We start from the raw sequence: 239,751 nt of genomic DNA on the forward strand, positions 1-239,751 counted from the left end.
ACTGAGACTTTTACAATAAACAATCTTTATGAGGGCTGCTAAAATTCACCTCCAGGGTTCTACAATCTCACAGATTTATAGGAAACTAATCTTCTTTACAGTATTACACTCTGAGAAATCCACTTTTAGCACAGAAGCAACCACTGACTTATATTCCTTCTGCTTGCTTTTTTATAAATGAATTCATCTGCAGCGACAAATCTCCACAGAAATGTTATGTATGCACATGATATGTGCTGGTGTGTTTTAGGAAAGTGATACAGAGTTCAGAAATTATAGGATAAGAAGAAAGATAACTCCACAACTAATTCTTCAATGTAGAAGACCATGCACAAGAACTGCTGATGGACTCCAGCCTTAAGGAATTCCTTTCCATCCCACATTTGGCATCAAGTTCTTGCTGATTTCTGTACTCAGACATATTTTCCTTCAGGGAAAATACATTATGGTAAGAACACTGCCCATGATTTTATAATATGCATTTATGAAATTAATTGTCTCTCAAGGCATCTGTTAATCTGGGCAAAACAGAAATATTAGTCCTGAGTCCTACTAGAATGGGTCACCGCACTTAATGTTTAAGGAAATAACATATCCTTTAGTTGTGATCAACGAGGGCTTTCTGGTACTGCAGCAGGCAATTTGCAGTGTGCACTGAAACACTTCTAGTATGTTCATTGCCCACATCTTTTCTCTCCTCTGCCTATTAGATTCCTTCTCAATGACACAAGGGCAGACCTACTGTGATAGACATCTAGCATAAACGAGCATAGATCCATTCAGCTAGACTTGTTTTATTTATAGAAGAGCAATTGGGGGAGTACATGATACGGAAATCAGAAGGTAGCTGGAGGAAGAAGTTGATTAGTGGCACGTCCATACTTGGTAGGATGAGAAGTAGAAATTGAGGAAAGTGTGGCTTAGGTTACATATTAGAACTTCATTCTGTAATCACATGGGCAAATGAGCACCAGAATAGATGTATCCAGGCAGCTTATCTGGTCGCTGTCATTGGGAAGGTGTGATTTGGGCAGGGTTGGCCTGGCTTTGGGACACAAGGATGAAATTGTCTCTCCAGGGCTTGCCAATTTACAAAGAGGATTTTAGGAAAGTCACAGATACACCAGGTTACAAGAGGCAAGATCCGGTGGACATTCATACATTTTTGAAAGGCAAGAGAGACTAGTTTAGTGCTTCCATGTAGAAACTGACTTTGTTGGTTTCCACTTTCCATTTTAAGTACTTCTGACTGAACATGTTGGCAAAATGCATAATGTCACATCATAATACAAAGGACACAGAAAGCAAGGAAGCAAGCTAGATTAGATCCTTCAATCCTTCCTCCTCCACTACAAGTGTCAATAATTCAGCACACAGGAAAGGAAATCCTTGATTTTAAACACTATCTTAACAGCAAAAATCCTTTTAGACTTTCTCCAGTCTTAAGCACCACTTCACATATTCTGCTTACATGAGAAACCTCATCTTCAAAAGACAACAGAAATGTAATATTTCAGAGATAGCAGATTGAAGAATTCAGAATGATCATTCATTGCACAACAGCAACTGGTACCACAGCTGAAGGTCTGAGATACAACACTGCATGTAACCAATACATACCTATAAATAAGATTCCTGTGACTTAACTAATTGAAAATGCAATAAACACAAAATTAAGTGCTCTTTGGAACGTCAGAAATTCACTGTACTCTTTCTCCTGTGCTACTTGATGAAAACTTGAGGCAATTTTGTTTTGTAAGTACACAGCCAAATTCATGTTCCAACAAAGATATACCACAGATTGCAGTCGTGTTGCACTAGCATCTCCAAAAGCATAACCCATGATGTTTAAACTAAAAGTGCTGAACCAGAACTCTAGAAATATGTAATGTTTCAAGCAGGAGCCGCAGACAGGAACAATAATTGCTTACCAAACACAAATACCCTGTAGGGTTAAAAGAACACCAGGGACCCATGTACAAGTGACACAGAGAAAAGATTGTCTCAAGGTACTTCACACCAGGAGCACAGCTGTGGAATTTCTCTGGCAGGCACTGTCACAGCTAATAATGCGATCCTTTCTAACACACACCTTTGTGGCAGTTGTAATTTGTTAAAACTCACAATCTGTCACTTCACTCCGAGAAAAGGAGGATAAAGCAGGCCTGTGTTCTGTTTGCCTGCTCATACCTCAGCTCACCAGCACTTTTTACATTTTATAGCATTTCCACAGGTCTTAAGGGTCAGGCAAAGAAGTGTGTCATTTCTGTTCCTTGCACACTCACAACTACACGAAGGGCAGGAGCGCAGGCACACTAGGGAAAACAGCACTTGTGAGATTTCACATCAGCAAATTCAGAAATACAGCAATTACAATTCATGTACACTGATACACCGCTGGCACCATTTAAATGAACTCTGTGTTTCTGAAATGCCAACTGTAAAAAACGCCTGATATTTAATTTCGTTGGATATACTGCATCTGGTGTTTATGGCTTAGAGCTGCTGCCAGAGAGCCCCAGGAGCTTCGGTCTGGGAGCCAAGCCAGTGTCTACCAACTTAGTTGGACTACTGTGGATACACAAAGATCCAATATTCCTCTGATTTAAAGCTTTCAGACAGATTTTGAGAGATTTTTGTTTTATTTATAGCTAGTATGCGTGGAGAGAAATAAAACGGTCATGTAATATGCTGTGCAATTATGGTCTTATTTCAAAGCACTGAGAATTGGAAATCCAGTTATTTCTACCTCAAACATTCAGGCAGGGATAGACACACAGGCACGCAGGCAAAACAACAAACTAATGGAATGAAAATGCTGAAAACAGTTTCATCTCAAAGGCTAGATACTTACAGATGGTCATTATAACTGTTGCAGTCACGTAACAGTTAAATGTTTTTCCTTCTTCTACTGTTTACTGCACACATTGGTACATGGTGTACTACGTAGCTCTGACCTGTCCTGGTGTTCTGATCCATCAAGTTTTAATGTTCTCTTGCTTGAAAGGAGAGCAGGCGCTCTCCAACCCATTCTACAGAAAATCATAAGTTTGTTCATAAAGCGGATAAAAAACTTGCTCCTTAGTGTAAAAAATAAACAGAGCTAGTAAAAACAAAGACTACATTCCATCTTTGCAGAATGTTTTATGCATCTGCACAGACAAAAAAAAAAATATTAAACAAAAACGTGCACAATTTTGTTCCACAGAGATGTGTAAGATCCTTGGCCATCTGCTGAAAATGTAAGGCTGCCAAATATCACAGATTCACACCTTGAATCTGGAAATTGAGTTCACATGGCAAACCCATGCACTTCTTGTGGTGTCTGCATTCCACCAGTTTTACACTTCAGTGACTGCTAAGCTGGACTGCTCCATGGCTTTTGAAAGAGCAGAACCCCATCCTACAAAGCCCCACTGACTACTCTAGAGTTGCTAGTAGGGTGTATGCTTGACGTAATTTTAGAAATGGGCAATGTAAGAAGATCAGAGTGCATGATCATGGCCTCTGCTTAAAGCCACTGGCAACAGGGAAGGAATGGCACTGTGCAGTTCTGGGGGAAAAAAAATGATTTTTGAAAAAGTAATCAAAAGGAAAATCTTTAAAGATTCACTGAAAACATCCCACAGATAAATCATCTTGCCACTGTTTTGAGAGTTTTATGGTGAGGTTTGCAAGGCAGTGCAGAAGTCACCCTTATAGTTGTTTGAGTCTGGACCTCTATAGTTGTTGAATCTAAAACTCTTCAGTTGCTCACCAGGTAGTTAACTAATTAGCAGGCATCCACTTCCAGATTTTTATCAATGAAACTGTGGTTTCAGTGTGACCTCCCATCTCAAAGCTCTGGAGTCCACATCCAGCTACACATACCTCTGCGATTGCAGCTTATATTGCTTTTCTCCCCCTGAAAGCAGGCTACGTACGTTATTAAGAGCCTTTCTCCCCAGTAGGAATCAGCCCCGCACTGCGCTTCGCCCCGGCCCCTCAGGCGGAGCTCCACGCCTGCACCGCGCATGCGCGCTCCCGCCGCCTTCACAGCAGCAGCGGCATGTCGCTGCCCGAGCCCTTGCGGCGCCGGCTGGGCTCCTTCAGCCGCACCATTTTCACCGACAGCCGCCGCGCCGGCCCGCAGCAGCACAGCGAGCGCGCAGGTAAGCGCGGCCGCCCGCCCGCAACAAAAATGGCGGCGGGGGCGGCCGGGGCGGGGGAGCGGAGCCCTTCCCAGGAACCAAGATGGCGGCGCCAGCGGTCACCTGGCGGCCGCCGGGATTTGGTTTGAAGGCACAGGGCGTGCCGGGTAAAGTCCATCGCTAGCGGCCGCCTCACCAACGGAATTAAAAGCATACGTGGTTTGAGAGAACACCGAGAGCAAGCAAGCACTGAGCTGCTGCTTGGAGCTCAGCAGCCCTCACAGCAGCACAGGCGGTGACGCGTGGGGTGTAGCCAGAAACTCCAGCTGCATCGTGCCAGCTTTCTCCTCCTTCCAAATCTATAAGGACAGTCCATGAGGACATAATCCATACACATAAGGACTGAGAGGATTTTCCTTTGTCCTGTTGCCAGGGAAACCTGCAAACAGCTCACAGTTGGTTTTTTTAATATATATATTTTTTTGCAGTGACAGGAACTATGGAAATAAACTGTCTGCATAGGCAGGTTGTGTTCATGGAGGTTAACGTGAATTTCAACTGATAAATCCATTTCAGGGTGATTAAAGTCATTCCAAGACAGGAGCACTCATTAACTTCACAGTCACGCCATCGTAGCTTCACTGCTAGCATCCACATCAATTCCTCATTCATTTATCAAACAATACAGATGTTTTGTAGGCTCCCAAAACAGCTTCTCTTTCAGCCATTTCAGCTTCCTTCTGTGAAAATTCTACCTTAACCTATTGAAAGCAATGGTGAAATGTAATCATGAATTTCTTTAAGATCAGGATTTCAAATCTAAAGTTGACACATGCATACATTAAGGAGTTGCATCATATTTGCCAGTGCTGTGCAGTCTGGCATTCTGCTGCATTTTTGCTATCCTAGAAAATAAGCACAAGTTTGACTTGGATAAAGAGATGAATTATAACTTGCATGTATTCCTAAACATTCATTCAAAACACAATTTTAAAACTTGAGGAGAAATTACCAATGCTTCAACCTTTAACATACCTCAATGTCTTCATCATCACAATTCACATTAGAACTCTTGGCTTCTCCTTTTTTAAGTATGGGAACAAAGCATTGCAATTTCATCCAATACATATTATATTTAGAGAAGAAACAGCGTTACTTGTAATTGGATGGTCTTGTTGAAAGATGAAAACAGAGCCTTAGAGTCTTTGGAGTTGTAAGGGACCTTTAAAGGTCATCTAGTCCAGCCCCCCTACAACAAACAGCTAGATCAGGTTGCTTAGAGCCTGGTCCAACATGTTTTAAAACTGTATCTCAGTGCCCTCCCAAATCTATAGACTGATTTGTTAGGACAGCTGAAACAAATTTAGATAGATAGTAAAATTGTTTCTGAAGTACCTATAGATTTTCATTCCTTTGTAGATGTAGTAAAGTGTTGATGCTTAAAAATGAGATTATTAAAAATAGATACTGGTTTTCTTGCACTTTCTATTTCAGTTTAATCAATTCCTGCCCCTCACACCCTGTCCTTAAGGTCTCTCCCAGTTCTACTTCCAAATACTCCTCCCCTCCCAACTAGTCTAGTAGCTACCCTGAATAAATACTTCTGCATCTGGCATAAAGACTTCTGGAACAGACTACCAGGCTGCATGTGGCTGAACTGGAAACAGGAATGCCAGACTGAAATGGAACAAAAACAGGTATGGAAATGGCTGGAAGATACAGAAAGAGACGGCAGTGTCAGAAGAGAGGTGGTTCTGAGTCTGGAAGAAAAAACATCTGGCTGTTAGACTAAGTTCCTACTGAATATCATCACTGTGACAGATGGGGGAATAAGACTTGAATACAAAGCAGGTCACAATATTTTCTAAACCTGCTTAGATGGTACCAAGTGAAGATGCATCTACAGACTTCACTTGAGCAAAATGTGAAAAGTAGGACTGTTGGTAATTGAAATAAATCTGTTGTAATACAAACTCATTAGTCGATATGGCAATAAATGATTCATTAAAAATGAACCATTCAATTGGAATGCCCTTTTAATTTTTTCCTTGTTTTCAGTTTGATCTTTAAAAATCTATGATTAAATTCTACACATAGATTTTATTATTATTAAATTCTACACATAGAATTTAAAGCCTGCAGAGTTCAGTGTTTGCTGTTTTCTACATTGTATGGACACATTTTGTTCTTACCAGTCCTTAAAGGATGAGTTTTATCTTGACACACATTTGAATTTCTTAAATCAAGAACTAAAACAATTACAGGTTTCTTGCAATGTTACTTTTACCCATTTTTATTTAAAGACTGGGAAAACAGGAATGGGCATTACAAACCTAGAATCTAGTAGTAAGTCCCTGCTCAGGAAGGTCATCTGAAAAATGAAGATAATCCAATATGTACACATCTAAACTCTGACCATCCTCTTAAGAGCAGCAATAAAATTAGCACTTCCTATTTCTGCAGTATCAGTATACAGCACTACTTGGGCTAAGCCCATCAGTCAGATTATTCGCTGTCTGGTAGTTTATGGCTTACTCCACAGGCACTCAACTTGAATTTATGACTACGTGATAAAAATTCTGTATCATGTGAACTGGAAGTTGTATTAGATTGTAGGAAATAATGTAGGCTAAGATTTTTCATCTATCCTATACTTCTAACATTTAATTGGACTGAGAAGTGTTAATGCCCCACTTGAAGCTAAGAAGAAGCACGAACTTTCAGTTTGTCAGCTACTGAAGGAAAGTATGTAACAAACTAAGAGTGATAAAGACTCCTCTTTATCTACAGATAATGAAATAGTTTCCAGTTTGCCACTGCAGATGTCCCTCTATTTCAACGTTTACTTTTTCCCATTTTGGTGGCTCAGCACAGTTGTTATGCTCCAGCTGAAGGTGAGTCCTGAAGGAAAGTAATGATTTGTAAGTGTAAGTTTTCTTATCAAAACCCCCCAGGACAGAGATAAAGCTCACTGAAGTCAAAGTTTAGTAGGTTTGTTTGGGGAATCCTTAAAACTGAAGGCTCGAGAGTATTTGAAAGTTGATGCGATGCTGTCAATTTATAGTAGCATGCAGTGTGTTCATTTAACTTCAGATTGCATGTTATGAAGAAGCATGGCAGAAGCTTTTACTCTTTTTTCCCCCTCTAGTATCCAGTCTTATCAGATTACTACAAATTCATCCTGGTCACAATCATGATCCTGACTTCTCTAATAGAGGTCATTCGACTCTACCTAGGATACATGGGCAACCTGCAGGAGAAGGTATGTTACCACATGTATATTTTAATTTGTGGAGGAGAGCTCTTTATGAGTTCATCTGAGAGATTTATGTTGAGTAGATGGTTATTTCTGAGTTACAGTGTTCACCTTCTATTACCTTGGCATCAGCTTCTATTAATTTTAGTAATTTTTAATTTATTTCTCCCTCAGAGGTGACCACTCCCACTCCTTCAAAGTGTTTTTTTTTTTTTTTAAAGATACAATTTTTGTTTATTTTTGTTATGGAATTTGTTATATTATATGGGAATACTAAACTGTTTCAGTTTGTCATTTCTCATTATGTCCTGGCTTTTGGAAGATTAGTTTTTAAAAAGTTGTTTTTTCCACAAACTTTTGTTTGCTTCCCCTCCATCTCTAACTGCCCATTTTCAGATGGTGATGTCTCCCTCTTACAGGTCCCTGAGCTGGCTGGGTTTTGGCTCCTGACTCTCCTTCTACAGTTACCTGTAATTCTCTTCTTGCTATTTAATGAAGGCCTGAAAATTCAGCCACTGGAAAGATCAGTTAATATTATCTTTGCCCTCTTCCTCGCCTTTCAAGTTATTGCAGCCTTTGTCACCTTGAAAAGAATGGTAAACAAACTGGCAACTCACTTCCACCTTAATGAATTTGACAGGCTAGAGGAGCATCCCATGCACCATCTTTATGGCCTGAGCAAAAAAGAGAATGTACTTCCCATGGCTGGTATGGGTCCACACTGAGGAGCTTCATACAAGTTCAGGCTGGGGATCTAGCACTTAAGGCCTGAGAAGCTAACAGAGGCAGGCCTTATGGTGCCACAAGTTCAGTTCCATTTCGTTGGATCATCATCTATATTTCTACTTCAGAGACATTAAAAAATAGATTGTTAAGTGCCAACGTTAAACCTCAGAGTTGAGCTCCACGCTGCAAGAAAAATTGAAGCCAATGACACAAGTCGCTGAGTGGACCAATTCATTTGCACACTGTTACTGAGTAAAGTACCTACAGCATAGGTTTGGTGGGTTTTATGTCTTAAAAAGTCATGTGCCATTTCTAAAGAACAGAAGTCTATTTTCCTAACTGTTTGCACAGACTTATTTTGTTTACAATAAATCCTTTTTGTATATTTGTATTTACATCAGTGTTCTGTCTATTCTTACAGATGCTGTAGATACTTAGTTAAGCAAAAGCAAGAATCTTGAGTCCTAAAAAGAACAGTAGGGGTGCCAGTGATGAGAGACTGCAGTTTGAGGTGGTCTTCCAGAGAACTCCAGCACTAAGAATTCCTTACTAATAAACTAGGGAGGAGTTTTGAAAGTATTATGTTGCTGAAACCTCCTGCACTCCTCCTCTTTGGCTTAGCTGGAGTTTTAACTATCAAGCCCTTCAAAATGAATGGTGCAATATCCTCAGAGGGTTCTATAAGTCAGATGTAGCAAAATTATAGACATCAAAAAATTGGTTTCTGTCCCTGAAGGCAGAGCATGTTTCTTGCAAACCACCATATATGCCGTGGTTAATCGTAGAATCACCAAGGTTGGAAAAGACCTACAAGATCATCCAGTCCAACCGTCCACCTATCACCAATAGTTCTCTCTAAAACCACATCCCTCAACACAATATCTAAATGTTCCTCTCATTTCTGTTTGTACTGATGTCTGGACCATCTTTTTCAGTTTCAGTAATCACTGAATGCTCATTTTTTCCTGACAAGGTGGGATGAAGATATAAACTACATTTTTCATCTGAATTCTTTGGGTTTTCAGTAGGGCAAAAGTAACCAATTTTCAGAGTTGGCACAAACATCCAGACTGCTTGAAGGTGAAGAAGTAAAAAGGGCAGAGTATACTTAAAGCTGTCGTGTAGTTAAAGCCTATAGAACTTCTAGTGAAAAAGGTTATGCTTTGTTTTGTGCCAAAACTATTTGTTTCAATGCATGAGCTCATTCTATTGAATTTCCTTTTCTTGTTTCGTTATTGTAGACTATATATTATCAAGGCACATTCCCCTTTGTTTTTAAACAAACTAGAACCAAATTGGCAACAGAAGATAACGACATAATGGGTCCTGAAAGCCCAAACAGAAGCATCAAAAAACTTGGAGCTTGTTTCCCTATGAACTGTAGATACTGACTCCAGTCTGCCCTTCTCTGTAGAGGATAGAGTGCAGACCCCCAAGGAGCTGTTAGAGTGTCCTGGAAATGCTGAAATATAAACCAGACCAAGACATAAAACTTCAGCGACACACTTGATAAATCCAAATGTCTGTACTCAGGTTTCATAGCAGACCTGATAGTCTTTTCTTTTTTTAAATGTCATTACCAGCTTAAACATTTAACCGTGAAGCCAGCCTGCCACTACATAAAAGCTCACATTCAGAGTCTACAGCAGCAATTTTTCCATGAATTTCCCACTCCCACTATCCGGAGGTGGAAGAAGAAAATTACAGCAGCACTCAAGAAGACAAAGCAGTGAATGAGGACTTGCAATGAGCCTTCCCCTCCAGGTGCTAAATTTCACAGAAACTGGTGAGTCTTAATATAAGCAGTAAATATACTAGTTACTTGTAGCAAAGCCAGGTTTCAGACATGGGAAAAAAGCAAGTTCCAGAAACTTAGAATAAGCGTATTGAAAAAAAGAGACATACATGAGGAGGATAAGAGAAAGAATTCTACAGAAGGTGCTTACACACTAAGTAGAAATCAGAAGAGAAAGAGAGGAACTTTCTGTGCACCAAGAATAGAAACAATGAGGGCATTTATGTCTTGAAGAAAAATAAGAAAGCTCAATTTATTTTTAATGGAGAAGATTAAAAATAATTGCAAGAACAAATTGGAAGCAGTGACAAGTACAGGAGAACTTCAGAGGAGTGTTGCAGGAAATCTAAGAGTCCTTCACAAATAGTCTCCTTTCAGTTAGTCAGGTAATTATGCACAGGTACGTTACCCCCTAACAGGAAGCACGTGTTTGCAGTGCAAACCATTCCCAACTAGAATGTGAGCACTTAAAATGCAGCAAAGCAGGTTGTTGAAGAGCTAGGGTTCTCAGTGTTTTTTCCTCCTCTACAGAGAGAAGGAAGCTTAAGAACATTGGAAACTGTGATGTAAGTTCACTGTGAAGCCGAATAGCATCTAGACAGTTTTGAAAGTAAGCTGTACAATAGCACCTTTTTGTCACATTACCATTTGCACAGAGAACCACTGTGGTTTTCTTTTAATAATCCCGATAACCATTGGCAGGTTCCCCTTCACAAACAAGATCTTTGTATGGCACAAGTCTTTGAAGAGCTAAACCCTGCATTGATATTACTTCAGCAAGTTTACTGTTGGGAAAGGTCAACAGACAGTTTGAAAGGAAATTTGTACTGACATACTTCCTTTAACTGAAGATGAAGTACCAGCATATTGCCTTCAAATTCTATTTTTAGATTACTGATCAATTTGAAGATGGATTCTTTTTATTCAAGGGCATCGTTGCTGAGAGTCAGCATGTGTTCCTTGTCAGAAATGGACATTGTAAAAGGATTGTTATTATTTTTTTAAAGAGTAGGCTGGATTTCTGAGAATGGAAATTAAATTTGGAAGAAACTTCACTTATGTACCTTGCTTAGGTAGATCTGATAAGGCAGACATGAGATAAGGGACAGATTTGATAAAAACAGAGTTTATGGAAGAAAGGGTGCAGCATTGACCTTTCCATAATTCACTCCAATCATACATTTCACTCTTGCCTTTGTCTCTTATGAACAGAATGGAGTTAGCTTTAATCTTTAAATTAATAGCTGGTAGAGTTGGCACCATTACACAGACTGTTAAGATAGTCAATAGTAATATTTGATGGCTGGGTAGGGCTTAAGACATTATTTATTCTGAAAAACAAATGTTGCTTCTCTAGGGCAAAGATCAGAAAGCAGCAATTAAAAAGGACTTTGTTCAGTGCTTCAGGTAAAGCAAAGATAATAAAGAGGTTTTCTATAGGAGGCAGGTAAATCAGTATATAAGGATCAATTGATAAGGCCATGAAATACACTAACGATAAACTGGTTCAAGAAGTGTAACACTGTGGAGAAAATGAATATGCTGATGATAGATGCCACTGAAAGAGCAGAGAATTTATTAAAAGGAAATCAATGTGCTGAGTTACTGTCTTGAAATCTTACAGGGTTCAGGGGAAACGTCATTCCACAAGCTAAGCAGGAGCTTACAGGACACAAATCCATGTTCATTAAATGAACACAACTTATGCTTGTTATGAAAAACACCTTGTAATTCAGATGATCCAAAGTTTGGAAGTAATAGAGATACCATATTTGGGAAGCATATACTAGCCAAGAAACAGAAGCACAACAGGGAAACCTTAGAGAAAAGCAGAACAAATGTGACAAGACAGCTACAAAAATGACCAAGCTAAGATCTATGGCTTTCCAGGTGAATGGAGGAAGTATTAGTGACTTCCGTCGAGCATCCAGTGCTAGGGAAGGAGTTCCTGTGGTCTATGAAAGAAGCCATTGTTGTTCTTTAAGGGATAGAAAAGGCCCTTCTTATTCACATTTTAACAGCCGTGCCATTTCCGAGTCAAAAATGCAAGCAAAAAATGTTTGAACCCTGCTTAATTACGTGTCTCAGTTTACTCAAAGCTGAATTCATTAAGGTGAGAAGAACATTGGATGTACTCGTACCCAGTCACTCATACTGCAAAATGCTAGGGGGATTTATTTCATATAACTTCACACAGAGAAAGCTTGTGTCAGGCTGGGGCTTTGAACAGCCCACCCTTTTCCACACAACTACTGCTACCCAGTTGCTTAAAGAGGAAACTGCAACTTGTGACTGATATGGATCACTCTGGACTGACAGTGTGGTCCATCTCCCGTGGATACCCCATCCCTGTGGACATTCAGTACCAGGATGGGTGGGATCCAGGGCAACCTGACCAAGTTCATGATCTAGTGGCTGGCAACCTCACCCATGAATTTTATTTTTTTTTTAACTAAGAGAAATAAGGAAGTCTCATGCTTGTAGCCATTGAAGTACCACTATCCCAGGCCTGAAAACATACGTATGTATAATCTCCAAACAGAAAAAAAAAAATCTCTCCATCTCTATACAAGATACACAGAATTGTAGTAAGAATAAAAGCAAGGAAATGAGCACGTCCCACTAATAAACGCATGAACTCTTAACCAGTAATAGGAATTACTAAATAATCAAAGAAGCAACATCATCATGATTGTCCTGACTCCCTGCTCCTGGGTGCGTGGCAGGAACTGACAATAATAAACTATACTTCTTGGCATGCTTTCTTAGGAGAGAAGAATCAGCTGTAATTTATGCCCCAGGAAAGCAGGTTGAAGTCACCCATAAGGACAGGAGCAGCCGATGTAGAAATAACCCTGCCTTCCTTGGTGCTGCCATCCAGGCTGGGTGGCCTATAGCAGACTCCCACAGTGTCATCCACTTAATTTGCTTGTCCCTTAAATACCTATCCAGAGGCTCTCAACCCAACATTGACTACCCATCTGCCTTTGTGTGCGATCACCTGTCAGACTTAGCAAGCACAGTGCAGCTGCAGATTTCCTACAACTAAGGGATGAAGGGGGAAATAGGAAGCCCTAAAAGCCATGAAAGTAGAAAACAGTGAATCACAAAAATACCGATAAAGCAGCAGCAAAAGGATTAGTCAGGCTGGCTGCAGTCAGCAAGATGAAACGTGACACAGTAAAAACTCAGTTATTGCATTAAGATCATTCTAGGATACAGAAGATTGAAATGAAGGAGAGCTCTGGATTATTTTGTTATTGAACATTGATATATATTTCAGAAACACTGAGCACGAAATATACAGTTACAAGGGGAGTTTGAGAAATAAAAATAACTGAGGAATAGTCTGCGAGGAATTGTTTAGGATGTTCTGAATAATTTTGTCCTAACCATCACCTGCAACACGTTTGGCTATGTTCCATGTTTCCCAGTATAGTTTTTAATTGTACTGCTAAAGGACTGATGCTGGCCCAGAAAGGCAAGGGAGGAGCAGAACAGCCACTACTTGCTCTTCTGCCAGCGAGTTCCCACCCGCCTTGCCGAGTGCTCATTGCTCCCAACCCAAAGCCACTCCCCAGCACAGTGAAGCTTTGGGACTGGAGATGCTCCTCCGCTGCCCTTGGCACACATGCAAACACTGACGCTGCTGCCCTGTCAATAGGAATATTAACTGGTATTAAAACTCTGACAAAAAAGATGGACTCTCGGGGGGATCCGAGAAAGGGTTTGTTTGTGTTTTTAATTTCACTGTATGGCCAGCTGCCACTGTTGTAGGCTGCTGAGGCTCTCTTGCTGGCAGTTAATCAGGCAGCCAGCAGCTTGCATGTTTTAACGCTGGCTTGCAGCCAGTTGCCAATATTTTAGCCCTGTGCGGTCACCAGCTGTGATGGGAGCTGAAGCAGGACACCTCTGTATCAAACTTACTTTGATGCTACCACTGCAAAAACAGAGCAAGCATGTGCAGCTGAGGAGGTGCATCATCCCACCTGAGTGAGAAATCAGATGCATTTCTCCCAACCACCTTGACACTGCTGACTGCCAGGTTTACAGCTGAACATCATGACCAGCGCAGAAAGGCTAGCCTCCTTCGAACATCTCTGTCAGGTAAAAGTTCTGCCCATCACCCACCTGAATAAGTGATTAAATAACAAATAATTTCCTCTTTTTCACTGTTAGAGGATCAGTAAGTTTAGATAAACCGCACAGCATTTGGAGTCGCCTCGCTTCTGAACTGGTAAATAAGTATCAGTGCAGATCTGAAAGCTGATGGACCATTCTCCTTCAAACACTGAAGGACTTTCAGGCCAGCCCTGCTTGCCACATGCCTGCCATAATCCAGTATTTCCCATCATGCACCATCAGATCATCATCCCACGTGAAAAAAATATTCATGACACAGCATTCCCTATGTTCATATAGGAATTAAGCAGTTTTCCAGGCACACGTGGTTCATCCCTACAGAAAACCCTGTGCTGTTCATCTGCAGAACAGACACCTAAAGCCGGTCCAGTGCCTCAGCTTGGGTGCATATGCCAACACAGACAGCTCTGCAGTGACAGAACTGTTAGCACCCATCTAATACGTATCACTGATACCCCACAGGCCATCTAACACCTAGTTTGCTCCTGCTCTCAGTTCTGTATGGTTTTGATACGTTAAACATGCAAACAGTGCTTTTCAAAGCTGTATTGTGAGTAATTCATATGGTCTCGTTTTTTCTGCTGCTACATCAGTATGCTTTGAAAACTAATGAATATTGAAGCATTGGCTTCACTGTCAGCAGCACTCACTTACATGGATGCCGTTGCCTGGAACTTTTCAGAAGAAAAACAATTGTTGGAAATACCTTCAATCCTGTTTTCTGCCAGCAGAGGGGCAGGCCAGCATTTTCTTCTGCTAGAAATTCCTGTTGTGCAATCTGAGGCTCATTATCCTTGCTGATAGCTTCCTCATCCCTTACAGGGCATCAAGAAGCTGTGGTAGGAGAGCAATCACTCAGAGTTTCAGTGGACTGGGTTTTATTTTCTCCAGAGCATGAAGAGGTAGTGACACTGCAAAATGTGCTGTAGCCCCACTGCGGGGCAAGGGGACATACACGAGTTGAACATCAAAATCCTCAAATAACACTGCACGTTGTCACAGTGATTATGTGGTTTCAGTCTAAGACCAAAATCCCACTACACTTAACACTATCACTACCACATTTTTACTGTACTGTATGTTCATGTACAGCCAAACCTTAAGAGAAGCACTTAGACTCAATATTTTAGAAAACCTCTTAAATAAGTTTAAGCTGTTGCACTTATTAAGCACTCAGCCACATGCAGATGTTCTTCTGCTTTGTTCTCCATCCCTGCTGCCCCTTCTGCCTCTGAGCAAACCTAGAGCACTACATAACCCCCTAAAACAGCTGAAAACATCCAAACCTATGATTACACAGGTCCACAGACAATTAGTGCAAGCCAGGCCAACAAGAACTGGGGGAAAAATTAGATCTCAAATACCCACAGCAATTCAAGCTGCAATTAGTTTGAATACTTTCAAGGGCAGGTCTAAAACACACATACCAGCACAAATATTTTGGTGATCTCAGTCAAGAGACTCCTCCTCTCCCTCTCCAGGGCTGTAAACAAGGTTAGGTCACAGGAGAAACATCTTGAACTCAAGTACCCTACCAGGAGAACGCGCTCTTCCTTGCGGCTTTAACTATTAAAGCTTTAAAAAGCCGAAGTATTTAAAAACAAAATTGGGATAAAAGCAGGATGCTTTGCAGGAGATTTTTTTTAATCTAACTACAAAAACGTAGTGTGTCATCCTGAGGTTGCTCAGCTCACAGAGCCATATTGGTAGGGCAGTATTTGAGAGGATCATAAAATCTTTTGAGACGGAAGGGACCCTTAAAGGCCACCTAACCCAACTCCCCTGCAATGAACAGGGACACCCACAGCTCCACCAGTGCTCAGACCTGGGGACAAAGTGGCACATGGTGGCACTGTCTGCATGTTGCCCACGTGCCCTGCAGCACCCAGCACCAGTGGCTGCACAAGAATTTGGTGGAAGAGCTATAATTTCATCCCTGCACCAATAATTATGTGCGTTTCACACAGCCTAGCAGATGTCATAGGGTACAATAGATGCTGCAAAGAATACTCATATATTAAGCAATTTATAGCATAATAATTAACAGCTAATCAAACAAGTGAAGATGCTCTGGGAACAGTCCCAACTCACAGTGTGCACTGCTTCCTTCCAGGAAAAGTCCCTGTTTAGACAGCACTCTTCAACACTGCAAAGCAAGCTGCTTTGCTCCATCCCAGCACATCCTTTGCTTGCACATACACACCTGCAGCTAATAACCAGGTAGGTGGCAACAGTGTTAATGAAGAAATCAAACTCTCATGTGCTGTATTGTGATAGCCACAGAGCGGGGTGGGGAGCACCTCTTGTTCTTGCAGACGTAGGAGAGAGAACGGGCTTTTAGAAACATAGCAGAAGGGCACCATCTTTTTGCAGCTGAGCAGGCTTCATTACTCTATACTGCCTGGTTAAATTAAGCAGGCACATCTACACTCAGCGCATCCACACACATTGTGGCACAACAGTGTTCAGCTGCATGTTGTAGCTTTCCTCCATCATCACCACCCACCCACAAGCCCACACCACTCTGTAGCTTGATTGAAAGCTCTCAGCCCCACTACAGATGCAAAGCTGTAATGTTTCCACAGATAAAACAACATCCTTGTTCCCTTTTTTGTCAATTTGGCCACCTTCCTACTTCCAGGGTCTGGCTGTAGGTGCCAGTCTTGACCCCACCAGCCTCCTGTGGTTTGCTCTGCTACATAAAGAAACCTTTTCCCAACTCACAAGAGCTGAGGCCTGAAGAAGTGTCCTACGTTCACTGTCCATGCTAAGTCACACTGGAGCACACAGAACTTACTCTCAGCTACACTTGCTGCCAGTGAACTCCACCACCCTATTACACGTGATTAAAAAAGAGTATTTCTATGATGAGTTTAAGGTTTGCTTTTTCAGTTTATTTTTCATCCCTCATTCCTGCAGCATGAGAGAAGCCAGTCTGATGTATATTATTACTCCCATGGCCTGTTGCTTCTTTCCTCTTTATGTCACACAGATCCCAAAACTGTCCGTCCAGGGGCCTCCCCAAACCTTAATCATTTCAATCACCCTCCCAGTCCCACGATGGGCTGCATTTTTTGAAAAACAGCAATATTGCTGTTTCTCTTGTGTTTCACCCTTTGGTTTTGTTTCTGCCTTCTGCAGTGCAAGCAGAGATTATGCACTGAGAGCCTGTGGTGTAGGGAGCTGGAACCTTTCCACACACAGCTCAGCCTCTGTGCCCAAGCATTGCATTGGTTCTCATTGTTTTTCTTGCTTTCACTGAGGTGCCAGCCGTTGCCACCGCAGCACCAAGCAGATCTCTCCTTGCTGGCTTTTCAGGTCAGGCAGATGATGGGGGATAGGGTGAAGGATGTTCCATCAGGAAGTGCCTCTGTGTCTTCTCCCCCAACTCTCCGATTCACAGCTGAGCTCCGCAGCTAGATGAGGCCTTCCCCTGCCTGCTTCAAAGCTTGAAGTGTTTCAGAAGAAGGAGTTCAACTGGGGCTCAGTGACTCTTGTTAATGAAAAAAATCAGCTGACATTCCCCATTGCTCCCCCCGGGACTCCTCCACGCTTCCAAGTTAATCACAGGCTTTCCCAAACCTCTACACACTCTGCAATAGATCACCAATAATGCATGAGGGAATGGTTCCTACTGCAAAAAAAAATTGAGCCTCACAGCCTATAAATCCACTGAGCATGTCGTTTCATATGGCCCAGGGCTGCACAGAGAGATGACAAATCCATTTTGGATGGCAGAAGCAGAATAGCTTCCAGTCAATCCCAGCCTGCAATGCAAGAATTCAGATTTACAGACCCAGCAGATTTACTTTTTGCCTCATTTTATTGTCTCTTAATTCACTCCACTGCAGATGAGGAAGATTTTGGCAGAACAGGCGCCTTTTGCAGCACACAGACATGTCCATCCTGGTGCCTCCTGTCTTGCCCCATGCCTCGGGGTTCCCACACAGCCCCAGTATGAGCTTAGGGGGAAGCACCAGCTCTGCCCACAGGTTTATGACCGCTGTGGTGCAGCGCAGTATCACCAAGGACACATATCCCAGCTGGAGAAGGGCTGAGACATTAAGAGCACGATGATAATTTCATGTAGCTGCCAGAAGTCCCAGCTGTGCTCTGCAGTAACATAACTCTTTGCAATCTGCTTATTAACTGTGCAGCTACTGCAGACAGGGCTGGGAATAGCACAGCCTGGATTTCTTTTTTAAACAATTCACATTCACTACATCATAGATATATGCAACAATAAAAAAGAAAAGCAGGGGGTACACCATCCCCTTCAGCAGAAATACCAAGGAGTGTGACCAGGAACAATCTCGTACATTACATTATTGATGTGTCCGGCACAAGGAGGTTTTCTCCCTGGGTTTCCCCACCATGCAGATGGAGGAACATAGGCACCTGCACACCCAACCTGAAGGGGTCCTTAGCAGAGCTGAGAGGGGAAGAGAAGGTTCTCTGCCAAATCTTGCCTTGGCCCTGCTTTGGTACAGGATGAATTGCAAGGGGAGAGGTCCAACACAAGGCTACAGAGAGGGCAGGAAAGACAGATCTGCATCTTTCCCAGCTTTTACTGCCCAATTTCTCAGAGGGCTGAGAAAGTTTGTTTCCCACAAGCAAGGACAATATTATTTTTTCCCCTGCTGCGTTCTTAGACCTCAGCAGGGAATGCAAGCACATGCTGTGCAAATACAGACACGTTGATGATTTCCTTCTTTATGATGGAAAATTACACACACTTATCTGCCTCCCAGGGAGATGCTAGCATCCAATTCTCTGCTATTCACAACATACTTAGCTTTCACTGAGTGTTTTCTACACATGCTTTGCTGATTACCCATATGTACAGCAAAGGAAGCAACAAGCATAACATCCCTGAGAACTGCTTGCATCTCTGGTGCTCTGGGTTCAGTTAACAACAAGTAAAGTGCTGAAGTCAGCTGGGGAATTTCATTCTGCAAGCAGGGGTCCCACCAACAGCACATAACACAGATAAGACTGTGATTAGAGCATGCATCCTTCAGTCCTCACCTCTGCAGAGCATCTCATAGAAAGTGAGTCTACAAATTCAAAGATTCAGCTGCATCGAGGGCTCCCACAGCTGTGCCCTACACCTGGCAGCCCCAGCTCTGGGCCAGCAGAGTCGGGTATTTAGTAGCCGACAGTGCCCTCCAGTGGGACATTCGCTGCCATGCCACTCACGCACCTCAAAGGGAAGTAAAAGATGCTCAAATCACTTCTTAGAAACCCAGACATGGAAAGATATAGAAGCTAGAAGCCCAGGAATGAAGATACAACTGCACCTTAGTGCCAGCCGGGAGGGTGTGGTGATGGTGTGCTTTGCAGCTGGCATCTCAGCGATCAGGAGTCACGTATGCATGAACTGTGAAGTCAGAGCCTGGCATGTTCCTCAACCAGGCTGCAAAAGGCTGAGGATCCTGACATGGCCACAGCCACAGGGCTCTGCCTGGTGGGCAGAGGAAAGCAGGCATACCTGAAAACAGGTGCAAAGCTAATCTTTAATTTCCCAGATTAAGCACTGAAACATCATTTATTTTCTTTAAAAAAAGAAAGAAAAAGTATTTAATTACTGTATGCTGACAGTTCTGCACAAATCTCAAGCATGGTAAGGGGGAAGAGGATACACAGAGCGTTTGCTTCCAAAGGGGAGCAAGCATTTTAAAAATAGTGACAAAACAAGAAAGGCTTGGAGAAGAGTGGTGATCTATAAAACACACAAGGAGGGCCTACACAGCCAGCACTGACTGTACAGGTAACAAGGGCTGTCCTAGAGCGGGGGAGACTGCTCCAAGAAGACCCTGTAGGCCTGGCCAGGGTGGGCACGAGCCCCCCACAGCCACTCAGGCGGCCTGGCTCGCAGCTTCAGCTGGAAGGGGTCAAGGCGCAGGCAGTCCTCCAGGTCCTGCAGCTCCATCACTGGTGGCTCCTCCACAGCCCGTTCTGGTGACTCCTCAGGCCCCAGGGCCCTGCGCAGACGCCATCTCCTCCATTTTGCCCAGCACAGTGCTCCGGCAGCCACCAGCAGCGCCAGGCTGGCTGTGATGGATGCCCCCACCAGGATGTCAGCATGGCGGAGCAGGAAGCCCAACCCTGTCAGAGAAGGGCCAGGGCCTGAGCTGGGGTTGGCAGAGCACCCCCTCCCAAATCACCATCCCAAAGAAATGCTTAGATCAAGGGCCAGCCCACAGGAAATGGAGGTCCCCCAGCAGAGCCATCACTGAATTCGCATGGAACTACATGGAGGCTCGGTAACCTGCTGCCATTCTCCTCCAGGCACACAGAGATAAATATGCATTTATAAAACATTAACATAATGCTACACCTAAGCAGTCCAAGTAGGTTTTGACAGCATAACACATTAATGAATTTGAAGCTGAGAGACAAACAAATGAAAAATGCAAATCAGGCTTCCAGCTTACATTCAGCTTTCAGGAGCTTGTGGGAGGGGATGTGCCCAATTACACTAAACAAGCAGCAGTATTTTAACCTGATGCAGTTAACTGATGCAGGCCACCCCTTAGATGCCCATCTAGGCTCACCTCTGAAAGTTGATTCCTTTAGAGCCTGCACAGGACAAGGAGAAGACCATTTCTCCTCCAAGTACAAGGCTCATCTCCTGACCTAGATACCTGTCCCCAGCTTCAGAAAGGACCATGTTGGCCTCCAACCCACACATATCTGAGCACAAACCCTGGAGAGCTCCTGAAGCCAGAGCAGAAAGTGCTTGGTTTTTTGTTTGTTCCCCACCAAATCCCCACCCGCCCCTTCCACCCCCCCCAAAAAAAAAAAAAAAAACGCAACAAAAAAACCAAACAAGAACAGCTATCTGGCAATTGCCTTGCAAAGACAAATCTTCCCCCCTCCTAAAGCCATAGTGCCAGTTGCAGAGCTATTTTTAATCATGATAGCAAAGACATGGCTGTTTGGATACCACTTAAATCTGTGCACGGCAAGGACTGATACATTGGAGCACTTTGGTGAGCCAGCAGCTACTGAGGATTCTGTGTAAGAGACTATCATACACGCAGTGTTTGTACTAACTCCGCATATGTGATCATACACCCTTCCTGAGTACCATCACCATGAGACGTGCAGAAGAACAAGAGCATTACAGTGTCATCTACCTGACTGAGGAGTACGGATGCACAGAGTACCAGACTTGGTGGGAGAATGGTCCTCATAGCCCTTCTTGCAGTGGCACAGGTAGGTGCCCACACCATTGAAGCACTCTGCCTCCTTCCCACACAGGCTGACGCCCAAACTGCACTCATTCACATCTGATGGGAAACAGGAGCCAAGTCACATCAGGTTCAGTATGAAAGGGCCCTGCTACCAGCTCAGGACACCCACCTTCCACCAGCAGTGACATGAGCTGCAGCTTCTCTGCTTCCACTGAAGTACTGAGGAGCTCTCCCAGCTGGGAGCGCAGCAACAGAGACATATTTCTCTCCTCTGGCTTCAGGTGCAGCCAGAAGGTGAGCAGCAGGCTGGCATGGCTCGTCCTGCGGACAGGAAGAGCCCAGAGTGAGGCAGGAGGAAGGCACTGTGGACAGGCACAGCTGCAACAGCCCCTTCAGTCCCTCCACTTATTAGTAGGAGGTCACAGTGCTACAAGCTCTTGACAAGAGACAGCTTTACTAGAAGAGAAAGAAGCCAATATCCAAGGTGCACCACAGGTGATAAAGGTGCCTACTAAGAAGGTGGCATACCAGCAACAGTACCTTTTGACTTCCTTTAGCTTTATTTCATTGACTCTGTTGGCAGAGAGTTTCAGGTTCTGCTGGATCTGCAGGGCAAGTGAGCAGTGCTCATCTGACATTTGCTGACATGGCTGCACCCACCAAACCACTTCTTTCCACAGTCCTCCCTCCCATCCTGCTCTTCCCTTTACCTGACCACTCAGGACATATTAGATATCCCATAACCCTGCGTTGGGAGCCTTTTCTCTAGGAGACTGCTAATGTCTCCTGCCTGCTTAGCTTCAGATCAGCTCCTCCAAGCACATAATTCAGAAAGAGCAATAGAGCCCAGATAAGTAGATAGATGAGAGAGAGTGGATGGGCTGGGTGCTATCCATTGTGTGAGCAGCAGCGTTACAGAGCAGGCAGCAGGGTGAGCTCTATGCCCACTGCAGGCTGCATCCCAGAAAGCAAGCACGTAAGTCTCTCCCCTCCTGGACTTGCTGTTCAAGCTGCCCTATTTCTAGAGGCAAGTTAAAACCCTCGACTGGTCACATCCCCGTTTCCTTTCTGCACCTAAACACCACCACTGTGAGCAGGCATCCTGCAGGACATCAGCATTAGGCCTTGGATTTTTACCAGCTCTAATGCTGGCTCATCATGTGACATTAATAGAAAATCCCAGGGATGAAGAACACAACCTGATCTCTAACAGTTGAGCTTTTAGGATGTAGCATTTGCCTTTCCTTCCCATCCATCCCCATGCCCAGGCTTACATGGCTCCTCATAGATTCTAGGAGATCCCTTCTGAGCTCACCACCACCAGGAGTGATCCAGTCCTTGTGTTTGATTTCAGTCATTACTTCAAACAGCACATCTATCGAAAAAGAAAAAGAAAAAGCTCTGAGCAAGTGTAAGTCCACAAACAGGCTTCAAGTGAGCTAGTCCAGGATGTCAACAACAGCAGAACTGCTACACAAGGATATCCTGTCAAGTGACATGTGAGTGTTTCCAGGGGTTGTGTATCAGGCAGAAGAAGTTATTGACAAAAGCAGAGAAAAATTTCAGCTAATGTGCAGTGTTGAATCCTGGAATTGATCTCTGAACAGAGTATACAAAGCATTAATGCACATTCAATTGCATTCAAACTTCCTCAGCAGTTATCTTCCTAGAAAGTACCACCATAATTGGTGAGAGAGGAGGACTTGTAGGCTCTCACCCATCAGCATAGGCAAACAGCTGGCTAAATCCAGGCTGGGTCAGACTTGCCAGGATCTGTTGTTTAAAACCTGTTTATCCATCAATCTCTCTCCTGTTCAAAGATCAGCACCATTCTGTATTGATTTCCTTTGCAAGCCATTGCTGTGGCTTGCTCTATCATACAAACCCAACTCCACACTTACTTTCTGACACCCTCTTAAGCAGGTTTTCCTTCTCCTTAGTCTGAAAAGCAAAGCTCAGAAACTAGATATTCATGAGACACTTACATGCATGTATTTGAGTAAGGATAGAAGCATGTGAACTCAGGTTTCTCCAGTGTAAGTGGAAAAATAATGGCTTTGCACAGCACCAGCCAGCACTCTGAGGTTAGGGCTGCGCTTTAAGACATGCTGAGGTCTTTGTATCATTTACCTCCAGGATGGTGCAGGGATTGCAGTGCTGTACTGTTGTCCAGAGATGCCAGAACAGAAGCCAGATCTGTCAGAGCAAGGAAGAGAGTCAGGCTGCTGATCTCTGTGTCTTGACAAAGGGCAAAACAAAAGTTAGGTGCGTGCCACTTCACAAGAAGAGTACCAGCAGTGTTTAACACCAAGATGGGCATACACAGCTTGATTCTGGTGTAAGTTGTGATGGAAAGACCTCTCCTCCACACCTAACTCAGAGCCCTGGGATCAGGAGCCAGTCTCTCTGTTAAGAGGAGCATCGTCTCATAGATACCCATGAAATAACATGTAACCCTATGCTCTCTCCACATCCATTTTCATGTTTGTGGGAGGATGTGGGTGCCAACTGAAGGAAACAGCAGTATCTACAAATAAAACCTCCGTAGAACTCTGCTTCTCTAGAAATCAGCATTGAACTACATTGAGCACCAGTTCAGCCACAACTCAGAAAACTTACCATAGAGATCTTCTTGCCCTTCCCCTGGTGACAGCACATTTCCAGCAGGCACACCTTTGTCACCCCGGGGCATCACCTCTGAGGCAAGGACATCAGCTGAGTAGTGTGAGGTTGTGGTGACCATAGCAGACACCAGCTCTACATCTCCCTCTGCATCCTCCACAGCAGGCAGCTCAGCTTCAGGCCCAGCACCTCCTCCTGATGGAGCCTCTAACACATCCTCATTGGGTTCCCTCCCCTCAGTGCCACCATACGTAAGGCTTCTTTCCATCTCTGTTTCACTTTGCAGCTCACTATGTTCACCCAGGTCAGCACCAAGCCAAGCATCTTCCACAAGATTGCGGAAATGTTGACCCTTGTCCTCTAAGCTTGCCACCTCAGACTGGATCTCACCTGCAGCAGGTGGAGTGGATGGGCTCTGGGAAGCTCTCAGCATGGGCAGCAAACCTTGTGTTATCCAGCTCTCTTCTTTAGATGGTTCTTGGGGAGCTACAGCACCATCTGAAGAACCCACAGCTTCATGGTCTCCAAATACATAATACTGCCCTTCAAAATGTTTGTATTTGCTCCTTAGGGGACCACTTCTTGACATCAACAACACATAGACTGCAGTAGCTTGCGCAGCAAAGATCAAAGTACCTTGGCTGTGACAGGCATACATGACCTTTGTTTCCACAAGTGAGAGGACCCCTTGGAAAACAATCTTGTCCCGGTTCTTACCACAGCCTTCACTGCCCTGGAACCCCTGAATGTAGATTACAATGTGTTTCTGGGAGCCTGCCCAGATGGTCCAGTTGCACCAGACGTTGGCTTGGATGTCACCATACTGTGGGAGGTAGAACACCCCAGACCCATTCTGAAAGATGACATGGCAGCTCCTGACAGGGAAGTACTTCATCACCCAGGGCAGTCCCAGTTCTGGCAAATCACGAACAGAGGAAGAAACACAATCACTGGTCAGTGTAAACACCAGGACATTGATACCCTGTTCCAAATCCCATACTCCTGCAGAATCCCTGAGGTTTCAACCTCAAGTCATCCCTCCACTCTGGGATTGGAGCTGAGCCTAGGGACCCGGCTGCTCTGCCAGTCTCCAGGGGCTGGAACTGAGAGTTTTTGTTCCCAGAAGAGGTTTGGCTGAGACAACCTCACTGTTTGAAGTTCACCCCTCCCCAGCAGCCATGGTCACACTTGCCAGGCTGGGACTGCTGGTAAGAGACACCCCCACCCATTACTTTGCCTTCAGAAGATGGCTCACACCAAGACATGAAGTACTCAGAGACCTACCAGCATGCTCCCATGGCTGTCCTGGCATCTCCATGTATCTGAATACAGGACCATTGGTAGGCTCCCGGAGTTCTTGTCCTCTTGGCACTGTTTGTCCCTGCTGGACTGCTGGAGGATCAGAGTGGGCAGCATGCAAGGAGGAATTTCTCTGCTCTTCCTCTTCCACACCCACCTGGAGACTTCCCATGGTTTTCTGCATTTTAACTCCCCCAAGGAGTGAGACAGAAGCCATTTTGACACTAGTGGCCATACTTGGTTGCAGCAGAGATTGCATCACCCCAGAGCCACGACTCAGGGGGTCCTTGGCCTGAGAAGATCCTACACCAGGCCCTGGGATGGATGCTGGAGAGGGGCCTGCAGCCAGCACACGCACAGGAGCTGGGGTTTCTCGTTGGTGGCCACCTTCTTCCAGCACCTTTTCTCTCATCCCAGGGCCAAGGAACACAGCTGCAGCCGTTTCAGAGGCTGCTGATGGATGGTAAGGAGGCAATGGTGAGGCCATCTCCTGTCCTCCTGGTGCGATGCCTGCCCTTCTCCTAAGGTTAACAGGATCCAAACCTAAAGCTGCCAGTGGAGAGGGGACTGCCCTGGAGATGGACTGTTCTCCTGAGGGAAGAAGTCCTTCAGGGGCAATGCTGGCAGAGCCAAAGCCCACAGAAAAAAGGTTGGAGTGAGAGAACACTGGTGCAGGGATTGTTTTCATTCTGCTCATGGAAGCAAGCTCTGAACCTGTTGGTCCAGGGGACACCACCAGCTGCATCTGTGTGGTTGTGTCACCCTGCTGGCAGCAGCTCTTTGTGTCAGATGAGGATGCAGGAGTTTTCTCAGCAGCTGGATAGCTGTATGCTTGGGTACTTGTGGGGAGGCCCCCTGGGTGCACAGGGACTCCTTGCAGGACAGGATGGCTCTGGTCACGTGAGTGGGGATGCTCCTGTGGGATGTCCCATGGTGGTGTGGGACATGGCACTGCTTTCTCCTCAACAACACCCCTGGAACTTTCCAGGAGGGAAATATCCATGAGCTCCATATGTTGGAGGTTGGTAGTCCACAGGCTGGGTTGAGTCACAGGCAAATCCCCCAGACTGCTTAGCTCTCTCTCAGGCAGCAGCTGTGAGAGGTCCCCATTTACAACATCATATGAGCTGCTCAGGCTGGGCATCAGGCTGCTTGCAAGGCCAACAGCATCACCGCTTGTTGCTCTGTCAGCTGGAATGTTCAGCTGGGCATGGCTTCTGTCCTTCCTTAAGCCATGCCCCTGGGACACAGTGGTACTGATACTCTCCTGTCTTCCCCTTCTGCCAGGAGAGAAAGCTTGTGAATCAGCATCCAAGTCCACGTGACTTGTGCGCGCTGGGTTAATGGTAAACTGGAGGTCTCCCAGATATTCCAGCCTCAGGGTGGGGTGCACAGACTGCCTGCTCTCCCAGCTCATGGCTGTGGGCTGCAATGAAGGCTCCACCATCTGCAAGGCTCCGAACAAAGGTGTTTCCAAAAGCTTGCTTGAAAATCCATGTGTATAACCCAAACCTGGAGCAACATCTCCACTGGTGGTACAGCTCAGCAACTGGGCACCCTCAGCTATGCCTTCCTCTTCTTGGCAGAGCCTTGGCCCTGGCTGTGACTCAGGCCCTGACACACCACTGGCAGTTGGCACGCCCAGGAGCCATGTCTTCACACCTTGATATGGGACAGGCTTAACTGAACTTGCTATTGGCATCAAGGTCGCAGAGCCTCCAAGGTGGGCTGTCCATCCATGATAGAAAACACTGTCTATTTTAGATGGCTTTGGAGCAAGAGTTTCAGGAATCAAAGCACCTCTGGAGGGAGATTCACCTTCCTGATCCTGGAAGATGTAATACTTGCCTTTAAACTGGATGTCTCTGCAATTTGGCAAGTACCTCTTCAGCAACACAACATGCACAGCCTGAGCAAAGGTGGCAAAAACATACATTTCCCTCTTCCAGCAAGCATAAACTACATCGTTTTCCACCAGTGAAGAAACTCCTTCAAAGAGGATTTTGTCTTTATTTCTGCTGCAATCCTCCTCTGTGATAAAGCCTTGAATATACACTATTATATGCTTTCTGGAGCCTGCCCAGATTGACCAGTTACACCACAAGTTGAATGGGGAATCGCTGAGATACTGTGGAGGAGAAAACTCCCCATACGTGTCCCTGAAGACTCTGTGGCAGCTTCTCATGGGCACATATGCCAATATCCAAGGAAATGCTGACCCTGGAAGACAAGGGACAACCTCAAGTTTCCCTCCTTCCCCACCTGTCAGATAGGGACTAGTCTTTCCTTTCAGAAACTGCCTTCAAGCTTTCCTACCTCCCATTTACTTGAAACTCCATCAGCAGGAGAACACACGGCTGTGCCTGCCTCAGGCCCTGGGGTCAGGAGAAGGAGGCCAAAGGGTGCAGACACCCACACCAAATCTGCCATCCCTCTAAGAAGGACTGTCTCCCCGCATACCTGTTGGCAACTCACCCCAAACATCCTCCCACCAGCACTCACCACTCAGGTGTGGTACCCCTCCACAGGACCTTGGGACAACTGGAAAAGCCCTGGCCACCACACCACCTGCTGCTGATCGCAGGGAGAGCAGTAATGGCTCAGCGATACAGGAACCAGAAGGCAGCTGGTAAATGCTCTCTTTAAACAGTCCATGGAAACACTACTCCACGCTATCTGAACCCAGAGTGCAGAGCACAAGAGCAGCAGGAGCTGGGGATGGATACCCACACACCTGCAGAGATGGCCTGAAGGCTGTGCACACCCTTCTTGCTTCAAGGCTTCAGCCAAGCAAGAAACCCCTCAGCAGGATGAGAAACATTAGCATCCCAGCTTGGTTGGGTGAGTGGGGAAAGTAACAGTATTTTCCAAAAATGCAACCTCCAAGCTAGGGAAGTCAAAAGCCAGCAGTAAGTATGCTCTACAGGAAAACCATTATGGTATGGATTGGGCTTTAATTGCTGCCCAAAGACAGCTTGCTGCAGCCAAATCTCCTGCCTCAGGGCCTTCCTCTCCCAACACTCTGTACCAGCTCCGTCCCCTTTCTCCCATCCCGCGGTCAGCCTGCTCCAGGCTTCCCAAACCAGAGTTTTATGTGCCCAGCAAATTTAGGGCATGCAAAGAGACAAGTGGCTCAGACAGAAAAACATTAGCACGAGAATTAAGCCTTACCTGCTTTGGCATCCTGTCGTTCTGAGCAGGACTTGCATGCCTGTAAAGAAAACCACCTCAGTGCAGACCTGAGCATCAGTATCTGCACTAGCACAGCCTGAGATAGGTGAGGAAGGACTACTGACACCACCCCCTTCATCACCTTATTTTTCCCAGCAGCACTGCCCCCCTTCCCCACCTCCAACAGCAGCAGTGTCACCCAACTGATGCTGTAAGGGCCACAAGCAACATATTACCATTCTCAAAATGGTGAGGGTATCCTCCCATCACTCACCCCCACAGCCTTACAGCCAGGATGCAGCAGCCCTGGTGCAGGTCCCCACACCAAAGACACCAAGAGCAGGAACACCAGAAGGGCCAAAAGCCTCATGGCAGGGGCTCACAACATTAAAACCAGACCCAAACGCCTCCTAAAGTGCCACTTCCTCTCTTAAACAATCCAGAAAGCTTCCCCCAGGTAGAGTAAATGCTCTACCCTCTTGCCAATATATGCACCCATCCACTGCCCAGCCACCCCTGATGGCAATTAGCTCATTAGGAACAAAGGCCAGCTGTGCTTGTTAGCTTCACAGCATCCTTTCTGCCCTCCCTGTTTTGGTGAGCAGGCTCCAACCATCCAAACACATCACAGAATCACAGAACTGTAGGGTTTAGAAGGGACCTCTAGAGATCATCAAGTCCAACCCCCCTGCCAAAGCAGGTTAAAACACATCACACTGAGAACTGGAATTAAAGCATTGCTGATGCTGATGGTGTGACCCTGAAGCAGAGCCCAGCTTGCTTTTTCTTTCCACTCTCCATAAAACAATAAAAAGTAAAACAAATCACTTACTGGGGGAGAGCATCTTGGTGACCAATTGAGTGCTTCTATTACATTTGAACCAGCTCTGGCTGGATGCTGTGATTCCCCCAGCACTCAGTGAAAGGAGGGCTCTTCTCCCTACCTATGCACTGCAAGGCAGGAAGCTGCCAGCCCAGGTGATGGTGTGAGAATTACCAGAAGCCAGCAGCTCTTCCAGCAGCAGTAGCCTAGCTTGTCATTAGGGGTGATGCAGAGAAGGCAATTACGCTGCTTGATGTATGGCTTTGACAGCATACCCTTTAACATATCAATCATAATTCAGTATAAATAATAATAAATCATTTCTTCTATGTTGTCCCAGATTGACAGGTTGTCAGATGTTCAGTGACAAATATATTCTTTTTTTTTTTTAAGCTTTTCTACCCATCGTCACCCCAGGTCTCGGTCCTACAGCAGCTGTTGGCTCACCAGCCCCTAACACCTTGCCACGAGGATTTAATCCACAGTGAGGAGCCCTAGAGGGGCCAAACAGCATGGTAGGGCCCTGTGTGTCGTTTATGTGCTGCTACATTGATATCCGTGACATGCTGGGGTTTGGTTTCTTTGTCTGATTGCTGTTTCTATATTGGTTTTGTCATGTTTGCAAATCTACTCGCATCTACGCTCCTGCAATGTATAAAGCAGCATAACCTTGCTGAGCTCTGGGTAAGTGAATTTAATTTTACCTCCCCCTAGTGATCGTATTGGTGAATGAAGAGAGAGGGAAAACCAAGCTCAGCAAAACTTCTTTATTCACTTCCAAGCAAACAGAACACATACCCAGGGAGCAGTGCAGTGATGTTGAGAGGAGAGATAGGTTCATAGATTCATAGGTTCATTAGGTTGGAAAGGACCTACAAGATCATCTAGTCCAACCATCCTCCTATCACTATCCCTACCCAACTACTAAATCAAATCCCTTAGCACCTCATCTAAACGCTTCTTGAACAGTATGGTAATATATGATAAGAGATGGTCTGTAGGGTCCAGATGTTTGTGCCTACATCCTGTTATTTAGGGAACCTGCTTTAGCTGGGGGTTAGATTAGGTGACCTCCAGAGCTCCCTTCCAATCCCTATGACCCTGTGATCCTGAAAAACAGTGTAAAGATTCCCAATGGTGACCGTAAATTGCATGAGGTGCACTTGGAGCGCCTGGCTCTGCACACAACCAGAGCAGCACTGGCTCTGCAGCTGGCACAATGCTGCCGTGGGTCCATGGCTTTGTGGATAAGACTGGGCTGCTGCCAGCTGGGAGCTCCTGGGGGCTCTGCAGGTGGTTTCCCCAAAGAGACTTCCCTGTCCCCATCACAGGGGCCGGGGTCTGGTCCCACACCGCTCCCTGCAGGGAAAATGGTGCCTGCATTGCTCCGCAGTGTGGGAAAAACAAGTGTAAAAGGAGGAAGAGAGAAGAGGGGGGGGGGTAAGAGGAAGAAGGAAAAAAGAAGAAGGAATTGGAAAAAAACAGGGAGGACATGGAAAAAAAAAAAGAGAAGGAGGAAGAAAAGAAGGGAGAAGAAGGAGGAAGAGGAGCACTGAGCTGCTGCCCTTGTGCCAGGCAGTGTTGCTCAGTGTGCCCAGTTCTGCTCCCATTTGATGATGAAGCACTCCAGACCCTGCAGCGCTCAGCAGTGCCCGAGCAAACCCCACCGCCTCCAGCACCCATTAGCAAGCAACCTCGGAAATCCGGCACCACCGCACCCTTGCCTGTTTCGTGTCTCACAGGTGTTTTCCCATCCCTCACCCACCCAGGCCTGGGACTTCCCACAGATAGAAATACATATTTGCATAAATATTTTTTCAACACATTACTCCCTGACACTATCATGGCAAAAATAAAATAAAATAAAATAAAATATATATATATATATATAAAATAAAACAAAAGGCAGAATTTGGGGGGGTTGATGCAGGAGCACAGTGTCTGCCCCTTGCCACCTTGGTGGACCTGCCCATGATCCCCAACCATGTCAATCCAAGGGACGCCAGCTCTCTTCACCCCTCTCCTCCCTACCCCTATTTTGGCTAAAAAACAAGCAGCAATGACTGTCTGAAACAGGAAAGAAATCCAGAAGGTGACACGGATGGCTCGAGAGCTGCATCATCCCCTGTTTTGGCAAGCGACTGCTAATTGCACCATGTGGGAGTGGCATGCCTGTGGTTGTTTTTCTGACAGTAATTGCTCATGGGGCCACATCCTCCCCAGGCAGAAGGCTCCTTCTGGGGAGAAGCAATAACACCGCAGGAGATGCTGACTGGACCCAGCCATGTTTCCCCTACCACAGCCACGTTCCAAGAGCTGATAATAAGTACTTTCCACTCCTCCGTGGCATGGGGAGGTTGCAGGGAAGTCACAGCTTTGCATCTGTTAGCAACTCGAGAGAAAAAAACCAGGCCACAGGGGCTTTCCCAGCCCAGCAGAAAAATTTAGCTGCATTGCTTTCAGAAGAAGAAGACCTTGAACAGCCCAGTTTGGATCCAGAAAAGAAAATGTTTTTCCAGGCCACCCTCGTATCTCTATTCTGTTGCTGCTTTCCAGTCCAAAAGAAGGGTTGGCCACTTCTCGCAGGTAACAGTGATAGGAAAGAGGGAGTGGCCTCAAGTTATGGCAGGGAGGTCCAGGTTGGATATGAGGAAACATTTCTTCTCCAAAAGAGCGGAGATGCAGTGGCACAGGCTGCCCAGGGAGGTGGTGGGTCACTGTCCCTGGAGGTGTTCAAGAACTGTGGAGATGTGGCACTGAGGGACGTGGTCAGTGGGCATGGCTGGTGTGAGCTGGTGGCTGTATGTGACAATCTCAGTGGTCTTTTCCTATCTTAGAGATTTGTGATCCAGAAAGTACTCACACAGCCCTTAGCACAGGCACCAGGCCCTGCTCAGCCACTTGCTCCAGTTTTCAGGGGCAGGAGGATGCAGGTGGGTGTTGGTGGTGCTTGAAAAGAAATGGTGCTGCAAAGAAATGGCTGAACCAAAGGCCAGGAAGTGGTTTGAGAAGTGGCAAAAAAAGTGAAGATTGAGAACACATTACCCCTTTCTCCTTCGGTGTCTCTCATTGGGTGATTTTGGGAATACCATTAGTTGCAGTACAGAGCTTCTGCTTCCTGCCCTGTCTGTAAGTTTTGGCAGTGAGGAGCAGGGATGGAAAGAGAAATGCAAACAATGAAGAACCATTAAGCCAACAGAACACAAAAACCAACTCTGGGAGACTGCAGTGAGTGCTGCACCTCCTGCACACACCTGCACAGCAGCTGAAAGAAAACTGTGAGCAGCTCCCACTCCTCCAGCAGCACTCAAGCAACCCTGAGCATCTTCAAACAACGCACTGGGATGGATGGTGGAGGGGAATTTTCCCTCCCTTCAGTCTGAGCACCCTGACAACTTAACCACACAGCAGCGTGCAGTTGGTGCTGTTTGGTGCACAGCACAGGGCTGAGTTGTGTCAGATGATCACATGCATTGTGATACAAGAGCTGAATATATCCCACTGGTTTTATAGTGTTGTTGCTCTTTTTTTAACCGTTTTAATTAAAGTATGATAAATTAAGTTCTGTTACTTGCATACATTAATTATATATTTTATGAGAATTATTCCAAAAGTAATGCCTTCTATTTGACAATGGTGGTCCAAGACATCAGAGGCAAATGTTGGTAGGATGGCAGCAGAGGTTGAACCTTACGTTTGTTGCCACGTGAGAGAAGGCAGCAGAGAACAGTACCTGACATGAAAGTGTGTGTGGAGCAAAGGAACTGAATTTCTCCATGAGGAAACGATGGCACCCATTGACATTCATCATTGCTTGCTGAACATTTATGGAGACCCAACAGTGGATGAGGCAGTGAGATGCTGAGTGATGCGTTCCAGCACTGACAACAGCGGATAATTGCTGCTGCCACAGGTTTTGATAAGTGCAGTATGAAGGATCTTGTTCATCACTGGTGAAAGTGCACAGCTAATGGTGACTGCACTGAAAAACAGTGTTTTGTAGCTGAGAAGCTTAAGGAAGGACCATAATCTGGGGAGTTTCATTCAAATGAAGACAACAGTCTTGGTAAATGAGCAGTACCTACATGCAATGGCTTGTTGTGAAAGCGATGGAAATAATTACATTCTGCACAGTTGTTAAGAGTGCTGGTGTTTCTGCCTGTTATGCTACCAGTAATTGCTGGCATTTTGCATGCAAAGAGAGCAAAGTCTTCTGGGCTTGTTCTGGACATACTGACCAACCAGGAACAAGGCCATGGGTCAGTCCAATGGTCCAAGCTCACTGTCTCTGCCTCCACAGTGCCACAAGCAAACAACCAATTAAAAAAAGAGGACAAAGCAAACGTGAAGTATTTGGCCCCCAGTACTTTCCTGCCTTCAGCTCTTGGCAGCCCAGGGGACTTCCTGAGCCAGCTGTGATCTCCACTTAGTGGCACCCACATGCCACACTCCTGAGGCAGGTTCCTTTTTCAAGTACTTGCAGAGTTTCCCCTTGAGCCCATGTAAATTTTAGCACTCAAAGATCATCAAGCAGGTGGTCCCACAGCCCCACTGTCTGCTGTGCAAAAACCCCATTTGTTGGTTTGTTCTCAGCTCTTAATGGCTTCTGTAACAGACCCCACCTCCTGCTTTTCCAGGCCACTCTCAGCACCCCTCTTCTGTCACTGCTTTCCAAATCCAAGCGCTGTCCCTGACACAGCTGTTCCCATAACAGAACCCTGTTCAATGTGGATCCTTATGGTCTGTTTCTGAAGCACTTTCTTTTCTCCCCTACCCTTTTTAGATAAGAAAACTCAAATTGTGCGAACTCAAAAAGATGTGGATGAACTATTGTCTTAGCGTGGCATAAATATGTACCCTGAGCCTTTCCTCATCTCCTTCAGTGTATGATTGGCTTTGACCACTGCCTACAGCAACATGAAGATCTCACTCCAGGTTAAGCCACTTCCCCACTGCTGTTACCTTCCTACCTACCTTCCTTCCTTCAGATCTGCCTGAGTGCTCAGCAATAAAGCTGTTCACCACATCTTCACATCTGTTCAAATAGCACCAGCATACTGGACCTGAATTTCAGAGATTATCTATTTTTCCCCAGAAAACATCAGCCCAGGAAGACGTAATGCAACTGGTAAGAGTTCTGAGGTCTTCTAACTCTTTATCCTCTTTCGTAAATACCAGAGTATATTTTTCCTCCAAAGATGTGTTTATTTTCAAATCTTAACATGAACAAAAATTCCCCAGAGATCAGGCTGGAGTCACACCATGCTATGTATCATCATAAAAGACAAAATCCAGATGCTGGGACAGCCAGAACAGAAGTAAAAAGGAAGAAATGGGGAATTCAAGGAGAAGTAGGTAGGAGGGAAATTTTAAGAAAGCCCCTGCAGTGTTTCTGCACATCAGTTTAACAGCAGGTTTTGGCTCTATGCTGCAGCCTCAGGGTCCAGGTGCAGGAGTGGTCTGAGTACCATGGATCCTGGTTTGTCTCTTTGGAGGCATGGAAGGCAAAGGGCTGAATCATAAAGGTGGGAATTAAGGACTGTTCTAATTATTAACTACCATCAAAAATTTCAGTACAAAACTTCTGTGTAATTAGGTCACTATAAATTACCCTGAGTGAGTGATTCAGATCTTTACATTAACCACCAGCTGCATACAGCATACACCCTAAAAGAGGGAAAATCCACTACAGACCACCTGCAAACAAGCAAAAATAAACGGGGGAAAGGGTATTACTCCTTAAGTGGGGATAGCTTCCAGCAGGCAGCTGCAATTGCAGCACGCAGCACTGCTCAAGAGCTAGGCCTGGAAAACATGGCAAATATAGTCTCAGTGCAGCCAACAGTAGGAAATCAGCTCCAAAGTAAAGACCGAACATGAATGTTTTGGAAGTATTTGAGATGCTTCCATTAGAGATCCAAAAGCAGTTCCTGTAACGCTCTTCATCTCAGAGCACACACTAAGTTCCTACTGCTCCAGTGAGCCCCTCCAGGCTGTCAGGCACAGATGACTGCTTTGATAAGGAAGGGGTGAGCAACAGCATCCACTCAGCCACCAGGGCAGGAGGAGACAGCTGACGAACCATCACCTCATTCTTGGAGTTCCAGATACGGGATTTTCACACAGCATGTCATTACGTCACAAACCTCTTTGCCAGAGCATGCAGAGAAGTTCCAGGAATTCATCTCACCTTTTCGTGAAGATAGCTTTGTTGGCTCGTCACCCAGCACTGTGGTCTAAGCACCACCTCAAGGCTAAAGGCCCCCTGGCTCTCAGAGGCACCCCGTGCTTCTCCTCTCATCCATGATACTTTTTAAGCACTGATGCTTAAAAAGCACATCAACCACTGTCAGTACCTGAAACAGAAGAGATGGCCAATCTGCCTGCGGACAGCTGGAGCATAAACAATCTGAAGCAGCCCAGGTTGCACTTGTGCAGAGAACTGATGACAAATCAAACAGTAAGAGCAAAGCCCCAGACCCACTCCAATAGCAAACCTGTGTGAAAAACAGCACGAACAAACCCAGACCGCGCAGCTCTTCTCTCCTGAAGCTTGCACAATACCCAGGTGCTTTAAAGCAATGATATTCGTCATTATCTTCATCTAATCACCGTTAATATTTTTGGTGAGCAGGCAGGACTGTATCAAAACCACACAGGGTGGACATATGAGAAACAGAACAATTCACTGACCTCTCTGACATTTGTTTTTGCCCGAGAAGCGATCAGCAACGGATGGATTTTCTCATTATTATTATTCTTTAATCATTCGTGTTTCTTGGGCAACGGGCAGACCTAAAACAGAAGCCTGTTTCCTCATGTACCAGAAGGACTGAAAGGAAACAAAAGCAGACAGACTCCTTTGGTTTCAGATCTTCAAAGATATTCCCTCTCGCTTCACACTGTGCGTTAACAATGGGCCTATTTTCGCAATGGGTTATTTGTTCCTTTAGGTCAGCCTGCTATTTCCTACCCGGTTGGTTTTTTTTTTGTGTGTGTTTTTTTTTTACCTGCAAGTCGTTGTACTGCTTGCAGTGGGGATTTCTGCCTCTCCCTTTCCCTGTCCCCAGTTTGTGTGCTCGAATGCAGGACAATAAATGCAAACACAGCAGTGGAAGATTTTGGAAAGAAAGGCAAAGGCTACATGAACACGGTTGTATTTTCTCCAGTAACAACACTGAAGTATAGTTATTTCTATTTCCAAAACTATTTTGGTCTAAAAGTGAGTATTTCTAACCTCCTCTACACACAAGGAGAGCTTTCAGTTTTGTTTTCTGTAAAGAACTGGCAGACGTTGGCTTCTCCCAAAGATCACTGTCCCACCCACCCAAGGGCTCTGTCACTGGCCACGAAGCCACTGATTCACCAAGTTCCTTGAGACTGCTCAGCTCGTGGAAGTCAAAAATCCAACTGCAGAGTGGAAAATCCATCCATTCCAGCAAGTCTGAAGAGTTGTTTCTGTTTCTCAGTTAACTTTGAGGCTTACTGGAGAGTGGAGAACTCTACCAACAGCCATAGCAATGTGGTAGAGAAGAACAAAGACAAGGTAACAACATAGAGACAGAATCATAGAAAGGCCTGGGTTGAAAAGGACCACAAAGATCATCTAGTTTCAGCCCCTCTTGCTGTGGGCAGGTCGCCAACCACTAGAGCAAGCTGCCCGGAGCCACATCCAGCCTTGAAGGCACACAGATGGGGAGCTGTGCAGCAGAGACTGGGGAACCTGATACACGTCACTAGCTGAACAAGCAGAGGTAGGCACGGAGCCTCGGCTGATTAGGGATCTTCCAACATCTGAGGCTGTGCAAATCTCAGTCTTGCTAAATCTTGCCTTTCCGGGCTCAAGAAACTGACTTCTCAATACACCTACATTCAGAACTGAGTCACACCTGCCAGGCCCCTGCGATCGTATCTGTCTTAGTTTCAGTTGGGAAGGAATTGTAACACATACCAGACGCGTTACTCCTGGCCTCAACAGAGCATCTGGGCCATAAACTTACATGCAGAAGTTTTGAGTCTCCCTCCAGTTTTACAGAAAGCAAAGATATTGCACCCCTGCAGCAAGGATGGAGCTGGGCTGGTTATAAACAGACCGTTCATATGCCTAAGTCCTTGGGCTGGAGGGCAGCTTGGAAGAAAAAGAATAAACAACACACAAATACAGAGAACAGGAAAAATTTCAGGTCACATAGACTTGCATTTTTTGTCAGCAGACTAATGTCATTGGGTTAAGCCTTTAGCTAGCTTTTAACTAGGGCTGGAAGCAGACCCTAAAGTCAAAGCTGATGCACTGAGACCAGCTCCATCATTCTTCATTCCCATCCCTTTCCTGAGTGAAGTGCTAGCAGATGTCTCTTTTTCACATAGCATGGTGATCACTGGCTACAATGACACTTCCAGAATGGAGCCTGCTTTGCTAAGTTTGCCCTCCTGCTCCTGTTCTCACCTTCACCCAGCAATGAATCGGGCAACAGCCTTAAGAAGCTTCAGGAAGAACCTGAAGGGAATTGGAAGAGCAACGTTTTGTGCTCACATGGATTGACATCCCTCTTCCCAGGCCATCTCCACACACAGCCTGTAAACGGAATCCGTTAAGAAGCTCCCTGCCCTATTTGCTTGCTAAGTTGGTTTGACGTTATCCTGTGAAATGGAAATAAGACATGAACTCATTTGGGTTGGTGCCCTCGGGCAAAACACAGACACAGCGACAATCTTACACACGAGGCATAATAAGCCGGAAGGGAAAGGACTCGATCTCAGGAGTCAACTGTTTGAAAGCCACATCAGCACATAGTGAAAGCCAGATTGCTCATTACCACAGCGCAAAGTCCCAGATGAAGTATTACCTGCATAAATCCTCACCAAATTGCTTATCTAACACAAAAGTTTCATTAAATTATTATCTGTGTTTCATTCTCTATCTGAAACTCTTCTCAAGTATGGCTTGCTGTGCTTTCAGTGGTACGCTGAAGAACAGAAAGGATTTTCAAGAGCTTTCTTTATCAGCAATCCGGTCAGGTGCAACACTTCACTCAAACTTACATCAAAATAAAGAACACATAACAGGAGCATGTCAGGGAGCGGGATGGAATTCAAATGCGAAGGTATACATGCTCCAAGGCACAGGAAGTTTGTATTCAGAGAAAAAGACAACTTCCTCTAGCAGATCAACATTGTCATCTGTGCATTAACTGTAGCTCACCCACCTTTCTTATCCCAGGGCTTGTTACTTCCTCCTCCAAACCCAACTGGGAAGGCCTGAGCCTTTATACGTAGGAGCTAATGCATTTTAAAGGCTTAACCCAATGCAGTGTGCTTTAACCACTGAAGAACTTCATTTTCCCTGCTGGATTCCAGAAAGACTTCATCCACATTTAAATCTAAAACAGCATTCCAGTTATCACATCCCACTATTCCTGTTATTTCCCTTACAATCAAACTCCCTCACACCTCCTTCACAGGCTCTTCCCCCCCCCCCTTAATGAAATAATCCACAATAAAGATCTCTATATCCCCCAAAACCATTTCTCACTAAGTAATTCCAAACAAGTCATCAGAACATCTGATGATCCATCAGTAAGAATCAATTCCTGCTCAGTTTTCTCAACTCTACATTTGCTTCATAGATAACCAATATATGTCCAAAAAAGTTACTAGTGTTCGCTTCTCTTTTTAAGCAGCCAGGAACCACCAATGCTGCTGCAAAGCAGGAACCTGCCAGCCCCTCAGCAACATATAAGACACAGCATCCTAACACTCTGCTTTCTAAAGGCTTGACATCTTCCATTCCCATAATCTCTTCATTCTTGATAATGTACCCCAGCAGACACACATTGCTCCCTCTTGCTGCAGCCCACTTCCCTGTCTTTGTTCTCCCTTAATTTGCTCATTACTTCACCGACTCCAGATGCTTCAATGAGAACTCTTCCTCCATGGGAGCAGACAGGAGGAGGCTCAACAGCCAAGGACAGTTGCTGGCTTCTCCTCACCTGGAACAAGGAACAGTCAAGTCCAATTCCCCTTCCTTCCTGTTATTTTTGGCCTTTTTAGTCAGCAGGGCTACTTGTTCAGCTTTCTCCTCTTCCGTCTTTCTCCTTTCTTGCATCATCTTGAAGCTGGGCTGATGCCTTCTCTCAGCACTTCTCAGCTAGTATCACTCAGCCTGTTTTTCCTTACTCAGTTGAGTAAGAGGTCTTTTTTTTCACCTCATGGGTACAGAACGGTGTGAAGTAATGACCAACACTGGCGCCCATGAATCCCACCCATCTCACTAACCGGTTAGCATCACACACGCACTCCACCCCATCTTACTCATAATTTAGTTCTTCCTCTCTCCCCTGTCCCTTTGTTTATGCAATCCACTCTTTGATCCTTCCTTAGGATTCATCACCGAACATACGGCTCACCTGCCTGTCCTCAGTATCTCTCTATCCCACGTCTCTGCTCACCCACACCGCCCTCCTCCTCCTCCCTCTTCAGTCAGTGCAGGCTCCTGACCTCTCCCCCTGCATTCTCCATCACCTGAACAACCCCCTTCCCTTGGTCCAAAGTCCTGACAAAAATTCCACTGCAATACTTAGAAAAACAGGGTAGTAAGACCAGAGTAGGAAATAACACACACACACAGAGAAGTCTGCAGCTTTCAGAAAGGTGTCAATTCTCAACAGCAGCAAGGAACCAGTGCCAAAGCTCAGGGCACACCACCAGAGCACAGCCTGTCTGCCCAGGGGCTAACACTGAATACCTACAGAACAGAAAGGTATAAGAGCAGAAAATTCACACCCCCACACAACAATAGCAACAAACCCCAGCAGAACCCCAAAAGGTAGAGGAAGGAGCAGGAAACCAGAAGAGCTTTCTTTACCAAGTTATTTTAAACAAAAATTAAACTGCCAGCTATTAACTCTATTTCCATGAGCCTTTTCAATTGGATAAACCGAATGCACTCAGTGCAGTGCAATTAAGCCAACGCTGCGCCTGAAACGAAGCACTGCCAGAAATATTTAAATCACATTTTATTTTTCAAATTCAAAAATAACAGCTTTATTTAACATTACACATCTCACAGGTTTAAAATACCATGCTCTATTTAAATATCTGAGTGACAACACCATACAAATAAAATGTTACACAAAATATATTTAAGAAAATGTTTTGGTCTTCCATCTGAACAATAAATAGACAGGCACTTCTACATATACAAAGGAAGCAACCACTATTTAGAACAGCTCTCATAAAGCAAGATGTGGAGATACAGAAGAAAATCTGAGATCTGAGAACATGTTGAACTCTACGTGAGACATCATGCAACTTCAAATTTTTATTTCAAAATTCAAACCTGTTAGGAACTGCACCTTCCTACACTTGCTACTGCTTTATAGGAGGTCCAAACCATGCTCTTAGAAGCAATGTGCAATTTCAGTTGCTTGTATCAAATCAACTACCTGATCACTTTTAGTGCCAAAGCGGTTAACAAAGATGGACCAGAGCAGCTTTTCACATAGATATCATGAGTAACAAAGTCAGCATTACCAAATATGTAAGCTCAGGGTGGACAGCAGAACTGCACCTACTGCCCAGCCACAAACAAAACTTGTTCTTCCTTTCCCTTATACAATCAGACCTTTTATGGGGTGTTTCAAACCGTACTGTGTCTTCTTTTGGTTTAAAAAAAAACAACACCAAAACACATCTAATAAAAGAATAAATCCTTCAGACACAGGCACACTTTGCACAGAAGACTATATATAAAGGAGAAAACACCTGTCCAGGGTGTGTAAAGACTGAAAATGATACATTAAAAAATAAGAATCCATAACTAAACTCTCATAAAAGTGTTTTATACTTAAAACAGCATTCCCCCAATTTGTGAGTTTCAAATTTACAGTGGCCTCCACACACCAGCACTACTCAAGGAAAAAGTAAGCATCTGCTACCATCACAGTTAATGAAAGATGCTCTGCTGTGGAAGCAGGGATTGCCTACTACAAAGCATCAGTCGCTGACAGCTCTTGACTTCTATGCCATTTTAGATTTTAGACAGATACTGAAACATGACCACCAGAACAGTGGAAAAAATAGGGCCAAGCCTTTGTGCCATCCTCTCACTATGACCGTCAGTTTTCAGAAGTACATGAAGAAGGGTTTCTCCAGAAAAAAATCTGAAAACAACTATTAAGCAGAGCTTCAATGGTTCACCAAGAAAGGCAGACCCAAACTTGGAAAGCTATTTGGACTTAAGGTATTTATGCACATCGCTTCAGCAATTTAAGTGTGGGTCTTGCAAGCTTGTCCAAATCTTAATCATTTCTTGAGGATTTCTACTATGCACTAACATTAAATTTGTGTAGGAGCAGATGTTATTCCTGTATTTCTCTTCAATATCAAATGTTTTGAAACCTTTGTGTTTTTCCGGAGCAAGCCCAAGCTTCTGAAGGCACATTCCAGTATAAACATCATCAATAGGATACAGGAGTACCTGGTCAGATGCATTATTCAGTCTTAATGCCAGGTCACCGGAGTACAGAAACCCACCTCCTCCTGCATACGGAGGATACGAACCTTCATAAACACTTTCCGGGATGTAGTACTTCAATTTTTTTTCTCTATGAGGTCCAGCATCTTTGATCACATCGCCTACAAATAAGTCTTTGGCTTTGCCCTTCGACAAACTCTTCAAGTAATCCAGGATCTGATGGGTATTCACAAAAACATCATCATCACCCTTAAAAATAAACTGGACATCTGCACAACTGCTGCTCACCCACTTAAGAAACAGTACCTCTTTCAGAGTTAAATTGAAGAAAGTGTCTCTGTAGTTCCAGAGGAGAATGTCTTTGTGAGTTTCGCTCTCAAATTTTACCATGTCAGAAAGGTTAGGAAAATGATCCTCCGGTGGAGTCTGCCCAAGTAAGAACACTCTTCTGACCGTTATATCTCCCGATGTTATCTCCTTGCCCCAGGATTCCCTAATTGCTTGCCTTCTATCAAAATGTGGTATAAGTGACTTAATAGCCAGCAGCAGAAAAGGTTTATGTTTGCACTTGTTTGGCTGATCCATTATTAATGAGTAATTTCTACACCTCAAATAGAGGAGAAAGTCTTTGAATCTTTCTGGCAAACTGGCAAAGTCACTAATCTCTGAAGCCACCCATGGGTCAGGGTCACAGGAAGTGAGATTGCTCGAGTTCAAAATTAAGTTCTCTTCCACAGTCATATTGGAAAGCAGACTCAGAATTGGGTTGTACAGCAGTTCAAGCTTCTGTTGCTGCCTGTTCCAATAAGCTTTGTGAAGAGTAAATTTTCTCCAGAAATTGTCCTGTGGTATAATAACACGGCCTTCTGCATTCTTCTCTTGGCTGCCACTTTTTGAGACTTCCACAATCACATAGATGAAAATGTTTACCATCATCAGAATTCCCAGCAGCTTTAATCTTCTGCGTCCAACACTCATTTCTCATATCTGAAAAGAGAAGAAACAACTGATTTTCAGCGTTCTTTCTATCAAGTTCCTGCTTTCATTAAAATGCAAAGTACTTTCACATTAAGTAGGGCCACAAAGATGATTTGGGGCCTGGAGCATCTTTATGAGGGAAATCCGAGAGCTGGCAATCCTCAGCCTGACAAAGACCGAAAGGGGATCTTACCAATACTTAAAAATACCTAATGGGCGAGAGTCAAACGGATGGGGCCAGGATCTTTATGGTGGTGCCCAAAGAGAGGACAAGGGGCAATGGGCACAAACTGAAACACAGGACCCTGCTTTAACAGGTGGTTGGACTTGATGATCCCCAAAGGTCCCATCTGACTGCCACGATTCTGCAAAGAATGGGTAGGATGGTAACCCTGAGGACACAGTTCACTCACACTCAAAAGTGAAGACTTACCTATCTCTAATACATGCACACCTGCAGCTAGTGACGTTTGGGCTTCCACCAGCAAGCAAGATGTAAACATGTAAAATTTCTACTTCCTACTTCAGGATTTGATACAGCATTTTACAGCATGTCAAGGTTAGCAAGGACTTAATTCTCATTTAAGTCTCCTTGAAACATTTGACTGTTCAGTAATCACAGAATCACTTGGGTTGGAAGGGATCCCAGTGATCATTAAGTTCCAAGCCAAAGGCAGGGCTATCAGCCTCCAGAATCTGAGCCCTTAGTTTGGCAAAGGGGTACAAAAACTTTTTTTTTTTTTTTGCTAGCAAGGTGAGCTTTAAGAGTACAGTGTGAATTGTTCTACAATAAGGCCAGCTCTTTCAAAATTCAGTTTCAAGCTTTTATACTTGTATTCTTCTACCTTCCACCTACAAAAGAAGCAAAGCTGAATTTTCAGGTATACGGTTTGTTTCCATCCATTTCATTCAACTGTTCTGCAGGAGAAAGGCAGACAGAACCACCCAGCTGCACTGCTGATATTCAGAACTCTGCAGACAGAAGATATCACAAACTGACTTTTTTTCCTCCAAGCAGAACAAAAAGAGAATGGCAGCTGAAAGCCAAGTGTAATTACTGCTACAAAAGAAAAAGCAACTGAAGAGACTTTTAAAAAGCAGAGGTTTAATATATATATAAACCTCTTAAATTATATATAAATATAAGTCATATAAATATAACAAATTACGTATATTACATAAAACCTCTGCAAAGAAGCTTTAATTCATCAAAGTGTAAGTGATTAAAGTAAGGCAAGAAAAAAAACAAGTGAAATAACACGAAAACCCAGTTGTAGATGTTAGCTCAGAAGTCACAGAGCAACAGCAGACAGGAAGGTGCACTTGAGAAGTACACCACATACTTACTCTTCATTCAGCAGTTAAAAGTTTTTTTTTAAAAAGAAACACCTCCAGAAAGAAGTGCCTGTTCTTCCTTCATTTGACCTCACATAGCACCTGTATACAGATCTTCACATTATGCTCATGCCAGGTTTAACTTTACTTATCATCCCCCACTCAGCTAACTCTGCTGTTCTAAGTTTAATGTAGTTTTCTTCCATATCTCTAAGACAAAACCGTATCTGTGGCCAGTGTCACCATTTACACTAAATACCTGACCTGTTAGAAGCACTGGCAGCTTCAGCTACAAGCAGATGATCATGTAACAGCCTTCTCCACTCCGTAGTGAAGTACACACTGAATTACAGGCTGGAAAGCAGCAGTCCCGTGCCTCGTGGCACTCCCTGCAGCTCAGCACACGTATTGGTGCTCTCACACCTCATCCTCAGGTAGTTTTATAGCACTCTGCACTGCAACAATAAATGACGTGGTACTTCACCTATGATCTCTGCACTGAGACAGCAGGCTGAGCAGCTCACCCAGTGACTGCAAACACAGGGCTGCCAAGAGCTCAGTCACAGCCTGATTTTCCAGAGTATGTAGCACTAAGCAGCTGATCTGCTCACCACCCCTAGCTACTAAACCACAGCTATTCAACACTTTTGCAATTAATCTCCCAGATGCTAAGATCATTCCCAGTACAGTGACACACCATTGCTAATGCCTACCTCAGTGACTAAACAAGATCTTTCCAACCTCTATGTCATTGTGAGACATGTACAAATTCGTCACCTACAACATCTTCCTCAGTCTTTGTTTTATTCCCACACCTACAGCAAATGGGACAGCAAAACCTCCATTAGTTAGACTTGGTACAAAGTTTCCTAACAAAAATACCAGCCTAGGGAAAATCACAGCAGTTCCACCTACATGTATGATACGTGTTGTCAGTCCCACATCCCAGCACTCCTGGCACCATTTTCAGCCTTGCTTTCTAAAGCTGTATACAACATCACTGATAAAATTTCTGAGCATATAAAGGTAACGTAGCATTAAGTGTCAGTACAAGAAAAAGGAATAAAACCAGCCACCTTTACCTAAAAAAAAACAACAGTGGGATCACATTAAGCCCTTGGAGCACTAGACTGAGCTCTTGAACTAAAAGGAAGTAAAAGACAATCAACAGCCATCCAAAAGGCTATTTAGGCTGTTTCCATCACACACATAAGCCTCCAGTTTAATATTAACCTGAATCATGACACCTTTAGATGGAAGCAGTAAGATGGTGCCAGTTGGGCCACTTCATATCAAGGGAACCGGATTCAGCACAGTATTACAACCCTCATAAAAAAGAGGGAAGAGGAAGTTGCATCTTTAACACTGCAACTGTTCTCTATTCCTCATCTGCTTTGCTGACACAGCTACGAATGAGCGAGGCAGAACAGCAATGGAGATGGTGTGCCCTAAGCAGCTCTCTGTGGAACAGCAGCACGGAGTACACGAGGGCACCCACTGCACACTCACAGCTTACTGGCAGCAACCTGGACAGATCACAAGCACTTTTCCTACTCCAGTAATAGCTTCTTCTATCACCACCTGCACTGCAAAGCTCCCAGCTGTCTTTCCTTTGACTGATGAGAATGGAACATCCACTAGGGACGACAGGAATAAGCTAGAAGTGATCTAGTACTTAAATCTATCCAATGAAACCAGTGTAAAAGCCTCACTGAAGAACTAAATACAGTACAAAGCAGTGCTTTACCTGCATAAAATCCTGCTGGTTTTGCTTTTAAAAACAGAAAAGGTGAGAATGCACAGCTAGTCTGCACAAAAGTAAAACACAAGCACGTGCTATATACTGGTATAGCAAAATGCAGTATGCAGAACCTTAGAAACATAGGTATGGTACAAAATTGTCCAGTTCCAGCTGGGATGGGATACCTACACTGAAAGGTGATCTGACACACAGATTTTCAATGTTTGCTATCCAGATCTGAAGACAACCATTGCAATCTGTTAAGGTTTGTAAGAACTCTTCGCATTTCTGCTTATGCAACTTCCAGCAGTGCAGCGGTACTGACACAACTGCACACAGCAACCATTTGTTTAAGGCCTTTAGAAACATCCACGTGACAAGAAGAAAGGGGTTAATATTAACCGTTCTCTGGGTAAACCAAGGGCCTGCTGCAAAAACAGTACCTGAAAACTATTCTGCCTAAGTAGGTGGAGGGGGCAACAGGACATTTGCCTTCTTCAGCTCTATTCCATTTCAGTCAAACTAAGATACTGACAGAAGGAAATGCATGTGCAGCCATGGGAGGAGCACTGGGATCAAGAGATGGATGGGAAAGCAGAACCTGGGAAGACAAGCAGCATCACTGTGGGACCAGGCAGTGAGCCACTAAGCAAGTGGAACTACAGCAGGAGAAGAAAATGGGTATTACAGAGAAGCCGTGGGCTACAAGAAGAAATTCCAAGCATCCAAAAAAATTAAGTCCATGTAATCTTAATGCAAAAAGGTGAGGAAAAGTGCTCACTGACTGCTTTAAAACAGCATTATTTCATGCCTTATCATAAGAAAATTCCAATAAATATTCCAAGAGCTTGTAAGAAACCTATTCAGAGATTTAGAAGAGTTGGTATAAAATGAGTGTGCGCACTCCATGCACTTCCAGAATCATAAAAGCCACTCCTTGGATGCAATAGTTCAGTAGAACAGGAGGTCACACACCCCCAACAGAAGAGCCAAGCTCAAGGTTGACACCAAGACAGGCTCCTCAGCCGTGTGCTTCACCGCATGAACTCCATGCACCGCAGTTTGGATACTGCAGATGAATTCTGATTAGCCCTGTTACAGCATTCTATTTACTGTAAGCACTTCATAAAGCTGGCACACAGACGGCATGATGACAATTTGCAGCTTTATTTGTTACCCAAGTGCTATTAAAACATTGCAGTGTGAAGTCTCTGAGGTTCAGCTGCGGGAAAAAAAAGAGGCAGATGCTACAAGGAAGTAGCTATAAAAAAGGCCCAGAAGGCAATCCTCTGCCAGACAATGATAAGGAAGCACAACGTTTGTAGTGGGTGTTCACTTGTGCTCAAGATCACAGCTCTCTTAAACAAAACAGTATGCTTTCTAGACATACTGAACATTGGTTTCTTGATTCCAAGGCCAGCCAATTGCTATTGAAGCATTCTTCCTTTATGCTTTTACTTACAAATTATATTCATTGATCTCAAGTCTCAACACGTAAGCTTAAAAGGTGCAGTCAAAGTAAAGCTGTAATTCAGTTTTCTAAAAGCCTTCCACCTTTTTGCAAGCTTCAGCAGAGCTACGGCAGGCTGATCTCAACACAGAACTTCACTCTGTATCTGGTATCCCTTACAGCAGTCGTGCACGCAGCTTCTGGTCATGTTAGCAACAGCAGCACTTACAGTTCTGAAAAAGCATTCAATTTAACACACCATAAGCTACACACATTCCCTCTACCCACTTGTGAGATGAGTCACCAGGTCTTTAACACCTTGTTTCAGTCCACAGGTGACCGGCAAAGGCTTCAGAACATGAAGAGAAGGTTAAGACCCCTGACCTGTTGTTGAAGAAGCCTGGTTTTTTTTCCAGCTTTAAAGAACATGAACACTATTCCTTTTATTACCTACACACAACCGTACCTCAGAACTCCATCCAAGTCTACTCTGACACAATGCAAATGAAGAACACCCTCAGGACTGGCACGCAGTCAGCAGATACTCACATTCTGCTTCTGCAGAAGCGTTTTGCATTGCTGACCACTGAGTAACAGTCAATATTATCTGTGTTCCACAAACACAACAGCACTCCAGCTGGGAGGAAGCTATCCAAACAGCACATTTCACTGAAATTCAGAGCTGTTGATGCTTATTTTAACAATAATTTTCATTAGTTTCAAACACATTTTGAATCATCTTTCGGGACAGCATTTACTTTTGGGAGAAACTCATACGTATTTTAATACCAAAAGTCACAAGTGAAACTTGGGTGTGGAGTTCTGCAACCCAAAAAACAAAAGCAGTCAGGAAGGTGTGCTTGTGTTTGCCCAGAACACAGCTCAAGGCAGAAGGAACCACAAATCATCTCCATTACAGCCAATCTAGCTTTACATTCTATTTCCTTCTGGTTGTCTTCAGCACAGTCACAACATTTTCCTCCCAAAGAAGAAAAAACAAAACCAAACCAACAGCGAAGGAAATCCCAACATCAGTACAGTGAGGCATTTCTTTAGCAACACCTGGTTTGCTGCAGAAGGTACACGAATGTTTTTTGGGCCAGAACTACCTCTGAACTGTGTTTAATTACTGTTACTGAAGCTAATTGCAATTTGTCTATTCCCTCTTTGAACCCATTTACATTTCCAACTGTGTGAACCTCACAGGCAATGAGTTTCTCCATTCTTCTTATGGAAAGTGCTCTGGATGACTTATTTTTCTATTATCAGGCAGAAAGAAAACTCTTTGAAAGTAAAACAGAAAACTTTCAATTATTTTTTCTATCTGTGTTTGCCATGCTACCTATATAGCGAACCTTCACATGCCCTCTGTTCTTTCTTTGCAGGGTGAATACTTGCAGCCTTGTTACTTCTGGAAGCCTTCTGCATCTCTGAAAGGTCTTTATCGTTCCTCCTCAGCCATTTCTATTAAATCATTTAGGATATGGCAATCAAGAAAGCATTTAGTACTGTAAGCTCACAGGAGTTAGTGAAGACTCTTGTTAGAGCCATTTATCCGCAGTACTTAGTGTTAAGAGATATAGTCAGCCTTTCTAGACATAATAGCAGAAGAGAAATAATTCAAAAATAAGCACAGAGTTTGAGAAGTACTGATTTCCCTCAAACATCTCTGCATACTCCCATCAGTTAAGATGCCTTTTCATTTACTGCTGGTAGGCCAGAGCTGAGCAGACCAAAGTCTTCAGTTTGCGTCAGTGATGCTTTCGTGGAAAGCCACTGTTGTCTTGTGACCCATGGAACGTTAGATCACCTCGGTTCAGTTACTTGCACTCGTCAATTATCACTAATCAGCACTCCATTCAGTAGATTAAGTGGATCTGAGGCCTCAACGTTCCCAGTATTACTCACTGAACAAGTTAGTCCCAGACCGTGCCCTATGATTTAAGGAAATGGAATGTACAGTGCACAGAATCACAGATGGTTTATCAGCTTTGTATTACATTTAATATTTATGGCATGGATGAAGGGAGTAAGGTAACTCCTTCCCCAGACAGGCTCTCCCTCTCTTTTCTGAGACAGGAACGAAACCTGGAAAAGTCTTCCTGAACATAGGAATTCACCTGAAACCGACAGCACCAAAGTAGGATTGTTAGGTGGTTGTCTATCTTGTAATGAAGCAAGCATGTCGGTGCCACAGATGTGCTGCCTCTCAGCAAATTACTCTTTTCTACTCCCTCTAACCCTGATCCATGCACTCAGCCAGCTCACAAACGTGACTTCACAGTAGCTACAGCAATAAACTTGGGCCATCTCCAACTCCACCACAGGAGTATCTCACAGTGGCACTCTAGCTTATCAAGTCTGAAACTGGTACGAAAGAACTGAAGCATTAGTTCCTTCCTCTTACATAACTGAAAACACCTCCACCTCCAAACTTCAAGCTTCAGAGCTCCCCTAGTGATAAAACTCTTCATTGTCCCTCCTTTCCCAACAGCCCACCTGAAGCCCTCTCCCTACAGAAGGGCTTTCAGGCAGGCTCTTGCTTTGAAGTAAAAGCTTCTTAGTGTCAAGAAGTTCTAAATTGTCTTCCTCTCCAGATCCCCAAATTGCAACAAAACCTTCTGCAGCAGCATCGGAGCCACTTACAGACTTCAGGAAATAACTGCACCATTCATTCTCTATTCATTCAGCAGCTTACTGTTCAGTCACAGGGAAAGTAAAACAACTTTGGATCCACCTTCTAAAAATAAGGTGAACAAATGTACGCCTGCAAACATGGGTGAAAATCCCTCGCTGCCAACCAAAGTGTTAAAAACAAAAAAAAGGAAGGAAAGGACAACTCTCACAGCTTCCCCACACAGAGATCTCACTCTGCGTGGCAACCAGCCCAGTATGGTGCAGGAACGCTTCCCTCCCACCTCGTGTAGATCATGCACTCAAGACAAGTTACTCCAGTGCTCATGTACAATTCAGTCCAGCAGTAATTTAACAAACCTGGAAAAAAGCCTTTGAGATTTTGTAACGTGGTAACTTTCTGCAACTATCTTCTGCTATCATACAAGGAAAAACCACCACAAACATGAAGGAATGGCCTTCTAACCTCTGGCTGACTTTATCATACACTGAAGCACTCTCACACACCTCGTTTGGTCTTACAGCTCCTGTTTTATGAAGGTGACACTCTGAGAAGCCTGCTTCTACTATGTTTTGTATTATGTTTCCCGGAGTGGATCACATGTAGCCATGAAGGAACAGCCCCCAACAACGTGCAAGGTGGAAACCAACATCGCTCTTGTTTTCGCTAATTCATAAACAATTTCATGAAAAGCACATGAAGGTTATTACACAACCTACAGATCTCAGATACATGAGAGAATGCATCTGCCACCACCTCAGCCACACGTGGCCCAGCCCTGTCACTGGAGCATTTGGTTAGGCTAAACTCAAAACCTAGGACCAGCTCAAAGAACGACCAATGAGTATTTGAATTCTTTCAAGTGTCCCTGCAGGAGACCAAGGTATATGCAATAAACTGCGTATGGGTGTGCAACAGAGATTAAAAAAAAAAAAATTGAATAATCAAGCTGATAACCCAGGGGAAAGTCTTAACTTGCTAAAAAAGCACTGAAGCTTAATCCCGCAGTATTTGAGGGCTTACAGCTGGAGAGCAACGTGTTTTTCCGAAGCCAGTACACAAAAGCCACGTGTTGTTCAGGCTTTAGAGTTATGAACTGTGACGTCAGTTAGGAATAACCCAGAGCTGGCAGCTCCCGATTCACAAACTTCAGTTTTTAAAATGCTCTGAGAAGGCTCTGTGTTGGATGAACAGTAAACCATAAAGAACCCAGAGAGGAGGCTTAACCGGGTGGAAAAAAGAGAAGCAATTCTTGGAAGAAAACTGTCATTCATCACTTCAGCTTCAGGTGGGGTACAGTTCCACAGCAGTTTAAGCAGTGTCAGTCACAGCTGACGTACTCATGTTATTTAATTCTTCCCGTGCTGACTGCACAGCCCCATCTCACCCTTCACCAAAGCGACCTGGCTGCGTCAGTTCAGGGAACTGAAGAGGCTGAAAAAAAGAACCTAACAATAACAGGGCAATTAGCTCCCAGCTGGCTCTGTCAGCAGGTTCACTCACCGCTGTGCCAGATGCCGTACCAGCACAGAAAAGGCAAGCTGAGACCAGAGCAGATCCCATGATGAATCCGCTTTCACGTAACAGCACTGTGCCACTCCTGCTTGTTTCCCCACACGCAGTGAGGCCCCGCTGGCTGGCCAGGCACGTGGCAGCACCAGGGCACCAGAAGCTGCTTCAGGTTCCAAGCTCTGAAGCTTCCCCTGCTGCAGTGAGGCCGTGAGCTCTACCCCTTCCCACTACTCGCACCAATGGGCTGCTACTCACTGGGGGTGGTTAGCTCAACCAGAGCACTGTACTTCCAGAAGTGCTGGAAGGCTGAAGTGGATAACCACTGAACACCTGACCCCGATACTGAGCACCTGGGTCAGCACGAGCTGACAGAGCCAAGGGGGAACACTGCAAGCCCGACTGCTGCACTCAGTGTACTCACAGTCTGTTGGACAGGCACTGTCCTACTTCATACAGTTATGCCGGATTAGTAAAAATGGAAGAGACACAGCCTATGTATTGAATACACAACCACAGCATCCACAAACAAGCCAGATCACCTCCTTGGCATCTCAGCCAGCGTTACCTTAAAGCCAGTAATTACTGCCCCCATAACCATATTCTGACAACCTTTACCTGCACACACAACGCCGATGGTTTAGTCAACAAGGAAAACTGACCCTTAAGCACTATGCTTCACATCTATAACATTACTCCCACCATATCTTCTTGCCTGACAACAGATAAGCCACGCTGCTAAGAACCACATTTTATAACCAAGGATGCTGTAACTTGGTATGCCCAATTAGGTGATTACCTCCAGACCACCCCACTTGAGGGTAAAAAAAGACACCCATTTCAACTCAGCTTCCTGGATTTGCTGTCATTGGAGCCAGCAACTGGGCGATGGGAAACCGTGGTGCTGACAACCTTCCCAGCCATCTCAGGCCATCTCTCCCAGCCCAGGTAAGTGCTACACAATTACTCAACCATGTGTCTAATCAAACCAGATTAATGATGTGAGTGTATCAGTCCAAACTTCTGCCTCTCTACTTGTAATACTAAATTAAATAAATGTTCAAGAACACAAGTATGTGAAAAGATTTTTGTTCTTTGATGATTTGGGTTTCAAGTGTACTAACTAACACAGGGAAGACTGTTTTTACCTTCCTGTGGGATTCATTTATAGTTCAGAAAACAAGTGGAGCTGTAAAGTAGGCAAGTTCATTTTCCTCCTTCAAACTTGCAAAAGAAAAAACAGATCTCATTCCAACCTATCAAGTTCAAGGAAGCAGGAGCAATTTTTCCCCCAGCTGTAAGCAGCTAAAGATGCATATAATACCTCAAGGATTTTGCAAAAGGCCTTTAAGCAGGTTAAGCAATTAACTCCCATTCACTTCAACCTCATTGATGTTAAGAGCAGACCGGCTCATAACCTTGTAAATCCAACCAGGAACTTCTGCATCTGGTACCTGCACAGTAATATCAAGTACCCACTATAACTGACAGTGGTTTAAGTCACCAATTTCAACCTGTTATGCATACCTTTCACTTCTTATTTTTATTCAAAAGCAAACGAATAGGTTTCAGTAACATCACCCCACTTAAAGACCACCTTCTGCTACCACAGACTTTATGTGATTTTAAAAACTCACTGCCCAAGCCATAAGACAGCACAACTTCCCAGTGCAGTCCAACACCCAGCAGCAGCTCTCCTTACACTGAACAGCCTTTCCCAGATTTGCATCACTATGGGAAGGTTAATTCCCAACCCTATCGGTTCCTCAATACAGCCCACAGCACAGCTGCAGACAGCAACCCCGGCACAACAGGAGCACTGCTGCTGCACCTACACCTCCGACGATGTGCTTTCACACGTAGCTGGAGCATCCCGCAGCTTCCTCTGTCAGAAAGCTGGTTCCCAACATAGACCCACGTGTGGCATTGAATGGAGCAGCTGCAGGAGGATAAGCAGAGCAGCAGGCAGGTGTCAGCAGCACCAAGCAGCACCGCAGCATTCCGGCCAGCACGTTACCAACCAGTCTTTATCTCATACAGAAAGAGAAGGACGTTAGTCATTCACACAAAAATCAAGACGACTTGCTTAGTTGGTTTACAATTGAAGTCATTTAATCAACGGCCAAATTTAAGAATTTATTTGCAAAGACGAGCATAACGAGTTAGTTGATGTTTTTCATCACTTGTCATTGTATCTCCCTCAGACAACAAAGCTTTCTTAACCATGATGAAACTGCTTCATCAACTCTCCCTTTAAGTCTCAGCACCACACCCATCACACAGTGGGATTCCTTCCCTTACTTAAATGCTAATTGCTCCTCAAGAGACATCAGCTCAGCCACCCTTCCGCGCAGCTCACCAAAGACATTTAAATGAGGCTGGCTTTTCACTGTGCTTTACGTGATCCGGAGACTTGGGAAGGTTTGCATACCCATTTCTTAAAACCGAGAAGGCCCACGGAAATCAGTGAGAAAGAGAAGTGCCGGATCAAGCTCAATAAACCCACAAAACTTCACGTTCACTCACTTACTTATATTTGCTGGGTTTCAAGCACCAAAGTATCGAAGATTCCACCTTCTCTGAGTCAAGTGCTTCTCTGAATACGTCCTACCACGGTAGAAACATCACATACTAATCCTGCGGCGACTCATGCTCAAAAACATCGTGACCACACCTCCTTCCTACATACCTGCTACTTTTTCGGCTTAAGAGGTTCTCTTACAAACAACCACGAGGGATTAAATGTGGGCGTATCCGAAAAATATATATATATAAAAAGTAAAAGTTTAAATTAGAAAAGTAAATGGATATCCACCCACTTGCTTCAAAACTAGTTACGTACCTCCACCACACGGCAATAGAAAAACATAAATAAATATACGTGCTAGGAAAAAAAACAGCTCAGCTAGAGAGGCAATAGAAGGTCTGTTCTGAGCTTTTGGAAACCGATCAATTCTAGCAGCCTTCCAGAAACAGCAACACGAAAAACAGACACGTTAAACGCCTCAATATTTGAAGGAAATACTTTTTCCCTCCACGCTCTGCGCTTGCTACAAAGATACAGCCATCAAACTAAACAAAACAAGCCGTCAAACCTCTGCTGAAGCAATAGGGATACGTTTGACAACAGCTTTTTTGCTTTTGGCTGGACTTTACTGGCCTATTCTCGGCACTAGGAGGACACATTTCAAGAAGCTTCGCAAGAAGCCTGCCTGCCGGGCTCTAGCATTTAGGGCAAAAAACGCTCCATCTTAAAAACGCGAAAACAAGCGGGATTTCTACGCAGCAGCACTATACAACGCAGACCTGGAACACCATCCCTCGACAATGGACAGAGCTGCTCAGAAGCTGCCCGTCCATCCCCAGGAAGAGGCAGGACGGCTCGCCCCGCTGTGACAGCTGCGCCAGGTGGCAGCACAGCGACGGACCCCGGGGCTCCGGGCACGTCCTTGCAGCCCAGCTCCGACAGCCTCCCTGCTCCAAAGCGAGGAGACGGTCTCCACGTACGGCACAACTTACTCGGGCAGAAAATGAAATCTGCTGGGAACGTGAAAGCGTCCTATCCTCTTCTCGTTCTTCAAAGGCTGAGGAAGCGCTACTTCAGCGCCGATAACGCGTATTTCCTCGGCAGCATCGCTACGCAGGAGCAGCGGGTAACGAAGAAAGAAAGCGAGGAGGTGCTCGCAGGCGGCGGTAACCGATGCAACGACCACGGGCGGAGGGAGCCGGCCGGACAGGGCAGCAGCACCGCCACAACGCGTGACCTTCACGAGTTCCTGCAGCGGCACCTCGCTTTCCTCTTCCGCACCGCGCTCCCGCTCGGTTTAACCATCAACCCCGCGAGCTCCGGCCGAAGGCTTCGTGCAGGCTGCCGAGCGAGCTGCGTCTCGGCCGCGATTAAGCCAGCCGTGCCCTCCCGACGGAGCCTCGGCGTTTCTCCGGCTTCGGCCCCGCAGCTGCGCCGGCACTGCGGTAGCGCAGCGCTCCGGGTCGCGAGGCCTCAAGCCGCCCGCCAGCCCGCACTCCCTCCCCGCAGCGCGGCCCCCGCCCGCACCTCGCCACGCCGCCGCGGGGCTCCGCCGGGGATCGCGCCGCCGCCGCCTCCTCCAGCATGCTTCAGCCCAGCCGCCCGCGGGTGGGGGCCCTCCGCTCCGCTCCGCCCCGCCGGGGGCTCCGCACCTGAGGGCGCCGCCGCCCGCCCCGCTCCGTCCCGGAGAAATCACGGCCGCGATACGCAGCGCCTGTATAGAGGGAGGCGCCTCACTTGTTGCCGCCCGCCTCTGCCGGGGCAACCGCGCGACCCCCCGCGGCTCGCGCACCGCCCCCGCGCAGTGGAGACGGGTGGGGAGCGCGGGGCGGGCTCGGGGTCCCTGCGCCCTCTTCCCCCCCTACCGGTCGTCTCTGTGGTTGTCGGATCGCTGCGGCGCCCTGCGGGCGGGCGGGCGGGAGCAGGGAGAGCACGGCGCCTCCTCGCTGACAACTCCCCCCCCCCGCCCCCAGCCCGTCTCACCGCCGCGCCTACCGCGACCTCCGTCCCCTCGGCGCCATGATCCCCCTCGACACCTCACACCTTTCCTGAAGTAAAAAGCAGTTCCCCCCACCCCGGAAGGGGAGCTAGGTGCCCACGCTGCTGCCCGTCTCAGGAGCCATGTTGTGGGGTGGGAGCGAACGCACCCCCGCCTCACTCGGTTTGCTGACAGGAGGGGTTGAGACTGCAAACCCTGGCTGAGCAGTCCTGTGGAAGTGGAGAAACCTCCAAGCCCCTGGATGTTTGCTGAAACAAAACACAGAGCTGTGCACTGTTACAGCACGGAGCACTGCCATCCATCCTGCCACAGCAAACCCACAGCCCCCAGCACACAGCTGCGGCTCCCGGGGACTGCGAGCCCCACATCTTTTTTCCCCTGTACCGAAAGAAAATGAACGTGTGCCGTTTGATTCCATTTTTGGCAAACAACACGAGTCCCTGAAGCACGTATCCAGCTCCCCATACTTGGTCGGACTCCACAGAAAACCTGTAGGAAGTTTCCTGGAGAAGTCTCTTAGGCTGCTCCAAAATCTTGTCCAGGAGTCTGAAAGTCATCCGTGGTGTGTTCAGAGGGACAGTGGTGCACGTTCCATTTTTTCTTCAAATATTTATAGATGTGCCTTGTGTTTGAGTAAAGCTGACGCTACTGGTGAGGTAGAAGGATTACAGCAGAGGGAGGAATTACCCTAAATCGGCAGGCATTTTTGTCCATTAACTAACACAAGGCTAAAAGGAGAATTAAGCATCTGGCGGTCAGGAGGTTGGCTCCGCTGCCAGGGAGATTTCATAGCAGTATGCTTCAAGATCAATTATTGTAAATAAAGGAAAACAAAAATGAACTTGAACAGTGTGCTGCATAACACTAGGTGCTACGGTGCCTGGAGAAAAACACTGAAGCTGGAAGGTCTGGGCCTTGGACGTGCATTAGTGGCCTGTTGTCTTTGAGGAAGGACATTTCTCCCTCCTCCAGGTCCCACACCTACAGCAGTGCCTGCATCACGCCAACTCAGCTGGTCATGGGGCTGCATTGTGAAACCCTGCAAGGAGGAAGGGTGGTGTAACCCAAACACATTCCCCGACCCAGTTCACAGCCAAGCCTCTTCAATTGGCCAAAGGGGGAGAATGCCTAGAACCAATCTTGCCACCAACACAATATAATGTCATCCCACAGCTTTACTACAATGCTTGTGCTGTGTTTGGGGCAGCTGCACCCTAAATACCTGAGTAGGGGTAAGGCAGGAGCTCTCCTTCCAGTCCCACTCCCCTGAATGCAGGCAGCTCGACCTTCCCCATATCTGCACATCATGCATGCCAAAATATTGGGTTGGCTTCCTACCTTGCACTGCCAATGAGCTGGTCCCAGCAGGAGTAAGAGTGAACTCAGGGCTGTCCTGGGGCTGGGGCTGAAGGGCTTCAGTGCTCCTCAGCAGGCAGCAACTGCATGAGACCTGCGCGTGCTAAACCCAGATCTCCTCTGTCAGTCATCAGGTGTAATAAAGTCTCATTATCACAAAACAATCCTGCTGAACAGTGCTCCCCTCCTCTACGCCCTCCCTTCAGGCTTCATCCCCTTGTCCTACATGCTCTTGCTAGGGCCAGGACACATCCCCAGTTTGGGGTGAGGTGTGCACTGTGGCTAACACAAGCTAACCAACCCCTTGGCAAAGTGAAGGGGAGGGGAAGCCCACGCCAAAGGCAGTCTGCTGTATTTAAACTAGACCCCTTCCTTCCTGCTTTGCTTTCTGCGCCAGCATCATGCTAGGCCCACACCATCACCTGTTGGGTTTTTTTGTTTTTTTTTTTGTTTTGAAGTGTCTTGGTCACTTTCAGATTTATCTTTAGTTGATTTTATCCGTATCTCTTCTTTCCCCCTTTGCAGCAGGCCCTATTGCTTACGGGCACACAACACAGGAGAAAAAACACTGTTGAGAGAAGCATATGGGAACTGCTGAATCACGACCTGAACCACTGATTGATCACCTGAGGTGAGCACCAAGTCAGCCATGGGGGCACAGGTGAAAGTGATATACCTGTGTGATTGGAAGGGGTGGAGCCTGGCTCCACCTCTCCCAAACCCCATTTAAGGGCTGACCACCACCAGGGAAGGTTCTATTCTTGGAGATCCTTCCTATGTGGAGTCCCCTGTGAGCCTTGTCATCCTGAAGGTGAGCCATCTTCTCTTTATCTTCTCTTTTGTATTGTTTCCTATCTATATAGAACTACTCAAAATATACTATTATCTCTACTATTTCTTTGTGGAGTACCATCCTTGGGAGTTATTTACCCTACAAGAAGCCACAAATCCACCTGATCCCACACCATCTTGTGTCATGACCTGACACAGCCTTATCCATTAATTAATGGGAACCAGTTCCTAACAGCACCTAGACATGCTGTTCCCAGGCTTGCTGTCATTGTTGGTGTTGTTGCTTTGAACACACTGTATGCAGCCTAGTAGGGCCTGGCAGGGCAGGAGGATTTTATATACAGCTGTTCAGATCTCCAGTGGAGTGGCAGAGTGATGACTAACCTTATAAAATACACTTTCTAAAGCACTGATGATAGAGTAGACACTAATTACGCCTGCTAGAAGGACTGCTGGGAAGTACAGTCCCATGGCCACCTTCAGCATGCTTGGCTGAGCAAAGCAGGATGTAAAGGACCACATCTGAACACAGTCCCAGTAAGTTGTCTTCTGGATGGCTGACTGTGGTTTGGGTAAAGCTTAACAAAGCTCGGAAAAATTCAGTGTTAAAATTGTTCTGCATGTTTTAGGTCTGCAAAGCTGAGTTTTCTTACGATTCCGATAGTAAATGGCTGCTTTTTTTAATTATTATTATTTCTCCTGAGAAAGAGAGCAAATTCTTTTGATTGCAGCCACTGTCAGTGGCACGTACACACTTAAATTCAGTCAGAATCAGGAATGATATTTTTGCCTACGCATCAAAAACATCACCTTCCTTCACCATCACCATGTAAATTATTCGATGCAGTGCACTGCCCTTGCCAGCAAACTGCAGAGCATCAGGCTGTTCTCACGGGATGGCCACAGTGAAGCAGTACGTGCAGGACACTGGAGTTGTGTCAGTTGGTGACACTAATCCTTAGTGCCTGAGCTTTTCCACAGCAAGTGTGATATTCACAAAAACCAGGAAAGTACGTTTTAAAAGGATTCCACTCTCACTTTTGATCGAGTTTTAAATCAGTTCTATTTTTTTCCAGTCTATTTATTCCTTGCTGTCATAGCAATTGGGTGCACTGCAATAAAAAGTTATTTTGGGGGGCTGCTGCTTTAACAGCTGAGCTATGTACACTGGCCTTTCCTCTATCATTTTCTTGTTAATTAATAATTGGTACATTGCCAGAAGCAAAAGAGAAGTAGGAACAAGTCCCAGGTTACAAAATCATCAAGGTTATCTTGCTCTTCTTGTTTCACTGCAGCAAAGTAAGAGGGAAGGATGTCAGATGCAGCCAGGCAGCGAGCTAGTGCTGCCACTGCGATGTGGAGCCAAGACCCACAAGCTGCCCTCTCAAGGTACCTTCTGCAGCCACACTTGTGAACATGGTCAGTGCCTCCTCCCTGGCAGAAGCTCCCCAAAAGGGAGCAGAACACCTCTCATCAGAAACACTGACTGCCCCCACATGGAGCACCTGTAAGTCCAGCACAGAGCAGGACAGCAATAGTGGAAAGAGACTCATCCCTATTTGCTTTCTGTTATTTGTAAACTGTGGGCAGAGCTATGCCATACTTGCATTGATTCACATTTCCATATAATAATTGCTCCCTGAGCTGCTTGGATTCAAGTAAATGCTCTAGAAGGACACAGCTGCCATTTGTAGGTGAAGACTGCAGGAACTAGTGGTGTTTTCCTCCCAGCGAGGCTCCTCCTGCAGCAGTGTGCTCAATGGGACAAGGAGGAATCTATTTGAAATTCAACCCCTGTGTCAGTAGAAACCAGGCAATAATTATTTTGCAAACAGCAAAGACATGTACAGAACTTTTTTTTCCTGTCCTGGAATTGTGAACATCTTATCCCTCACCTTGCTTTACATCCGAGGCATCCCACAGCATTTTGCAGCAAGCTGAAGAGCTGCAAACCTGAAATCTGCCAAGCAGCATAAGCTTCCTCACTGGTGAGAAAACTTAGGAAAACATGTGCTGGAGCAGCTTCAGCTGAACCTCTTCATTTTGTTTTAATTTTTTTGCACCCATCAGCCCCCAGCTGCAGAAAAACTGCCAGGCCTCACATATAACTTCGATTTTTAAAACATCTTGACTTCGTGCCTCTCCTTGATAACGCTTTGCTGCATGACTTCCCTTGGACTCTGACAGTGCCAGCTTGGGTAACCTAACTCCAGTTAAAATCATTCATTTTGTGGGACGGGTGCTGACATCCAAGCTGCCTGTTCTCTGGGCAGCGTGGAGGCCTGCCAGTAAGCAGAGGCTAAGCCAACACCACGTGCAGGAGGTTTTTCAAGACACTCCCAAAAGTTTGGCAAAGAACTTGCAGCCATGACAGGAGTGATGTTTCACTCAGCCCTTGGCCATGCAGGGCACAGCGGGCGTTTCGTCGCTGGGCTGGGACAGTGAGATGGAGAGAAACTGAGCTGTCCTGAAGCTCCTTTGGAGGTACTTGTCAGGCTTGATCCCTGTACCTCAGACTCACAGCAGCCAGCAGAGACCAGCGGTACTGCTGGGGTACAGGATGTGGTCCCCAGTGCCCTTCATGGGGCTCCCTGAGCTCAGAGTCAAGGTAAGGGGGCACAGCGAGCAGGGGTGTCCAGCTGGGTCAGCCCAGAACCCCCTCGCACCTTTGGTGAGGGTGGTTCAGAGAGAGAGCACAACAAACATGGCTTTTCTTCTGTGGCAGTACGTATGCATACCAGAATTATCAGAAAGCTCTTATCTTGCTACTGTAGAACTCACAGATAAACTTTAGCAACGATAATAACAACAATAAAAAACAAAACAGGGCAAGGGGAAATGAAATAATCCACACATCTCAGTTTAATAGCCAGCCTCACCGTTACAGATTAATGAAAAACAAAGATATAGGGAAGATAAAGGGAAGATGTGCCTAGGGACTGAGATCAGCATTGTCATCACAGTAAATAAAGGGCTTTCTTACAGCTCTGTGGAAAAATCCCTGTGACGTGGATGTGTATAAATAAATAAAACTTTAGAAAGCAGAGCTCAGCGCAGATGAGATCTGGCCACGTCAATTAGTAAACCACTGTCTCATCCATGAAATCACTGCAGGTTTTGTGCTTGATCCCGTACGTGTTTAACCTTTCCCATGTAAACAGTCTTCCGAAGTTAATGGAGCTGTAGTAATTTGCGATGGCTGGGGATTAAGCCAGAGGGTTTAGGCATTCCTGCCGGCTCACATTGCAGCACGCTGTAGTAAGCAGGCTGTAGGACAGCTCGGAGATGTTCCTGCTCCGGCACAAACAGCCGTGGCCGTTGCACCACGTGGCTGGCAGCGCAGCCCTGGCACGAGTGCTGCTGTGTCCGCGGGCAGAGAAATCCAGCTCCAGCCCTGCAGAGGAGCGTGCAGGCATGTTGTACCACAGCAAGGCAAAGCTCCTTTCTTGCTTTCTCTCATTCTCACTGGGGACGTGCCAGTGCTTTCCAGAGGCCATTTCATTACTGTTATGCTGCTTACAAGCATCTTAATTTAAATCACATTATAGATGCACTGAGGCAAAATGATCTATCCACAGCCTAAATAACGAACCGGAGTGAAAACATCCTTGGGCTGTGAGAAGCTAGAACAAGCACTAATTGAAATAACGAACTTACAGAACATTATTTATAAAAAGGAGCCCGGTTGTCAGAGGCTGGAGCATGGGAATGTTTGTTCTCTCCGCAAAGAAAAATTAATTACGTAGCTTTATGTATTCCAGTTGCTTTGGTTGCTCATCTCCTGATGTGCCTAAGGACTCTTTGAAAGGCATTTATGGTTCCCAGCCACTGCTTCTGGATGATGTTTTCTAACCGAGCGCTTGTGCTCGCTGTTGCCTTGCAGGATCTTGCAGTGGGGGGTAATGAGCTTTATGCACCGTGCTCCTCAGCTTTAAAAGAAATGCAGACTTGCCCTGAGGTTCCGCAGTAGCAAATGTATTTCAGAAGATGCTGGGAGGAGGCCGGGGCTCACCAAGGCACCAGATACTTGGTGCAGGGTGCTGGGGTGGCTGCTGTGTCTGGGAGCGCAGGCAGAGCTCGGAGATAGCTGTAATCAAATGCACTCCTCTCTGCACGAGCTTGCTGTCCCCTTTGGCCATGGCTTTAATTTCTTCTGCTGCCAGAGAGATGCCATGAAGACACCAGGAAGGCTCTCATACACTGCTGGAAGATCCGTGGAATGACCACCAAGCCAGCATGGGGCCAGACATCCTCCAGCAAGCACCTCGACCCAGCTTAATACAGAAACATCCATCCCCTTGCATGTGGGCCAGAGGTTAAGCAGGTGAGCGTTTGTGGTATGAGTGCTTACTGTCTTTGCTGGGAACCCTGTGAGAAGTGCTGGAGGGGGAGCTTGGCAGTGCCATGCTGGAGGGAAGGCCACTTCCCAGGTGCTGTGCCACTGTTGCCTAATGGCTGTGGCTGGCACTTTCAGGACAGGAAGAGATGTCCCCATGGCCCTGCCCCTGCATTTCTGCTCCGTCTTCTCATGGCTGCCGTTGCTTTTCATCATGGAGAAACTCGCTTATTGTGTGCTCTGTTGCAAGACAGGAAGCGTGCCATTTATTACAAAAATGCACTGTATAATTTCCTGGTAGTGCTGTATTTGGTCAGGGCTGCCAGCTGGCTGGAAAGCAGAGAAAATATGGCAGAGAAATGACGTCATCAAACTGAAATGAGGACTGTTTCCTCTGGGGCTTTGCTTGCAATTGTGGCTTTGGGGTCTGTGCTATGATTGGTAATTTTCTCCTGAACCACATTTGCAAAACTTTGCTCCTCAAGGGTCCAGGATGCTTGCGAGCACCCAAAAGTGCCATTTATTCAATTATCTGGATTTATGTATTCTCCAGAACTGTCTCATGATGAAAGCTAGTGGCTGAGCGCTGCAATGTCAGCATGGCTGGCTGCTAAGTGAATTAAAATGCAAACTCCAAGTTACCTGTGCTCTCCAAGGAGGTAAGTGACACGGAAATGTCTTTGGATTAACACCTTGTAGCTCCGTGTTTGGCACTGTCCTCTGGCTGTGGAGCAGTACAGCGTTGTGGTGGTCTCCCCAGCAGCCCCAGGCATGCTCTGCTTGCTTCAGTAAAGTGAATAGCTACCTGCAAAATGCTCCAGGGCAGACTCTCCAGGCAGGCTCTCCTGACATTCTTTTGAACCTGTTTTCCTGCAAATTCTTGCATTTCAAGATCCGCTTTGCTGCCACTGAAAGCAAGGAGGAAGGACAAGGTGTTCAGGGTTTTGATCATAGGGAAAGCTTCCTCCAGGGCCCTGTCTCTGCTGAGGACAAGGGCACAAGTGGCTTTCCTCCTCTTTGCAGGTCACTTTCCAGCACCCACTAATCTCCAGACTTACCTCTTAATGGGAGGTTTTCCTTTGCAGCTTGTTTCCTCAGTTCTCAATTTGTTTTCTTTCCTGAGAATGCCCACACAAGGAGGAAGTTGCAGCCAGGACGGTTGGGGTGCAGGGGTTCCCTCAACCCCTCAATTTCTCGGGGTGGCAAAGCTTGTAGCTAGCAGCTGTAGCAGCTCGGCTTCTGTGTTTGCTGAAGAGCACTCTGAGCCCTGGGATATGACAGACTTGGTTCCACAGCAGTGAGTTACCATCTATTTTTCCAGATACAAACCACATGAGAAGTGCCATGTGCAGTCATCAGTGGCTGCTGCAAAGGACTCGGCGCTTCCCTGGCCGGGCTGTCTGAAAAAGGCACAGTCTGTACCCAGCACTGACTGAGTGCCTTTTTGTAAATATTTGGAATAAATGAATATTCAGAATAAACGAACCATTCGAATTCCCCAGAAGGGGAAGAAAACATTTCCACCACCAACGTGGAGCAAGCTGAGTCATCAGGTGGAGCTCCTCGGAGGCTCACATACCCACAGATGTTCAGTCAGTACATAAATGAGGAAGCCTACTCAGGAAGATGGTAAGTGATATTTTATTGATAGATAACAAAGTATATAAAGGACTGGTGTACGGAAATGAAAATCTCTCAAAATGCCCAGAGAAATACAACTCCAGGAATACATGGACCAAGAAAAAAAGAAAACTGTGTTGGAAGGAATCTTTTTGTAACCAGATTGCAAATGCAAGCCTCGCACACCGTGCAGTGCGTGACTTAAGGTGACGGCGCTGGCAGATAATCTGGGGAGCACCAGGTCATAAACAAGTGGCAACTTGGAGGGATTCCCAGAAAACAAGAAGTGATTGACTGAATCCAGCACAGGGCATTTAGCAATGCAAAAGGTGGCATCGAAGGAGGAATGAGATGAAGGCTGCGACAACACGTCCGCCATTCACACAGTAAGCAGCAGCACGTGTTGGGATGACATGCACCTCTGGAGGTGCACATCTGAAGTCAACATATATGATGCCAGAGCTACAGCCACAGCCCCATCCCACTCTTGTTTGCCCTGGGGTGAATCCACCCTGATTTTTGGGAGCCATCACCTATGTTAGTAGGTATCATAAAAACTTCTTTATATCCAGTCTAAGTCTCCTCTCATTTCGTTTGAACCCGTTTCCCCTTGTCCTATCACACAAGCCCTGATACATAGCCTGTCCCCTTTCTCCAGCCCCCCTTTAGATACTGACAGGCCGCTCTCAGGTCTCCCTGGAGCCTTCTCTTCTCCAGGCTGAACAACCCCAGCTCCCTCAGCCTGTCCTTGTAAGGTGTTCCATCCTTGGGATCATTGTTCTATCCCTCTTCTGGACGCACTCCAACAGGTCCATGCCCCTGCTGTACTGAGCCCTCCGCATCTGCACGCAGTGCTCCAGATGAGGTCTCACAGCGCAGAGCAGAGGGGCAGGATCACCCCCCTCATGCCACTGCCCACTGCTTTGGATGCAGCTCAGGATACAATTGGCTTTCTGGGCTGCGAGGGCACAGTGCTGGCTTGTGCCCAGCTGCCATCCAGCAGTATCCCCAGGTCCTTTTTGGAAGGGCTGTGCTCCATCCTTACATCCCCCAGCTTGGACTGATAGCAGGGGTTGCCGTGACCCAGCTGCAACACAACCTTGCACTTGGCTTTGTGTTTAGTACATTCAGTATATTTAGTAGGATCACTGATAGCATTACCTGCTTCCCAACAAAGAGCCAAGGGTATTCTGCTCCTTCACTCAAGGAAGCAAGGCAGAGCTGAATCCAAGGCCTCTTCTCCTCCACCACACTCAGCTGAGAGCAGGCACAGTGCTGCTCAAGGGGGAAATCTGTTCTCCTCGCTCAGTCTGAGAAAGCACAGCATCCTCTGCCTGCCCATGTCAAACCTTGTGAAGCAGAAATGATTTTGCTGCCCAGTGACTCCCACGTCCTTACCAAGGGCTGAGCAGCGTGGTCTCAAAAATATTAAGCTTTTTTTTCTAGTTTTTGCCTGGTGGTTTACAAAGATCCACCAAATAGAAAATGAGGAGGATTTGATTTTAACATCTCACCACTGCTAGGAAAGCATCCAATCATTTCTTCAACGATTTTGTTTTGCCTCAGCCTCCTCACCTCGCCTTGCTTTGCCTGGTTAGCCGTTTCACATATTTATTATTCTTTGTATGAAATAATACTTCCTGACATCTGTTCCCAGTTTGTTTCTCTTTAATTTCCATTTATAGCACATTTTCCTATCCTCTGCCCATGTTGAAATAAAACAATAAGTATGTTTGACATGGTGCAAGTTACTGAAAATCATGATCCTTCCCCGACCTTGACTTTTTTTTTTCTTTCTCTTTTTTTGCATGCACTAAAATGCGGAAAAACATTTAAATGAACATTGAGAGGTGGCAAGTGGAAAGCCAGAAGAACCACTCAGCATTTCACAGCCCTGATTACCAGGGGACTGGTGTGAGGACCAGGCTCAGCAGTCGCTGTCCTGTTCCACTCTAACAAATATCAGCTGCAGCCAAAGGGGGAAAGTGAAATCGGGCTGCGTGCTCCTTCCAGACAGAGGGGAGAACCAGGTGGCTGTGAGGGTCGGGTAGAAGCATGGGAAAGCAAATGTTAATTCCCACTGCAGTGATGCAAATTGGCTTGGGTGATGCCTTACCTCCTGACCAGGCAGATGGGAAAAGGTGCCCTTCCCTTGCTCTGAGAAGAGAGTGTGCTTCCAAGTGCAACCTGGCAACGCTACAAGCAGAAATTCATAGGGAGAGGCAGAGAGTACTTTAGTTACGGCATCTCTACCTTAGTACAAGCAGCCAGCATAATTTCAGCTTAGGAGAACGTTGTTTATGAGCCTAAGAAAGAATCAGTGTAGGCTCTAACCAAATGCATAAGCATGTCTTCCTGTTGGTGACAAATGCAGCACACCAGGGTCATGCCTCATCACTATTCGATGGACTACCAAGCAGTTCTCCTGTAGGAACCATCGTGCTCCTCCACGTCATCCTGCACTGGGAAGCCTGGCTCTCTGTGGCACGGGATAAGTGCTCACAAACTCACACGCTTGAGAACCATTTACTTAATCCTCAGCAGCACAGAGGCTTGTGATTAGGAAAGAGTGTGTTTGTAACCCTTCTCCCTCAACTCTCTGTGCTTCGTCTCCTGGGCTCCAAGCTCGAGGCAGGCAGAGTTTGCGCAGGTAGATTTGTCCTACATAGCCCATGGTTTGGAAGGATAAACACAAATCCCCCTAGTCTGTCTGTTCCTTCTGCTCATTTCTCCCCTGTCACAACTGGCCAATTTACCTTTGCTGTTCAGCCAGCACAGCGTTTACAGCATCTGTAAGAGTAAAAAACTGATGGGTGGGAAAAAAAAAGAGAAAAGCTACTCTAAACTCAAAGGGATGATTATGAAAAGCTTTATGCAAGCAACATCACTGCTGCCTAGGAGAACAGGGCTGGAGGAGGGGCTGGAGAGAGCTTTGCAGCTCAGTTTCACCATGCTTTGTTCTGAGTGTGTAGCACAGTTATAACTGATATGTAAAAATCACTACCTACTTCATGTGCAGGAACAGGCTCTCTGAATAAGGACCCAGGCCATTTGTTTTTTGAGTTATGATCTCTTTATTTTCTGTGAGTCAAGTGGTCTGAGTCAACGCAGTCATGCTCTCCTCTATTTCTGAGAGTTTCTTCAGCATGTGGCTCACCTTGGCCTCGTCGAACTCCAGGCAGAGATACTCAGATTCCTACAAAACAAAATTGCAAGAACAGGAGTTAAGGAAGATGAGAATTTTTCAGGCATACAAGAGGAGGAATAATGCATTCTGCTTTCCTGCTGATTTATATCCTGTATCTTTTTTTCTCCTGGTGAAGAAAAGGAGGTTTTTTCTACCTCCCAGAGGTTTGCAGCCAGTGTACCCAGCAAGAGCAGTGTGTGCTGGAGGCCAGCCTGCTGCTGCCTAAGATGACACACGTTGGCTGAGCTCCACTCGAGCATCCATTTAAACTCACAAGTTAAGCAGTAGCACTGATGCGCTATTCTCTGGTGTAGTTAAAGAGATATATGGGATCTTGTCAAAGGCACAGAAAAAAATATATAAATTCTAATCATTTGGTATTTGTTAGTAAATGCAAATGTGAAAAGGCCTCCCAAGGTGTCCAGGCCTTTGGTCTTATCCACTGGTATGCCTAAAGCCACTAAGTACTTCCTGTGGTGATTCTGCCAGAGAAAATGTTTGAGGCCACAGTGAATGTGACTGTGTAATGGTTTTGAGCACACAGGAGAATGTTACCAGGAAAGAAACGAGGTGACACAAGTCTCTGATCGAACGACGGCCATGCAAGGATTCCTGCCTGACATCAGCCACATGGGGAACTACTGCAGTTCAAAGGACAAATCCAAGCAGTGATTTTGTAGAGATAAAACTACACATTTACACCCATGTTCCATGCTTTAAGAAGGCACACCTGGCAAAATGAAAGCATTGGGCGCTGTAAACACCGCCTGTCCTCAAATACAACTGTATCTGCCCTGATGCTGCTACTCAGGCACGGGGAACTCCCTTCCCACAGCTATATTGGATGTGTTCATCTTCATGAAACGCATATTATTTTGTCTGCCAAGCAATCTGACAGACCAAGTGCAGAGAACAGATTATTAGTGTGAGAGTACTCCTGATTAGTAAAGGTTTCATGGGATTAACAAGAACTTCAATGCCACCTCATTCAGTGAGCATTCAGTGTAGTGTGTAACTGATGCACATCAGGCAGAATACACCAATGACTGTTAGGAAACACCCTGTCCGTGGCGAGCAGTTGTGCTCACGTACAGCGTGCTATTGGAAGCTATCACTCTAGGCCACTCTTTTTCTTAATTATTCATCTCTATAATATTACTCACTACAGTCCACCAACGTTTCATTAACTGTTTGGGATGATAACATTTGGGATCAATGACAACGCAGACAGCAATGGCCTTCACACTTTCTTTATCTCTGATAATGGTTGTTGTCACATACCTTAGTGCTACAGCCCATAGAAAATGCACAGAATGTCTCTGTAAAACATAATTACAGCTGGACAGCACACATTAAAAAATGTCTGGTGAGGAATTTGACAGCTTGCCCCTATATGGCAGTGGGCTTTCTTGTAGATCCCTGTCTGCTTTAGAGTTATGAAAAATACAGGTCACATCTGCCAGAAGATGATGTGTTTGCAAGCTTAGGAGATCGCATGAGAAAGCCAAATGAAACTCTAAAATGTCTCCCTGTATGTTCCTTGGTTAGGAAGCACTGGAAAAGTCCCGTCTCAAGCAATCAGACTGCTAACAACCGGAGGCTCTCGGAAGCATCATGCTGAAACCACATCACATTCCCACGCCGGAGTGAATCACTCTTACTGAAATGACCAGAACAGGGCAGGTCTTTTAGGAAGGACTGATGGCACCACGTGCAGCCCTGGGTCACAATCCTCAGCAGGATGAATCCCATGCCAGACTCATGCTGAAAACTCGGGCTTTCCGGTCACAGCTGCGTACCTCCAGTCATGTGAGCCCCTCTTTGTGAGCAGATTTCCCCAGGCAAGGTCTGCCCATGCAACCCTTAAGATCTGCATCAGCTGCTTTTACAGCTTAATCACAAGGTGAGTGCAGGCAGAACCAAACTCCCAGTTCTGGAGGAGGTGTTTTTTCATGAGCTTAAGGCACAAGTCAGCTTTTTTCCCCACTTAAGGTTGTGTCAGTTAAAAGAAGTAAATTGAGCAAAAGGACACGTGCATTACAGTAAGACTGTGCCTGTTGCCTTATGCAAGTGTAAGCATACTTGTTAAGCACACTTTTGCCTATAAGGCAGCTAAAACTCTGCTGTAAGTACGGAATGATAGCTGTGTAACTACCACACTGTCATGTGGACTAACCTGAAGTGTGAAGAAGGGGGCAGTAAATCAGGCTGCCCAGAGCTGAGTTTTAGATTCACATAACACTCAGTTAGTTTACATAGTCCACAGAGTTCTAAAAATAGGTGAAAAATTAAGAAAAAGAAGGTGGAGCTCTGAAACTCAAAACTCCACATCGCTCCCCTAAGCCGTCCTCCAGGAACAGGACAGATTTGGCATCTCTGCTGTTCCTCAGGAAGAAATAAGGCATCCTGTTTGATAATTTTGAGTGCTATAAAAATGTTCATCCCATGTGGATGCCCTGCAATTAAACAAAACCGAAATGCAACAAGTCATTCATTAAAAGCAAACCCAGAGGCCAACAAACAGGAATGCCGCCAGACTACCTAGCACTAAGCTGACTGCTTTCCTGAAGCCACCAAACACGCAGTGATGGCACTGTGAGCCCCTTCCCTGGATGGGAACTTGTGGAGGTCGATTTTTGTACCTGAAGTATGAAGCGGTGGTGCCTTGAAGCTCTGAAGCACAGTGCAACTGCCTGCAAGCCAGGCAAGTAATACCTCCTGTTTTATTCTGTTGGCCCACAGTGTCAGAGGCGGATGTTGGTGGTATGGCAGTGCTGGTCGAACCTTCCCATCAACCCCCATTATATTTTTATTTACGAAGGCTTTTTTCTTAATGTAAAGAACTGTGGGAGCCACATCTTCAGTACAATGGAAGGTCTTCAGATACGCAGTGAAAGTGATGAGTTTAGAAGTGTGGCCTTTTTTGGGAGGGGCTGAATCCCAACTATTCAGCGATTAGCGATAAAAATCAAAAGTAATTTATTTCTCAGTCAGATATATGAAAGACTGAATTGAAGAAATTCCTGACATAACATTTCCTACAGAAATCAATCTTGCCGGTTTTTAAAGACCTCTTAGTTCCTCAGGGCTCAGCAATAATTAACACGTTCTCTATGTCTACGTGGCACTTCTGAAGGATCTGCCAAGCAGATCTCCTACCTCCTCTGTTAACCAGGGAAGATACCATGCACATGTTGCATAAGGAATTAAGTAAATGCATCACTGGTAAATAAAGACTCTGAAGTCATGATGGTCAAACTTCTAAGCATTTTGTGTTAGCCTGGAGGGGAAGAACAGCAAAGAAAACATCCAAAACACTGAAATGCTCTGTGATGCATCAGGAGACAACTGCGACATGGTGGGGGTGGTGTAGTCGAAAAGAAAGTGTCCAGAAACAGGCAGTGAGGAAACCTAACCAACAAGCAGAAGGGTGGCACTGACCTGACAGCAGTAACAGCACCCAAACTCCACAGGTAAGGAAATTACAAAGCACTGCAGGTCTCTGAGTTCTGTTATAGGTATCACACAGTGTGCCCCAGCTGCGACAGCTCCCTGGCCCTGCCAGGAGATTTTGATTCACTGTACTGGAATTCTTCCGCTGATAAAATATCAGCCTCGACACTTAGAAAGGACCTGTTTAAAGATTGATGTGATAAAGAAATGCAAATCTCAGGGAAAGAAAAAAAAACAACCAACAAAACACAGCAGAAAATCAGTGAACATCAAAACAATTCCAAACAATCCTACGTCACCAGAAAGATAACAGAAAACAAATAAAATCCCAGCCCAACCTGAAATCAGAACTGGAAATGAGACACTTCATAAAATAGTGCAAGGAAGCTTTCTTTTTTAAAGACATGTTCTTAAATCATTTTGCCTGGCAGCTGTGGTACAGAATCCTCCCCTCACCACAGGCTAACTCCTGCCTAACGCTAGTGTCAGAGTTTCCTACTGCACTCTCAGATGGCAACAAACAATCCCTCGTAAACGAATCTCAACGAAGTCATCTCAGTTTTGTCCTTACTATTATTAACTGCTTCCAAACTCCTCTACTGAGAGGCCTCTCCTTGACACCCAGTGCACACAATGTAATTGTGACTCATCTTGGCACTGAGGGTCTGGATGCTTACAAGATATTGGGTTTAGTTGTTTCGGGTGCCATATTATCTCTCCCATGCAAGTATCTGTGGTACCTGCTATCCAAGTGTCCCACCAGAAGTGGTAGAAAAGGGAGCCAGAAATGACCTGCATAATTCAGGCTACAAAAATGTAAAAGATAATGCATGAGTTACTGTGACAGTGTTCTAGAAAGGACAAAGAAATGACCCAGAAAGAGGGGAAATGTTGGGTTTGAACTTATTTTGATTCTGTAAGAATCAAAGTGATAGCACACTGAACTGGGTGATTCATGCTACGAGGAAATATTGTCAGATGTTGATGAGAGTGATTTACTCCCACTGCTTAGATTCTCAGATTAGGAAAACCTGGAGTGTGGAAAAAAGACCAAACCAACCAAACCCGGGCTGCCATGAGCCAAGCTAGCACGATGAAACAGAAGTTGCATCACTATGCATCAACAGAGATCCCACTGCAAACTCTGGAAATTATTTTTAGATCATTAATGTAGGTAATTGCAGACAAACTGGAATGGATGGCAACCCACTGACTTTACAGAACCATGTCTGACAATACTATACTCATTATTTTTAATCAAGTTCAAAACTATTTTTGAAACAAAAGTATAACCTTCAAAAGCACTGTGGGAAAGTGTAATTCTTCTCCACGGTCCTGTATAAAATAATGCAGAAATATTTATTACTGTACCAACCTAATTCCTTTGTGTCATTTCGGTATTAGATGAACTAAGAATCTCTTCAGCTAGTGATTATTACATTATCAAAGAAAAAAAAAGTTTATCATATCATCCTGCAGATTCCTCTTTAATTCTTTTAATGTAACATCAAGCCTGTAATACCACGGATTAAATAGAAAGGATTGCAGCAATTGGAATAATCCCAGGCGCTAAGACCAGTTCTCTGATACTGCACAGCAAGTGTGATGTCACTGCTCTTATGTTAGCAACCCATGGAAATATTCCATTCAGGACTTTAAACCCTAAGTGAAAGACCACTATTTATGGACGCAGAGATGCATGTGGTTTCAGGGCGCTCACGCCTCTTGGAAGCACAGATTTCTTACCAGAAAGCATTAGGGGAAAAATATATATATTAGTGTAACTAATTAGAAGGAAGCTTACTCTGAAGGTCTTTCATATTTCATGTCATAAAGCTTAATACCTTTCTGCAAGGTGCATAGCTTCATATACAGCTGGTGATGCTACCCTGTACTTTACCTGTAAGCCTTCCAACTTCATCTCTCTTTTTTAAATCACTTTGATTTGTGCCTGCTTCCTTTCCTGAACCTCATGCAGTGCCCTCATCCCACTCCCAGGGCATCATCCTGCCACGTGCTCTTCCGACACGAACTCTTCCCAGGGCTCCTTATGCACACTTCCACCTAAAAACATGAAACCGCTGTGTATAAATACAGTCTGATGCAGTCAAACTGTGTCTCGCAGTTAATTATCCCACATTTGTGATTAGCAATCTCACATTTTGCCTCAGTGCTGAGGGAGCACTCAGTCACAAGCACAGATATTGCTCATTCATTATTGACTCAAAGGAGCTGAAACCCTCTGCTGTTTTGGAGAAAACACCACAAACATCTTTTCTGAAAGCACAACACAACAGTCTCGATGCACTGAAGTAATGTGAATGCTGAGCCAATTCATACAGCACCTTGCTGGGGAGGGAGAGGAAAGGTTATACAAGTCACTGCTCTGCTGGTGCTATCATAATTTGTACAAAAATAGATCTGTCCTTGTTGTCAACACAAAAATCTAATTCTCTTTTCCAGATGACTTCCTGAAATGTTATACCTGCAACTTTTTATTCAGGCACCTCTGATCCTTGCTTACCTGGTTCCTCAGTTAGCCTTTACAACACACTCATTTAAGTGAGAAAACGACCGCATAAAATGCCTTTCTAAGCATGCTGGGGTCATAGGTCATCACAGGAGGTAAAAAGGATGCAAACCCTTCAGCTGTCCCTCACTGACAAGTGTCACTTGTGTAAACGCATGGAACGTGCAGCTCTGCGGCCTCCTGCCTGCTCACAGTTCAGGTCTGTTGGCATGAGTAACTGACCATAAAACCACACATTTCATGGGGGATTCCCAGCAACTGCTCCACCTCTGTAGCCAACCAGTAAAGATGCAGAACCCACAATCCATCAGCTGTACTCCCAGTTTGGGATATCTCCTGCCTGAGCTCTTGGAAAATGTCAGCTTTTCTAACAGTGCTCCACGGCGTTTCAGCATGGCTCCAACAAGCCTTCAGTGTAAGCATGCAGTTGGTGAATTTTCCCACTTCTCCCAGAAAACAGGAGCATCTTCCTGGGAAAAGACTGTGAGAGACTCAGCTGGAGCCAGCTCCACCCCTCAGTGAGGGGCTCTGCGGACAGAAACGAGGCAGGAGGCAGCAGGAGGCTGTCTTCTACCTGCACCCTGTGCGTGGGGAGCCCCTGCACCTTGATAACCCATCAGCGTGGGAACGCTGAATTCAGGGGCACTCTGGAATGCGCCCAGTTCGGGTCCAGTTCTCTGGGAGCTGAGCTGAATAAAATGCCCACCAAGAATGCACAAACAAGATTTTGAGGGGCTCCTGAGATGTCTGTGACATCTTTTTTGTGAGGGTACACCTCCCTGACCTTACTGTAAGACTTACCTTAATATTTTCCTTTCCTCTGAAAACACAGTGGCACAATACCTCCTATATGGAAAGATATTCAAGGAGAAACCCTCAGAACACCATTCACCTTGAGTACTGATCCTGGAAACAAACCAATGTGGGGAAGGACTACAGCCTGGCACAGGAAGTACTGACCTTGTAAGCTGGTCAAAGCTGAAGGCCCCTGACACAGGGCTGGGTAACCCTAGCTATAGGCACTGCCATCACTATTGCCTTCGCAAGACAGAAATGGAGTCATGGTGAGAGAACAGAAAGCACTACGCTCTAATGCCTGGTGCAGAGATGAGGACACTAAACCTAACTACCAACATTATTTTGACGTAAAGCACGTCGCTACTGTTCTCTGGCTTTGCCAAATCAAAGCATCTCTGAAAGCAGAGCTGAGCTCAAAGTTCTTTCAGGCCCTGCAACAATAAGCGTGGGATGGTTTACCTTCAGCAGGGCGTTCTTCTCCTGCAGCTTGACTGGCTTGAGATAAATATGAGCAACAGCACACAATTACCACACCTCCTGAGTCCACTGACACTTCCTTGATAACATTGATATACAGCCCTGGGAGGGTCTCCAGCCCAGATATTATGCAGAAGAAATGGCAAAGAGTCAAAATCACCTGTTAAGAACTACATTTGTCTTCCAACTGTTCTTTACACATTCCCATTTCTATTAGTCAAGCTTAAAAAGCATCTACAGAGCATTCATGGAAAGTCTGTGGTCACGTCTGTAAGTCCCTGGTCTAACCCCCATTTAGGAGATGGTACACAGAAGCTTTACGTGGAATCACATTCACTCTTTAACAAACATGGTTGCTAGTCCCCAGTCATCTGAAAAGTGTTAGACTGGAAACTCCTGTAGTCTGACATTTTTCCTTCCTTCGAAAAGAGCTTTCAGGGATCCTATGCAATTCCAGTGCCTGTCATAAGATGAAATCTTAAAGGAAAACATAATGAATTTTATGTTTAACACTGGTATTCACCTTTCTCCATCTGAATGCCCTAGAGCATGCTTATAGGTACCAGGCAGGGCTAAGAGGTTTTAAAAGGAAAACCAATATAGCAACATCCATAAGTTGCACCAAATTGTATAGAGAAGCGTTGGAGACGGCACTAAAAATAAAGCCTTATTAAATTCCTTTTGTACCACTGTGACACTTGAATCAATACACGTATTTAAAAGCTACAGAAATACGCTGTTTCTGGCAGAGCATCAGCTTCTCGTCTTACTTCCCAAAGCCATTTCCCTGCAGCTCATCCCTGCAGCCCCACCTGGGAGCCCTCCCAGTGCCACTGCTCACAAGGGTACCAAAGAACAGAGAGCTCCATCGCTGTGCGTGTGAGCTCTGCTGTGTCAGCTCTCCTCTAACAGCACAGCTCTGTGGCACCACTGCAAAGTTACATACTTCCCTTGGAAAGCGTGTTGTAGGGGACCTTCAGGGGTCAACATCCTCACTTAGGATCACTGTGCTGATCTATATCCTTTTTCTGTCTGTACTTGTTTTCTTGCACAGTATTTTTGATATCGTTTTGTTTTGAACCTAATCATAACACTGGAATATCCATCTACACCTTTCTTTGTGTGCATTTACACCCCAAGTGTGTCTTCACGTTTTTTGTCATCTCACTTAATTGCAACTGAAGAGTGCTGGTCTCAGAAAAAGGGAGCCTGACTTGAAGGAGCTTCCACTCTGACCCTAAATTCAGCTTCCCCAGCTCTCAGAGCTGGAACTGATATTCATTGCATTTTCACATCTTTATTATCCAACACGTGAGTGGTTCAGCATCACAACACTTACCTCTTCAGAATCAAATTCCAACCACTTTGCACTATTGTTTACTGTTTGCTTAAGCACATCAGAAAGTACTGCATTGTAACATCAAACCCTCAGAGCCACCAGGACCTGCTGTTACAGGGCATCACCAAGACTGGAGTTTCCCAACTGTTCATTTAGCTAATTCTTAATCACATCAGGAAATTTCTGCACTTTTAAGTCGACTGTTCATTAAGTGTTAAATTAGTGTCAGCCCTGCTCCTCAGTTACTGCAATATTCCTCAGCAGGAAAACAGGACTGAGCAGTTACTTTCATATCTTTACTGAGGAGTAATTTTCATATCAAATGCATAACCTGCATTTAGAAATACCTCTGTTACCCAAGAATAGTCAGAAGCTGAGTAAAGGAGAGAACCTTTAAGAGGACCCTGGTGCATTCTGGCTGAGAGCACGACCAGCCTGCATAGTTACGAGGCTGGTAGCATCCCCCAAACCAGATCTCTCCTGCGCCCTCACAGCTCTTTAATGTTTTAGTGTTTTTCATGAAGAAAGTTATTTATTCCCAGGGCCTGTTTACTCACATCCATCCCTGCTGTGCTTATAGCAACACAGCGATGCCAGGCATTAATTTCCTCTTGGGCTCATGACTACCTAGAGGGGAAGAACACGAAGGCTGGCGCAGCAGACGCTGGTGCACGCAGCATCACAGCCTGACAGAAACACAGAGCCTCTGCCACAGCACACCGTGAGTCACACAGACCCAGAATGACACACAAATGGGCCACTGAATGGAGAGTGAACCGTCACTCTAATTAGGACAGAAGGGCTCGTCTGAAAGCTCAGAAACAGCATACTGTTGGCCTGAAAATAGGCCTGCACTTCAGCATGCGCTCAGCTGGGTTTTCTGTGATCCTTCCTAAAGCATATATCACAATAATATACTTAGGCTTCTTTGTTCATTTGGTTTTGGTGCTTTCATCTACACTTTTTCCAATGATCTGAAAATAGATTTTATGGGGACAAGAGGGACTACTCAAGAGTTCTGCTGCCACTGCAAACAGGAATACTCAGTGGGACCAAAATAATGACACTTGCTTCTTTTTAATAATTTGAATGTATGAACTTACAAGGAAAAAATAAGCCAAAGTGGAAAAAGAGTGGCTTTATTTCATTTTTTATAACCACTCCGTTTTGTTCATGATTACTTTGGGAATGCAAAGTGCTCTCTCCTAATTCAGCAGGAGAAGCCTCCCACAAGAAGCAGGGGAGCCCATATTAGCTGGGACAGACCTCACACTCAGATTTATCACTGTAACAGCAGCTCCTGCTGAGCACGGCACAAAGCCCACTGAAGATAGTGGGAATCAGCGCTGCTTCGGCGACGTTTGGTTCAAATGCACTGAAATAGTGGCATCTTGTGCAGGGAAGGCAATACTGGGAGAACAGAGCTGAAAAAATGCAGAAGCTACAGACTTGCCCTTTGCTTTCCTTTCTTTTAAACACAGAGTATGTGCTTGCTAATATTTGCTGTGTAACACGTAACTCCTCTTTTCTTTCCCTGTGTGAGAGGAAAAGCAAAGGCTCGCAATGAAAGCTGAAGCTGCAGCTCCAGCCCTGCCGAGCTCAGCGTGGGAGGACACTTGTGCCTGCACAGAATCCCACTGAAGTCAAGCAGCCCAAGGCTCTGCCCACACAGCTCCCTTTGCTCACCTAATATTACAACTCTGCTTTATTGATGCTGCAATTTGCACATTCATCTCTAGGAAGAGACGCAAGCAGGGCTAAAACATGAAACCTGCATTACAGCCAAAGCACCGCACACTGCTGCCTCCTTAGGAAGTCTCTCTCATCAGGACAGCTCAGGACATTGGTTCCCAACGCATTCACAAAACCAGCCCTGTCACAAAGACTGTTCTGATGCCCAGCACCTCACAGCCTTCTTGACAGGCATTACGTTGAACCATCTTTTTTTAGAAAGAGAAAAGATTCAGAGGAAAGTTATCTAATTTTGGTTGACCTCTCTTTCTCAACTCAAGGACAAGTGCTGCAGAAGTAGAAATCATTTCCATAACTGAATTGCAGAGCAGCCATTGAACAATTAATGTGTGAACTGCTCAGCATATGGAAAATGAATGTAAAAATAAGCATGTGGGAACTGGAGATACTCCCGCACAAAGAAAGGCTACAGCCCCTCCATGCCAGATATTTAACTGGCTATTTCTTTCTTTTCTCCTTGAGAACAAGAGAAGGAGAGGGCTACATGATAGAAAAGAACATAACCAGTTCTCCAGAAGAAAACAGAAATGATAGGAATGACTCACTGAGTTTTCTGTGCCTTTGATGCAGAGCAGAATTCTCTTTTTTTTTTATCCACAGCAGCAATCTCACTTTTCAGTCAGCACTCGTGGTTTGGACATCAGCACGCAGCTGAGGGCCCCGTGACAAACACATTTCTCACTGGCACCAGTAACATCGTGGCCTTGCTCTCCTGCATCACCAGAACCTCAATTTGTAACCAGGTCATCGCTCTTGCTTTAGGGCTGCAAGGAAAAGGATGCACCCCACATCCCCCGCATTTCTGTGAGAGCTCTAATACAAAATCGAAAGTCACTCCCTCTGTAAGAAAACAGGAAGAAGAGGAGGATGTGCAATGCTGAGCACTGGTGCCTGTTTTTAGGCAGCTGTGCTGAAGTGGATCTATGAAACCATTTCTGAGTGGGCCAGTGTCCTCAAATGTGGTTCTTCTCCCAAACTTGCAAACCTATAGGTTTGTGCTGACTGCTGGTCTGCCTGCTATACTCTTCACCAAAAGATATGGACAGAAACAAATTTTGCAGATCATCAGTGCGCAGTAGTAACAGAAATACTTGTTTATGGTTCGAATGACTTTCTTTTTTTATTTCCTTTCCATCTTCTGTGAACTTTCACAGCTCAAATGTTAGAGAGGCTTACAAGATTCAAATGAGTCCTTCTCAGCAGCACTGCTGCCTCCTGTCTGGAAATTTAAGAATTTATCTTGGCTAATATTAATTACAAGGCTGGGTTCAGCCCATGTTAGCTGTTGTTTGCATGTACCACAAAATCCACAGTGATTAAGTTGCACAAGCCTGCCAAGCCATGTGAGGGCAGAATGCAGGACTGTGCAGCAGCAGCACTGCAGATGAAGGGAGTCCTGCACTGGCAGGACTGCACGGCAATGCTGGAATGAGCTTGCCTGCATTATGCAGTGTTTCACTTTCTAGGAGGACTAAATTTGCTCATAAATTTAAAACCAAGTTTGAAAAATAGCTAAAAGAAAGAGCTCCAAGAAAGAACATTGATGGTGGCACGCTGGGCTGCACTGCATTAATTCTCATCTACTGGAGAGCTGGTAATGTGCCACTGCCCACTACAGAAACACACCTTAATTTCCTTGGATAAAAGGATTACTCTGTGATGAAGTATGCCGGGAAGCAGCTTTACATTTGGAACTGCCTTCATCCCCACAGGCCCAATTAGCAGGTTTTGAAACAAGTCGTGAACATGGAAAGAAAGTTTTCCTACAGTGGTATTTTCTAAAATATCAGCGTGGCTTATGAATAGGGTGCACCTGCAAGAATGAGCTGCTAAAATAACCAGGAGGCAAAGATGGTATTTTTCTCTTCTCCAATTTATTCTCGAGTTAACTGTGTTCTGGATCAGAACTCAGCCTTCCCACTCAACGGGGCTGGGGCTACTTTTGTCAATATTGGTTTTAGCACACCGATAAATTTTGAACAATAAAACAGTGGCAGACAACTTTAGACTTGCCTTGTTCTTCTGCAGCCCCACTGGATTTGTGACGATCCTGTCACACGTATTGCAAAAGATGGATGGAGGAGCAGACAACCATTCAGCAGTGTTCTTTGATTTTCTCTTGGGCAGGTATGCTGATAGGGTTATCCTGGTATACAGAAAGTACTGCCTCAGTGGAACTGAGACAACTCTGACTCAGCAACTTTGGATCAAGCTTAGAAAATGACAACACCCTGAGCAAACACAAGGTTCAGAGAGAGGTGAACTCTTTAGGAGGAGGAATAGCAAAATGTCTGCAGAAGACAGCAAAATGCTGCCTGACCTCTCTTGTCCCAGCACGGAGCACTTCACTGACCTGAGGCTGCTGCATCCTGGGCTTTCATAGACTGCACTGCATCATTAGGCAGTCTTCTGCAACTTGTTGGCAGTACTGACCTTACAATAGACCTGGATGCTGAAATCAGACAAGTTGAAGGGATGCCTGCAATGGTGACAGTGACCTCTGCTTATCCTTCATTTCATCAAGGCACATTAGTCACCAAACTACTTGCACAACATTGTGTTATGCCCTGAATATGTTCTCCCTTGCCATGTCTCACTGATTCCTCTGCATTTAGATGTCTAGTCTGTATGTCAGGGTGTCTCAGGAGCAAAAAGACTGAGCAATGTGTCTGTGTGTGCATACTCACTTTGTCTACATATGTCTTTGTACATTTGTTCATATGAGCACTGAGTTCTGTTCAGCTCAATGTGGCAGGGCATCAAACACTAGGGAGATCTTTCCTTGCCTTCAATTCCAAGTTTCCATCACGTCAATGCTATCTGCAAGAAAAACTCCAGATCACCAATGCTCCACCCACAAAACAACCTCCAAGCCTCATCCAAACCATGCCAAAGCTCTCAGCCTTCAAGAGGACGGAGCTGAAGAATGCCCTGAAATCAGGACATGAATGGAGAGCTTTCTGAAATAAAAACATCACCTTGTAATCTGGGCCTCGGAGAGCCTGACAGCCTCGATATGATTTGCAGTCCATGTGGACAGAGGGGAAATAAAGACGATTGTATTTAGGGCCAGGAGAAGAATGGGTTTAAATAGCACGCAAGTGCTGCAGCATGTAGAGCACCTTCACCTCTGCTCAAATTACAGTGGCAGGAAACAAGCCCACGAAGGGACAAGAAGCTAAGGCCTGGCTATCATTTTCCTATTTTAATCACAACATCAACACATCAATAGACTCAGGAGCTCCAAAAGGACACACATGGAGTACACAGAAAGGAGAACATGTTTCAGTAGAGCACAAGCCCCATGGCACCTAGGGATGCAGAATTTAGAAGTTAAGGGCTTGTATGTCACAGAATCACAGAATGGCTTGGGTTGAAAGGGAAACTTAAAGCCCATCCAGATCCAGCCCCTGCTGTGGGGGCTCCCTCTGCACTGGTCCCTCCAGTGCAACTCCTTTTTTTATCACTTGATTTTGTATGCCTGGGACTGTGTTTCTCAAAATGGCTATTAATAGGAAATTCTGAGCAAATGCAACATCTCCACTTATTCCTACAGTAAGTGGTATATACTTTGTGAGCAAAATGATGTGGACTTTTAAAAATTGGGGGGAAGCATATTTTTAACTGTCACTAAACTTATGGTGAGCCATTGATGATCTGAGTGCCTGAGGACTGCACTGAAGTTATCATCACTTATTATTCAAGAAAACAATCAGTCAAAGTTAAAAATGAAGCCCCAGAGCATCCAGGAACTGGATACTATTCTTTGAATCATTCATGAACAAGATAAGGACAATAAAGGCTGTCTAGACCATCGCTCACCCTTTGTAAGAGGTATAACAACTGGAGACATTTTCATCAGGACAGGACAAAAAAAATGTAGGTCCCTTTCAGAAGCTGTTGCCACACAGGATGAAGGGAAGGAAACTGAAAAACAATTCTTATTTACTGGCCTGACTGAGTTAAACCTCAAGCTACAGACTTTTTTTTTGTTTTTCCAAAGAAGAGACTCTGGTAGCTAAAAATAATAGCTTGAGAGGAATACTTTCTTGGAAAAACAAGGGAATAAGTTCTAATTAGAAAAGATCTAGTGTTTAAAACCAGGCTAAGACTTCTTCCAGAGAAAACACTTTGAAAACAGTGTATTACCAGAAACAGAACTAAGGTCATTTCTTGTCATTAAATAACAAAACATGATAGTTTTCTCCATTTATAACCCTTTTACCTGACTGCAACAAAGAGCCAGGATTTGACGTTCTGGTCTCCACAGCCTCACCCACTGCAACATGACTGCTGCTGGAGCAAAAGGACACCGGTACCTGGGTCTTCAGTGCCTGCTCCTGCTCTGTCTGAAGTCCTTCTGTCTCAGAACAGCTTTAACCACAGTGACACATGATGCACTCTGCTCAATGAGATTTGTTGCCATTAGTTAAATGGCCAGAAAAGCAGCTTTAATGTATACATTTGGAGCTTCATTTACATCACTGCCCTCTTATTCCCTCGCTGATCAGAGAGACATTCTGCTGTACAGACATTACCACCAACAGAAACACACACCAACAGCTGACAACCCAGAGCCAGCAAGAAGTATAGGCACTCATGCAGGTCTGAGTTTACTTATGAAAAGTTTTGTGTCTTGCCTCCAAGGAGGGTTAGGCAATCTACTCTGTGCAGCCTGTGGGATACTCTTCCCTAAATGTTGGGAAGGTACGTGTAAAGACCACCTAGTCCAAACCCCTGCAATGAACAGGGGCACTTACAGCGCTCAGACCCCCTCCAGCCTGATCTTGAATGTCTCCAGGGACAGGACATCCACCAACCCTCTGGGCAACCTGTGCCTCACCACCCTTAGTGTAATTTTTTTTCCTTATATCCAGTCTGAATCTCCCCTCTTCTTGTTTGAAACCATTTCCCCTTGTCCTGTCACAATAGACTCTGCCGAAGAGTCAGTCCCCTTCCTTCTTACTGCTTAGACTGAGCCAGCTTAAGCTGAGCCTTGAGCTCAGCCTGTGATGTACCTTTTTTTGGTCACAGATTCTCTCCTTGACTGCTTGTCTTTGTATGCTTCTGAGTAACTATTCTGGAACTTCCACCCACAGCAGGAAATGCAATTTGCAGGCACACAAGAGGGAAAAGAAGCATTCTCTAGAGAGCTGAGCTTTGTATCTCTTGTTCACAAAAGTCTGCCCTCCCCCCCCCCCCCCAAACAATCATTTTAATATCATAGATTTGATTCACATTTGAAACACCAAACTCAGTAACTTCTTTACATTGAGGTGATGACTGCACAATTGCTGGTATGTTCTATCAGCTAGCAACAGCTCTAGTGCCAGTGTTAAAAGCCCAGAAACATTATAAATACATAATGATGCATTAGAAGAGCTGTTCACTGTTCTTTCTGTTGACTTAAACATCACACTTTGCTTTGCAGTCTAGAATTGAGTTTAACTAAGTAGCTGGTTGGGGATTAAACTCAACACTTCAGATCACAAAAACAGCTCAGAAAGGGGAGAAATGAAGAAAGAGAGCAAGTACTGCCGTGGGCACTTCCTGAGCCACTCCACCTTGCTTCATTCATTGCCACACTCCAGGTGTTGCTGACACCGAGTGGCTGAGGTGCTTGCTTAAACCTATGGATTTGTGTTTCTTTCCCATTCCTCCTCATTCTTACCCTGACTCAGACCTGCATTCTGCAGATCCTCCTCTATCTCACCTCCCAGGCTGCACACAAGAAGTTCAGCTTCCCATTTGCCACAGAGGTGGGATATCCTCTTCGGTCTCTATTTCATGACATAACACCACAGGCTTCCCTCTCATAGATGTCTCATTCACACATCATCTCCCCACTGGCCCAGAACCATAAGCGACAAACACCACTTGCCATTCTGCTTGCACTACCCCCTCCTTAAGAAAGCCTTGGGTACATGTTTTGCACTGACTCAGACTTGAGCTTTCTTCCCTCTTCCTCCCCAGAACCATCTCCCACCCATCTCAGCCGTGTAGAGCTCTCTCTGAAATACTTACGAAACCAGGAAAACGTTTATACATTTTACACTGTAAGATACCACTTCCTCCTACCGTGACAGCTGTGGGATCACAGCAACGACAGCAGAAGGAAAAGCCAAAAGGAGAACAGCACTCATAATGAAAAAGGAAAAAAAAGTTATTTCTTCCTCTTAATCTTCCTTTGTTGCTTTCCATTAGAGTTAGGTAGCTATAGAAGGGTAAGGGTAACGTTTACAGCATGCCTAATGGAGTGGGTTTTGTCCTGGAATCCCTAAAGCACTTGCAAGAGATGCGAGAAAGCTGACGAAGAAACCCAGCCTCACAGTTTTGCTTTGGAGTGTGCAAAACCCCCAAAGGGTTCAGCAGCTGCTTGGAAGATTCCTCTTGATTAACCCAACAAGCCCAAGGCAAGTGCCTGCAGCTCTTAGGAAAAGCACAGACAAGAAACACATACACTACACTCCAGTAATTGAAAAAGGGCATTGGCAAATATTAACTGTGTAATCAAGGATAAACTTTATCCACATAATTTGATATTCTGCAGTATTCGTCTGTACTGCAGAAGACAATAAACACACCTATCTCAATAATGTGAATACACCAATCATTTGAGAACTAAAAACAAGAAGGAAATTCACGTTAAACTTTGGATTTAATGCCTGAGCCAGTTCAGTTATTTGAAACAGATGTCAGTCCAAAGGGCAAACCTTCAGAGTTTCAAAATCAGAAATTCAGTAATCCACTAGCGGTCAGTCATCTTCTGTTCTATTCTAATGCCCTTGCTGCTCTGGCCATGGATTATCCAGCTCCTGCTTTAAAAAATTTATGCACAGCATCAGGCTCCATTGCATAACGCTGTAATGCATTCAGTGTGACAACAGTTTGGCCAAGACTGCAAACCTGTTACGTAAGCTTCAGAGGAAACTGGACTGAAAACGGATTCCACCACCATCAATCTGCTCTGAACTATAATCTAGCTTCCAAAAACGTTACTGCAGTTCCCGCTCCGTAAAAGAAAGAACGTCAAATGCTTGAGATGAGCTGATGAGAAAGTAGAGATGCTATCTGCAATTGGCGATGAATGAACGTTAGCATAAAAGTTTTTGCAACACTTGCTTTTTTCCTTCAGAGTGTGTTTTATATTAATTTTATATGTATTCATCATCCGTTAGTGATGGCAGCTATCAAACCAGATTGATATCAAACCAGATGGCAAAGACTGGACTTGTTTCTAAGTCACAGTTCAGTGAGGGGTGACTCAAGCTCACAACAGCCACTAATGGACAACTTCAGGCATGGATTAATTTCCCTAGCTGCAAAACAGGCTTTGCATCTGAAAACATGGAGGAAGAGATGTCAAAGCCACAAGACTAAGGCAAAGAAATCTTTCTGATCTTCAAACCTATGGATGAAAAATTGCATCCAAGAACTGCCTCCAGAAGCCTGGAGGAATTTTAGGTCCCTTTCACTTATATTTGACTTCTGTTTTTCTTAAGGCTTACCTCCTGGTGGGGGGCAACAAACTGCATGAAGAAAGCTTCTGGCCTCATGAAGGGTTTTCTCCTCCTTTATAGGGTTTTTTACCGCGTGTGTTTAGACCTCTAATCTAAATACAGTTTCCAAATCCATTAAAAGCAGAAGAGAAAAATAAACAAAATGCAAACCTTCCAGCAATCTTGATTAATTTGAGACTTGTGTACTCTCCACAGGGTAAGCAAGTGCCAGTGTAAGCTGGTATGTACTGCCTTGCTCCAATGCATTTCACTCCCATTTGACGGCTTCACTAACAAGAAGCTTTGCAGCTCCAAAGGCCTGTTTTTCTTATACCTTGAATTCACAAACAGTACTTTTTTTCTCCGAGGAAAATCCACCACCAACAATAAAAACACTGCAAGAGTACACCTATTACCTGTAGATCTTGGAAAATCTACCAGGTTAAAAATTAACAGAGCCAGGCACTCCGTGCCATAATCAATGCAGCACCCAATGCACTAGCTTTCAAGATGCTGCCAGCGAGACCACCACACACCACTAAGCCTGGCAGTCTCAGCAAAATGTGTTAAGGAGTGTGTGAGGGAAGAGAAACCTTCCGTTTCATTCGAGGACAGCCCTTGGGCTGCAGCCCCCTCGACTTCCTCCTCCTGTGCATACGAAACAAGCTGAGTATGACCTGAAAGCAGTAGCTTGCAAATAGCTCTGTATATTTATGCCTATCTAGATATTTGTTCTTGAAAATCCAGGAAGTGGAAGCCTGTGGAATTTGCTAATGAAAGGTTTATTATATTAATTAGGGCTGATTTTGCATCGGGGTTGTTTTTTTTCATTGATGTTTTTTAAACAGATGACCTATGGCATTCTTAGCAAATTCTATAAACCCATCAACATTCTGTAACATAAAAAACAAGGGTATTTTGGGCAGTAAATGTGAAAAAAGGCAGGACACATCACCGTAGCCCTCTCAGTTCTGCTTCCTTGGTGCAGAATGCACTTGGTTTGGCAGCTTCCCTCAGTATCAAGGTACTGGGTCTCATCAGAGCTGCCATCCACAAGTGGAGCATTTAAACACCAATTTCAAGGAACAAAACAAAGCCCTTCACATTTGCTGCTAGAACAATCCATCCTGCTGTCTGAGCAAACTTCAAAACACCTCTGTTAACTCGTGCCTCAGATAAGCTCTAAAAATAGCTTGCCCTTAAGAGAGTTTTGACCAAAACAAATTAACTGGTTTAATAAGCATCGCTCCCTCGTTATTCTCAAAACCTCGTGCTTGCCAAAGGAACTGGAAACAAAAATAGCAGTTTTATCTTTCTGAAAGCCACCGGACTTAAGGACTCCTAACAGAGGTGCAGCTGGGAGCAGGGTAAGAGCCCGAGCTGAGAAGCTGTGAAAAATAGAGAAGGAACACATGAGAAGACTCTACCTTTCCAGAAGGTTTTTCACAGAAACACATCCACACTTGTACAACCTGCATTTATCCCAAATATTGTTCAGTGTTCACATAAAGTTCCATGTTTCAAAGACACCCTCTGCTACCACCACGATATTTCCTGGCAATAAAAGCACATGTTCTATTTACACCAAGCATGCCATGGGAGCCTTTGTTAAGAGTATGATTCCTGCAGAGCTGGTGTCAGGGATTTGAGCAGCTCACCCAGAATAGATATCCCAGCCCCCAAAATCCTGGAAATCAACCTCAATTTGCAGATTACCAGCCTACTGTGTCCATCTGCTGCACTATTTTAAAACAGCTCATTTGTTGACAACGCTTCACCTCCAAGTTCCCGGACTTGCTTATTTTGGCCCCAAAGCTACTGCTTTTATTGGACGTCACCAGTGAGAAATAATCTTTGTGCATGCAATGCGTTTCCACCTACTACACTGTCAGCAATGGAATTGTTAACAGAAGATTCTTAATATGAATTTATTGCAGTGTTTTGAATTCATCTCTTCAAACGAGGGACGAGTCATTCAGCTTCCCCAGAAAGACCTCAAAAACTGGGAGAACGGCCAATACCTGAAGGCACAGAATTACAGAGAAAGAAGAAACACTTGCAATTAAAATGATGTAAAATGAAGTGTAAGTGGCCATTTGCATATGGTTTAAGAACTCAACGGGAGCAGTGGGAAGGCAGCTGGATAAACACTGAGCACCACCAGTGCCTCCTTCCTTGAACACAGAGGATACTCCCAAACAATTTAAGTATCACTTGAAAGGATCAAGAATATTTTTGCTGCGAAGCTTAGTAATAAAATCAGCATAAAACACTGGAATCTTCTTCTACTTTTGTGATGAATTTCAAATTTCCTGAATAACCACAATCATTAAAGACCTTTGCATTCTATAGGTTTCTCTCTGAAGCAATGAAGTGATAAAGCAAGTTCTTAGAAATACTTTCATCCCAATCACATAAAAAGGTGTAAATGCCAAAGTCATAATATTCTCTTTAGAAGGTTGATGATTTCATAAAATACAGCTTTTGCTGGATCCAAACAGAGCCATGCAGTTACCAAGCTCTAGCAGCAATTAACACACTCAGTGTATGTGCTTGAGTTGCTGGCTTGGTTGTGTCCTCCACAGAAGCTCTGCTGAAGCCAGTGGTCAGAGTGATTTAGCACACTGAATCTCTTTGGCTACAAGAAGAGATGAGACTGATGCTCTTCTCAAGCTGCTCACCAAAGGCAAATAAAAATGAAGATCATCTGGCTGATAGCATGTTTTGAAGAGAGTAATCCAAGTCGGGAATTGAGACATCCAGAATTGTGGCTGGGATGCCACAGGAAACCAAAAACACAGGACAGCACACATTTAGAAAAAAATATCAAGAGCTAAAAATAATTTGTAATCTTTATTTTTAATGCTTACCACTAACTTCTGTGACACAAACTTTCCCAAACAGTTCTCAGATGCATTTTTTTGAAGGAGATACGTCCGCAATTTTACTTTCTCAGCACAAGTTTGAAAACCTAAACATACACAAAAGGATAGATAGGGTATGAGAAAGTCTAGCTGACCTCCAGCTGCTCTTCTGTTGTTTATAATACACAGGAACAACCACCCTGGGACAGGAAGGAAATGCAGCTTTAGGACATGCAGCAACTTTGAACATTAAGCAGCAGTGCAAGAACATGCATGAGAGATGTCATCCCAGCAGAACCAGAGGAAAGAGTGTTACTGGAGGACAGAGGATGCAGTTTTCTTGAAGAAGATTCCTAAGTGAAGAGACAAGAGGTTGCAGCATCCACAGCTTCTCTGGGTAACAGCAGGATTATGTGGCTGCAGTGGGACAACACACCACGTCCAGTGCCATTGCTACAGCTGCTGCCCAGCTGGCAGGGCCGTGCTGCTCACCAGGGCTGATCCTCCTGCTCCACACCAGACAAAAACGCCTTTCTTGGGTGATGCGACTTTATTATCAGGTGCTGGAACAAGGATTTCAGTTCAGAGCCAAGAACACAAAGGAAGGCCCCTTCCTTTCCACGTGAGCAAGATGAATGCTTGATTTATGCAGGTCGCTGTAAGGTAAGTTAGGTTTCAGAGATCAGGCCTACGTTTTTCACGTAGCAAAGCCAAAAAGCACTATTTTTAAGTACCATCAAGAAAAGAGGGACAGTTCCAGCTCTCCACCAGATCCACTTCACCGCTGCTCCTCCTTCAGGAGACACCTTGAGATAAAACAGCAGGAAAACCCTTCTTCCATTGCTACAAAGAAAGCAAAGAAGAGATGGGTGTCTGACCCACAACCATGAGCATGTGGCCAGGACTGGGGACAGCACTTATTCTTCCTCCCAGGCTCTATATACATGTGCACACCCATGGGTTCTTGAGTGTATTTGCAATGAATACGTGCAACCACTGCACGTTACCAAAAAATCACTCTGCAAAATGCTTTAACCTCATGCATTAAACTAATGCTCAACAGCAAGAGCAACGACAAATTACAGCACGCGTGACAGTAGGCAGAACATCAAATGACAGAAATAGCACTGCCTCCTTTATTGTTTTCCTTCAGCTTTTATTTAAAGCGCTTTATTTAAAACTTCATGATAGGCAAAGGGCCTTTTTTTTTCCAGGTCCGATACAATGAAGTGGTCCTGAAAGAATTTAACCTTCCTTTCCAGTCGTCCTTCGGACACACTACAGAAATCAAAGCTTTTGCCGTGCTGGGAAGAGCAGAGACAAAAAGTGAAGCTTTAAGCGGCAGCCAGCAGCGATCCCAGCAGCAAGCTGTAATTCCCTCCTGTCCCTGTGCCAAACACCAAGAATTTGCTGTGCTCACCCCACAGGGCTGTGCTGCTCAGCTGTCCCCCATTACCTCACCGCCTTTTTCCAGTGGGTTTGGGTTTTTTTTTGGCCACGCAAATACATGCATAGCATGACAATGCAGATTAACTTACTGTAACAAGTATTCACTGTTAAAATCTCGACGCTATGTTCAATATACATTATTCCACACTTTTAAGACAAATACTGAAGGTAAACAGAGACATAACAGTCTCATGCAAAAGAAAGAGAAATAAAACAATTAGAGAGCCTTAATTGTTTTTGCAGAAGCGTTCACATCTTCAGTTGCAAGTTTAGAAAACTACTTGGAGACGTACAGCAATATTTTGTTGGCAAGTAGGGATTGGCTTTTGTGTGAAGATTTTGTTTCATTTAGAACATTAGAGGGACACATTCTTCAGCCAGCTTTTTTTCTTCCTCAATAAACAGAAAAGTACTTTTCCATTATTTGTATTACTATAAATATGTAACGTTTATCACAAAATTGTGCTCATCTTGAACTTCCATTCTAAAAGCTCTCCAAGGACTCAAATGTAGAAGACACCAATGGAAAGAAACAAGGCCCCTCCAGCACCGGGGGCAGCAAGCTGCAAAGCCCTGCTTTTATTTAGGGATGATGTTACAGCTCCTACAGCGTCAGCAGGAGAACACAAAGAGACACCTCGCTAAAAGCTCCTTTCAGAGCACAGTCTTTCTTCCAAGCCTCTTCCTACTGCCAGCAAACAGATCACATACACAGCGTGACCCTCTGAGGAGCAGCAGGGAAATGGTGCTGCAGGAAATACGGGTGCTGCGTTTAGCACCATCGTGTCACCAAATGCACTGCAGAGGCCTTCCTCCCGTGGCCATGGCGTGACACACACCGCCAGCTCGTGACCCAAACACTGCCACTGAGGATCAGGAAAGGCACAGCATACTGTGTCTTTCATGTGTTGCTATGCTCAATCAGTTCTATGTATTTCCAGCTGATGATTTTTTTGTTGTTGTTAGATCACTCTTAAGTCTAATTACTGCCAATATGACTTAGCTCCGAGTCACACAAGGCAGCCAGGCAGAGGTCTTTTCCCCTTTCCAAAAAGCCCTCCAGAAACACAAACAAGTCTCACTCAGCTCCAGCCCCAGAGCCTAGGAAAGAGTTCCTGACCAGTACCCAATTGAAACCAACTCCTAAAAGAAGGGCCCACTGGTGTGTCAGTGAACAATGCTTTTACAAAGGCAGGTTCCTACACCTGTCACAAGTTGTTCTCCTTGAAGCTAAAGCAGTAAAAATATGACAGAAAGATGTTGACAAGCAGTAAGCAAACCATTAAAGATGGATTTCTCATAAGGTAAGTAGCATGGCACTGCGGTGGGAATTATACACGTTTGTTGTTTAATCACCTTGGAATCAAAGCAATGTAACAGAAATTATCTGACAGGCACACGCAGTGTTTAAGATCACCATGGCACCTGACTGCAGCGCTGCCGCAGTGACAGCAACCCAGGAATGTGTAGGAGTTTCAGACAAGACAAGCTCTGAGGCTTGCTTTTGGATTCTGATTTCTTTGCCTGGAAGAAAACAAGTGCACAAAGAAAAAAACATTTCTTCCCACAAGAGAAGAGATCCTGCAAACTGCAGAAGAAATATCACTATTTCCTTTAGTGCTCCGAAAACCTCATGAAGACGACTGGCATGAAAGTCCACGGGGACAAAACAGTTCCAGGGTGATGCAACTTAGAAGCAATGTGTACTTTAAGAACTGAACGCATTTTCCCCTCCCCATAAATACAACATTCCCTAGGTTTAAGCCACCTGCAACAAGAAACAATATGAAATATGCTAAGGAGAAATAGAACCTTAGGCAGATCGGGTTGGAACTAGATGATAGTTACTTTCCTTCCAGCCCAAGCCATTCTGTGATTCACAAATGCACTGCACAGCAGTATGTGTGAAATGGGGCTGGCTGCTCTCTCTTCCCCACCTAAAGCATTTTCATTTCCTTGCACACCTATGAGGAAGGAGACAAACAAAAAGAGGACTGACAGGTAGGAGCTGCCACATCAATCACTGCTGCAAAATGCACTTGCCATAATGAACTAGCAAATGGTTCAGAGCCACACTGCCATCTCCATGCTCAGCACAGAAATTGCCATCCCTATCCTGGTCCTATGCTGGGACCGACGCACCACACGGAAGCTTGTAATTGCACACGTGACATTTCTGATGTGAAACCAAAATAAATCCACAGGAACACAGCTGATCACGTGAGTAAAAGAGATCTCTGCCCTTCTTTTTAATGGCTTGGATTTCCATTTAAATAACTTGATTTCTAGGCCTGCAGAAAGCTCCCTGGCTCTATCTGGAGCCTTCTCCGCCCTGGAAATTTCCCTGGCTGCCAGCAGATGCTAACCAGCTCCTAGCACACCTACATGCAGTGAGTTGCTGCCTGTGCACCAACCTGGCAGGGGCACAGCCTCCAAAAAGGACCAGCTACTGACTGCTTAAATGCAGGTTCCTAAAAATGATGAAAGTCTGAGCTCCAGCAGGCATCTCTGCCTGTGAGCAGGTGAGTTGCAGGAGTAGCCAGTGCACTGCAAGAGTGAAAAATTCAGAGAGTAGACGAGGAACGAAGAGCAGGAAAAGCCAGGATGGCCTGCTGCTGCCAAATTTTCATGCAAATAAGTGCCTGCATACGAAACAAAATACACACAGAATTTATCAGCTTTGCAAAGTATAATATTTTCCTACCATGAGCACGCATATTTAATTATACAGCACATTACCCCACCAATGCATAACATTTTTATGATGCCACATACCCTTAACTGTAGAAGACACACCTTTCCTGTTCAGGTTTTTACACTATCATTTTAATATTCAAATGCATGTCCTTCCTGGAAACACGTGACAAGTCCTGCTTATCCAGAAGGATAAATAGCAAACGTGGAGCACTTTGCTTTGATCCAAAAGGCCAAATCTTGTCCTCAGCAGCTGACTTTCCACCTGCCAAGTCTAAAGACAATATAGCAAGCCTGGCAGATAATGATCCATTTGAACAGGGGAGGAAGAAAGAACAAACAAAATGTGACTTCATGGTTTGAGGTGAAACAGACTTGAACATGCTTGGTTTCAGCACAAAAACTGATGTTCCATCCGCTCTGCTGACCCAACCTTCATCCCTCTCAAAAATACCATCAAGTGTCAACAGGATGTTGGGAAGGCGTTTGGCATTAACAATGCTTGTACTGTGAATTATGTTTACCACTGGGGAAAGGGGAAAAAAAAATAAATCTATTTCAGCATGCAATATACAGAGCTAGTCTTCTCCAAATAAATGGACCCGTTTGTTCATACACGTTGATCTTCAATCCTCAGAACTTATAAGTCCTTTTTAGTGGAGAGCGGAGGGCAAAAGAGGAAGACTTTTGTACAGGCTGCAGACAGATGAAAGAGGAAGTCCAGAGGGAAGTAAAATAAAGACTATGACCCTTCAGCACAGAGAAAAACCTGTCTCCTCACAGCCTTTACGGCCACATGGATCTCTAGTATGCAAAGTCATCTGCACAGTCTGATGTATGATTTTAATTGAGTGTTCACAGCAATTGCAGCTTGCTTACAATGCAAACACGCAATGCTGCACTCTGCCCAGCCACAGCACTGCTGCTAGTGAAGCCTCCAGGGTAACAAGCCTGGGTTTTGTTTGCACCAATCCTAAGGACAAAGCTGATGCTCGCTTTAAGCATCATTATGTACAAAATTATACAGCTCAAATACACGAACCTACCGGATAAAGCTTATTAATAGAATACATAGGAGCATTCAGTGCCAAGTAATTCCTACAGGCCAATTGCTTTATATAGTGTGCTTCCAGCTTGGCTTTCCAACATGGCAGAATGCTCATTTTAGCCAAGAAAAGAGTGGCAGCACCTGCCCAGGGTGGACTTCTGGTGCAGCTGGGCAGCCTCAGGTTCCAAAAAAGCACCCCTCTATTACAGGAATCCCACTATATCAGTGTAATTGTTTTTCTCCATGGTTACCTACTTATTTAAGCCATAGAAGCTACAGATTCCCTTCACTTTCCAGACAACATCCAGTATAATCAAGATTACATTTCACTATTTATGAAGCATTATTGCTTAGCACTTCCAAATTTGGGGGAAAAAAAGATGTCAGGAGGATGAGGCTGCATATTACACGTGCTCACAGGGAGCACAAGTATCTAGGCAAACCACTTGAGATAAATGCACCATTTCACTTGCATTGCAACAACAGGGAAAGAAGAGAGGCACTAAAATCCCCTTCCCAGGTTCTGGACAGGGAAGCATTGATGTTTTGCCCCACTCTACCTCAGATTTTCTTTGGCTGAAAGAATCCCATGAATGTTTTCTCTGGTGGAAATATTTCTCATGAATATCATAAGTGTTCTGCCTTTATTTGCATGCAACCATTAGGTAAACTTATTTGCTCACAAGTTCTTGCATACATAATAGCAGTCAGAGCCAGGACTTTCTGTACACTGTCTTAAATTCTTTTCAACTTCCTCCTTGACGTGAGTTAACTCAAAGAACACGAGCTCTACAAAACAGAATTCTCAAAACACAGAAAACACTGGAATTAGAGTTGCCAGGCAACCTTAAACAACATTCTGCCCTTTGGCATGTGTGCTGCAACAGTCTGTGACTACCAGATCCCACTAATCCATGGTGTTTGGTGTGCCAGAAATGAAACAGGGCCGCATACTGAGGCTTGCTCTGCCCAGATCATTGACTGCAGAAGCTGGAATGCGTGGGGCAAAGCAGATGGGGAGCTGCAGGAAGAGGAAGCAAGACTTTATGGCTTCAACAGCTGAGCAATACCAGGAGAACTGGGCTGTGCTTTGACAGGATAGCCTACTGAGCAGCATCACACCAAACACGTTACAGCTGCAGGTGTGCCATCAGAAATGTACTCTGGCCATACTACCACAGCTGGAAAATCTTGGTAGTTGCATCTTCTGTCCTCAGACCTCACCTCTGCAAGAGGAATTGCAATACCGTCATAACTGATACGTATTCATGGGATTTTTATGATAGCTAGATGGCTTCCCTAGGAGCCTCTCCCCAGTAATAAACATTATTAAAGTAAACCACAAAGAAATCAATAATTTTGTATTCAAAGTACACAGAAAAAGAATGTTCAATAAATAGCAGGGAACAAATGAAGACAACAAGCTACTTAACAGCACCCTTTCAACAAGCCCCTTATTATTCTGGGCAGCGAATGAAACGGTGCCAGTGTGGGAGTGAAAACAAACACACAACCACAGCCAAGCAAAGGGCGCCGTGGGAGCGTGCAGAGGAACTGCATTCAAGCTGGGTATGCAGGATGGGAAAAGCAGTGAGACAAGGTTAGAGTCCTACTGACACCTTGCCTGAATGAGAAAGCCCTGCCCTGCAGTGGGTAGGAGAGGGAGAGCAGCTGAACAGTGCATCCCCTTGGGATTTGCAGGTGTAAGTGCTTGCAATGCTCAGCCCTCCATCCCAGGGCTCTGCAAAATACGAACCAGCATCTCTCCTGGGATTGCTGGTGGGAGTTGCAGAGAGTACACAACAAGGGGCTGAAAAGCTGAGGTTGCATCACAGTCCTGGAGCACAGCACCATTCTCCTGCTCTCCACATGACCTGAGCTGCAGCCTGTTGCAGAGCAAGCTGCTGCTGCAGAGAGATTCACTCAGCTTTAGCTGCAGAAGAGCTCTTCCAATATGCAGGGACTAAGAAAAGCAGTGTCTAAAGCTTTCTCTGCCTGCTGTTTGCTCCTAGGTGGCATCCACCAAGCTCAAGTCAAGGTGTTTGCAGAGCAAAGTGCTATGACACAAAGCAGCTAGGTCACATACATTATTCAGACAATTACAGTATTTCAGCACACCTGGATTACTGCTTATCAGCTCCATAACTGTGACACACTGCAGAGCATGCTTAAACTTCTAAGTACCTCTGCTCTGCAACTCCACATTTGTTTAGTACAGCTTAAAAAAACACTAATCTGTTCAAAGAGGTTTTCTTTATCCTTTCACTTATATCTTGCAATAATTTTACTCTGAGAGTTGCAAGTTAAACCAAACCCGGGTTTGGTTAATGACATTGACTCACGCACTTCCCAGCAGACAGAGGGTAATGACACTGACTCAAGCATTTCCCCCAGTTAAGCAGAAACTGCCCCTCTCTTCTGCTCCTGTTTCCTAGAAAGAAGCCTGGGAAACCAGCCTGTCCATCTGGCCTGATATGAACTAAGCAACCAGGTTCTACCCACAGTGTTCATCTGAGAAAGGTGGCTGTTAACCACCATTAATCATTATCCAGTTGAAAGGGTAGGGTTTATCTCACCAAACGTCAGGCCCTACTTCTAAGCCAGTAATATTTGCTTTCTTCTGGAGTCCCTCAAGACACGTGCTCTTCATACCAGGGAGTGCTTTAACACAGAAAGCTGAACTGGCACAGATTCACCTGCACATTTCAGTACACATGGAAGTCTACTGGATTCAATCAGCATCTTCTGTTACCACGGAAAGAAGCAGCAAGAGAAATAACACCAGAAGACACAGTTGTACCAGTGCCTGCACCACCAATAAGACAACAGCTCTTTTTCAAGCCCTCACAGCAGCGGGTAACACAAAAGCCAATTCTGTCAAGCATCATTGAATAACAAACATATTTGAAGGCAGAAACAGGTTCCAGCCTAATCAAGTTGGATTGGACTTCATCTTTTTCTCAAACAGTCATACTTTCCAGCAGCCTCTAAGCATCATGGTGGTATTTACTGGAAATGTAAGTGCTCCATTTCCATAAAAGCAGGCAGCTTAAAATTAGCTGCAGATAATTCAAAATGACTGCTTAGAGCAGAAATGTAATTTCCTGAAAGAGGTTATTGGTTTGAGCACGATGCACTGCTCTCACGCCTCATTACTTCAGACCAGGTAAGCCAGGCTGGTATAACTCAGCAATTAGAGACCTCTCCCCAATCCTGACTTTTTTTAATATGCTGCCTTCCAGGCTGAACTCTTAAAAAAAAAAAAAAAAGAAGAAGCTATTATCAAACTAATTTTCCCAAGTCCTGTGGCATACTTAATGATTAAATTGAACATTTTTTTTCTTAATAATAGCACTTAATGTACAGCTCCACTTCTGAGAGTGATTCAGTAGAAATGAAATCAATTGACTTGAAGTTTACTGCCTGCGAGTATTCAAATATCACTTCACAGGCTTAAAAATACAGTTATTTTAGCAGTCCTGCATATTCAATGAAGGTTCAGAAGCCGTCAGAGGATTTATTCTAATTTCAGTAGTACTTTGCCAGCACCTCACTCGGTTAGGCCAGCTCAGCCTATTGGGAGGGAACATCACTGACTGGTGGTGGCAAAGCTCTGCCACACCTAAGCACAAGGAAAATTTCTTCTTTCCATCCCATATCTGCCTACCATGCTCTACCTAACATAGTTTGGCAACCAATTACAATGTCATAAACTTCACTTACTTCCCACCGGTGCCATCTATTGCAATTAAATCGCTAGCCACGTGACCAGGCACACAAGGAGCACCAGGATTCAGTTCCTAGGCTCTCTGGTGGGCACTGTCATTAAAACTGAAATCCTGAAAAAGTTACACCCATTTGTAGGGACTGTATTTCAAGCATTTATTAACCAAATTAAGCAAATGTAATTTCAATTACGCTTTCCTGATCTTATTAACATATTAATGAATATACATCAGTGAGTGGAAGTAAAAATATATCACAGATTTGCATGTTTGATTGTCACTGTAGAGCTCTGCAACCAACAATTTGAAAGGACAAAAAAAAGAAGTTGTGTCAGGGTCTATGCAAAACCATAGCTTAGAGAGCTTTCTTAATCAACAGCTTGTTTTGTATCTTTTGTGAATTATAATCAGAATCTCCTACTAATCGAAAACAAGCAAAAAGGAAAATAGGCATGCAAGGAAACAGGGAATGCTTTATTGATGATGAAATCATTGGCAGCAATCAACTTGTAACCAGCATATGAAAAGAAATTATTTATCAAGACCCACAGGGCTGCTCAGCTCTCCTTGCTGCTTCTGTCCTTTCAGCATCAGTCCATGCAACTCAGCCAAACCTGGGGCTCAGCTCACCATATCCACCACCTAACAGCAGAGAGAACAATTGGAAAACAGGACCAGTACTTCAGTCCTATTTAGTATTAATGACTTGTTACCAAGAAATACCCTAGAAACAAAATAAACCAACACTGCTGCCTGAAATACCAAGATTCCACTCACTGCAATTTTATGCTAGTCATTTTGAACTGTTTCCAAACCAGATACCTGTTCCACACTCCTCCAGATTCAGTCTGTGATACTGAACTCATATTCACACTCTCTTTTTCTGTTCTGTACCTGCACATGTTAAGAAAGGCTGTCACCGCCACGAGGCTATCCCAAGTGCTCAGAGGAAGTTGCTTTACTTCTCACATTCAAGACAGTGCTAGCAAGTATTTTAAATGGGTGATCCTTTGAACATATAAGATTATAAGAATATTTTTTCAGTGGCATAGCAAAGTTCTCAAATTCTTTAGCTCGATTTTGCTTTTAATTTCATTTCTCGGAAAAAAAAACTGACCCAGACTAAAAATAATTAGGGAAAAAAAAGGATGTGGTGGGTACCCAAAAAACTTAATTTGAGATAGATTCACTCAAGCATTTCACTTTCAGCTCTGCAAATGCATAACTAGTGGATAGCACTATGGTGAGAACAGGTCACACATGTCCATAATGCTACTAGAAAAAAAACCCAAACACCTGCAACTTCCAGCTAAGATCCATATGTGATTCCAAAAAAAACCCAAACACCTGCAACTTCCAGCTAAGATCCAGCAACCAAGACCTGCAACTTCCAGCTAAGATCCATATGTGATTTTCAGAGCAGTTCAGTTTACTGGCTTCCTCCTGATCAGTGTTAGCAAGGTGAAGCAGACCTGTGTATTAAGGAGCACTTGTAGGACAAATCCATTTAACATACACATACAAGTGAGGTAAGTCCACGTGCAAACACAGATGAAATGTTTGAGCTTATTCAGTGCAAACTCTCATCTGTCATCTGCTGAAAACCTAACCTCTACAACACAGAAGGCAGTGTCTGCAAAAAGAGCCTTGCTTCCTACAGTTTCAATTCACTCCCTTGGAAAGGGGCACAAGTTTCTCCATTTCTGTTGTTTTTTTGGCCATAGTACTGCCGGCATGAGGAACTGATAGCAGTACCAACACCTGCAGAAGGAATGAGAGTTTGCTTTTATACATACACTGCACTTTTCCAATAATTTTGTATGTTGATTGCATTGCTGTACAGGGAGCTCTTAATGCCTCAGCATCAGTGCTTGGGTACCTGTCAGTATTACAAGCCCATCCTTGGCAATCAAGTCCAGCAGCTGCAACTCAAACCCTTCAGCTAGCAACCTGGTAATGAGAAAGCTAACTGGGGGAGGGATGGGGAATACCATTTTTTTCCTTCAGTCTTAACTGGGACAAGGCAGAAGACTCCGAAAGGACAGGAAGCTACAGCTTGCTATAAATTAGAAGATAAATATCTCCTTGATAAAAAGATTACGCTGCAAACTGCCTACAAATCACACACTCCTGCTGCCCCTGCCTTATGTTGCCCAATTTATTAATAGAAGTCTCTCACCACATGGGAACTCAGTTTGTGAGCAAAGGTGAAAAAAGATAAGCTGCTGGCAAATAGCATACAAGGAATGACAGGTTCACTCTTCCCTCAAAAACTAAAAGATGCTGTGAGAAGTTCAGCGAGTTCAGTTGAACAGTTGGCAGTGATTCTGCTTTGCTGTTGCACACTTCGGTTTTTTGGACCAATTCTCACACAGCCAAAGCTTTTTAAAGAGGATATCTATATCTTTGTGTATGTGTAAAACAGAATAAAAAGAGTTCAAAGGATTCAGCAGCAAAGAAGGTTGTGAAATGCAAGTATTTCATACCAATTGCATGCCAGCTTTCTAATTTCCTATCTTCTGATATTTTCTTCTGCAGCAGCTCTTCCCGATTAAAATAAACTTAATAAGAACTTGTTTTATTTACAGCTCTGTGCACAAATATTCTGGGATCTCAGGAGAGATCATGACAAACCTGGAAGGATCTCCAAAGAGCTTTTCAGTGGCAACGTGGCACGCTGTCAAGAGTGGGAGGGCTGGCCAACTGGCAAAACAACAATTGTAAAAGTGCTTGGCCAGGCAAGGCCTGTAAAAACAAGACACTTTGTCAGCCAGTGCAGCGGGCACTTATGTTCATTACAACTCCCTTTTTTGCTGAGTTTTCTAAGAACAAATTACTTGCTGCCGTTGACAACCAAGAGCTCTGAAGAGTGCAGATGGCCAGCAACGCCAAAGCCAAGGCTAATACACAAAGAAGCCAATTGCTTTGCTGTATTAAAGGCTACACAGCAAAGACATTCTAACCCCTCCCCACCTTTTCTTATGAGGATCAAGAAAAACTTTTATTAAAAAATGTTGCTGGCTGCTAAACATGGGACATGCAGAATTCTCTCCATCCGGCAGCAGTGCCCCAGGGAGAAGCTCTGAGTGCCCTCACTGGTCACACAGCCACACGGTGCCAGCCTGCGTGCAGCACTTTGTGCTACGGTTTGTGCATCTGCCATCAGTCTCTACTCAAGCCCTGTCAGCCTGCTGAAAACGAACTCCACACCTCCCAGCCTAGAAGCTGAAGCAGTCAGACTGAACCAGAGCATGCGGTACAAAAGCAACAGAAACACTCACTGGTTCAAACTTCCACATGAGGCTAATGAATAGAAAGGGAACAAAAATTAATACAGTCACTGGATTAAAAGAGACATAAAACATCCAGTTTCACACCAGAGACTGCAGACTGAACGCTGGGGTCAGTCCTAGCAGAGACCCTGACTGCACGTCTGACTGCAGGGGCTTCACCCAACTTCACAGATGACCTTAATATAGTCTGAAGAGGGTAAAGAATTTCAAGATTTTAGGACTGAACTGGAAGGATGGATCTGTAATGCACGCAGCAGAAGCTTCTTAGAGGTTATGGAAAAGGTATACTAGTAATACCACAGTTCCTCATGCTAATACCAAGCCTGGGCCATGCTTAGCCTGTGTGATTGATTCCTGGCTCACTAAAAAGCAGTTGAGCAGTTATTTAACTAATACCTCAGTTTAATGCTCTTATCTCTCTAACATATTACACTGAAAAATCCCAACAGCCGCAAATAAAGTTCTGTTTTCATTCATCAAATTTCACTTGCTTTTAGGAGGAGGTGACAGAAATTGAATTGATGAAGCATTGGATCACGGAGAGTACCAAGCAGAGGATTAAGGAAATAATCAAGTTAAGTAAGCCAACTGTGCTCCAGTTTTCTCCTGTGCTGAGTGACCCGTTGCCCTTTATGGTTTTTATTTGCTTTCCTCTGTACTGCATTATGTAACTGTTCCCTCCAGCTCATGAATTTCCAAGGTGAACAAAAGCTCAAGTGATTACATTTGTCCTGGTGGCAAAAGGTGATTTTTTTCATTTACCAGGTTTCGTATTTTTAATCACATAAAAATACTGAGCCTGTTGCAGTTAAGTCTATTGATTCAGAGTCTGCACTTCTCACTTCTGGCAGGAACCAAAGTTCCAATAACGTTCGTAACTAAGAAGATTAAAACAGACAAAGACTGAAAAGAAGAAATGGTTTGATGGTTTCCTTCCCCTTGGCAGGCCACACTGCCCTTATTCTGCAGTGCTGGAGCCTAGAGCTGCTTTTTTATTTCAAGAAGCATCTCCTCACCCACATTGCTGTCCTACAAAAGGAGAGCTGTCTTAGCAGAATACATCCTATGTTAAAAGGACTGTAAGTCTGCTGCCTGAAGTTATTGTCAGCAATGGTTATGAAGCAGCCTGACCTTACACCTCACGTCCAGGGACAAGAGCCAGGTCAGACACAGTCCCTCCTCCCTATAGCATGGGCTTACCCATGCCATCTTCTTAACCTCATCTTACTTCACTGGTGCAAGCTTTTGCTAGCTAGAAATGATCATAGTCTGTGCAGATCATTGTAAGATGCATCCCAGAATCCTGATGGAATTGGCATAGTCATCAAGCCACTCTCAATTATATTTTAAAAGTCGTGGGATTCAGGTGAAATCCTCTGCGACTGGAAAAAAGGCAATGTCTCATCCATTTTTAAGAAGGGTAGAAAGGACAACCCAGAGAACTACCAACCTATCAGCCTCACCTCTGTGCCAGGGAAGATCACAGATCAGATCTTTCTGAAAGTTATGCTAAGACACATGGGAGACAGGGAGGTGATATGGGATAACCAGCATGGTTTTGTCAGGGGAAACTCCTGCCTGACCAATCTTGTCACTTTTATGATGGCATGACTGCATCAACAGACAAGGGAAGAGCCTTTGACATGGTCCCCCATAACATTTTTCTCCCCAAAATGGAAAAAATACGGATTTGATGGGTGCACTGTTCAATGGACAAGGAACTGATAGCAAGATTGCACCCAGAGAGTGGTGATCAATGGCTCAATGTCTAGATGGAGGTTAGTAGCAAGTAAAGTCCCTCAGGGGTCAGTATCGGGATTAATGCTCTTCCACAAAATAAATGACACTGACAGTGAGATTGAGTGCACTCTCAGCAAATTTGTGGGTGACACCAAGCTGTGTGGTGCAGTCAACACAGTCAAGGGACAGAATGCCATTAAGGCAGACCTAGACAGGCTCCAGCAATGGACCCACACAAACCCTGTGAAGTTCAATAAATCCAAGTGCAAGGTCTTGCACCTGGGTCAGGGCAATCCCCACTATCAGTACAAGCCAGGGGACATAAGGATAGAGCACAGCTCTTCCAGAAAGGACCTGGGGATACTGGTGGATGGAAAGTGGACATGAGCTAGCAATGTACCCTTGCAGCCCAGAAAGCCAACTGCAACCTGGGCTGCATCCAAAGCAGCACTGGCAGCAGGGCAAGGGAAATGACCCTACCCCCTCTACTCCATACTGTGAGACCTCACTTGGAGCACTGCATCCAGATGTGGAGTTGTCACTACAGAAGAGATGCAGACCTATTTGAACATGTCCAGAAGAGGGCCACAAAAATGATCCCAGGGATGGAAGACGCCCCCTACATGGACAGCTTGAGGGAGCTGGGGCTGTGCAGCCTGGAGAAGAGAAGGCTTTGTGAGACCTGAGAATGGCCTGTCAGTATCTAAAGGGAGGCTGTAAGGAGGGGACAGACTCTTTATTGTGAAAGGACAAGGGAAAATGTTTTCAAACTAACAGAGGAGACATCTAGATTGGATATAAGAAGATTTTTACACTACTGGTACGGGTTGCCCAGAGAGATGGTAGATGCCCAGCCTCGAAAACATCCAAGGTTAAGCTGGACGGGGCTCTAAGGTGTCCCTGCTCACTGCAGGGCAGTTGGACTAGATGGCCTTTATAGGTCCTTCCCAACTCAAATGATTCTATGATTCTGTGAATCTAAATCCCACGATTTTTGTTACACTATGGAAGCATATTCAGTTTTAATATTTGTGTGTGTAAATTCAGCTCATCATGTCTACTGCACCGCTGATGAAAGTTTTCATCTAAACTTCTGCAGATATACATAACTAGTAAGTCAGAAATGACACCAGAATGAAATAATTTTTTAATCAAAACAGCAAAAAAAGTAACAATTCATAGTCATACAAACTAAAAGTCAATCAAATTTCAGGCTTCAGAGCATAATCTTTTGACCTTCAACATTCTAATAGCATTTCACCTCCCACATACAGCACATGACAGCAGTCTCTGGTCATTACAAATTCTCCAGTTTACTCAGAATTATCAGGGTCTGAAGCCAGCCATAAGCAGAGAACATGATGTGACATACCTCAGGTAAACCATGAGCTGACAGTTCTTAGCTTTTCAGCAGCTGGTAAGCACTTGTACTGGTAAAGGATTAATTATCTGTTAAGTCCTTTTATCAGAAAATGTTTAAATATTTATCTCACACTAGTGAGAATTCAGCGTAACAATATCATTAGATTTTCTATTCAACAAAAGCTGTTATTAATGTTTGTCTGCTTTGTATGAGGATTATATGCTTGTTTTATATGAGGATTTCAGACTTTGGAAAAATGATATGGTACGTGACGCTGCACTTTATCCTTAATTTTGAAAGAAATTATTCTGATTTCATAACATAATGCAGCATTTACCATTTGCTCTATAGTAGCATTCATCATCAGTACTCTATCACAAACCTAAGTTTTATGACACCTATGTCAGGTGGATACAGCCATTTTAAAATCAGGTAAGAAGAAATATATAATGCTTTGAGGAAAAAGAAGTTTTGCAAATCCCCAAGTTTGTGTTTGAGAGAGTACTGAGGAAAAAATCCTCTAGTTCATAATCCTGATGCTATTTCCTTAAGTCTTTCGGGAAAGAATCCTGCAGTAGAACCCCTGATTTCATGTGAAAGCAAGCACAGAAAATACTATTTGCTCATAAAACAAGCTTTATTTCCTATAAAACTCAAATAACAGTGCTATTTGTTACATGGATCACCAGTTATTCAGTGAAAAGAAACGCATGTGAAAATACCCATTCTGTAAATAAGTTCAAGCATAAAAGACAAGAGTAATAAAAACCTATACTTGATCACTCTCAGATATGAAACTGCAAAATAGGTAACACTGCAAGCTACAAAATTTAATTCTTTAGTAGAGCACTTCAAAGCTCAGAAAAGAGAGAAAGGAAAAATCTTGACCTCCTTAAAAAGCTGTTTTTCAGATTCCTCACACTGAGCAGGACTGCCACTCGTAACATGTACTGTTATACACTCAAATGCAGCCTGTTTGCCATACCGTGTGCAGCATTTTTGCCCTCAGTTGTTCAGTTCTCAGCATTACCTACAGCTTTCCATCCCTGTTCTGCACAAGAAAAAACAGAGCTCCACATGGATGTTTTCTGCATAATTCAGAACTGTCAGGAAAGCATCAGCAGAGCAGTTCCAGCACCTGGTACACATTGTCTGCTTCAGTGCCAGTCCATGAAGTGGGCTGGGAGCTATGGATGCTTTTAAAAGTAATCAGGTGCGGAAGGCTAGAACCATTCTGAAAAAAAAAAAGAAGACAAAAAACAGATGTGATGTTCAAAAAGAAAGAATGGACTGGCAGCAACGAGCACAGAGTATCACCTACTGCTAATGGAAAATGAAGGCTAAAGTGCAACTACTTAACGTTTCTTTTAGTCATACTGTCAAAGAAAAGAAGCTTTTAAGACAGAGCAATCACCATGGCTAGCTTGCTAATCTCCTTTTAACCAGGATGCACAAAGCATGCACCAGCAGCATCAAGGAAACTTTAAATGTCATGGTGCAATCTCTACTGGAGAAGTGTTTTTAAAAGCACTAATGAGAAAGGGTTCATTCTTCTTCTAAAGGATGGTAAAAATTAATTCATTCAAGTTGTAACAAACTGTCAAAACCAGAATTATCTTTGCCTCGCTAGAAAACACCATTTAACATACTGCATGTAAACTTGGCCTATTTATGAGCCAGGTACTTAAAATTACCTTTCTCTATCCATATAAGTCTTGTATACAAATTCTTCCCATTATAGAAGAATTGATGATGACAATTTAGAGGTGTAAGAAGAAAGTGGTTACTCACTGAAGCAGGTGAGCACTCACCCCAGCTTCCCAGCCTTCTGCTGGGCAGTGACCTACACCCCATCCAGACAGAGACACTGAGAAGAATCAGAATGACTTTAAACACTGGAAAGGCATCGTTCCTACAGAGCATTTCTTTGCTTCTGTTGTAACATAAAATATTCATGTTAATTCACTGCACATCAATGCAGTTGCATACTCCCCCGCTTTCAAATATCCAAATGAAAACTGTCTGTTCTCTTGAATCAGTCAGCTTTCTTTTACAGAATCATATCTTCACTATTCACCAAATCAAATCTATGACAGTTTTTACCTTTCAGAAATGCTACTCTCTCTGATGTGTTTCAGAAAGATAATAGCATATGTACTTTTGATGTGCTACAAAACTGACTTCTTAGAACTGATATAAATGTGCTAATGATCTAGTAAAAATACATAAAAAGGCTATAAAAACTGATGAAGAGTTTCAAGTTCCTGGGCTGGATCCAGCATGCAAGAACAACTTGCTCATCCTCCAATAGCAGAGACTGCTTCCACCTTCCCAAGAGCCCCTAGATGCATGAGGAGAGGCTGAGAGCTGGATGAAGCAATCTCACAAGCTGATTGCTAATGTTTCGGTCCCAAAGGTCCCACAACTCCCCTGCCTCAGCCCATCATACAAGGGTGCAGCCTGCTGGAAGCTTTTCAGCAGAGAACTGACTTAATGTAAAGCTCAAGAATGAAACAGCAGCTCCTAAAATGTAAGTTTTGACTCAAGTGGTGGTAACAGTAATTATCCCATGATTATTTCTGTAATTACCAGTCTCTAATACCCTTTTTGCACTGGATGTCAGGCTTGCTGTCAGTGCACTGCTGCACAGTCCTCAGCAAAGATGTTACCAGTTACATCCAATGGCTGTTCAAAGTACATTCACACAGTTGCTCTTCTTGGTGTGTTCAAAATGACACCACACTGCTAAATTAGTTCGTTCTGGTTTTGCTCTGGTGAAGAAATGACAGACGCTTCTGAAGGACTATTCCTGATTGAGCTTCACACCTCCTTTTTATCTCTCTGCACAGGGTGGGACAATTACAAATGTACTTGCTGAATGATGTTACTGTAACAATACACTACTGGGGAAAAACAGCTTCTAACTAGGAGCCCCTAATTGTCTAAGTCACATATGAAATACGATGAAGGATCTGAGCTGAGTGCAAAGGAAAAACACACCGAACTGAAAAATACATCCTGCCAGGAAAAGGAATTTGAAAAGAGGAAGCCATGCCTTCAGACATATGTTACAAAGACTAAAGAGAAACACAGTTCAACACTAATAGAGCAGCATATATCTTTCCAACAGTAAAGACCAGATCACATAATACAATCAGTAATAAATATCTACTTGCAAGATGAAAACGGGCATTAAGTAAAATAAAGGGGAGTCTTCTCCTTCATTTGTCCTAAAATATGAAGATGCTCAATCACTTTTGACTTGTGAATTTTACTCCTTTTAGCTCCTACTTGGCAGATATTATCCAATTTTAGTATTTGATTTCTTTGTTGGTTTTTTTTTTGTTTGTTTTTTTATTGCTGTTGTTGTTATTTTTAATAGAAGGACCAATTGACTTGGACTTTGCAGTACACAGAATACAAATTAGTACAATAAGTTTTATGTTATGTTCTCTTATTTTCCAAGCTTAAAGTAATGAGAGTTCTAAACAGAAGTACAAAGATGAAATATAAGCAAAAATTGCATTCACCACACAGGATTACCTCTGTGACCAAAGAAGAAACTAGTTCAAGAACATTAAGGGCCCAATGGTGAGAAATATACTGATCTGATTCGATGCAGAAAATTCAGCAACAGGTAAAGTATCTCAGCACAAACATAGCTAAGTTAGGTTACCCATACATCACAAAACAGAGCTTACCTGACCATTTTTCCCCAGTTCCATTTCAACTATCGCAACTGGAGTATTTATCTGATCATCGTGCCTTGACTGTGCCTTCAAATCCACTCTCCAGTTCATGTTTTTCAAGACGTTATCCCAGCAGCTTTGATTTACCAGGCTCTCGTGGATCTTCGCTCGGTGGTTTTTCCAAAATTTGGCAATGACTGCAGCTTGATCCGATGTGATGCCACCTTGTTTTTTTGTTTGGGCAGTGAGAAAAGCTTCCAGCTGATTCAAATCCATGTCAGCTGAAGCAATTGACTATAGGGGAAAAAAAGGAGAAGAGAAAGGGAAAAGGTTGCTTACAAGCACTCTTTAAAAATACTAAGCTAAAGGCTGTATCTTTAGGGTTGTACAAATATATTTTTGAAGGATAGCACAAACAAGACTCAGCCATGGAAATACTTCCACTAGAACTCATTTTGCAAGCAGCTATGCTACTTAACCCAGACTCCTGCCTCAGGACAGCTGGATCTCTTACAGTGAGAAGGAAATCGGGAATGCCTTTGGGCATGAAGCACAGAACGCTTTCACTGCAAGCTCAGCCCAATTCTCCAGTACGCCCCTGAGATACTAACTGGTCTGCACTGGGTGGCTGGGGTGGATGTCTGGTGTGATACTGCTGTCTTGATTGCCTGCTGCTTTCATCTGGGAAAGCATGGGCATGCCTTTAGCCAAGGCTGGGACAAACTGGGAGAAACCCCATCTCATTAAAACACAATTTTTCCACCAGTGTTTCCAAGGCTAATAATTCTGTGTAGCCTTAAACTTGCATTGCTTAACCGGCACTGGTTGCTAAATACGGTTCTGAAGAGAGGAGAAGACAGGACATGAAGGGAGGAAACTGTGGTTAAGTTTCCTCACTATAATTTCAAGCAGACACTTGTTTCATACTCACACAAAATGGATGTGACTCATCTTTAACGAACATGCTGCCTCCAAGCACACGTGGATACAGAGCACAGCAATACAGATACAAGGCTAACATTCTCAGGACTTGTGTCAATTTAATTTTTCTTGATGCTATTCCTGCTATTGTACTCCCTAGGCTACCAGCGCCAAATAAGGTACAGAGCCCCGGTCTGAAATGCTCCTGGTTTAACACAGGACAACTGAATATTTTTCAATTGCAAGGGACCCAAACGGATCATTGAGTCCAACTCCTCACAGCACTGCCCAAACCCAAAGTCTGAGAGCAGTGTCCTGATGCTCCCCGAGCCCTGGCTGCTCTGGCTGTACCCGTCACCCTCTGGGGCAGAACCTTTCCCTAACCCAGTGCAGCTCCATGCCAACCCCTTGGGCCCCATTGCCCTCCCCAAAGAACAACGCTCAGCACTGCCCTCCGCTCCCTGTGAGGAGCTGCAGCCTCCACGAGGCCTCACCTAAGCTCCTCTGCTTTGGGCTGAGCAACCCAAGCAGCCTCATCTACTCTCTGCATAGACCCTTCCCCATCTCTGCAGCTCTTTGCAGAGTCCAGCACTCGCTATCACTGAACTTCATACAGCTGGTTGATTGCCCAACCCTCTAATTTGTCTAGATCTCTCTGCAGGGCCTCTCTCCCCTTGAGGGATTCAACAACTTTTCCCAAATTAGTATAACCAGCAAATTTGCTCAGAACCACTTCTAGTCCCACATCCAAGTGATTTATGAAAACACTGAAGCGAACTGGCCCTAAAATGGGGCCCTTCTGAACCCCAGCAGCAACCAGCCAGCAGCCTGATGTAACCCCATTTATTGCAACCCTCAGGGCCCGACCCATCAGCCAGCTGCTCACCCATCGCATTACAGTTTTGTCAAGCTGTATGCTGTTCATTTTGTCCAGAAGGATACTGTGAGAATCAGTACAAAAGCTTTGCTGAAATCCAAAGAGATTACATCAGCTGGCTTCCCTGGTCAGCAAGGTATGTAATCTTGCCTTAGAGGTTTAGTTGGTTAAAGAGGACTACTCCCCTCATGAGCCCACGTTGGCTGCAATGACTGCATTGTTTTCCATGTGTTTTTCAGCAACTCCCAGAATAATCTTCACCACTTTCCAAGACAAAATATAATTCACCTGTGCCTTTTAAAACTGCTGCTTAAAATGAGGCCTAGCATGGAAGCAAAACCTGCATGGTGTTGAGGGAAGTGCCAATCTCACTCCCAAAGCCCCCCAGCAGCAAGGAGATGACTCTGCAGCAGACAGCCAGAGGAGCACAAAGCCCATGGTCCTCATCATATCAAGATGGTCTGAAACAACAGCAGATTAAAAACAAGAACATGCTCCAAACAAAGATCTAGCACATCACGCAAGTGGCAGAGAACAGCAGCAGGAGGTTTGCTGCTTCAGAGCAACTGAAGTCAACAATAACATGCACTTATCTCCAGCAGATACACCACATCCTTTTACTGGGAGTTTATTCAAGAGAAAACCAAATCAAAGGCAAATCCCCTTCCAAAACCCAACATGCACCTTGTGATCTGCAATAGGATTCAGCCTTTTATCACCCAGCTTAAGACCTGCCTCCTGAAACTTGAGTACTATCAAATTTAAGAGGGAAGCTCTGCCTTCCCAAAGTTGCAATATAAATTAGCTGCCATCTGTTACACAATTAAGAAAATAAATGGCTTTCTATACTCAAAGCAACTGCTCTGCTCTATCACAACGCCAGCTTCATCAGAGCATCTGGCAATTTATTTTCAAATTTGAGATGTCTAACATACCATTCTGTCTGTTTCAATCACTGTATCTGCATATTGATTACTTTTATCATGAAGATATTTACCTGGAGGAAAATTAAAATCTAATCATTCTGTAAGTGAAAAAAGCACTTTTTTTTTTTAATTTTAAAATAAGAACAATTTAGACTTGCATAGCTTTCATGTGTATGTTTTTCCTGAAGAGGCCTGCCTATGAACAGCAATATGAAATACAAAGGCTGCTCCAAAAGAAATGTTTCCTGTGTTATTATGTTGTCAGTACAGAAGTTGAACCTTCCCACCAGTATTACATTTTGTTGCTGTGAGTGGTGGCAGAGAGGCAGCCTGACAGAATGGCATCTGAGAATGCACACAGGGCACAGAGATGGAACTGAATTCCTCCATGTGGACACTGGCACCTCTGACATTCACTTGCTGAACATTTACAGATGTGAAGCAGTGGATGTGAGCACAGTGAGGTGACAGGCAGTGTGTGGTGACAATGGGTTACCTCCACTGCAGATTTGTACAGGAGTGGCATGTAGGCTCTCATTCATCACTTGGGAAAATGCATTGCTAATGGCGGTGACTGTGCTGAAAAAGTGTTTGTAGCTGAGAATTTGCTCTATCAAATAGCATTATCGTGCTCTTTGTAGCTGTTGTAGTTTCCATGGAAATAAATAGGAGGCCTTACTTTCAGAGCAACCGACATATTTTGTTATATTTTTCACATTACTGCATCTGTGCATAGACTTGTGTGTTCTGACACCAGCTTCCCTCTATATATATTTCATGCAGGTTATGGGAGTGAGGGGAGGAATAAGGTGAATAAACAATCCCAAAGCCCAGCACTTCATGTAAGCCGAGTCACGACTGAGATCAGCCTGAGATTCAGTTGTGCAGAAAATTCAGCTGTGCAGAAAACTGCCTTCTGTTTTATTCCTACACAGAAACCAAGACTATAAAGTGTGTTCTCTGCAGTGAATAAAGCAAATGTGTCATGAATTAATTGTGAATCAAATACCCAGGTAATTCCTGTGTGCTTCAACTTTCAAATATTTCACGTATGTAATTTGTGGATATTTTCCCCCAGACTTTACCACTTCCATGACAACTCATTGCAAGACACAGCAAGACTTCTAGCAATACTTTGCTAACTGGTAGAGAAAAAACCCCACAAACTACACCAAGTTCCTTACTGTGCCTGATACATGATATAAATCTGACTTCTAAGTGCAGCTAGAAGAGGAAGCTTACAATCAGTCTTGCAGTTTTAAGCATAAAGATGACAGAAAATATAACTAGGGCTTGTACAGGACAGCAAAACTTGCTTGGCAGAGATCATCAAGAGACAGTCAAGATTCTCTGTGACTTACATTTAAAACTTCCGTGCATTCATGTAGAAAAAGCACACCAGTATATATATACACACTTGCTACCAAAATACTGTCAGCCCAAATGTAGGGGGAAGCCACATGTCACAATTAGCTATCAATCATTTAGATTTTTTTCTCACAGACATGAGTGCACACAAACAGATAACAACTATTATCGATGTAAGAGACCCAGCTCAGAAACCATAGCTGTCCTGTGATGGAACATGTGTCAGGTAGCATATGCTTTAAACAACACACCAATATAGTCCATTGTTCAGAACAGAATCCCTCTCAGCTTGCAAACAAGACTACTAACAAAAAAGTTCATTTTAAAATAAATGAAAATAATATTAATTTTAACTGAAAAAAGAGCACAGATGAAGATTACAGCATAACTGAGCACAGATGAGTTTTACCTCAGTGTAACTGCACAAAGATATGACTGAAGACATTTGCTTTGAAATTCCACAACAAAACCTATCAGTTATAAAGGTTTTCAAGCAACTAAACTACAGCAACTCATTTTAATATTCTTCTTCATCCTAACTGGGAAACATAATGAGACAGGAAAGCAGATAGAAACTACAAGGAATGACACAACAATTAAGTTCTTTGCTCGTCTTTCATTTCTTGTATTATACAAAGTCTTACACAACTCATTCTTCACACAAGCACAGTTGTACTCTGTTACCCAAATGAATGCTGACAGTTAATTATTTTTTTTTTTTAACTTGAGGAAATGTTTTAATTTAACTTGGCTAAAAATTATAGCTCAGATATATTCTGGATAGTATTACAAATAGTTCTTTTTATTATTTTTAACAATGCTCCATTATTGCATAGTCAGAATATCAAGTTACAGTGAATACACTTTATTGGTATTTCTAAGGACGTTAAAACATGAAAAGTTCTTCTGTCCTCAGTTATAAACACAGATAAAACCCACTTAATCGTAAGTCTCCTTCTCATGCTTTTAAACACTTGGAGCTTAGAATCACAGAGGTTGGAGAAGACTACTATGCTCACCAAGCCCGAGCACAACCCATCCCCACTGACCATGTCCCCCAGTGCCACATCTCCATGGTTCCTGAACACATCTGGGTATGGTAACTCCACCCCCCCCCCCCCCCCGGGCAGCCTGTGCCATTGCCTCACAGATCTTCCTGAGAAGATGTTTCTTAATACGCAGCCTGAACCTCCCATGGCACAACTCAAGGCCATCCCCTCTAGTCCTATCACTGTTACCTGGGATGAGAGGCCAACCCCCACCAGGCTACAATGTCCTTTCAGGAAGTTGTAGGACTAGTTGTTTGCCAGCAAGTAATTCCATTTTACATTACTACAGTTAATCACTGAAGTGACTAAAGCACCATAAAGCCTGCTTTCAGAAGTAGTCTTTAAAAGACCACTGTTAGACATTACAATTCACCTCATGTTATATATCCTGAGATTTGATATAACATTTTTTTCTCTGGGTGGCACAGCTTAGGAGCATCATACAATGAGCAATAGACTTCAGCTCTCCTTCCAAAGGTTGGATAGGTGCTTTTAAGCAACAAGAAACAGACGTAGTCACACTGACTTTTCCTTGCATTCATCTTCAGTAGATACCAATTATCTCTTAGAACATAATTCAGCCTATAAAAACAAGACTTCAAATACTATTTCCTTAATGGAACAATATTTGATAATATTGCGATTTTTGTATTTGCCTAATTAGATCCATTAGACGTGTGCCTTGGTACACAGAGCAGGAAGACAAACTTAAAATCATTATCTCTTCTGAGAAACGGAGCCAGACAGGCATGCAATGCTAGTGGGGAACAACAACTGGGAAAATCCACTGGGAAAAAAAGCCAACACACTTCACTTCCAGAAATAAAACATTACTTGTCAACAACAGTGGAAGAGCTCCAAGAGCTGGCTGTGCCAGTATGTGTAGGCACTTATTCCAGATGACTCTCAAAACCGGTGCCAGCCTGCAGCATGCAGAGACCACAAGCTCAGACAGACAGAGGACAGAGGACTCAGTGCCAGGCTCCACGCTAATGAACTCACCTCTGCAGGCTTTTCTAGGTGGGGGTGAGAGGCTATTGCTGTATCGGTAATGCTGCCATTTGGATGCTCTTCAACATGCAAGCTTGAAAACTGCTCGAGAGATGGCTGGGGCACGTGCATGAGGTGGGAGACTGGCTGCAGGCAGGGACAAACGTGGAGCAGCTCTGAGACTTGCCTGGCCAAGAGACAATGAGCACCCAGAGCCAGTTCCCACTATCGTATGGCTTCTGTGCATTTTTTTTTCTTCCCAGTTAACATCTTTAAAAAAAAGAAAAAGAAAACACCATACTGGATTTGGTCAAAGGCTTCTGATGACTTGGTTCAATGTGTCCCACTACAGCTATTTATTAGTCTCAGAGCTCTCCTGACAACTAGAATTTAAACAAAATCAGATTCAAGAGCCTGCTCACCTGCATCTGAAATACTGACCTTTCAAAAAAAAAAAATAGCTAAAGTCCTGCTCAGCCCCAAGCAATTCCTAATTCGGAAATCCCAAATGAACATAACAATACTTTTAATCAAAGTACAAAGATTTTAATTCAAATCTTTAAGTCTTCACCTAGTTCATGGGGATGGGGTTTCATACTGCATTCGATATTATTTTGGTTTGCGTTTTATTGAGCTGTAATGCAGCTGAAGTGGGGATTAAGCTGCTGGCTTACAGGAAAGAGATGTATTACAGCATGCTCAGTGACTGACATTTCATTCACAAGCCTGCAGTTTGAATTCTTCTCCACTGTGTAACAGATCATCTTTAGCATCATTCTAACCTGTAGAGCCGTTGGAGTCATTGCCAAGGAGACACTAACCAGGTCAGTGGGCATCCAGAGGATGCATAAATATTTCCAGGTTTGGATTACTTTGGCTTCAGTTAAGCTTCCTGCTTGGAAGGGTACTCAGCCCTGTGTTGTGAGTCATTAAAGGACTGCTACTGCAGATGAGAAAAAAAAGAAAGTACTTGTGGTGAAGTTTCAGGCAAAATTACATTCTTCTTGCATTTCTAATCTTATTAAGCTTGAATTCACATAGACTTGTCCAATGGATTGTTTCCATGCTCCTCTATTTTCTTCCCCAAGGTTCTTCCCTGACAAGCAAAACCCCAAAACCCAATGTCTTCATTTTTTCCACATACAAATACACAAAGACCAATGTTCTCTGTTAGAATCACTTTTTCATTTGAACACAAAGTTCAACAATTGTTGGAGGGGGTGAGGGGGAGAGGACATGTAGGAGAGTTTATATATATATATATATATATATATAACTTTTTGTTCAAGAGATCCTAGTATTAGTTTTCCAAAGCTTCTGAAGTGACCAGAATTTTTTTCTCCAGCCTCCCCCTACCACCAGAACACGCATCTGCCAGAAACAACAGTCCGGACTCATAATTCCCCAACACACCACTTCCTAAAATCATTTGCAGGAGGTGTCATTTTTCTGTGGCACAAAGGCTCATCTGATGACAAAGGAGGATGAGAGGCTGATTAAAGCAGACAGCCACCAGATGAACCACAACTCGAGCCACCCTCCCGTGGTCAAATAGCACTTCCCGTGCTGGGCCCAAAAAAGCGGCTCCCCCGCCTCATCCCACCCTAAAAACTATCTCCAGCAGAAGGAAAACTGAGAATAATGGGGATTACTCTGTCTGGCCCTACTGAAAGGCTCTGTGCTTACAGAAGAAGAATGAAAGAACAGAACAAACTCAACCACCGACAACATTAGTCATAGCTATGTCTCCAAATGATACCCGAGTACTCAGTGAATAGATGACAAAAGCTTGGATTTTAAGCAGTGAGCATAAAAAAAAGAAGAAGCACCATCCCCTTCCTGAGTCATAGTTTCCAAATTATCTATATTATTTAAAATAGAAAGAGGAAGAGATGCATAACAAAAGAGGCACTCCTCAGAACACAGACAGGCACTGGACAGGCTGGAAAGAGAGGTGAGAAATAGAAAAACTAAGGAAGCATTCTACGAATAGCAGACATGCTTGCATCTGTGAGGTTAATATACAAGGATTCAAAATATAAACTCATTTTTATACAAGCTCGTCTCCCCTCTTGAGACAAATTTCTTGCTACGGTTTAGAAAACATTTTGCCTCACAGGGTGGAGGCAAAGAAATGTTACTTTTCCAGTCCTTCTTAAACATGCAGCTATGCTACGGACAAGTCTGACAGGTTCAACCTTTTCAAGTGAACGCGCATACACACGTGCCCCCTGAGATATGCTCCAGCAGAGACAAGCTCCCTTCCTTAACAGCCTATGAATCTTTGCAGGTTATGTTATTCAGCCTAAAACGGTTTCTTCTCCATTCCTCCCAGAGGAGCCAGATTCAGAAATGACAACTTTCAACAAATGGCAGCCATTTAATGCAGTGCTGCTAAAGAAAGAGAGGAAAAGGAAAGAGAAATCCAGATAGGACAGAATACCAGATGGTAATACAAAGAAATTCAAGGGAGAGAAGAAGAAAAGAAAAGGGAGTCAGACAAAGTGACAGCCCCAGAATTGGTGGCATGACCTGGCCTTCTACGAAGGCAGCATGTGATTGTGATTTTTTTCTCCTCCTTCCTCTTGCGATACAATAAATGAGAATGGTGTTTATCAGGTTTCTACAATCACTCTGGGAAAATTACCTGCTGTTGTGGACTGCTGCTTCATACTGAATCTCATTTCACTTAGGGGAGTTAAAAACACTAGTCAGGATCAGCTCAAAATATTTTGAGGGCACACAGAAGAAAAGTTGTAGCCTTACCCTGAATGCAGCAGGGGAAGACATTAGCCATGCTAACTGCAGTACTCTGCAGGCAGCTCTCTTGTAAGTAAATCAGGCCATGTATTAACTTGCTTTATTATGAACCAACCACAGAAAACAGAATTTGCATCATGAATTCATCTGTATTTTGCTGACTGTATCTTGATTGTTTGCACCTTAAAACTGCATCAACTCTGCTAATTTCCACAGTTATATTCAGATATTAGCTTCCTGTATAGCAAGGCATGGTACTCTAGCAGCAAACAACATGAAATATTTGAATCACACCCTTCAATCGTATCATATCTTGCCACATATTGTGATTTGGAGCTAAATTCTGACTTAGGGCTCTGCTTTCCTTCCTTTCACAGCACTATTGAATGTTATCTGCTGTATTACATTCTGAGCAATAGGTGGAGTTGAGTTTTCCTACCTGGGACAACAGTTCCTGTACACAAAAACCAGGCTCACACTGCCCCTACCAGGATCTGGGAGCAAACAGCTGGAAACCACTGCAGCCAACTGTAACTCCACAGACACATAACAGCAGCAGAAAGATCAGCACGTAATGGAGACAAGTTTACAGACTACACAGCTCGAAGGGATACAGAAACAGGAGTGTTTACCATCTGGTCATTCCTCACTATTTTGACACCTCATGTTATGTGCTGACGGTTTGACAGTGAGAGGAAAGCTTCCAGTCTCAGGGTACCAGACAGCAGGTCTTCCTCTCAGCATGTCCTGAAGGAACTGAGCTGATGTGGTTGTCAAGCCACTCTCCATCATATCTGAAGTCACAGCTGTCAGGTGAAGTCTCTGGAGACTGGAAAAAGGAAAACAACGCTCCTGTTTTTAAGGAAGGGAGAAATGAAGACCTAGGGAACTACTGTGAGCCTCATGTCTGTGCCTGGGAAAATCATGGAGCAGATCCTCCTGGAAACTATGTTAAGGCACAGCCAAGCTGAGGAGGTGATTTGAGAGCCAGGACAGCTTCACCAAGAGCAGGCCATTGGCTCACCAATCTGGAAAACTTCTGTGATGGAGTGACAAAGGAGGGGTAACTGATGCCATCTACCTGGACACTTGCAAGGCCTTTGACATGGTCGTGTACCATATGCTTATTTCTAAATTGGATAGGAAGGCTGGACTATTCAGAGGATAAAGCACTGGTTGGATGACGCAGACAGCAGTTTGTGGTCAATAGCTCCATGTCCAGGTGAAGGTCAGTCACAAGTGGGGCCCCTCAAGGGGTCCTTCTTGGGACTGGTGCCCTTTAACATCTTTATCAATGACATAGACAGTGGGATGGAGTGTACCCTCAGTGATTTTGCAGATGACACCAAGCTGAGTAGTACACTAAGAACCATAGAATCATTAAGGTTGGAAAAGATCACTAAGATCATCAAGTCCAACCACCAACCCATCATCGCCATGCCCACTAAACCATGTCCCCAAGTGCCACGTCCACATTCCTTGAACATTCGGTCTTCCTGCAAATGCACTGATTCTTTTCCACAAGAAAGAATTTATTTCATTAGCCATTAATTCCTTGGATTCAGGATGAGACCCTACATGCCCTTCCTAACTGGAACACATACAATCATTCATCAAAAGCAGCAGTTTCCAACCACAGTGATATTTCTTAGAAGCTGCTTGGGGAAAATAGCAGGCCTCTAAAAGCAGCACTGTGTTTTGCAGAGAGAAATCACAAGTTACACAACCAGGGGGACTGAGACAGGCTTGAAAAGTGGGCTCACAGGAATCAAAAGTGGTTCAAGAAGGCCAAGTGCAGAGTTCTGCCCTTGGGTCCGGGCAATCCCAGATAAGTGTACAATGGGAGAAGAACTCCTTGAGAGCAGTCCAGGACTCAGGGGTCCTGGTGGATGAAAAGCTGGATGTGAGGCAGCAGTGTGCTTACAAGTTGTATCCTGGGCTGCATATCAACAGAGCAGTGGCAGCAGAGAAGGCTCCCAGCAGACCTCATCACATCTTTTCAGTACGTGAAGAGAACTTATAACCAGTAGGAAGACTGACTTTCTATATAGACTGATACTGATAGCACAGAGGAGAAATGGTTTTAAACTAAAAGAGGAGAGATTCAGGTTAGACGTTGGGGAAAGTTTTTCCCATCAGAGAACAGTGAGGCCCTGGCACTGCTGCCCAGAGCTGTGGGTGCCCCATCCCCAGAGGTGCCTAAGGTCAGGATGGATGGGCCCTGGGCAGCCTGAGCTGGTGGGGGGCAGCCCTGCCCACGGCAGGGGTTGGGGCTGAGGGGGCTTAAAGTTTCCTTTCAAGCCAAGTCATTCCCTGTATGATTCTGTGTACAAAGTGGGTTTTCTTCCTGTCAGCTCAGTGAAACTTAAAACATGTTCCCCAAACCACAAGCAGTTATCCTAGTTGCTAAAAGCAGAGCTTTTATGAGGGCAAGAGAGCAGCAAGCCAAACTCTGCACTGTGGGAACTGTTCTGTATGGGTCCTCCTCCCACCATGGAGCTGGGAACCACCATTAGTGAGTCAAGGCCAAGCTGGGATGGCTCAGCAGGAACCACTCCTCACTTTCCCATAAAGACTTAAATACTATGTGCTGTACACAAAATGCTCTTAGAACTAAATCTAATAAATATTTTTGGGAAAGAAAAAAAAAAAAAAAAAAGCTAAAGACTTACTGAAACAGGCAAAATATCAATGTGTTCTCCAATCAAATCACATTAAATATTTATGACTACTTTCATTAGCCCAGAGGGAATTCTCCATTTCAAAGAAACTAGATCAAGTCACCTACTGGTAGAGCTGGACAAGCAATCAGGTTTTCCAATCAATCTGCAGGAACAGCTTCTGCTGCTCTGCCTCCACAGACCACACATGCTGCCCTTGAGAGCAGGATGTGTACGGCAGTGGTTTCCAGAGCTCGCAGATGTGCAGCATCTAGCTCTAGATCTCATTACCATAGGCCCCAACAGTGAGACTCTTTAACACTCAAATGCTGCAAGACAGCGCAGTTCATGTCACCAAAAAGTAGGAATTCACTTTTCCTGTGAATTTTAGTCAAACAGGGACTACTTATATTAACAAGCTCCTTATCATTTGCCCACTTGAGCTAGAGAATTTCTCCAGTTCTTACATTTAATTACAAAGCTGTTTAGAGATTTCCATGACATGTCATAAAAAGAATCCAGTAAACAAAAGCACTTCTAAGCAACGAGCAACCAGCATCCTTCTGGCCTTGCTCTCAGCAAGCCATAACCAGATCCCTTGCTTTCCCTTCTCCATGTGGAGACACCAAACAGGCACATGTGTGGCCACATGTCACACAACAGAAGTCATGTCCAGAAACCCCCATTCAGGCATCCATTCTGGCTCCTTGCAGCTCTCAAGGTGTGACATGCAGTATAACAGCCTCTAGCCTCAGGGACCTATGAAGAAAGCACAACTCTGACTACATAGGGATCTCATACTGAAAAACAGATGGGCACAGGGCGAACACGAGGGTGCCTGTGCAGAAGTGAACAGTGTAAAAGAACTATACATTATTAAACTCAATGCCTAAGACTGATGGGTCTGCATGCTGCAAGAGGACAGGTTTAGATCAGACATAAGGAAGAATTTTCTCTTCTGAGGGCAGTGAGGCCCTGGCACTGCTGCCCAGAGCTGCGGGTGCCCCATCCCTAGAGATGCCTAAGGTCAGGATGGATGGGCCCTGGGCAGCCTGAGCTGGTGGGGGGCAGCCCTGCCCATGGCTTTAGGGTCCCTTCCAATCCAGCCCATCCTATGATCCTAGAAAAACCAAAGCTGTTACTCAGGTGTGTTAGCAGGGCACTAATTTCTGACCTCTCTCTTTTCTCATTTCGATCTTTGCATAGACATGGACATGTGCTCACCATACATTTCACCATCTGTGAGATTTACACCATGCTGCCTAGATATGTGGTTTCTTCTTCTGTAGAAAAAGGAAGTTACATGTTTTGTTTCCTTAAAAAAAACCCAACAATATCAGGTTTAATGAAGAAATATCAAAGAAATCACAACTACTTCAGATATCTAAATATTTGTACCACATCTGGAGAGGGAAAATGAAAGCGTATTTATATAAACAGTATATTTCAATTACACTTCAACCAAAAATGGCAAAAAGAGCAGGAATGAATCACACATCAGACACGACAGTCTGAACAGAGACAGCTGAGTCACGTGCAAACTTCAGGCTCACAGTAAATACACCTGTTGCCTTCTTGCCTTCTAACAAGACTGTACTCCAGCACCTGCATGTATCTTAAGAGCACGTTTCATAATCCTGACATTACAGTTAATGGAAACTGCAAAGCACGTAGAGAAAAACTACCCACCAAGCTGAGGTGGCAGAGATACAAATACATCCCAACAAGAATAAGAGTTTGACCTGATTTGGAAAAATAAAGAATTTCACTCCAACTATACCTGCATTGCAATTATTGCTGTTAGAACTGAAGGGTTAAGAACAAGCTTTCCAAAATATCTTAGCATCCCAAATGGGAGAATTACAAAAATATCCCTTACAATTGAGGTCTTCCAGTTTCCAGTATGATATGACTTTAAAAGTATTTAATAAATATGTGGAGAAAAAGTTACTGTGTAAGAGTATTTATCATTATTTATAATGACAAAAAACAAACAAACAAACAAAAAGTGTGAATATTTAAGGCTTTTCCTTTAAGGAGGTCACTCACTTCACCCTGTCCTGAAGACAAAGCTCCTCAGGGATGATGTGAGGCTTTTTCAGTAAGCTGTAACCAAACCTTCCACCAAAGAAGCTCACACAGAGCACAGAATGGTATGTGTTTTGATTGTGCTTAAATTTGTTAGTCCAGCCTGGATGCTTTCTACTGGCCTTACCAAGAGTCTAGTCCTACTGAAGATTAAAGAGTTACATCTTGCTTTTGAAGTTCATTACTACAAATTAAATGCTTCTACTTTTCTTAATTAGTGTTTGTCAAACACATGCTTTTTGGAACATATCTGAAAAGGGAAAGACTCCCTTAGGATTCACATGTAGTTTTATGCCTTTATTTCAATAACACTTATGCTCCACTTCCTAATCTCAAACGGATAGTGGAAATGCTAAAGAGGATAATGAAGTCACTGCCATCTTTTCAGTTCCAGTTGTTTCCTGGACTAATATTAGTTGCCTTTCTGCTATAATTCAGCCCGTGAAAAGGGGGGAAAACATGAGTTGTCCCTTTTTCCTTCTATTTAATACATTAGTAAGAACTAAAAGAAAAACAATCAAGCATCTACACTGTAATTGAGGAGAAACAGACTTATTTTGAGCAATACAGAGCTTAGCACGCCTGTTACATCAACAATACAGGTTTGCCTTCTTTTAATTTACCACTTGGTTGTAGATAAGACCACGATAAACTCAAAAGGTAAGCCCATGGGAACCTAAGGAGGCTCAACAAAGCAAAGTGAAAAGCTTTGTGGCTGGGTCAGGGTAATCACAGATACAGACTGCGAGAAGAACTCCTGGAGAGTAGCCTTATAAACATGACATAAATCAATGGGTTTTCTTTGTTTTTGTTTTTTTTTTACAAGGATAGTGATAGGACAAGGGTGAATGGTTTTAAACCAAAGGAGGGAAGACTTAGATTAGATGTCAGGGGAAGGTTTCCACAGAGAGGGCACTGAGGTGCTGGAACAGGTTGCCAAGAAAGTTTTTATATGCCTCATTCCCGGAAACATTTAAGGGCAGCCTGCTCTAGTACTTCATCTGGTGGTTGGCAACCCTTCCCGCAGCAGGGGAGGTGGAACCTGATGATCGTGGAGATCTCTTCCAACACAAGCCATTCTATGATTCTATGAGGATGATAGATAAAACCAATAGGTCAAGTAAACCATTAAAAATGAAGTACATGATTCCCAGTGAAATTGCACATTTATGGTACATCAATACTTCACAGTATCAAATGAAATGAGTCTAGAATTGGTCTCATTAGGAAGTGATCTTTCACCTGTCTCAAACCTTGAGTTACAGAAGATACTACTGCTTAAATGAACAATGCTATACCGGAGTTGTCATTTCTGCCTGCCCTCGGTAATTGCAGTCATCAGTGCCCAGCAGCAGGAGTGCTAAAAAGGTTATTATTCCCAGGTGGAGGGGAGTATTGCTGCTCACCCCACTTTGTCTGAATGACAGCCCAATTTGTAGAAGTCTGCTCGCAGTACAGAACTCCATCACCTCTGCATCCTGTAGCACCCAGCAAAAGTGTTGCCTTCTAAATGTCGCTTCAGCAATTAAAATAGTAATGAAAACAGAATGTGAAAGGTTTACACTTAATAAACCACTGAGTTTTACAATCAGAGAAACTGAAAGCGATGAATACTAAAAAAAAATCCAAAACGATGAGAGTATACTGCACTTATCAACTGGTGCATACAAGTAGAGAATTGCTGCTCCAGGCAGTGAAGCACCATGCTGCTGCTTCAAGAGTCCTCCAGCCTGCAGCCAGCCCTTCACTACAATTCCTTCTTTCAAAGAACTCTCCACTTCAGCTTTCTTCCTGCAACTGGCAGCTGCACCAGCCCTTATCTGAACCAACTACATAAACACATACTGCAAGCAAAAATAACTAACATGGGAGGAACCCACGTTAGTTCATCATTTTCTCATGCATGTCCAGTTACGACACAGTAGATATATCTTCCCTCCTGCACAAAACTCTATGCAAAGTTATTGTTAGCACATTTTTGCCTAGCCCAGTAACAAAGTAAGTTGTTCAAAATAAACACAACCACAAGAATGAGCAGTTTGAAACTACGTACCAAGCTAATTTGGGTAGAATGGATCAGAATTGGTAAGAACGAGTATGCCCCGTGATCTCTCCTTCTCGGTAGATATAGACACAACAGCAATTCTAACCATCAGAAAGCAAGTTGTCTTTCCCATCAGCATTCCCAAATTGTTTTATCTCAGTCTTTGCACTGAGGCTGCTCCGCCCCAGAGCCTTGTGGGAGCTCAGACTTGCACAATAACTATAAAGCTCTCAGTAACAGGAGTCCATGGCCAAGCCCACATATTTGAAGGTTCCGAAGTTAGTGAGAGAGGAAAAATGACAGCTTTTTTGCCAGATTAGAAGATGCAAGAAGGTTGTGTTTTCTTCCCCCTCCCACCAACAGCTGCCAATAGAAATCCTGAAGAAGATACAAAGGCCTTCTCCTTTCATGAGCGAGTAAATTTTACAGCCGTATTTCTGCTCTGATCTGTCATATAAGGGCAGCCCATTTTATGAAGGCCAGTAGCTTCAACGCAGGCCTTGAATAAACTGAATGCTAGCAGCACTGCAGAGCCACACTGCTATGGCACTGTCAGCCTCGTGGCTGAATAACAGTGAGATGAAACATCACAGTCACTGGAAAAGCTGGTACAAGCATCAGCAGTATTGCTAGAGAAAACAAGACAAGGAAGAGGGCTAGAGAATGCTATGCCACGTACACACAGTATGGATGCATTTCATACATCACATACTAAACACTTGCTTGTCACATACTCCTTATGTACAGTCTGATTAATATTTCACCAGCAACATACTGGTGTAGCTATTACAGATGGTAACACGCTCAGTATTTGCGAAATATACGCTAATAACCGAATACAATAACATATTTTGACTCTTCACGCTGAGTCTGTGTTGTCATTTAGCCAACGTACAGCTCGTTCTGAAGCACAGCAGCGAGCCAGGACCAGCACAACAGCGAGCACGCACAGCAATCCCAGCAGCCTGCTGCCACCACAAGGAAAAAAGTGGAAATGCTGTAAAGGAAAAACTGCTACCACAGGAACTCACTCAGCATCAGGAAGAGACAAATTCGGTGTTTTTATCAGGGTGAGGTCTTTGAAAGCCAAAAAAGCTGGGGGTGACAATGTCCAGGAGCTGATCTTCTCAATGCTCTGAAGTCTGATGGGATAAGGAGGCCGGGAACATGCAAGCAGAGAGTAAAACATTGAGATGCTACAATAGTCCAAGGCCAGGCCTCCTGCAGCTCCGTTCTACCTGCTAGGAAATTCCATGCGATAAATTAAGATTTCTTTAAAAAGCTCACACAGCTAGGGACAAAAGTAGTAAGGTTACATGACAAAATAAATCAGGCACCTCAGGAAGAGGTCGGGTTACGATAAATACCCGCAGTTCTATGGAGAGAGAAGAAACGGATCGTAAAGACAGCTCGCATAAAGAAGGAAACCGGGACAGTGGGGGGAAGGGGCACTTAAATACTCATTGCTGCAGCAAATGCCATGTGCTCTGTGCTCCTTATTCACCTCGTTTTCGCACGCGTCAGAGGTCACCGTGCTTTGCACACACGGGATATGTGTCGGCACGTGGAAGTGCTTCGCCTTCAGCGAGCCCTGACACAAGCAAGTGGCTGATTTACAATGCTGCCTTCTGATTGCTACCAGAGGACACTGAGCACCACAGCCTCAAACAGACACAAGGGCAACGAAGCTCCCTGCTTGTAACGACCTGACAGAACGCACACAGATCAGGGAAAACCTCAAAGGAACGAGGGAGCGCTCATCCCCTTAACGTGAGGCAAGAACAAGGAGCCTTTTCCACATGGACTACACAGAGGATCTTTGCTCCTCAGTGAGGCACGCGAAAGCAAAGCAATAGGGCAGTCCGTCCGCACGCCGGGCCCGGGCGCTAAGGACGCCCAAGCGGAGTCGCGCTCGCCCTCCCGGCCCCGCCCGCCGCTACCTGCAGCAGGCCGCCCATCTTGGCGCGCAGGGCGCGGAACTCCTCCGGCGCCGCCTCAGGGTAGAGCTGCCCGCGCAGCAGCTCCTCCGTGATGTCGGCCTTGCCGTAGTAGGCGGCCTGCGCCATGCCGCCCAACAGCGCGCTCAGCGCCTTGCCGCCCTCGGCCGCCGCCATGTTGGAGGGGCGGCCCGGCGCCTCACAGTCCCCGCCTCGGGAAGGGCCGCCCTGCTCGGAAGGCGAGGCCAGGGCCTGCCTGAGGGCGTGAATATTAAAACGTTTGGGTACAGACAAGCACAAAGGGGGGCCGTGTCTACAGCAAGATTGCTCCTGCTCGTTGTGGTATCATAGCCATTTTCCTCCATCTGTTTGGACAGTTGTTAAATCCGCCCATTCTCTCCAGCGGTACTTAGATTAAGCAGCATCTTTCAAAACTCGAAAGCAACTGAGAACACAGGAGATGCAGCTGGTTTCAGTGAAATGAACTGCCGGGAGCTCTGCGGGCTCATGAGCCAGAGTAACCGCTCACATGTCAGTAACAGCGGCAGCGATAGCCCAGGTGCCTTCGTACATCGTCCTTTTGCTGCTCTGAGCTGCTGCCATCGCTTCCACGCCTCTTCCAGGCAGCAGCAACAATTCCTGGCTATGCAGATTTGGAGAATGAGATACATTGTCTACAGATTTCCCCCAAACAACCAGAAACATAAGGAAAAAGAACATTCCTGATACTGCCTAAGCAGTTCACTCACCTGCTAAAACTCCAAAACCTCAGCAGGGTATCCTTTCTTCTACAGAAGACCAGTGTTGCATTTAGTCATTGAAGCTCCTTGCCAGCTGGCCTTAGCACATGGGAAGCAGCACCACAGCATCCATCCTTGCCAACCCAGCAGATGCAGCCCACTCCAGGTGGGTGAGAGGGGACCTGCTGAGAAGGCACCTGCTGAGAAGGCAGGTGGAGGCACAGGAGCACAAAACCCTCCCAGGGCTATCAAACAGCCTCTCCCCAACTTGTATCAGGGCAGTACCTACTGCCAGCTTTTCAGCTGCCTGCTCTGACAGAGGGTTCCATTAAATGCTCCCCACTTCCAGCTCCCATAAGCAGCTGTAGATGCCATTATTGCAAGGCAATCTATGAGCAAGCTAAAGCTGTGACTAGCTGCCATTGTCACACACCTTCAGAGCACACAGCAATCACCTGAACTGCCAGGAGCATCCCACACACTACAGGGGTGGCCGGTATAGAAGCTCAAGTGATCAAAACTGTATACACATCCCTTCCTGAGCTTATTTACAGCTAAAAAGGGGGACTCACATTTTCTAAAAGGAGCCACAAGGAACAAATGCTGATAAACTAGAACAATGGAAACCCAAGTAAGTGGCTACACATTTCATATCACCTCCATTTTGATGCTGGGGTAAGTTCTCTTACAAAAAGAAGCTGCAGATAAAATACCTTTAACTTATTGTTTCTCATTTTTTGTTCTTATACACTTTCAAACCCTCTTCAAAGCTTTTTTTTCTTTACAGAAATGACAAAGAAAAGCTTTTCTGGATGCAGTCACTGTAAGGAGTATCAGCAGTAAAGAGTTTGATTTGACTGATGGAATTATACAGATAACCAGATTACCTACCTTCACTTCCTAGTTCCCAGAAAATGTAGCTTCAAAAAGACTGACAGAAAGAAGTCAGCTCCCAACCTTACAGCACTTGAAGCTCCGTCTGCTATTATTAAATGGTTAAAGAAAACAAATGCTTCCCAGTCCTGAAATGCACTGGGATGCAGTTCTATTCAACACAATGCCAGTAAGCTGTGCAGATGTTCTCCACCTCTTCTCCCATTTCATGATCACATCTGTTTTATCTTTAGAAGGAAAAACCTGAATCAAAACAGCTCAACAGTTGTGATCGAGACAGAAAAGACTGTGCCTGAAGATGATGCAGAAAGTTGAGAAGTGCTGACAAGGAACAGGTGCACTTTGCACACCACTGTGATACGTGCAGAAGTTCAGGCTCACTCAGAAAAACATTCCCCAAGCATATAAAGCACTACTGAGAGAAATTAGGTCTACTGCTTCAGGTCACCTCACCAGGAGGTAACGTTCAGCATCTCACCACAATATCATCTTGTGCAACCCAGGTATAAACAACTGAGAAAAAAATGGTGCTGGTTTTATTTAGTTGATTTTATTGTTACATATTGATAACACATTGACACAGCTGATATCAGAGTAAATCCTTACAGGACAACTAAGTGCCACAATGCAAGTTATGGAACAGTAGACCAGTATGAAGTGTGGAGCAGCACAACATCTGGCTTAAAATAAAAATTCAGATGTCATGAAACCATGTGTTAGACTTCTCTTAAAGAATCTTGAGAGGCCAAGAGACCTCAAGCTTCCCAAAGCACAAGAAAAGCCACGTGCAGCTCCTCATCAACCCATCAGGAATGTCCCCACAAGGGACTGTTTGCAAATTCAGTGTTTCAATGTTCTACATATTTATTATTCTTCATTGTAAGAGCACAGTAAGCTGATCTATTCTACACACATATATATTGCTTCACTCTTTTGGGGCAAATTATGGTCACATTTCCCTATAGCTTTTAACAGCTATTTCAACCAGTTTATACACACACGTATATAAAATGCCAAATTAGGACTTAAAGCAATTTCAAAGAAGTTTCCCAGTTCAGCTATTTGTGCTCTTTATTTCAAAATCCAAAGTGCCAAATACAAGTAACAAGAGTTTCCACTACTGCAATCTAACAAAAAAAAAAGGGGGGGGGGGAATGATCCCACTTATCCATTGGAATTTATAGAACTCATTTAAAGACAATTGAATTCATTTGGAAGGGCAGAGGGCAGGAGTACATTTACAGTAGCTGCACAGCTCACACAGCCAAGGTTTCCAAATTAATTTTTAAACTGTCATTAGCAAGAACTGAATGTACAGCTGTTGACAATTTAACGTAACTCGGAAACAGACAACCACTGCACTGATACCAAATTTGTTAATGTATAATCATATTCCAAAAATATACAAAAGCTGAAGTTATTACAGGAAATTAAAACCCAGTTTTAAAAAGTGCACAGTAAAAACTGAAGGTAATTACAAATTATCCACAGAGTGTACGTGTCCTGGTTTAGAGACAACACCAAGTTCTATCTGTTGGAAGTGCTAAATGTTTTAAAGCCATGTACAGCACCAAATCAGTTTGGAGGAGACCCAACACCACCCTGCTTCCCATAACCAACAGCACCAGACAGTATCTGCACTCCAGCAGCAGCCTCCACAGACAGCTCATTACTGGGAGCTATCGGGTTTTGTTCTTCTTAGAGTTTCCCTGCAACAAGAAGAAACTAGTGAACAGAACATCCACACAGGAAACATACAACCCAGGGCCTGATCATTTATGCCTACAGCAAACAAAGCAGCATTGTAAAGCTGAAGACAACAGTACTGCCTGCAACTTAGGGATTTGATTTAGTAGTTGGGTAGGGATAGTGATAGGAGGATGGTTGGACTAGATGATCTTGTAGGTCCTTTCCAACCTTATGAACCTATGAACTGCTTGCTCTGAAAATCCCTCTGTGCTCACAGGTGTAATGCAGGAAGTACCAGAGCTTTCAAACAAGCAAAAGAGAACCTTGCTTTAATTGAAATCTACAGAGAAAGATAATGGAGTTACGTCCCACAACACTCAATTGTACTAGCACCATTCATTCATGCACAATGTGCACGACCAGATTTGATGTTTTCTTTCCAGCTGGCCCAGAATAGGAACCATACCTGCAGTCATGGCAAAGGGAGCCCACAGAGATCCCAACTACGGCCAGTGTTCAGTGTCAACACCTGGCAACTTACCTTGCTAGTCATCTTGAGCGTGTCAATTTCTTCCCTTTGTTTAGTTAGAGTCTCGTTCATACTGCAGAGATGGTCACTCATCATACTTAACTGATCCTCGTAACTTCTCTTTGTTGTCATCAATTCATCCTAGGGGGAAAAAAAAAGCATGCAGCTTGAAGTTTTTATTCAATGTAAGAAAATGGTACCAACTGGCAAAGTAGCCAACTCTGCTGCCAGGTAAATGCAGCTAAGACAAACCACTGAAAAATACCACAAAAAGTCCATGGTTTCCTTTCACCTGAAGACTCAGTTATTATCTGTCACCCTTAATTCTCTTTGGTTGCCTTTATGGTTTTACCAGCTCTTTTATAGTTTACGTGAAAATCAAACAGCTACATTTTTCAATATCCCTTTTGTCAGTTAACAAGTAAAATCTATAGGGTTAAACTACCAGAAGTACATGAACAAATGTAGCAGATGAAGCTGAAGGAATCAGCAACCCATATGCATTTGCAGTGTGATGACGTCTCTAGAATTAGAGACATGGACGGGTACTGTGCATTACTAGAACATAGAAGTGAATGGACACAAACTGTAGGAAAGACAGAATGGGAAAGGGAGGAGTCACATCACGAACACATAGTTCAAATACATAATGTTATAATTGCTATTATTTAAGTAATCCTCTCCTCACAGAGGGAAACAAAGCTAGAACAATCCGTATTTACACATATTGAAAACACATTTTTATAGAACAGCCTCAACAATGGGCTAAAACACAGGTTTGGCTACTACAACCATTTCCCTGCAAGGACCTTCCAGTGTATTATTTCCATATATTCTCCACATACCACTATTTTTTACACCATATCACTAAAGATCTTAGAAGCACAACTGTAACTTGGAAGTCCTTTTCTCCTCACCCTCCCCCTTAAACACAGTTACCCTAGCAAGTGTATCTATCACATCATTTATATTTTACTTGCCTGTAATCTACTGATGTTTTGACTAGCTAGCTTCAACTCTTCTGTGAGTGATTCCTTGGACTTCTCTGCTAAAGACAGTCTTTTGGCAAGTGCTCGACACTGGCAGTTAGAGCAGGATAGAGAGGACAGAAGGGAAGAAAGTTAGTTGCAGAGTATTGTCTTGTGCCATCTTTAACTGAATGCTTTGAGCGTTTCCATCTTTCTGTAATCCTTAGATATCAAGAAACCTACTCAGAATCTGCACAGTTTTAATTACAAAGACAATAATTAACATTAAACTCATTTTATCTTACAGAATTTCTTGTACCAAACCAGCCATTTCAATTTATATCAACAGATCAATTCATGATACACATTTTAATTGTTAAGCTTTTTTAGCCTTTTCGGGTGACATTTCTCCTCCTGTTGTTTAAAGTCTTTCTGTAACACCCATCTTTACACATACAAGACAACAGCCAAAAAATGTCCTACAGGAACAGGTTTTTCCCTGGAATATGTACCACAGATTTAACACTTGCTCGTGGAAAATTCAATTTACTGTTTCTAGTACGAACATGACTGCATGCTCACCTCTGCATGAAAGTGTACTGATTTGCTGTCAGCAAGCTGTAGATGGGATGTAAGTTCTGCTATTCTCGCCATATAATGTTTTTTAATCAAGTCTTCACGAGACTCAACATCTGGAATCTGAAAAAAAAAATTAAACAGTCAATTATGTTTAATAGACTGTTTCTTTCAGAACAACTTCTGGTTTGGGATAGCCTACGCTTATGTGTTAAATTCAAGGCACTAGAGACAGCGACTTCCCCTTCTCCCACCAACTTGAGCCCCATTCTCAGGGATTAAAAGTTGAGGCCTGGAATCTACTTCTGGTTCCTAAACACCGACAGCAAGACTCTCCTGTCTGTGCTCAGCTACAGAGCATGAATCCAGACCAGCTCACACAGCTCTCAGCTGCTTACATGAGCAAGAGCTACAAAGCATGGCACAGAAGAAAGTTAAAACAAAAAAATCAAAACCAACCAAACAAAAATATGTTTTTAGAAACTTGAAAATATGGTAAACAAACCACCTGAGTGACTTCTGTCATTGTACTGTTATTTTTAGTAGTTAATTACACCTTCAGAATAACATTAAATTTTAGTATTTTCTGGATACATTTTGATAACATTTAGAAGAGATTACCTTCTCATTATCAGTAGTTACAGTCAACATCCCAATCTAAAACAAGGAAGACAACATGCATGAAGTGAGAACTGCAAAAACAGACATTAGCCATGAAAGGACAATGAAAAACAAAATCTTGTGACAGGCAGAACCAAGTTTAAGTATTTCTACCTTCACCATAAGCAAGGGTAGTACACACAAGTGCACTGAGCAGAGTTCAAGGTGACTTCAACTCTGCGAATACTAAATATCCCTTATCCATCTTAGGATGTATAATGGCAATGAAAGCAAATAAGATATACTTAGCTTATCTGATTACACGAGTTCTTGATTATACACACATGAAAATTAGTGCTTCAGTGTACTGAGATGGCTCTTAATTACCTAGTCTCAAGAGCAAGGAAGTCCATCTTGGATTTCTTGAGTACCTTCTGAATTCTTTCCTCTGCAGTTTGATTAATAAATTACACTGGCAGCTCAGTTTCAAAGACTCACAAAACTCTAGCTGAGATATATGTGAATAATTAATTTCATGCAAGAATGCCTTCATGAAGAGTCTGACATTTTTTCTTGACCTGAACAGGACTACAGATGGATGTCTACAGGCAGTGTTTGTATGGGTTGCTGACCTACCAGTTACAGGAAGCACCAACCAGAGAAAGATATTCTCCTCAAACTCCTAAGGGATCAAACTTAACATGACAGTTTATTTCAAAGCCAATTTCAAAACTAGTTGGGCATAATGACCTCAAAGGTCAAGTGCTCTCCAACTTGTTTTCTATGAAAACAACCCATTCGTTTTTTCGTGTGTTTGTGCGGTGTTTTCGGTTTTTTTAATCCTGAAGCAGGAAACTGGGAAGGAAAAAAATATTTCCAATGAACGTTGAGCTGAACAGATTATTTCATGTCTTACAGACAACATCCCTGTTAATGCAATAGTGGAAGTAGTAATTCAAAGGAAAGGGTAAACCCCTTTTAACACATGTAATAACAGAGAAGAGCTATCTACCAACATAAAAAGACAAAACAGAATGCACGCCATATCTGACAACTTGAGATCAACAATGCTTTAAGAACCCATGGAAGTTATGTAAAATTAATGAGGCACTGAACACTGGAAACTTGAATGGCTTCAAGTTCAAATTAAGTCATACTACATGGACCTGTAGTCTCTTAAAGATATTGATCACCTGCTTCTGTTTGCTTTTACAAACCTACAAGTGAAAAAGTATTGGATATTTAGAGCCAAGCTAAGATATACACTACTTGCAAGGCTTCCCAGCTGCAGTCAGAAAAAAATCAAGTTAAGCACCTATCATTCCCCTCTCAGTCATACAAGTACAAAACCACAAGAACATTTCTATTAATGTCAAAATACTGAACAAAGTCTCAAAAGTCAAGAAATTACAAATTCTGAGGAAAGTATCAGCAAGCAGCTTTGCAAATAAGCATGACTGCATTTCAACATCATTAAAAACCTTTCAGTATCAATGTTCCATTGATCAAATAATGCTACTGTTAACTACCATGGTTTTCTCTACTGAAGTACGAAGCTACTTACCAGACTAGTACTTTTGATAGGTTCCCTCTGACTCTTCTCTGTGCTTTCCTCCTTTAGTTCAGCTGCATTTGATAAGACAGAACACTCTTGTATGGTTTCAGCTAAATGTCCACTAAGAGAGTTCTTCAGCTTTTGGTTTTCCTTCTCCAGTTTTATTTTAGCTAGCTGGGCCTCCAACATCCAATGCTCTTTTTCTTGTTCAAGTTTTGCAATTTTCTCCAAACTCTGCTGGACCTTTAGGATGGAAGTTCATAGTGCACGTTACTGAACACAGAAAAGATACCCTCCTGGAGATGTTAAAGACAGTATTTTTTTAAACCATTACACAGATGAGCCAGTAAGTAACAGCAGTAGGCTGCTACCTGTAGTCTTAACTGTGGTCATGTATCACAAATGACACAACTACTCAGTTCAAGAAAACCCACTCAAAACAGTACACAACATTAGAAATGAATACATCATTTGCATTCTTCTACCCTCAGAATTCTAAGATATCTAGAGTCGTATTTTAAGAGTCAGAATTTCTATTTATGTACAAATACTACACACAGGTAGACTATTCGATACTACTTTGCCTTTATGAATACATTATTAAGAACATCCATAAAGTGTATACCAGAATACCTGCTGTGCGAGACCTTCTCTGCTTTCTGTGGAACTCAGAAGAACTCTACGATTGGCCAAAGCCTCTTCATAAGGCACTGAATCTGCACAAGGCTGCGCAAGGATAGAAAAAAGTCTCAAAACACGTTTCACAGTAAAACAGAATACGTATTCTATGTTTATTTTCCTATTACCCTCCCTACTTTAGAGGGGACAAAAACATCTGTTTACCAACCAGTAGGAAAAAAAAACAACAAAGTTCCAACTCAAAAAACCCACCTTCTCCCTACAAAAATACAGTTAAAAGGCACTAAGAAAACTACGTAACTTAGTGATCAAAAGCATATTTAGGTCCACTTGACAGACATCAGAACATCAAAGGGGAGAGATGATAACCCTTAAGCACACATACATAATCACTTCGTTTTTAATTTTAATAGGAACTGCAGGGAAATTTGGTAACATTCAGTCTTTTGGTTCAGCAAAAGATCTATCACACCTATTGCTTGTTTGATCACACCTATTTCCTTTATTTCTTCATGTGATCACAACTGTCTCTCAATGAATACAAATATAAGAATGATGTCATTCACTCCACATTCTTGGTGAATATGGGAGGAAGGTTAAATCAGTAAATAAGGTCAGCCCAGGACTTTCCTCAGTGCAGAATTTACTCTTGGAAACGAGTAATAGCAGAATCAACACATATCGTTAATTTTGAGAGCAACTATACTCTCAATTTCATCCATAGTGCTCTATGGGCACTATTTCCTAAGCCAAACACCATCCTTTCCAAACAATGGAAGCTACTCATTTGTCATCTCTTTGACATAACCAAAGAGCAATTATGCTTTCTCAGTGCAAGCACAAGAACTGAACAAACCTTCTTCAAAGACTTCATATAGGCAACTGCCTTTTTCTTGTACTGCAGCATACACTCAGCTGAAAGAGGGCTGATGAACTCTGTTCCTCCTTTTGGGCCATAGCTCAACGAAGAAGTGAAGTGATCCAAGTTGTTGCTAAAGAATGAGGCAATCTAGACATACCAAGAGAAGTCACTTTTTTAATGAAGTTGAATAGAATGACTTGTCAGAGCAGTTCACAACATTCAGAAAGAAAAGCACTTACTGAATCTGGACTTAACGTAGCCACTAAGGTAAAACAGCTTTTTCACAGTACCTACTATTATAACCTATCCAATACAAGTCTGAATATAGCTAGGAGTACCAACGACACATTTACATTTCCCAAATAAGTCAATTTTTTAATTAAAGAAAAAGCAAAAAAAAAAACCCAAAAAACGCTCAAGTTGTGGCATTTTATTTAAACAAAAGTTCCCATTACCTTGCCTACTCCATTTGTTAAAGACAAAATGGAGGACAAAATACAGTCATTTGTTGTTATGAGCTTCTGTGTGGCAGTTGGAACATCTTGTTCTAGTGTAGCTTTCTGACTGTAATGCTTGGAGATGTCTAGAAAAAGAAAAACATGTCATTTATGTTTTTGTCTATTTAAGTGGTCACTTCTAACTACAGCTTGTGACACTGAACTCTGAATATTTTTACCCTCCTTGAGCTGAATAAATCTGTAGTCTGGATACTCTTAGTTGTTCAGTAGATTGCTGTAGGTGGCTGTTTATGATCAGAGCAGACATTGTGTCTGTTACAGAAAGCAGAATAAAGAGATATATTTAAGTGTGCTCTGTGTCCCAAAAACAGTAACTATACAGGGAAGTCAAGCTCCCAGTGAGCTAGCACTTTATTTCCAAAGTATACTTTCCACTTCCACATACTTACGTCTGGACAGTAGAAATAGATGCTAAACATTACTAACAACTGTAAATTTGAAGCTTAGGTAACTTAAAAGGGTAGAGTATTATAATTGTCAGAGCAAATCTAAAAGGCTACCAGAGCTATACAACACAGGAAGAGGTATTCTAAATTCTTTCAGGCAAAACTAACGGAATACTGTACTTCTGGGGCTGGGGGAACAAACAAAGAACATCACCACCACGCTGAACTTTCTGGATGTAATTTACAAAGAAGCATAAGTTTCATAAGCAAATGTTTCACAGTTACAAAAATGGGAAGAGAAATCTCAGGTCATCATCACCAGAAGTTTTAAACCGAGGCAAGTTTAAGGAACTGGAGTAACACTTGGGTTAGGAAGGGCAGAGAGAAACTAGAAGTCAAGAACTCTCTAATACGAGAGTCTGAGGTGTTAACAACATTTGCTCTGTAACTATTGAGATATGACAGTTCTCTTCAGTACTTTTTCAGCTATCTTTACTTCTTCTATTATCAAAAAAGCAATCAACCTGAAATCTAAGAAAAATTCCATTTCAATGGTAGTGCCAGGTCAACATTATGTAAACAGGAAATACATACATTTATAGCATTCCATTCTGCATGTCAGTTCAATTACAACAATACAGTTCAGAAACTAAAGTGACACAGCTCAGGAAGATCTAGGGTGTCACAATTTAATATTCTAGCAATTTACAAGAACAAAGCTAACAGAAGAGAGTAGTGAAAAACATTCCTGAATAACAAAAACACGTACTTGGCAGGTTTAGTTTCAGTCTATAAGGGCAAAACAAATCAGATTTACTACATACTACAAATTTAACACTGTTACAGAGAAAGCTCGTGTCTGCCATGCTGAAAGAAAGGATGAAGACTGAAATCCACCACTAATCATGCAGCCTCACCTTTTAGGACGTCATGAGACCCATGAAGGCTTGCAGCAATGTTTGTAAACACCAGGTTGTAATTTGTTCGGAGTAGCCCTTCTGGTTTCGTACCTAGAAGTACCATGAAAAAGGAGGAAAAAAAATAAGAACTCTGTCATTAATAAAAAAGTTAACTGTAAAAATCTAATTTCCATCTACTAGAAAAATTTGCATAATCTTTATAATAAAAGCAGCACAACAAATTCATTGATCTGAATTACACCTTCCTTTAATATTAAACTTTTATTAATCTTGGTAGAGCACGTACATACATATATAGATAGATCTATATAATCTTTGTAGAGTAGGCAGGTAAAATGCATCCAAGTTTCCTAAACTTGATTAAGATTTTAGGAATACCTCAGCACTTGGTCTCAAAAAGAAGTCACTCATGTAGATTTACATGTTTACTCAGGAGAAGGAATCATTTGTGTCCTTCTGAAAAGTCAAGACTGAAATAACCTGAAACTCTACAGTAGCTATTTTCTCTTATTACTCATAATACACACTATGACACTGTTTGCTCTGCCTCTTTCCCCCTCTCCCCCCCAAAAAAAACCACCCAATTTTATTTAGTCATAACCATGAGAGTTGTAATTTAATAACCTTATGAAGTTGGAAGTAATAATTCGTAATAAATGCAGTTTATTAATAATTTAATGATTAAGAGCCCATACATGACCTAGTGTTAATTGTACCACAGAAAGCTTGCAGTCATTTTTAATCCCTTACATTTAACTGCAACTAAAATATAGCACATGGGATTACTGTGTAATTTCAAGGCCTGCACTGTTTCTAAGTCTGTCCAGGAAGAAAGAGTCACGAGCATTTAAGAAACACCCTATAGCACAGACTCTGTCTCTCAGCCTCACCAAAAGGACATCTATTGTGACACAGCCTTCTGCAGAACTCACTTGCTCCAGAGTTTAAACAGTGACTAAAAAGAAGCCTCAACCTTGCTTTTCCTGCATCAAGAGTTTACTTTAAGCAAAACAAAAGCTCATAAGGAACACTAGTTCTTCCCTCAAAGCAACTGAGCCCAAGCAGACACTTACTTGGCATAGCAAGAAGACTAACGTATGTGTGGAGCTTCTCAAAGTTTGCAGTCAACCTTTTCATGTCTTTGTGTAGCTCCATATTTCTAGCTCTTAAAGCAGCTGTGCAAAGAGAAGACTCACACTCTTCTTCCAAACTAGGAATATGATTTTTAAACACACACACATAGAAAAACAAATGAGCAAATATCTTACATAAGAATTCCAAGAGTTTGGGGGTAGATAGGTAGTTCTTTCTACACTGCCATTCCAAAGCAGCAATAAAGAGGTTACTTTAGAAAGGTTATCTTATTGCAGTCACACAGCAAAGGTACAAAGAAATAAAAAAAAAAAAAAAAAACTTTTTCCTCTTCTTAACCCAAATCCTCTTTTTAAGCCTTCCTTCACACTGACAAAGTACTTCCCTTTGACCAACTCAGGAGCACATGTTTTCACTACAGAAGGGACGTGCATCTGACAGTTCTGTTATACATATGGAATATAACAAAGCCTTCTGACAGGCCCAAGAAATTAACAGTTTCAGTGTATAATACCTGAATAGCATCGACACTAATGTTTAATCACGTTACTCAGTAAAGTCTGTACAGCTTTTATTAAGGCCCCATCTTCGAGGGGAAAAGTTTTAAAATACACTGGTACAGTTCTATTGCCTACTGGAAAAACAACAAAAAACAAAAAAGCATAACCTAAAGGCTCCAGAAACAGTACGCAAAGAACATTTCTGCCTTCTGATCCAAGGTGCTTTAAGGTCTGACAATATTTGAGTTGTAGATGTTGCCAATGTTGCAAATCCAACAGTGTCCCTTCAATTTGATCCATTAAACTGGAAGTACCTTTTTAACTGATAAGGAAGAATCTTTCTTAAAAAGCATAAGTATGAAGCTAAATGTTCTGAAAAGGCCTTCAATTTCACAGTTGTTTCCTGGAAAGAAAAACAACGTAAGTATTTCTGCTTTGTGAAAGTCTTTTTCAATACTAAAAGTAAGAAATCTTACCAGGACTGTCACAGTATCTTCTGTAATACTCGCAAACAACTGAAGCATTCCTTCCTCCAGAGGGCGAACATATAAAGCATTTTCATGAAGATACTGTGAGAACTGAGTACAGAGAGATTTTTGAGATGGTGCTTGCTGAAGACTCAAATTGTTTCAAGTTCAACAATAGAAAAGTCCATTTTAACAGCGTACCTATCACTTTAAATGATCCCCAAGACATCAATAACAACATAAAATCAAGTGACATACAGCCCCCGCCCCTGCACGGGGCACAAACATATACCCTGAGGGAAAGCAAAGACAATAATGAAAATCCAGGCAACCTTCCATGTAGGACACTGCCACAGCACCTGATCTACCTACTCCTGTCATGCACAGCACACCTGGGTTTTTGACTATAAACAACCTCGTGTTACTCACTCAACTATGTCAAATTAAGACTAGATCCATGCACACATTAAGTCACCAAAACACACTATGCTACCTTCCTCCCAGCTACTGTTTGCTTATCAGCCCTCATACCATTAATCAGCACAAGCATTTCAACAGTTCGGTACAAACTAGTGAAAAACTGAACTGAGTTAGAACTGACAGCAAGAGAAACGTTAATATTTTATGTTTCCAGTCCAGTCTGCCACGTGGGTAAAGCATTCTTATGCTAAATCTAAGAACGGAGGGGTAACTAAGCAAAGATAGAATGGCTGCTGTCATCAAATGTGACAGTTAAGAGAAATCCTGAAGCTCTGGCTTCACCAAAAAACAGAAGTATTCACTCAAGCTCTTCAAAATAAGCACAGGTGGTTCTCTCAGGATTACAAAATTTAACTATGTAAATATACATATCATAGTAGTACATAACCTTCCCCACAACTGATATTGGTATCACAATTTACCCCACAGAAAGATACTTTCACCTCCAGTTACTTATACTGCAATAGTAAGTAAAGATCCCAGGCAAATAGGGTACAAGAAAGTTATTGTTGTTATTACACTGCAGTAACACAGTGTTAACAAGAGGAGATGCCAAGCTCTTATGCATGCATAAATCTGGGTGGAATTATGGTCAATTCCTAAATCTAAAGAAAAAGAAGTGCCACATGCAGAAAGCTCCTGCCTTGTGTCGCAAGGAAGAAGACTGGAATTATCTGGCACGATGCTGAAGCCCCAGGAAAAACCAGCAATCCATTGCTTAAGGAGAAAAGGAATACTTGAACCTGGAAAGGAATTGTCCACATCTATTTTGAGTGTCTGGTGGGGAAAATAGCTTGAAAGCTCCAAACAAGACCTGGGTAAAAACAGATCAGCGCAAGTGTGCTAAGTCACTGCATGATACTTGTCTCATTTTCTGCATTAAGGAAGGGTTTTGAAACACATACTGCAGAAGCTAAGACCACACTTAGAATATCTGCCAAGAAACTAGGTATGTTAACTGAAGACAAAGGAGCAACAGCAGCTTCAGTGAGCAACAAAAGATGTTTTCTTGCTGGGAAATCACCACAAAGGCTGTGAGGTAGAATGCACTAAACCTTTTAGGTCATAAAGGTCAGCTATGAGAGAACTTGTGACTATGGAAAATCTGAACAACTATCCAAAACAGAGTTGTGATTAAGTTGCACCTTTCAGCTGTGTGAAAGCACTTTGCTGAAAAACAAAGGACTGTTGATTAGGACCTTAAGACAAAAACACGCAAGAGAAGTGATGTCTATGACACCCAATGTATCTGACCATGGCAAACAGCAGTAATGTCCGTGGAATCCAATCACACCACATAAACAAAGTTTCTGCCCCAAAGGACTGGGAAGGTAACAAAATCTCACAGTTTTTGAAAGAAGGATGTGCCACTCAGAGTATTATTAATGAAGCAAGAAAATGCTATTCTCAAATGAAGATCTACACTGAACCTCTGGAAAAGCTCATTCTTGACTAAATAGGTGAAAGGATTGAGGAAGTGCACTGAATAGGATTTTTCTAGCTGATAAATATCCACAAAAGCATATTTATTGCCTGTAAAAAGACTGAAGGAGGTCCTCCCAAGAACAGAAAGGTTTGCAACAGTTTACATTTGCTTCTACAGGTGTTATACAAACATTCAGTGAAAGAGATAAATGAGATTTTTAAAGTCTGAGCCATACAAACTACTAAACTGAAATCATGAGTTGAATCACAAAGCACTGAGTCATCTAGCAACTTCAGTGCAGGTTTGTCCACTGATGCTACAAAGTAACTCAGATGTTAAAGCACCTTCATTCCAAGGCATACATCCGTGGACCTCCTGCACATAGATTTGCACACAACACTATTACCTATGCTTTGTGGCATCGAAAGAAAAACTCAAAAGATGCAACTTGAGATCTCTGGAAGATATCCTAGGAAAAAGAACTCCTCCCATCAAGCTGTGTGGGAAGAGTCAGGTCAGGCTTCTCAACGTCAACATACTTTAAGAATTGAAGCTTCAGAACACTTGCAAGAGACCTCTTCACACATAGGCACCTCAAAATAAATTAGAGCTATTTGACAAGTGAACAGTCTACTTCATGAACGTAGCTTACACCCAGTTTATTTCACATTGCAGTTACACCCTTCGAACACAGGACCTCCTGTCTCAACATCTTCCATACCCCAGTACATTTTTCTATCAGCTCAGACGAGCTTCTAGATAGCAGAGCAATACTCCAATAATCAACTGAACTCTTCAACAGTGCACTTCACTTTTTTAAAACGTTAATTTTAAAAAATTAAAACATTTTCAAAGGAAAGCTTTAAAACAACAGCATGGAAAGCAAAGGCACAGAGGAAAAAGATACTTTGCAATTATCCCTGTGCCCATGGACAATCCACCCAACAGAAGTGACCTCTCACTCAAGAAAGGTTGCCTCTCAGGAACACATTTACAGCTTTCCAATCAAGGTGGAAGAAGTTTCCATGACTAAGATTATTCACTCAGGAAAGTCTTTATAACTGAATATGTGTACAACTGTAACACAAAAAATTTACCTTCTGATTTAATGGTGAGATAGTGTCTGTTGCAGAATCAATAGGAAATATTTGGACCTTCTGCTCAGTATACGTATGAAAATTCAGAAGAGATGTTACAATTTCTTGAACAAAAGACAATGCCTGCCCAGCAAGGTCTCGCAACTTGAGCTGTGAAGACAGTTATAAAAACAACTGTATGACATGAACCTATTTAAATACAAAAAACATTCTATTTTAGATACAAATAAATGCTATGACTTCTTTCCTAACTAGATGAACCTAAAAAACAACAGCAATCATTTGTTACTTATTTTTAAAGGTGGGTTTTTTTTAAATATTTTACAACACAATTTTGAAGGGCATCTTTTTCCTCTCAAAGTGTATTCCATACAACAGATGATGCTTGCTTTTGCTCTATTTCTCAAACTATGAGCCATAAGAACACTTGTTACTACAACATTACTGATGACAGCCCAGCTCTGTAAGCATAGCAGCAGTGAGAAATTTTTAACGACTGGCTGTGAGTAAGCTTAACTAAGTACTAAAAATCAAACGGGATAAAAGAATAAAAGGTATCTGCTTATCTGTTCAGTAGCACTCAGTTCTCCCACCTGGACAGAACTGAGCTGCTGCCCATGAGGTTGCTCTTCAGCTTTACTACAGTAGGAAGGCATATCAGAAACAAATTCAAAATGGGGCAGTCAAAAAAAAGGAAAGGCAATGAAGAATGAAATCGTGTTCAATTGTGGATACAGAATAGTGTGACACTGCAGGCAAGAATGAACTATTCTTCAGTGATGAGTTGATAATACTCCAATGAAGTATTAAATGAACTTAATTTAAACTGTGGATCAGGTTTAGGGGAGAATATTACAGTTGATCTACTTTGTTTGTGCATGCCTATTAGTTATGCAAGGAAGGAAAGCAGACCATTATGCTTTTTCTGCTGTCCTTTGCAGAGCAGCCAGTGCTTCTACAATAGAATGGTAAAGAGTCAAAAACCTGTGCCAGAACATGTTCAAAATTGCAGGTCATTAAATGTGAAGTTCTCTCACAAAGCACTACCACACAACAGTAATGGGATAAACTCTGTGCAGTCATTCAGATTTTTCCTAGTACTCAGCATCAGGCCAAATTAAGACCATTTCCATCACAGAACTGTACAGCAGGTTGCCAGTTCTCACAGCAGACTTAGGAGGAACAAGGTCACTTTCAGGCATATTTCTAAGGAAAGGAGAAAGCAGCTTCTTGAAACCTCTCTACAGTGACATGTGAATGCACTACCTTGAAGGTGGTAACTACACAAGTTGGACTGAACACCTTCTCTGCATTATGGAGTCTGTCCTCATTGATATCACAGCAGTGCAGTCGACACTGACATCAAAGTATCTGATTTACTCCAGTTAAATCCCTAACACATTTAGAAATTCACACGGAACCATGGTGCATTTTTTGAATACTGAGCAAGTCACATTCCCAAGGAAGTTGGTGATATTACAGTAATGAAATGAAACCATTTGAAATTATGTAATAACATTTAAATGAACAAGGGAGATTTGGCCGCAATAAAAAGTGTTTGGTTAGAAGTATTTCACAAAATGCAAATATACTCCACAGAACTCTCAAAGTTACATGACTTATTCCTTGAATGGATTACAAGCCATGACAAGCATATCAACTAGTGTGATACTCTAGTCTATACCAACACAATTTACAAACAAAAACATTATTTGGAGCTCCAGTAATGCAACAAAAGAAGCTGACTTTGAAATGGAATTTAAAGTAACCAAACTATTTTTTTAGCAAGATTAAATTCTCTAAACTAATGCATCTTTAAAACTAAAAAGTTATTAACAATGCAGGTTGGCACTGTAAAAAAGGAATATTTCATTGCAACTTTTACTAATGATATACTTAAACCTTTTAGCCACTCTTTCTATAGAGGTATAATTGAATTAAAACCCACAACCAGCACCATGCAGGAGTTAATGAACTAGCTCTAGGTCAGGGTGAGACGAGCAGTCAAATTAATAACCCAAGAGAAAAGTATCTTAAACAAGAGCATAGGCTTGCTGGATGGCAGTTCTCTTGGAGTACCACAACAAGTACGATGATTATCTCCCTCCATTCTGAGTAACTAAAATGGCAGGTTTTATTCAGTACCTGTGTAGAAAGTTATTTCTTTAGATATGAAGTCCCAAGTAGCGCTTACCTGATATCTTCTGTTGTGTAACGGTACATTCAGAGCGTTGTACTGACTAGATCCTACAGGGCAGAAATTGAGATACGTACTTCTTATTTTTTTAAAGAAAAGAACATTTATTGGTATACAGCAACTTAAATGAAAATTTCATTGCAGTAACATTATAGTTTATGTAAGCAATAACAAAAAATTGGAAGAACTGATTTAATGAGGTTGGACTAACCACCTTCATTTAATAATTGGTACTGTGACTACATGGAAAGAAAGTATTCCCACGTTCACCTTTTAAGTCTGATTTAATTATCGGAATATCCTAAATTTGATAGGAAACAAAAGAATCTTTTTTGACAGAAGAGCAGTATTTTTCACTATGTAAGAGTGAAGTCTTAAAATATCCTTACAAATTTCAGTTACATCCCAGCAACTGTCAAATAAGATCGACACATTCTTTCCACTGTTTGCATATTCTGAAAAGCTCCTGTATCTACATGTTTTGTTGATAGTTTAGAATAATCTCTACTCTCCATATACTTCAGGCCTCGATTCAGCTACAGAGCACCTGGAACAATTATTCAAATACAAATAAGCACACTTGTTAAAGAGGCAAAGGGATATCTGTACCAAAGAGCTTACAAAGCCTAAGTTTCTAAGATCCACTCTCAATTCAACACAATAAGCACCACTTTAGTTTAAATTGGCATACAATGAAAACTTACAGCTTCTTCCTCTTTTTTTCCCCATTATTCACAATGGAATCCATAGCAAACAAGTATTTCCTCACTTTCTCTCGTTCTTCTATCACTTAAGAGCTTTCCATTCCTGCAGTGTTTTCTACACAAGTGTGCTATGTGATCATGGCAGTTGAGTAAGTAGATAAATTACTAGCATCAAAGTCCTTCCTACAAGGACAACCACCTGTAGATATCAGCCAAAGCCAGAGAAGCATAAACAAGAAGATAGTAGGCAAAGCTCCCTGCTTGTGAGAGGAATGGAGAGGAAAAAAAGGGATATCAACTCAAAGCATTGATATTATGCTGATATTATGAAGCATATTATGTTGCATGAGGGTCAATGTTTTCTAAAGAGAAGGATCTATTTATTTTTTAACCCAAATAAAACTCATCCACTGCCAGGACAGAACCTGCATGGCTCATCCCTGCAGCACCCAGCCAAATCAGCTTTTAGACAATGTAAGGATATTTTTAAACATTTTTCACAGAGCTTAGAACCTCGTGAAAATGCAAAGCTTTTACCAATAAAACAGCCTAGTTTTGCTTCTCCACACTGTCTTATCAACACCAGCCTTTTCACTATTCCAGGCCCTCCTGCTCTCACTGCCAAAAGAGCATGGACTGATGTATGCTTAAGCACAAGCTCATTTTCAAACTACTGCAAACAGCATCTAACACTCATCACACACATATTGATTTTGGTACCAAAACAGTCCTCAGTTCAAAAGTTCCTGCCCCAAAATCAAAGTATCTTTTCCTTGAAAATGAGCAAGCCCAAGATAAAAGACTAATATGGAACAGTCTGAGTGCTTTCTCATCAGAGATGAGAATCGTGACTGACTTCCCACAAAGGACAGATCATTACTTAAGCAATGCATTTCCATAGCTACTATCTTATAGGAGTCTAAATACACTCTGACAATAACATCCTTAGAGATGAATACCTAAACAAGTGGAGAAACTTTCATCTTCCACAATATTCTTTCAACGCTAAGCAACTCAAGTGCAAGTTACTCAAAAGCCTTTTAAACTTTCGATTTCCAAGTTAAGTATAACATCTGATATTTTAAGATCACTGAAAAAGATAAATGACATCACGGAATCACAGTTTGGGTTGGAAGAAACCTTTAAGAACATGTAATACAATTAGGATTAGCTGTCCAACTTTTCTTACACCTAATGCATTCTAATTCTTGAAGTGCACTCTCTCCACACGAATACCCAAAGTAAAAAGGGCTAAAAAAATGTACACCAAGGCAATACGTACTTGTGTCATTAAAAGGTACTTTTTCATTGATTATGCATAGAGATTCTTCCAGTCTACTGCCCAAAGCTGCTTGAAGATTCTTTAACTGTTGCTGACTAAATAACAGAACAAAAACAAACAAACAAAAAAGCACACACACATACATTGTAAAACTTTAAAAGTTCATCTGTATCAACACCATCTTAGCTCACCCTGAGCAACCCTCAAGTGCACAGGGCATGTCTTCCTGATGTCAGGAGAAGAGTAAAAGCCATCCCTTCTCCTGTATCACATTTACAACATGTGAATGTATTTTAATCACTAAGAAATGCATTGAAAAACGCAAGAAAATGCTGTTAATCCCAAATTCCATACTCTATTTTGAAGTTGATCTTTACATTATTACCTAGTTCCACAGCTATTGTGTGTTGTATAAAAAGATTATTTCATGCTGACATTTGAATGGGAACACAAAAGGGCCTTTATGGTTGCTAACACACACTGGATATGGCATCTCAACATACAAGTAGTGAGATGTTGACAATTCACTAAATTGCCACATCATCATTAGAAACACCTCAAGAGCCCTTCAAAGCCCTGTATCTAGGCATTTTTACCATGCCATTTGTTCTCACAAGGTTTTGCAAATTGTTCTGATGCATTCCGAAGCAGTTTTTCCCTAGATCTGCCCGACTTGCACCTGACTGCACACAGAGATGCAAACCTGAGATATTATTAATATCTCTAGGACAGAGATGAACAGTAAACTATTCCAGCATTACTGAGTCTTTATTTTTCAGACCAAAATTCTACATCTTATTCAACTTAGGCCCTCAAAATCTTCATTGTTTTGTTTCCAGTTTGACATCTAGAACTCCTGCACGTATATTGCAGGGTAGGAAGGTGTCAAAGCAATATTTTATTTTTAATAAAATGTTGAAATACATGGAATTTTATCAGGACTGTCAGAAAAGAAGTCCTGTCCAAACAGACAAGCATTGTAAGGAGAAACTAGCCTATAAGTAGTTCATGCACATTAGCAAAGGCCTTTCTTGAAGAACAGACCCAAAACTACATAGAAACTGCATCGTATGAAATACAGTAAGATTAGGCATGACAGAAAAACTAAGACAAGTTACAGAAGTACAAATGTTTCCCTCTTACAATATAAAAGAATGGCTTATAAGTCATTTGATATATTTTGCTTTACATTTTGCCCTTTAATTTTCTAGATATGCAAACTGTCAAGTATTACATCCCTTGCCTTTCTAGGATAAAGCTTGGATCTAAAAGGAAAATGGATCCCTTCCACTGAAAAGCTGGGGAAAATATAAGATCAGTGGCTCCATGAAGGAATATTATGTCCAGTGTTCAACACATCTTTATCTTAATGGCTGAAATCACCAAGTATCAGGCTTTATTATTATCCTTAAATGGTAGGGACTGTTTCTTACAGTGACATTAATTTCCCAGCCAGATACAACAGATATGCTTTAATTTGAAAGTAGATTAAGACAATGCTTTTCTTTATTTAAACATCTCTAACAAAAACAAAACAGCAAACAAGCAGCAGTAAAGCACAGCTTTCATAATCATTTAGAAGTCATATTCACAGGTGAATACACAATGCCTGTTTAATTATAGTTGTAAGAACTCATGTATCCTCATATCTACCAAAATAATATTCACTTCCAATTGCAATTTCTTTACTATTACAAGGAAGTGTTTCATCTGACCACTACTATACATTTTATCCATTGCAATAAAGTTATATAAGGCAATTTTGGGATTTTTAAAATATCACAATAAGGAACTTCAGAGAAGTACATCCTAACTTCATCTGGCCTAGCTTCCCATTTTCTGCAGCTTGTCTTCAATACAAAAAGAGTATTCTAAACTAGCAGTAGAATCCTTGAGCCAAAAACAAAAAAAAAAATCCCACACCCAAAAACACTTCAAGTACTCTAGCTTGGTGTTCCACCTGAAGAAAAACTACTATTCAGGAGGCAATGGGGGGCAAGAGGAAATTCTTTAAACTCTTTAGTTGCTTGTCTTGGTGTATCTTACCTAAGTTTTGTGCACTTTGTTTTTTTTTCCCCCTCCACATGCAGCTTTTATAAACCCCTATCTTCATTTCGTACAAGTTCAGCAGCTTCTTTACAGTTTATAGCATTCGATTACAAGCACTCGTCTACTTCATAGCTACTTAAAATATCCCAGCAGACAAAATTGCTTAGTAAGAGCTGCCTCTGGATCTGATTGTCTAGTCGCATACTTAGCAGAACGAAGAGAAGTCAAACCAGCATCATCCTGATAACATACTCTTGTTCTGTATTTTCTACCAACTTTTAAAAAACATTATAACTGGATTCCCTTTAAAGAGTAAATCTTTTAAATCAAGTTGTTGTTATATTAAATAAAAACACTTACCATTCTTCGGTTCGAAGCCTACAGTCCTTAGCTTCTCTTTCTAGTGTCTGAGACTTGATCTTTATGCAAGAAGATAATCTCACAATGTAATGACTGACAGATAAAAACATTTCAATACTTTTTTAAAACTTGTCATGTAACAGAAAAGCTCCTTACTTCCAACTTGGATTTATCATTCTGCAGCTTTTCAATGGTATCCGTGTATTTCTTAGTTAAGCTGTCCACCACAGCTTGGTGCTGGGCAGCATCAGTCTCCAGAACTTCCAGTTTAGTTCTCAGCTCTGCTTCTAAACGTTTATGCTGCTCGTCTGCTTCAAAGAACTACAAGAAAAGAAGATCTCACATAAGTTTCATTTTACTACAGAATTTAGTTCTATGAGTTACACTAACATTCAGGTTCAAAACAAGTACAAGCAGAAATGATTTTGTTATTTACAGAAAAAAAAAGATTCAGGAGCCAGATACTTTCTGCTTACCAAAAGATGTATAATATCAAATGCTTTAATATTACGGGGGGAATTTTGAGAAGTTAAACTTAAACCAGAAGGCTTTCTGCTCACGTTTTTAAAACAAATTGAAATGCATTCTTGACTCAATGATGGCAATTTGCAGAGAAGACATTAAGCTTCAAAGGACAAAACTGTTAGTGAATCTAGAACTTTCCAACTCAGTACCAACTGCATGACAACTTCCAGTGTATTTTTAACTTCTAGTGACAGCTAATTTAAGTGAGAAAAACATCGTTATATGAAATCTCTCACACATGGTCTTAAAAATCTGAAATCAAGACAATTTCTTGTTTGCCAGGGGAACATATTCATAAGCAATACTTTCAGATCTAATATACTGGGCGCACGCAACTAAATACCTAAGCACACTAGTTTTTAGGTGCTGCTTTATTTTCTTTGTCTTTGCTTATGTGATCAGTTCTTTAAACTAAAAAAAAAAAAAAAATAAAGAGTAGAAGTTTGACTCACAAGTATATGCAGTCGTTCATTCTCTTCTATCTTCTTCTGAAGATCTTCATTGAAGACACTTTTCTGCTCTTGACTCAACTGAGATGAAGATTCTGTACTTTTCTAAAAGAAAACAGATGCATGCATTATCTCCAGTGCAGGGTATTGAAAGCAGCACTTTTTCCTTCGTGCTGTTTTTCATGTACTGTGGCAGAATGTTTATTTAGCAAGTGTAGAAGCCTCTACACTGACTTCACATCCACTCACATGAAATGGCTTCTATAGGCAGGCTCAGATTTGACATGATTTGAATCTTGAATGATTCCAAGCAGTCTGTAGCATTAACACCTACACACAAAGGCTTACTTAGGTCCAGGAGCTACATGTAAGGCACATTTCCCCCATCAAGCATCCATGTTTAAGCTGGCATAGTCACATGAGAGACGAGGAATAACCACAAGAAGCACTCTACACTCTGCCACCTAACAGTGCAAAGTGGCACAAGAGAGTACAAGTTCTATGAACAAGGACAACTGAAACACAAGCATATGTTTCCCCTCATTTTAAAAGGGCTTCAGTCTGACACAAATCATCCATCAGAAACAATCTAAATAGACCTAGACGCAATCGTCTTCGCTCCCATCGGCAAACATCATGAGTAAGGATAATGTGGAATTTAGGAGGTTTATGTTCAATAGAACACACTCAGTGTGACCCTACAATCAAAACAACATTTTGGATATGTTCTATTTAACATAAACACATCTGAAAATTACAGAACACGGCATTCCAGCAGTTGAATACGAAAGCAAAGAAATCAGTGGCAATGGCTCACAAAGCTACTCAAATTTGGAAGTGTCTAGTGAAGCTTTAGGTTACATAGCATGAAATAAGAGAAGGACTAAAATGCATCTTGAAGAGTCTACTGTGGTGAATAATGTAAATCTTGACTACGCTTGCCAAGCAAGTATATAACAATGCACAGGTGTTTAGGGAAAAGAAAGGAAGACGAGCATATCATTAATCAGTTGAGTGACTTTAACACTGGTCTTCACAGTTCATACAGCACATTTTAGTGGTGTGCCCAAAAGGAATAGTTGACCAAAGAGATTTTTCCTGAAAAAAATCAGAAGTGTCGTCAAAGGAAGCTTGAGAAAATTATTTAAGTCCAAACACCATCTCTGAAATTCTGATGTTACCTACAGAAGATGTAGTCAGTCTTAAAACATCTGAAGAGCATGCCAGAACCAGATTTAATCAGCACATATTCTGACAAAAGATCTCAGTACTGAAGTTGTCATTTCTAAACAATGTAAAGGGAAACAGCTAAGAACTTAGGTTTCATAGAAGAGCCTACCACAAGTTCTACAGTCTTAGGCTGAAGAGTCATACACAAAATTACAGCACAAAGAAGCAAGAAGCAGGGTAAAGACAGCTGGTTTCCTACATAACAGTAGATTAATCACAGAGCTCCAAGATCTTTCTCAGCCGTTAAACATTTAATAAATATCTCAAAAAGGAGACAGCAATTCAGCATCAGCTAGCAGATGCACTAGAAAGAGAAGCGACTTCACATACACATATTTGTAATCTATGGAAATTTCCACTAACAGGCCAGTTAACAGCTGAGGTTCTGACAAGAACATACAGCTGAAGTCCTAATATAACAACTGCTTAGAGAAATCAGGATAAAATGTTGACAGGCAATTAAGAGATCTGCTAAGCAAGCTGTTTGCACCTTTAGCACATACCTTGTTCTTCTTGCCCCTAGTTTCACTTAACGAAAGTTCATCCTGAAGTAACTCCACCCGTTTGGCAAGCTGCTGGTTTCGGAACGTCAGGCTGTCCATTTCCTGTTGCAATTTTCTCAGCGATTGGTCCTTCATCTTCAGTTGCTCCTTGGTGATCAAAATTTCAATTTAAAAAAACAACTTCCACATATTACTTCAATAAAAAAGCATCAAAAACTCATTAAAAATTGTCTTCTGCACTTAAACATTGACAAGACAAAAAGCATTGCTCCTAAACTAAAACACTCTTACTTCCTTTAGCTGCCTGCAGATCACTCTCAAGTAGATATAACATTCAATAAATTAATCATTAAGAAGCAACCTTCCACTTTCACACTATCAGCACTGACACAGAACAATGAATACAGCAGCCACAGAACAGCAGTTCTTTCTTAACTGATTTATTTTTCTCATCATAATACTCAGTTCAAAAAACCTTCCATTTACCTATTTTGCCAAAACTTAATACATCTCACACAAGCAGTTTTTGGAGATTACCTTCAGAGATGCAGAGTTTGCTTGCTCATCAACAACTCCTTTTTTCAGTACTTGGTTCTGAGCTCGAAGCTGAAAAATAAAGAGATGCCACTAGCTGTGCAAGACAAACAAAAGCCACTCACTAGAATGCACGTAAGACATCATATACTTTCATGACAGCACTAGATGTGCACACTTCTTACAGCATTCTGCTCAACAAGGTAGCTGCAGGCAGAAAAGTCGTACCAAATTTGTATCCCAAACTGACAAGAAACAAGATGTTATTTTACCAGCTGAACTTCCTGAGTCAAGTAAAACATAATGCTTAGTAACTAGTCTTCATGATCGTTAGTAACATACAATTAATGTCAAGAATAATTAATATCAAGAATTGTAAACGACTAAGGAAAAGCTGCAAATCCTTGTTCAGATTCATTGTTACCTCTGCCTCTTCTCCCCAGAACTGTCTATGACTGGCTCAAGAACATAAGAGAATCTCAGAATAAACAGTTAAAATCTCCAACTCAAGACGAGCTTACCTATACTAAGGATAAAAACATACTACCAGTAGTAGATAAATCCAGAGAACAGCTCAACAAACACGTGATGAAAACATAAGCATACAAGAAGGCCTCTGCTGAGACTTGCTTAAGAAGTTCACAAATCTGAGCTACAAATCACTAAGGTGGAATATGACACTCAAAAAGCCTCTCTCCCAGTCACTTCATGGAGTACCTCTACCCTGTGGCAGTAAGGATATCAACAGCGTCAGCTTCCCATTTCTTGATGATTGCTTGAATCCTGGTTTCTTTCTTCAATGGTAGTTTGTATTCATTTGATATTCATGTTTTAGTCCAGCTGTTACAGATACAAATTAAAGGGGTTTGTATAGTCTTTGGGAACACCTCCAGCAGAAGCATAAAAGGCAAGATTCAGTGTGAATCAGCAACAGCAAACCTTTCCAATATGACTGAATATACTTCAGAAGGTCAAAACTCAATTGACATTGCTAAGCACAGGCTTCTGCCCTGCAGTATTCCCATTGTGCTGTTTAGGCACCACAAACATAAGAAAAGAAACTTGCAAGAGCACCAGAGACTTCCAAGCACAGGGTGTCCCCAGCAAGAAGCAGCGCAGTAGCTTTCAACTCCTCTGACACAGCCACTAAGGCAGCAACATGTGAGACACAGAGATGAAACAGAATGAACTATCTCAATCGTGCTGCATCAAGATAACTAAGCCAGAGTGCGATCCACAAAAGGCTGTTACAGGCTGAAAGCTCTCCAACTACTGCTTCAATTAGGGCTGCGTGAGAGAGCAAGAAGCTGCAACTCAAAGGGAAGAAAAGTGTGAGAACACAGACTTCTGGACTGCTCTGAACTGAGAGGAAACACAACCTTTTGCCAGGTACTTCCCTTGTCACTTTCTGAATCTATTAAGCTTTTGTCTGCACCCTTCCCAGGCTTCCACAGCAATATTAGCGAACAAATAGCCTCATGGGACTACTCTCCTTTTCCACCTGCACACAATAAACCACCAACTCACCAACTGATTACATGTGTGAAATGAGTTACCTGGAAAGGTGATCCCACAGTGTTTTGGGGCTGCTCAACAAGAAATGGGATAAGACTGAGAAATAGCTCCCATAAAGAACCAGTGGAATGTTGCAGCCCGGCAGTTGCAAGATAAAGTTAAAAGAATGCTTTTGAACAACATGATTTTAGAAGAGAGAAGATCCAGCAGTTGGAACATTCTGAAACTACAGTCAGAAGGTCCATGTAGGAAAGTTGCATTCACGAATCAAAGAGCAAAATCCCTCAATTACCTTATCCTGAGCCATATTTAATGTCCAAGGAACAGCAGGACCACTGTAGAAAGCAACAAGAAATATGAACAGACAACAGCTGTGACAGACAAAATCCCAGTCAGTTCAGTTTCCCTAAGTGTTTCCACGAGGTAACTTTAAAAATGTGAATGTATCCCTGAACAACTCAGATTCTGTATAGATGTTTACAGCACTTCCAAGGAGAACAGTATTTAATGATGTATTTAATGATTTTGTAATTCTGAGAAAGGTGTCAAATATGGGCAGTGTCTGATGCCAAGCTCTTTCTGATGCAGAGGAGAGAAAATTAACTGCTGGTTTTCTTTCTGAAGGTAGTAGAAAAACTATGGCATTCAAAACCAAAGCCTCATCTTCTTTTCAGTGAGCAAACAGAGAGAAGAGCTTTGGATAAACCATGACTCCTAGCATTTTGAATGCACTGAAAGAAAAAAGCACTTTCTCCTGTCAGCTGGATGTCTTTGTGAACACTTCTTCAGGCAGTACAAGAAACGAGAAGCAGTCAGTCACCTCAGGCAGCTGCAGAAGGATGGCTACAGGCACAGGACAGGTGTGAGGACAAGCATCCTCACTGCCAAGATGCTGCAACTCCCCAGCAAACACCCCTACTGCCACTGACATCCATCTCTACCAGCCCTAGCAAACTCGGTAAGAGCAGCACAGACACACGCTCCAAAAGACAGCTAAGCCTCACATCTTGACTGCGAAGTGGAAAGTCAAGGGAAGGCACGACTCAGCTCACTTCCCCAGCGCAGAACCACCCGCTTATCCCACAGCTGCTCTGCAGACGAGGCCACCACTCCTCGCCGCGGTGTGGCCAGCCAGCAGGCGGCAACACCTCGCTCCACGAACCCACACACCCCCAGCCCGCACAAGCGTGTGCTCTAACAGGCGACCTATGGGCCCCCATCACCCCGACCTGTGCAAGGTCCAGCCCTTCGAGCCCCGCCCCGCCCCGCCCAAACCAGGCGGGAGAGCGCCGGGCGGCACCGGGGCTGTGCGGGGAAGAACTCCCCGCCCCCACACGGGGGCAGCCGTTAGTCGGCGGGGAGGAGCGGATAGAGCTGCTGATACCTTGGAGTATTCCTGAGCCAGCTTCTGGTACTTCCCCTGCAGCTCCGCGGTGGCCGCCATCGCTATCGCAGCCGCCGACCCCTCACGCCCATCGGAGGAAGACGCACTTCCGGGTTCGTGAGGCGGCAGCGCGATGATGTCACCGCGCCGCCTCGTCCTCGCGGGGACTGAGGGCGGAGCTTAAGCCGCCGGCGCCACCATCTTGACGCAACTTCCAAGATGGCGGCGCGGGCGCCATTTTGGCGGAGCCCGGCGCGGGGCGCTGCAGTGCTGCCGCTGGGCCGGGCGGGGCGGCGGTCCGGCTGAGGCACGGCTGGCGCTAGGGGGAGCCCAGGGCCCGAGCCGCCCGATTTCCACAACCTGTAGGGGTTGGAAGTGACCTCCAGAGATCACCCAGTCCATCCCCCAAGCTCTAATATTTAACAGTCACGTTACGCTTCTCCTTCTGGTCCATTTCTCTTTCCCCGCCGAAGTTCCCATCAATGTACTCAGAAGTACTCTGCAATTGCTGATCAGCATGCAGGGGTTAATCACAGCCCGCTTCACGTCTTAACATCCCAGCATGGTAAATGCTATGCTGGCTAATCACTGAAAACCTTTACAATTGACTCTAAGCCTGTACTTTCGGGTTTGATTTTCCTAGGATGTGTCTTTCATGAAATGTTAGGCTGAAATGCTTTGAGTGGATGTTGCAAAATGTGGCACTCCCATTTTGTGATGTGTTCAAAGATACTTTTTGTGATAGAATTTTCACCTTACCTCTGGTGCAATGAATGCTGACACTGAGAAAGCTGAGAAAAAGAGCTTAGGGACACAGCGTGTAGCTGTAGCTGAGTGAATTGCTTCCCCAGTGACTGACTGGTGGAGGAAGATGGACTTCATTTGTCTGCATCCACGTAGAATGGAAAGATCCAAACATTTGTTCTATTACATAGCATATGTAGCCAGTGATCCTGTCTGTAACTGTGTAAGTTTGACTCTGTCATCATAACGTCACAGCAAGAGAGGTCAACAGAGTGGAACACCAAGTAGTGTGGTGTGGTTGCCACAGGACCCCCAAAATATTGTCTTCTGCACATCCACCCACATAAATGAAAGAACACATTACCACAGCAAAACTCAATACAAGCTGAAGCATGCCGAACAAAATAATCCCTTACAAGGGTCATAGCATCTGTGCTTGCTTTGTTGGCTCTCACTGGAGCAGTGTGCCAAGGATATACAGCAAATCAGAGGTTGTCCCTTTCTTGCATCTGCACCCAACAGCGAGTACAATGGGTGCTGAATTCTAGGCGGTGTCTCAAGACAGACAATTTATTTAGGAATTACAGTGATTGTTCAGGTATGTTCTACTTTCAGGTTCATTTATCCTCCACTCCCTGCACAACAATGCTTTTCCCTCTGTCCAGTTCATCAAAACTTGCATTTCACTCATCCCGTGAATAGGTGCATCTAGAGAAATAAACAAAGAACATATTTTGAGTCATCCAGGATGCTTTCTGTGCTTTGGGAAAATAAACTTCTTTGTCATCACTTACACGCCTTGAAGTATTCACAACAAAAGGGTTTCTAAGGTCTGGAAAAAATTCAGAAACGTTTGGAAAGGAGCCATCTTCAGTCATCAGACTGTCGCAAGAAATGCATAAACCACATCCTCAGAAGCTGCAGACACCCTCAACTGGTGTTTTGTTTCTGTTATCTTAGCAACTGCAAGTATGAACAGCAGGATATGTGTTCACAATGCACAATCGTTATTTCTCACGACGACTCTGTAGCGAGCCTTTTGTTATATGCAACCTTTCACCTCTTCCAAGATCTGATTATTCTGATAACATTTTAAAAAGCCAAGCACACCGAAAAAGTATGACACATATACAGAAATGCACTTCACAGAACAGTTCCATCATCTGGAGTCTGTATTATCATAATTCCGGTAGTATTTAAAAATAGAAATGAGAGCCTCTGCCTCTTGTGCCCCTTTCCCAGCCCATAGGATAAATAGCTTGAGTCATCTATAGGGTGTACGTGTGACTGGGGGAGTGGTGTCTTTGCATGGAGAGAAATTACTGAGAACATGAGGACAGAAAAACTGAGCAAGCAAGCTGCCTGTGACAGTTCAGGCTGACTTTGCAGCTCGTGCAAGTTTTCTTCATGTGCTCCAAACCCTTCTCCTTGAGGATTGGTTCCAATGCAGGACAGCCTACACCAGTCCTTGGTGCAATACCAGTGGCTCTGGGATCTTCACCAAAAAAGAAAAGCCGTACTGATAGTTGCTCCACTTAACATCAGAGCTCTGCAACAGCTGAGAACATTTTGCTTCCATTTTTTTTTCCAAGTGGAATTTCATCTCTTCCATGCAAATGACACCTCCTCCAGACTGAGGTCTGCCATCTTCTGTTGGAGGTCTACACGTACTGTGTGATCTCACTTCCTGCTTTTCTTCTGGGGAAAACAGTGACCCAAAGAAGTCCTGCCACACTCACATTGTAAAGTTGCACTTTTGCAAGTGAAATTAAAATACAGACAACATGCACTACTTTCAGTGAGCCAAGTTAACCCATTACATAGAATATAAAAGAACCGAGGAGGAGGGCAATGGAGATTTTAAAGTGAGAAGTGAACGCTGCTTCTTGTATACAAATTGTGGACAGAGACCTGCAAGCCTCTGAAAACAGTCCCAACTAATCCCTGTGAACAACACAGCAAAGCAGGAGCTGCACCTGCAGCAAAGACGGCATGGCCTCACTTTTGTTTGCTCAACACTGCAGAAAAAAGAGAGAGATCTGGTGGATTTGCTGGTCATTTAAGGAATATTTTAATCAGAACTATTCTGTTTATGAGGACTTTGAGTAAAGTGGCATGATCAAAAATAGCTGAGACTTCTGGAATGAGCAAAAATGCACAAAAAAAAAACTATTGTGGAAAAAGAGATGAGAAAAAGAAGGGGATGTGGTTCCCCACTGGAATAGCCCAAGAGCAAAAAGGAGACAGCAATAAGTGGCTATTTCAACATCCCAGACAGGGATAGGAAACACTGACCTGAAGAACCAGAAGAGGGGATCCCCAGGAGAAGCAAAAGGTAGCAGAGAGGCACCACGATCACACCGGCCGCTGGAAAAGGGGCTGTGGAAGAAGCAGAATTGTCTTTGCCTATTAGCATGGACTGGAAACGAAAAGCAGCACAGAGAGCACAGCAGCATCTGGTCTGAATCCTAACAATGGGAGGAAGAAGAATCTTGGGGGAGTTTGCAAAGCAGAGACGGGCAACAGTTGCATTTAAAAAAAAACAAATGCTCCCATTATTTTCCTATGCATTTTACTACATTTTATTTTTGCGTATTCTCATCAGTGCTTTCCCTTCCTTTTGCAGTGATGATACTGAGCATCAGCCACAGCATTTTGGCAGCTGAGTGAAATACCATGTGCCTTTAAGAAGCGAGCAGCAGAGCAGAGTGCACTTTCAGGAGATACATATAAATGAATCAAGGAATGACACTCAGAAATAAGTTCATTTTTTGTAAAATACGAGAGTAGGCTTCCAGGACTCTACACTTTAGACTGCAATAAAACGCAGCAAGCTGTTTAAAAAATATATTCATCGGCACTTCCTAGAGAGCTGTAAATATTCTTTGTAATCTTTTAAGCTTGACAGCTAGAAAAAGAAAATAATAAAAAAAAACCAACCAACCATCCTCCATTTCAAAATGCCAGCAGCACATTGGAATGGCTTCAGAGAAGAAGACAGGCTTCTGGACCTCAGAGAAATCCAGCTAATAGTGAGAGCGCACGTAACATTGCTAAAAATGAAAGCCAGAGTGTTCTTGGCACTTTTCCACCCGTAAGTGTTCATTCATTTGAAAAACAGTATTCCTGAGAGAGGAACGAGCTAGCAAAGAAAGGCAGTGTCACAGGACAGCGCAGTTTCACACTTTGAACTGCACCCACCATTTCTGTGCACAGACCAGCACTAAAATGAAATTTTGGATCAGGATGTGCCTGGCTCTTGGTGCTGCACCACGAGAGCCAGAGCACTTCCAAAGCTGCAATTCGTTGGACACAACAAGTAGGGATTAACAACCACATCGGAAATAATGAGCCTTGACAGATCTAGGGTTAAATACTTTAAAATTAGATCCTGCTGAAAGCTGAATCCTGTTGCTTAGCGACGACTGCATGGGATGCTGCTGTCACTCCACGGATGCTCCTCTGGGGAGTCAGCGCTGCGCTCACAGAAGTGGGTTATGATTGGGTCAAGGTGACATCATGAAGCACGGCAGCTTTTTTTTTTAAGGTAGCATGTAGTACTATCACACTCAGCACAATAGCTGCGTGGCCACCGGGAGGCTTTGGAAACATCTGGCTTTTCTTTTGAAAGGGTTCTGCTCTACCAACACCGTACCTGCCTCGAGGAAGGGCTCACAGACCCCGTGGAGACAGCAGGTTGTTCTGGCAAACACGCCATAGTCCAACACAACAGGTGGATTTTTAATCTTTTCCAATTACTCACGGCCAAAAGAAAAGCAAGATAAAACGCCTGTAATTTGTGGAGGTCAGGCTGTGTGTGCAGAGCAGGGAATCCTCCACCAACAGCTCAAAAAAAAAACCCAAAATCACGCACAGAGAGGAACAGCAGAGAGAGGAAAACACACCCTTCCAGAAAATGACTGAAATATCGTGCAGAATTTTCCAAAACACTGCACGCCAGGTGAAAAGCACACAGACACCTGAGCACTTGCTGAGGTTGGGCTGACAGGTTCCAACCTGAGCCCGTGGGCAAGGAAATGTCCAAATAATGCATCGCCACCCCCTGCCTAGGAATGATGTACAAATCCATTAGGTTTCAGGTGGTCAAGAATCAATGGGAACAGAGATTATGGCAACCAGCATAAAAGCAAAGCCCTGCTAAACATTTGTAACTTTAGTAAGTCAACTGTCCTTTTGTAGATGCTGAAAGAGCACTCAAGTACTTGGTTGGAGGTAGTCAGTCTGATGACCCAAAGAACAATGACAGCAAACATGGCACCTCCTAGGAGCAGAGCTGCAAAGGCAGGGCAGCACGGAGGCCAGCTTGCAGAAAGCACTGGCACTCCTGAGGAGCATCCGTAGCTCCTGCCGTGCATGTGTCAGCACGCTGAATGCACAGTGAACCACAAGGGAAGCTACAAGGAATGCAGATCATGTCTTCCAAACGGAAAGCAAATGATCTCGGTTTGTTCTCTTAAGAGCCTAAGGAGGGGAATGATTCCTTTTGTACTGAGGCAATGGGAAAATAAGCACTCGTGTTTAATGAAGCTCTTTAGACAAACACTGGCAGGGGATAATCACGTTAGCTGGAAATGGGTTGTAACTGCACGAGCAGGTAGCTTTCAGGAGAGCCTGACTGAAGAACAGTGAGACAAAGAAACCGCTACACCTGAAGACAGAAAACTTCAAGCACAGCAACTCGCAGCTAAAATCAGAAGTTTCTACATCCAGATACACCAGGGAAGCTCACAATAACGCTGCTGGACTTCTACTGGGACTCCTATATGATTACCACAAAGCGTGACAGATGTTCGCCCTTACACAGATCTGCGCTCGGAACATTCAAGAACACCTCCAGATACATAGAAACTCAGCATCTAACAAAGTGTCAGCATATTCTGTGCCAGAATTAGACAAGCATTGTTAAAAATAGATCTCATCTAAGAAGTATTTCCTGAACGAATGTCCTTAAAATCCAGGTGGCGTACCTCAGTAATTGCTTCAGCGATCGCTTTATTTCACTGTGGCTCCACACAGAGGATAATTCCCAGCAAAGTTGTCTCAGGGGAAAATGCTCTCCAACATTTAACAACAGTACTGTGAACAACAATATGACATCATTAAAACATGATTCTTCGATGGGATTTTGTGCAGGAAGAGTAATTTCTGTATTAACTACACTGAAGTGAACACAAAACTCCGCTCCCACCTCCTGATAACTGCGTCCCAGGCACTGGGAGTTCATGTGCACGTGCTCATCCAAGCAGCAGATCTGTGCCAGGAGCAAGGTGCAAGCTGAGACAAGTGGAAAACGGACTGGGAGCATTTTGTTCATGCTGCTGGGGGAGGGCGTCACCACCAGTATACCTTCATAAGGCCTTAGGGATAAAGATGCAACAGACCCCATCCATCATGGCTAAAGGAAATACTGAAAGAGCATCAAGTGAGAATTATGCAGCTTTATCCGGGGACGTGCTCTTATAGTTATCCATCCTACACTGCACTGCTGACCTCTGAGTGCTATACAAGCAGCTTAACTGCAGCGATACGGATATAGAACAAAATAATCATACATAACGCAGCAGGAAAAAACCCTGTTTTCTGCAAAAAAGCAAAATAAACAAGGTGAGGCGTCTCACATGAGGACAAAAGGTGCGTAGTAGTATTCCAGCAGCTTCCAAGATGTCAGAACTTTCCTCGAGTTCCACTGAACCTCAGCCTTAGAAGGACACACCATGGCCAGCCGTGGCTGAACGTGCCTAAAAACAAACCCCGCTATGAGCCCATGGGTCCGGTTACCAGACGCACTACTTCCACGTGCACGCAACATTCTTAACCCAGCACAGACCTACAGCAAATTGCATTTGTTTTGGTGTCTCCCAAGGAAGCCCCTCTTGGGGAACGGGTGTCAGGGAAAGCAGGGGGCTCTCAGAGCACCCTCAGGGACCGACACCACGATCTGTTGACAAAGAGAGAACGCAGCACTTCGTTTGCAACGCCGTTTATTTTATAAAAGCCCCTTTGATCATCTGAATGAAAAATGTGGGCAGAAAAGTCACCAATGTTATAAAACAAAGTTTATTCTGCAATATTTTGTCATAATGAATTGCATCTCTTTGGTAAAAATAAATTTTATAAACATTTTAATTAACAGAGATTAGCATACAAAAAACTAAACTTCTGTAAATATTCTTTAAAAGGGGGAAAGGACTAAAGTGGAGGAAAAAGGGTTAGAATTGGTCACCTACAGGCAAAATTATCCTAACCAAACCCAAGGACGCTGCTTATGCTACATCAGAAACAAGCTAGAGGGAACATCTGAAAAACAACTCCGGTTCGTTTGATCAGAAAGCATTCTTACAATTCACTTTTAAATAAATAATAGTTACAATGAATTGGCAATTATAAAATGCTTTATATCACTATATGGCAGCAACATAATACTTTTAATTATGCACTTTTTAGTTTGAAGAAATGTACACTTAGAAAACAGACTCGGTAATGGCACTGGCAGTTAGTTGTGAAGAATGTGCTTTAAGATAGAATGGCAGGTGCAACATTTAAAATATTCTATTTCTTCTTTTCAATAAATATTTTGACTACACCATTATCAACACATGAGTGTAGCTCGCTTTAACCAAAGCTTCTACTTTTCAGTCTGATGAGAAGCCGCAGACAAAGCAACCTCCATTTTAAAACTGAATTTTAAAACATTCCAGGCAACTTTTTACAAAAGCAATAATTTAGTATCCGGGTCTGAAAGACCAGGACAGCATTCACATCACAATTTATCCAAAGCAGAGCAGCCTCCCTTCCACACCAGTCCCGTGCACTTCTCCACTGCGTTTAAAGAATTGAAGGTGGTTCATTAATACTTTTGTTGCCTTTTAACTGCTGTTAAAGTATATTTGAGTCAACCATTGGCATGAACATTTTACATATGTCACTAAAGAAAACCAACCCACCAACAGTCAAAATAACTTTTAATTATACTCCATTTATACTATATACACCAGGGTCTTTAACTCAAGGTGGCAAACAAACCCAAACCCCATTTTAGCTATGGAAGCAAAAGGAACCGCAGCTATTCTGACCTTCAGTTCTCTCCTGCTGAAAGCTGTGAAGGTAGATGCAGCTTTCACTGTTAGCTGCTCATCAGCATAGGTTTATTGCTTGTTGCATATGGTCATTAAATGCACCAGTAGCTTCCCAGTCCCATACCTCAGTAACACTGAAGCCACGATCACCAGCTTCAGGGTTGGTCGTGGCACAGCCATGTTCCTAATTAACTACTGACCTCCTCAAGTTTTACCCAAGGCCAAAAGAAGCTCAGAACCAAACCTGACCAGAGCTGATATTGGCACAATTTCCCAAGTAACTGGACCTGGAAGCCAGAAAAAAGTTGCAACCAGCTCCAGCATGAGCTCAGCACCCCAAAGTCATGTCACTGAGCAACACTCCTGACTGCTAACAGCATCTCTCTGTAGGTGAATCCTCATTTTCTGCACTGACACAGACTCTGCCCTTTGCATTATTCCATCAAAATCAAAAGCAAACTATGAGCAAAAAGCAGTTCCACTGAGCATTCACATCTCCACTTCCACAAATCCTAAGAACCACTGCATTTATCCGTAACGTTCTTCCAAACAGAGTTTTCCCCGCCTGTCCATCAGTCACGCGTCCAACATCAGATCTAACGGGCTAATGCACCACTTGTGATATCCAGAAGACACACACATCTGTACAAACATAGTCCTGTTACAGGTGTAGACTAACAGGAGTTAACACAAAGCAGGAATGCATCAGAGTGCTTTTCTTCCCTTTCAAGAAATAAAACAACTCAGTCTTAAAATGGAAGTGACTGGAGAAAACAAAAGACGTTTTCTAGTGTTTGTGCTTTAAAAAAAAAAAGGTTGGCTTTGAATTCCAAAACATGCTACAAAAGAACCTCAGATATTTCAGGCTCTATCCAACAGCCATGAAATCAGTGGGAGCACCACTATTGTCTTCAAGAGGCACTGAACCAGGCCCTTAGAGCAACAGACCTTCAGGCAGCATGGCTGTATTCACACTTAAAGCAGAAGTTTATGGCAGTACTCGTGAAGAGATTGACAAATAAGAAAAAACACTCATCTCTAAAAGGCCTCCAGAGAGCCAGAAAAACATTCCACCAGGCAAAGGTTAGCTTTGGGCCAAACCCGAGAGTGGACACACTGGTTTCCTACTTCTAATTGTTAATGATCTCTGCCCAACACCTGCTGGAAACAGCAGTTTAATGTGTTGCTAAAAACTTCATGGCACATCACACTGCCCTCCAGAAATGGGAAAGATGACCTCTTACAGTTGTCTAAGAAACTGAAACACACTTAAGGCATCCTTATTGTTACAGCACTGTTAAAACCCACTCTAACAGAACTGCGTACCCATTTTTGAATGGTAAACCTTTTGTCTTGGAAAAAAATAATAGATCAGAAAACACTACTTATTTAACTTAAAAAAAAAAAAAAAAAGGAGGAAAAAAAGTCACCATAGCACTGAATTTTTTTTTGGCCAAAAGATGTGTGGGAACACTCAAGAGATTATCTTATTGCAAAAATGAATTGTGAAGGAATTCATTCCCAAAACAGAGAGGTCCTCCTGAGTTATGACAGACACCCAAGGGGCAAAGGTTCGCCTTGCTTGTTAGATGCACTGCCTGTGGCAGGCAGAAAGGATTCACAGAGCAGAAGGCATGCTGATCTGAGAAACACAGCATGGACAGCCAAAGAACCCAAATTGCTTTTTTGTGTTCAGTAATTCAAAAGGAAGCTATGTGGCTTTGTTTCAGGTTACAGGTGAAAGTTCTCTGTTCAGTGGTCATTCATGACCTAGCCACCTAAAACTTCCACCTCATTTCCATTTCACAGCACGAGCTGCTGTTCTTTATTCTCTGAGTCCATCTCTTCCAGTGGGGATCAAGGGGGCAGAGTGTGGCAGTGGGACAGCAGCTGAACCCCTGCTAACACACGCTCTCAGACCCATGGTCTGATTACCAGGTGGTGCCATGTGAAGCCTGGAGTTGGACTTAGTGATCCTTACGGGTCCCTTCCAACTCACAATATTCTACAGTTGTATGATTCTGCTACGCATTCAAACAGCGGCAGTGATAAGAGGACATCAAGCTGGGCAAGTGGCAGCTATCACTGTTGGCTACATCCAAAATGTGTGCATATCTGCAAGAAAGTGACCCTAGCCTCCGCCCTCCCCAGACAGTATGTCTTACGGTGGAAAAAAAGCACATCAAACAACCCAAGAGGTTCAGGAACCTGACCTGCAGACAGCGGGTTGGCAGTGGGGGTACAAGGAAAGAAAAATAAAGCAGGGGGCAGCACCCACCTCAGCTACCCCTTGTCCACTCTGCCTGGGAGTGCTGTATCTCTGTCCCTCTGCCCAGGGTACTTGCATCTTGCTGAGAGCACCTCCTGCAGTGCTGCAGTTTTTCAGCCGCTGTACTGAAAGGGCTGACAACTGCGGCCACTGGGAGCTGCCTCTGCAGCACTTCCACTGAAGAGAGGTTAGAAGAGCAGAGAGAGAGCACATGGGAGGAAGTAATTCAGGCCACAACACTTTTTTTTTTCCTTCTTTCTTTCCTTTTCTTTTTCCTCCTCCTTTTCAAGTCTTTACATGGAAGTCTGAGCCCTCAAGACAGGGCAAAGTTCACCTCTGCAGATGGGGTGAGCAGAGATGTCAACATGAACCACAACATGCATCTGAGCAAATATAACTCTGGGGGAAAAAAAAAAAAAACCTATTTAAAAGAAAAAAAAAAAGAAAAAAGTGATCATGAAGAAGTATGCTTTCAGGTTTTCACAAGTCATGCATCTCTTCTAATCTGAGAAGTTTAATTTTTTTTTTCCTTTTTAGGCAGTGATTTAAAAATAAATGGCTAAATTACAGTTAGTGCCAAAAATAAAAAAGCAATGAGTCCTCTTATGGCTTTGATCTCCCTTGTGAAGGGTAAAAGTAGAAGAGTATTGCCACAATTAAAAAAAATATATGTATATATTCAACATTGACAAACACACTATTTTTTCCTTTGCTTGTGACTGTGGGTCTTTGCAGTACTTATTAAGGAACCCAAGCACGTTTGGATGCCAGCAAGGTGGAGCAGGGACCCCGCTGCTTCTTTCAGCTCCTCATCAATTTCTTGACATAACTCCTTGAGTACTTTGTTGCTAGGCTGACTTTTCTCAGAGGTATCTACACAAGGTTGTGATGCATAGCCACTGTCTCCAAGAGGATCGTCTTCATAGTCAACGTCTGTATCTACTTCACTGTGAAATCCTTCACTGCCATCGCTTCCAGCGTGGCTGTTCTTGGAGATAAATTCATACACCTCATCAACAGAGGACAAGGAAGACACACTGGACCTAGATGCGCAACGCTGCGAACCCATGCTGCTAGCACTGTAATTATGATCCTCCTTTGGATCAATATTGGTGGCTGCAGAATCATTTTCTTGCAGATTTATGGAACTAGAAGGATTAAACGCGCTGCCGTAACTCCTCTTCTTAGGCGCCTTCAGAGACTGAGGTTTCTCACCTATTAAAAAGGAATTCCATCAGTAAGCTTATACCCAATGAGATCACCTTTGAAAAACCCCACACTTGGGCTGCTGACTGCAAAGAACGAGCTGGAAGCGAGCACTGAAGAGCTGGAATCTCTTATGCACATTTCCTGCAATCCACAGAGAACAGTCTACAGCTCATCACAACTAGAAGTTGGAGAAACTGGGAAGTAGCTAAGAGAACAGAAAGGGCAAGGGAAGAAGTTCGGAACACACACAAAAAAAAAAGAAAAAAGGAGAAGGTAGTTTATAAAACTAATGCTAGCGGAAAGAATTAAAATAGATTTGCTTCTTGACTCTTCTTACCACCAGAAAGATGGTGCAACTTCAAGGAAAATGTTTAGCTATGAGGTGAAGGAAAAAAACAGTAAAGAGGCTTATGCTTACAGTCCAGCATCCCTTGTTCAATTGAAGTATTCAACAGCATCATCGCAGTAGCAGCATCAATATCAGATTCTGCAAAGGGAAAGCAGCAACACGTTACAACGTGGCTAAGACTGACAACACCAGGTCTCTAGAACACACAGAGAACATATATGTCTGCATGCATTGGTCTATCATGAAGAACAGCAGAAAAATGTGTAAAGACTCAGGACCAGATTGATTCTAACACAGCAGAAAATTAAGGCACAGTGATCCAGAGTGGCACTGTATGAGCAACGTGGCTACAGAATGGCCGAGTATCTCATGTACGGTAGCCATACAAATGCTAAATTCTTGCTCAATCCTTCATTAACTGAATTCACTTACCACATCCAAAGCAGAGAACCAGCAGCATTAATCAGGTGCTCATACAATGATGATATTATTAACATGTGGCTTTTGTTTGTAAAGGAAGATACATACCCTCATTCTATCAATGAATACGCAAGGCTGAAGAAGGCTGCTAAACACAGCAGTAATTCAGCACACATCTTCTGTTTTCTGTTACCTCAGCACAAAGTGCCCCCATAGTCTTCTCTTCTCCAGACTACACTGCACCAGTTCCTTCAGCCGCTCCTCACGTGTCTGTGCTGCTGGCCATGCTATTTCTGATACAGGCCAGGAACCATTGGCCTTCTTGCCCACTTGGGCACACTGCTGGCTCAACTCACTCCAATCCAATCTTCCTCTCCCAAGCTTTGGTGACTGCTGTTAACATAACAGCTAGACAATATAAACTCTTTCAGTTGTGGATGTGACTGGTGTAGTTTTTTCCTATACCTACTACATGACTTGTGCAGTTGCAAATACACAGGGACAAACTTGGTTGTGGAACAGCACAGGTACTATGGCATTGAGACCTACATGCCAAGTCAGTTTGCTGAAGCTCATCCCGTTCTTTTCTTCTGACAAATACCCAACTTTGAATTCCTACTGTGGCTACATATCATATACAACAAAAGTTTGCTGCCTTTCTGTCTCAGTTTGTGGTAACCAACAAAAACCTCAAACTATGGACAATCCTGACCGTAGAGAGAGATACAGAGCTTTCAAACTGGTTTTCTACAGAACTACTCAGTCTTAAAGTAGGTCATTTGATGTACCTGCTAAATACTTTGCTGGAAGACTCCAAGACTCCTTTTCCAATGTGAAACCAATCCTATGGATTTAAGCTTAATACACAAGTCACTAATACAATAAGCATGCATTCTATTACATCAGTTTTGTTGCTTTTTCTTTTTTTTGTAATCTAGCAGTCCCTTCAAAAAAGGCCCATATGAAAAAATAAAATCACCTGAGGTTTGGAATATGCTTGTGACTAGCAAAAGTAGCAGAGCACAAAGAACCATCATAGTTACCTTTGAGAGATCGGCCATTATTCTGTTTAAGTACTGAAGATAAGTAGTGAGGAGAAGATGACCTACTGAAAAGAAATTCAACAAGTCAAACGAAACCTTATTTAACCAAATAAGGTGTACAAAGTGTATTAGACAATATTATTCATAGAACAATTTAAAAAACACTGAAAAGACACTGCAGTCTGGTTGATAAACCAAACAGGCAACAATTTCTGTTGCCCTCAGTAGAAGGCTGGACACACTGATTATCACACATAGCACAGAATCACAGAATTGTAGGGGTTGGAAGGGACCTCCAAGATCATCTGCTCTCTGCTGATTCCCAAGTTATCTGAAGCTGGGCTGCTCTGTGGATGACACCTGTGTTTCACGTTATCCTAGCAGCTTCCATCTGGCAAAGTACCACTTCATGCACTGCAGAATACAAGTTGTGCTATACATCCAGCCCTAAATGTTCACTTTGGTATAAATGCACTATCAGACAGAAATAAATGCAACAGAAACAACACACGACTTTTAAAATGGCATGAAACACAGCAATAAACATTTCCTAATTCTTTCACCAGTACAGTAAAAGGGCAATAAAAAGACAAGCCCAATCTGTAAAAGCTACCTCACAGGATTCATGGAATAGTTTTATTATTAAGGTATGCTTTACCTTTTACGTTTATCCTAGGTAGATCTTTAAAAATTAGCCAGATATCTCCTCTCCACTCCCTCTCCCCTAATACAAAGCCACTAAGTGTTTAATTGTATAGATTTTTAATTACTGGTCTAGATCATTAATTAAAACCAAACCAACTGCATCAATTATTAAACTAACCTTTTAAAACTAGAATGTTCTTTAAGTTGAATAGTGAACAAAATATTTTTCAGCCTGTTGCTGTGGCTGCACACACCTCTCCCACCCCACAGTCAGCTGCTTATGGGGGATGCCCTTTAGTGTTGCCACTGCCCAGATTTGCCACCATCGCTGTGCCCAATGTCAGTAGTGACAGCTCCAAAGCTTGGTGCAGTGCAGGCTGCTAAAGGCAAGGAGAAAGTGCTCAAACTGAAAAGCAAGGTGACTTGAAATGCATCAGCTGAGCCAAATAAGGAGTTGTTGCTGCACTGCAGCTTGCCTGGCACTGAGTAACCAAAGCTCCTCAAAAGGACAGCAACAGTTGCATCTCCCAGAGAAGTAGCCACAGGAGAAAAGATTTGCTGTAGCTGAGTGCAAACACAAAAGCCAAGTTCACTAGCTGGTATGTTTTCCTGTGGGAGTGATGGAGTGCAAAGGGAACAGATCCAAAAAAACAGAAGAAAAACAACGACAAGGTGAGCAGTGGAGCCAGCCCAACATGGCTCACTCCACAGCCTGCAAGCAAAATGCACTAATAGATGCTGAATGCCTTCATCCTTTCATTGGAGCTCAGATCCTTCAAGATGCACATAAGAGCTTTTCCATAGTAAATGAATGCTTCATATTAAGATAACCTATGCATATGCACAGGGCACTTGTGAGATGAAGGCTGTGGAGACCACGAGAAACAGGTGCTAGGAACAGAATGCAGCCAGGCACCCTGCACCGACCTGCTGAACAACCTGCATGGAAACAAAATGCATCACTGAAGCTAATCACCTACTACAGTACAGGCTTCAGTTTACTAGACACAAATTACAGCTTCAGGAAGCTTCCGATCAAAGCGACACCTTAGTGTGTATTTTAAAATGCTGCTCAGTGACAGGTATACCCCCATGAATACAGTAGAAGTATTACAAACACAAGTCTTCCCACAGAAAAATTCAAGCACTGCCCTGGAGGTAAAGTTTGGACAGTCCTCCCCAGCTCTGCCCAGCAGTACTCCCAGGCTTCCTCTTCCCTTCCACATACAAGGCAGTGCCTTGAGGCCCTTCCTCAGAATTAAGCCACAATTTAAATCTCAGTTCAATAATTTTTCAACATGGAAGGGAGAAGAAAAAATTATGTATTTTTTTCTGCCTGTGAGTGAAAGTCTTAGAAATGTACTTTTACTAGTAATTTTAAAAAAAGCTACAATTAGAGAGAAGTTGAGCACCTTAAACTGCTGTTTCTATTTTACTATTCTAATAAATACAAGCACTACAAAACTCTTCATGTTTTCAAGTCCATGGGAGTCTTGCCACGTGCCTGTATTTCCTTGTAATCACAACTGTTGGCATGTGTGACTAGTCCTTCAACAAAGGCAACGAGTTACCAAAACCAACAGCTTCAAACTGAAGTCTCAGTCGCCCTACACCCAACATCACTGCACTGTATTGTACAAAGTAAATTAATCATAAGTGAAGGCTTGTATCATCAGACTGATCTTGAAGACCTCAGAGATGCACGGGGTGTGGGATCCCAAGGTCAACATCCCGTGGGACTCTTAGAAAAAGTTCTGCTAAATATTCAGTATCGGCTTCACAGACTAGGCCTGCAATCCCAGTTCCTCCTGGTTGTTAAGGGAACTCATTGCAGTGAGGCTAGGCACAGGGCAATGTACAGACATCATCATTACCTCTTATCTCACCCAAATTGTTTGCCAATCTAGATAAACTGGCCACATGCCTTCCCAACTCCTGATCCCATCAGCAGCAGTGCATTCCTAGTTGCTTTCCATCCTACTCTCTGTACCACCTCTAAGTGCTTGCTCTGACTGACGTTCCTCTTCCTGTATCAGGAATACATTATGTTTACTTGAAACTCTCCAAAATTTATTGCCTCCATCTGCAAATGCATCAGATGAGGAAGCCTCATCCAGCAGATCCCATGTCAGAGGACACTTACAGGAAAGACTGTTCTTCTCAATCCCACTGTAAAAGTGACTCTGACAGCCTCAGAGGAAAATGCTCCCCTCCTAGATCAGCTTCTCCAGGCACTTCAGACCACAGACATTGACTGTTTTTGACAACAGCATATGATATATAAGTTTTATATCAAAATGCATTGATATACAGGAGAACGCACACCTCCTTTCCAGCAAGCAGCACCAGATACATCCCAGATTAGCCCTGCTGAACTGTGCTCAAAGCAGGATTTTGTTGCAGTTAGGACCACTGCCTGCTCCCTGCACACACACCTCACCAGCCCAGCCCCACATCACCTCACTGGTTTCTGAGAGAAAAGCAGTGGCTGTTTGCAAAGCCCCAAAACAGAGGTAGCATATGCCTCAGCACTAATTGCTCTCGTCTGGGTTATTCCAGCAAGACACAGTAAGAAAAGAAAAAAGAAAGAGGTAGAAGAAAAAAAGAGAGAATATTTAAGAGAAAGCACTTCTTCAGATCACAACACATCCCAGATTTACTATCTGGGAAGCCTAAGCTCGTGATGCTCTCTGGTCCTGTCTAGCCAGTCTTCCTGGCCTGTCTACCCAGCTCAAAGTCCCACTCAAATTCTTTTCCCAGTGGCAGTCGGTCATCAGCAATTGCTCAGGTATTTCCTGTGCTAGGTGGGAGAACATAACTTCTGCACTTGTAAGAGAAGATTCACCTACCTTGGTGGTGATGCCGGTGGAGTGTAAAATGCAAGTGCTGAAGGAAAAGGCTGCTTTTTCAGTGCTTGAACGAGATTAGGCTTATATTCTGGATCGACACACCACAAGGAACCTTTCCCATTCACCTGCAAGAAAGAAGTACAGATGCTACAGAGCTGGTAATGCACACGGCAGAAGGGAGGGGTAGCTCAGAACCTGGGTAGGACTACAGTTCTGTAGGATTCTTAGAGCTGTGTACCTACTTCGTTACCGTCCACTCTTGCAGTGCCCCAGGGCTAGTGGTACATGCAAGAAAACGATGTGCTCCAACTAAAATGTATGAAACTATTACAAGATGGAAGCAGTTCTGTCAAGACACAGAAAAGTCTCAGAGCAAAACCCAAAGTTTGGTGGAACACCACCTGCAAGCCTACAGAGGCCACCTGACCATCCTCAGCCAGCGACGAAGTGGAATACAATTTTACAGACGGATACTCCATGACTTCAAAGGACCCATACGGCATACAAGCTTGAGGCCCTATTTAAGTCACCAGACTTTTCAGGAAGAGTGGAAATACTTTGCTACTAATGGTGAAAGGAAATAAGATCAGCGAGAACTCCTAGCTGAGAAATAGAGATGCTGCTCTGACGTTTTAGTTCCAGCCACTGCCCATCATACAAACATCTCATAGCACCTCTCCATTATTTATTTATTTTTGACCCTGAAGCTTTCTTGCACCAATCTCTTTGTGCTAAAACTGAGCACAGCCTGAAAGGCACAAGGTAAGTGTCAATAAGCTTACTCTTAATTAAACAGCTTATACCTGCTCCATGGTGGCTGACAGGAGGCTGTAGCTGGCTGGACACTAACAGGGGGATCCTCTAAGCTGGTTCCATCCATCACCCCAGCACCAGACTGACTTCCTCATCTCTCCCTGCATCCCTCTTGGAGCTCAGCACCTGCATTACCCATAATGGTGGCTCATTGGCTGTCCCCCACAAGGGGCCCAAATCTGTTTTTTGTTTCCTTTCATAGCTTTGAGACTCTTCCACTCACAGTCCTGAAAACTCACCCCACTCACAACCATTGTTCTGCACTGTTTTATTTATTACCTTAAGGAAGCACTTCTACTTCTGGGTTAGTATGAAAACATACATCTGTGCACCACCATTTATCCTAAAAGCAGACATTCAGCAAGAAAGATGACCCAGTGCCTGTGAGGCTGCTTCTAGTCCACCACTGGACTTGGACGTATTGCTTAACAAAAACACCAAGCAGAAAGCCAACAGATGTGAAGTTAGTGCCATGCTTCAAAAGGAAGCAAGACTGCAGGTGGAAAGTTGGAGGAAGGCCAGTGATGCTTGATGAAGATGCAGCTCCTGCCTCCTCACAACTTGACTCCCCATTGGTGGCAACTAATACAAAAATAAAAATCCCCAAACTCACAACAGTGTTATAGTTTAGTGAAGAGCAGTTGCCTGACACATCTCAAAGCAGTTACTTGCCCTTCATCACCCTTCATCTCATTAAATTACATAACTGGCAGTGTGCAAAAGCACACAGCTTTTCAAATAACTGTCAGCAAGGGCAGAGGAAGAAGTTTTTACCTTCCCCTCTTCAAAACCCAAGACCATATGCACTGCCACTGCTCTTACAGGGAACAGAAACGCCTCCCTGGTGATCCAAACAGGCTGTAACCCAAAGCCCCACATCCCTTGCTTGCTCCCCTTCAACCACACAACTTTCTATATTGACTGTACCGCTTTCCCTGATTGGAGGAAAAAAAAAAAGCAAAAAACAAAAAATAGAATACATTTTCACAGATGTAACCCTTGGACTTCCCCTCACCTACTCAGAATCCAATAATAACAGCAGATTCCCTAGGGAAGGAGCGGGCAGTTCCTGCTGCCCTTATGCCAAGGCACTTGGTGCAACTCCTATGCACACCACGAGGCTTCCAGATCTGGAGCAGATGAGCTGTAACACACAGATCCACCAAGCAGGAAGTTTCGACCATTTTCTAAGACTTGCCTTCCCTACTTCTTCTGAAATTCACATCTCCTCTCCCAGAAAAAGGTGATCCCTCAATTAAAGTAGGTACATAAAGAACCAGCATTCAGCCCTGCAGTACAACCCAGTCCTTCCTGACATCTGCTGAGCTCCAGGCTGTACATCAAGGACGTCCATCTCCACCGAGAGGCTGTTGTGCACGTAGTGCCTGGTGTGTCCTTCTGATAATGAGCCTGCTTCCACTCGTGCTGAAGTCCAACCGTGTGGGTTCAGGGTTTGTTTACTCACTCTGTGGTGAGGGCAAGTGCTGTTTCATTTTGTTTTGGAAGTCGGAGCAGACTTTTTGAGAAAGAGGATGGAAAATGAGAGAGGAAGGATGGAAGTCAGTAGTAAAATCCTTCAAGCCAGTAAGATATCTATACAGAAGTACCCTTGACCCTAAGAAGTGGATCTTTACATGCAGCTTGTCTCAAGAAGGCTTTTTCAGAGACATGCAGATTTATGACGACACCATCATGGCAGAGGTTAAAGCACTACAGTACATTAAACGCAGGAATTAAGAAGGTTGGTTGAATGCTAGAGCTGTGCCAAGGGATCACAAGTGAAAAGACAGGTTTCATATTCAAGACAATCTTCAGTCAGTTTGACCCATTTTTTTCCTGATAAGCCTCCCTACCACGGTGCTGCCCCATAACCTACAGCATGTGTCTCCCAGTTACTTCTGTGTTGCTGCTGTTGGCAGAGCAAGTGAATGTCTCCATGTGAGTGTGGAGGAGGGAAGGGGACAATAAGTGTCCTCAAGCTCCCCAGCTTGGCACCTCATGCCAATAGCATCCCTTCTGCCACGGCACGCAGCAATACACTCAACAGTAGGTACAAACTGCAGTGCCACCTGCCAGACTGGTAGCCCTGCTGAACTCAGAAAGGGGCAGAGCTCAAACAGCAACAGTCATCTGTAACAGGTTCCCTAACAATACAACCTTCCTAGCCATGAGGGTGCCCTTTGCCAATTCCAAACCCCACACGTGACGCTGTTCAGAAAATTATTTACGTTTTTGCCAATGCTAAATAATAGCCCTCAAACAAATGAAGTCACCACAAAACAAAGACTCACGCCACAAGACATCCTGAAATAGATGTTTAATATGTTAGCCTGAGTATTAAAGCCTAGCAAAATTCTAAATGGAAATAAAGTCCTTTACAATAACGTTTGAAAAGGATGTATTACAGGTAGCTCTACTCAGCTCAGTGCTAAACACAAACATGGGATCAATTAAGGCACTCAGAGACTTGCCAGAAGTGGCATTTCCAGAATATCCACAGTTGTGAATAATGTGTTAAAGGATTTCAACACAACTGCCTCACACGTGGGGAGGGGAAGAAGCCCTTGAGAACAACAAGTTCTTCTCAATTCCCTTGTAAATTTCAAATCTTATTCAACCCCCTCCCCCAGCCTCACCTTGCCATGGCTTCTCTCCACCTTACGGAAACATTTATTCAAGGAGAGGTTGTGCCGGACAGAGTTTTTCCATCCTGTTGGTGCTGTGGCAAAGTAGGGGAAGCGTTCCAGGATCCAGCTGTAGATTTCTTTGACTGGGAGGCTCTTGTTGGGAGAGTGCTCAATAGCCATATAGATGAGGAGGCTGAAAGAATAAGGAGGCTTGGAAGTGGAAGATTTTTTTTCTGGATTCTGGTAGCAAGAGGGAGAGAAGGATGGCACACTGTCACCCTCAATGTCATATAAAGGGCTAACAATTGGAAGACCCTCACTTCCAAGGCTGAAGTTTGTTAGAAGATTAGTACTTTCATGCAGCCAGTTCAAATTTGTGAGCTCATCGTCCGCTGAATCACTGTCCACTACAGTGGCCTTAGGCCTCCCAGCATCTCCTGCATCGGGCAGGCTTCCCATCCTGTGCGACTGTCTTAATCCTGCAGCCTTTTCTGCTCCTGGAGTTTTCGCTTTCTTATCTGGAGTCATTCCAGTGACTGGACCCATTTAGTTTGATGCGTCTGCAACAAAGGAGACAGAGATCAATGCAAAACTTCAAAATCATGTTAAGCAGCAGCCCGCCGAGCCAAAAAAGCTCCAGCGAAACATGACACCATACCATCCCCATACTGTGGTCACTGAGGAGAGCCAGGCCCAACACAGCTCCTCCAGTAACTTCACGAAGGCCTTCAGACTTCCCCATGGCTACAGCAAACAGTAAGCAGGTGGAAATCACTCCACTTTTCTTGAAAAGTCAACTGGGACACAGTAATAACAGAGTTGACATCTACATTTGAAAAAGACCTCATCAAAAGTAGGGCCTAAAACATTCTCACATTAAGTCTTTAATGATACTCATTATATTGTAAATTAATCCTACTTGGAACTGTTTTCTTTTTGTTCCTAAAGAGGAAAAAATAAGTCACAAAACTTAAATAGCATAAATTCATGGATTTGGTGCAAATGGAGTCTTTACAACCCCTAGAAGTCACAAGCACTCCCCTCACACTGGGGAGGATGAAACAGGCCAGCTAGCAAACTGTTAGCTTAATGACTTCTTTTTCTGATGATGTAATCGTGTTAGAGCCTCTCTGTACCTAAAGCTCTGGCCAACATAGCTGTGTCAGAAGCACAGCCCAACAAAGCCACTTCACTGATGTAGCCTGCTATACATGTAAGGCTCTCTGACTTCAGATACAAGTTTACCAACACAGCTGATGATCGTATAAACTGTAAGACATAAAATACATAAAAATCAGATTGACTTCTCTGCCCCTGTACATGAGCTATCATTCTGGTTTCATGCTCTAGCTCCTGCTACAACTGCTCTAAATCGTACCCTAGACAGCAGATGAGGACAGTTATCTCTTCAGACAGTGTGATACAAGTTACTGGACAGGGTTTTTTTGGAGCAGTTTTTGCAGTACTTGCTGCAAACACATGGCTTAGTGCACTCGTGTCTTTGCAGACAGTAGGGACAAAGACCTGCTCAGCCTCTGTGCAAGGGCAAGCCATCAGATTAAAGTCTATTACTACTAAGATTTGAGACTGAAATTATCTGGTAACACAGAATGGACTCCTTCCCCAGGGAACGCATCAAGCAATTTCTTCTCTTCATCTGCTTGTACTCTTTCCTGTCAACTATTGCAAAGCTGCCCTTGTAAATCCCAGTTCCTCTTGTCAAGGGATCATGCAACCTGCAGCAGCCTAAGACCCAGACTCACACAGGCAATCTGCCCAGCACACAGTGGACCGATTTTTCCATCTTCTCCAGCAAACAAAAGCTGTACTTACCCATACCACTACTGGAAACTGTCCCCAAATTTTCAGTCTAGGTGCAAGGACAGTAATGATTAACTAGGGGCTCAGTCATTAAATAAACTGAAGAAAAGCAAGCCGCTCATATAGCTGGTCAAAAGTAATTCTGCTCTGCCTACAAATTACTTCTCCCTCAAGCTATCAGAGCAGATTTGCATTGGCAGCTGGTGAACGTTGGCATTAAAACCGAGCCACTTATACGCATGTCTGTGTCACTTTTTCAACTGCCCCTTAAATTAGAAAACAAATAGTGATAAAATCCACAAAGTGAGACAAATCCAGGTTCTGCTGCAACATTTCACTGTTTTCCTTATAATAACTAATGTTACTCTCTTGTCTCATGTCCCCATTAACTCAAACTTGGTAGTTAGAATGAGGGAGGCATTGAGGTATCAATATGCTTTTCATTAGTATACCATTATGTATTAGTAGAGAATCATTAGAGAAATTAATGTTAATAATAGGAATATTACTAGTATATTATATCACTTGAATTGCTATAATTAACATTCTACATAAAATCTGTTGTAAACAATATATCTGTAGTAAATAATATATGCAAATGTATTAATAATTCATAATATATAATAATATATTAATATAAAAGCAAATAATGATACACTATGTTCTTAGTAGATGCATTACAAAAAGCCACAACTCCTATATTGCCTCCATAGTGCCTAGTTTACCACCTGACACATCTTCTACATGGAGACATTACTAATTGCTGGAAGGTTACAAAGGCCATTATTAGACTATTATGGTCTGATAAATATCAGTGGAAAGGAAAATCGGTTCCTTAACTACTGCAGTCTTCAAAGGTGGCCTCAAATGTAAGGGCTGTATGATTCACTGCAACCACCACTGCTGGCAGCAGAAAGGATTTTAGGGCCAGGGTTGATCCTGGAGGAGTATCACAGGACAGCAGTCCTCCAAAGAGCATGGAAGAAGCCCTCCAGAGCAGATACTGTGATAGAACCACATGCACTTGGACCCTCTGTGTTTTAACTCGTGCTTCTCTCTGCTGTAAGCTAGGAAGGTTGACGCAAGGGTTAGTGGCAGTCAGTAGGACTTGCTCTCCACCATGCTCCCACCCAAGCTGAATTAGCAGTACCAACATAAAACAGGAGAGGCCACTTATCATCCTCTCCAGCACACCAAATACCCAGAAACTCTCTGCTACTCCCACAGTGACAGCCCCAGCCCTGCCAGCAGGGCTAGAACTTCCAGCCTTCCAAATGCAGGAATAACACTTGGATTATGCCTCTAAATACACAAAGCAGCGCACAGTGACTCCACACTTCGCAGTAATACAGCATGCTGCCATTAACATTAGCACTTGCAAAGGAATGGAGAAATATTCAAAGCCTAATGGCATCATGTGTCCAAATCCCAACCGATTCAAACACCTATCTCCAGTGAGCACCTCAAAAACAAAGTACTGCAATGGAGAAGGCTGTACGTGAATTCAGGCAGCTCAGAAGCCCCAGCATACCAGGAAGATACTCAGTGTCACAAGACACTGCACACAGTGCTGTGGCTGAATAAACCACTCCACACCACTCAATAACCAGTTCACCAGAAACCGAGTTGCTAGCTGATGGGAGATATTACGTACCAGAGACATAATTTTAGCTATGTACACACAGACTGGGTGCTTGTAGCAGACCTAGAGGCTGAGCCTGGGCACCTGCAGCCTCTAACCACCACTGCAGCTCACACACGTGACAAGCAGGGAGGTTGCCTGTTCCTTTTCTGAGCAATGAATTTGTAGCTAGAAAAATCCTGAGAAAGCCAAATGCCAAGTTCAAGGAAAATCCACCTCTTCTTAGCACAGAGGACATCCCTCTGCATGGCTCTGCACTGCCTGTGTGTCATTCATGGTGTACATTCTCTGCTTCAGACCTGGAAACAAAGCATCACCTGGTTTGAAATTGAAGCTATTCAGGAGATGCATGATAAATAAGAAATGTGCCCTAAGGAGGGGGGGGGGGGGGGAGAAGATGGCAGCTTTGACAGTGTTCTTCCAAACTCACTGAAGAGCTCAGTTTGTGAAAGGCTTTGGGGGCTGAAAGGTACTCAGCACTGCAGATTAATCTGTGGTTATGCCAGGTTTGCATGTCCCCATAAATACATACTCCAGCTATTGCTTACCAAGTGTGCCTAACAAAAGGCACCATTTTGCCAGCAGTCTCAGACCCAGCAGACTCCAGGTGCCCTAGGAAGCTGCCATAGATGCCTCTGTAAGTGATAAGAACCCTCACCTGAGCCAGCAGGGCTGCAGGTAACAATGCACAGCCATTGTTTCATTTCTGCAGCTGCCACAGGCAATGCACAGCCTGACTTCCAAGCAGAGAAAAAGCATTCAGCATTCTGTTAAACAAACAAGCCAACCTTTTCTGCATAGCACTGTATGAGCAGGGTTGCTACTTAACTCTTCTCCACTTTCCAGCTCAGTGCACAGCAGCGTGAGATGAAAGCTGTCACGCAGCATCCTCGATACCCCAGGTTAGGGCAACCTTCTATAAACACAGCCACTTCTTTCTGCAGGACCAGCCAAGCAACCAAATGACCTCAACAGCCATTTGGGAAGAGCTGGAACCTGCTAACAGAGCAGACATTTCTCTCGAAAGTTAAAAATAGCCCATGCACACACTGTCTAAGGAGCGGTGCATGGCTTTAGTCCAGGAGATTTTTAATGGTGTCACACTGCCATCACATGAGGGCAGCTCTGTCACCACACTCTCAGGGTGTGCAGCCTTAGTTATAGCAGCAGAGCATTCGTGTGGTCTGCGCACACGTTTGTACCCACGTACACAGGCTCTGGAAGAACATTTATGAACATCCATATGTGCTTTTGCATACCAGCAGCTGTACCATACCAAACTGTTCCACTGATTTTTTTGTATTTCTTTGCATTTGTGGGAGATGTATCTACACCAGGGACTGTCCTGACTTAAATACATCAACGCATATATTCTGTTGTCAAAACAGCACAAGAAGTACATGCATAAATGGCTGTCACCACTCACACGTTTGCATCAAGCTTTCAAGCCAGCACACACATGCAGCAAAGGACCAACGGCAAGTGTTTTGTGCAGCAAAGGGAGAAGTAACAGAACTCCTCACACAGACAGGGAAAACCCATTGAGAAAAAGCTGGAAGTGCTGAAGGCATGACACTCATGTGGCTGCAAGCATTCAGAGCCCAATACCATACCACTTTCCCCGCACTGAACCTTCTCTGCTCTCCTTTGTCTCAGGCTCCCCCCACAACACCATCCACAGACTGCGCAGTCCGGGGCTCAGATTCAAATCCCCACAGCACTGCAAACGGCCTATATTTGATTACAGGGCCGTGTGATGTCATGTATCCAAGACAACTAAAGCACCACAGTCTCCTGAGGACAAAACCACCTCTTGGTCACAGATCTGAGCAGCCTGGCAGGCAACCGATCCCTTGTCTCCAGACCAGGCTGCTGTGCTCGCTGGCAGCACGGGGTACAAAGCACCTCCTGCCTCACAAACCACGACTGAGGGATAATTGTTCAAGGTGTTTATCAGCTTCTTAAAGCCAGCCAGGAGTTTTTGTGATTAAAATAAGTGTTTTTAACAAAAATGATACAGAAACGGAGACAGGTTTAGGTAGGTAGGCCCTGTAGGGCCTGGCCAGGCCCAGAGCCATCGGGTCACATCCTTAAGTGGCAGCACCAGCCGGCTGGGAATCAAAGGGCTGCCCCAAAGGCTGCAGGCAGCCTGGGATCTGGCTCCCCACACCTTGGGTTTAACCCATACACATGAAAGCAGTCTAACAGGGAAACTGGGAAACAAAATAAGAGGAAAATCCACACCATTTTAAAAAGCCTTGGTGTCACTGAAGGAAAAAAATATTTTTTGAATACGAAAACCCCTTTGCACTCAATAGCAATTGCATCTTTTGCAAACAAAAGGTACCAGCCATGTAGCCCAAATCTATACCTTGCTGAATGAACTGAAAATGCAAAGAAAGAAGCAAGCCATTCACAAGTGAGTCATTTGAACAAACACCTGGCAAAGACAGTCGGATGCTAATTCCCTCCCCAGGATAACTTTTACACGTTTCTCTACCATCCCCTTGGAACAGAAGCAAACGTCCTCATAGCTACATTTAATCTGGTGTCAGTAACAATTTACCAACACTTGAAGCATAATGCTCCATTTCCCATGCAGCTTTCCAGCCTTCTTCAGCCTTGAAGCACCAGACTGTCTACTTTCCAGCTGAAAACCAACAAGGAGAAGCTCCACCTGAAGCAACCCTTATGTAAGGCTTAATTTAAAAGCAACATCAGCTCCTAACACAAAACAACCTCCACGCTACAGCTGAGCAATTGCCAAGCTTCCACCAATTGCTATTTTCTAGTTACCGCTTCACAAGGCCCCTTTTCCTCTTTCCCTGTAAGGTCTGGCTATACCCTGAGGGCTTTTCAGGAATTCTTGCTGCCCAACAAGGAGAGAAACTTCCTCACTGATGCTTCATTTTCTTTTAAGCCATATCCTAAAAGCTCCATAAGCAGGAAACTACTAAAAAGGCAACACAACTCAGCAGCCATTAGCACTGATATACCTTGAGACAGGTTAAAGGGATGAATAACACCTGCCTGCATCCTCAGAAACACTCAGGCACTGCTCACAGAGCTCTTACCATCCCCATGCAGACACAAAGGACCCACAACAAAGCAGAATGATGTTTCTTTCCTCACACTGCCCATCTCCCCACTCACTCCAGAAACATAAAGCAATATCCTCCCCCAACCAAGTCACTGGCCATTGCTCTCTGAACTTAACTCTGTTTCATTTGGCTTTCTGTTTTAAAATTATGTCAAAATAATCCTTCTGCTCATAACAGTTTTTGCACAAAATTATTTTTTCTTCCATACAACACCACCACACTGGAACAACCAGGCCAACTGTGCCTCTTGTACAGAAAAACCATCCAGTTTATCACACAGAACCATGCATGCTGAAGGTACGCCTTCACTGAAATGCTATGGATGATGTAAGCTGCTTTGTTCACAGTGGAAAGGCACCTGTGGCAATAAGGTGAGGCTATGGAAACACCAGGTGACTCTAAACACTTCTCATGTAGCACAGTCAAAAGTCCAAAAGCAAACTGGCTTGTACTTTGACTAGTCAACATCCTCCAAGCAAACCATGCTTCCTGATAGCTGGGTGGGTCGATTTGCCTCCTCAGGCTGAGGATTTGAGCTGAGTAACTGTTGCTGTCCTGCCACAGGCTTCCCAGCTCACAGATGGAGTCTGCACAAGTTTCTCAGTCACTGGGCAATCTTCATTGACAGTAACGATCCTTTAAGCAACTACATACTTGCCCCAGATGTAAACACAAAGCAGAGGAGCAACAGACTGCTGAGAAAGGAAGCAAACAACCACATTAATAGAGAAACTAAAAGTAGCTACAGCGTGCAAGACTGAAATGTACTAAAAATGATTTGAAAGAAGAAACAAAGCCTGAGCAGGGTACCGAGACACAATGCTCCTGCAGACAGGCCTTGGGAATACATTGAGTCATGCCTTGCAAAGTCCACAAGAAAGAAAAGCAACTGCAACTGACATGATATACACAGGTGGGATGCTCAGATGGTGGAAAAGAAGCCAAATAATACAAAGATGGAAGTGGAAATGTCCGAGTACCTCCAATCCAGCCCTTAATGGATGGAAAACAGCCACTCCAGCAGAGTTAGAGCCGCCTGCAATACTGCTGAGAGGCACATTGAGCTGTGCCAGTTGGTAGCTCTGGTGCAGACAGCTGGGTCCAGTGCCAATGAAGAGATGGAGAGCACTGCTTTCCCCTGCCTGCCACAAAGGGCATGGTGGGAAAAGGGTGATTTCTGCAGCAGCAGCTGATTAGGAACTCATTTACTCAATCTGCCCTACCTTTGAAGAGAAAGAAGTTGAACCTAATGGAAAAAAGTTTGAACACACCAGAAAGAAGCAGAAATCCGCATTACTGAGTTCTTATGTAAATCCTTTTATGCACACACAAATTGCAAAAGCTTCTCTTAAAATGAATCTGGCACCAAGTAATTGTTCTGTAACAGAGACATTTCCCCCTAAGCACAGCAGCCACTCCTCCCAGCCACCTCCAGGCCCACAGCAGCTCTTTTCCACAGCACACTCCAAGGTTCATGCTTTGGAGGCCATTACATTTTACATGAAGAAGACAAAGCAACGGAGGTCATAAGGATGCTACCCAGCATCAGGCAGTGCTTCCTCTGTACCAAGTAATTTATTACTAAGGCACAGGCAAGCTGACTTGAAGTGTCTTTGGCAAGTGCCCTGGAGTATCACCATGTGCTTTTTACACAGCACAGTAAGAGAAAGTTGGTTTATCACTGCTCAGCATGCATGCAGAACAGCAAGTGCACAGTATGACAGGGAACGAATAAACAAACACGTATGAAGATGAAAAGGTCCTTCCGGAGACAGCAGAGCATCACCTCAGACACTTCTTGTTTTACTTGTGGCTGTTTCCTCTGGAGTCAAGGAAGCTGCCAAAGCTGGAAAAAGACACATGCACAGCATACACAAAGCCCAAGACAGAAATCAGCCCTTGAAACTATTTTAGCGGGAGCTGGATGAGGCGTGCAGTTTGCAAGTGCACACTTGTTGAAAGACAAAGCAGCATGTTTCCATGAGTCACGGAAGCACCACTGACAGCAGGATCTCTGCACAGGAAGTTGCACAACACCACCTAATTGTCTACAGGCACATGAGGTAGACTCAACAATTGCCCCAGCCTCTACCTACTTCCTTCCATCATAAAGTAAATGGGCTACAGCTAGCACTGTGACATCTCATGCATGATACATCTCACCGCACAAGAGGGAGAGAAACAACCAGAAGAAAACTCAAGGAAGCAAAGAGAATAGAACTGGTAGAACTTACCCCTATGCCACAAGGTAACAGGCCCTGCGTGCCCTGCTCCACCCTTGCAGCTGACAGCCTCATGTCAGGGGACAAAAAGAGCCATGGGCTGCTTGTCACCAATGCACAGCCTGGGAAGAAAGGCTGTATTTACACCCTGGTGGTGCAGTACAAATATCCCCTTGAAGAACACAGCATAAGAGGTGCACAGCAGCTGAGGCACACCTTCACCTCTTCCAACACCAGCTTCAGTCACCTCACAGGTTGTGACCTAGCTGGGAGGAACCCTATGACATTAGCATAACAACTGCTGCTGTATCCACAGGAATCAACATTCCCATACAGGAACTGATTCACTTTCTAGTCAGTTTGAACTAAATCCCTACACAGCATCTTTGGGCATCAGACTATCTTGTTTGCCAAAAGGGTGGCCAACATGATGGGTCTTAAGGCAAGCAAGCAGAGCAGGCAGAAACTATTTTTAATAAAAACAGTGATACACGATACTAAAAACTAAGCATCTTTCTTTCCCAGCCACTACACCTGCCTGTCAGGCAGCTCTCCTAGTGTGATAGTGCACATCCCTGTACTGGTTAAGTTGCTTACTGGGCTGGTGCATTCCTACACAGACAGCTACTAGCACATCAGCACCTTTTGTCCCATGCTCCCAGAGGCAATGGGAAGGATCTTCAAGAAGAAAACTCCTAGCAGATGGAGCTCTTGAATCATAAGTTCATAAGTTCATAAGGTTGGAAAGGACCTATAAGATCATCTAGTCCAACCATCCTCCTATCACTATCTCAACCCAACTACTAAATTAAATCCTTTAGCACCTCATCTAAACGCTTCTTGAACAGCGCCAGGGATGGTGCCTCAACCACCTCCCTAGGCAGGGCATTCCAGTGCCTGACCACTCTTTCAGAAAAGAAATGCTTCCTCAGGTCTAATCTAAATCTTCCCCGGCGCAACTTGTGGCCATTCCCTCTCGTCCTGTCGTTATTTATCAGGGAGAAGAGGCCCACCCCCTCCTCACCACAACCCCCCTTCAGGAAGTGGTAGAGTGCAATAAGGTCTCCTCTGAGCCTCCTCTTCTCCAGACTAAACAATCCCAGCTCCCTCAGCCGCTCCTCATAAGACTTGTGCTCCAGACCCCTCACCAGTTTTGTTGCCCTTCTCTGAACACGCTCCAGGGCCTCAATGTCCTTCTTGTAGTGAGGGGCCCAAAACTGAACACAGTACTCGAGGTGCGGCCGCACCAGAGCTGAGTACAGGGGGATGATCACCTCCCTGCTCCTGCTGGCTACACTATTTCTAATACAGGCCAGGATGCCGTTGGCCTTCTTAGCCACCCGGGCACACTGCCGGCTCATGTTGAGCCGAGCATCAACCAACACCCCCAGGTCCTTTTCCTCTCTCCATTCTTCAAGCCATTCTGCCCCAAGCCTATAGCATTGCATGGGGTTATTGTGGCCAAAGTGCAGGACCCGGCACTTGGTCTTATTGAACCTCATCCCATTGAGCTCAGCCCAGCTGTTCAGCCTATCCAGATCCCTCTGAAGGGCCTCCCTACCCTCAGGCAGTTTGACACATCCTCCCAACTTTGTGTCATCTGCAAACTTACTGAGGGTACACTCAATTCCCTCGTCTAGGTCATCAATAAAGATATTAAACAAGATGGGCCCCAAAACCGAATCACTACACTCCTTATCTGGTGTCTCTTTTAGGATACAACACGTTGCTGTTCGGGTGAGTTTTGTCAGTACAGCCTAGCTTGCTGCACATAAAGGGGCTCCAACTTCACTCTCTGAACTAGATCCTGGCAACGAAGATATCAGCCAGGCTTTGTCCCAGTGAAACCTCCAAGAGTACTCAAAGGCACATAAAGAAAGCTACAGAATCAGTGCCTCCAGTTCCAAATTGCTCTGCTTCCAAACACAGCAGTGCAGCTGGAGGGAACACAGCACCCAAAACATACTCTGCAAGCAGAAAGGTGATGGACAGCACCAGAGATCAAGCAAATTTAGAAAACCAATCCAAACTAACAAAAAAAAAATGAAGCTTTAAAGAGCACAGAAAAGTCCTACGCATATTTTAGGTAACTCAAACATTTGGTGTGAGAATTACCTTTTCTTCCCTTCTTTTACAAAAGCCAAGCCACGGCTCAACATCTGCCAAAAAGGACTTGAGGGTGCTGGTGGATGGCAATAGGGCCATGATCCAGCAATGTGCCCACAGAGCCCAGAAAGCCAACTGGATCCTGGGCTGCATCAAATGCAGCAAGGGCAGCAGAGTAAGGGAAGTGATCCTGCCCCTCTGCTCTGCAAGGCCTCACTTGGAGTGTCACACCCAGATGTGGAGTCCTCAGTATAGAAGAGATGTAGACCTGCTGGAACACATCCGAAAGAGGACCACAGAAACAATCCAAAGGATGGAACATTTCCCCTATGAGAACGGGCTGAGAGAGCTGGGGCTGTGCAGCCTGGAGAAGAGAAAGCTCCAGGAAGACCTGAGAGAGGCCTTTCAGTATCTAAAAGGAGGGCTGTAAGAAGGAAGGGGATGGGTCTGTTGTGACAGGACAAGGGGAAATGGCTTCAAACTAGAAGAGGGGAGATTTAGATTGGATATAAGGAAGAAGAATTTTACAATGAGGGTGGTGAGGCACTGGCACAGGTTGCCCAGGGAGATGATGGATGCTCCGTCCTTAGAGACATCCAGGGTCAGGCTAGATGGGCATGTGAGCACCTGATGGAGCTGTGGGTGATGCTGGTCACTGCAGAAGAGTTGCACCAGATGGCCTTTAAGGGCCCCGTACAACTCAAATGACTCTGTGGCACACTGATACCCAGCTACATCCAACAGCTCAAACTCTGTATCACATCTCTCAGCCCAGAGCTGCTGTGCACAGCTGTCTGCTGCCGAGGTGGGAAGGGTCAGGCGGCACCTGTCAAAAAAAGCTAAATAGACAAAACACAAAGCAAACAGAAACAGAAAAACAAACCAAACTACACCAACACAAATAAATACCGCAACTCTGACCCAAATTCAGTGACACGAGACCACACCATCACACTCAGCTTCTAGGAGGAAGTAAGAGTCCAAAGCAAAGAGGCGAGCAGCAGCTGCCTTTAGTGAGTCACAGCACGGCCCACGACAGCCCAACCACTCCTCACACCCATTCAAACACGAGCCCACCGCGCCAACACGCCTGGGCAGCACGCATCGCTTCGCACAGGCCAAGAAAACCACCAACCCACAGCTCTCAACTCCCCAAAAAGTCACTCCCACCTCATTCAAGCGCGACGTAAGCCCGCGTTTCCAACTTCCACGTGTCGCCAAGAGGTTCTAAGAGCGCTAAGCCGCGCTCCGGGGCCGCGCACAGCCCCCGCCGGGAGAGGCGGAGAGCGGCGGGGGCGGGGCCGCCCGGTGCCGGGCCGCGCTTCCTCCTCCCGCCGCCGTACGCCGCCGGGCCGCCCCGGGGGCGCCATTTCGGGACAGCGGGAGGAGCGCGTGCCCGGAGCCGGCACCGTGCGGCGCCGCCGGGCTTTGTGCGCTCGGCGCGCTCCCCCGTTCTCGCGATGCGATGGCCGCGCATTCTCCCGCTCTGCCCCCGCGGTGAGGCGCGCGCCGTTTCCCGGTTCCAAAAGAAAAAAAAAAAAATCATTCTAAGGCCAAAAAAAAAACCAACCCACCCAAAACAAACCACAAAGCACCACCGCCACAAATCGGAGAAGAAGAGTTGGGGGGAGGGGAGGAGGCGCGCCCGCTCGCTCACCGCGGTCATGAAGCCGTGCTGCCGGGAGCGCGGGCACAATATGGCAGCGGGGGGATGTGTCAGGAGCAGCAGCTGCGGCGGCGGCGCCGCCCACCCCGCCTCCCCATGGCAACCGGCCGCCCGCCCGCCTCCCGCCCCGCCCCGCCCGCCTCCCGCCCCGCCCCGCCCGTCTCCCGCCCCGCCCCGCCCGCCTCCCGCCCCACCCCGCCCAGCCCCGCCCCGCCCCGCCGCGCTTGGCCCGGAGCTGGGGCGGCTCGTTGGGGCGCGGCCGGCCGCATGGCGCGGGTTTGTGCCCGGCTCTGTTTCCTAAAGAAAGAAACCAATGAGTGGACGCCCCCCTCACGGCCCGCAGTGAACTTAGAAGCGCGGACCTTTGCAGTTTTACTTCCCTTTCCTCTTCCCTCACACCCCTAGTTGCCCAGCTGCGTGCTTTTGCCTTTTTCTTTCTGAAGATCACAGTGCAGGCCTTGCCTTCCCCACATGTTAAATCCACTTCTTATGTCAACTGCAGTAAGAATGGGGCTGTGGCATCCGCACGCTGCCATGTTTGCTTTGCCCTCAGCTCTGTGGGGCAGGAGCTTGGCTGTTTGCTCAGGGCTGCCTGTGCTCCCTGCTTTACAACACTGTCATAGGAGTGGGAAAAATCATTCGCAGGCAGCAGAAACAAGTTTTGGTTCGCGCCTATCTGCTGCTGCAAAAAGTTTGTCCAGCCTTTGCGAGGCGGTCTTGCCTGCTGGAAGACACAGCCTTTGCCCGCCCCTCATGCATTGCAGCAATTACTTTTTGTAAGGGAGGATGGGGAAGTGTGAGTGTTTCAAGGAAATTCCCCCACCACACAGTGGCTGGAAGTATATCTGTGTGTTTATCATAGAACTATGGGATGGCTTGCATTAGAAGGGACCTCAAAACCCCCTCAGCCCCAACCCCTGCCCAGGGCCCATCCAACCTGGCCTTGGGCACCTCCAGGGATGAGCACCCCAGCTCTGGGCAGCAGTGCCAGGGCCTCACTGCCTTCTGAGTGAAGAATTTTGTCCTAACATCTAACCTAAATCTCCCCTCTTTTAAGTTTAAAGCCCCTCACCCTCGTCCTATCACTATCTGCCCATGTAAAAAGTCAGTCTCCCTCCTGTTACAAGATCCCCTGAAGTACTCTAAGTCCGCAGTGAGGTCTCCTTGCAGTCTTTTACAGACTGAACAAGCCCAGCTCCCTCAGCCTGTCTCCTTAGGGGTGGTGCTCCAGCCCTCTGAGCATTTTCATGCCCTCCTCCGGACCCTCTCCAGAATCTCCATATCTTTCCTGTGCTGCAGTGTCCCCACCTGATGTCACATGGACTATGAGCCCACACGTTCTTAAAGTTCAGCAGAGAAAGCACACTCAGGCAGAAATCAGGGAGTGCCAGTTGGCCACTTGAAAAGGAGACTTCAGTGTATTTTGCAGGAAAGCACCGCTGTTAGCCACTGAGGATGGTATCCATTCTCACCTACTAGCTGACAGCAGCTACACCCTGACATTTAGAGCAGAGCCGCCCACAAATTTTCCATTTTGTTTTAAAAATACAAACTGAGTTCGGTAGCAACTGACGCCCTCTTGCCCTCTGTGTTTTAATGAAAGAAAGAAATGCAAAAGAAAGCCAAGAAGAGAAAAACTAAGTGTCCTAAGCACCCCTTCATGGAAACATTAAAGCCTTGGGCTTAGAATGGGCATTTTATTTGAACAAAGGTATAATGTAACACTGAATATGAAATACACCTCTGAGTTTTAGGCAGTGAGCAAGATTTAAGGCTTTCTTGAGCACCTTCTGCACCATCCTGCTCAAATCCAGCACCAAACAGAGCCTGCTCTAGGCCTTTGCTGCCTGTGAAATGACAAGGGAGGCAGCAGTACATTTGGGCAGGGGGACAGAAGGCCCAGGGTGATCCTCACTCCAGGGTGAACCACCCCTCTTGCATGGTTCTAATAACGCACCATCATCAGAGTTAGATCTTCTAAACGTGCCTGTGATCCTGTCATTATTTGTATAGGCTCCCTTCTGCCCACGCCTGCCCCAGGCCTGGTGGCACACAGCACATCAGAGCTTCCACAGGGTACAAGAGGATGGGGAAATATGTGCTCTCCTCCCTGCTTGGTGTCAGTGCTGAGTTTCATCCCTGCTTCACTGTGAGGATCCAGTTTGCCTGTGGACAATTTGTGAGAGCAAAAGGGAGCAGATGGTGGAGGGCCAGGAGCGGTGGTGCTGGGCAGAGCCAGGGCCGCTTGTGTTGCCCTGCCACTCATCTGCTCACCCATGAACATCCGTGGCGTGGAGGCTGACCCGCCAGCCTGCTTTGCATCCTTGAAAGCAACTTGTTCTGAAAATAAGAATTGAAGGAATTAAATCTTTCTTTCCTGCAATTTGCCCTGTTCCACTGCCTCGGCCTCTCTCACTCCCCCAGCGTTGTCACAAGGACACCAGAGTATCTTGGTATTATACTGCATGCTGGCAAAGAATGAGAACTGCTGAAGGAAACCTACAGCAAAGCAGCAACCGAGAAAGCTCCTCCGATAAACATAACAAGGATGCAGACTTTTAAAATTGAGGGGATGCGTGAGCCATGGTGCTACACCACCGACCTCATGGTGCTCATACTGTTTCCTGCAGAACTTCAGAGGTGGCTGCAGGAGGCACAGGGGAGGTGGAGCAGAGGGTGATGCTGAGGAAGTGGCAGGAGGTGCCCTCCACCCCACCTCCTTCTGCTGTCACCTGCTCAGAGCCCAAGCACACTGAGCAGAAGCTGTTGCTACCTGCTGCCCTGCTCCAGGCCTGTCCTGGAAGACACTGTCCACTCAAGGACAAGTCACGCCTGCTGTGCCAGAGCCACTCCTTGCTAGGTTTCCCCTTCCAGGCTCCTGCAGCGTTTCTGCCATTCCTGGGAGAAGGTATGGCAGAGACTCACTATGGGCCTGTCAGCCATATCTGATGGTAAAAACACCTCCTTCCCAAATGGAGCAGAGTGGGGACCAAGGCAGGGCCAGGGTGCAGCCAACACCATGCTGATCTGCTGGCAAAGTGCAGGGCCCTGGCAGAAGGCCCAGAAAGAGATATCAGAAAAATGAAAGCATTAATGAGACTGCTAAAGTGGCTTTCCTTCCTGGGATGGTGGCAAAATATTCACTGCTTGGACCCTGAGATTTATAGGACAGAAATGGTGCTGTTGATTTAACAGCTTTGTCTCTTACCAGCAAGAACCTGCAGGACTGATGCTTTTCATGAGACCCAGCAGGTGTGGGTTGGCAGAGGGGCAGGGGCACTCCATGTCACAAAGCTGGCTCTCATTTTGTACAGCTTGGCTCTGGAGCCAGGTCTGTGAGGCTGTTGTGCAGAATATCAGCTGAGGAGCAAAGAGGGGAATACTCTCAACCTGACAGGCTGGAGAACAGAGAAGGGTGAGCAGAGAACACATTAAGAACAACATTGCCTCCTTCAGAGCAGTGAAACAGTGCTGTTCTCAGTATCTGGCTGACATTTGTTTCTGCCCAGGGATTTACCCCCCTGTTTGCCATTAGAGAAATGCTGCCCCAGCTCTGCTTGGACACCTGCTTCTTCCAGGACTCCTGCTTGCTACAAGCATCTCAGATTTGCATTAACAGCTTGTTTGAAGTGAGGACTTCAAAGGGACTTCCTGCTTCTTCAGGTTGGTGTGCCTGCCTAAACAGCTCCCACATGGTAACTTTCTGCTTGTGTCAGGGCACATCTGCCACATCTGATCTCTTCCCTCACCCTGGGCAAAGTCACAAGGGATCCTGTACAGTGCATCATCTTTACCATTTCTATACCTGACACCTTGGCTCTCCCTTGGCTCTTCTGTGTCCTAAATTGGACTAATTGCTGAGATTCTTGTTCCAATCTGTTTGTAGCTATATTCAAGCTATTCAGAACTCCCCCATTTTATGGACTGACTGTGCTCTGTTTTTTCTTTCCTTAAAAATCCCCTCTATGATCAAGCATCTGCTAAAATCTCCCAAGCCATACTCTTCATAACAGACTACCTCTAAAGAGTTGACACAGAGCTCAGACAAGCAAATATTTATAAAGGAAGTCACAGTGGCAGTTCTGTGAATGAATAATCAGGTGGTTTACAAACCATACGAAGTGTGATACAACTGCGCTGAATGGAAAGGTGTCCAGAGCTGATTCCTGCTTGTAGCATCCCTGCTGCACCACATGCTGCATGTCTAAGGACCAACGTACGTGTGTTGGATCACCACCAAAACAACGAGACTCTGAAGCACTGGATATCTGAAACTGCTTGGAGATGGTAAGCTATCTGTGTTAGAAAGACCTTCACATGATTGGTATGTGGGTGATAATATCGATTATATTTGTATTTGATTTTTTGGGGGATGCTATCTCATAAAATTATGGAAGCCCAAACCTGCTTGAGGTGGTTCTGCCAAAACAGAACAGTGAATATTTTTCCAGTTCAGCTGTGTCACTTATGGTGATTTTCCTAGGCTTCTAAATGATGCAGCTAGAAAAGCAGACCCAAAGCAGCCTGGTTTCAAAGTCTGTGCAGAAGAACCTCCTCAAGAATGGGTAAATCAAACAGGAGTAAAGCAAATGTGAGCTCCCTTAGTGCATTTGAGCTATGCATTTAGCAGAGCCATCTATATACACTTAAGCAGGAGGAAGCTTATCTATGGGCTTTCTGTCTCAACAATGGATGAGGAATAAAACCAGCATTTTTTGCTATTGGAGAGAATCTTGCATTTTTAAGAGATAACTTACTTCCTTCTCTTCATGGGTAATAGAAATACCTTACAGAAAATAATAGCAATTTCCTAAATAAGACCAAGTCAATTGTTTCTGTTGTGCACAAACAAAAAGATTCACGCACTTTAGTAGATAGCCCACTATGTAATCTGCCAGGCTGAATTACCCAGAGATACTTTGTTTTGAAAGGAGTGCAGAAATCCTGCAGGTTTAATTGCCAATAAATCAGCATGACCTCCACTCCCTGACACTTTTTTTTCACAATGATCTTTTCAAGCAGAAAATGAAGAGACTGATTTTTACAGTGTGTGCATACTGCCTTTAGTGAGATAAGAGCAACGACACACATGCAGGTTCCTCCATTAAGGGCTATGCTAGATAATGAAGGACTCAATCAATGGTGTGTTCTGTTTGCTTTCTGTTTATTTGCACCTTGTACTATTGTGCTCTCTTCTAGTTACAATTAGGGGAGCACTTGCTTGTTTAACAATTGGCTTTCAACTTGTTGCGTTTGTGTATCCTGCACTACTTGAAATGAATTTGTGGTTCGTTTTCATACTGACGCTTAACATTTTAAGGCAGATGGCACTAGTTCAAGTTCTCACCTGGGCTTAAATATCTGACTAAACATTCTGCTGCTTCAAGAGATCTTGAGGATTTTTAATGGAAGTACTTTGTTTTTATTTTAGTACTAAATGTTCATTATGGTCCTTTCTGTCACAAAGTTTTTATGGATTTGCATTATTCAAAATAAGAGGTATGAGTAAGAGCCCAATGTGGAAAGCAAAAAAAAAGAAAGGAAAAAGAAAGAAAGCTACCCCTAGTCTCAGTGCATGCTGTAAGTTTTACTTCTCGTATAAGCTTTTATTTAGCCTGTCTTTAACCTAAATATCCTCAAGCATTTGCAAGCACTTAGCTTCAAAACACTGTCTGAGGCAGCTGGTTCTTATAAGCTCCTCTGAAAGATAGGGGGGTTGATAAAGGGGGGGGACTGAAGGGGGAGCAGCATTATTGCATAGTGGTGGGCTGGGGTTCAGCATCTCTGAAATAATCCCTAAGAGATTAGCTTGCGTTCTGCTATCATGTTTTTGGATGAATTAGGGGCAGAATAGAAGACCTGTTGCTTTAGTGTCAGATGGTTTTGGACTTGCCTTAGATGGGTCAGTGAGCCTGAGGTGATGCCTTCCCAGTGGTCAGTCCAAGATCAAGAGGAAGCTTGATCTCACTGGTATCAAATGACTGAGGTAGTCCAGGTTAGCGGTTGCAGATAAAAGCCCACAAAAGAAATCCTGGTTCTCTCAGTCTGGAGGACAAGTAGATAGAGATGGATTGATAATTACAGTTTTGCAGCCTGGTTGCAAGGAAGTTACCACTGGTCTGAATTTCACGCACAAAATAACTTGAAATTTACTTCATACAAGAGAAACTCAAGATGTGTTGTCCCTGTACAAGGCATATAGCAATGGCTGATTTCATAGCACAAAGCAAAAATTCACATCCTGTTCCAGTCAAGAACTTAAAGCAGATCCCAAGTCTGAAAATACTAGAAAAATCTTTGTCAAAGACATTGTGTCTTGTTGCTGTACTGTCTTTGACAACCAAAATTACTTTTGCTCTAAACTTTGGTATTTTTTTTTGCTAATGAACTCTGAAATCCTTATCACCGTAGAAATTGAATGAAGGCATACCAAGTAGATGAAAGTAACAGCTTGTGACCTTGCCGTCATTCAGGGTATAAAAGACATGGGAGAAAAGGGTAACTGAAAGTCATCTTTATTCTCTAAACAAAAAAATAATTCACTTTTCCATTGTCTGGGTAGGATATGTGGGGATGAAGGATCAACTGTGTTGAAACTCTCAGATGTGGAATTAAACTTGTTCTCTTCAGTGCAGTAGCACTGGATCTCATCTTGAGTAAGAGCAGGAGATGGATGAAGCCTTGGAAATTCAGCCTGGACTCAGATGTCCTGTTGATTGCTGACTTATTTGGAGAGAAGAAAGACTATTCAGCACCATCTGGTGCATTTCTCTGCTGCATTCAGATGGGTGCCTTCTAGTTGATTAAAGAGCAGCATAATGATCACGCAGCATTTTGTTTGGTTGATATATTCATGTACTCACTGTGGCCAGCAAACCTTATGCCATTAATGGTCGTGGCTGAGTACAGGAAGCCTTTTCTTTTGAAGCCAGTTATTCTAGGCTCATTCACAAAATCCATCAATCATGGGTTATCGAGGTTTTAATCCACTTCACTATTAAAGCACTGACAGCTTGTTCACTGACATTAAACCTGTTGATTGTGGATCTACTGTGTGTCTGAGGTACTTGTGCTAATAGCGACATCCTTTGTGTGAGTGGTAAGGTGCACCTCTACACAGGCTAACATATCCAGCTGGGGAATGGCCCTTGCAATGCTTGAGTTGCTTCTCCAGCTCTTCAGCTGAGTAGTTTGACACCTGGTATAACTTATGCAGAGCTAGCCAGTCCCCATGTAACATAACATAACATGCAGCACAGAGCCTTGTAGACACGTATCACCATGGCATCCAAGTCTGAGCAGTGGATGGAAGGATGTTTCCAGGTGTGGGTGGGAATTTACCACCTATTAAAAAGCAGCTACAGTGGTGGGTGTGCTGAATGTGGAAAGGACACAAAGCAATTCTGTGAGGTGTCATGTGTACCTGTGCACGTATGTCCATGAAGGATCTTGATCACTGCCCAGGTCTGGTTTTAGTCAAGAACCAAATAATAGAAGCAGAATAATGTTACTGCACCTCATTCTGCACACATATTATTGAAACTCTGTTATTGAAACACGCAACAGAGATAATGAGCAGAAAATATAGTGAGATTCAGTTATGAGCCTGTCATCACCCTAAATTGGCTAATTGAAGCTGTTCTGTCCAAGGATATACCACAAAGTTCATTAAAACATTAGAAATTAGTGATATATATTCTCTACATACTTAATTACTATTTTTACTTTTCAAAAATGAAGTGTTCTGTTCTTGTATGAAACTTTATGGGAAAGATTTTCTCTATCTCCCACTAGAATCAAGGTTTGAGATGATGTAAGGTGGAACTAATATTCCTTTGATCTTGCTACAACCACATATTTCAATTTGCTAAAATGACCACAGTCAAAGCACTTATCACTGAACATTATACTTAACAACCAATTTCTGCATTTGCATGTAGCATTGGTTACAGCTCAGTGGCAGTTTGCAGCTCTTTCATCCCTGATTGAGATTTTCTCTGTGTGCCACTCAAAATACCATATACATGTTTGGGAACATCTGCGATCATGTTCAGGTTAAATAACTGGGGATACAATAAGGCGAAGAAGAGCAATTAGAAATGGCTAGGCTCGATCACAGTAATCCCTATCCAAGTGAATTTTCCAGGACTTAGTTGGGCATCTTTCTTAGTTTAGGATTTGGCCTCAGACTGATTTGCCTTTATATAGTCTGTGGCAGTGTCTGTGATTGGACACACCGAGTCAAAAACACCAAGGCCACTCTCTGCTGTATTGCTCTTTTTCAAAGTTGCTCCAGATTTACAGCAGCATAGCTTAGATTAAAATCAGTCTCTGGCACATATTCCAGCTATTCTCTTATCTCTCATTGTACCTTATAATCATAGACTTTTTAATTGTTATTTTTATTGTGATTGTTTGGGAAGTTAGAGAGAAATAAACAGCATTTGATTTGAGCTCCAATGTCAGTTGTCACCATTCTGGCTTAAAGGTAGTGCACCTTTTTATTAGTGCATGTTAATGTAGGTTAGTGGCCTTCCTGGAGATACTGGACAGACACAGCTGTGTAGCAGCTGGCAGGAATCTCTGTCTGGACCTGATTCCAGATGTACAGAGGACTTATAAGTTCAGGCATGCTGACAGCCTTTTCCATAGCTGAAAATCCATCCATTTCTATTCAGTGTATACATAAAAGACATTGCATCAACAAAATTCCATTGTTCCTGTTCCCCTGGGAGAGCATGAGGCCTCCAATCACCACAGCTGCCTTGGCCATTGCTTCAACCAAAATCTGGGGGCAAACAACAGAAGCCTTCAGCCCGCATGGATGTAACACACAAGTACCATGGGAGGCATCAGGGAGACCAGAACCTGCCCGAGGGCCTCAATGTTCCAGACATTGAGGCTCCCCAGAGAGCCCTCTTACAGGTGTGGAAGGCATCCTTTAGCCAGAACATCTATCAGAGCTCCCCCCACGCCAAGCCTTTCCCTAGCAATGCAAGTTTCAATCAATTAATTCCTATGATGAACAAAAACTGCATTGAAAGTTTTATACACTATGAAAAAGTGTCAGCAAGCAGCACAAATAAAAGCTGACCCATTGGAATCTATGAGGTTATATGAAATACATGTTTGTTTTTCCTCCCTTAGTGCAATTTGGATTTTGGAGTTCCAGTGGGTTGAGGTAAAGCATAGAAACTGCTACTCTTTATTTAGGGCTTCATTATCTTATTGGAGCCCACAAAAGATAAGTTAAACAAGCCAAGTTTATTTTATCTAACTTCTAACTTACAGAAATAGTGTACATTAGTAAGGTTATGATGAAAGTAGGGTTAGACTTTTGTGAGGATCTTTATTCATAGTTCTATCAGCAAGATAGAATTCTGCTGTATACATTAAGATCACTTCTAATTAAGACGAAGGTAAGTTTACTTTCTGTTTAAGTGAACAAACAAACAAAAACAGCTGAATAGATTTAAAATTTACTTTTTTTTCCTCTTGTTCATTGTTACTATACCCAAGGGTATAGTAATCCCAATCACCAATATGGAAATCCATCCAAACCAATCATTAATAAACCACTTTACATTGCCCAGGAGCCACATGATGGGGCAGCAGTGTCGCCCAAAAGCTCTGCTTTCAAATAAAGGGAAGTTAGGATGAATTGTCCAGGAATGCAGGTGGCCATGTGTATGGGAACTGCTGAATCACGACCTGAACCACTGATTGGTCACCTGAGGTGAGCACCAAGTCAGCCATGGGGCCACAGGTGAAGGTGATATACCTGTGTGATTGGAAGGGGTGGAGCCTGGCTCCACCTCTCCCAAACCCCATTTAAGGGCTGACCACCACCAGGGAAGGGTTTCTTCTTGGAGATCCCTCCTACGTGGTGTCCCCTGTGAGCCTTGTCATCCTGAAGGTGAGCCATCTTTTCTTTTGTATTATTTGTATCCTATCTGTATAGAACTGCTCAAAATATACCATCATCTATACTATTTCTTTGTGCAGTACCGTCCTTGGGAGTTATTTACCTCACACCATGTCAAGAAGCAGCATGGGGCTGGTGGAGGTGTCCCTGCTCAGTGGGTTAATGCTCCAGCTGGGATGTTTGGCCATCAGATATGGAGCAGCTGGGGATGGGGACAAGAATGGAGATGCGTGGATGTCCTGGCCTTGCTGGAAGCCAACAACAAAACCAAAACATGCTTCTTAAGGTTTTGAGCTCATTTTCCAGGCTGTGACAGGAAAGTAGGAATTACTCTTCTGGCTTGATCTCAATGTCCACCCCATTCAGTAAGCATACTCCTGATGCAGACTAGCATTGGGTGATTCCCTGAATGTAGAAAAATCTGCATTTCTTTTTCCAAGTCCAGGCTTCCAGAAGGACATTAAAGAGCTTTTTCAACTTGATTCTTATTTAACACTGACAATAGCAGCGCTGGGTATTCTTGATAGAGCCTGCTCCCTTTTGGAAGGCAGTGGCAATAGAACTGCCTGAAACAGGAAAGCGGAACTGGAAATAATTCATGGGACTAAAATCTGCAGAATAGAGGTTGAATTGTTGGCTGAGCCAGTGCTCTCCCGTGCAGGCTGGTACAGATAACTTGGAGTTTTGCAGGGAGGAAAAAACGTCTGTGTGAGAAACTGAAAGACCTCCAAAGGGCTTTGCTAAGCCTTCTTAAACTTCCCGATCACATCACTGTGTTTATACCAGCAGTGTTATTTATTGGCTGTGTGCTTGACAAGCAGTTACCATGAGGAATGCTAATTCAAGGAGGCAGCAAATTTCAGGCGGAGAAGCAGTGCATTTTTCAATTATTTTTTGCAGCTTCACCTAAGCACAGTGACCTGCATATGTGGAGATTCCTTCACTAAATGATTATCTGTCTGTGCGCTTGTTTGTTTCAAATATGTAAGAGAAATCTGTTTAATTTTCTTCTAATCGGCATACAATTTTCATAAGCCAGTCAGTAACATCACACCTTCATATGCTTGCTTTCTGATTTTCCAGGTTGGCTGTATATGAGGCAAGAAGAGCATAATACTGCTTTCTTCAAGCCCACAACCGGTTTCCAAATAAATACAGAGCTACCTCTTGGTGAGAATAAAGCCAACTAGCTGCTAAGGTGTTGAATGCTATTGAAGGAACATTTTTATCACTACATCAAATGCTTCTGACTCTGGAGTCACGTGTATCTGTATTCATTGTTCTTTCACAGCTTCCTAAGAGCAAACATCGCAGTAGTCAGGGCTTGGAGCTCCTGGGGGCCAGTGACTGTTTAAGGTTGGTTCCCATTTGAGGAAGCAGGAGGTAAATCTGCCAGTCAAATGAGAGAGATTTTGGAAGTCTGTGTAAAGCCCTTGGCCATCTTTCATCACCACCTTAAACAGAGATAAAGTTTTCATGGAGTAGATTGATAAGGGAGTAGAAAAATCAATCTGTGCTGCACCAGAAGAGCTCATTGTCACCTGTGACAACATGTGATGTAGTATTTCACAAATTCACAGCTGTACTTGTCAACGAATTCTCCCCTGTTAGATAAGCATTGTACCAGCATTGCTGTAACCTACCTGTAAAAGTGTTTTCTGAATTTTCACTGTTCAGCACTCATGGCTGGGGTAGAAGAAATCATGTGAGTCACCAGCGCGCTGCAAAGCTACGTGTCAGGTTGGATATTAGGAAAAAATACTTCTCTGAATTCAGAGTGGTTAGGCACTGGCACAGGCTGCCCAGGGAGGAGGTGGAGTCGTTGTCCCTGGAGGTGTTCAAGAACCTTGGAGATGTGGCCCTGAGGGATAGGGGTTAGTGGGTAATATTGGTGGGGGTGGGTTAGGGTTGGATATGATGATCTTAGAGGTCTTTTCCAGCTTTAAAATTATAAATTATGATTCTATGTGAGTGATGTTCCATCATATGTAAATAATGGCGTTAAAAAACAATTTCAATATGGCAGTGATCTTAAACTGGTAGAAACTGTGGCAGAAGTACAAAGATCAGATTTAACCGCTGGTTTTGTCCCTAAAGTTTTCTCTAAACTGTTGCTGATTACATAAAAACGTAAATTCAATTATTTATTTGACCCCCCCCAAACAGACACTTTCCTTTTTGGTTAAGAATGATGTCCATCTATTAGTGTGTGATACCATGTCAGCATCTTGTTTTGAAGCAGCCAGAGTCCCAGCTCATCATTAAGGCCAAGTGTTAAAGGTAGTGCACCAGCACTGGAGGTCATTCTGTGAACAGCAGCACTGTAGCTAGGCAAGGGAGAGGCAGGCTACTGGGACAACTGGGAAAAAAAAATCACCAATTAAAATAGCTCTACTTCACTGAGATCATTAGAAGGATTTGTGTTTATGTCAGCCACACATCTGTCTCCAAGCTCCCTTTGTTCACTCCACGCAGAGGTGACAAAATGAAACAAAGAGCCCAGAGAAGTCGCTCTGGTAAAAGCAAGGTTGAGCAGGGTGGAACTGCTTGCGTGTGACAGACCAGGTGTAACATCAATGATATCTGTGTACATCAGACCTGACTTAACCCACAGTGCTGTGCAGTGTGGCACCATCGCTCTGCCACCAGCACATCAGCAGCATTTATAATGCAAGAGTGAAACAGCGGGGTGGTTTGCAAGGAAGGGTGAGGCTTACCTTGCTGTGGGTCAGCTGGCTGCTTCATCTTCAGGGATGTCTCTTAAGCAAATCCAAAAAAACAATGTAAAGGCACATTGAAACTTCACAATTCAACTCAGTGGAAAAAAACAATTTGTCTTTAGTAGAAATCAGCGCTATTTTTCATATCTGGAGAATGTCAGGCTGATGCATGTCTCACAGCTTTGCCACTTAGAGCTGTTCTCTGCCTATGTTTTAAACTTCTCCAACTACTTTGCTACCTGGGCAGTATTGAAGGATGCCACAACTTCATAAATTGGGGTCTGATTTTTGGGTGGTCCTGTGTGGAGCCAGGAGTTGGACTTGATGATCCTTATGGGCCCTCCAATTTGGGATATTCTATCGCAGCAGGGCCACTGTCCTCAGTTATGTTTCTTAGGAATTTCTCTGCTTTCTTTTCCTGTGTGCTGTTCAGCACCGTGCTGGCTGTCAGCATGCCCTGAGTTAGAAATAACAGGAGTAAGCTTTTCCCGTGAACATTAAAACAAACCAAGAGAAATTGAAGGACCATCTGAAGTGCTTGAGAAATGCTAGAAAGTTTAAAGTTAATTCTTCAGACATTTGTTGGGGCACATGTGAATGTAGATAGCACGTCTGCAGGAGCCACAGCCTTGTATTCCCAGTGGTGACTGTCACAGTGAAACATCTGCATGGAGTTCCCAATGTGATAATTGGTGTGAACACTGCAAAGTACGAGACAAGAGAAACTGCTGCTAAAGAAGTTTCCCCATAACACAAGAGAAAGTTGTGATTAATGTAACTAGCAAAGATGTTATAAACGAGTTACATCACACAATCATACAAGGCAAATGAGAGATTTAAAGTGGTCTAGATATTTGTGTCAGACATAGGGTTACAATTTTATGTGGAGCACAGAGTTGCCATGATATGGAGTTAGCTCATGGAAAGAATGAAGTCCACTGCCTTTATTTTTTGAGTTGCATCCTTCAGCCTGAGCTAAATGGATCTTCCCCTGTATTTGCAGCAGGTTAGAGCAGACCTTTCACAGCACTACTGCCCCTCATTCAGCACAGGTGATTAATCTGGCCCTACCCGTGCTCGGCACACACCTCCAGGTGCTGCCCTCATTCCTGCGCTGTCTTTGAGGTTGGTTTGATGCAGGATTTTCCTTCAAATAGCATTTTTCTCCTCTTCATATTGTGGGTGGAGCTCACAAATTTCTCCAGCCACCAGCAATTGCAGATGGCAGCCCTCTAATGGGACAGCAGTACTGGAACACCCCAAAAGGAGCTGACAGAATGTCCCCCTTGGTGCAAAAGCTGACAGCAGGGGTTGTTTTCAGGGATCTTTTTTCACCACCCATTTCCTGCAGAGACGAACACATGCTGCTGGGTTCAGATGGGTTAAGTCCTGTGCTTCATCCATGTGCTTGACTAAAACTACTGCTGGTTTTTTTTCTGCCCCATGAGAGGAAGTTTGTAAGAAGAACCTGTATCTTTTATTAATGCAGCGAGAATGAGGTTATCCATTGCTTCAAGTGCACAAGCTCTTTTCCTGGTCATGAGGCTTCACAGCAAGATGCTTGATGCACAGCCCTATTTTAGGGTGCAAATATGAAAACCAAGCTGTCTGCAACGAAGCAGCAGAGCCCAGCATGAGGTTTCTGCCCAAGGGATTTACCTGCCTGCCCTCCACCTTCATTCCAGCTCCTGAAACCAGAACACAAGGGCCTGCTTCTTAATAACATGCTGCCCTTGGAGGAAACCTGACTACACCTTATCCATTACCAAAGGGAGCGCCAAGGTTTTAGCGATTCAGGAAAAAGCAGCTTTGCCCTGTCTTCTAAATTAACAGGATGTGCTAATTATATACCCACACTAGAATATCAGGGCTGGGAATTTTCCATGAAGATGCCCTTGTGGGATCCCAGGGACACAGCAACTGCCCCAGTTCATGAGCATAAGCAGCGAGTGGCTGAAGCAGGGTATGTGCACTGAGTCGGTCCTAGACTTGCAGCCAGCACCAACAGAGTTCCACAGCAGATGTTTAATGGCATGAACTCCAATGCCTAAAATGGATAATGCCCAGAAGAAGCTTTCTTCTCAATTCTGACCACTGTCAATTGCCTCGTGTGTAGTTTACAGATTGTCTGGTGTAGATGGGGATGCTCTCACTGTTCCTGCAAATGACACAATGCTTGCTCAGCTTCTGCACTCACAGCCTTGTTGCAGCAAGCCTTGTGCAGAGATACCGCCCTCACCATCTTAAAGCTGTAGTTTTGATTGCACCACAGGATGGTCAGTAAGGGGAGGTGGGTGCATAAAGAGAGACACGGAGGACTTTTTGACCAGGTTTTGCTCTGGAGATGAATGGACAAGTGCTCTGTGCTGCAGTCTTTACTGAAAGGCCTGTCTAGATCTCAGCATCTCCCATCCGTTGAGGGTCACAGCAGGAGCAGCCACCGCAGGGTTGCACTGAGGGACACTAGAGCAGGAAAGAACTTGACCTGCCTCTCGCATCTGCAATGCAAACGCTCTTTGCCTGACATGCAATGGAAAGTGGAGCTGCTGTGACCTGCGTGGTCAAACACTGTGAGAGCACACAGAAAAATACTAGGAAGCTGCTCAGGGATACAGATATTCACCTCTGGAGTGTGAAGACAAACTGCGCCAGTCCACACTGCCTGCACATGTAGCACTGCCAAGACATCGAGGAAAACATTATCTCCTCCATAGCAATAAACAGCATTTTATTTCACTTCATTTTTAGCTTGGTTCCTCCTCTTCCTGCCCACATCTGAGCCCTTCAGCTGAAGGCAAAGGTCCAAGAACAATAGTGTTCTGAGCCAAGGACTAAGCTCACAGTTGGAAAGCCAGAGTCCAGAGATGACAGGCTGCTCTATTTACCAACACAGTGCACATAAAAACAAACCAAACCAAAATAACCTACTGCAATGTTTTGGCTTCATATAGAGAGGAAAGCAAGCCTCCCTTGCACTCAGCTCTGATGTGCTGCCATCAGGAGTACCCTGAGAAGTTGGATGAAATATATATAAAACACTGAAACCCTTGTGTGTACGTTCTTGGTATAAATTTGAACCTCAAATGGGAATGTGATTTGAATTTAAACACTTAAGGCTGTGGCCTTAACAGTAGGCACTTTTGTATATTCATGGTTCTACCACTGTCCTCAGTCTCCCATGGTCCTGAATGACGTGTTGTTCAAAAACAATTGGCTTCTTGTTTGCAGAAGAGCAGCTTGGCCCTCTCCCTTCCATTGTCTTTTATGTCCAGTGAGGAAGAAGGGTGGGATGAAAAAAGAGAGACAGATTTCAATCAAAAGCAGTACACTGATAAGTGTTTAATAACACTCTCCCTTGTGATCAGATGAAACCTAATGCATTATATTTCACTGGCAGAAGAGGTAACTTCAAAGAAGTGCCTGTGCAGATGAGATGACTACCTCTGTCACTTCAGACAGCAGCAACTCCCACCTCTCATGTTTCTGGTGCAGGTCCTGCCACAGACACCTCATTTTAAAGACAGGAATTCATCAAGCTAATTCAGTAGTGTAGCAGTGGTATTTAGCAGCCACAATTAATACTGAAGACAAACACTTCTTTCCTAAATGCACACAACAGAAGTAAAGACTGAGAACTAAAGTGGGACAGGCAGGTGGTGCGATGAGCACAGTGCTCCTGTGCCATGTTTTAACTGTTCCAGCAGATTTCTGTGCTTGAAGGTTTACGGGTTGGATAACTCACCACCAGACTCCAGCCTATGTACTGGATAGCTGGGACACCTTTGCCATCTCTGATATCCGTGTATGGCAAGGGAAAGGACAGAGGGGCACATCTCTGTGCACCTTTAGGTTGCCAAAATGAAACACAGAGAGGTGCTGTGTAGCTGTAATGGGTAACTGTGGGCTTGTTACTCTCCTTGTGAAATAGTGAGGGCAGCCACCTTGTGCTGTGTTTTTTTTCTCCTGGCCCCTCCCACGGTTTGCTGGAAAGTGTCGCTGCTCTTGACACCACCTGTCCATGTCAGGACACTTCTTGGTGACAGGCCTCTGTCACCACTACCCTCAGATAGAGACAGTCCAGTCTGGAGTTCTCATTGCAGCTGAATTTCTTCTCCTCCAGACATCCACCTGCTGAATCCTGCTGACAGGAAAGCAGCATCCTGCTGCACCCATTAGTACATCTGTAAAGCACTGGCTAAGCTGTGTGTACACAGGCTGACATTCTGCACGCAGTGAGGGCACAGCAGGCTTGCTGCACACATAATAAAGAGTGTGCTTGTCTGCACTGGAATCAGGGTTCCCAGAAATCCAGAAGATTACCAGTAAATTTGAAGGGTGGAAGGTTACTGGTTGAAGTAATGATCCAAAGCACCAAGCACCTCAGGTGGCTGCAAAGAGGTTTAACACTTCAGGAGTGATACATTAGATGAAAATGAAGTAGGAGAAGCAATGCAATTGGAAAAACAGTGCAAGCTCAGAGGGCTCTGGTTGAAGCATAAACATGCAAAATGAAAAAAAACAGTGCTGCCTCTTGTGATGCATGGGGTCAAGTCACAAGCCAGTGTCCTCACACCTGGGTTAGACCCACAGTAACACAAGAGCCATCTGCACTGAAGAAACCTTTCCCTAAAAACCCATATAATACTTCTGTCACCCCTCTGAGTTGTCTCTCCCAGCCCCTTCCCAGGCCTCTTGCTCTGAGGAGATGAGGTCTGCCTCCATTTATCACAGTGAGCCACAAGGCAGCCAGGACCCACCTCAGCAAAGCCCAGAAGTGCCTGGGATCAGCACCGTGACACAGTAGGCAGTGCAGCAATTTTTGTAGCAACAGACTGACAAGCTGGCAGGAAAATCAGGACTTGTATGGGCAGTTTGTCAAACTCATGTCCACAGTTGTCCCAAAGTCAGTCAGCCTCACACACAGCACTTTGCCTGCATGCATCCGAAGCACCCACGGTGAGCACAGCACTTTGAACATCGTATGTTTTGCTGGATAACATGGCCATGTAGAAGGCCAAATCTCTGTTTTATGGAAGACAAACCCTGCACTTTGCATATATGATTTAAGTTTAGGAAGTCGCAAAGCAAGGCTGACAAGCTGTTAACAGGAAGCAGGGTCCCGTTTTCCTCACCATCTCCTCTCACCCCTTGCCACACTGCCCGCAGCAGCAGCTCACCTCTCAGCCAGGAATGAACAGGGATGCCCTGAACCACAGCTCCTGGACACGAAGAACCCAATGGGACTGCTGCAATTGACCTCACAGATGTTTTACCATGCTTCTGTTCACCATCTGCTTCAAGCAGCAGCACCAGTTTCCCTTTGCTAAGGTCAAGATGAGCGCACATGGGAAGATGAATGCTGCTCGCCTGTGCTTCGATACAGCTAGACTTTGCTGAGTTATGCCTGGGTCGGCACGCAGCAGCTGCACCAGGCTCTCTGTGCTTCTGGCAGGCATCCATCCACCAAAAGGCAGCCCAGAGACACAGCAGCAAGGCCAAGTGGAGCAGTGCCAAGGCAGCCCTGCAAAGCTGCGGGGTGAAAAGGGACAAGCACTCGTCCGGCAGGAAAGGGCACAGCATCGTGCCACGCTCCAAGTGTTAGCTCTGGCTCTGCAGAGGTGTGTAAGCTGCTGGGTTCACATGAAGGCAGCTGTCGTCATCCCATATGGAAAACAGATGCAGCTTTCTAAATATGCATCAGACAGGAGTGCTTCATTTGATATTACAGGGGACACTGAACACCTTGTGCTGTATAGAATAACGTACTGCAAAAAAAGATACAGTCATCCCTTCAGGCCGTATCTCCACATTCATTCTGACAGCAGCCAGCATTCTCACACAAGGTAGTTTTACCATATCTATATGAACATACTCATTTCATGGAACAGTAGCACACCTTGTTACAAAGGCTACCTTCCCACTTCAACAATAGCAACACATTTCAGCACCAACAAAGCATTTCCCCTCGAACAGCATTTATCTAGTTATTTATTATATTTAACCTATTTTTTAGCAGCAGGAGGTTTTCCTCAAGCTTAAAAAAATAAAAATAAAAAGCTGAAGGAATTTATGGAATAAGTATACTCTAATTGATAGGTTCATAGTATAATAGAATTGTAGTGGTTGGAAGAGACTTCTGGTGATCACCGAGTCCAACCCGCCTGCTAAAGCAGCTCCCTACAGCAGGTCACACCAGAAGGGTCTTAAGTATCTCCAAAGAAGGAGACTCCACAACCTCTCTGAGCTGTCTGTTCTGGTGCCGTTCTATGATTCTATTTCTCATGGGCTGAGGCTGTTGTGGAGATTTTCACGCAGTAGAAAGACTGCAAGACCAAGTATATCTACTCACATGTTTCGAGATGTGCCCCTACCTTTTTATTTGGGACTACTGGTACAACCTGATACCATCATGTTTTCTGAGATCCTGACAATGTTCAAGTTATTTCAGTAGCGTGATATTGCCTTTTTGTGTTTCACTGTCTAAGGAGCAGAGAGATTAGATCCATGCCCACAGTTTTGGTATATGTGATTTTGTTGGGGATTTTTTGGCACATATCTTCAAGGCAAAGTGGAGGATTAAAGCTGAGTGTCACCAAAGAAGCTCTCAAAATAAACCCCAAGATACAAAGCAACAGCAACAGAAAGCAATACCCAGTAACGTATGCAACAGTTTTATCTGCACATTTTCTCAGCTCTGGAACTGGTTGGGAATTTACTGCCTCACTTTGGGATATGGACCACACAGTTCAAATGAAGCAGTAATGGAGCATTAACAGAATTAGTCCCTGAAAGTGCTTTGTAGGCTAGAGTTATACGTTCTCATCCAGGATGATGGGATCGCTTTCCTACAGTAATTAGTGGAGCAGCTGACATTAACTCCATAAGTGACCTGCTTGTTACCACCACTGTGAATCGAAATTAGATTAGCAGCCCCCTACAGGTGTGGTGTGCAATATGGAAGTTAAAAGCACTAGAAATGCCCTGCCGATTCCAAACAAACCAAACTGCAGCAAAGGGATTACATAGCATTTGGATCAGCTGCATGCAGAGAGGATTTGAGATCGTGTAGCCCCAGGGAAGGGATGCAAACTGTAGATGCAACAAACAGCCTGTGCCAAGTATGGAAATATCCATCACCAGTTCCTCATGAAACCCACGGTAACCACAGTCTGTATGTATACACTGGCTTTTCAGAAGCACCAAATGAGGGGTTTAATAAAGATTGGAAGATTTTACTTTTTGATTTATACAAGTAAGTACAGGGGGGGGGTTGTTGTTACAGCTTACCTTAGGGGAACACCAGAACAACTGGCACCTCTCATAATTACACTATACATCTTGCAGTATTTGGTGGTTTAAAGTAGTGACCCAGAAATTCTACTTTTACTCTGAAAGATAAGTTTTTAGCACTTGTGGTAGCAGAATAAAGCTTGAAAGTGTGACCCAAATGTATCCAAAGAACTTATTTAAAACGCAAACAAAATCAAGACAGCTCTAACTTATTAAAAGCAACCTAATTTCTCAGCTATTCTCAAGATGGTGCGAGGATCTAGCAAAACATACAACACCTCACTAATTCTATTCTGTTACCAGCTTCTTTCTTCCCTCCTCCCTTGTGCTGTAGGATGTGGTAAACCATAATTTGTAAATATTCATGTAACTCTCATGTCACCTTAAAAATTCAGACTGCTCTCAGAAGAAACTGTGACTCTTTTTTCCTGCCCCAAGAGTGATCTATTCTACTAAAATAGCATCCTGGGCTGCATCCAAAGCAGCAAGGGCAGCAGGGCAAAGGAGGTGATCCTGTCCCTCTCCTCTGAGCCGTGAGACCTCACCTGGAGTGCTGCATCCAGATGTGGAGTCCTCAGGGCAGGAGAGACATGGACCTGTTGGAGCATAGCCAGAGGAGGGACACAAAAATGATCCAAAGAACAGAACAATTCCACATGAGGACAGGTTGAGAAAGCTGGGGCTGTGCAGTCTGGAGAAGAGAAGGCTCCAGGAGACCTGAGAGAGGCCTTTCGGTGTCTAAAAGCAGGCTGTAAGAGGGAAAGGGACAGACTCTTCAGCAGGGTCTGTTGTGACAGGACAAGGGGAAATGAAAAAAATGAAAAACTGAAAGTGGGGAGATTTAGATTGGATATAAGGAAGAAATTTTTTACAATAAAGGTGGTGAGGCACTGGCACAAGTCATCCAGAGAGGAGGTGGAAGCCCCGTCCTTGGAGACATCCAAGGTCAGGCTTGATGGGCTCTGGGCAGCTGATGGAGCTGGTACTCACACAATATGGTGCAAGCAGAAGCACAGTACTCCTCTGGATGGTCTAAGGTGGCTCTTGAAGTGCAGAAATTTCAGTAACTGTTTAGAATTGTAGTTTAAGTGAAACTACCAGCTTGCAACATGCCAAAAAAAACCATCAACATTATCACATAAGTCACTGATTGCTGGTGGAAGCGTTCTCACCAAGGCATGGACGCAGCTCACACAACACAGGGCAACTATAGAAGCCTGGGGAAAATGGACACAATGACAAGCAACGGTCAGTGCCAAGGGCAGTCTGGAAAATACTCATGGATCTACTGAAAGCCCACCCCTGTAACTTCATCAAAACCAAGAAAAGCCAGAGCAGTGGAGTACCATCTATGCCAGTGTATATTTCAGGTGAAAGGTTCTCATTTCGAGTTTCTGAACTGCAGCTCAGCAGTACTGCAGCAAAAAATGTACTTGAGTTACCAAAGCTGGTCTTCCTTTCCCAGACTAAATTCACAAAAGGTACTGTTGAAAGTAACCACTATCACTACAGCTACCAAGCTACGTGTAAGATGAAAGAGCTGCAGCAAACATTCTAGATCTGTGTCTGTGGACAGCTGAAGCTCAGCCACGACTGTCTTTGGCAGTATGTATCATCTACAGAGATACCATTTCTTACCACATCAGTAAGACATGGATATGTGCAAATGAAAGAAGATATGTTCTTCTGTGTTCATTAAGAGTTAACAGTGCTGGCCACAACAAAAAAGCAAATAGCACTAAAGTGTGTGTTTGTTGGCCACGAGGTTTCATCACGAGGGCCCATCAATGACAGTGTTCTGCTACTACTTCAGTTCAGGGAATGAGACCTTTAGATCTCGTCTTTCAATATGTGCTTTATTGCAAGAGAGGACAGCTCCCATAGGCAGTACTGACTCTAAAACATTAGTGCTTAATGTCTCTATGTGCCCACATCTGCTACAGCAACATTTTTGGAGCCTGTGAAAGTTGCACAGCAGCTGACTGCACTACCAGTTACAGAGAAATCCCAAACAAAAGCTGGGTTCCTTCTACTTGTCTACCTTTTTTTTTATATATTTTCAAAATTTCCACTTATAGGCCCTTCATCAGCAAGAAATGGAAAGAAGAGATCAACTTAGTTCAAAAGTAGCAGTCATATTAAAGTCAGTGCTATGGAAGACAAGCCTATCTCTGGTGCTTAACCATTAAGGAATTTTGGCATGACAAACGGTACTGAAAAAAGCCAAGAAACCAGTATCTGGTGCTGACTCAGCTGTATTGCTGTTCTTCACACTCTTTCAGGCTCAGGTTCTGCCAGAAGGTTCACCAACGCTGAGGATCTGTTTCAGCAGGCCTAAGAAATAGGACTATTCATCAGAGGCTGAATGCTAGCCTTGATTTTAATCACAGTTATTCTAGCAATGCCTTTCTCCCTTCATTGTGCCTCCTCTTATGTCTCCCCTGCTCTGCAAGATGAAAGATACCACTGCTCAGAAGAAGCAAAGCCAGATTTCACTCAGCATGGATTTAAACATTCCGGTGGATGCCACACTACTGTGATGCAACTCTCTGCAGTGTAAAAAGTCCTCAAAGATGGAAAAAAAGCTGTACACTATCTGCAGGCAAAAAAAACATTGTGAAGTACCATAGTTCTGAAATCCCTAAACATCATGGTCACTAGTAAGGCATTTTCAGAGAAAACCACTGTTAGTTTTCACTTTTACGGAGTCAAAACACGTGACTGTTAATTTTGAGCTCAGTTGCCTCTGCTTATGATACACTGACTGGAAACTGGTTTTCCTTCTGCATTATTTGACGACACAGCACAACTGCTTGGAGATTAGTTGTGTCAATAGCAGAGAGTGCAGGTTATCCATCTACAAAGCCCCTAACAGTGTTCTGCTGTGTTTAGACTTACACATTTGTGACTTGTGTGTGTGTGTGTCATTTCCCTTAAGGCAACTACACAGGTCAGATCCTAAGCTAGCATCACTGTACATCGAAGGGAGTGAGGGAAAGCCAAAAATGGCAGCTGCAAACCCAGTTCTGCACTCCTGAAATACAGGTGTTTCATTTATAATCAAGATAACAATATAAAATGGGAACTGAAAGAGGGAATCATCACAATTATGAACTAGAATAACACAAATAATGTCTTAAGCAAACAAATAAAAAACCCACAACAAAAAAACAGACTTCTATGGGTAAATTAGAAAAGCTTCTGTCAGGCATAATTCAGCACAGCCCTTTGAGTTTTAGTTTACTTCTCAAGATTTCTCTCTTCTAGACCTCTTGGGGGAGGGGTAGGAAAGAGCTCCTGAACACTGAAAATGCGTTAAGAGGGACATAGCTTTGTTTCAAGTAACTGCATTCTTGGCAAAGACAGGAAGATAACGGCTAGATTTGGAGGCTGTGTTCCTTTCCACACACAATTTCCCCTCCCCGGAACATGGGAAAGGAAGAATCTGTGCTGATGCACAAACCATTCCCATTACAAAGCCCTCTCTGCCATTGATTTTTCCACCCCACCGCAACAAGTCTCCAGCAAACGCTTTGTTTTCTTTTGCTGGGAAATTCTCTCTCTATAGCTGCACACCACCAGCTTGAGAAGCAACCCAAGAATAAGTAACCTCCCCTCACGCACCTTTTTAAGCAGGGAGAACCATCACAGGAAGACATAAAAAAGTCTGATCGCCTTCCTTTTCTCCAGCTCCTGAAATCCATGTATCTCCATCACACCAAGCTGCACAGGAAGGTCAATCAGCTGATACAATTTTGCTCAGCTGCACTGGAGGAGAGTGACCTTAAGCCAATTTACAGCAGCTGATGCTGTGGTAGGACAGGGTAGATGATGGACATGAGGATGAGGAGGCATTGCTCATTTGTATTCTATGAGATTTGGGTATGAGTGCCATGTGTGATGCCACTTTGCATCATTAATGCATAGGGCAAAATAGGGAAGGGAAGGATAAAAGCTGAGTGTAGAAACTGAACAACACAAAGCTTAGTCAAGCACACAGGAAAAAAGCAAGAGTTCCCAATGAGTGTACTCATCTTCCTCCTGGCTCAAAAGCCTTTGGATGAGTTGCACAGACACACTCTTGAATTGCTAAATCCATATAATCATTTAGACTATTTTCCTGCTGTGAAAGGATGGGTAAGAGTGTCTAGACACTAAGAGGCCGAGTCTATTGATGCCATCAGGATCTGTCCTCGCCGTGCTGTCAGCTCTATAGAGCACCACAGCTGTGTGCTATGGCTCTCCAGCTGTGCTGTGCAGTAGCAAACTGCCGATGTCCCTACCCACAGCAAAGCAGAGCTGTTACATGATGATGAAAAATACATATTTTTGTTGAACTTCCTCTTCATTTCTCAAACATAATCAAGTATGTCTTCTCCAAAAGCCTCTTAGACAGTCTATTCAGAGTGTCTGTATGAAAACCAAAATGATTTAGCAACCCTTAGTCCCATCTCTGTTTGCACATATGTATAAGTACATACAAGGTGAGGGAGATTCTGCTTCTGAGCATTGTCAGTAAGGAAAATACATGTGCACCAAGTATCATCTCATAGAGAAACCCAAGGTTGCAGCACTTCGACTATTCCTCTCCTAGTACAAATTAACATAGTGGAGAGGAAGACCAGACACAAGTATGTTTGGCATCCTCTTGGCTGTGCCTTGTGAAGGATGACCGCAGAAACAGAAGGAAGAGAAAAAGGATAGGAAAGGGGAGTGCATGGTTCTTTGCATTTAACAGTGCACTAGAAGGTAGCCATGACATTTATTCTGTTGACGGGTGACTTTACTCTGTTCCTCCTTGCTGTCTGTAGCATAGAAGAACGATGACAATTTTTTTATTATTCTATTTATTATTATGATATGTATTTGATGAAAACAGCACGTGGCTGTAGCTTCTTGCTGTGTTTATAGGTGTTATACTTTCTGTAATGAGAAGGAGAATGGGTGTTGCAGCTCTTATAATGAAGGGACTTCAACGATCTATGGACTAGCTGCTAAGTCTGGATGTGCAGAGCTCATTCAGTTTCACTGCATTACCCACTAATAAGGTGTTTTGCAGACATTTCCGATGCAATTAGAATTGTTAGAAAGTCTGTAAACTTCCTTAATGTCAGAACAATATGCCATTGCCTGCTGGAGACTTTTCTGACAAAATTCAAATGTGAGTAAGTCTATTTCAACAGCATTTTGATAGCTGGGAAGATTCTAGCCTGTCATGAAAGAAATGGATGAAATTAGGAATCAAAAGGAAGAGGCTTAACTTAGCCAAACTGTTCTGATGACCATTTCATCTGGCTTTCTCAGCTGATGATGCTCAGGTGATATTTCTTTAGCTAACTCAAAGCCAAAGCACAAGGCCAAAGAAAATTTGCTTTTGATTCAGCTGAGAAGAGTGAAACTATTGAACAATGCAAACAGCCAGCAGAGAAAAAAAATGTAGGGGAGGCAGTGGAACTCCTGCACTCAAACCTGAAAATCAGAGAATACTTATAATTAGAATTCAGTTTGTGTTTCTCAAAATTCAGGTCACGAGAGTGAGCTTTTTCTATTTTTCAAGGTCCCTACACTTGTGACTCAGACAGTCCTCCAGTACAGAGCTCCAGCTCCAGCTGTTAGAGTTTATTGACTTCAAGTGAGCACAGAGGCAAAGGTTTGAAAGAAGTATGGCTGGTTCCTGTTAAAGGCTGCTATTATGAGCTATACAGTGTTTATTCAGCTCTACCATTACCATTGTTGAATTCAGAAGCCTACATTCTGATCACCATTGACCAATGCCCAATTTCACCCAAACTCTTGCACTGTGACCTGCATAAACCCTATTCACACACCAGCTCATTAGTGATGTAACTCTGCACAAGTAGGCATGGTGGATCAGTGTAACAAAAAGGCTCTGGATCGCTGGTGACGAGCCTTAGCAGCTGTGGGCCAAAAGCTCTACTCTTTAAAGGACAGAACTGAACCAACTCTGAGGAACTGCTTTTTTAAAGACTCATTCCTGTAATCTTCACTGATGTGGTAGAAGAGGTACTCTGTCCCCTGTCAGTCCAAGCTGGTGTCCCTGTCTACAGTGGGAGCAGGAATTGTGTTCATGCCAGTACAGGGTAAGCTATGATGCATCAATATTACCAAGAAAACAAAGATTTGCTATTTCAACCTATTTCTACCATTTTACGTGTAGGAAGATATTATTTTCTACATAGAGGGTAATTCTCCTAAAGGACAGCACGGTTAAGTGACAAATTAATTTGCTGCTTACATTCACTAGCTCTTCCAGCTGGCTTAATTCTCATCAGCCACCATAATTTATTAACAGTGAGGTGAGAAAAGACATGAATCAGCTTAATGTGCTATAAGTAGGGCATTGTCATGGCAACAAGATGCGGACTGTTTTCTACTATTTATGTATGGTTTGTTTTGTACTCAACCTTAAGATACCGCTTGAAACAACTAGAATTAGAAGCACCTTTTTTTCTTGACTTCTTTTTTCACTTCAGTGTATCTTTTAAAAAATTATCAGAATAAGAATGTGAAAGGCTCAGAGGAATCTCTCCAGGAAAGCAGCTTGCTATATCCTCCACAATGAGTCTTCCTAGAAACAGAAGCCTTTACTCTGATCTCACAACCATTTTCTCACATTGTCACACAACCAATTCCGTGGATTAACTCCTGGTTTATAGCAATCTGAGATCAAAACAAGACCTTCCCTGGTCCATACTCTACACGTGGCTAGGAACGGTGGAAAAATATAACGATATTATTGAAGAGAAACTGTTTTGTAAAATGCATTCTATTTAGCACAAGGTATGGGAAAACAATTCACTATGTTGCATTTTCACAGACTCCTGATGGAGAAGTGTGAGGCTAAAACTGCAAAGTGAATAATAAATGATTTTTATGTCCTTCCCAACTAAGTCTAAATTCTTTGCACCAGCAACTAATAGTCTTCATGCACCCAGGTCTTCATACAAATATCCTTTTATTTACTACCGAGCTGCACAAAGGGGGCAGCTGCAATGTTAACATAGCACGCTGAAAAACAATTACCAATATTACTCTTTTGATTTCTTTATTTTTGCACCAACTGCAAACGGGAATCTGATATTAAATAACTAAGGAAAGTCGAAACCATCCCTAAGATGTCTCAAGGAGAACGCAGGAAAAAATGAAATTATTTTCATGGAAAGTCTTGTAGCTTTGTTCTGAGTAGGGACAAAAAAAGGACTGAAAAAGTCACACAGTTTTCTCCATTCGGTGCTCATTCATTATTTTAATGTCTGGTTTTATATTACCCTAGGTATTTGTTTGCACAACACATAGTGCAACAGGCAGCTGGGCTGGGCCATAACACAAAACTGTTCACATCTAGCAACCTGAGACAAAATAATAAACAATATCATTTTGAGCTCAAAACTTCTGTCAAGCTTCAATTGCAGATATCCAATTCAACACCGCTAAAAGATATCTGCTGAAGTCAACTGTAGGAGCTAGCTAAGAAATGAAAGATCAGGACAGCCTTACCTCAAGGTTTGGTGGATTCGATCACACAGTGTCGCTAATGTCCCCAAGGACACACAAGTTGAATTAAGAACACTGATGGAGGCCAAGCTGGGAGTCTTGTTTTCAGCACTTCTTTACTCCATGCCAGCTTCAGTGAGCAGCAGGTAAGTTTGGCCTCACCTGGAAACAGTGATGTCTTTCCCCAACAGCTGCTCTGGCTACTGTAGCCAACCCTATGAGCACTCTGTCCTTTACAACTCACCCCTTCTAGCAATAATGAATAAGCTGTCAGCCATCCAGATACTTACATAGTATGCCCAGTCCTTCCCTGGATACCTTTTCACTGCTCAAGCTCCACCTTGCATTCTTCAAGGTAGCAGTGCCTAATGGACAGATTACATTGCAGCTGTCCTCTCCCTGAGCGGAAGGTGACTATAGTTAACTTGGGAAGGACATTTTCAGAAGTGTCCTTTTTCTTCCCTTACATGTCAGAAGATGTCCTGAATGGTTTCCACCTCCCTAGTTTTTAACTGCGCAGAGTCACAGGATAAGATCCTCACTGGGTGAGTGGGAATGCTCCTCTGCCCTCAGACAAGACTTCCCTCACCTACACAGTGCATCCTTTTTGATGTTAAGAAGTGCTAACACACAAATGAATTTATTTCTTTCTTTTAATCTCAGTGTTATAGGCATTGTGTGTCCCAGGCACATCAGGTTGCTACAGGTCCTGGGTGCTGCCAAGGGACTGAATGAGAGTCCACTACAATGAAACAGAAGAAATCCCTGCTCTTGTGCAATTACCTGCTGTTCTTCTTATGCAGAAAACAAAGGATATACAGCCTGACCCTTCCCAAAGCTAGCTCTTCTGTCAAAAATGGATATACATCCTGATATCAAATCCTTTGTAGATTTTAGCTTGTGTTTGTAGAGAGAAATAAATAATAATGTGTTATTTATTTGTTGTTTGATCCCAAATTGGCCTTTTTTCCCTCTTTGTGATTCTTGTTACTGAAAGACAGTGATGCAGGAGTCCACCAGAGGAACAAGACTGCAATATCTTTCATTCCCATGGATATGTTATTTAAATTTCACCTGAGTGAGAAGCATTGCTGGAAACTGCGTTCTTCAACAGTCACACATCTCCAGCCACTTCTGACAAAATGGCAGGGGAAGAGAGAAAACAGTATGGAGTTTATGCTTCCCACAGTGGGGAGAATAATAAGTATCTGGGCTTAGTTTACCTATATTGTTGGTCATCTGACATTTAAATCAAACCTTGAGGGACATGAGTCTGGGCAGCCCTTTGCAGAAATAGTTGGAGGAACTGCCAGTCCCATAGAAAAGAAATAGGAAGTAGGTACCCCCTTCTGAATGTACTGTTCTAGCCCATGTCTTAGGAAAAGGGCTTCCTCAGGAAACAGGTTGAATAAACACCAGGGTATTCTGAACTGACCCTTCTGCAGCACCTAAATCCCAGCTGGGAAGTACTGCTTTTGTTGGCATAGACTTGATTCAGGAGGTTTGTCTGAATTTAGGTGATGAACCCTGATATGTGGGGCCAGGGGAGTTCCCTGCCCGCTGGGGAGCTTGTGCTTCCAAGTGAAGGGTCAGGAGACTGCTGAGGAGCCATCTCCTTGGCAGCTGGAAGGAATCTCTCTGGGTTTGCTTTTAGCTAATGACACTGGATGTAGGACTAGACAACTGTAAAAGAGTTAAAATACAGAACTACTTGATGATGAATTCATCTTCCCTTAGAGCATTCATTCCATATAATTTAAAAGACAGCGAATCAGTAAAAGCAGGCACTCTTTTGCAAGGAATACAAAATTCTACAAGAGATTTAGTGGGCAGAGGACAATTGCTAGGAATAACTTGATAAATAAGGATTTCCAAAGATCTAAGAGGACTGTCATGAATGAGAATTACAAGTAGATGCAAAGAAAACCCGGAGAGGATTTGCAGAAGTTGCTGTGCTTACTGCTTTGAACAAAGCTGTGGCAACTGCTGTGATGAAATACATTCCATGGTAACAATACATGGAATAGTTGAGTGTTTTTTTGGAGAACATGTAATTTATCTCAGTGAAGCACCTCACAATCCCTCCGAAGTCCAGCTCTTGGTCAGTACAGTACAATAAACAGTAGGTTACAGTTTGTGCCTATTTCCTTGGAGAATATCTCATTCATTAGAATCGCTTTCTTAACTTACCTCAATGCTTTCCAAGATAATCATCAGGGAGAGAAAGGCCGAAAGCCTTCTTCCCACCCTACTAAATGCTCTGAGCCTTGAAAACATTTCTCTTCTTGGGTGCACCCAGCACAAACCAGAGGGAGGAGAGGGAGGAGGTGTCTGAAGGAAGAAGGGCAGCAGGCGTTATCCTGCAGCTTGAGGGCCCCAGCACACACAGAGCCTTCCTCCCCTGGGCCTTCCTCACTCCCATCCTTGCTCCGTGCAACCACCAGAAACCCTGAGACAGAGAAAAATCGCAGAACTGCTGGTCCTTGTTGGGCTTGCAGCTTTAATGGACCTGGGAAATGAACTCGGGACCACAGTGTGCATACTAGCAGGACAGCCTCCAGGGAAATGTTGGCTCCAGACGAGTGTGCATGGCCGAAAGGTGGTGGTGACAGCACAAAGCATGCGGTGTGGATGGAGAGGCTGTGTAGGGCTTCCCGAGCTCAGCCCCAGAGCCACCAGCCCTGGCCTGAGCTCAGCTCTGGGCAAGGAAACTCGGGAATTAAGAATTAAAGTTTGCCATCTAGTGGTGGGCCTCGGGAGATGATTTAAGATCCAGACCCCACATTTTATAGGTGATGGGTCCATGATTTCTGAAAAATAGGATGTGTTTATTTTTATTAACACTGGATGACCCATGAAAATCATGGAAGAGGGATTTTTAATCTTGGTAAATTGCTTGCTCATGTTCAGTGTTAAACCTGGACCAGAGGAGCCTGGCTGACACCTGCAGGACGTGGTTCTGTGTATGAAATCCTGAGGGATACAGTAAAAAAGTGCAACCATTTTGCTCCAGTTTCTTCTTTTGCTTGGGACATTGGTAGTTCCCAGGGGATCTCTGTTTTCTCTTAAGTTTGTACTTCCACTTTGAGCTTAGCTGTGCCTGCACGTGACACATTCATACTGAGTTTGCATGATACTCTGCAGAAACGCATCCTATTGCAAGAGTCCCTTACAGCTTTGTCTGAGCAGTGCAGGCCTCCTAATGGCATCACATGCATCTATGGGATCTCTTTGGAGATCTCCTCTGCTGGCATCACTGACTGTTCATTTCTGTGAGAAAGAACCACATGAGGCAGCAGGAACAGGGGCAGTGGTTTCTGGAGGGAAGAAAAGGCTGAGGATCTGTCATGGAGGATGCTGTCAAAAATGTCTGTACCTCAGGAAATGACCCAGAGAGAGGGAAAAGGAAAGGCCTGGAAGGGGCTGGGGTGTATGATCTACTTTGGTGCCCAGACTGCAATTAAAGAACTGTGGGCATCAAGCCTGATGCCTACACAGTCCCTTGTGTTCCACACACATTTCTATTAGCAGAACTCCAGGTGGAATTAGCAGTTTTTGCAGCATAATCACATTGTTGAGTCATACTTAATTTATGAACCGCTATACACAGAAGGCAATTTTCTCATTTTGATGCTGAGCTGATTATTTCCCATTTTGTATTTATGCATTTGATATCTCCCGCTGCAGTACCGTGCTTCGCACTTATCATTAGTGAACTTCACCTTGTTGATCTGAGACCATCTCTTCCATTCATCGTTTTGTTATGATTCCGCCTGCCAGACTGAGAAGATTTCACAAGTGTACTTTGTGTTTATCCTCCAAGTCACTAATAAACAATATTGACAAACATCAGACCTGAAGATCTCTGCACATCTGCTTGGAATGCTCTCTTGACATTTTCTTCCAGCTTGACATTAAGTCATTTGCAAAAACTCCTTGAGAGTTTTTCCATCTATTTGTATATACACTCATGATCATAATTTTGTATGAGTTGCATTTTGCTAGCTAATATGTATGAATACAGGTCACTAGCATCAAAAATTATGTCAAACATATTATCTAGTGTTTCTTTCAGTCATCAATATTTAGAATACAGAACTGATGAAGAATGAGCCACTAAATTTATGTGGAAAGCCCAGGGGGGAAAAATGCCCTGCACTTTTGAGTTTGACTTAGTATGCAGTTTCAGCACAGCAGAAATATTTGCTGATGATGTAGATGCTCCTTAATATAGCACACAGAAATGATGCAAGCACCTATTAAGCCTAAGAGAGAATTTCTACGCTTCTGGTAAAAAGTGAAAAAACAAAAATAAAAATAAGAAAAGGACTTCATAACCATAATTGTGTCAGTTTTACTGCTAGCACATAATTAGTTCAGAAGAGGATTTCAGAATGCCCACAGCATAACTGCTTCTTGCTACTTAGGAAATCTGCTTCTGATTCAGAAGCTTCAGTTCGTGTTAAAATTTTTACGTTTAAGAATGTCTTTGGGGTCTATATCCCCACACTGGGAGCAGAAGGATGTTCCCTCTCAGGTATTCATCTTCAGAGAAAAATATAAATGCATCTGAAAGGGCTTGGCTTTTCACTGCGCAGGATTGCTCTCAGGTGATGCCTCTGCTTCGGGCATGGGCTGGAGGCTTTCAGGATGTGTCAGTCTGAAATGTAGCGTCCACATACAGGCCCTCCCAGGTAGGTGCTTGGGAAGAGGCCAGGAAAGCGTTGCCCCCAAACCCACAATGGAAAGAAAGGAATTAGGTAACAACCTTTCCCCATGAAAGCCTCCATCAAGGGAATGCAACCAAGGAGACGAGCTTGAGAGACAGGGCCAACAAAGGCATGAGGGGCGAGGAGGCAGGAGGGACCTCTAGGCCCTTTCCTGCTGCTTTTGGGGGTCACCCTGTCCTCTTGAGTTCCTACTGCTTTTTTCTGCCTCAGCAATGCAGAGGCAAATGGCATTTTGTAGGTGGCTGCATCACAACATGATGACCCAACATCGTGTCCCATGAAATCTATGATGGAAATGAAAGATGAATCACACCGCCGCCGATTCAGCTCCTACGTAGAGCCACTGTAGGTGTTTATTGTGTCTGTACCGGGCTTCAGAGAGTACATCGCACAAAAGCCAGGCTGGGAGATTTTCCAGTTAACAGCAATTTGGACGGTGCTATTCAGGTGCCGTTCTCAAATTGCAATCTTTTATTTCTTGGATGGACGTTTGGCAGTACAGACGTCGTCATCCCCCCCCCCCCCCCCCCCCCCGGAGGCCACCAGCAGTGACCCAGCTCCTCGTGCCCTCCCCGCTAGGTGGCCCTGCGAGCACAGAGCTGACAGCAGCAGCCCAGCAAACGCGTCGGAAAGAGCCGCTTTTAAAGCAAAAATAACAATAAATAATACAATTCTTTCCTCCTTTTCCAACCTCAGTGATTCTGCGATTCTAAACACAAGAGGCAGCTAGCTGTCTTGTTTGCCACGTAATGGGAAAGATCTGGCCCAAAGGAGGATGGTTTCTCCTCCTGGTTGGCACTGAGGCAATGGACTGCCCCGACTGCACCTCCAAATTCTGTTGGTGCCCAATCAATGGGTGCCCAATCAATCAGATGCCGCAATCCCTTACCCCAGTTTGCTTGCTTTCACAGGAGACACTGCTTCCATATGTTTCCTCCACTGTGATGCTGTGACGTGAAATAAAGGGTGAAAACGTTCTTTTTTTGCTTCCTAAATACAAACACACAGTGACAACAAGGGAGTTTGAATACTGTCAGTTTGTGGATGTTCATGGTCCCGAAGTAAATGCCTCATTTTGATGGTAAATAGAGGTAGGTGGAGGCAGGCATCTACAGCCTGAGGCTGGATTAGGCATTACAGGCGTGTTCAGTGCCTGTCTCTGGAAAGCAGAGATCTTGTTGCATGGCTCCGAGCTGCTCAGGTAATCCCTGAAGTGCTTCCAGAGGTCAGCAGAGGAGGAGAGGAAAGAGGAGACACTAAAGGAAGCGCGTGCAGATGTGCTGGTTTCTATGGGCCCGTGAAGAAGGAGGAAACGGGAGGTAAAAGCTGGAAGATGTGCTGGGATTATGCACGTATTTATTATTTTAAACGTCTTGTCTCTTCGTAGTACTGAATCTGGGGAGGGAGAAAAAAAAAGCCTACTTCCTGTATGAGCTGGAGAAATCCATTCCACATTTCTGTATTTCTCTCTCCTGATCTGTCAGATAAGGGCACCAGCATTTCCCAGCCTCTAGCTGATGCTCTCATACAAACAGCCCGAGATCTACAGGAAGGGGAAGGCAAAACAGGCAGCAGAACTGAGGTTGCTGAAGCCATTGTATACGGAGATTTCTGCAGCAGAAATCTCTTCTCATGAAGGTTCTGTGTTATGGAGCCATCAGCAGAGCTTGGGGCCTGTTGTGTCATGGACTGTACAAACACAGGGAGAGACAATCCCTGCCACAAAGGACATTCTATCTAAATAGACATGACAGAGAAAAAATAAGGGAGGAATTAGAAATGAGTTGCCTAGCTCAGGGTTACACCATTCGGTGCTAAAACCAGAGGCAGCAGTTGGCCCTGATTTCCAGCCCAGCAATCTGCTTTTTCTCATGGCCAAACACCTTTTGCTGCTCTAACGCTTACAGGGTGTTAATGGCACTACAGATAATTCTATATTACTTGGTATTTTTAACTACTTTATAAGCACACATACCACTGGACTCAGTGACCCCAGTTCCCAGCCTGTGTGGGGTTTGGAGGGCGTTAAAAAGCAGCAATAAGGCGACTTCCATAGCAGAAATGTGACACGAGGAAAGGGAAGGGAGGAGGGTCCAGCTCTTGTGAAATCTAGCTGTTGAAACACCTTCACATCTTGCAACACCGAGTCAAAAACTCTTTGTCTTAAGGATTTAAGAACAGACATAGGAAGAACTGTATTTATCTCATGTTAATCACCTAGGCAACTGGGAAAGCAGAAATGAGCTTCACTTTCTAGCGTGTTGTATAATCTGCAAGTTTATTCAAATGCCTGCTTTGACATGTCAGAAATATTTCTGGTTCTAATAAAAATGTGCATCTTTGAGAACAAAAAAAGGTGTCAGTAAAGCAATCAGATTTGGTTTGTAGCTTTTCCTTTGACCCAGGCATTGTATGTCTGTGCGCCCAGATAGTTATCTGATGTCCAACAAACTGCATTAGAAGTAGAGCCACATTTTAATTTCTCCTTTAGGGGTTCCCACATCTGTAGAGCTCTGGTTGCAACAGCCAGGATTCGACTGAGACTGCAGCCAAGGAATGGGCTGGGAATTGTCCTTTCCTTCCCTAGCCAGCAGGGAACAATTAAAAGCCTCTTCCTCAAGCCTGAAAGGTGTTACAAAGGATGTATCTCAAAATGAAATAACCGTGTGCGCATGCAGACCTGAAGCTTGTGTTTTAACTGCATTTAGCTTCTAGGGAGCTAAAAGCAATCCAGCCTGCCATAGGATATTGCAGGATTCAAGCTTTTGCTGGTGTCCTGGGTTGGCCAAGGAGACAGTAAGGCTGTATCTATTAGCAAGGGAGAACAGCAAGGTCACACTCCCCCAAGGGCTTCAGTCAAATCCAAAGTTATTACTGTAAATAAAAGAAATGCTAGTGTTAGTATCTGCTACATTGCAGAAGGATATGAAAAAACATGGGTTAAAAATCCTCTGTTGAAACTCATCTCCTGTCAGAAAAATCAGATCTTTAAAACACCAAGCAATTTACAGACAGCTCCTACGATCCCCAAAAGGAAAAGGTTAATTTTCGTTTTGTTGTTCCTCTTCTTGTGCAGACTGCTTTGCTTCTGACAGATTTTAATTTAATTTTCACAAATCTCTTCATTTCCTAAATGGAAAAAAAAAAAATCTTCATCCTAGATGGTCCTTCCAGAGAAGAACAACAATTTTTTTTCCCCCTTTGGTCGTGTCTTTATTTACATTGTTTCAAAACCTATTTTCCTTGAAAAGAAATGTGGATGAGGTTTGGCTTTCCTCCCTGCATTTCCTAGGCAGAGTTGCTGGTGCTTCAGTCTGCCTGCCTGAGCCCAGCATGAATTTCAAATTGTTAGCATTATTTTACTGAGCAGAGCAGATTTCCTGACTTTCCTAATTCACATACAGCTATGCTGCGGTGCTGTGAAACCGTGATATCACATTTTTGCCATGCTTATAAAAACTTTCCCCCAACTTTGTAAACTTCTAAATAATTATAGAAAAAGCACAGAGCTTCAGAGTAACCAAAGCCAAGATACTGAGGCCCAGTAGCTGAGGGAATTAGGAATTTTTCCATTCACTTTGATGAGTTTTGGTTTAAACACCATGAAGTCAGATTCATCCATACGTAATCAAATGAATGGAAAAATCCCAAATATGGACAGTATGACACCATTCATGGAAACTACTGAAGAAGGTAGGGAGTAGGAAAGGTGCACGGTCAGAATTGCCACTGGGGCATTCGGGAATTAATTGTGCCAAGGGATCTTTCTGGCTTTGTAGGAAAAAAGAAGCTAATCTGCAGGTTACAAATGGGTGTAATACGAGGCAGAAGCTGTGTTGTCATTTTTACTTCCCTTAAGTCTTGATCAACGAATGCGCTGTAAATCGTGGAAGAGGAGGCAGGATGCAGAAATTCAGTAATTTCCATTAACTGACGCAGGACTAAAACCATAATTGATTAAACAAACAAACAAAAAAAGTGGTTTGGGGCAGTCTATTAGATTCTGCTTTGCTGTTTACCATTCACATTAGTTCATTACACAGTACAAGTTAGTAAGACGTCCATCTGCCTATTAATAATTGATTTAATTTAACACATGAAGTGTGTGTAATCTGTTTCCTTGTTCCTCTGTTAAATATAACCCATGAATCACTGGTAACCAGTACAGAAGCCAATTGACCACATGATGCTAACTCTTTTCCTAACTCTATGCTGACTTGCATTTAAGAGAGCTAAATGTCTGCTAAATACTTTGTGGTTATAGCAAGGATGTCGCTGAAAAGGGAGGCAATTAGTCAGTGGAGTAAGATAACATTTACTTGTGAGTAAGTGTTTATCAATTTGCCTTCATCTTTTTCCAGTATTCCCAAGTTGGAGTGGATACTAAATGAATTATTGTCCGACATAGGCCTCCCTGTTTTTGGCCCAATGTCTTGTCTCTCCCAGATCTACGGAAGAGTTTAAATCACAAATAGAAGGCGCTCTTATTCCCCATACACTGCTACAGGTATTCGTACCACCTGTCTATCCCATAATCGCAAAAGATTTCCTACTTCCAGTACCCTTTAAAGATGAGGAACTGATTATTTTCCTATTTTACTAATAGAGGAAGAAGGCACACAGAGCGTGCTGAGAATCTGACTTTGCGAGGGCTTTTAGTTTTGCTATTTCAGGCATTTCTGTTAGTGGTGATATGTGTGTTTTTCACCAACGCCAAGATTTTCACTCAGTGAGTGTCACTTCCTTTGTTAGCTCCAAATGTGCAAAGGTTGAAGGAGTGTTTTTACTAGTGAAAAATCTTTCAAGCACTTTTATAAATCATTCAAACTTCTGGTTTAAAATGAGTTCCCTAAAATGTTTCCTTTCACACACTTCTTAGTGCCAAATACAACCCATCTGGAATCATTATTAATTCTGTTGAACTGTTTAATTCCAAGCACTACTGCAAGTGCTGTTTTTTTAAAGAACGAATTGATTCAGTGTTTTATAACCATAATTGGAATAGAGCGTTAAGACTCAACAGCTCATTTTTTTATTCCGGGAAATGGCAAGCAACACATCTTGTACTCAATCAGTTACATTAGCAGAGCAAAGCTGAAAAATCTTGTATCACGTAGCTATCACCCGAATTTAACTTTTCTTATTCAGTTATTTACCATACACTCAGAAGTTAAAATATTTTTGGAGGTTTTAAGATAGCATAGGGAGCAGTCTGGAAGTGTATCATATGCACACTTCATTGGGCACTTCAGACAATTAGAAAAACAGATTCCCTGACACTGAAGCACCCAAGCAAAATGCTAAGTATACTTCCCCGAATACAAATTTACATCAATTCCTGGTTCACTATCAGAAATACCATTAAATTCAGTTAAAATCTGTGAAATCTTGTTGTCATTAGCATAAATGGCACAATTCCCATTGTCTCAAATCCTAAGAGGTCTTCACTCACATCAGCTTGGAGTTTCTCACACACTTCTCCATGTTGAAGCGATGTTGGGAGACACTTAGTTTGCAAATTTGGCTCTTTGATAGCTGTGTTGAGGAAGGTCACGTCTCTCCGTTGTCTTTATTTTTAGACGTTGGGGGGTATTTTTCACTGAGAGAGTGGTGACACAGGCTGCCCAGAGAGACTGTGGGCACCTCATCCCTGGAGGTGCTCAAGGCCAGGCTGGATGGGGCACTGGGCATCCCGAGCTGGTACTTGATCTAGCAGTTGGCAACCCTGCCAGTAGAAGGGACTTGGAACCAAATCATCTTTGAGGTCCCTTCCAAGCCAAGCCATTCTGTGATTCTGTAATTAATACCCATGAGACTGCACAGCCTAGTCAGGGCAACAAGGCCAGTTAAGGGCAGAGGCTGCATCCACCACAACTTGTAGATTAAAGCATCAGACTGACCAGTGTTCAGATACAGAGATCTGTAGCTATGGAAGCAGTCACCTTCATAGTGATACAGTTATGAACTCACAGCCAGACTGTCATGATACTAACTAGTCTCACCACTTATTTCTTCGGCAAAATTCTCATTCTTTTGATGCTTTTCTAGTACAATTTAGTGTCAACTTTGGGTCAACTTTGAGTTAAGATGAGGCTACTCATCTTACTCAGGGCCTAATCCAGGTAAGTGTTGAATATATCCAAGCATAGAGAGTCCACAGCATCTCTGAGAGCTTGTTCTAGTGACTGATTACCTTCACTGTAAACATCTTTTTGCATCATAATAGGGTTTAGTTTGTTGCAACCAGTGTTCAGAAGGCCTTTGCCCTTCTGTTGTGCACCCCCAGAAAAGTCTGGCTGCATCTTTTCTCTGACCACTTTTATAGTTACAGAGAACAGTGAGATCCTCTTTTAATTACCTTCTCTCCAGGATGAATAACCCAGCTTTGTTAATTTTCCATATGACCCAACAACCTGACCATCCTAGACTCCATTACTGAAACTTGCTCTGGCATGTCCATGCATCACTGTAGCAAGGAGCCCCAGACTGGACACAGCCCTGCAGATACGGTCTTATCAGCACAGAGCAAGGGGAGTAATTGCTCCCCTTGAGGTTCTGGATACACTCCTGGTAATACTGCCAACATGCTGCTGGCCTTGGCCACAGAGGCACACTGCTGGCTCTAGTTCAACACGTTGTCCACCCACATACATTTCTAGCCAGATGGACCCCAGCTTGTGCTGTTGCATTATTATGGCATTATTCCTTTGTAGGTGTAGGACTTAGAATTTGCCTTTATTGAACTTAATGAAACATCAGTCAAATAGCTTCTCAAGCCTATTGAGATTCCTCTTCAATGCTAGGCCCTTCATACTGACTGTTAACTCAATTTTGTGTCACCAGTGAACTTGCTGGAAGTCCATCTCATTCCATTGCACAGGTTTAATAAAGATATTAAATTGCATCAGACCCAGTAGTGGCCCTCGAGGGACACCACTAGTAACTAGCCACTAGTTTGACTTTGGCCTGCTGCATGCTATTCCTTGCACTTGGTGGTTCTGCCAAATTTCTATCAACCTTTCCATCCTGCTGTTCAGTCCTTCTCTTCCAAGGATATTTCAGGAGATAGTGTCAGAAGCCTTGCTGAAGTTCATATAAATGTCATCCACTGTTCCACGGTTCCTGCTGAGACCACTGTTGTCCACCGGAACCACTCACTTCACTGGCAAGAGCCCAGCATCACTGCTTACTGGCATCACTGTGCATATTGTTGGCCGCAGGGTTCAGCACAGAGACCACGTGAAAGGATCCTAATGAAACTGGTATGCTGGCATAGCTATGAAAACTCAATTGAATGCCAATGCCAAAAGACAACTGCATAATAAAAATTGTTTGAAAACTTTAGTGCAAAGACACCCAATCCATAAGAGAAGAGTTTAATGTATTAGTAGTAAGCTTCCCTGGAATATTCTTGTAATTGTTACAGCTCTTCAGGCACAAATACATAATTTTCTGGATTTGGATCACTGTGTTAGTTAGTCTGACAAGCCCAAAATAAAGTAAATTTTCACACATCAATCATTAGCATATTTGTCTAAGAAACTGTGCAGAATTCATGCAAAATCAACAGCTTATTCAAGTAAATACATATTCATAATTATTCTATGTGAAATACTCCTTTCTGATTTTATTCGCTGAATACTAACTACATTCCTAACAAATATACCAAAATAACAGTTCTTCTGTTACTATGGAGAGGGAGAGGAGAAAGTACTGTGCTTAAAGACTAATCATGAAATCTTTGGAGTAAGAACCAGATACTGCGCTTCCCTTGTATGCTATACATATATATAGTGTATATATATAAGCTCAAGATTTTACATTTAAGGTTGTGGAGAGAGAAATGGAAAATGTTCATGAGCTGGTCTGGAGACAAACTGAAGAGTCCTTTTATGCAAGGGACATTTTCCATCAGTCTGAGATACAGAAAGGGAAAGTACAATTCTCAGCTGAAGTGAAACGAACACGAGAGCAGCTTTGGCATTAGCAAACATGCTACCTCTTAAATTGATTCTAGCTCATTGGATGCAATCATCACTATCATAGCCAATCCCTTCCACATCTCCTGCAGCTAGCAGTGCCAAGCAAAGATAGATACCCTCAAAGGAATCAGTATGCATCTGTGTGCACATGCACACCTGCAGACACACAGCCATTTGACTCCTAATCTACATAATGTGATTTTCTTGCATCAAGTACAATACAATTGCTCCTCCTCCCTCCCCTGATGCATCACGAGGAGCTAGCACTAAATGCTTTATTACCGTGGCTGTAGAAGTAGACTGCGAGTCGTGTGATCACAGAGCCAGTAGTGAGAACGCTCCCTGCAATATGGAGCCTGCAGAAGCAGTGCCAAGCAGCGAGTGCAGCGCTGCCAAGTGTCACTGCAGCAAGGCACACACACCCAGCGCCGTGTTCAGTAAAGGCCAGGTTATGCTGCATTTCCCAGTATAGCTTAAAATAACATTTTACACTTTACCACTTTTTTTTGCAAAGGATTGCTAAGCACTTTGCACAAATTAACGGCGTTCAGGTTCCAAGCACCCTTTGTGGTAGTTTTCCATATGGCAGAGGGTTTTTTTCCTTCCCAAGTAGCACGATGCTCTCATTATTATGCAGTAGACTTCTTTTTTTTTTGTATACCCAGCCTGGGTTCTTACAAGACAGTGATTATACTTGCCTAAATGGAGATTCTGGTGACAAGATAATTTACAACGCTCTGTTGCATAATCATGAAGCCAAGGTCAGGGAAACCTTTGACGTAGTGTAGTCAGGGAAGTTGTAAATAAAGCACACACCATGAAAGGGCTCAGTCTCAGTGAGAACAGACGGACAAGAAAGAAGAGACAAAAAAGAACCTCCCCCACTGCTGCCGTGGTGAAATCTTATTCCCTCTTTGTCTCCACAGATACTGCGGTTGGCTAATTAAAGAAGGAGGTGGAACTATGAATCCAATCGCACTTGTTCTCAACTTTACCATAATTTCCACATTTGAGAAGCCAGTGAAATGACACAACACTACCACAGTTTCCCATTCATCAGCACAAAGCAGAGGACCGGGAATTGGGCTAAAAATAATTGAGAGGCAGGATCGGGTACCGTGTGCAATCTGTGTGTATTGTGTATGTAGGCATGTAGGCCATAAGCATTGACTGGAGACAGCAGCAGCAGAAAAGGGGGAGATGAGCACCACCAGTATTTTTATCTCAGTGTATGAATACTCACAGATGTACTCACAGCATACTTAGTAGAGAGGAAACAATGCCTGGGAAAACTGTGCTCAAATTATGCTATAAAATGAGCAGAGCTTTGCAGAAAGCACTGAACCTACTTCTGTACTTTGCCTTTACAGGCAGGGTGGGTGTGAGAGTGGGGTGGTTGCCCATGGATGCTGCCCTAGAATCACAAACACTGCTGCTCCAGGGCCTCCTTCCGAGGCCTCACCAGTCAGACACGTGGGTACCTGTGATCACCAGAGCTGCCCTTCTACATCTGCTTGGATGAGATCACAGAGAAGGATGGCGTACCGGATAGGTAGGCCCAGGACAAATGGATGGCTCAAATAAGTAGCTCTGTGTGAGGTTTTGCAAAAGATTCCCCAGTGTTACCACTAGTCAGCTTAAACATACAATTATTTGCTCATTTTCCAGGAAAAACCTTAACTATGTAGCATGTAGCTCTGCTAGAAAGCATGTAGAGAAGAAATAACAGGCCAAATCCTCAAGCCAGTGTAAACCAACAGTATTTGCTTGCCTCTGCTAGAACACCCGCCCTTATTTTAGCTAAACAGCTAATGCACAGCATCTTAATATGCATTCATGTTAATATTCAAATGATTAAGAGCCAGGTAGATTGTACAACTAGCACAACAGACTACATGTAACTTTAAAAACCTTAAAGGATCTACCTGGAAATAACCATTCAGAGTGACACATGTAACCTCTCTTGAAAAGCCTTCCCACCCAAAGCACCTCCTTGTGATCAGTCCTTCAGAAGGATAATGCACACCTCCATTTTAATAAGCAGAACTGTAAAGGAGAGAATGCATTAATGAACAGAAGAAAATGTGAACAAGTAGCAGCTCCAAGCACTGCAAGACACAGGGAAAGAAAACATCAGTAGAATGTTTAGGACCCCTTCAGACCCTTAGCCCCTCTCTCCAACATCTGCCACATGGCAGATCCATCCCTAGGGTACTGACTCAGTGCCAATCACTCCAGAGTGTTACTGAGATGCACGGCACCACAGCAGAACTCAAATCAGTTTTCCTGCACATTGGGGTGCACTAGGAGGCAAAGGTTGAGGTGAAGAGTGATCTAGCTGCCCGGTAATGGCAGGGTCTTGCATCACAGAAGCTTAAAAAATAGCCCTGATAAAAAATATACACATTATTTTCTTTCACAGAATCTGATCTTGTACTGCTATGCAACTTGAAATCTGAGTACGTACAAGCACTGAAGTCTGGCAGAATTTGCAGTCCTTTCACAAAGACTTGTCATTTCTTTACCAGATAACTCTCTGTAAGACATGATGAAGGGGGAGTTGGTACACATCATATTAGAATGAATACAAATGTAATTATCATGCTCTTCCACAACATTTCCACTCTAAAAAAAAAAAATCTGCTAAGTAACCCTGAATCAAGCAGGCTGATCACTCAGGAATAAGGCAGTTAAATTGATAAATCCTCCTGGCTCTCACTTCTGAAAGACAAGATCCTGTAATACATATATTAAATGTTAGCTTACTCTGTGAGGAACCTTCAGAAATCAATAGGGATTGCATTCCATGACTAAGACTGGCAGAATCCAATACCAATCACAGACTAAAATTGGCCACCACTTGGGTATTTTTGCTTTCTTTTTTACTGTATCTTTCCATGTTCTACATCCCCTACGTCTGCACCCAAGAAAACAATCTTCCTTCTCATAGAAGCCATTTGAATGGTTTCTTTTTCTCTTTAATAATAATAAAAAAATCTATATTTCTTGTTAAAGGAAGGTAATGTTAGACAAAACTTGGCAGATTTGAGTGTTATTTCTAAACCTGGACAGAGACCAGTCTTTGACAAAATGGAAGCAGCAATTTGTGGCTTTTAAATATGAAGTGGTTTATTTCTTTCTGAACAAGAGGCATAGCAGAAATCACTAGAGAAAGCATTAAGAAAAGCAATCTGGGTTTAAACAAAAGGAGATAAAAGCTTGGAGCATTTCTTTTCAAGAGTGTGGGGGAAGAAGGGAAAGAAATGAGGGGACATATTTTCCATTTGCCGTTCCTTTCCTGCAGTTTTCCCAGAAGCAGAACAGACTGTATCTTGTTAGAGGGACTGAAAGCCCAAAGATACTGGTAAAGAGAACAGTATCAGCGTGATATAAAACGGAGGTGGGAAAGAAAAATCCTCCAGCCTTTTATTTTGAGACAGCTCAGTGTTAAATCGCATCTTGCTGCGCAGGGAAACCTTGTCCCTTGAGAGCTGTGGCTCAGGTTTCTATAACTTCCCTATGGTCCTCCCTCTTAGGTGGGACTCCAAAAATATCACTGCCAGGTGACAGGCACAGCAGGCTCCTCTCTTCAGCCCATCCAGAAAGACATTTTGCTGAGGGAGCAGTGGTGGGGACAGGGAGGCTGCTGGCCTCACAGCAAAACAGCTCAGCCTTAAGGGCCAGCCAATACAGGGACCATCGGGCAAATTAAGGTAGGCAACTATAACACGATGGAAAGTGCAACAATGACAGCAGAGCAGCAAGGTCCCAGGCTGCAGCACGTGAGAATTGGCTGAAATGCAACAGCCATAGTCACAAAAATAAAGAAGATGCTTATTTTCAAAAGGCCTCAAGTATTCAGGGACCTCCAGCAAGATACCCTTTCCTCCCATGCAAACCCTTAAATGAGGTCTGGGAAGGAGTGCATCCCGGCTCCACCCCTTCCAGTCACTCAGATCCCAATCACTGCATGCACCTGAGCTCCCCTGGTCTGGCCCTGCCTTCCCACCAGGTGCTCAATCACTGGTTCAAGCCTGACTTAGCATTTCTGCTACAGCAACCCACAGAGGAAACAATTTTCTGACTTCTCCCGATGAATGAGTTATCACATTACAGATGTTAGCGTGGCAGAAACTGCATTTTTGATCAAAAATATCATTTCGGTGGAAAATTAAGTAACAGGTTACTGAAAAGGAAGCAGTCCAAGAAAAAAAAACAACCCAAACCACGGGGATTACAGTAATCACACAGAAATCATCCTACTATTAGTGTGCAGGCACCACAGAATCACAGAACGGTTTGGGTTAGTGAGGACCTTAAAGACCATCTAGGTCCAATCCCCAGCCACAACCAGGGACATCTCTCACTAGATCAAGCTGCCCAAAGCCCCAGCCAACATGGCCTTGCTGGTTTGCTGCCTCTCCTGCTTAACTTCTCACATGTGTATACTGTGAAAAGTGTCCTGAAGGAGGACACACTGGATAGCAGTGTGATAGTGTGTGATTCACTGTGCCTGCTCACTGCTGAGTGACAGGCTGTGATGGGAGGCATTGCTACCTTGAAGCTACGCCTGTGCCTTTACACCTGCTGGCTTTAAGTCTCTATTTCCCTCCAGTTTTGTGGGAACTTTTCTGCATGAATTGTATGCTTTGAGATTTTTTTCAGCTTGTTTTTCAAATCAGGTGCTGTCTGACTAACTGAAATTTAGCAAGGTGAAAAAATGGGCTGCATCTAGCTGGCAGTGTTTTCTGTTCACTTCCTAAAGCCGTGTCAGGTTGAAATGAGCTTCAGCATCCCTTCCACTCTTCTTCAAAAGTGTTCAGGCTTCCATGGGAAAGAAAACTGCATAGGCTGGAGGGCATTGCAGTGTGGTCAGACAGGTGACAAGGGAAGCAGGTCTGTGGGCACCTGCCTGATGGCAGGAACAGAGCTAGCATGTCAGGAGTGTGTTATTCTTTCCGCAGATACAGACAAAAAGATTTATTGCTTAGTGTAGTGTTGCCTCCTATTTTGGAATAGGATTTATCTCTAAGCCATTACTTCATTTCATGTTCCTTTCAAGCTCCTCTTCTGAGCAGAACATTTTAGAAGGAAGGAAATGCCACTGGATTACACAGCTGCTGTCTGCCTGGGCTTTAAATATGCCAATTTGCATCAGTCTGTAGGCAGCACTGAGAACAGGCTGGCAGTGACTGCAGCCTTCCTGTGTTACTAGCAGAATCTTACATTCAAATCCGAAACAACCAAAGGGAAAAGGTGTAGCAGAACTATGGAGAGACAGTTCTGAGGTACTAAAAATATTCCTTCTTCTGAGAAAACTGTGTGAAGCACAATACCCTTGGGGGAAGCCTTACAGAATGTCAGCATGAGGCTATAACAACTGATGGAAGAAAAATGAAGCTCCTGAAATGAAAAAAGCCCCCACTTGTGGAACTAATCGGGCTGGGAATTAAAGTTACTGAGAACAATTCTATTAGTAAGCACACCGAAAACTTGAAAACTTTTTAGAGATATGTGGAAACAGGTACTAAGAGAAAGCTAAGCCCTATCCTTGCTTTGCAGACTCAAATAATTTGGATGAGAATTCAGATGCATAAATTCTAGTCAAAAGCAAAGCTCTAAAGCTCTGCACTTAACTGTTTCTGTTAACAGAAGCAGGCAAATCATTATGGCAAGCATCACAGCATAGCATCACTACAAAATCTTCTAATGTTACCTTTGTAGAGTGCAAGTAGGTCTTCTTCTCCTGCTGCATTGCTGTTCCATCTTCAGGTTATGCAAGGTCTTTGTGCCTTGGCAGACTGAGAAGAGAAGGCAATGTGAACAGCCTGAAAATTGGCTGTCTGCTCTAGCTCTTGTTAAACTGATTCTGGTATAAGAGTTATCAGCTTAGGAACCAGACAGAGATATTGGGCTAAGATTCCTACATGAGGGAACCACCCTGCATGTTGGCTGCACATCCTCAATTTGGGGCTGGTATATGTGTACATATGAAGGGATTCAAACTCAGAGTACCCTCAGACTCAGATTTCTTTTATTTCCAAAAGGAAAGCATAAATACCCACTAGTGATGGTTAGAGCACACAGATGTTAGAAGATAAGGCAACAACACTTGGATTTACTGCCAGTTGCTCTTCTTTGTATGGGAGACTTTTTCAAGAGTATAGTACTGAGAAAATGTTATATTGCAGAATCACAGAATTGTAGGGGTTGGACAGGGCCTCTGGTCAGGACCATCAAGTCCAACCCCCTGCTAAAGCAGTTCCCTATAACAGCTCTCACAGGTAGGTGTTCAGACAGGTCTTGAGTATCTCCAGAGAAGGAGACTCCACAACCTCTCTAAGCAGTTCCAGTGGTCTGTCACCCACCCTCAGAGTAATGCACTCAGTGCTTACTCAGAGAAAGGAAGTTAACTTTAAAGAGACACACTTTGTTGAAGGCAGTAAGTAAAGCATAAGATTGAGTAACCACCATTCTATAGGCACCAACCTTTGCTAAATGATAATTATTGTTATTTCAAGACATTTCTAAGTATTGGTTTCGACAATTTCATGACTGCAGTAGTGACTACTCAGGAGTGCCTCACTCCTCAAAATTAACCTGACTCATTTCATTTGGCCCATCTGAGGAGCTGAGGGTCCAGTATCACAAAGTGACCCCATGGTGAAGCACTTAAAATACCTTAACTACTAAATTAACATCCCTGTTTTCAAACAGATGTGTGAGATGAAGAGCAGACTCTGGAGCTAGTGCTTAAAAACTTAAATAAAGATCATATAGAATTATTTATAGAAACTAACTTAGACAGCTGCAGCTATGATTATCTTGTGGGATTCATTAAGACCATGTTTGACATTTAAATAAGTTCGTGTTTCTGGTGGCAAGAAAGAAAGACTGTGTGTACTTTAAAGAAATTACAGGATTTAGAAATGGAGATAAAAGCTTCAGAACCATCTTACACTTTCTGCACCGTTTGCCCTCTTATGAACTGGAAATACAACAAGAGGGATGGTGGCCTCAGAGGTACTGCATGGAAAGAAACGAGAAAGTTAATTGGGGAAGCACCAAACTACGTACCTGAAAGAAAAGGATTAAGAGATAACTAAGAATATTATATTGCTTCTGAATCCAGGACTACCAGTCATTAGTCAGACATTATAGAACCCAACCTCATCTTTATTTCATAAACCAAATGACTAGATAGGGACTTCTTTTTCCCCCACAGACCTATGAAGCCTCTCAAAAAGGCAGGATACATTCACAGCAGTGCTTTGATGCAAATAACATATAATGCCCCACTACAGCTTTAGGGAAGCCAAAAACACACATGCATTTTGCTCCTCATTTATCTTTCAGCAATACTCAAACATGAGAGCTTTACACATCTTAAGCAAACGCCTGCAAGGGTTGAAGATGCCATCAGTCATTTGGGCTTACACTTGTTTGACTCCCATTTGTTCATGAAGCCATATGGAAGAGTATTTCTTTGAACCTGCAGGTAGTAGGTGCTCAAATACTACCATGGTAAATACAATATGAAAAATATATAAAATATGAGCTGATTTGGCTAAAACATGGACAAGGATGTGTTGGGAAATGATCCTTTTACTTGAAAAGTGGTTTTCCCCTTAGCATGGGGAGGATTGGGATTTTTTGTTCTCTTGGTAGATTATAAATTTGATTTTTTTCCCTAGACAAAAAGATATACATCAGTGTAAGTGGGTGAAAAGCAGAAAATCTGCCAGAATGAATTATTATGAAAAATGCTCTGCTTTTTAGCAGTTTATTATGAGGATTTTTATATTTGTTTTTGTGCTCATTTTATGTCTAGGAAATGTATTTTACAAATGCGAATAATCAGAAGAAAGCACATTGAAATATATCTTCACCTGTTGTATGCTGGCACACTCTTCTTAGGAAAAGGCTCTTAAATTCAGAGCGGTTTTAAAGGATTTGATTTCAAACTTTAAAAACAATTTTAACGTATAGAAGTTTCCTGAAGCTATATACATTGAAGACTGAGATGCTCAGACTGAAGTATATGGACTGACTGGTACCTTATAGATCAGAGTTAAACCAAAAGAATTATCCTTTTTTGTTTCAGTTTATACAGATTGTATTGCCCAGCATCTTGCTTTGAAATCTAGCAGGAAATCAGAGCGAATTCCAAATTGTTCAAAATCATATCCATATTTTTGTATCCAAAAGCCCATATTCTCCCCAACTCTCCTTCCTAGAACAGAGGCTAAGTTGTAAGCTACTTAAAAACTTCAGAACAGACTCCAATTGGTCTGATTTTCTTTCAGTAGAATTGATCATAATTTCTGACACACCTCCCTAAATAAGCAGTATGTCACATCCCTGTTGCAATGCTGCATCTGCAGGACTGAATATATACAGCCCTTAACATATACAGGGATATTCAGCCTGTGCCCCTAATTTGTAGTTTAACTATATGTTCCTATTTGATTTATCAAAAACTGCTCTTAGATACCTGCTCAACCTTGCTCATTGGAAACAGCACACGTATTGGAAAGAAACGTGAAAGGAAAGTACAGGAAACTGGATAGAAAAAGGTCAGAGAAAAATGCAAAGTAACTGTTCTGTACTAGTTCATATCAAAGCTTTCTCTCGTTTTGCGTTTTGTCACTGTCTATCTCTCAATGCTTATCTAGCCCAAAATTACAATTTCTTTGGTTTATGAAAAATAAACCAAAGTAACTGAACATACGTTGTAAAAGGAGAATAAACTGCACACTTAAAAATCTGCAAGCCATACTAAATCCATGTTCCTTTTGGAGTTATCCTAGTGGATTTCAGAGACATTTCTAGAGGACACACAGCACTGCCTGATGTCCTGGAAAGCTGCCAAATAAATCTAAGCAGCTCTTTATTGGAAGGAATTGTTCTTCCTTTTCTTAAAGGCAGAAATTTCAAAGTACAAAGTGAATTTGAAAATGCAAGCGAAGACAAAAATTGAAGGACAGCCTAAATCACTAACTCATGACATCCAGCCAGACTGGCTGCGCTGTAGTAGGTACTCCCATGTAAAACAAAGAGGAAGAAAAATGTTGCAGAAGGAGAAACATGCATTAAACTAAACCCTAGTGATACACATTAGTCTATTTACAAGTTATGGTAATTAACCTACAGCAACACCATAGAAGAATATGAATCTAACACCAACCCTGAGAATGCAAAGAGGACCAATCCAATTCCTAGATAATTACCAGACCATGCAATTATCCCTTGTGCCTGAATGAGATGGAGCAAGAAGATAAAATATCCTGATGTTATGAAGTTTGCCACTTTTTATAACAGAAAGCAGCATAGGCAAGAAGACTGTTGACAAAAGGAGAAACTGAGATTCTTGGGAAAAAAGGATGCTATGGGTAAGTTTCTCTGTGATCCTTCTGATGCCATGTGCTTGTAAAAATAAGACATTCTGAACCCCTAGACTTCATACCAATTTGCTCTAACAACATTGTTTTGAAACCAGTGAGGTTATGCAGGGTAAGGGCAGGAACTGGATGCCTGTTCAGGGAGATGTTTATAGTTCCCCTGAGGATGGCGGGCAATAACACAAATGGAGATTTTGCTCTTTAAACTTGACATTAATAATACCAAACAATTTCCCTTTCCACACTATCATGACTAGTTGCTTTTGTTATTCGTAGTTACAATTACTGGTGGTGCATTAGGGCCTGGAAATATTGACTGTCATCAGTCCCAGTGTGCGCTGTGCGAGCACCTCATAAGGTGGTCCATGTGGCCTCTCTGCCCCCAAAACTCAGCTCAGAAAGACAAAGCAACCAAATGGAAGGAGGACACCAGAGGAATAAGAAGGGAATCACCCAAAGGTCACAACTCCATGTCAGGAGGGAAAGCAAAGTGAAGCAAGCTCAATGCATTGTGACTCTTTCCCAACAAAACTTGCACAAAAATTCCAAGCAGATCTTTTACCTACAGTTTCATTTTGTGATGCAGATCATTGAATCGTAGAACGGTTTGGGTTAGAAGGGACCTTTGAGATGATGTAGTTCCAACTCCCTGCCATGGGCAAGGATACCTCCCTCTAGACCAGGGTGCTCAAAGCCATCCATCCTTGAATGCCTCCAGCGAGGGGACATCCACAACCTTGCTAGGCAGCCTGCTCCAGAGTTTCACCTCCCTCACAGTGAAGAATTTCTTCCTAATATCAAGTCTAAATCTACTCACTTCCAGTTTAAAGCCATTTCCCTCATCCTGCCCTTATAAAAAGGACCTCTCCAGCTTTCTTGTAGGCCCCTTTCAGGTACTGGAAGACCTCTATGAATTCCCCTGGGGCCTTCTCTTCTCCAGGCTGAAAAGCCCCAGCTCTCTCCTAGCCTGACCTCATAAGGGATGTTCACCGGTCTCTCTAATACATTCTGTAAGTTACCTAAACAACATGATGGATTAAGTTTTCACACTGGTACCTAGTAAAACAACTTCAGCTTTGTTCTATTCCGTTAGATAGGATAAGTTAAAAAAAAACACCCTGGGACAAGTTAAAATACACATACTTCAGAGAATCTAAAAGTTATTTTATTGTTAATCTGAAGCAACTAAAGAAGTCATGCCATTTTAAGAGGGTTTTTCCCCCCATTCAAGTCATCAGAATTCTTAACAGCAGATACTGGAACTTTTATTTTTTTTCCTTGAAATTGGTATTCTAACATTACTAAATTATGGTCAAAAAAGGAAGCTTAGTGAAAACACCATCACAAGGTTAAATAAGAACAGCAGAGACAAATGCCAGTGCTAGTGATGCAAAAAAAAAGAAAAAGCCATTTCATCTGACAGAACTGTATAATAAACAAAGCCTTTGAATTGCTAACAAGTCAAAAATCGTATGTTTCAGTATCAAATGTAATATGCCACCAGAAATTTTCTCACAAAAAAAAAAAAAATAAAATTAGAACCGGTCTTAACTCAGCTTGGCCTCCACTGTGCATCCCTGAGAGGAGAAATCCTCCTGCAGGTAGAAAATAACTGCAAGCTTTGCCCTATGTTGACTGTGCAAGAGGCTGAGACAGGGTAAAAGGAGTGAGCGGAAAGGATCTGACCCAAAACAGCAGACTTAAAAGGCACCGATAAATGAAAAGCCATGCCAAGATTAGAGTCAGTGAAAAAATAACAAGGACATGTTTTGGTATGTGGATGAAGATAGATTCCATATGAAAACACTCCAAAGGGCTTACTGATATTTTTCATTCTCAACCCTCTCTGAATAAGTACAGCATATCAGAAAGAAATAAAAGGCATTTTTAAAAAAACTTCCTGAAATTTAGATGTGGAAGCTACACAAGTGATGTTTTCACTTCTCAAACCAAAAAGATTCTGATGTTGCAATTTCTTCACACTTGTTTCCTTCCATCTGTCTGATCTTGTCCTCTCCTCTTGTAAAAATACTATGGGTGAGGAAAAAGAAAACAACTCTGCCTGAAAACCAAACTGACTTAGTCAGATAATTCAAATGTTCCAGAAGCCTTCTGGAAAATTTTGAGAAAGCACTGAGAAACATTTACCATTTTCAGGCTCTCCTTAGTACTCAGGAGTACTTTAAATCTCTCATACTGGGACATATCTAAGATTTTCAACCCTGTAAAAGACTGCTTTGGATAGCACTTGTTTCCCTTTCTCATAAAACAAACAAAGCCCAACAACCACCTCCCAAAACCTGACAGAGTGGATCTGGAACATCACTTGGAAAAGACAAAACAAAGGTAAGAAGTGAAAACTCAGTGTGAATTTTCACAGGTTGCCTAACCTCTGTTAATGGGACAATGTATAAATACATACAGTCATTCAGCTAACAGTTGAAGTACACACGGGAAAAAAAGCTATTATTGGGTTGATACATAGAGCATGTAGAATTCAACTGCTTGTAAATACAGGCTTAACACTACCAGGTTGATAAAGAGCACATATATCTGTGTGTGGAGGTGGTCATAAAGGGCACAGAGGCAAGTTCTCAATTCTGGCATCTCAGTAAAACAAACAAAAAAAAAAAAGCCAAGGGTATCTTCACCCTAAAAATTCACTCCAGTCCCAAGGGCTGTGCGAGTCCACTGTCCTAACTTTGTAACTCTCATCCTCTCCAAAACAAACGCCTGCTGAAAACGCAGCGCCCAGGCCATTCGCACCCGGAGAGCAGGAATGCAGGAGACCATGTGGGATAGCACCACCTAGTGACTAATGTCCCGGTAATGCCACCGCTAAAAAACAAGGGGACTGAAACTAGGGCTAAAAGCGTGCCATGTGCCATTTAGCTTCTCGTCTTTTGTTTCTTTGTCCTCGGAGATGTCTCATTTTGACCAAATGTTATAGGTAGAGGAGGAATTTAATCTAAACTCAAACTATCCATCTTGGGTAAAGCCACATATCAGAATTTGCACTTGAAACACCATAAATATGTGGTGCATCTGGGAATCCAAACCACCAAGAACTTAGTTCTGCAACCATGACTCAAGTGAATAATCATGAGACATCTGTGGGACTTCTTCCAGGAGCAGGAAAAGCAGCATATGTCTCTGAAAGTGCTCGGAGCAGCACAATGCTGCCAGCTTTACCATGAAGCCCCTCTCTGCTGGTTGAAGCCTCAGCCTCTGGAGTTGAGCACTTCCAAGCGAATCAGAATTCTCACCTGAAAAGAAAAACAATTTTCTGACTCTGAAGCCCATGGAAAAGCTTGGGAAAACGTGAGATGTGCGAATACCCTTAAGTAAAAAGCACCACAAGCAATAGAGAAACATTTCTAAATGATTGAAGACCACTGAGGAAGTGTAGGTATGGGTGCCTGGAGGTGGCACAGCCATTGAATCATAATCCTGAGTTGGAAGAGACGCACAAGGATCACTGAGTGCAGCTTCTGGCTCCACGCAGCTCCACCCCAAACCCAACATCTGAGAGCATTGTCCAAATGCTCCTTGAAGTGCAGCACTGGGGTAGTGCCCACTGCCCTCAGGGGCAATTCCCTAACCCCCCGACCCTCCTCTGACACACTCAGGCTCTGTCACTGTCACACAGAGCAGAGCTCAGTGCTGCCCTCCGCTCCCTGTGAGGGGCCGCAGCCGCCATCAGGCCACCCCTCAGCTCCTCTGCTCTGGGCTGAGCAGAGGGGCCCCAGCTGCCCCTCACCACACTCCTCGCCCTCCAGACCTTCCTCTAGACTCTAAGAATAGCCTTAAACCCTTTTTGTACTGCATCACCCAGACTCACACCCAGCACTGGAGGTGAGGCTGCATAGCTCAGAAGTGCACTCCTGGGCACAGGAGATCAGGAAACTGACTTTCAGCAAGGACTGCCATGCCCCAAACCCCAGAAGTTTGCTCCTCTATTTCTGAGCCATCCTGTGAAAAATACTGCAAAAAGGAGGAAGAAAGGGAAAATTTGTGAACTGCTTAAACATGGTAAACGACAGTAATTACAGTTGTGTTAAACTGCACAACTCCTAACTACAGTGTAAGTTCCTCAGTAAAGAAGTGGCCTAATCCACAGTACCTGGTGGTCTTATCTCAGTTGTATCTGCTGTGAAGCTCCTCCTCTCAGTTGTACCTGCTGTGAAGCTTTCATTAAAAAGAGAAACTAATAAATCCAATGCTATGTCTTATCTTTCCCATTTCCACGATGATTCCAGGTTTCCCGGGGTAGCAGGATGAAGCAATCTGAAGAAGCAAAGATTTCCTCTTCACTGCCTGGATTGCAGCAGTTTATACAGGTGTAATATACCACAAGAAACAAGTTTTAGTGTTTCTGTTGGCATTCCCAACATCAAGTTTTTTTTTATTGTTGTTCATGCCACCTGTGTCCTTCAGCTTGAAGTCAGTACAGCATCT

At 43.6% G+C, this 239,751-nt stretch overlaps 6 protein-coding genes across 19 annotated transcripts; 1 reads left to right on the forward strand and 5 right to left on the reverse strand.

The window, feature by feature from the left end:
• Positions 1 to 4,026: 4,026 nt before the first annotated feature.
• Positions 4,027 to 8,509, forward strand: TMEM17 (transmembrane protein 17). Its single transcript, XM_065739614.1, has 4 exons — positions 4,027 to 4,151; positions 6,921 to 7,024; positions 7,279 to 7,392; positions 7,806 to 8,509. Exons 1-4 carry the CDS (start codon positions 4,049 to 4,051, stop codon positions 8,109 to 8,111), a joined length of 627 nt encoding a protein of 208 aa, XP_065595686.1. The 5' UTR covers positions 4,027 to 4,048; the 3' UTR covers positions 8,112 to 8,509.
• An 11,080-nt stretch (positions 8,510 to 19,589) lies between these two features.
• LOC136050599 (uncharacterized) lies at positions 19,590 to 25,329 on the reverse strand. The gene is made up of 8 exons (XM_065739559.1): positions 25,156 to 25,329; positions 23,869 to 24,786; positions 23,380 to 23,445; positions 22,524 to 22,624; positions 21,790 to 21,854; positions 21,419 to 21,570; positions 21,193 to 21,345; positions 19,590 to 20,158 (listed from the first exon to the last, which is right to left on the reverse strand). The coding sequence occupies exons 1-8, from the start codon at positions 25,187 to 25,189 to the stop codon at positions 19,836 to 19,838; spliced, it is 1,812 nt and encodes a 603-aa protein (XP_065595631.1). The 5' UTR covers positions 25,190 to 25,329; the 3' UTR covers positions 19,590 to 19,835.
• A 14,864-nt stretch (positions 25,330 to 40,193) lies between these two features.
• Positions 40,194 to 55,502, reverse strand: B3GNT2 (UDP-GlcNAc:betaGal beta-1,3-N-acetylglucosaminyltransferase 2). 5 transcript variants are annotated; one of them, XM_065739561.1, is made up of 2 exons: positions 55,342 to 55,502; positions 40,194 to 42,626 (listed from the first exon to the last, which is right to left on the reverse strand). In XM_065739561.1, the coding sequence occupies exon 2, from the start codon at positions 42,615 to 42,617 to the stop codon at positions 41,424 to 41,426; it is 1,194 nt and encodes a 397-aa protein (XP_065595633.1). In that variant the 5' UTR covers positions 42,618 to 42,626; positions 55,342 to 55,502; the 3' UTR covers positions 40,194 to 41,423. The 5 variants fall into 5 exon arrangements, with proteins under 5 accessions (XP_065595633.1, XP_065595637.1, XP_065595636.1 ...); XM_065739565.1 differs by having other exon boundaries at positions 55,467 to 55,483; XM_065739564.1 differs by lacking the exon at positions 55,342 to 55,502 and adding an exon at positions 53,387 to 53,403.
• Positions 55,503 to 66,969: 11,467 nt separating this feature from the next.
• Positions 66,970 to 124,633, reverse strand: COMMD1 (copper metabolism domain containing 1). Of its 3 annotated transcripts, none has more exons than XM_065739389.1 (3): positions 124,441 to 124,633; positions 106,830 to 107,111; positions 66,970 to 67,113 (listed from the first exon to the last, which is right to left on the reverse strand). In XM_065739389.1, the coding sequence occupies exons 1-3, from the start codon at positions 124,612 to 124,614 to the stop codon at positions 67,006 to 67,008; spliced, it is 564 nt and encodes a 187-aa protein (XP_065595461.1). In that variant the 5' UTR covers positions 124,615 to 124,633; the 3' UTR covers positions 66,970 to 67,005. The 3 variants fall into 3 exon arrangements, with proteins under 3 accessions (XP_065595461.1, XP_065595463.1, XP_065595462.1); XM_065739391.1 differs by lacking the exon at positions 124,441 to 124,633 and adding an exon at positions 118,836 to 118,976; XM_065739390.1 differs by lacking the exon at positions 124,441 to 124,633 and adding an exon at positions 112,961 to 112,979.
• A 1,969-nt stretch (positions 124,634 to 126,602) lies between these two features.
• PPP1R21 (protein phosphatase 1 regulatory subunit 21) lies at positions 126,603 to 153,213 on the reverse strand. 5 transcript variants are annotated; one of them, XM_065739566.1, is made up of 22 exons: positions 153,108 to 153,213; positions 150,212 to 150,280; positions 149,675 to 149,821; positions 147,945 to 148,046; positions 147,124 to 147,288; positions 146,968 to 147,026; positions 144,559 to 144,653; positions 142,570 to 142,622; positions 140,376 to 140,525; positions 137,382 to 137,483; positions 137,220 to 137,308; positions 136,387 to 136,523; positions 135,311 to 135,403; positions 133,945 to 134,072; positions 133,484 to 133,636; positions 132,622 to 132,714; positions 131,998 to 132,231; positions 130,455 to 130,490; positions 129,840 to 129,956; positions 129,270 to 129,368; positions 128,302 to 128,430; positions 126,603 to 127,780 (listed from the first exon to the last, which is right to left on the reverse strand). In XM_065739566.1, the coding sequence occupies exons 1-22, from the start codon at positions 153,165 to 153,167 to the stop codon at positions 127,751 to 127,753; spliced, it is 2,340 nt and encodes a 779-aa protein (XP_065595638.1). In that variant the 5' UTR covers positions 153,168 to 153,213; the 3' UTR covers positions 126,603 to 127,750. The 5 variants fall into 5 exon arrangements, with proteins under 5 accessions (XP_065595638.1, XP_065595639.1, XP_065595640.1 ...); XM_065739567.1 differs by lacking the exon at positions 153,108 to 153,213 and adding an exon at positions 152,016 to 152,648; XM_065739568.1 differs by lacking the exon at positions 153,108 to 153,213 and adding an exon at positions 150,360 to 150,542.
• A 9,159-nt stretch (positions 153,214 to 162,372) lies between these two features.
• FOXN2 (forkhead box N2) lies at positions 162,373 to 185,752 on the reverse strand. Of its 4 annotated transcripts, none has more exons than XM_065739602.1 (6): positions 185,722 to 185,752; positions 173,182 to 173,732; positions 169,733 to 169,857; positions 166,239 to 166,300; positions 164,845 to 164,913; positions 162,373 to 164,432 (listed from the first exon to the last, which is right to left on the reverse strand). In XM_065739602.1, exons 2-6 carry the CDS (start codon positions 173,716 to 173,718, stop codon positions 163,915 to 163,917), a joined length of 1,311 nt encoding a protein of 436 aa, XP_065595674.1. In that variant the 5' UTR covers positions 173,719 to 173,732; positions 185,722 to 185,752; the 3' UTR covers positions 162,373 to 163,914. The 4 variants fall into 4 exon arrangements, with proteins under 4 accessions (XP_065595674.1, XP_065595671.1, XP_065595672.1 ...); XM_065739599.1 differs by having other exon boundaries at positions 166,239 to 166,303; XM_065739600.1 differs by lacking the exon at positions 185,722 to 185,752 and adding an exon at positions 185,235 to 185,292 and having other exon boundaries at positions 166,239 to 166,303.
• Between the last annotated feature and the right edge of the window lie 53,999 nt (positions 185,753 to 239,751).

The sequence above is a fragment of the Cyrtonyx montezumae genome, unplaced genomic scaffold (assembly GCF_038088225.1).
Source record: "Cyrtonyx montezumae isolate F1298 unplaced genomic scaffold, pur_monq_1.0 scaffold_24, whole genome shotgun sequence".
Lineage (NCBI taxonomy): Eukaryota > Metazoa > Chordata > Aves > Galliformes > Odontophoridae > Cyrtonyx > Cyrtonyx montezumae.

Bases quoted from the DNA above. Each gene is read 5' to 3' on its own strand.
- COMMD1 (XM_065739389.1), bottom strand. From the start codon at position 124,614: ATGGCGGCGGCCGAGGGCGGCAAGGCGCTGAGCGCGCTGTTGGGCGGC. The intron at 107,112-124,440 runs GTAGCGGCGGGC...TTTCCCCTATAG, and splicing joins AGATGGGCGGCCTGCTGCAG to TCAATTGCTTCAGCTGACAT. The intron at 67,114-106,829 runs GTAAGCTCTGTT...TTTGTTTTGTAG, and splicing joins AACTGGGGAAAAATGGTCAG to GAATCTGAGTATCTCTGCCT.
- TMEM17 (XM_065739614.1), top strand. From the start codon at position 4,049: ATGTCGCTGCCCGAGCCCTTGCGGCGCCGGCTGGGCTCCTTCAGCCGC. The intron at 4,152-6,920 runs GTAAGCGCGGCC...CTTTATCTACAG, and splicing joins GCAGCACAGCGAGCGCGCAG to ATAATGAAATAGTTTCCAGT. The intron at 7,025-7,278 runs GTGAGTCCTGAA...TTCCCCCTCTAG, and splicing joins TTGTTATGCTCCAGCTGAAG to TATCCAGTCTTATCAGATTA.
- LOC136050599 (XM_065739559.1), bottom strand. From the start codon at position 25,189: ATGGAGATGCCAGGACAGCCATGGGAGCATGCTG. The intron at 24,787-25,155 runs GTAGGTCTCTGA...GTGATTTGCCAG, and splicing joins ACAGCCATGGGAGCATGCTG to AACTGGGACTGCCCTGGGTG. The intron at 21,855-22,523 runs GTAAGCCTGGGC...CTTGCCCTGCAG, and splicing joins TAGAATCTATGAGGAGCCAT to ATCCAGCAGAACCTGAAACT.
- FOXN2 (XM_065739599.1), bottom strand. From the start codon at position 173,718: ATGGGTCCAGTCACTGGAATGACTCCAGATAAGAAAGCGAAAACTCCA. The intron at 166,304-169,732 runs GTAGGTGAATCT...ATTTCTTTTCAG, and splicing joins CCACCGGCATCACCACCAAG to TAGGTCATCTTCTCCTCACT. The intron at 164,914-166,238 runs GTAACTATGATG...TTCCCTTTGCAG, and splicing joins TAATGGCCGATCTCTCAAAG to AATCTGATATTGATGCTGCT.
- PPP1R21 (XM_065739566.1), bottom strand. From the start codon at position 153,167: ATGGCGGCCACCGCGGAGCTGCAGGGGAAGTACCAGAAGCTGGCTCAG. The intron at 147,027-147,123 runs GTAAGGAGCTTT...TCTTGCATAAAG, and splicing joins ATGATAAATCCAAGTTGGAA to ATCAAGTCTCAGACACTAGA. The intron at 129,369-129,839 runs GTGAGCATGCAG...TCTAACTGCCAG, and splicing joins CAGTACACTTTCATGCAGAG to TGTCGAGCACTTGCCAAAAG.
- B3GNT2 (XM_065739561.1), bottom strand. From the start codon at position 42,617: ATGAGTGTTGGACGCAGAAGATTAAAGCTGCTGGGAATTCTGATGATG.